The 288,358-nt window shown below is 28.5% G+C and overlaps 3 protein-coding genes across 5 annotated transcripts; 1 reads left to right on the top strand and 2 right to left on the bottom strand.

The window, feature by feature from the left end:
* Positions 1-601: 601 nt before the first annotated feature.
* On the bottom strand, positions 602-12,224 carry LOC129960223 (uncharacterized). The gene is made up of 8 exons (XM_056073471.1): positions 12,188-12,224; positions 6,562-6,651; positions 5,127-5,200; positions 3,337-3,490; positions 2,704-2,831; positions 2,234-2,410; positions 1,298-1,448; positions 602-923 (listed from the first exon to the last, which is right to left on the bottom strand). Exons 1-8 carry the CDS (start codon positions 12,207-12,209, stop codon positions 703-705), a joined length of 1,017 nt encoding a protein of 338 aa, XP_055929446.1. The 5' UTR covers positions 12,210-12,224; the 3' UTR covers positions 602-702.
* Positions 12,225-46,182: 33,958 nt separating this feature from the next.
* On the top strand, positions 46,183-161,068 carry LOC129960221 (uncharacterized). Its single transcript, XM_056073470.1, has 2 exons — positions 46,183-46,287; positions 158,036-161,068. Exons 1-2 carry the CDS (start codon positions 46,240-46,242, stop codon positions 160,523-160,525), a joined length of 2,538 nt encoding a protein of 845 aa, XP_055929445.1. The 5' UTR covers positions 46,183-46,239; the 3' UTR covers positions 160,526-161,068.
* Positions 161,069-226,187: 65,119 nt separating this feature from the next.
* Positions 226,188-243,672, bottom strand: LOC129961116 (uncharacterized). Of its 3 annotated transcripts, none has more exons than XM_056074954.1 (5): positions 243,604-243,670; positions 231,505-231,611; positions 229,903-230,464; positions 228,579-228,917; positions 226,188-228,088 (listed from the first exon to the last, which is right to left on the bottom strand). In XM_056074954.1, exons 2-5 carry the CDS (start codon positions 231,562-231,564, stop codon positions 227,664-227,666), a joined length of 1,386 nt encoding a protein of 461 aa, XP_055930929.1. In that variant the 5' UTR covers positions 231,565-231,611; positions 243,604-243,670; the 3' UTR covers positions 226,188-227,663. The 3 variants fall into 3 exon arrangements, with proteins under 3 accessions (XP_055930929.1, XP_055930930.1, XP_055930931.1); XM_056074955.1 differs by lacking the exon at positions 243,604-243,670 and adding an exon at positions 243,259-243,280; XM_056074956.1 differs by lacking the exon at positions 231,505-231,611 and having other exon boundaries at positions 243,604-243,672.
* Between the last annotated feature and the right edge of the window lie 44,686 nt (positions 243,673-288,358).

Below are 288,358 nucleotides of genomic sequence, written 5' to 3'. Positions count from 1 at the left end.
AATCTGAGTACTTGAATTTTATTCTGGGAGTAAAAGAGCGATATAACCTGATTTGGAGGTATTGGCATATTTCCCCCCTGTTTTATCAAAAGTAGACTGCTGAAATCATGTGATAAAGGTGCTTTACGATAATTGATTATAAAAAGTTGTTTTAACTTTAAAAAAATTATATACTTGATCTGTCTTTTAAAAACAAAATCTATATCGTTTTTTGAAATCAATAATATATAATAAGTTTTTAAATATTTAACAGAATCTTTTAAAGAAAATTATCCTATTGGAATTATTTTAATACAATTTTATTATTTAAATGTTATTTTGGAAATTTCTGTAAAAGCGACAGTTTTATTTTACAAACAAAAAAAATCTCTAGACATAGTTTTTGAAAGGAAGTATTTCCATCATGAGAGACATTTTAATTCTCTAATTAATAATTTCTAATAGATAAGTCACAAAAAATAATTTGGAGGGCGGAAAAAACTCATAACAATAAAAGGGAAGTGGTTTTTTCTTATGTAGGTTTATTATACAACATAGCGTGTAAACTGAAAACATGTTCAAAAGTGTAGCACTATATAATTGAAAGACACAAATACGTAGATAAAACAATAACAGAGTTATTTTATTAACAAATGCATCCATACATTGAGCTACCATTGTTTTCAATCATGATGTTACTAGATTGTTCTTGTGAGAAAAGAGTTACTGAAGAAGCTTTTCAGCAGCATGAGAGAAAAAATCTTGTGCGCTATCAGCTACTTTCTTGACACTGTGTTCCAGAACAACTTCGGCGTTGGGACCGAAAGTGCGCACATCTTGAACAACCTTGTTGAATTTGTCAATAAGGCTCATGACTTTGAAAACTGTGCTGAGCTGGGTTCCTCCTGTAACATTTCCAGCGAGGTCCAACAAGTTGAAGCTCCCTGAAAGTAAACAATACAGGTAAGTCAAAGATGCATGTAATTTCTTTGAACAAACTATTTTCACATTTCATATTTTTTGTTGGATATGAGTTTATTTTCAAGTAAAATATAAGTTATATGAAGTGATATTATAATATTCGATTTAATTCTGAAAAATTCTAGTTCTAAATCTGCAATCCTTTATAAAGATTACGGCTGGCTCTATTTCCCTCCTGATGAGATTGAATGAGTTTACCTTACTTGTAATGGGCTTCTGCAAAGCCCATATCACAATTATATCACAATTGAAGCACATTATAATTGTCCTTTACATGAAAATTTCCAATTATAGAATTAAAAGGAAAATGATAATCTATACGATTCTGATAACTTACTCATGACTAGAGATTGTTCGACTTCGTTGACAAGCTCCTGGATCTTGGCACGCACTGCAGCAACTTCTTCCTTAACCTTTTCATACTCTTGGGGCAATTTCTCTTTCAACAGATCGAAAACTCCTTCCATTTTGTGCAAAAGGTCAAGGAGCTGAAAAATGAAAAAGTTTCTATATAAAAAACAAGGTTTCACGTTTATTTAAACAGGCTTTTAAAAGATCCTTGGATAAATATTTTGATTCCACTTTCAAAAGGGCATTGATTTGATATGTGCTAAAAATACTTATTTCCCTAGAAGTTTAAAAATTTCAAAATGTAAAACTTGAATTCTTAAATGTAGATTTAATTAGCTGCTTGTATCAATCTCAAATAATAAAAAAGCAAAATTGATCATAATGTTTACATAAAATCAATAGTTGAAATCATGATTCATTTCTTAACCAAATGAAAGATATCAGTGAAAATTCGTATTTAATAATCAACGAAATTTTTTTAAATCTAGACACTATGATGAAGAGCAGATATTCAGCATCACTTTATTTGTTGTTTTACCAGCTTTTATAATCAAAGTTTAAAATAAAGTAACGTAGATGAATTTTGCATACAAAGTAAATGTAGCTTTCCATTTTTCAATAAAATAGTTGTTGTTAACTAAAGCGTTTTTTCATTTTTCATTTTTACTTTTCCCTCAGTATTATGTATTTAACCTGCTTATTGTTTGTATTGATCTAAGCTCCCCACTATTGTAACGAGACAATTCAAAATGTACTTAAACTCCCTTAAAACCCATAACAGAAGGCCATGTTACTTTTGCATAGATATTGTTCTCATTATTACAAAATGAAATTCTTAGCTATGTTTCTTATTAAACGTGATCGTAACTTTATGACTATAATTGTAACAAATGAATGATTTGGATAAATCAAAAAGTCTTACCAGGAAATGGGCATCCTCTTGAACTCGAACGAAAAGATCTTCAATCTTCTTCACGATGCTCTGTTGGACAAGATCCTGAAGACCAAGCTCCTTCAGAACGTGGGATGCAAAGTCTTGAGCGTGCTTCTCAACATGAGATTGCATTTTATCCAAGGTAGATTGAAGGTTAGGAATAAACTATAAGAAATAAATGATCCTCGGAGTCATTTTTTAATGGAATTTTTTAGATGTTAATGGAACATTTTCTTCGTTGGGCTGAATAAAGCAAGGTTATTGGTAGAATGGACAATAATGAGTCATCCCCCCTTCTCATAAGAGCAAATAAGCTGAAGCGAATCTTAATTGCTCGTTTCCTAATTATTTGAATTTAATACGGTTATTGAAATAGCTATACGTTTTTTTTTTTCGTGATTGAAAGGAAAAGCTTATAGAAAATCGAAATTAAAGTCTCATAATAAGTGATTACTTACCTTCTTGGCATCTTCCATGACCTTGTGAGCTTTGTCAGCAAGACTCAGAACGCTGAGGACAGTGCTCAACTTGGTACCTCCGGTGAGTTCAGTAAGTCCACCCAAGAGATCAAATCCTTGGTAGGCCTCTAAAATGAATCAGAAACAGAATTTTTTAGAATTAAAATTAATCAGAAAAAGGAAAGCGATCAAAAATTAATTCGTTACACATTGAGATATATTTATGCTATACTGAATGTGATATGTGTAGATAAATAAAATGAAATCTTTCACGAATGTCAAGGTTTTTACATTATATTATATCTGCAAAAGTTTTCTTTTTAATTGATGAGGTGCAATTTTATGATTTAAACTTAAAATGAGTGCAACAGATGGTTATATATTCGAGCTACCACCAAGCTATTGTTTTCAATTACGGTGAAAACAGGTATTTTTGAAGAGCATAAAGTTTACTGTTAAAAGTTTTAATTAAAATATTTTAGATTTTACATACTAAGTATGAAGTGATAACGTAAGTTTATAGAAATATTATTATTAATTGTAACTATAAAGGTTCAGACAAAAGTAAGATAATTGTTTTTATTAAAAAAATTTCTCAATGAATAGTGCAAAAAGATGACAGAAACGACTTACTGTTCTTTTCCAACAGTTCTTGGATTTCATCTGACACTTTTTTTAATCCAGCAAGGAGTTCATCGATTTCTTGATGAATTTTTTCGTTAACTTTAGGAACCAGATCTCTAAGCTTAAGGACAGAAGTTTCAACTTGGTGAAGGACGTTGATCATCTAAAATGATATGTATATAATAGTTACCATTCTGTTGATATGATCAATTACAAAATGAGCTAATTATAAAAACATAGAGAACTTTGGTGAACTTTTAGGATGTGTTCATTAAAATTCTGTAAGATTTACACAAGGAAATGGCAATATATCTCTGCATTACATATATTTATTTATTTCTGAGTCCATAGTTTAATTATGGAAATTAGTATCATAAGTTTAATTCTCTGTACTTTAAAAGTACGCTTGAATGTATACCATGCTCATTCACATTCGAATCTTTTGTATAAAAAATTAATACTGAGTATATTTAGTTTGGAATTTTTTAAAGAAATTAATGAATGAATAAAGGAATTGTTAATGGAAGTTAAAGAAAGAATTGTTAATTAAGAATGAATAAAAGAATTGTTTAATGGAATTAATAAAAATAAAAGAAATCTAGGTAAGCTTCAAGAGTGAGCTTCTTTGTCAAAACCTTTCGAGCATGCTTTTGATGCAATTGTTTTCCCGAAACCTTCACAGTATGAAAAAGGAATATCAACAACAGTCAAACACATGAATGTTCTAGTTTGCAGTTATATCTTTTGAAGGGAACCAAAAAAAATATAATCTTTTTTCTTAAAAAATTAGACTAATTTATATAAGATTTAAATAAAGTTTAAAAAAATAAATTTTGAATTTTTTTTATATTAGCTCGAAAAATGAGTCAAGTCACTTCAACACCACTTCAAAATTCATAAAAGAATTTTCTAATGTTCTGTTAATTTTCTGTAATGATTATTCTAGATTATTTTAAAAAGAGTAGCTATAAAAAAGGCTTCATTCAGATTCATTAAAATTAACTCCTTTAGAAGAAATGCAAAAATAAGCATTTATTAAATTTGAAGCCTTTGAGAATAATTCTGTTTCTTTCCGGAATCAAGTATTTTTGTATTTTATTTAAGAAATGTAATTTTATAGATAAATGTTTTATTTTCCTTTTTTCAGAGTATATATTTTAAGCTTTTTGAACAGTTTAAATTTTTTCACAGTGACCAATAGGAATTTAACATATTCATACACAATTAAGTAACATATTATAAAATATCTCGTTTAACTAGACATCATGAAAAGTTTTTATTTTTTTAAATTGTTTTGTAGTCAGCACAAAAAAAAAAATAGTATTATAAAGCGCATGCACCTATTGTAAGTAAAGCATTAATTTCTTTTATTATCATAGCCGATGAATGAATGGCCTACTCTAAGTGGTGTATGTATTGGAATCCATTCTCTCCGTACATAATCCTATCTTATGGTGCATATCAACTGGTCTTCACATATTTTCCTTATGAGCCTGAAATCACGGTTCATCTTTTTTTTTTCGGACTTCCAAAAGAAATATGTCTCACATTTTAAGAATTTTTTTATTATTATTTATATTAATTAAATATGGGATTAAAATGGAAATATTTTTTAATCCCTAAATATCCTTTATTATCCAATGATTGGAAGATAATACCACAAACATTATACAGATAAAAGAAAATGACACATACAAGGAATGGAGAGATAACTATTTCATTTCTGTAGTACCGTTATCAACGCAGCTATTATATCAACTAAAGAAAGAATCTGAGTGAAAGTATCTGATTTCACGCACCTTTCCGATAAGAAGTTTTCCATCTTCTCTTACTACATCTTCTAAGTCCTTGAACAAGTCAAGTACTGAACCTTCTGTAATGAAATAATCGTTTGATAAGAGTCTGAATGCGACGTTTTACAAAATATTGATAAGTATAATTAGATTTAAAAATATACAAGTAAGTAGAAGCATTGCACATGCTTATGTTTTATAATTGCTATTAAGTAAAGACGTTTATTACTCTGAATGTTTTTCTTGACCTTATCGATGAAAAAAGGAAACATTAGAGCCACTTTTTTTGTTTATTTTCAACGAAATAAATGTTCATTTTTTGAAGGTCAAATACAGATATTTTATAATTTATCCACAAAGGATTGGAAAAAATCTAGGAAATTATTATACGGGATTGAAAGCTTGGAAAGGTATTAATAAGGAAAACTGAGTTTATTTTTTGAAAATCTTTCGGAAAAAGTGTTTTTAAAAGAATTTCAGAGCAAAAATTGTAATATGATTTATAGAATGCATCGTTACTATTAATATATTTGGCATACGCCTTATACTTATCGTTTAAAATACATTTAAAAAAGCTTTTAAATGCTAAATTTGATCAAAACTTTGTACAGCATTCTGAACAACAAATTCAAGACATTGTGAATTATTTTGCTGCATACCCATATAAGTCAGCCGGAGCATTTTAGTTATCTTTAAATATTTAATTAGAAAAAAATATCACTAAACTAAAATAAAAAATTGCGCCATTTCCTTTTCAATCATGCACTTTAAAAAATATAATGTGATAAAAAATATATAACGAATAAAACCTAAATTTCAATAATTTTTTTCGAATTAAAAGATTTTTTGGACAGATGTATATGGTTTTTATTAATCTTAAGAAACTCCAAAGAAGAAATTATTAATCTTATCCTATTTAATCATATGATATGGTTAATAATTTCGAATTTTCTTTCGAATAGCCTTTCTCAACTGATTTATATATATTATAATGGAATATATACTTTTATAATAAGGGAATAAAAATTATTTCTCAGGAGATTTTGAATTAATTAGACTTCTACAGTTAATTACATCATTCCTTCATCCTTTTCTTTTTAATTACTTTCTATGAAGTTGAATTATTAATATTATCACTCTTTCCAGTATGTGCTTGCCAAAATTAAATGGTGAATTTCAATCTTACCTTTTAAAAATACTTTTCATTTAATGAAGTAAGATCAATCTATGAAGATACAAGATTTTTAAACTTTGTGATTACATTTAAAAATTAATTTGTTTTCATCTTGTGTAACAAAGTTAATAATAGAACTGATATTTTAAAGTTGATTGAATTGGTTTTTTAAGCTGGTAAGTATAATGTTAAAAATTAGGTAACATCGAAGCAAGATTTTTTAATCACGTAAAACGATTGGCAAAATGGGAAACAAACTGTACTCACGCTGGATGTTGGTTGGAAAAGCGGAGCATGACACTACGGCCAAGCATAAAACAATCAAGGCAGCTTTCATTTTTGTTTGCGAGATTGTGTCTAAAAAAAGGAAAAAGTGCATATCTATTAAAATAATAACATCATACAATATTTTATACGAAGGCCTTATATATATATACACACACACACAATTATGGTTTCTTTTCAACATAATTTCCGGAAGATTCAGGTATTTGACATAGATTTCCTATGTTTTCTTTGAAAACTGTTGCTTCCTATTATGTGAGATTGATCTTAACTTTCCTTCGAAACTCCTCTTTAATCTGGAATTATTATTATGGCATCCTAATAAGTTCTTCAGGTAAGAGATGAAATCACTCGGCTCTATGCCACATTCTCCATGAAGGGGGATAAGGACGCTAGCTTGTCGCAACAGAACACACTCCTATTCTGTATTCTTCCTATCAAAGAAATTTCAAAAAATTTCCTGACTAATGAGGAGCATTACGCCCATCTCACATCAGTGGCAACTGTTTTCAAAGAGAATATAGAAAATTTGATCCATTAATATGTCAAATGTTTGAATCTTCACGGCGATTAGGTTGAAAAGTAACTGCGATTGTACATAACTTTTGGAAATAAATTCAATTTGTTCTTATACTTATTTTAATTTTATGGCCCATCGGAGCTTTAAAATGAAACGACACTCATATTAAAGAAAAAAAAAGGCGTTGAATTAGAAAGAAAAGTAAGTTCAAAAATGAAATATTTCTAATTTCCAAAAAGTATATTAATTAAAAAACTGCTAATTCCCATTTTATGATAGAATAAACTTTGCGGAATTGTGTGAAGATACAAAGTATTTTAAAATGGATTTAAAAATTAAATTCTTAAAATAATGAAATGAAAGCAGGAACGGAAAATGAATTCAGAGATTTCATTTCTTTGTGAAAATATGAAGTCATTTCCCAGAAGTTTTGAGATATCAACAATTTTAAAAATACATTTCATTAAAAATATATAGTTAAACTGATATTATGTATTTCCATTCAATTTTGCTTTAATGAACAAGAAATTCACGCATTTTACAAAAATTTATATATTAAAAAATTAAATAATCCCAAATAAAAATCGTATTAATAAGGCTTGTAGCATCAAAAAAAGTGTAACTAGTCATGAATATAACATTAAATAGGGTTTTATATTGAAATTTATGTTTGTAAGGGCTACAACATCAAAATATGGGATGTCTCAAAAGATATTCAAATATCTGCAAGTGCCTTTTAGGATTTCATTAAAAGAAATGTTAATTCCTATGATCGAAATGTTTTCTGGGTTTCTATCGCATTAGAGCCAAATTATTCTGTGCAATTTTAGGCAATTACATTAATTCGGATTCCGGGAAAGTTATAATCACCGTTTTGAAGCTGGAATGTAAGATTCTAGATAAGACGGTTGATTAAGCAAAAAGATGAAGGTATTAGAAAAATATTTTCCGTCGAAAATACCTACGCAGTTGATTATTAAAATTATTATATAAGTTACTTTTGACTTTTAGAAGTAATTTACTTAAGTACCAAATTTGAATAGTGAAGGCTTTATCTTTGCTTACGAAATTAAGAGTTAAAAGTATGAGGGCCGTATTTCAACGATTAACGCAGTTTGTGAGTGAAATGTTGCGAGAAAATTTTTATTTCGCTATTTAACTTAAACGTCTACTACTAAGATTCTAAGAAATTATTAATGACCTTCAATTTTTATGTAATTTTAAATGGTATCTCTAATTCAGAATAAATTCATATTTTGAATGAAATATTTAATAAAATTCTAAAACGTTTCAATTTATCAAAAAATACTTTAGAAAGCTATTCTTATCATATAATTTAAGATTATTTTCGAAGCGAAAATTTTTAAAGAGGGAAAATGCTGGTAAAAATGAAGAACGAAATTTACCAAACCAGTTTATTTCAGATATGCGCAATTTGCTTAGTAATATATATATATATATATATATATATATATATATATATATATATATATATATATATATATATATATATTATATCTTATACTGCCTTTAAGAAATATATGGTCCTCTGGTGTATTGATATGTATGCGATGTCGACATTTCATTTAATAAAAGGAATGTAATGGAAACTTAATTAAAACTTGAAATAAATCTGGCGGTAAATATTTATTTGGAATACAGATATATACTAGCTCTATGGTATTAGTTAATGCATGCATAATTACTCTGCAAATGCTTCTTATACATCGCCAATACTCCACATTAAAATTAACTTTTCCAACAATTTTTTCACCATAAGCAAAGTATATAATCAAGACTTTCTATTAATAGATTTCCCGACGGTCACTTTTCGCAATGTATTGGAAAAACTTTCTGTAATCTGGAGAATGTGCAAACTGAGGCAAAATAGAGTTAATACAAAAAAAAAGTTTTTCCTGTTTTGTGGTACATTGATTTTTGCCATACATTGCTGCATTACCTTGAACTAAAATCATTAAACCATGACTGGAAAGCTCTGAAAAGCAAGGAGTCTCTTGGTAATTCCAGTTCTTTTGTCTGGATTTGAAGATTTATATATTTTATTTTAATGTCCAAAAGATGTTCAAGAATTAAATTTTAATACTCTGATGAAAATTTTGTAGAGATGTTTGTATAGGTGTCAAAACTCTCTCGACGTTCTAAAAAGAAAAATTTTCATATAGAAAATGTATGTAATATTTTATTGAAATATTTCTCGTGAGCAAAATATTTTCTGAGTACTTAAAGTTATTTCATATCAATTTAGAGGAATTTTCAATGCGATTATTTATAAATGTATCATTCTCTTGTATCAATTATAACCTAAATTAAAATATCAATTCAGTAAAAGCCAATGAACAAAGCAATTCATAAATACTTAGTGTTTCGAGATGGCTAGAAAAATACATAATTTATGTTGAAAGAAATATTCCAGAAAAACAGCAAAGTACAGTACTTATAAAGAAAAGTTGCGTAAAACGCAACAAAAATGTTTTGAAGATAAAAAAAAATTTCAATTGAATGATTGAGTATTGATATTTGGATGGAGAAAATATTACTAATTTAACATTCGAAATAATGAAATACAGAAAAATAAAATGGAATGAAAATTTATGCAGTACAAATAAAATCCACCGAATATCAAAATAAATTAGAAATATTTATCTCAAAACAGTGAATGCCAACTTTCTACTCTTCTATTAACATTGTTCAGCTGTTTCCTGCTCAATTGAGTCTCAAATCTAAATGAACAAGACACAGTTGAATGGACAAAAATGTCACAAATTTATCTCAGAATTACAAATTTATCTAATATTCCTCATTTGTCTGATGTCGAGTTGAGTATTCAAATCTGAGTAGGCAGTATTTAAACTTTATTGTACGAAATATTAAACACTCAGCAAAAATAGGTATACAAAAAATATATATGTTTCTTTTTTGTAACTGCTAGGAATAAAATTAAAGATTTATTTTAAAACAAACAAATGATATTTATCATGATGTACAAATGATTAATTTTATATTATATTAATGTCTCACTTATATCGATTCATGATCAGTATCATGATAAATTAAAAAAAATAATAGATAGAAAATTTAAACAAATTATTTTGCAGACATATACAGAGCAAATAAAATCCCCCATCCTCAAAAGCTACAATAAAAATAACGCTGTAAGAAATCCCCCATCTTCGTACTACTTAAAAGCAGCAAACAATGAGAAATGTGTGTTCACTTACCTCTGGATAGCGAACGATAAAGAGGAAGACCGGAATTTGTCACTTGCTTTTATTGTAAGCAGATGAGATAACAGATGGTGTCTTTCTCAACGTATAATATTGTGGTTGACTCTTCTAATACATATAGATAAAAATGAAAAAGGATTCAAGGGCTGTTTGCACCTGTCATTCCGACAGTAAGCACTTGAACCTGTCTTATCAGAGCACCCTCCCCAAGAGTTTGCGTAAATATTTATAATGATTTAGAGATTCAGTTAATCGATTAAGCACTGTTTATCAGAAATCCTTGTTTCAATGAATAAGAACTCTTAAAATATCTCTAAGAAATAGGGTAAAATGCTACTCAGCGAAATAAAAAATGCATGCTTAAGTTTGAAAAATCACCGTTTGGATTTTGAATCATCGTTTTGTCTTGCTCTTTATCATTTAGTATGTATCGTTTATTAGGTTGAGTAATAGCAAGAGGATTACATATTTTTATGGCACTCTTTTTGATGGAATTTACTCCCAAAATGTAAAAAGGAATCGGATTTCTTTACAATATCGGATCGCAATGGATTTTTTTCTTTCGATTTTCAATTAACAATTCAAAATGGATTGCCTTATTGAAGGTGTCTGTGATATCTAAATAGCTCTGTAGAATGTTGAAAATCATAGCGAATGTTACATGTATCAGGTATTTGTTTCTTTAAAAACTATTTCGTTCGGCTATGCTGCTGATATATTTAACCAAAAATTTATTCAATGCGTCATGAATTATTGATCGTTCATTCTTCACAAGTTTGGAACTCAGCACTTTATTTTCCATTTCTTTCATGGTATTTTCTTCATAATTTTGCTTATGTTAGCAATTAAATTGATAAATACTGAACAATAGTAATTAATATGAATGACTTGAAAGGGTTCAAAGTTAAAACGCATAGTAATTTGAACTGTACTCCTTATTTTACATGATTATCAAGTATCGAGAACTATCTACAAATTGCCCATTGACTGCACACCGAATTGATGACGCTTGAATATTGAGAGATTTGATGTTCATCAATGTCCTAAGTATTGACTCACATATAAGAAATCAAGACTCAGAGTTGCAAGCCCTCCTCTAGAGATCTAGACTTCTCTATAAAGTCATTGCAGAGTTAGGAGCTGATGGAATAAAAAAAATGAAATTGCAAATGAAAATTGTTTTTTTGTCAAACTGTATGTTTATTTCTTCATTTTCTGTAAATGCTACACCTTGAAAACATATTTGATAAAACAGAGGGACCAGAAAAGTAGCAAATAATGAAAGAATTTTTCTAACGAATTGACTTGAATATATATACTTCTATATAGTTTTCGCGAATATCAGTTGCATAACTTTCATTTAAATGTTACAAATGATCAAAATGATAATAATTCTACAATTTAACGGTTATTAATTTAAGTTGCTACTATTAAATGTGATTATTTCGATCTTTCTGTAAGCGGAAATCAGTTCTGCGAAATTGAAAATGAAATGGTTTGCTTTTTTAATATTTGCTTTGTTGCATAAATTAAACTTTGCCATTTTCATTTTTAATGCCTTATATCAGATACGAAACATAATTTTAAGATTCAAAATGGTCCAGGTAAGTTTTTTTTATGAATATTTGTCTTCACGAAACAATAATTTCGTTTAGAATAATTTAATTTAATTTTTTATTATTATTTTATTTTGATTTATAATATTCTCACAAAGCAAAAAAAAAAAAATACTGTTGTATATTTCAGAAAATGCATAATAATAAGATATATTCAAAAATATAGGAAGGTTATGACAGAAAAAAAAATAAAAAGAATTTCAAAAGACGTGTTAGCTTTCACTTACGTAAATGTGAGTTGAAACACATGGGAACGATCCTGGACTATCACTTAAAAGACAGTGTGAAAGATCCTTTGAAAGGCAAATTTATATCTTCAAATTGTGTTCAAACTTCCACTCAAAATAAGCCAAGTTTCTCTAACTTAGTAATCTATCAAGTGATATCAAAAACTGTGTGTGAACTTAAAAACAAGTCAGCTGGTGTACTCTTTGGAAGAATATTTAATCTTTTAAAGTAGTCTTTGTTGGCTCTTTTAAAAAAGATTTCCGTTTTTTTTTAATTTATTTTTTTATTTTCATCTGTTACTCGAAACTTTTGCCAGCTGTATGCATTTTAAATTAATGGCGTCAATACTAATCTACAATTCAAAGCAAGTTCACTTTGATGATACAAATTATTTTAAAAAAAAGCACGGCTTTGTTGCAGAAAGTGTTTGAAGACTTCGGTTGAATCATATTTTCTGTAAAATGCAGAGTGATTCTTCTTGTATATAATATTTTATTTTTACTTTTCATAGGAATAACCATAAAAGATATTAATGGTAGGCGATTTCTTTCTGAATCAGATGCAATGGGATTTGAAATTTGTGTTCGTTTAGAAGAAAAGAATATACTACGAAATATTGTCAAAATTATAAGATTAAACAAGCATAAATTATTATGAATCTGAATCAAAATTACAGAATTATAAAAATTTGAAGTATTTCGTATTTCGTGTTCTGCGTGTAATCCAACAAATTACTAATAATTTAATAATATATTCCGCACAGAATTTTTTTCTGTCAAGTTTTCATACAACAGCTAGATATGAAAACATGTAATTTGTAGATTTTTTGTTGTATCACTTTATACTGTTTAACATAGCTACAAAATCAATAAATTTAATTTGCAATGAAATATAAACAGTTGATTAATTAGACAATGAAAATGTTTTAGAAATGTGGTTATTTTAACATAATTCCGATAAATGAATTTTAATTAAACCAAAAGAGCTTTTACACGAATTTGGAGGAAGCGGAACAAACATGTTAGTGCAAATTAGAAAATACATTTTATTGAAAAAAATAAATGTAAATAAGCACTTTGCTGAAGAATTTGAATATGGGTTACAAATTCCATTAATATTCTGATTCTGAGTTTATTTTTAACCGTTAGAATCGATAACATAGATTTTATTTTTATACTAAAGTGATAACAAACTCAGATTAAAGCTTACTTTTTTTTACGAAATGTATTTTTTGACGAACTTTATCATCAACTTTATTATTTGCTTGGTAAGATTCGGCTAGACAGTTAGGCTGTAAATGTTATTTTTTTTATTTTATTTTTTTGAAAAATTACAAATTCTGGTAGAAACTCAACTTTGGTAGCAGATTCAAATTTAATCAAGATTTAAAAAAATAACAAATGCTTCAATTTTTACTGTGCTATTTCGAAATTTTTATGAAGCTGTCATGCGAAATGATATCATATGCAATAGATAACCAATTACAGAAATGCCGCAAATCAAATGTAGTATCACAAAAAAATAATTTTCATTTTCTGAAATTTAATGTTTATTACTAAATGAGCTTTCTTTCCCTGTATAAATAAAATTCGCAATAAAATCAACGAATCTCAATAAAATCCTACTGATACTCGTCCAAGAAAATAATTAAATTAAAATTTTTTTTTTCATTCTACTTTAGAATAAAGTTTTAAATCTGATTTATTTGAATTATTTATACCCTATTTGATTAACGCTGTAATAAAAATGAAAGCTTCATTAAAACTAAAAATGAATTAAAATCATTAACACACTTTAAGCCGCTTATTTGTCATTTGTTTAATTGTTTGATCAGTAAAAGGTTCTTTTATATGTAAGCTAAAACTGCTTCAATGGATACTTCATTGGTTCTCTTTTTGGTGGCTGACAAAAGTAGCTCTTTATTAATGCGAAATCAGCTTTCATGTTTTAATCTGATATATTGTGCACCGTTTTACTATTCAATGCCTTTTCATAATACTGATGATCCGAAAATTAAATCCTATTAGCAATGAATCTTTTGAGGAACAATATAATTTGTGTTTCAAGTAAGTCTGCAGTTTTGAATAGCTAACTTATGTTACACAAAAGGCTTTTGAACCCAGGTCAAAACAAAGAAAAATGAGTTACTTGTTAAACCATTATAATCCTTTGATTGAATTCACATTAGGCACACTAAAAACAAATAAAGTGGCTTCTTTGAAAAGTGTGATAAGTTTCTCTTTATACCTAAGCTGTTGCTAAAGCTGTTATCAACATTTTTCGCATGACGTTCTCTAAAGAAAACCCTAATAGAAGCGTCTTATAAAACACAAAACATCAAAAAAAGAATAAAGAAATAAAGAAACGAAAGAAAGGACAAGAACTTTAGAAAGAAACGAAATTAGAACTGAAACCAATGAAAAAAAGTTATTTAAACAAGACACAATTCAGTGGAATTACTTTTTTGCAGTTATTTGCCATTGAAAAGAGTGACCCTACAAGTTAAAATATTTCTATTTTAGTATATTTTAAAAGAGTGAAACCTAGCATAAACATGCTTCTTCTAGTATTAAAAAAATTCTAGAAAATAAAAGAACTGCAGTTTGCCTCATTGCTAATGCTAAATTCCAAACACCTTTCCAAATAAAGCGAAAATGCATTTAAATTTAAGATTAATTGTCTACAGATGATTAATTTAACTATGAGACACGCAGTTTTAAAAGTCAGACTCCAAACTCATTTTTCCTCTCTATTGATCTGTATCTTTTAAGTTATTAATTATAGATTCGGTGAACCATTTATTTCGGAAAGTAAATAAAAATTTTCTGTAATTATGGATCATGTTTGGTGAAATCAGTGTCATACAATGTTTTGGAAAAGGAGGAAACATTAATTTCTCTTTCAAAAGATTCTCTACTATTAAAAATGAATGAATATGGCAATGACACTCTGTTATTAAAACTGAATATTCACGCTTTGGTAAAAGTAAAGAATTTTGGACTGCAAAACTGGCGTAAACTGGAAAAGTTTTCTTTACTTGAATATATTCTCTACGATTGGAATATTGTTTGCAGAAATCGAACTGATGTGCAAAAATTGTTTAAAGTTATGGAAATCACAAAATGGATATCATGTATGAATTTATTCCAATAGAATTCATAGAATTTTTTTATGTTGATAGAGTTACCATATTTAAAAAAATATGGGACAATACTAGTATTTATATCAATTTCCTTTTATAATATAATAAAAATACTGGGGATAATTATCTGGTGATTAGTTCGAGCTGATGATAGATCGAACCAAAAAACTTTTCGCGAAAGATTCTTTATGATCAGGCAACGAGGGTATGCATTACGAATAACATGCATTACGAGGGTATGCATTACGAATAACATGCATTACGAGGGTATGCATTACGAATAACATCATCACACAAATATTTATATCTTGGAGACAATGAAAGTGCATTTCAATAATTTTTTATTCAATTTATTTTCTCATTTACTTTTTGAAGGATGCTGCTATGGGATGGTTGTGAGTTGATTGAAAAAGAACACATTTTACTTAGCATTCTTTACGACCTGCGCTCAGCACTTTTTTTCACTTATTGAATACAAAAGAGAGTTCTTCAAAATCTTTTTATAAAATGAGATTTAAGAGTTACATAATTTTATCAAAGAAACTAGAAACGTATATCTGAGCTTACGGAATTTAAGCCGCTTAAGGATTTGTAAGTATAGTAAATTGCCCTTTAATAGTTTGCTGAATTGCAGAAATTCGTAAAAATGGATAGATTTTTTTTCAGAGTACCTTCGAAATACAATTCTTGAATCGAATTCAAGTCTTTTTAGAACATTCATATACTGTTAAATCGAATTTTTATGAATACTTCCAAAGTAAAAACTGTGGAATAAGCAGTGTTTGAAGAAATGGTATTACTAATAAAATATAATGTTATTTCTGCTTTAAGTTTTATAAAAAAGCATTGTTGTAATGTTAATAAAAAACGATAGCTAAGAATTTTAAAATGCTTCTATATGAACTTAAGAAAGATGTGGGATTATAAAATACATTTTATCTTGCAAAAATATTCCTAATACATAAAAATCTATTATTCAGTTAAAACTTGCAGCGTGAGATCTGCATAATTACACAAGCTTTTTCTTTTCATAAAATGTCTTCTTTCTTAAAGAAAATTTGAAACTAATTTACAATGATTCCTGTGGGAAATGATTAATTTCAAGTCTCAAATGGATTTTGATTTTATACTTACATAGAATCGATTTTCTTCTCATAGTGTCTTTATTACAATTCAGGAATATCTGAAAAAACTCTAATTTATCTGTTACTATTAAATTCTAATTTAGATTATTACTATTTACGTAACTAATTAATGTGCTTTTTAAGCACAATTCAACAAATACTTATTCAGAAAGGCTAATTTGACTGAAAATTGTTTGTGGCATCGATTGCGATGGTTTAAGTTTCAATAAAAGCTTCAGAAAATGTAATTTTTATTACTGAGTTATTGATTTAGTTACAAAGAGTTGTTTCCAAGCATTATTTTCTGGCTGAAAGTTATAAAATTGTTTCATCAATTAAATATAAAAATTAAAGGAGTTTCCTCTTGAATGTATTTGAAACAACATTTTCAAGAGTTCAAATAAGTGTTAGTTAGTACAGAATCGAAAATTATACCTGAAAAAACATTTTGTAATGTACAAGAATTATAATACGCTAACCAAGGTTGCATTAAAATAAATTACAATGTATTTTATGTCAAACACACACACACACACACACACACACACACACACACACACACACACACACACACACACACACACACACACACACACACACACACACACACACACAAAGAGAACTATATGAACTAAAATAAGATTTAATTTACATAGAATTAAAGTATTTACATATTACATGTATATCACAATTTACTGGCAATTCCCTGAAATATATTGTTTAGCTGATATGAACGATAAACTCTCGCCTATTTACGCTCGTCTAGACATGTTATTTTCTACTTATTGGATATTTATTCTGGCGATGAGCAAAAGTGGATACCCCAAAGTTTTCTAACACGCTCCTTAATGAAGGTGTTACCCCTCCCCCTCCTGTCGCATAAAAATTGTGAACTTCGGACAAGGTCGTGAAAACCCAGAGTGCTTAGATTTTTATTTTTGAGTCTCGCACATGTGCTTTTTGTGCGACTTGGTATAAGAAAAACAAGAGGAATATACATTTTGATCGTCTTTTTGTGGACAGATTCAAACCAAAATTTGATATAAATATAATTTTAATAACAAAATCGCATACCAAATTTCAATGAACTAAGCCATTGCGCTTTTAAGTTATCTTGTTTACATGCATGCGAGTGTGCAAGCTGACAGAGAATGAGCTCTTTGGCAGATTTGCTTCAAGATTAAGAAACTTTACAATTCTAGTAACACGATTACTTAGCAAATTTCATTTATGTAACTCATTGCATTTTTGCGTAATTAGGTTTACGTACATGTGAATGCATAGGCCTACAAATAGTCGATCATTTGATGGATTTTTACTAAAACTTTGACGCAGATATATTCTTTATATGATGAATTTTTTTACCAAGTTTTATTTATAAAGATCTTTACATTTTCAACTTACTGTTTTCACTTGAACTAGGAAACACAGCAGAAAAATTTCCTGCGTATAGATTTTGTTCAAAATTTGATAAACATGTACAAATTTAGTGTAAAGACTATACAAAGAAATCAACCCTATCTAACTTAAAGCGTCAAGAACTTTATTTGCACTACCACGATTTTCAGAAAATTGGTTTAAATAGTTGTGCAATTAATGAACCATTATGCTCGTATTACAACCAAGGTCTCTGTAGCTATTAAACATGCTATTAACTATATCAAAATAGTTTTCAGTTCTGTGCTTTCACAACAAATATATGTGCGATCCACGCTTCTCATTCTGTCTCATTCAAGGAATCTACGATTGTTATTGAGCTGTCTAGTTTAAAAACCATAAAAAATTCAGTTTTTCTTCACTTATTGCAGGTATTTTTTTTCCTACGTATGTAAAGTAAGGGCTTTTCTAATTAATACCTTTTTTGAACTGTTTTATTAACCCTAGATTTATATACAAAGAAGGCAAAATGATACTTTTCTTCTGACTAAAGGTTCACGATTAACCTTTTTTTTCTGCAAAAACCGCGTTCTATTTTGTGGCTATACTTTTTTTTTATCATGTGGTATTGTTTGGCCCAGCTTTCTCATAGGCAAAAGAAACAAGGATAATTCTCCTTGCAGACCAAGGGAAAGCCATTTGAAGCCCACACAAATTATCCATCATTATTCGTGAAGCTTATTCTTTTACATGATCAAAATTGTAGTATCATATTGTTATTTCATTTATCACAGGACTTTCTTTGTGGACAAATATTATCTTTTTCTTCTTTTCATGTGATTCCTCTGTCCGAGGAATATTTGTTTTTTAAAGTTTTAAATATTTTATAATTTAGCTACACTAAATCTCAAAAAGTTCAGTAAATACAGAAAACTGTTTTAACGTTTGAAAATTGCACACAAAGCATAATCAAAATAATTTTGAAAATTCCAGGCACCAATTAAATATTTTTTCTTCTTCTATCTTAAGACATCAAGAATAGCCATCCTGCTTATCGAGTTTATTTTATTAAGGGTTGTGGTAAATCATGTTACGTGAACTTGCTTCCTTCTTCTTTGAAAGGATCCATCCTTTCTGGAAGAATAATTTGACTAAAGATTTGCAAAATGGTCTTATGACTACGAAATTATACAACACGTACGTCACAAAACTATTTCGCCAAATCTTCAAATCAATGTCTCACAGATGGGTGAAATCTTCAGGCTAATTCCAAATCAATTGAACACAAAGCATAATCAAAATAATTTTGAAAATTCCAGGCACCAATTAAATATTTTTTTCTTCTTCTATCTTAAGACATCAAGAATAGCCATCCTGCGTATCGAGTTTATTTTATTAAGGGTTGTGGTAAATCATGTCACGTGGACTTTCTTCTTTCTTCTTTGAAATGATCCATCCTTTCTGGACGAATAATTTGACTAAGATTTGCAAAATGGTCTTATGACTACGAAATTATACAACACGTACGTCACAAAACTATTCCGCCAAATCTTCAAATCAATGTCTCACAGATGGATTAAATCTTCAGGCTAATTCCAAATCATTTGAACACAAAGCATAATCAAAATAATTTTGAAAATTCCAGGCACCAATTAAATATTTTTTTCTTCTTCTATCTTAAGACATCAAGAATAGCCATCCTGCTTATCGAGTTTATTTTATTAAGGGTTGTGGTAAATCATGTCACGTGGACTTGCTTCCTTCTTCTTTGAAATGATCCATCCTTTCTGGACGAATAATTTGACTAAGATTTGCAAAATGGTCTTATGACTACGAAATTATACAACACGCATGTCACAAAACCATTCCGCCAAATCTTCAAATCAATGTCTCACAGATGGGTTAAATCTTCAGGCTTATTCCAAATCAACTGAATTTCAGTTTTGCAGGTTTCAAGCTGACCATCTACTAATTTTTTCGCTAAATAATTCGTTGATTGTGAAATCGTTCTTCCTTCCTCAAGATCCATTGCTTTATTCAAGGCATTTAACATTAGCACTGGCAGGGGACTTAGAAATTTGAAAACTTGGAAAAAAAATAATCATATAAGAAAAGAAAGAAAATGTCTGAAATTCAATAAGAATTAAATATATTATAAATGTGATTAAAGTGCAAGTTTCTTAAAACATTTCTTTCAGCGCCTCATATTTTTGTGATTTTTGCTTTAGCATTGCCTATTTTTTAGGAAAAATATTTTTCTACAATTTATTGCATTCATGAAAGTAACTTTGTAATTTTAAAACTTTTATTACTTTTTCTACCTGACTGAGGTGGGGGGGGGGCACTCCAATAATAGGGATGTTTGGTTTTTTCTACTCTGGTGTTTAAATTAATGATGAGAGGCAGGCTTGCAACCTCCATACCGATGACGGCACATACCTCCTATAGAAGGGATTGGAGTTATTACGTTTATTCTAAGAATGTCAAAAGGTGAATCTGGAAACAGATATTAGTTTTCGTAAAATGGAAGTTTCTTGCTAAATCCAGAAATGAAAAATTCTTAAAGATTTGAAGAAGAGATTACTTGGTTACAGGAATGATTCATCAACAATTAAAACTTGTTTTCCTGCAAATAACTTGATTTTCCGAAATTGGGACTTCGATTCACACAAATCAAGTAACGGAACGATTTCAGACACAAATAAACAGTTTTGATATCATACAGATTTCAAATTTTACTAAAAATGCATAGTGAAATAAATATATAGTGAATTTACATTAATCCACATATATTTTTGACATTGATCTAGAAATCTTCCCCATGAATTCTTTATAGCTTTTCTTCGTGAAAAAATGCAGCTACATTTAATATTTTGATATATTTGAATAAGATTTAGAAATAAAAAAAAAATTAGAAAACAAAAAATCTAGAACTTCAATGCTTACTGAAAAAATTATGCTTTATATTTCTCTTGAATTTACAGCTTCAAATTTTAAAATAGGTTATGTTTCTTATTGTTTTTTGTTTCGTTTCATTGCACATTTTTGCTGATTTCAATCCAATAATAGCTGTGTTAATTTGTGATTACATTTAAATGGTTCAAAATAAATAAATTTTCTTTTGATTGGCTAATTTTTTGTCAGTCAATAAAATATTCTTTTATCAAAGATTGCCCTGGACATTGGAAAATATATTTGAGTAAATTCATTCTATATATTTTTCAAGTAGCTAGCCAGGTACTAAAAATTATTGGGCTTGCGTTTAATTCCAAATAATTAAGAATAGGCCACTCCTCATGCCTTTTAACTTTTATGGGCTCTTTTTGTTCCTTCATTAAAATGCATTATTTTTTGTGTGTGAAAGATAGCTTAATTCAAGCAGTGAAGGATAACTTTGAGTATCGAATTACATTACATAACCCGAGAGCAAAATTTTAAAACCAATCTTACAAAATTTGAATTTTCAAGTCTGCTTGTCTATTTCATTTTTATTTCTTAATAAGATAATTTTTTCGGGAGATAACTTAGTTAAAGATTTTAAATTTATCATGGAGAAAATCTTTAAATGGAGTCTTATGTCTAAACATTTGGATAAGTTAATATCATTTGAGACACGTTATCCTATAAATATATTTGCTAACAAACCAGCAATCTGACCTATTGTAACTTTTAACACTCACAATATATAATAAGTCTCAAATTATATCTAAATAATGTTTTTTTTTTTTCATCAAGAAGCCTGACTTCCTCCGGATAGAAAAATTTTATCAAGACCAAGAAAATCTGAGTCAAAAAATTGCAGTATATGCCATACAAATCCGTTTTAATTTTTCTAATATTATTCTATCATTCAAGGTGAGAATAGCCAGCCTGTTTGCCGAAGCCCTATATATAATGTCTGGGGTTAATCACGTGGATGCTTCTTGCTTCTTCTCTGAAATAAGCCATTCTTTCTGGAAGAATCATTTGATTCAAGACGTGCGAAACAGTTTAGTACTTTCGTAATTAAATAACACGATAAGTACCAGACAATTTCGCTCGATCTTACAATCAATGCTTTGCAGATGTTTGGAGCTTTCATGCCTTTCCCAACTCAGCTGGATCTCAGTTGTCCTGCGATTCAAGCCCATCGTCTTCGTACTTCTTCACACAATTGTTTAGTAAAAATGAAAGTAAGTTAGGAAAAATGAAAGCTTTCCATACATATAATAACGTAACAAGAATCAGTTCAGTATATTCTTATAAATATTTATACATATTTTTTTTTATATAAAGGAGTAATGAATCAATGAACATTCAGCATTAATTAATTAATATGACCTGCGCCATTTGATTATGAGTGAATTGGATTGAACTACTCTAATGAAATGTAATGTCTATGTGGAAGGACCTACAATATTTCTTGAGACATGAGTAACTATTAATGACCAATAACAGTGTAAGAGCGCATGGCAATAAGTTAATCGGAAGATTTCTGTCGATTTGAGGGAAGGGAATTTTTTTTTACTTATAATCTAGTTCATTAAATTATATATACAAAATTTTGTGTGATAACAGTTTGCCATCTTTTGATAAGTTTCATTATTCCGAACATTATAAAACATCCCTGGATTATAGTTAAATAATTGTTCAAGATGATGCTTGCAAATTCGCAGAAAATTTTAATTCCTTCCGTTCAGAAAATTTTGTTCAGAGTAGAATGGATTTGAATAAGAAGATGGTAAGTATGTTCTAGCTTTATTTTAGTGAAAAACCACCCTTTCAAGATTGACTATTACCAGGCCTTCTGTTTAATTGTTTACTTCTAATTTCTAGCTGAGGAATACAATTAACTGAATTTATTACTTGATTTTAATGCAAGAGCTTGTAATAGAAAATGATCTTCGAATCCTACGAGCAGCAGAGGGAAAATTTCTGTGCATGGGTATTGACTTTTGTAGTGATTGATGGTGAATCGTTCAAATGAATTTGAGTCCATTTTCGCTGCATATTATTGTAGACGATTTATTTCTTACGGCGTTATTATTTGTTTAAAAAACAGATAGTTTTCGCTGCGTTTGATCAATGAATTTAATTTGGAAAGACGGCCTATTTAAAGTTTTTAGTTCAATACGTGAGGAATCCAAATATTAAGACAACTAACGAATGTAAGTATCATTAAATGTTCAAAAATTGCCGAATTTTTCATTTCGTGTTTCTCAGCAATTTCATGAGAGATAATAATTGAATATTTGCTATCAGAACTTTAGTTTGGTTATCATCAACAGCGTATGGCCAACTGAAATATTGCTGGTCTTCAACATTTGTCAGTTTGAATTTCACAAACCATACGCAACTATTTAATCATTAAACAATCTACCTGTAAATAGCATGCTTCTTTTTTTAGGGCAAAAACAGAATTCCCGATTCTGCGGTAGTAAAAGACCATTAAATATAGAAAATATCATTCTCGATGTTTATATTTACAGCAAATAAAAATGAATAAACCAGTGTTGGTAAAGAATCAACCCAAATATTGGTGAAAGCACTTCTTTTTGGAAAATATTTAATTTCAAAAGTTGTTTGCAGCAATTTGACGTTCTTATAAAGATCAGCGCAAGCTATTGGAAACAGGCGGAGGCCTTCCAAGCAACGGAATATGTATCAATCTATAAAATCAATGTTCCCTGCACCAAAGGTTTCACAAATCCGCAGTAAACGGCAAAAACTTTTTCCCTTTTGAAATTTGTTATCATTTCTGTAATTTAAACCATTCTGTGAAACTATATCATCAATCCAGTTACCAATGTTAAAAAATCATAATTTAAAATAATTTTTATTTCATTGTGAATTATATTTTGTGCCTCTTATATTTTCAGTTTTGATAAATTAGCATGACAAGCAATTTTACGAGCACCAAATGATTAAAGATTAACATAATAACCTTTCTAGCTAAGAATGCTCCAGAGTCCTTCTATATAATGACGTCCTACGCCGCATTCGGAAATGGAAATTGATTTGCGAAAAATTAACTTTTTACGGCTTTTATTTTTTTGAGAAAAAATAATAATTGTTTGATCTGTCTAGAAAATAATTTAAGTTAATGTTTTGGAATTTCAAAAAATTTATATTATTATATATTATTTTTAAAAAAATATGAATATGGTGAGAATCCTCATAAATCCTAAAAATTTAAAGCAAAAACATTTAGATTATTCATCTATGATTAATAACAATACAGCATTATTTTAAAAAAAATTGCCAATATCTCAGGTAACAGCAAGAGAAAAAAGGAGCAATTTCAGAATGATCATCCATCGGGAAGACATTAACTGAGCTGCTGAGGATTGATATTAATATAAAACATAAACTTCAAAATCATTAGAGCCAATAAAATTCATCGAATTAAAGGTGCCAAAAATTATGGACGAAACGTTTGAAGAATCTCTGCATGTCATTTCAACTTTATGCAAAATTACTATAATAAATAAATGGAAATAGCGTCTTGACGGCCCTGGTGAAAAAATTAATTATTTTCACTTCACCCAGATGGAAAAAGTGCTTTTAATGACTCGAGTTAAGTTTTCTCTGATGATTTTAGGAATATCGTGGATGCCTTCAACAATTAGGAGTTGGTCATAGAAAAAAAGGATCGCAGCAGTCAATCTTTCAATCCATAAAACTAAAGTAGTGAAATAGTTTAGGATACAGATAAACAGCGCCTTCATGTTTTTTGAGGTCTTGATCCCGCTGGAGGATGGAAAATAGAATAGTAGAGTATATTAGTCTTCGAATATGTATTTCTTTCGATGATACAGAAATTTATTTGGAGAATTTTCTCATTTAAAGATATAAGATACCTTCATTGTTTTGTCAAACACCAAGTAGATTTCGAAATAAAAAATGGAACTTTAAAACTAATTCAACAAATTTAGGCTGATAGTTCTTCACTGAACATTTAGTATTACAATATGATGCGATATCTCTTTTTGATTTCGTTTGATACTGCGTTTTTTTGTCGTTTATTTGAGATGTTACTGAAATTCTTTCTGGTGACTTTAAAATCTTATAAAATATGTATGAAAATTTTTTCTTGGTTTGGCTAATTTTCTGTCGGCCTTAAAGCTATTTTTAAATACATATGAGACAATGGAAAAATTTACCATATGAGAGTTAAAATATCCTATAAAAGTTGTTTTTTTTAAAAGTGAAATGGTAAGAATGATCTGAAATCTTTTTATTTCTAAATCCCTTAAAAATAACACTGTTTTCGAAATTTTTAACTTTTGTGGATATTTCATGCACATATATTATTTTCAACTCCCTTAAAAATAGGATAGTATTCGTAAATTTTAACTCTTTTAGTGCTTTCATTAAAACGCTCGAGTTTTTCTGGGTAAAAATCTTTTTCAAAAGTGTGCAAAATCTTTTGATCATCGAAATTTCGTTGCATAACCCTTAAAATCATCTAATATTATCTTAAGATAAGTCACTTACAACATTAAAATATTCAGGAATGCTTATCTGTTCCATTTCATTCTTATTCGTTGATAAAAATGAATCATTTCTTGTAAAATGTCTTTCTTGCTTTTTCCAACATCACTGGATTAATAACTATGAGAATAGCCAATCTGTGTGCCGATTTTGTTTCATTTAAAATGAAGTCTGTAATAAGTCGGACATGTGAACGATTCTTGTTTCTTCCACTAAATGAATAACTCCTTCTGGAAGAATCATTTGATTGAGATATTGCCTAACCAATCTGTATTACGAAATGAAACAACACGTCAAACACAAAACAGTTAAGCATTATCTGCAAATCAGTGTGCACAACACTCAACATCAACATGGATTGCATTAAAATCACTCATTTACAACATTGCAATATTCAGTCGTATTCAACAGTTCTCTTTCATTCTTGCTTCTTGTTTCTTCAATGAAACGAATAATTCCTTCTGGAAGAGTAATTTGATTTAGATGCGATCAAACTCTTTTGTAACAGAGAAATAATACGACAAATCTGTCATAAAACAGTTAGGCGGTATTTTTAAATCAATGCTTCATAGACATTTGGAGTTTTCTAGCTTGTTGTAAATCGGTTATATTCAGTAGTGCTTCAACTCATCGATTTTGTATTTCTTCAATAAATATTTTAGTGAAAGTAGAATTCTTCCATTTTTGAGATTACTTTATTCCAAACATTTACCATTTTCATATGAAGTGGCTTTTGACAATTTTTATAAACATGTATTTATAGTATTTAGTTCAAGAAATGAGTAAGCCGTAAGGGTAGCGCGCATTCCGCGTGATCTGGGCGTCCTGGGTTTGAGTCCCGGTTTGGGCATGGTTGTTCCATCTGTGAGATGTGTGAATGTTCCCTCCAGTAAAAAGGGGTTGTGCAAGCAAATGAGTGATGCGTGAGTAGCAAAGTCGTATTCGTGGCCCTAGTTGGGGCTACTATAAAAACAAGAGACGCTCCCCCACCGGCTTAAAATCGCTGTCTGAGTAACAGCGGGCTTGTCCATAGCAAGTGCCATAAGAAACAACAACAGAAATGAAAAAAAATGAATACTTTTGCACAAGCGAAAATAAAATGCCAATAATTCTTCTAAGATGTTATGTGCTTCAGTATATTTATAGCATAAGTAATTAATTATATTTATTAATAATTCAGGCGTATATGTTTTATACCAATAAAAATGAATGAAATGCTGCCCAACTTGTCGACAATTTTCGAATATTTCTTTATATAATCAGTTTCCTGTGTAAAAAAAAGATAAAAAATAATTTCTGTATTTTTAGACAGTGATACGAGGCGCGACAGAAGATTAGCCACTTGTGTAATTTCCATGAAAAAATGATATTAGACTTTTTGAAGAATGACTTTAATTATTATTGTTAATTTTAAAAATTATTAATAATTATTTAAAATCATCATTAGTATTTAACGTCAACATTAGTCTTTAATACTTCCGAAATCGTATTTTATCTTGCTTGTTTTATTTGTGATTAAGAGGTAAGCTGTCAAGTTTCTGACGCGATAAAAGATAGGAGGCATGTGAGCAAAACCATGTATAGTTAAGAATGCTCTTTTTTTTTTTAATTACAACAGCGCCATCGATCAAGTCTGAAAATTGTAATTTGTTTTTGTTTTTTTAAAATTTAAACGCTCTTTCCCAGTTTTTTTAAAAAAAATAAAAATTGTTTTGTTTGCCTAAAAAGCAATTTAAACTAGTTTTCTGAAATTTCAAAATATTTATATCATTACTGTGATTAAAATGAAAAAAAGTTATGGATAAACTCTTTATAAATCCTTATAGTTCTAACTCATTCAAAGTTTTGAAATCAAGCATTAATAATTCTATTACTCAACACAATTTGAAAGTTAAGCCGTTCTGTGAAAAAAAAAAAAAAAAAAAAAAAAAAAAGATCGTTCTGTATATATTGCTATCAATGATCTTTACATATAAAAGTCTTTGTTTCTTAGTCTAAAAACATTTAAATGCATATTTTCTTTGTCTAAAAAACAAGAAAAGTAGACTTTTTTCGAACATTTAGACTAGTTTTGATAGTAAAAAAAACCTTAACAAATCAGAAAAAAAAAACAAAAAAACCCTTGAACACCAACTGAGAAAATTGTTGATCTTTCTTCGTAGAAAAAGTACTGGCTATTTTGAATATGATTAATTTTTTGTCGGCCATTAAAAATACTTTAGAATGCTTAATTATTTTATTATGATAGCAGCGCCTCTTCGTAAAAAGACAAGATAAACAAATATCGTCTTTTTTTTCAGAAACCAATTCAGAATGCGACGCAAAATCAGTCGTACTTATAATTTGTATGAACAGGTACTTTTGGATTTTTGTAAAGACACGAAATTTCAGACTGTAAAATAGATAATTGTTTAGACAGAATTGAAAATGTTATGGAAAATTATGGAAAATTGTTTAAAAAACTCTAACAGTTATATTTAAAAAAAAAGACATGTCTCAAACGTCAGTCACTGATAACCATATTAATGAAATAATTTTAAAGCAATAAAATGTTTTGAAAAAAATATGTAAAAGGATTTGACTAGAAACAAGCACCCATTTAATTGACATATCTAAATTGTCAACTCATGCATGCTTGCACACAAATCATTTAAACTTTTAAACCCACTTACTTATCTTTTCACATTTCTTATACCTCCAAACTCGAAAATCCCAAGGATTTCCCGTTATTAAACTCAAACTGACTAAGTAAAAGAAGTCAAGAAAATACATGAGAAATATTCGAATATGTCATATTTATCAACTGAAAATAATTTTCGGTATAAAAAAATATACACTTTTAACATCGCAATAAAAGGAAGAGAACTGGAATAAATATCCAACTGAAAGATATTTCTTAAGCTGTTACGTGTTGTCGTGAATTATCCAAAAATGCAGAAAAGAAAGACATTCAAGTCAATCAAATCCATTGAGCAAAAGTTGACAACAAATTAATTTGAAATTATTGATGGAACTTACATGTCTGAAAATCCAAAAATTGAAAATAATCTTTATAAAAAGGAAAAAAATCATAAATCTGATGGATATACGATTTATTTTTCCATTAATAAGTAAAAAAACCCATTTCATTATTAAAAGCATCAACCTAAAGGTTCTATATTCACTTTGAAATTAGTGTTGAATATTGGTATGAAATCCCAGAAAGTGTTTTAACCAAAATAATAAATAAATAATTTAGCTTGTTTATTGAAACCTAAAGAACTGTCTTACCTAATTACGAAGAATTAGAATTACAAATTTTTAATTTTTGAAAATTAGAATTAGTACAGTTAAAATTAATCAGATTTCCTTGGCAAATGTCTTAACCAAAAGTTAAAAATGATTTTTGAATTCGAAAATGGCATGGTTAAAAATTAAATAAATTATTTATGTAAAAATTAGCAAACAGATATATTTTTGATTCTAACGCATTTAGAAGATCATATATAAATAATTTATCGAAGACAGTTTTTGTTTCGTTCTTAGAAGATGCAATTCTTTTTGGGATGCTCATTGGAGCCAACATGAACAAAAGTATTCTGTAGGTATGAGATTGCAACACACAGCTCAGAAATTTTGTTCTCCTTTCTAGTAAAAGATCTGTTTTGCTAATAGAGTATTTTTTTTTCTCAATTTATTTGTGATTAGAGAAATTCTTCTGGACTATTTTTATTTCTGATCTGATATGAATAATCCCTTTTTTTTGAAGATCACATGATCAAAGATTTGGGAAACGATTACGTAGACACGTTATTATATAGCATGTGGCATGCGAAATGATTTCACACAGTCTTATGATCAGTTTATTACAGATAAGTAAAGTAATTAGCTGGTACTAACTTAGTTTGTTTTCAGCTGCTTAGAATATCATGCTGCAGGTTTTCACATTTCTTCACAATATAGAGTGATCATTCTTTTCTTCAGTTTCCTTCGGAGACAACTTAGGAATTGCGACATGGCAAAATTATATCAGAAGCTAATTTAATACATGACTTATTATAAAGTAATCAAATAAGAACTTACAAATTACTAATTTTGCGTTGGACCGAAGTTTTTTCAATGTTCCTTATTATAGATACTAACCTATTGCAGATAGATCAAGGAAGTTGTAAAAATTCAATAGGAAAATGATGTAGAAATCGTTCGAAGAGTGTACTGTGAAAAGGTCCAACACATTGGATTATAATAAACGACACGTTATTTCACAAGAAAGCACGAAGGGCAGGTAGCAAAAATACACCCTAAGCATACACAAAGAACAACAGTTGTAGATATACAAAACACAGGCCGACAAAAAAAATCTATAATTAGGAAATATTAATAATACTCAGAATGTACAGAAAGTGGGCTGTCTTTGCAGTTAACATTACAAATAAAGAAAATGACATCGCTTCGATCTCTCTGGGTTATATAGGTTTTCTGGCAAGACGAGATATCATATAAAGTTTTCTAGAAGGATCTTTAGATCTCGGTTCCTACTAAACATTTTCCAGAAGATTAATTTTTGTCGCCAAATTTGCCATCAAGTCTCCAGATGATCGTCAAGTTTATCCTCAAAGTCATGGGCCATTGACTTGGCGTCCATTCAGCATCCATTATCTGTAAATTTGTCTTTTCAGTGATAAGGAATAAGACAGGAAACTAATATTATAGATTGGAATACTATTTCTTATGCTAGCAAAATTTGTACCTTCTTTTTTTTTATGGAAGAATCTTTTTAGAAAGATCTAGAAAATCGTGTGGTGGAAGTTCGGGATCAAAGGTACTTTAAAAAGAATATACAGAGGTGACTTAAATCATAAGGCAAACTTTAAGAGCACTTTAAGTTTCAGTACGCCTGACCCACTTTTAAAATTTGTCCAATGATTTCATTATCACTTTGTATGAATATCGATATCAAGTCGAAATATGAACCCGAAAGGGAAACTTGTGCTTCCATAAATAAATGAATTAAAAATATTTGGAGTATTTCCCTTTTTCGAGCATTTCCCCAATAATAGCATGAATGGTGGTTAAAAGGGAAGTGAAAAGAACGAAATATGAATTTTTCTTGCATCGTCAACGATTTTCGAGTAAAATTTGATATTCTAGAATTTAATGTAAAAGCGAAAAACCAAGTTTAATCCGTGTTTGTAAATCGGGCATTTAGATAGACCCAAAATAGCTCCCATTAAGATGTATCCCTACATCTACGTCTACCCGTCCCACTTAAGGTGTACGATCCGTCATCGGAATGAAGGCAATTCAAACCCAAGCTATTATTAGACCCACCAGGAAAGCGAAAACCGGCTTACTTATACGGCAATTGCTCATCCCTATATCTAAGATGTCCCTCACACTGGAATAGATATATAGATATAATTGCAAAAAAGTTTTATTTCCTAATTTTCCGAAATCTGAAGCGGGTATATTCAGTAAAATTCCGATGAAAGACAACACTTTTTAGTTTGATCTTGCAATACTTTTTCTTTGAATAATCCGGAGTACGGCAAGTGCAATAAATTTTTAACATGCAAAAAAAAAAAAAAAAAAAAAAAAAAAAAAACAGACTTTAAAAGTTAAGAAAAAAATTCTTTATTATACGAAAAAAGTACTCGAATTCCCAATGCCATATCATAATCTTTTTGAAGAGAAGTGGCTTAAGAGAGAGAGAAAACGGTTATATTAATTTTTTTTTATTATTTTTAATATTCAAAGAATTATCGACATATTACCTTCCATTTTTTTCTGTTTTTTTATTTCATTTTTCTCATCGCATAGTAGAATTCAATTCTTCATATTTTTCAATCAGCGAATTAATTGGAAAGTAAAGAAAATCAAATATTTTTGACAGGTTAAAGAAATTTTTCATAAAATTGTTCATGACTACAAAAGTAATCTGACATTGACAAATGCCTTCAGATTTTAAAGTATTCCTAAATGAGTTCATTAAAACCAGTAGTTAGCATGCACATTTTTTTTTTTTTTTGCAAGTCATTTTAAAAAATTAACTTTTCATGATGTGGTGAAAATAAGGTTAAATGAAAATAGTTCAATTAAATGGAATAGTCTCCTATTCTTTAATTATTTTTCTTTCAAAAGAAATAGCGCACGAATATAAAAAAAGAGAACTGAAGAAAAATGTTTTCATCCAAATCCGCTTGCAGATTATAAGATTTTCCTGTGATTAGCAGAGATCAAACACCTGAAAAATTCCTTTGAGATTCTTTCTGTTGTTTTTGAATGAGTTGGTGTGATATTTACAAAAAAAAAAAAAAAAAAACAGTGTGGAGAGAATTAATTTTCCTTTTCTAAAATTGGTCTAGGTAATGAGTGAAAAAATTCTTCCTAATAAGTTCCAGTTCGGCAAATTTTCCACCTGATGAAGAAATTAATTGGTTTCGGAATTATAATACTTGTCAAAAGCACAACGACTTTTCTCTTTGTTGTTTGTTTTATTTTTTAAGGAATTACCTAAACCCTTTTGCAAAACTGCACGGGAAATGAGCAAACAACAAAGATATTTAATTTTCTTTATTTCCCAAACAGGTTCGCAATAATAGAATTTTTTATGCTTTTGTTTTCATATTAATATTTAGAACTGACATTTAATCATTTTTTTTTCAGAATTTGAGTTTAATATTCTTAAATACGATGCATGTCTTTTCGAAATTTGAGGTTGATGTAGGTTTAGAAGATTATAATTTTATTTAAATGAAATGGCATTTAAATGAGCTCATAAAATGTGATTTTGCTTAAAATATAAGCAACTTAATGCGCTAAATTAAGTTATGGAAAGTTTGTGATTGGATTCACTGAAATCCAGTGTAATAAATGTTGGATGATTAGCATATAGTTGAAGGAAATTGTTTTAAAAAGATTGAAGACTAGAAGAGTCAAATCTCGTAAGTATTAGCAGCAAAAATGTTCGGAAATCGTAAAAAAACTGTTATGGAAAGAGCACATATCTGGCACTTACAATGTGAACGTGATTTTATCTCAGGCTGAATTGCAACCTCTTCTGATATTTGAAATAATAAATAAACGCTGTTCCTGAAGAAAGAATGGCCAATGCCTCCCTCGGCGCTTCATAAAATGAACTTGTAGAGACATGCACACTAGCGTCCTCTATACGCACTCTTTTAAAATATTTAGAAAACTCCAGACATTTTTCATGTTTACCACATTATAAAGTAGTACTCATTTAATGGGAAACAAATATATGATTTTTTTATCCAATTATATTGCCTACCAAATTTAGTCTCCGATTCTCGATGAAGTACTTCTAATTTCCACTGAAAACGAGTTAAGGAAGTTCAAGGTAATTCTAAAGAAGTAATCGTGTTTAAAATAATTATAATTAAAAAAAAGATTGCAACAATGAAAATAAAAAATACCTCTTAAAAACTCGAAAATATTCAGGTTTTTTTAACCTTTACAAATAGTCTCTTTGTCATCCTTTCTTTAAGCGTCATACATCTACAAAGTAGTCCTATTCCTAGCATTAGAGAATATTATTGGGACGGGTTCTGTTTGCGGTAGTGACTAAGTGAGGCACGGTTTCAGACTTAATCAAAGGCACAAAGTCTTGTAAACAGTTGGTTCTGGAATATCCAGTTGTCTACGATCCTGATATGTTGATTTCTATAAACTACCTATGAAATAGTCTTGAACTCTCACCACTACGTGCTATAAAGCATTTAGGTTTTCCAGATCTTTTCGCTGACACAAACAAGAAGCGCCATTCAATTTGTGAAACTCACTCAGAATTATCTGATAATTCGTTTCGTATAGCTGTACAATATTGTTTTTGCAATGAAATCTCTTTTGCTCGTTGCTGTGAAACAAGCGAATTAATTAACAATTAAGTTTGAACATTTTTAAACAGTGTATTGTCACAAAGTGATTGTAATTTCAAAATTCTTAATGCATTGAAAATAAATAAATTCGAATATAAAGGTCTATCTCTAGAAACATGAAACAAGTAAAATATGAGTTTATAACCATTTACATTTGTTATAAATCAGAACTAATGATATTTTACAGTGGGTCAATCCTTATTACTTAGCTAGATTGTAAAATGAAATAAACTGAAAGCAGAAAAGATGATGCCTTGAACACATCAGAAAAGCGGATTTGTATTATATTGAAATTCTCGTTATTTTATTATTTTATCCTTTACAATAAATGGTTCTCATGAAAATTATTCAGAGGGAATTTCGAAATTGTCCGCTTAAAGGAGAAATATTTGATGAAATTTCCCCTTGAACGGGCAATTTAAAACAGTTTTAAACTTATACCGAGAACTTATTCTCAAGAAATATTTTTATGTTTTATAAAATACAATTTCATCATATTATGCAGCTTTGTTTCAGTTTTTAAAAAAAATTTCAAACGAAAAAACTTTTGTTTTCTATTGAAAAGGGAAGCTTACTTTTAAAACGTCTTATGCTTAGAAATTTAGGATGACCACGAGGCTGTCTGAAGTATTAATTAATTGCATTAGTAAAAGAAATAGAACTTTCGAAACTTGCGCTCAACAAGAAATTTTAGTTTTTTTTTAAATCTTGGGAAGATTTAATTTATGTATTAGATGTACAACTTTTCTTCCGCCATTTTTTTTTTCGCAGATGACTGCCGTGTAAGTGCTGGTTGAAATAGGCAGATAAAAGATGTCACACATTAAACTTGAACATCTATCAACGTTAGGACAGCACCATAATAGTGAATTTATGCTTGCACCATAAATTTATTCTCGATCGAAGATGTCAGTTTTCGAGTCAGGGAGTTCTGATTTTGTAATTCCATTTGAATAAAACTGCGGTAGAGGTGTGTCGAATGCTCTCAAGTACTTATGGTGAGTCTGCTCTTAGTGAAAGAATATGCTGTGAGTAATTTCAATACTTCAAGAGAGTTGATTTGGAGGTTGAGGCATAGCAATGGAAGAGAGAAAATTTTTGAGGATTTCAAACTGAAGGCGTTACTTTAGGAAGACGCTTCAAAATGCAATAAGAATTGACAGAATCATCGGGAGTAACTCCACAAGCCATTTCGAAACATCTCAGAGCCAGGGGAATAATTCAGATGCAAAAAATTGGGTTCCGTACAAGTTGAAGCCGAAAGATGTTCAATGGCATTTCTTTGCTTGTGAACAGTTGCTTCAGAAGCAGAGTCGGAAGGAGTTACTACATCGCATTATTACGGGCGATGAAAAATGGGTTCACTAAGATAATCCCAAGCGCAGTAAATAGGGGAATATGCCAGGAACATGCCTACACTTCGAAGACGAGACCAAATGTTCGTGGTGCCAAGGTTAAGTTCTTCATTTGGCGGAACCCACTCGCAGTGATATATTATGAGCTGTTAAAAACAAGTAAAACCACCATAGGGAAGCGGTATAGAACGTAGTTGATGTGTTTGATCCGAGCATTGAAGGAGAATTGATGAGAATATCAAGAATTATACGATAAAGCTATCCTCCAACATGACCATATATTTCAAGACTAGCCAAAATATACTTGGAAAAGTTAAAATGAGAGATTTGACCTCACTACTTTTCAAACGTTGCTCCTTCCGACTATCATTTGTTTCGATCAATGGCCACTACCTGGCTAATCAGTATTTCCACTCTTATGAAGATGTCCAAAAATGGATCGATTTGCGGATTGCCTCAAAAGACGCATTATTTTTTTTTCTCGGTGGGATACTACAATTGCCGGAAAGATGAAAAAAGTAATAATTAGTAATGATTGTAATTAGTAACTTTGAATCATGAATATTTAATCTTTTTAAGAATAAAGCCTACATTTTGGAAAAAGAAACGACGGAATCAAATTTGTACATCTAATAATTCAATTGAATACATTTAAATCTCATTTTTACATGCCGAGTTAAAATTTTTACCTGGTCTCTTTGTTAGGCATTTGTCTAAGTATTCTGATGAATCGATACAATATTGAGTTAAAGTAGTTGAGTAGTAAGTTTGGAATAAAATTTTCCTATTTATAAATTGGCCTAATTTTTGAATATATATTTAAAACAATATAATGCCTTTTATCTTTCTTACAACCTAAACTATGACACGTCGAAGATTTTGATGAAATTTGACATTTGATTTCATCCCTAGAGTCTCTATTCGATGTTAAAAGAAATCTGGCTCCAGTCTGACTTTTGTCGATATGACTATTCGTATATAGGCTAATGAGAATACAAGAAGTTAGAAAACAACGATTCAAGAAGCTCGAAAAATGAAATGTGGTATGTATGGTCCTGAAGTGAGAAGGATTCTGTATGAAATCTTGGGCCCAACACATTAAAGGGAGTAAATCTAAAATATGTACACAGTTCCTTTTACTATGTAGCAAACCTTACAACAAAACCAACCGTATTAGAAATATAGGAGGGAAAAAATGCTTCGACTTTTTCCTGATGTACCATTTCTGTCTTGATAAATTTAATTCCATTGTAATTATAAAAGAGAATAACCTTAATGGTAGTTTTTTTTTTGCATGCACGTATTCTTCTTAAACAAGAGCTATTAGTAATCATACAATTCTCTATTGGTAATTCTATCTACGAAGAAGTTTCAACTAACTGAGTTTCTTGTTGAAAGTTTAAAAATTTATCAGTATGATTTAGTGTTAGAAATTTAATTAATAGGCAGCAAAACTATACTTTACTATAAACCGGATAAAAGTTTCACGAGGATAGCAATATAGAGAGAAAGGCTTTTAACGATGATGTCAAAAGGAAACTAAAAGTCCAGGAAACCATATTTAAAATGGTTCTGATAACATATTCTCTGCGGTTTTAAATTTTATTTAATAATAAAATAGTTTTATGCTCGCAAAGTGTTGCTTTATCAGCCAGCTTCATTAATATTTTATGATGTTATTTTCGAACTTATTTTTAATTGCTGTGATACTGGCACATTTTATGCTCACTTTCTTTATTAATAATCAACGAGCAAAGATCCCTTTATAAAAACAAATAATTGGAATAAACGAACAAAGGTAAATTAATTTTATTTTCCTGATTGGAAACGATTTTCATTTGTAAATGCAACTTTATAAAAAAAAAAGTCTTCAACTTGTTTACGTGGAAAAAGTAATACCAAGTGTCCGCAATTAAATAATTTATGTCCATTTTATGCTCGTAAATATGTTTTAAGTAATTGAAACAAAATTAATGCCAATTAATTGCAGGATTATATAAAAATCTTCACGTAATAAAGTTTGGTCTTTTATTTCTATAAATATTAAAGTTGGTTTTTGTAAAAATAATCAACTGAAAAGAATTATGAAATTAATAATTAATCAGATAATTATATTTCTCAGGTAAGTTATAGCTGGAGAAGTACTTTTTTCAGGATATAAATAACTATTAAAGAACCGATTTATCAAACAAAAATCGGATTAAAAAAAAACGATTTTAAAAAAATCGAAAGTGTTTACAGATAACTTAAAAACGAAACGCACTTGACGGTAAAATTTTCGAATGAGATATGTCATAAAAATTTTAGATATATATCAAAATTTGGACAAAATCCTTTAAAATTGAAGTCAATCCCTCCGAAGTACCTTCACGGGATTCAAAAAATGAAACGAGCTAAATGAAGGAACTTGGTGAAAGCGCTTTTATCTACTGAAGTACAAATATATATCCAATTTCAGAGAAATCCATCGATCGGTGACCATTTGTAAATATGTCGGCTCGTGTGTGTAAAGAAATAAACCGAAAGTGCAATCTAATGTAGAATTTTGAATGTGGCTTTAATATCATGATAGCAGTATCAAATAAGTTTCAAAATTGAAGTAACAAATCCGTATGGAAGTCGCAGCATCAAATTGCTATCAACATTATAACATAAAAACAGTATCACATGTTGGGGCCCTAGTCGGTGAACGAAGCAAATTCAAATGTATTCAGTTCTCATTTTTATAACACGAAGCTAAATACAAAGTTGTCTATTTTATAATCCAGTTATTTAGCAGAGGTAAATTTGGGGTAAATATCCAATCTAGGTAAAGGTCCAAATAAGGCAACTCTCCCCTGTGATTTTTTTCTCTTTCCACATTCATAAGATGCTTTCATATTTAAGAAAGGAATACTGCCTCCCTCTTTTTTGAAAATAAATAAATAAATAAGAAACTGGTTGCTAGATTACTCTTTTATAAAAGCTGATTAATATTTAAAGTAATAGATTAGTTTCTAATTACACATTTACGTGATTGAAAAAGAAATTGTCTTAAAGATAAACAGTGTTTTCTGTAGTTTCATGTATACTGATTACTAGAAAAATAATAAAAGTGCAGTGCTGTGTATGTTCCCAAATATTAAATGGAGGCACTTCTTACTTTTAATTTGTGCAAACATTGAATAAAAGTACTTTTTACTTTTAGTTTGTGATGTGATTGAGAGAAAGGATTTCTAGTGGATGAGACAGTCCGCCAAATTGTTTCTGCTGTATTTCCAGTAGAGTAGTTCATAATATTTTACGGAAAAAAATATACTTTCTTATTTTGGCAAGAAACTGTGGGAGGGGACCAAAATAAACATCAACCCTCATAGAATTATGCTATATGTGTTGGGAAAATTTGATTAATTCAAAACAGATTTTGCTTCCACTACTTCACCATATATTATCTTAGCAATACTAATTAATAACCATATATTGCCAATACTGTTTGTTAAAACATTACCAAAATAATAATAATATTTCAAATACTTTTTGTGGACAATTCCTAAGATTATCTAAAGCAAGGGTGAAGGATATAGTATTTTTAGGAATCAGGAAAAAGATCTTTAAAAAGTGAAAATTTTGAGCTCAGAATGGAAATAAACAAGATAAAAGCCTGAAAGTTTTAAAAATTTGTAGTAACTAGCTTTGTTGGAAACCATAGAGACCCACATTATGATAGAAGAAAAGTTAGCAAATTCAAATATAATATGATTTAAAAATTCCTTTTCGCCCTAATATTAGGAATTTAGATGTAATAGCGAAGAACGGTGAAAGATTTCAACATGGTTTAAAGAAAACGGCAAAAGATATCAAGAAAGATGGAATACGAAAATGGTTACCAATTAATGCTGTATCTTGAAAAGAAACCGTCCTTGGCATGTTCACCAGAAAAAAACAAGTGAAAGTAAAGTTTTGAGAAAAAAGAAAATGCTACTGTAAGGATTTGTAACCTTTTTCATAAATTTATTTAAATCATATCAGAGCGAAGATATAAATATAAAATGTGTATTTATAAGATGGTTAAATAAGAATAAAAGTTTATTTTGATTTTAGTTATTTTGCATCAAATAAGAATTTTTTTGTGTGAATAAATCTTTCGTAATATGGGAAAAACGAATTTTATTTTTTAAATCAGCGATGAAACTTACTTAAAAGCCAGTTATCAAAATTGAAGCTATTTTCAAAAAGTGCTTTTTTGTAGACCTGTTATCTGAATTATGGTTAATAGTTATATTGTTTTTGATTTCCGATTAACTAAATTATTCAATTAAATTTAGTAGAACCTTTTTCCAATTTAAACAACTCGCTTTTACTCTATTATTAGGTTGAAGTATATTAAGAGCTATCGCATTTTATGAGAGCTCACATCGTCAAGATAACATAGGAAAACTGTCCAACCTCTTTGCACAGTGTTATATTAAAGAATGAAGATTGAACAAGCATGTCTTCACGAAAAGTAGTTAACAAAGTACCATAAGTTTCAACACAATGCATGCTTAATTAATTAGCTGCGATTTAAATGAAAGTGCTCGAAAAGTATTTCGAACTCGATGTCGGGCAATTAACTTTACGCTGTACATTCAAAAGGGGTGCTGTCACCTCAGTTACTAACTATTTTAATGTTAGACAAGAATCAAATTACATGCTGTATTAATTTATGTACAGCCAAGAACTCGAATACTTGCAATGGATATCGAAACGATTTCTTTCCCAAAGTGTTTGAAAACATTCAACTTACAGGATTCTTAATTGGGTTATTTATATCATTTAACAAATTATAATATTCAGAATCGTGTCCAGATCCATGGTTGTGAAAAATCACTTTGAATAACTTATCAGTTATGGTGGAACTTAACTGTTTTCAAGAATAACTTTAATATTTAACATTTAAACTTTAAAATATGTTTTAAATCGATATTTTAAACTCGAAAGAAATTTTTTTCAAAAATGAGTTAATATATTTAATGGAAAAGGTATGAAAAGGTATTTAAAACATACTTTTATTAATATGCTAAGAAGATAAAATTCGTCATTTTTATTGTTTCATTTAATTGTATCTACAATAATGTTTCTTAAACTCTTTATCAAGTGGTGACACAAGTATGGAATCAAAATTACATGTTAATTTCTGATTAACTGATAATTCAATTCTGAAAATATTAAAATAGAGTTCTGTCAACAAGAATACATTATCTTTATATGGTGTACCAAAATCCAGCCTTCTTTCCAAAATTCGATCTCAATAAACATGAATTAAAGCAAGTTCAATAAAAATTTCAAATAATGTATGAGAAAAAAACTTCCATCTTAAAGTGTATGATTTTTACAGAACTATAAGTTAAGCGTAAAAAAATAATTCTTTCCTTTTTTTTTTCATTTTTGATTTCGAATAGAAACTGAAATATACTATACCTTATTTTATGTCACCAGATAGGAAATTAAAACAGAGTATTTACACATTAAATAAGACGAATAAAAAGAAATAATATTCAATATCGTTATTTAACAAATTTTTGTATTTTTAATGAAAAATAAACAAATTTTGATGAAAAATATTTTACTTAATCATGTTTAAAAGCAAGGAGAAAAAAAATGATTGGAAAACTTATGATTTATCGTCACGTATTTAAATTTCTGGTGAGGTACGAGTACTAAAAGAGGAGAGATGTGCAAGGTCGGAAATGCCATATTTCCTCTACAGATGTCGTTGGAGAACTCTACTGCTACACAAGTATATGCATTACAATTTTGATCAATCATTTTTCATCAGGGCCTATAAATCCGTCATTTTGAGTTCAAAATTCTCAAGCCGTCAATACGAGGACGTCTGGAAAGCACCATCTCAGGCGAGTCCTCATTATCAGAACAATTCTCAAATATTCGAATCTAAGTAATTTTTGCAAACTACGCTCTTCAAAATCCAAGGAATTAATTTAATTCTGTTATTTTTACCAAGATTTTCATAATTTATAATAAAAACCCTGATGCAATGGCCTGTTATAAAACAAAACGTTTGGTGAAGTACCAGAACACCGCCAGTAAGACTTGCGTTTAGAATAATTATCGATATAATTACAAGAGAAAATCTGCATGATACTGATTACCGGAATGTGTATGAAGATTAATGGATGAAGCCTATATGGTACATCAAGAATTGAAGAAATGGACTATTTCTCTTTTATCCTTCAATAGAATTTCATAGTCCAGATCTACTATGTGATCTAAGTCCTAAGTGATAGTTATATGATTTTATCGAAAGAATATTTCACAATAATTTGCATTAACTACATATGAATTAAGTTTCTATATAAGAGAAACTTTATATAACGGCTTCAGTTACATGCCTTTTTCAAAGTGCCAAACATGATCAAAGCACGATTGAAAATAACGACATACATAAACAATTTATACTGAATATCTTTGAGTAAATACTATTGTAAAAACATATAAATTCACAGTGCTATTCTGAAGACATATTCATTTTATTAATTAAGATATTCCAATGCTAAGGAAGAACTTTTAAGCACCTTATAAACACGTATTTCTAGTTAGTTGCTCATAAGCTATAGAACCAATCTGTAACACTGCTTCCTTCCCACATAAGTTTCATCGCTGGAAAGAGAGATTTAAAGAATACTTTCAATTGAAATGTATCTCACTACTTCCTCCAAGGAAAAAAAACTAAGATAAGAATCCCAAATATTCGTTTAAAGAGCAGAAGATTTCATGGAAAAATAATTTATCTGTAAGTTATTGTGGATTATTTAACAGAAGAGTTAATGTTATTAACCCTTTAAAGGGCCATTTTTTTCTCGTCATATTATGTTAAAATATTTTTAGGCTTTCAATTAGAATAAGAAAAGGGATTCAATTAGCTTATTAGATAAATTTAATTTGATTAATTAATTGATTAATTAATAATTAAGTAACAAATCAAGACACAGCATTTTGATTGAGATAAAGAACTGAAGCATCTAAATTTCTGTTTTTCTAAAAACATTTGTCAGAACTCATGCCAATCTACAAAATTTCATACAAAGATTGATAAATTTGGTGGGAAGCATACTTCCCAAGGCCCTAGAAAGGGTTAAACAAAATTAATTAAATAAAGTAGTGTACAACAAAAACCAATTTATACTTTTAAACATTTAAAAAAGTAACTTAAAAGAAGACCATTGATAATGCATATAATTTGTCGATGAAATAAATGGCAGTATGGCAGTAATATAACTATTGGTAATTTAATCTTTTAATAGAATATTTTTAGTTATTTCTTGGAAGTCTAGTCCCGTCTTGTTTCTAATTAGCTTAATTTGAATTTGACAAGTCACCGTTTAAGGACATGAAACCTTTGCCACAAGAATAGATAATCAATAACGGTTCATTGACCTAAAATTATAATTAATATATTTAAAGAGAATTTCAGAATTTCAGTTTATAAAGATGAATTATATCTTCTAATATCGCTACAGCATGGGATTAAATTGAAGGTAATATTCGCCGTAGTTTGTTTTAGCTAGAAATTACACATAAAATATTCATATTAATTAATTTTTATTTCTATTATATTTCAACAATTCATATGAATTAACCAAGCAAGCAAAACTATAAATGATTATGCGAATGAGTTATTAAAATATGCACCCTGTTTTTTTCTGCGCAGTTTTTTTACTATATTTTTAACTATCTGAATATTTATAAAACGCATTTGGATTAAGATTTCTAAAGGTGAATATATACACAACTCGTTTCAACATTTTCAGAAAAGGGTATTAGTGCATGACTAAATTAAAAGTCTCTGCTTTAAGTAACATCAAACGAAAGCTCAAAGTTTGAACTTTAATTGACTTAAGGTTCACTACTCCTGAAATAATATACTAGATTAACGCAGGTGACTCATGTTTAAATTTAGACTTCAAAGAGAATATTTTCCGATGAATAGGGAAACAAAAGTTATTTTCTGGAAGAAAAGAAGTAAAATAATATTTATTAGCTGCATTTCAGAATGTAAAGATTACAGAATCAACATATGTTGCTTCCACAAATTCTTATTTTTTTATTTCAAAATATAAATTACAATACTTTGGAAAAGCTAGCTAGTCTAATATTTTATGCAAATGCGACTATAATTTTTCATTTTTCTATTTTTATTATTCAGGGGTTTTCTTGGATCTATACAAAAAACTGAAAAAGACAGACTTCCATAAGACTTTATATATATGATGGCAATGACTGATGTTAAAGGTCGATTTATTATTAAATACGATTCATTCATTCATTAAAATAGCTACCGTCAGTGGTTGACGATTTAACGAGCATGGCCTCACAAAAAATAACCGTTCAAGATTTTTATAAAAATAAAGATTCCTGTATTTCTAAGCAATAATATTAACATAAATTTTTGTTTACCTTAAGAGGTCTTATATATATATATATATATTTGCAAAACATGATGTAAGGATGCATGATGTTGCATGTCATACATGCAATAATGGGAACGATTGTGATGTCCAGTAATTTCTAACCATGATTTAGTTAACATTTTTAGTTGATAATTGCATTCATTCAATTAGTGATGATATATGCATGCTCCATTTTAATGAACCGAAGTATTCTTGTCATATGCTTTTTAAAAATTCGACATTACTTGTAGTTTATGAATTGAATCCTTTTTCTGTTCTTTTAAACTCAGTATGATATTTCAGGCCATATTCATTAATACTAAATCTTGTAGTTATGCAAAATAACGAGTTGTACATTGTCTCAATCTAATGTGAAAATGTTATATGTAAAGACTGCATTAAGTTTTCTCGCTTTATTTCTTAGTAGTAGGAAGTTTCACTTTTACAAATTTAAAGAAACTGGTAAATAAATCCAACCATCTCAATTAATAATAAAAGTTATTGTGTGTTTGTGCGTGTCGGTGTTCTAAAGACATAACATTTTACTTAGAGCTTTAAATTTGATACAGATATATTTAGGTTGGTAAGAATGTATATCTCGAAGCTGGTTTTCATAAAAAATTTGAATTAGATTTTAATAATTTAAGCGAGATTGTGGAATTTAAACAGGATGGTTTCGTAAATATTAACGTTTAATATTAATTTTTTTAATATTTTAAAATATTTTCTACTGATACTAATTTAGCTGTCATGCAGTTTTTTCCCCTTGAATTTTAGCAATTTCTAAAAACAGCCTTATTCAACTTTAAAATTCAGTGTTTGAATGAAATTCAAAACGTTTCCAATGTTTAATCAAATATTTAATCGCGTGATTTCCTTATATGGTTGAAAGGCAAAGAAGAAATTATCTGTTTATTATCTGCGGAGTTTGCATACGGCATCAGAAAGGGAAATTTCAATATCATGAAAGACAATGTGCAATTAGAATGATTACCTAACAATTATATCTTTAATGGTATTGTGATGCCATCCAGTCTGACTTTGTTAGGAAGATTCATTTACACTATAAATAGAGAAGGTGTAAGACTATTAAAATAAGATAATTTTAAGTCCACCACAAATAAATGCTTAAAAATATCTCATTGAGAGAAACATGAACATCAGAGATATGCATAAGATTTAAATGAAACTAAACAAAGCCAATATTTCCGGCAAATCGCATAGTCGCTTATAATCAATAAATTCATTACGAATCTTAAAGTTCTAGCCAACAGCTAAATTACTGCATTCAGGGGAATGTCACAGAAACGATGCCCAGCTCAAAGTCCAAAACATTTCAATTTTCTTTTCCATAAAATATGATCCACCGAAGAATATTTCAAATGAAAGAAATGTTTTTATTGCTGCTTTCATAAATTTTCTAGATTATGATTTAAAAGTAATATTAATAATTTGGCGATACAAGAAACTTTATTATCATAATGATTTTATTAACGATAAATTATCCTTAATTCATTCCACAGAATTTATCTGAAATCCTCTAATGCAAGATTAGTTTCAATTTCGAATATATACTGACATTTGTATGTCATTAGATCAAATTTCTTGATAAATTATGAATGTGATAATCATATTGTATCGGAGTCACCTCCCTGCCGAAGCAGTTAAATTTAAATCCTAATTGTCATCACCAGTCATGATGCAATTCTGCCTTCAAGATGAGCTTCCCGTCATTGTAATGGACATAACTAGACTCCAAGACTTTATTATATCCTCCAGGGAAGAATGAAAAAAAAACCCCACTAAATTGGTAGCTTCTCATCCTCCATATATGAGATATCACCCAGTGGGGTTATGGAAGTGATAAATTCATATTCTTCATTTTGTTTCGTCTGTGTTTTCTCTTGATTGAACTCTTCCGCTAATTACCGATAACATTTTTACATGATTATGGAATCAAAAAGAAACTGTTGGCAACTGCCAAGATTACTTTAATAAATTGTTACTTTAATTCATCCATAAAGTCTTTTGCATCCAAATTAATATTTCAGATTGCAAGAAAATGAAGTAAGCGAAAAATGTAGCAATTCCTTAGAATACTGAAATGGCAAAATTTAAAGACTTTACTGATTTTAACTGTTCCAGATGTGACGAAACGAGTATTTAGTGAGAGAAAAAAACAATACATTAATAAAATTAAAACTAACACTTTCAAACCATTTCTTAATCATTTAAGGATCAAAATACTTTTAACCGTCCTTCAAAATGTAGCAAAGTAGAACGAATTATACGGGGTTATATCCTTCAGCGGTTAAATGTTCCGATTTACAATAGAAATAAATGAAGATTTCTTTTTCGGCCAGAGAATGTGACGGTGAAGATAGCAATATTTGTAATATATAGCTATATTACAAAAAATAGCAATATTTGTGAATGTGATAAAATTACAGTTTTTATCCGCTTCTGATTTTGATTTTTTTTTAATTATTTATTTCAATAATTGCCGATAATTCGTTTTACCATGATCACGGATTCACACATAGAGTAAGAAACTATGTGTGAATCGGCAAGTTTATTTTAATAAATTGTTAATTTAGCTCACCAGTAAAGCGTTGTGTAACTTATTTGTCAATACAAATTGCAAGAAAATGAAGTAGGCGAAAATGGCTATAATTCCTTTCAATCGTAAAAGGAAAGCTTACAAACTTTTCCTATTTTTAAGATTTTAGCTATGGCGAAACAAGTTTATATCCATAAGATAAGTGACAGAAAAAATAATTTATTTACAGAATTTAAACTAATACTTATCACCTGTTCCTTAACTGTTCCAAATTATAATTGAGGTGCTTAACTCAAACCACTATGTAAGATTGCTTTTTCCGCCACTGTGAATGATGCGGTGGAGATATGACCAAAAATAGCAATTTTTCACATTTTCTGCGATTTAGTCGTTTAATAACAGAAGAGCCTATTAGAGAATATGATTGAAAGTTCAGATTAAAGTTAATGTATTGATTTGTGAACGATAAGAAAGTCCTCGGAGATATGGAAGTGTAGGCGTTAACCTCTTGTTGACAGCCCTGTTCGTAAGAGGTGTCCCACTGCTGGCGTGACGTCACCACGGATTGGACCAATCCCGAAGTGGTTCGCGAAACTCCGGAAAAACGGATATAAAGGAACGGTGCTGGTTCTGAGTTCTCCGAATTTTCATCCGTGGTCTGGGAGCGAATTCCCGAAAATCCTTTTTTCCTGGAAGTCAGAACCAGTTTGGAGAATGGGACCCGTATCGAGACTTTGTTTGCTGCATGGGATTTTGATTGCGGTAAGTAAACAATATTTTGCAAGAAAAAAATTGAAAATCTTTTAAAATAAATAAATCTTTTAAATAAAAAAATCTTTTAAAAAAATAAAGTTTCAAAAAGTTGAAATTCATTTTATTCCTACCCAGAAAACAATCTATATTCTGCTGATGTTATGTAATTTTTTTCAAAGAATTTGTATTATATAAAATATGCAATATTTGATAAGTGTGAATTATTTAATATTTCCGATTATACTCTAAAGTGAAGTTATGTTTTTTTTCCCTTTTACGATTACTAAGAAATGAAATTGAGTATTTAAATAAAGTATGAATATAGTAAATAATTTCCTAGAAGCTCAAAAAGTGAAGAAATAACTAAATAAAACCGAAATCAGCGAAATTACATATCTTGAAATAACCTTTTTTTATTTCCTGCACTTGACATTTATAATTAAGTAATTGGATTATAATTTTCTCTCCTTGTAAATGTCAGATACTTGATTTGAGTTGTAAATTATTAAATGCAGCGAAACGTCGATTACTTTCATATTAAAAAAACAATATTTGCAAATTGATTGTAAATTTATTAACTATATACATAGAAAACTCCCATATTTATGATATTTGTTAATTAGAATTCTAAGATAAATGGACAAGAAATTTGTTCATGACGTTATTCACATTGTTATTCAACGATTTCTACATGGAAAAGTTCGGAATGACTCACAATGTACAAAGGTAATCAATGAGATCATAAGATTCAGAAACTGAATTTGGTAATTTATACTTTTGATATGATTTGTCATATAAAAAAGTTTTATGTAAATTATCTACCTGCAATGTACAGAGCGCTGATAGTTTCTTTAACCGTTTTCTTGAAACACACATATGACGCACTTCGTTTAAAAAAATGTTTCTACGAGTTATTTTTCAATGAAAGTTTCGGTAAGCATTGCATCGCTTTTTAGACGTGAATTTTAATAAAAACACTCTGATGATTTTGATCTGATGCCAGAATGAGGGTCATAAAAAATACAGAAGATGAATGCTCAATAGCATATGTTTCAACCTTTAGTTCGTTTTGTGGCTTCCACTCTACTACAAAGAATAAACCATCAAGGTGTGTTTTTTTTGTTAACATCAGTGTACTTTATCAATAAGTATTATCCTACCTGCATTTAAATTCCACAGGAAATGAATAAATTCACAGCCTTTATTCGTACCGTGAACGCAAAATGTAAATAAGTAATAGAAAATAGCATCCTAATTGATACTTGTTAAACAAATTTGCAGTTTTATTGCTAATGAAAATATCTTTATCAATTAATATTATTTTTTTTTTGCAAACTTAAAGAGACATTTAAAAGTACTACTGATATTCTTATTTTGCACGCAAAATTAATAAAATGACAGTTCGAATAGAATTAAATAACACGCTAAGAGCTCCGAACTCTAATTTGTACTTCGTCAAACTATTTTGCAACATACTTGTTAACATCAAATTTCTTAATCAATAAATATTCTCTTTTCTGCGTTTGAATTCATCGAGAATGCAAATAAATGCTTAGCCATTTGTCGCATCATATACACAATTTTAAAATAATGATTTCTAGCTGAAAAATAAGTTATTAATAACCTGAAATCTAATTGATAGTGCAATTTTATTTCCAAGAAAACATTTCTTATAAATAAAGACTCTCCCTTTCATATTTGCATTCTTCGAAGAAGCGATATGCACAGCTGCTATCTTGTATGCAAAATTAATATAACGACTATTTGAATGGGTATAAATAATTTATTGAATATAGTGTACCTGACTTTGTACTTCATATAATAAGTTTGCAGCATTCTCATAGCCTCAGATTTCTTTATCAATAAATTCTTCTTTATACATCTGAATTCATCAAAGAAGTGATAAAATGCTGAATTTTTATCCATATCTTGTCGACAAAATTAATATAATGCCAATGCGATGAAATATGTGAAGCAAACAGTACTCTAATTGGCACTTCATGGAGCAAATATGCCGCTTATTTCTAGTGATAAATAACTTTATCAGTAAACACTTTCCTTTTTGATCTCGCATTCCTCGAAGGAACGATTACATTTTCCTTTTTGATCCCACATTCCCCGAAGGGACGATTAAAGGAAAAACTGTTTTTCGTATCTTTTATCGTAACTGTTTTTCGTATGTTAATCATGTTTCATGTATGTTAATCATGTTTCGTATGTATGTTTTTATTTTAACTGTTTTTCGTATGTTTATCAAAATCGTTATGATTTTCGAATAGAAATAATGAATTCGCTCAGTATACTGAAGTGGAATTTGCACTTCATATAACAAATCTACAGCACTCTTATTAACATTAAATGTCTTTATAAATAAATATTCTTCTTTATTCATCTGAATTCATCATCAATGGGATTGAATTCTGAATCTTTATTCATATCTCGCACTCAAAATTAAAATAGTTTGATGAAACAAGAAAAGAAAATCGTACTTTAATTGGTACGTCATAGAATTAATATGCAGATTTATTGTTAATGAAATATATCTTTTTCCGTAAGCCTTTTCTTTTTAAAGTTTGTATTCCTCGAAGGAGCAATTAAATGCATAATTGTTATTCGAAACTTGAATCCAAAATCAATATAATGATTGTATTAATAGAAATAAAAAATACACAGCTGAATTTTCATTTCATAGAACAAATGTAATACAGATTTTTTTGTCAACAAATATTTTTCTTTATGCGTAGAAATTAATCAAGAGATGATTAAATTCACTATCTTTATTTATATCTTCAACAAGATAATGGAAACTCGAATGAAATAAACAATTCTTTGAGTAATAATCACATCCGTGTTTATTTATATGACTTATGGTATTCAAATCGAATTAAATTGATATTAAATCGTATTTAAAGTTCCTGTAATCATAACTGGTGTGAATTTGCACTTTAGCATTCATAAAAAGTCTTTATAGTTTATACTTTTAAGACTTTTGCAGTCTTTTTATAAATTGCAGCATTCTAAAATATATATATGCGATTGAAAGAAAGACGATTTTTTGTTTTGATGAACGCAGGGGTATTTGGTTTTCAAAGGTTTTTTTTCTTATCATATTTGAAAACTAGCATTACATGGCGACATCTTAATGCATCCTCGCTGGAGCTGAAGTAGAATCACAATAATGATATGTTAGCTGAGAGTGTATAATTTAGAAGATGGAGATTCCTCCGTCATCTTTGGAAGATGGAAAAAATTTAATTTTAAAAATCATGCAAAGAAACCATTTGTCACGAATAAGGGCTCTTCCATACAGATGAATTTTTGTTCTCTCGCTGAATTTTAAAATAACAAGAGTTTTAAATTAGAATTTACGTCTCAAACTGATTCAAGATAATTATCGTTGAAATCTCAGTAATATTTCGTTTCAGGGTACCGTTTTGAAATTCTAAAGAAACTCGTGACAATACGTATTTTTATCACAGTGCATTTTTTATTGATCATTTTCCTTTCAGTAGCTTTGTTTCATGAAAAAACAAAATTATTGCTTTACTTGTAAAGGATCTGTTCTACATAATGACCTATGAATTACATGCTATCGATTCTAGTACAAAATTATGCGTAATGAAAGATTACTTTAAATATAAGATATATTTATCAAAATTCTGTTTCGTTGAAACTTTTCAGGATCATCATAAGTTTTATGAATCACAGGTTTTTCAAAATCTTTTTTTTACATGGTCAAACTATACATAACATTCAACTTTTTTTCTAGGATAAAATGAGAGCCTGTAAGTAGAGTTAAATAATTAAGTAAAGCATCCCGTTGAAGTTTTGAATAATCCTGTTAATAGAAAACTGTGACAAACAATAAAAAATCAGTATGTCTTATATAACATTTTCGAATTAAGTCCATATGTCGCAAAAACTTATTTCCAGGTTTAAAAAATGGTAGGGATTAAAATATAGATATCTATCCTATTGAGCATATGTTTTTGAATTTAATTGTATTTTGAGTATTTTTATAACAATTATCCGTTTAATATATTACAAACAGCTTTATATCTTATATTACCAATTAATCAAAGTGGTTGATGTAAAAAATACAAATTTTTCAACTACTAAGAATGCATCTTATCTAAAGCCAATACCTTAATAGAAAACAATAAATATAATTATATACAGAAAAGATATGCAAACAAACGTTAAATTTAGATGGCTTGAAGCTGGACGAAGTCTCCAAGAGATGGACATAATGTTGCGTAGTTGTTTAGTAGCGAGAAAGATAATTACTTCCAAATATCCACACCTATTATAAGAACTATTATTTACAAAAGATATAACCAGCAAATTGTCCATCAAAGGTAATCAATTTAAGCTGGAATCTGGTCTTTGATCATAGATAACTGTCTAACAACTAATGTAACAACTATACAATGAACTCTACAATTCTTCAAAGAAAAAATATTGTAATGACAAAAATTCGACTCCGAGATTTTGATGAATCCAAAAATTTTTATACCTCCCTCAGTCTGAAAAATATACTTTTTAAATTTAGTTTGTATCTTTATTTATCTACAAACACCATAGTTAAAAAAGCAATAATCAGTGAAGATGAGATTTGTTATATAATTTTTTCACCATGGTCACTGATTTGTATTACATTTTGGACGAAATAAGACAGTAGAAAGGCTGTCTGTCTATTCGTCCAATTGCACATGAACAGGATAAGTCAAAAATACGAGATAAAGGTATGAAATTTGGCATATAGTTTTGTCATCAGAGACATAGAACTATATCGATTTTAGACTAAATGCGTTAAACAGTTTCCAGTCTCTCGGTTTGTTTACTCATGTATATGTGAAGACGGTCAAAATAAAAAAGGAACCAGGTACGAATTCGGAGCTCTGAATCAAATCTTGACACCTAAATCAAATCAATTTCAACGTTTACACCCAATACGTAACACAAAAAATAAATTTCACGTTTAATTTCAATAAAACCTTCACACAGCATGCAGCCTAAACAACAGGACCGATATCGCCAATTATTTTCACCACTTTGATTGAATAGCTAATAGATCAAAATGTTTTATTTTGCTAATATAATTGAAAATAGTACATAATGTTATTAACATAGTGAATGAACACCTAGTCATCGAAAGCGGCTAGTAATTTTATTACCATGAACTGAGATATACAATGAAATCAAATCAGTTCTGTAACTGGCTCAATATTTTATAGCTAAGACTAAAAAGTAGATTTAAATGGTAAAGCACCGTAAATCATCGTAAAGTTTTAAAAAAAACTTTCTGAAAAATCCAACAAACTAAACGAAAAGAAGAATTGATGCATGATGTATCCTGAGACAGTTTAAGAGAGATCCGGAAAGAAAAAAATAAAACAACTATACTCATTGATCGATTGCGTTATGTAGGACTTTCCTGACAAAAAAAAATACGTAAAATGTGCTTCATGACACGAACTAGATCCCAAATTGACATAAAATAACAATAAAAAGGCTTTCACACTTTGGAAGATTTTTAGTTATTTATCAAAACATTTCTTAAAATATTTATGATTGTGGAAGCTGAAAGTGGGTTTGTGAAGTTTCCACTCATTTCAAAACTGGAGAAGATTTAAATTATTGCAAAATACTTTATAATGAAAATAGTACAGCCATTATTTCAAAATCATCGTCATAGTCTCATCCGAGGGAAGTTTCGAATGCTGCTATACGTTATTTGGAATAATCACTATCTACTCCAGTTATATAAATGATAAACTATAAATAAACATTATACTAAAGCAAGAAACTACAAAAATCAGCAGACATAATCTCTTTAGATTTCACTGTCTTTGTAATTAATTTTAATAAGAACATTTTTTTCTAAACAAATCTCTAGACAGTATGTCGAAAACTATTCTTGAAGGGCAAAAATTAACTGCATGCCCAAAAGCCGATTTCCTTGAGATTAAAAAAGTCTGCACTGCACATTTGTTTTTCTATAAGAAAATAAAATAAAACGCAGAAAGAAATTTTCGTCTCTTTTCACTGAAAAAAAATGATTCAGATACTCGGGTGACTTCATAAAAAATACATTTGAGTGAAACACAGTTACTTTTGGGCAAGGTATCAGTGTACTTATATTAATCTATATGAAGATTCATCAAACAAAGTTAAGACAGCTGAAAATCCATGAGTGGAAATAGAAAAAAAATTTCATTAGTAGTGTTAGCATTTCTATGAAATAAAGTCGTCTTTTAATTAATTTTTAATTCCTATTCCTATATGTACAAATGTATATCCCAATAAAAAAATTTTTTATGCATTCTATGATTTTTTTATTATATATTCAGAAGAAAGTGATATCCTCTCTTTTACTTTATGTTTTATTGTTCTTCCCATTTAACTTGAATAAAATAAACAAGCACGGTATTGGAATTTTCGCTATCTGAAAAGGCAATTAATCCTTCTTCTCAGTATTATTTAAATATCCTCTTAGCAATTTTTCCAAAAGAATCAAATATGTATTCTTTTCTGGTTGTGACATTTTAAACCGAGAAGACTAGCTTAATATTTCCAAAATCAGCTTAAATTTCATCGCTTAGTTTGCAGTGTCATTAAATATTTTCGGAAGATAGATGTTCAAATAACTTTTCAAAATGAAAAGATTTTTCAAATACATTATTTTTTGGAAAAAAGACTTAATAGTTTATTGGCTGGTTTTCTACAAACATGTTCCAAATCTGTGCGCTGCGGTGTCAAATATAAATTGCCGTTACGGATATGCAATTTTAATAAGATTTCAAACAGAACTTTCTATGGCAGAATATTATCAAAATCTGCTTAAAATACGTCTGTGTGGTTCATACTCTCAAAATACTTTTGAAATTCATATAGCAAATAGCTTTTGAAAATGTAAAGATGATTTAATTTTCGATTTCAAAGATATTTGTGATAAAAAAAGACAATTGGCTCAATGCAAATATTTTCTAAAGATATGTGAAAAGCAGTTGAATATAAAGCACCATTAAGCAATCTGAATTCCAAAGATTTTAGCAATCATTAAGTATTTAATGAGATCGCAAAATATATCACTGCTTTACTTTCGAAAGTAAATTACTTCTGAAATGGATAACCTAAATTCAGGACAGAACATTGTTTTAAATATTTCTAATATTTTAATTCATTTTGGAACAGCATGTTAATGCAAAACCAAGACTTTTCTCATCTTAAAATCAATTTTAAGATGTTCCAGCTTTGAAATCTCATTTTTCTATTGTTTTTTTTCTTAATTTTTTTTTCAATTTTCAGCCTTTTTACACTTTATTGCATTAAAGATTATATTGTTAATAAATCTTATTAAATAGTTTATTATCAAATATCAGGCTTACTGCATAAACAAAAATGATAATGAGCTAATTCTTTATTGCATTCAACATTTTTATGATGATTCGGCATCATTACTGGTGAAGCATTTTTTTTGTATGAATAAAGCTATGATTAGTTGCTCTTACAAGGTTGTGCCATACCACTAACTTAAATCCTGTTACATTACATTGTACTCCTGCTATATTATAAGAAAGTTGCGCATGAGAATGTAACACTGATTTCAGAGAAAAATACTTTCAAGTTATCTTCTGAAGCCATTAATTAAACTATCATATTTTATTAAAAGTGAAGAAGTTACTATACAAATTATTGAATCAGAAAAAAAAGTTTTTTTAAAAAAAATTTGCATATAATTAATAGCTGAAGTCTTTTGAAATAAATAATTATACTAATAAGATGAGCACTTCATTTTCTATTCATCATTACCCTCTTAACAGGTAAGTTCCATATATATGTTTTTTAATTTGCATGCAGATTAAGTATTACATTTAATCAGGAATGGAAACATTTGCTTCATGTTTCGTTGACTTTTCTAAGAAAGTTGTTAAATGGTTATTTATGAGAGGTAAGTTTTAATTTACAATATTTTTGATTTTTGAAGCTTTTGTAGAAATTTACAGGATGCAGATATAGCTTTTTTACATTGGCAAAGAATACTACTTGTAGTTTCTAAAGGGCTATACTAAACTGTTCTTATGCCAAGACAGAAAGAACTACAGATTTTTTACCTGTGCACTAAAGAATTTAATTGGTTATTTTTGTTCAATTGTTAAGTTGATGAGAGTAGAAGTAGAAAAGTGTTTATCAAAATTCAAATAGGGGAGAAAAAAAAACGTGACAAGAGTGAGTTATTTTCGTTAACAGAGGTGTTTATGCATGAATTTTATTATCACTTAAACATCAGTTTTCACTTACACTGTTTTTCTTAACATGTCATTTTTATTTCAGCGACCTAAAATAAATCTCTTTTTGTAAATCTTGTTTTTGTACGCACATGAACTATGCTTACAATTTAAGAATATTTTTCAACGCTAAAAACCAAGCTTTTCTACAACCAAAATCTCCGAAAAATGCGAGAAACATTTTGTAGCAAATTGTCCGTAGCCACAAAACTGCAGACGAGAATTCTGTCACTATAAATCAACTTGTTGAGAACTGTGGTCGAAGTAAAAGCACTTTGTTCTCTGTTCAGTTTTTTAAAAATATTCTATCTTTCTTTTTAGTTTATAAAATGATAACTAAGATATAAAAGGACGTAACTTGTCTTTTATTTACTGACAAAAATATAAAAATGCATTTTACAAAAAGGGATGTCTCTTATAATTGTAGAAATAAATTTTAGTCTGAAAAATGATGTTTAATGTTTGTTCAAAAGTATTATATTTATTTAAAAGACACATTTCTATGATAAAACAATTCAAACAAGGCACTTAGATGTCTTTTAATTGATGCTCATCAATTTTATCTGTTCTTAAAAGTGTCGAAAGATCTTTTTTACCCTTATATCACTAAAATTAAATTATTTTTTAAAGCTATTTAATGAAATTGAATTTTCTCTAATTATGGTTTTATTGATTTTAAAATGCTATTTCAGTATTATTTTAAGCATTGTATCATTATATCATGTATAATCACCGCAATACATCTTTATTAACTGTAAATAGTTTTCATTAAAGAGTAATTATTCATATTAGGAACATACTAAGTTAGTGATTCATACTTATTCATATATCTCAATATTAGCTGTGTAAAATGATATCTGAGTCCCGATCTTAATAACCCGACCAGATAATGTTCAGAAATATATTCATGGAAAAAAAACCTTTCAGGTTACAAATTATACATTCAATCAAATTTTGTGCAACTGTTTTTCATTTGCTGCAGTATACTTTAACAAAAATAACTAAATACCCTTTATTGCTTTAAATTTATTATTAATTTTTAATTTTTATTTTATAGCTTGCAACAATTACGGATTTTCATTTAAAAAGGTGATTTTTCATGCATATAACGAATATATAAACGATTAAATTTTCTTATTCAGCTAATCCATGCATGGACTCATAAAGAACTCTCTTTTGCTTAATGAAAGATAATTTTAAAGTGTTTCAAGAATGTTTATAATTTATTTGATGCTGGTTTGCTTAACTGATTTTTCCCGAATTGTTTCTGTGATACCCCAAACTTTTAAACAATGCGACGCACTTTTTAAAAATCGAATATACTGCGGTCAAATGAATTTTTCCCAAAACGCATAGCATATATTATTTTCGAAACATGTTTTATGGACAACAAAGGTGATGAAAAAACATTTATTGTTAAATATACTTTTTACAAAAAATATTTCTAATGTGTGGCTTAAAAAAATGTTAAATATTATTTTTATAAATTGTGGAAGAATGCATGTACATTCAAGGTCTTGCTGCTACCCACAATTTAGAAACTCCTGCAGCAATGTTTTCAGATTTCACGATTTTTACTATTTATTTCACGTATATGAACAGCGCATTCTTGTCGAAAATTGTCATAAAGCGAATTATTTTTCTCAAATAGTCTGAAAAATACATCCAATAAATCTCAGTTAATGTATTTGATCCATAAGTTAGCAGATTTTTCAAATCTAATTCTCAAAGCACAAGCATGTCTTCCTTTTTTACCTTGTGAGCTCACTTCATTTTCTTTAAATTTATATCATGTATTAACTTCGCAGGTTAGAAAATTAATGACGCGTTTTGATTCTCACAAAAGTTTTAATGTACTCCAAATATGAAAAGAACCGTTTTCCGGAATATTTCCTGAAGCACGATTTTTGCTAGTATACAGATTTTATCAATTTTTCATGCAGAATGCTTTATTTTTAAACCCATTTTAGGCTGTGAAGTTCAATTCGTAAAGCACACAGTTTCAATATTACTGTGGGAGATCGCTATCTAAATAGGTTTTCAGCAAGGATCTGAAATGAGGCTTTCAAAACTCATTAAAGTGCAATATTTCAGAAATGCATTCGAGCTCATAAGGCAATTTATTTACACCCTTTTCCCAGGTAATCTAGGTTATTATGCGATTCTGTCTAGGTAATAGCAGGGCCAGAATTAATGAGAAAGGTAGGACCGCGTACTTATTTTTTATTCTAAATAACTACTCGAAAAAAAAAAACGTTGTTAAAAAAATATGAATAAGCATTTTTAGTACCCTTTAAAATTTGTGTCGTCAGATTTATTTCATTCATTTATTAAAACATTTTCAACAGTTTCCTACTTTAGAGAAATGCTGAAGTTGAAGATTTAACAAGTTCATTTTCTTTTTAGGAAAAGATGTGCTTTTTTATAAAAAAAAATTTACCAAAGAATATTCAAGAACTCTTTTAGAGAATATTATATTAAAGGCGAGTTAAAGATATATTTCGAGGAGTTTTACATTTTGGAAAGGTCTCTAATTATTTCTTTATTTCATTCGACATATTTAAAAGGAAGCAATCAAGTAGTTATGAAAAATATTAATTGAGTTTGTAGAAATCAACTTCCGATTAACAAAAAACTGATTTTATGAACAGAATATTATAAATTATTAATACATAAAATATTATAACAAATTAATTTGTATCGATTTAAATATCAACAAATGTTTTTTTTTCACTTTTTTTCAAGTGCAAAATAAAAGAAGTGTGGATTATTGTATTATCACGAATCATCTCATAAATAGAGGCTATTCGTTGGCCATTTATTTACATAAATGGCCAAGATAGAAATTTATTTTATATATAAAAAATTGATAGATTCGCATTTTTGAGCTATGATAGATACAGGAATGTTGAATTTGTTGGAATTTTCTATATGGATATTATCTAGTAATTACAATCTTGCTTTATCATATTTGAACTGTATAGGATAAGAAAATATTATAATCGTTACAAAATCTGACTTTCACATTTTGATGAATCTTGATGTTTAAAATCTGTTTTTAGTCAGGAAATAAACATTTTGGGAATCATGTCTATCCTTCTGGGGAACACAATAATTCTAAAAGGAAAAACGTGGATGTAATTCAGTACATTATTTACACTTAAGTTTAGGTTTTTATCAAATCGGTCAACGAAAGTTTGTCGGTCCTTCTGAGTATATGAATATGATAATTCAGAAACATGATAGATAGAAATTTAGCACATAGTTTTATCATCAAAATTATAGTTGCATATCAGATTTGGGACTAAATACGTGATAAGATTGATAGTTTATTTTCCTATCATTAATTGCATAAGAAGGCTAAAATTTAAAAGCGCAGTGGGTTAGGTAATTAAAAGCCTTTACATTAAAATTATAAAATTGTATTAAATTATCAAATTTTGATAGAATCGGTGAAAGAAAAAATGTTTAAATGCAAATTAATTATAATATTTTATATAAAATATATCATTAGAATACAACGAAAAAGCACACAAAATAATCGAATTAAAATTTTTTTTTCATAATATCCATTTCCTCAGATTTCTTTTTTGAAACATATTTACACACATACTTTGAATATAATTTCAAAACGTAGCATTGAGTATTCTGTCCAGGAATTGAAAATTTTGTCCTGATCGGAATGTGCATAAAAGTAATAACTTCATTTGTTCTCTTAAAAAATGAATAAAGAAAATGGATCCATGCTATGAATTTCTCAATAAGCTTTAGAAATTTCTACATCAGGTATGGACACTGACTTAAAAACACTGAAAGACCACTAAGCACAAGATTTTATCTATGATAAATATCTATCCTGCTGTCTTCAAACAAAATAACTTCATTTAGTAGCCATCATAATACAAATAACTATAACACTGAGACTCTGTCAGATGCACTACTTTTGTCATGATGTAATGAAAAGGAGGCACAAAGAGATATTGTTCGCCGCCCTTACAGAATCTGAGTTTCATTTGACGAATGTGTTGATTAAAACACGTGTTTTAAATTATATTTACCCAAGCATATGTTGTGAGAGCTCTCATGTGTATGGAAAGTCAGGACATAAGTCTCAAAGTCTCAAATTTAATTAGCGTCATCCTTTTAAAACAAAGCTTCTGTTCTCCTGAACTAAGACGCATTTAAGGTTTAGAAATGAATCTTTTCTGATAACAATGCATTAAAGCTTTCTCTCTTGAAAACTCTGGAGTAAGAGGATTCTGCTCTTTTACCGCCGGTTAAAAGGTCGTGGAATGTTCCTGAGTGCACAGCGAGGATTTTGAAATTGAACATTGTGACGTTGGCCAATGCTTTAATGCTATATTTGTTTCGAAATTACTTTATTATTTAAATATTAAATTGCTTTATGCTCGTGCTAATAGGAAATATGAAATATCTTGTGAAGTGAAACACAGGAAAGTTATTTTAAAATCAGCAAAAGTGAATCTTCGTTATTTGTATTATAAAATGCTGTCAGATTCTATGAATGGAAATTCAGACTTTTAAGCTTCCTGAACTAAGAAGAAGTGTAAAAGAATAAAACTAATGTTTTGTAGTTGAAGAAGTTGGAAAAAGAAACAATGACGAGATATCTACAACAACAGATCATAAGTTTTCTGATTTATGAATATATTTCCAGTAAATAACTTTAAATTCCTTTTCAATCCTATAAATAACTTTCAATAACTTTAAATCGATACATTTAGCATTTTAATTTTAAATAAAAATAATGAACATTTTTACATCTTACTACTAAATAATATTAATTTATTGAAATTAAATAAATACATTATTATAGACTAATATGAGACATTTCCGTTAATTCAACGCAAAGCTTCAAAAGACATTTAAATTAGTTCCAGTATTTTTACAAAAACATTACCAATTAAAAAATAGATTTACTAAAATAATAAATATTTTTCATGCATTTATTTCAATTCTGTTTCTTCGAAACATAAATTTAAGAAAATTTATCAGTATACATTATTTTTTGTAATAATATTTCTGTCCTAATTGAAATAAAGGTGAATATCTAATTTTTGGAATTTTAAAATCATTGTTTTTTTTAAAAGTTGAATCTCTACTAGGCAATACTTGTAGTCAGTTGAAGTTGAATATTTAAATTATCGTTTGCATTATATTTAACTATTATAATATTATATTATTTAAACTATTATATAAATATATTAAAATATTATTAATATTATATAATTATATAAATGCAAATACTAGGTAACAGAAATACACAGTTGTTCATAAGTTTCCATAAACTAGTTATATAATTGTCTATTAAAAAGTAAATAAATTTTTTATAATATATAAATAAAATCGACTAATTAAAATTCATTTATTTATTTATTTCGATATACTGGTTGTGAGGCATTTCTCACTTGTATATCATAGGATTATTGAACATTACAATATTGTTCCAAATCGTATTCAAATAACTTGAAAATTTTAGCATTGGCCTATCAATCAAACCAATAAAATGGATTCCGCTTTGAAATGGGCGATATCTTCCACTCGTGGTTAAACCATTTGTGAATATTGACTGCTAATATTTATCACATTTAACATTTTCTTTAACCAGATTAGCATGCACTTACTTAAATATTACAGCTAAAGTGTAAAACGCCGTTTCCACATTGGTTTCCGATAAATTTTAGAATAACTGCCGTTCAGTGCGACTGCATTTGATTTACAAAATTCTTGTGATATTAACGTGAAACACCTCTTTTCAAATGAATGAAATCTCTCATTTCAAGACAGCGTTACTCGAAGCTTTGTTTATCTAAAATAAGTTACTTTACATTCCAAGCATAGCAATCCAACTTATTCTTAATGAAAACTGATACTTACTGAGCACAATTCTCATCTCCCTTTCTGTATCATTGAAAGCACCAGCCTCTTCAGAAGCGCGGGACATAAATTTAAGAATAATTAAAATTGGTTGCAACCATTGTTTGGAACATTTGTTTCAATGTTCATCAGGTTTAGAATAGACTATTTCGAACAGCACGAGAATTATTTAGATGGTCCATTTTGAAAATTAGTTAAAATTTTTCAGTATTCATCATCAATTTCTTGGAGAGAAAATAGTATACGAAAATGTAAAATGTGTTGGTTCTCTCGGAATGCTAGAACTGATAATAGTATGACTTGTTCTTAAAAAGGTAGAAGTGGATGCAGAAGGTCATAAAATCTGTTGCCGTTTCCGTTATCATCCTCTAACTTAGAAAACTGTTCAAAATTGCAAGGCTCCTTCAGTGTAGCCATAAGGCTATATAAGTGGGTTGTAAAGTCTCAGTTTCGAAACTACAGAGTTTTCAGGTTCGAAACCCAATTACGCTAAAACTCCGCTATGAATGTGTCCCTTAAATTATTTGTCAAGGAATAAAGGCTCTCCTGTTTCTGTGGAGAAGATGTAAAGACTCAAGTGCCAAGACGAGAGGTTATTTTATTACAGATGTAGTCAAAAAAAAGTTCAGTTGTGAAAAAAATTCTGGAATTATGAGCGGATTGAAATAAACAATGGATGAAAGCTTATTCAAATGTAAAATGTATTCATTTAAAAAATATTCTATTTTCAATTTTATCAGCAAAACTCTTCAGAATAAGCAGAACTTTATCAGAAATCACTCTTCTTTTTTATTATAAAGATCGTTCTAAGTTTTCTAGAAATTTATTATTATAAGTGTATTCATGCGCACTATATTTTATCAGAAGAGAAATTAATCATGGTATCAAATCCAAAAGTCTGCTTTATTAAACGTGTACTATTCCTACACTCTTTCTGCTGTAACATGAATCAAAACAGTTTTCCAGGAAAAATCTTTCTTTCAAAATTACCGTAGGTTTTATTAAAAATATTTGAACAATTTATTTTACTTCACTTTACTACTTCTTTAATAGATTTATAAACAAATTATTCTATTTTTATTTCTGAAAAACTATTTGAGTTTCTCACTCTCTACAATCATGAAATTTAGTTCAAACGTATTAATTTTTTTATTTATATATAACGAATTCTGAAATTCATTTCTAATACCAAACAAACTTCAAAATTTCAGCTTCAGTATTTTCATTACATAAACGATTAAAATATAGTGAAAAATATTTCCATATCTTGAAAAAGTTCAGATTTATTTTAAAGAATCGGTAATAATAATCGGTAATAACTTCAGTTTTAAATGTATTTTACTTAACTCAAGCTTTCAATCTTATCTCTGCAAATAATTCTTATAAGCCGCAGCAAAATCATGAAAATTTAATATCGTATGGGATATGCTACTTTGCACAAATGTTAAAAAGAATTTAATAAGTTTGATAAAAGCAGAGGAAAGAATATTTTCCTAAAAAGAAATGCTAAAAACATAAAGTTAAAAGTATTTCATGCACTTGGAAAGGATTACATTTTTATGAAAGCATTAAAAACCAAAATAACCGGGCCTTTGCAAAAATATAAGTTTTTCTTTAAAAGCAAACGCTTTTTTTAAAAGGAAGGACAAAATAAAAACTTCAAGATGCTTTTTGAATTTAGCATGCATTAGTACAGAAACGATAAAAGGCAGATATGACTTTTCGTGTGCTTATTTTAATTATTTATTTCATAGGACAATGCGTTTAATACTTAAGAACATGCGTTCACCTTTATTTTTGAAAAACAAAGTCATTTGCTTTACTTTCTTCAATATCACTACATAATGCTCTATAGATTATACTTAAAATAATATTTATTTTAAAAGGTGTATGATGGTTGTTTCATTTAAATTTTTTCGAAGGATGTTACTTTTTAAAAGGCGATTATAGTTCAAAGCTATTTTAAAAATTGAAATTAAAACTTTCATAAAAATGTTCTGCGGCTTGATGATGCAATCTCAGCGATAGAATAGGAAAGTCACGGATTTGTGATCTGAATTCTCTGAAGATTTGTCGTGTATGTAGGCTCTAGTGAGCATTAAAACTATCATCGTAGTCCTAACCCTCTAATTTTTGTGGGATCTAGCAATTTGGAAAGAGGGTGCCTTTTGAGAAGTTGTTCTCGGTCTCTGACCATAGAACTAGTTCAAATTACGGGGCCTCGTGTAGCATATGGGATGTTTATCTATTAAATGAAATCATAAAAATAATTATAAAGGGAATTAGAATTATAAAGGGAGCTTCTTCTTGTCTTCAGTAATATTTTTTTATGTAAAGTGGGATGGAAATTTTGCAAATTTAGTTAACAGGTTATCCAGAAAAATGAAACTAACCAATAAGTGTGCACTTTACTTTTTCGCAAATTCAAAACAGCAAACAAAGCTATCTGAAGATTTCATGATATTTCAAACACTTTTTTAAATTTGATATTCTTTCAATAATTATCATAAAAAGACTTTTCAAAAATGAAACATAGAATGTGAAATCAAATTTCACGTTTTATACTTTTCCACATTTTTCTTTTTTCTACATTTCTGAAGTTTTCTAAATTTTCCAACATTCATATTATTTTTATGCTTCTAAGTTTTCTATATTTTTACTTCTAGAATTTTTACATATATGCACTTTTCTACATATTTACATTTTAATATGTGTCTTTTGGTGCATTTTTAATTTTTAAAACTGTCCTTTTCCTGTTTCTACACTTTCTAACATCTGTACATTCCATGCATTTCTATATTTATTTCTACATTTCTATATTTCTGATGATTACAAGACTTTTTAATTCTTTACATTTTAATATGGTCAAGATTATATTTCAAGAAAAAAAGAAAGTCCAGAAATAATATTAACTGATGAGATCTTGTCACATTCGCATGTTTGACGAGAAGTTAAATAAGCCATATAAGGAATTGTGAATGTACCAAAAGCCCTTTCTTAGCTTTGAAATGATCCTTGTTTAACTCATTAGCAAGGATTTAACCTTATCTCGGCAGCCAAAATTATGCACACTACAAATTCAACAAACAATGAAGCATTCGTCTTAAAACACATTCTTACATTTAGAAACTTTTAAAAGCAATTAACGAGATTACGATTTCTCCGATATATCGATTTTCGATCTTCAAACAAAGGGAAAGGACAGGCAAATCTCTCTTTATGCAATCAAAAGGTTCCCCCACTCTTTTAAATTGAGACTATTTCGAGCGAAACTAACTTGTTGTTGGTTCTATTCGGGGAGAGTAACGTAACTCTCGCATGATAGCTTTACAATGACTTTTTGCGTGGACCACTTACTTTTAAGCCCAGAAATAACTCCATTTCTTTAAGTTTAAACCTCATGTTATTGGCATGAAAATAACTGTACAAATACGACAAAAAATGCTGTAGTCGTTTATCGTCAATTTGATGTCGTGATCCATCTTTTTTAAATACATAACTATTTGTTTCAGAGTCGGAGAATTTGTCTAGATTATTTCTGTTTGTTTTTTCATGATATTTTGCAATTTTTTTCTTTCACAAATTTATTATAAATATAAAAAAGATAGTTAAAAAAGAAAAAGAAAAAAATCCTAAATACAGCTCAAAACAGTGTAGTATTTTACGTATTTTGAGATTTACATTTTTCAGTTCAAAAATTCTTCAGTTAATTTTACTGGAATATGTTTTGTACATTTTCCCCCAAACTGTTCCGATTATTTCTTTAATGAAAACTTAAGTAATCAAAAATACTTTATGAAACTTGTGAATTTAAAAAAGTTATTAAACTTTACAGAAAAGCTTTATTCTTAAAACATATGAATACATGGCAGATTTTTCTTTTTTTCTTTTAATACCCGAGAATCCATATAAATAATTTTTGAAATGTAAAACATGTTTTCCAAAAATATTTTAAACGTCTGGGAGATTTTAATTCATGTCTTAAATACCACGATTAATCTCCTGCTTATCCTATACTTTATATATTATTAAAAAAAAATCCTTTTCTATGCATTAAATCCTGACAGCGTCCACTTTCAACGGACTAATCTCAAAGTCATTTTAAACTCCAGAAAAGCAAGTAAAAAATAAGCTCTGACATTTCAGCTTTAAATCTGAATGAAACCGAATACTCATCTTCCCCAGTAGAATTAATTGACTTCCTTAAGCTTTTTCAGAGTTTAAAATATTTTCCATGCATTTCAACTCTTGTAGGATTTTCTTACGGTTGGAAGATTAAACTGTAATCCTAAACGCTATTTACGAGTTTCTGTTCTTCTGTTGACTTCATTATGGAAAAAAAATGTGAGGATGTAAGAAAATTCGAAAACATCTCTTGCTAAATATTTAAAATGATTTTCGTTATAATATAAATAACAAAATGGTGTTTTGTTTGATTGATGTTTGTTTTCTTATCGATATGCTTTTGAAATACTTTTTAGATAATGAATACGAATTTTCTTGTATTCATAAGACATTTATTTTAATTGCTCATTGCTTATTAAGATAATAAACAAAATATTTCATATTATTTTGTATAATACTACTGATTGCTCCCAATATTAACAAAGAGATTGTGAAATTCAATGTAACTTAACGATAACAGAAAAGAAGTAAAGAATAATTTTTTGAGAATAGCAAAAAGAAGTATTCCTTTATTGTATAATTCTGTCTCAAAATAAATACTAATTGCGTTTGATTTAAATTAGAAACTAGCTGATTTTTGTAACTGTACATTCTTCTCTATAAACTTATTAGTTATAAGCTTTTTCCTTAACTATCATGCAAGTTGTTCTTACTTAAACCAAATGAAAAGAAATTAAAAATTGTTTTAGATAAGCTATTAATAATCTACTTATTTAGATAAGCTATTTGTGTCTGCATTAAATAAACTTTTCCGTGTGCATGTAATAATTACTATAAAAAAACTTAAATTTTCAAAAATAATATAAAGATAGATGCATGTAACATAATCTTTAACTATCTATTTTAATCATTGTGCAATGTTTCGAATATCCTTAAAACTTTTTTTGCCCAAATTATACAATTTTTAAAATAACTCTATTTGAATTTTTCTACTAAATGAAACTTTTGAAAGGAATATCTGTTATTTTTAATTTTGCTCTCACTCTTTCATTTAAATCACCTGACAAATATCGGGATAACATTTTATCTTTTAGTTTTTAATCAATACTTGAGAAATAGAGACGGAAGAGTAAGGTGAGAAATTTTTATTGCTAAAGAAAGGGAAAGATGTTTATTAAAGTAGTAAAAACGCTAAAAATGCACAGACATCATTAAAGATGACTAGTGTTCAGTCTATCATCTAAAGAGAACGATTGTAAAAACCATAAACTGACTCTGGTAACTATATACATTTATGGTTGCTGGCGCAAGCAGAAATGTGAGGTAATACATATTGAAACTTGACACAGGACAATCTGACTGTTATACTGTGACAGCACATCGTTATCTTCTTCGCTTTATGTTGTTAACAAGAACAATTCGAAGAGCATCTTCTGACATTTTCTTTCCTTAAATATAAGGCCAGTTGAAAAATGCGATATATTTGCTCCGTAAGTTTATTTTTCACAAACAGTGTTATTTGATATAAGGTGTTGGTTCGCTCTTTTATACTGAAAATTTATGTAGGAAGTTTTTAAAACAAGGTCAGATGATAAATACGATAAAAAGTTAAGTACACTTTTTCTGAACTCAGCATTCCAGCAACAATACACGAAGACCATGAAATTATAAAGGCATTTGATCGGTTTATTTATTTATTTTTTTTAGTTAAGGCTAAGTTAGTGAATCTTTCAAGCATTTTCATTATTATTTAGCAAACCGACATCTTCTGCTCTCAGTGTTAGGAATTAGAATAATTCTGTGTTTAAATGACAATTTTGTAATGCAATGTTGTAATACACTTTAATTTTTTTTTTTTTTTTACTCAGATCTGTTTTACGATTCAAAATGTCCAAAAAGAATTGGCGTATTACATGAGAAAATGCGCTACTAAGGTTACTTAGTACACTTTGCACCAATTAAAAACAATATTGGTGTTAAAAACAATATTGGTGAAACTTTGGGAAATGAAAAACATAATTTTTGCAAAAGTGACTTACAACATTTTGACATCGGAGTACAGATTCCTGAATCATGACCGAATTAACATTTTTTTAAAGTGAAAAGTCATTCAAAGAAAGATACAACAAATGGAATCATCCAACGATTTGAATGAAGGTCAAATGACGAATACAATGTAAAAGTTAAATTCTAATATATCTAGTTAGATTCCATTTTCTCTGAACTTTCCTAACATTCTTACACTATATTAAGATTATAAAATTAGTAATAAATAAAAAGTTTAGATTTATTTATTTATTTTATAGTTAAGATTGAGCTCGTAATTCTTTCACGTGTTCTTTCATCAGTATTTAACAAAAAGACCTTTTCAGTACTTTATATTACCAATTAGAATAACTGTGAGTCCTAAAGGAATTAAAGTTCCCTTAAAGAGAAAAACCGGTTATGCAGCATTAATTTTAATGGGATCGAACTTAGGATAATCTAAAAATCAGCGATGAGAATATGCCATTTTGTTGATGTGGATTGCAAGATATGTAAATTTTAAGTACTTTGTTCCATGCTCTTAAATATAGTTTGATATTAAGGGAGCATCCCCAAAGAAAATCCACGTTTTCACTTAATAATAACACAGTTGACTTTAATTTAAAGTACAATAAATTGCTTTTATAAATAGACTCTGGAAGTTTTTAGATAATATTTTATCTTATGAATTTTGTAAAATCCTTGGCATAATGTTTCAACATGAATTAAACAAAATGACCAAATACCATAAAGTACATAAATGACTTACTTTATGCTTAATATAAAATGCCGCAATGTAGCATATTTTAGCTGGCGATTGCGCATTTTTTAATTTTTGAAGTAGAGGAAGCTCAACAATAACAACTCTATAGATCTAATAAAAAATATAATAATTTCAATAACAATGTGACTTATTTTACAATATACAATTGAAGACATAATAAACGGAAGGATCAAAATTGCTTTTTCATGCCATATCTGAACAACAAACAATTGCATAAAATAGAAAACACATTTGTATAAACATAAAACTAGATAAAATAGAGTAGAAATATTATATAATGTCTAGGAGGCTTTCCATAAGAAATAATCTTTAATTACCAGGCCCAAAGTGCATACAATGCAAAAAAGTTTATAAAAGATTTCACTTCCATCAACAAACTTCTAAAAGTATTTGATTTAGGAACTCCTGATTAATATTATTTTTTAAATTTTTTTTTCAGTTATGAGGCATATGACACGGCTGGTATACATTTCACGTCTTCTGACAATGCGTACAATTCCAATCTTCTCTTTTTAACATGTTTCTGAATGTGAGATGAATAACAATTTTACCTCATGCACTCTGCGTGACTATTTAAATAGCTGTAAACTTTGTTCAAATATTTAAGAGTAATTCTGTTAACAACTGCGTACTCATTAGACTAAAATTCAGATCATGTCATTGCACAATGCGTCCTAAACAAGACACTGTATTGTAATTCTGATTAAAAAGAACCAGTCTTGGGAACTACAGTTCTTAGTCTATTATAGATATGTAAAGTTTCTGAAGTTGTTAAAGCGAATTAATGATACATATGCCCAATATCAATTAAAACTAGTACTTTTTATATAAATATTTCTGAATTTAAACTCTATGGAAATAATTTATTGCCAAATTTTAGTGCCGTGATTATCAAATAACATTGTTTTCACAAAATTTTAATAAAACTTAGTATAGTCTTTTGTTGAACAGATGGAATTTTCTTGAATATGCTTATTAGAAAGAAAGACTTTCATTTTAAATATTTAAAAAAATGTTTGTCAATAATACATTATCCAGATTTTGTGCATTGTATTAAAAACAAAGTGAGGTATTATTATTCTGCTAAAGCGTTTCAAACAGTCTAACCTTCCAAACGTTTCAACTTTCTACTGTCCAATTAAGAATACAGAAATACTCTACTTATTACATCTCAAATTCATAATTTCTCTTTCCTAAAAGAATTCGACAGCAATAAAATTCGAAAGTACTTCTGTGTTATATTTAGAAGCTGAATACAGTTAAAAAAATTATTTTTCTATTATTTTGGACACTCTTTGTCCTTGTGAACTCGCATAGAAGACCAAATTATCATGCTCATTGATAGTATTAAGCCTTAAGTTCATGGAAATATCCCAAGATCATCAAGACTAGAACGGTGGTGATTAGTAAAAATTTATATAGGCTATCAATCAAAATTACTGAGTGAGAAGTATTTGATAATATTATTACAATACAGCAAAAATTTGAACAGAAATCGACATACATATAATTCTTGATTTTATTTAAATATTCTAGGTTCCTTATCACACAATTAATATTTATCATCTTCCTAGTATTTGAGCATTGCTTAAAACAAAATACATTTTCCATTGCGTTTGTGTTACTCAACAATGACCATTACTATTCAAAATTTTTAAATCCTGCTAATAAATTTCTTACAGTATTTTGGCTTCTTATTTCATAGTACATTGACAAACGAGTTTGAATTTCAAATTATTCAAATGAATCGCACATTTTCAAATCAGTCTTCAGATTCAGATTAGCTCCCAAATATTTTATGGAACAATCTATGAAATTACGTAATTATTATTGATTTGATGCCTATATGAATGCTTTAGTTTAAAAAGTCAAAAACATTCTAATAACTTATATTGTTTCATTTCGGGTCTACAGTTAAAGTCTCGGCTTCGTAGTCGAGGGGTTCTTCTCTCAAGATCCGATTTCACTTACGATTCATCGTGTATGGGCTCCTGGTGCACCTTAAATTTAATATCGGGGGCCAAATTCCCTCCCGCTTGGGTGGGGGTGCCAGCTTAAAAGTTGCTCTCATCATCTGACCGGGGTTCAAATTGTGAGGTCCGTTCCAATATAACTCCCAGTGTTGCTTCATCGGGATGTTAATATAACTAAGCTAAACTTTGTTGTAATTTAACCTTTTATTTATCAAATTATTTTACAATCAAATTTTGAATTTATTTTTTGTGTCGTAAAGTAAGTATTAGTAAAGGATAAATCCAAGAATGAGGGGGAGAAATGTTAAATAAATTGAAATAACTTGTTTAATTTAATTAATAGTTAAAAGTTTTTAATTTCTGCCCCTAGCTAATATCTACTATTTGCTGTCGGAATCACGCTCCTCTTGTTTCTCTGAATACCATCAGAAAAAAAGACATATACCGAAGTGAGCCATATTACGAAAAAGCAGCTTGATTTAAACTGCGCAGTAGCATGATTTGAATTTGATTTGTACCATCGGCATATAAAGAGTTAATGCTACATGTTTTCATTCCTATTTAAATCTAAATTTCTGCCAATGATCAGTGTGATTCGGTGCTAGGATAATTATGGATAGATTTATAAACTTATTTTATAAAATTATAGTCAAAAAAAGGAACCAAGAAATGTAAAGGCAGGATAACTTTTACTGCATCTTGTCTTTTTTGTAACCCTTTGATTATAAATTTCAAGATAGAGTTAAAATAAATCTTCATGAAATCATATTCCATTTTTTTGAGACTTTGGAAGAAAAAATATCTCAAAAACAAGAATACTTTATTAGAAAATAACTGCATTTTCTAAGTAGTGAAAACATTTAATATCTGTTTTTGATTTCTTGCATTTCGCTTTTGTTTCAAGTTGGAAAAACGTATCCATTTTAGTACATTTTTCTAAACAGGCTTGCAATTTGTTTGCGAATATAATTATTGTTAAGTGAAAAATATCTGTTTCTAAGATATAGATTTACTATTTTTTTTTTTTTTTTTTTTTTTTTTGCAATCGTTCACATCAAGTGTTATATAATAAATACAAATGTGATAACTTTTTTTCATGCCACTTGATTTGAAGATCAGATCATTCTTACTTTAATCATAAAAGATTCATTTTACCTCAATTTGTGAGTCGCGCGTTTTTGCAAGCCTTTTAAGAATATAAGAAAGTCGAATCAAATGGTGTTTAGAGGTTCTTTTATTTCGAAAGTATAAAAAAAATGTTTAAAAGAAATACATTAGAGATGTCTCGAGAGGCAGAACGAAATTTATGCTACCTATACATATATTAAATAGCAGCTAAGAAAATAGTAAGTAAAATTATCTTATCTATGTTTTGCTTGATTGCAATGACACTTGAAATAAATAAATAGTACGAGCTAGCACGACTCTATATAATTCTTACTTTCTTTCTCTGACTTTTATACATGATCCTAAACATGTTTTGAGCAGGTGAATTTTATTTTAAAGAAAAGATGTAACATTTTATCATGTCAACTGCAGTACAACAGCAATAAGAACAAAGCGACACGGTTTTATTATGACTCTTTCAACGATTTCAACACTTAATATGAAACAAAATGCGTCTTTTGGGAATCGAATGCATTGAAAATGTTAAGAAGTGAGAGCATTGTTCTTTTCTTTACTATATAATAGGATAAGAAGCTGGTAAGCTCCGCATTATAACAGACAATACATGTTAACGAGTTCTACATCTTTGGATATATTGATGCAGCCAAAAATTCGTATGCCTTGAATATTTAATAAAAAAACATTGAATATCTTTTTATATATGAAGGCAAAATAATTTGGAATTTTCTCACTTCTGAGAATATTTGTGTTCCAGTGGTTGTCTTCTTTTGTCTGTGTTTCAGGACATATACTACACCGGTTCAAAAATTGAATAACTGATTATCCTTTCTGCAGTTTGCGTTTCTCTTATTTCTTCAATGGTAAAGCATATTTATTTACTGTGATAGAATCATAAATACTACTTTAAAATAGAAATAAATCTATTCTTTTCTACTGTATATTCGCATTTTTAGTTCCAGCTTTTTTCTTTCATGGGAAATGCAATGATCAATATTAGTTGTGACATTTTTTTTTTGTCTGACGTTAATTGGAGTTAGCGGTTTCCCATCGTGTTCTTATAGATAAGAAATTCTCTCCAACTTTTTTGTCAGGTTTATGACATTAATGACATGATGTGCTATGAAAGGGCTCTTACTAGGCCATTTTCTGTAAACAATTGGCATTTTTTTTTATGAGAAACGCAAAAAAAAAGTGACTAGAAATCCACATATTATTTTTAGAATATTTCAAGATTTGAAAATCAGCAATAATTTGAGAAAAAAAAAGAGAACTTTAATTTTTTAACATATTGATAATACTGATTGTGTAATATCTTATAGGGAAGTTAGTCAGTTTCAACAAAACAATTTCCTCCGCAAGTAACAAGAAATGCAATGTATATTTTTAACAGGTTCACAATCAGTTATTAATATCGTTTCATTTACATTCTATAATAATTTTGTTCAATAATTTTCAAATAATTTTGTTTTGATTGCAAATGTTAATTCATATCATTTATAATTTTTTGATTGAAAGAAAATGAAAAATCAATCAAAAACATTAATATTCTGGTTAAATATTTCTTATATAAATAAGTACTTACATTAAGCTCACTAAATGCATTTTTTAAGCACATAGTTAGCATTTCTGTATTACTAGAAAGAAGAATTGAATTAGATTTATATCGGATCTCGGCAACTATAATGATAATATGTTTATATCAATAAGTTTCATTCAAATATAAGAGTTTGTGCATTTAAGTGCATAAATATTATTCTTAACTGACTTGAATATTTGTATTTTGGCTTAATTTTAACTTTCATTCTACAGATTAAGAACTAACTGTGCTTTAATTTAGAGAAAACATAAAATAGGTCACTTTAATCTCACAGTTTCGAACTTTAAAGTAGTCTTATCGATTACTAGTAATTGATAAGACTCACATTGAAGTAAATCTGTTAGCCGAATCGGCAACATTGTTTACATAGTTTTACTACGCATCGTGGATGATATAATTACATTAGCATAAGTTTAATATATCAGAAATCACTTTAAATATGTTGAAGAGTTTGGTAAATTAAAATGAATCATAATTAATCAGAATTATTTGCTCTAATCTCTGTTAAAATTAACTCAATATCAAGTCTCGAAGCCTGATGAGAAGCGCGTTCATCATGCTCTGGTGATCTTAATATTGTAGTTAAAATCTCATCTTTCGATTATTTTGCACGCTATGGATCAAAGTTCGGCAACTGCTATTTCAGCTTTTGATTTATAAACATCGGTTCTTCTAAACTAGATCTAATTAGTTTTAAAGGAAAAGTTAATTTGAAAATTCTTGCCGTCACCTAACTTTTATATGGGCAGAAATGTCAATCAATTTTAAATGGAATAATAAGCAAATATTCAAAAAAAAAAGACTGCATTATAGATTTAATTTCTGTCGTTAAGTATAAAATTCAAAATTGAAGAATAAATTTAAAAAATGATGTTACTAGAAAATAGTTCGACCTCGAGATTTTAATAAATTTTGTCTTTCCATGAAAATTTTCACATGAACAACAAAGTTTGCTACTAAGTGTACATTTCAGGCATTTCAAAAGTTAATTCTTGAATAAATAATTTAATAAATTGTAATTCTTTATATTGAAAAAAAACAAATGTTGGTTATTTTATAATAAAATAAATAGTAAAGTTTGAAGAATGTTGGGGAGAATCAAACCATTTTGTTCGATGAGTTGTAGCAAGTGATATGAATGCCTTAAATACTGAAGCGTATAAATACATACTAATACGGGATATAATTTCTCGTTGTTTCGATAATTTATTAGCTCAGAATCATTATAGGACATGTTATATGTATCATTAACTGTTACGCTTCCTTAGCCCGCTTATGTACAATCAGTGCTTTATAGAGATGGTTAAGTTTATCTATACATAAATTCCAGATTATAACCACATAAGCGTTACAATACAATCTGTGTTTGATTAATGTACTAACTTTGTCATTTAGTCGGCAGGTAATTCCGTTTCTCACTCGAAACTGCACAGTCATCTATTCACTACAAATACTATTCTAAATCTCTACAACTACTTTCTCGTTAAAGTGATAAACCAGGAAGTTGAGCTCTACTATCTTGTTTAAACGTTGCATACGAACAAAATTGATAGTAAGATCTGCATTTCAAAACATACAACTTTCGAAAATTAAAATGTTGGAAATTTTTTTGATATTGGATCAACTTTTGTGTTTACAAAATAATGTGTTAGGCTCAAAATATAAGTTCCCGAGAAGTCTTCCATCATTAAAAAGATAAGATAGCATTTAAAGTAAGTTCTTGTATTCTTTTCCTTATGAAGATGCATTTATTTATAGGAAATAGGTGACATTTATTACAGACTACACTACGCAGCGCTTTCCTGTTGAAAAGGACAAAGTGGAAATAACAAAAATAAAACAGATCTGGATTATTTGCGAGAATGAAAACATCAAAAAAATAGCTAAATTAAGCTAAGATTAGCCATTTCACAGAAGAATAGTTTTTCGTATCAAACTTCTATACAAACAGAGTTTAAGCGCTATGAAGTGTACACACGCATGGCTTTGTCACTCAAGATGCAAAAAGAGTATCTTCGACTTATAGGAAGAAATTTTTTAACCACGCTATAACAAGCAAGTTTTGAATTATATTCTCTAATCTTAACAATTAACAACAGCTATTTGTTGTGGCTTAATCCAACAAGTGCAGTTTTTTTAAGAGAAAAAACCAAAATAGAATCAACGAAATCTTCATGCAATGTTTTTAATGCTGTGAATTTCGCCTTGTTATTCAAATGCCTGGAAATTAGCTAATTAAAAGGGAAATAACAAGCAATTAATTTGGAATTACAAAAGAGCTTCTCTAATTCGGATTTCGAAGATTAATGCAAATTTAGATAGAAAAAATTCGAGGCTCATTCGCTTAAATTTTATTCATCTTACAACTTAAAAAGAAAGAATATTATTTAATGTAAGATCAAGTAAATATTTTCGAATAAATTTTTAAAAAAATGCTCTCTTTCTATGGTTTTTGATGTTATATTTTCTTTGATTTGTAATATTTTCAGAAATTTATATTTATATGCCCATCTTAATTTATATCTTCTTGCGATTCATAAAATTAACTTAATACATAAACGGTCTTTCCTAGTTCTTTTATTCTCATTTTTTAAAAAAATTGGAATGTTTTTCGTTTTTTTTATCTTCATCGTCATCGCAATAATTTGTCACATGCACTCCAAAGCCTAGAAAAAGTTCTCAATGCACAAAAAGGCCGCTGATACTTTTAAATTCACTCAATCTAGTGTATCTAGATATGTCTATGATTCAAACTCTCATGAAAGAGGGGAGTGTGCGTCTTCTTAAGTCAAAATGAACTTAATGCATCTAGGAAGCACCTAAGATAAAAATTCAAAATTATTAGTTCCAATATAGAAGGGAGGTTGCCCGTTTAGGATGAAAACCAAGAAACTTTTTAGTTAACCAGACCTCAGCGAGTTATTCGCTAATAAAATGCACACCCTTCAAAGACTAGTTAAAAGTGCAGTCAGAAGATAGATTCCAAATAGACTTCAAACGAAGAAATTGTTGAGTTCATTTATTAGCATCCTATTTTAAAATTATACAAGAGTTGCAAGTTTCATGATGTGGAAATGTTCTCAGAGAAAAAAATAGCAAACATCCCACTTTCCAGATTTTCACATCATATTAATATGAGAATCACCACTTTAGAATATTAGAATTGTCACTGAATGCGCCATGTTCATATAATAGGTGAATTTTCTGTGAAATCCATTTTGCAACTCACAATATTTCGACCTTAAAACCCAAACCATATTATTAGATCTCCGTTATTTCACTCAGGTAAGGATACTAACATTATTGTTGGGGATCTAAAAATGTAACTGTTAATCTGTTATTATTTTCAGCGTCACTTCGAACCAAAAATTTAATCAAACAAGGTTTGGATCGAAAGATATTGGAAAAAATGTGGAAAATTAACAAACGAAGATAAAAAAAAATCTATGCAGAGAAATAATGAAGTGTCGAGTTTCTTTAAGTAAACAAGCTCCAAATGGTGAAGCGCTTTGTTTTCATTTTTTTATAAGAAATGTATATCCAGCATTAAATAATATTGCAATTGATGTTATCTCAATAAAGAATATTTTTAGAACGTTAGCAAAAGAAAGAAAGGAATATATACATTTTTTAATAATAGAATATGAATGATTGTGACAAGATCAACTACTGAATAAGTTGGCAAAGAGTATTTCTCAAAAATATGCTGTTAGACCTGTAGCTAAATTAGACGAAAAGATTGGCATTAGATCACACCCAGCATAAAATCCTATGGATACACATGTAAAAATTCCTTTTTAAATATTTGAACGAATACATTGCACTAAGTAGGGTTACAAATATTATTTAAATATATTGAAGATCGCTTGGCCTGATGGCTTAAACACCGGTGTCCTTGTACACAAATCCACAAAGTTAAAACACTTCTCCTAAAAATTTACTTTCAGTGGTCTCCAATTGTTGGACGTTGCTTTCAGGGCGCTGATACATACTCATTTGATGCGGGAACAAGCTATAAGACAGAGATTTATTCTATTTGAGGGATTGAAAAAGTAGAAGGCAGAGATTTATTCTATTTGAGGGATTGAAAAAGTAGAAGGCAGAGATTTATTCTATTTGAGGGATTGAAAAAGTAGAAGGCAGAGATTTATTCTATTTGAGGGATTGAAAAAGTAGAAGGCAGAATTTTTCTTGTATCTTTAACAGATAAGGCATTTAACTTCAGTATCTTTAACAGATAAGGCATTTAACTTCAGTATCTTTAACAAATAAGACATTTAACTTCAGAGTTATAAGTGTACGGTCCAGTTCCTTGTCGACAAATTTCTTTAAAAGAGAGTGCACTTTTTATTCTTATAGGGATAAACTTTTGTAGAATAAAAAATCCAATTCTGCAGTAATTAAGAAACGGAAAGAAATCGATAAATGAATAAATTCCGGGAACTATTCTAACAAACTAATCATAATTAGGAAACCTCCCAAAAAAACAAAAACAACTTTCCCATGAACATCATTATCTTTAAAAAAAATCTTTAATCTCTGAATCCCAACAAGTTGTAATGCAATTTTCCAAGTCATAGGTTCTTCTGATGAGATTATTAGAAATTCTTCCACGCGATCGAACAAAAATAAATTTTCCCTCTTCATTTCAGGGAAGTAAAAGGAAAGAGTTTCTGGGAAGTTTTCTGAAAGGAAAATGGGTATCAAATTTCCAACTTATCACAAGGTGCTATTTTTAGAAACGGAAGTTTTTGTGTGTGGAGCATCCATCTTTATTAACGTAACGGAATCATTTTGATTTAAACACAAGGAAATTTCAAGGAACCGTTTTAAATAGGTCACAGAGGAGCCATAAAATTTTTTAAATGATGGTTGTAAGTGTAAGAATATGATAGGTGGAGAGTTTGATAAATGGAAAGGTTAAAGGCAACTTCATATTGCTCAAACTCTTATGTTTTAAACGACATTATCGATCCTTTTAAGGATTTCGAATATTTTCATAAAGAATCAACGGACAAAAATTTTCGATGAAAAAAGCTCATTTTGAGATAGTTAATAATAATCGTACAGAATAAAGAGTGTACATACCGTTAATCGGAGGGACAAAGTCTCACAGTTCTGAAACATTTTTAGTAAAGTTTCAAACCCTAGTGCTTATCAAATGGTTCCAGATGACCCCCTAAATGATCATTGGATTAACTAATTTGTTATTATTAGTTAATCCACTCATTTGAGAATTAATTAATAATAAGCAAATGAAACTGAATTGAATCCCATATAACTATTAATTTTTGATATAATTAGAATATAACTATTCGAATTATTACAAAAATATTAGCAATTTTTACAATTTATGATAGTAACACCAAGCGGATAACATAATGGAGTCGACTGGAGTGGATGTCATTTCTTTTATTGAAGGGTCATTGATAAATTTAATATTACATAAAAAGGGACCTAATTTATATTTCTAATTTTGCTTGATGCACTCAATGTAAAAATCAAACATTCTAAAAAGAGCAATAGTACGGAAAAAATTAAAAGACAAATTGTAAAATAGAAATTTTTGAGATAAAATCAATGGGGACAAACGATTTAAACTCTATTATTAATTACCTAATGTCTTTTCACTGAATTGTTACCTTAAAATTTCAATAAACCAAGTCGTTTTTTTACGATAAAACAGCACAATTTCTTTTTTATGTATTTAAGAGAAAAATTATTATTTAGATAGCTTACAGCTTTGTTTTTGAAGAGCCGATATATGTATCGAAGAATATTTTTATTTTGAAAGAATCTAATATATAACCAAGAAAGAAGTTTTAAATTTTAAAAAGGAAAAATCAGAAAGTACCGACTTGTTAAATTGTCCAGATAAATTGGCAGATAAAACGTAACATGGAAGCTACAGAGAAAGAATCTCGCAGGTTTCTAGCGTGGATAGACTGCAAGATGATTTGAAAACACTTAAGAAGGCATTCCACTCTCCAAACTTTCACACCAGAAAGACGTAAGAATATTTAATTCCTTAACTGTGGTGTGTGAGTGTGTTTCCTGCATTGAATTCTTGTATTTTTAGATGTATAATCTAAAGTTACTCCTAGATGCCGTAACTATATAGAAAAATAACTAGTGATCTTTAAACGTTTGAAGTGTTCTATAAACTCTTAATTCGGTCAATATAACTACATATTTTTCAAAGAAAAGGGATAATCTGAGCAGACAATAGAGAAGACAACAATCTGTCTGATTAAACTTTGTCAGATTAACACAAAACTCATAAATATCGCAAATCTTTAAAAGGATTTCTTAACCGTAAAAAGTTGCTCAAGTCATCGTAATTAATGAAAATTAAATAGTTCTCTTAATTGATATTATACCAAATATATCATCTCTGTTATATCAAAATTTCGCTTGTCAAATTTGTCAAAAATTTTACTGATGTGAAATCTACAATACGTTAGCTACATCTGCCCTCAAATCACTGTGTGCTATATGTAATTAATGTGTTTTAGCAAAAAGTGTTAAATTTCTTTTGTGGTTGACGCTGTTGCATCGAAATTTAATATGTTTTGCTGTGTATGGTTTCTGACTTACGACATTTTGATACAGAAATGACGATATTTGCCTTGCAGTATATATTCAGTATTTTTTCGAACATTTAATTTCAAAAATCTTAATTTTATTTTCAAAATTAAATATTTTTCAGAACATATATGCACAAAAATCATGTTTAATTTAAAATGTGTTTTTAATCTAAAAATGAAAGATAAATATTTTTATACAACTTTCTAGCAAAAGCTTTTATTTTGAATTTTTCTCTAATTTGCTCTTTACCTGTTATTGGTTTAAATGATACTTTGGGAATTATTTTGATATTAACAGCATATCCTTAGAAGAATTTTCTTTCTGGACCATCCACACGAGCTTTTAAAAATGCGAATCCATTGCAGGAAACGATTTCAATATTTTTCAGGATGTAACGAAATGTTTATAAATAGCAAATGTTTGAAATTCCATAGTAAAATATCACATTCGCTACGGAAATCTGTATTGCATACAAAACGAATTTAAGAAATCGATTTCTTTGGAATTCTTTTTCAGTAGGATATTCACGGATCTAGCGATGTGTATTATATTTATGATAACCTTCCACTGTTCTTTCTTTTCTGTGAAGAAGAGTGTCGGTCTCAACTTTAATATTTTTTATGTTTAATTTATATATTTTTTAAACGATGTGAAATTAATTCTTATCCATTTTCTGAATCAAATCTAATTGATATTTTGAAATAATTAATCGTCCAACTCCTATTACGCTATTATACTTACATTTCCCACTATATTTTCGTTGCTTATATTCAACAATTTGATATTTTTGTAACGTTTTCAATTATTTCAATGAGATATTTGATTAATTCTTTTAAAATGATCGAATGTTTTTGTAAGATTTTTTAAAAATTTAATATGATTATGTAATTTCAAACGATGTTCTTTGAAGAAATGCGGAAACGAATCTTAGTATATGTTAGCAATTTTCTACAAAATACTACTCGGAAACATGTTCTGTACTATTTTCTCACAACTATATGAAGCATAATTCGAATCAGTTTATCAAAACATTGACAGCTTAAATAGAAAGCAACACTGCTCTCATATTTGCCAGTTTTCTTAGTAGTTTGCAAAAACGTAGTTATGTAAAGCAAGAATTTATGGTCAAGAAATGCTGTTTCAGACTTTTACAAATTAATACAGTTTAATGAAGTTTAATAATAAATTCTCGGACAGTATAATGGTGATTAACATTGAAAAATATGATGTGTTTGTATAGAATGATTATGGACATTAACAAAATACTACAAATATTGGCAAAAATTAGCTATTTTCAATGTGAATACTTTTACAAAGTGAATACATTTACATATTTTTTCAATGTGAATACTTTTACAAAGTGAATACATTTACATATTTTTTCAATGTGAATACATTTACAAAGTGCATTACTATAAATTGCCATGCAGAGAAATCATTCAAATTAGTCAAAATTTCTTAACTTTCAAGCTTTTTCAATCATATGAAACAATAAATAATGTTTCCAAGCCTTTTTCAAAAAGTCATGTAAATGCACTTTGTCAGCTTCAAAAATTAATTACAAGTTTTTATGCATTAGAAAGGAACTCTTTCAAAACAATATATAACATACATGATTCATTACATGCTCTAAAAATTTCTGAATATCATCCAGGAATAAAAGAATTATTTAAAAATTGGCATATAATATATATTAATTATGGTTATTTCTAGAAATAAATAGCAGAATAATTTTAAAAACAAAAATCAAGAGTCACGTTAATACAAAATAGTTTTTTTAAAAGTCTTTTTAGTTTAATAGTTTCGTTCTTTTCTATTAAAAATGACAAAATGAATTTATTACAGAAGATAATTATTTCGAGAAATTGGCTGGCAAAAAGAATTATGTGCATAGAATTAATTAAGAAACTTATTTAAGTAATAATTTAAGAATGATTTGCATGTGTGAAAAATGTTTGAAAACGAAATTGAGCAAATGATTAAAGATTAGCATTATAAAAATGCAGGTAGCCTAATTTCAGCTTTAAAAAATATATATTTTTGAAATTAAAGAAGAAATTTTCGTTAATCAGTATCACTGCATATTTTTAGTAAAATGAGTAATATAAGAGTTCTACTGTTTTAAATAGAAAATTGTCCAGAGTTTGTGCGAGATGCGTCTAATATCTAAAATACAGCTTGATTAAAAAAATACCAAATTTTTAAAATTTTCTTTGCTGAATTTTTTTAAATACCTTTTCTTATGAATTTTTTTTTTTTTTTTTTGTGACAAAGAAGATAATTTTTATGCTTAAGCGCAAAATCTACTCAAAAATTAATAACATATTAAATACCTATACAAGCCTTTTAACTCAGATATATACATAATGCTGCAAGAAAGAAAGGAATTATGCAATCATTTTCCGGAAGTCTTATTTTGTTACTTAAAAGAAAACAATTCAAACATAAGGGTTTTAAGAAAGAAGATAAAATTGATATCTCAATCTGTTCCATTAAATAATTAAATTAATTTTTGGATAATTTGATCAAATATAAAATTTGATAGTGCTTCTCAAAGAACTAAGGGACAACAATGTCCTGATAAAGTTTCGGCTTCGGAATAGGAAACAAGCAGTTTCGTACTCCTTTCCACTAAAGAACCGCAGTGCAAGCGGGTCTAGTGTACATCAAATCTGACGGGGTCAATCGCACCCTGCCAGCTCGGCGCGGAAGCCTAGGGGAGGGCCAGCCCAAGCACCATTCTCATCATTTGACTAATGTTCAAAATTGTGAGGTTTGCATCAAAATAGCTCTAGTATTGTTTCAAACCGAGACTGTTAATACAACCTCATCAAACATAGAACAAAATCGCCATTTATTTCAACTAGAATCTTACATCAACCATTTGTGGTACGCGTGAACGGAGCATTTAAAAATAATATGATGATATACAAAAAACATGAATATCTTCTTTCATTTATTTTAATTTTTGCAGACGTTTTTTTGTACAGTATAAATGAACTACATTTTGTTAACCAGGTCTTATACGCGTGTCAAAAATCATCCAGCCTTCAGCTAAGATACTTCAAGATGACAGCCAAATATTTGAACTGGCTCTAAATCAAACAGGTTAGAAAGGTCCTGAGCCTTTAATATAGAGCTTTCGTCCCTATTTCAACAGAAACAAATAAATTATTTCTGATGGATTTGATGCTTTTCCCAACAGAAAAAGAAAAGTTATTTTTCGACAATCCAAGTTCCAACAAACAGTTTGAACAGAGTACAAAAACATCTCTCCATTTCTCTATCTCGACTATATCGCTTATTAAAAGCGTTAGAACTGTGTTTTGACAGTTCTGCGTCCGCTTATTGTCCGGAACAGTTGGCCCATATCACGGAAGCTATTTTTGCTGAAAGGTGCCAACAGTTCATTTCGTGCAGAGAAGAGGAGAAATTTTGCTCTTCAATCTATGTTGCTCTTCTGACGATAACGTCACTCATTGCGACATCCGAAATTGGATGCGTCTTTCAAACTGATAACTGTTTACAAACAACGGACGAGCCGCGAGGTTTGGATGTTTATATGAACCTACAGTTCCATGATTCCTTTATTCAATTCCTCATAAAACAAACACGGATTTTTGATAAATCAAGCAACTTGGAATTTGATATTTTTGCGGTTGATGATATTACATTTTTCGGGGATTTGTTTCATTTAAATCGATAAAAATTAAATTTCTTTCTTTCTATTTGTATATATCCTAGGAGTGATTCCATCAATGAAATTTGAAATTTTCATAGATGGTGAGAAATTTGTTTTAAGACGAAGTGGGTTTAACTCATGGTATATTTATTTTTATTTTTTAAAAAATAAAGGTATTGCAAGCGCTATTTTTCCACGATTTTATGAGTGAATCAAACAAATGGAATATGATTTTTGAAAGAAAAATTAAACAAAATGATTTTTTTCCATTTTAAGCTATAAATAAGCATCTAATTGAAATGCATTTTTAAACTCAAAATTTATTATTCTTAGAGCTTTGGAAAAGAACTCTTCATAAACATTTTTTGTCTATAAATTTGCATAGACGCTTAATTATAGACAATCGAATCCTAATAAATATGAAAGATGCATTATAAAGTAACTTATAGGCATAGAAAATAATAATGGGCAATTATAAAGAAAAGGCGATTAGACGCTTCGTAGATGAAGTTCGATTCTTGTTGCATATAAAGTGACATCGATGTTTAATTATAGACAATAGAGTCCCAATATATTTGTAGATTACATTATAAAGTAACTTATAGAGGTACAAAATTATAAATAGTAAAGAGTTTCTTTAAAATGCACAAAGAGGACTAGAATTTGTTTCGTTTCATTTTAATTTTTTGTTTCTCAAAATGATATTTTAGTAGAGTTACATTACCCCCCCCCCACACACACACACAAAAATACCATTATTTACTTACAAATACAATAACTCTAAACACAAGAGATGTTCATAAATTAATTAATAATTTAGTGCTATTGTAAATAATTAATTTGTAATATACAATATAAATAAAAAAAATAATATATAACAATTCGGATGCAAATTTCAGAGAAGTTTGCAATACAAAAGATTTCTATCGATATACTGATGAAGTCAATGAAAATTAAAGATCCTCATTTTTTATAAATATTACATAATAAATCTTAATTGACGGAAATAATATTGAGGAAAAGTATGCAATTTTAATTAGTTTGCAATAGTAAAGCGTTAATAAATCGTCGTTTTTGCCATTGTATCATTCTTTAAGTAATTCCATCAGTCTCCTACATTAAATATGACAAAATCTAGGGTGGCACGTTTTAAGAGGTTGCTATATACATTATACACAGATTTCTTAAAACATATTGTATGGTGCTGAGTCTTAATTGGTTGGCTATGATATAAGTAATCAGATTTATGCACAATTTGCTAATCATTCGGTGCATTGAGGCGAAGGAACAAAATCAGCAACAAAACTTTAACATGTAAAGTATCTTACAAATATAGTAGTAAGTTTATAGTAGTTGTGATGATTCATTGGTTGGTTGAGGTTTAATTGACAAGAGCTAGATTTATACATACTTTGCTAAACATATGGTGCAATGAAGCCGAGTAACAAATGCAGTAGAAAAATATTAACAAATAAATTAGCTAACTGAAATGAAAAATAATTTTCACTATATTTGTAAAAAGCGTGCAATACATTTTTTAAAGTATTTTGCGAATGAATATATCTTGGTAAAAATATAACAAATAAAGTAGCAAATTAAAATAAAACATAATTTCCATTATATTGGTAGAAGTGACTTAATGCAATATTTTTCAATGTAGAGCAAATGAAAATACCTTGGTACAACACTGAGTTATTATGTTGAGTTTTAACCAAACATATGACAATCTTTGTAGTCTGGCTCTCTATATATATGGCGATATTATCACTTAGTATTCCGCTCACAAATTAAAAATCAGTATAATTTTTCTTTAAAAACTCAGTTATAATTCAAATTCTTTATGAGAAGTTTGGTAAGATTTCAATTACCGAAAACGTTTTGTAATAATTCTACATTTTATGAAATCATAAGCTTCTTGCTGATTCTAACCTCCATAATAGCTAGATTTCGAGTTATTCATTTAATTTTCTTTTTTACTGGTAATTATGTATATTTTCAACTAATATTAGTCATTTCTTGAAAGTTAAAAACAAAGTATAAAAAAACTTACCTTGATTCTGTTTTGAAGATCTGAGTTTTCTTCAATAGCTAGAATGAATAACTTTACTATTGATAATTATTATCAATTTATAACAAACAGCGGAATTATATTTACCTTCTATTCTTATCGTCTATTGTAAAAAAAAGAGAAATTTAGATAGAAATTAGCGAAATTTATCGAAATATAAACTGCTTGCTAATTCTAATCTTCTGATTATCAGGATATTGGTGTGACGCATTTAATTTCATTTAATATCATCAGTGGTTATTTACATTCTCAACTAATATTATTCACTTCTTGAATGTTAGAAAATAATAAAGCATAAAACATCTTGCCTTCATTCTGTGTTGATTTTTCTTCAATAGCTGGAATGAATAACTTTACTATAGATAATCATGATGTAGTTGTAAAAAGCAAGAGAATTATACTTACCTTTTGTCCTGCAAGTGCAGATTGTAAAAAGCGAAATTCAGATAGAAATTAAAGAAATTTATCAAGATAGAAACTGTATGCTGATTCTAACTTTTCTATTATCTAGATTTCAGTTTCATTCATTCTACTTTATCTGTGGTTATTTATATCTGCAACTAATGTGAGTAATTTCATTTAATATTGATATTTTTATTCTTAATGAATGTTAGTGACTTCTTTAAAGTTAGATAACAATAAAGCACATAATAGCCTACCTTGGATTTATATTGAAACTCTAATTTTTTTGCTCAACGGCTGAAATGAATAATATTACTAGAAAAAGAAATGAAATATAGCAAGCAAGGAGGTTAACTTATCTTCTGTTCTTATCCTGTAAGTGCAGATAGCAAAAAAAGGGGATCTAGAAAACCATTAGAAAAGAGCACAGACATAGTAAAAGAGAGATCTATACTTACCCTCCATCTATGCTCTGAAGAGAGAACATTGTGAACAGAGAAAAATCTCACGACTTCCCGTCTTATATACGATGAAAAGTCCTTCCGAAATCCTTTTCCTTGAAATTCTAATTGGAAAGTTGCAGCAACTTTTATTCCGATTGTTCTTAGGTAAATTCTCCTTTTTTTATAATTATTAATCTTCACTCCTTCATTGCTATGAACATCCTTTCGCTATGTTGAAAGTGTTGAAATCGATATATTGACAATGCCAACAAAAATAAAATTCTGCAGTAGCTTTTGACCTTAATGAGTTTATTTCAAAACTCTGGAGAATTGAACAATAGTCATTATTGATACAATGGAAATTTCAATCAAAAAATATAATCGTCTCTAAAATTCTCAAAAAAAATATTTCTAATGTATTCATGAATGGATTAAAATTTTAATGATCTGCAAACAATAATCGTTCAAAAAATTATAACGAAAAATAAAATAGAAATATTTACCTTAGAGGATGTGATAATTTACTAATAATCATTTTAAATGTCTTGGATTTTTTTTAATTACTTAATTACATTAGATTTTCTTATCTCTTTAAAGAAAAATCAAAACAAATTATTAATAATTTTCATATATATTTTTGAACAATTAGCCAGCATTTTCAAAACCTTTTTTTTAAAGAAAATGCAGATGGGTGTTGTTAATGTTTAGATTTTAAAAATATATGGCTCTTTATTCTATGAGGTCTTATAATTTCAAGAATTTTGTTCTTTTTATGGTATTCAAAGTAGTATTAATAAAATATCATGTTTCTAAAGATGTTATACCATCTATTGTTTACTCGAAGAAATCTTGCAAACACAATTGGCGAAAGTGTTTTAATAGTTCATAAAATAACATTCCTGCTTTCAACAACACTTAATATCATATGCTTTGGAAATTATAGCCCAATTACAATAATATAAACCCTAGAGACGTGACAATAATGTGGATATGCAGGAAATAGCAATACTAATTCTCAGATATCTTAGATGCGAGGACTAGCACATTCCAGGTATAAACAAACAAAATACCTGGAGTGATTTATATCTGTATTCAAGGTGTTTATGTAAACAAAATCATTTGTGATATTCTCAAAGAAGAAAGATCAGATGATTCCGTATACTGATATACTACATTACCCAATAAACATCTAATAAATTCACTTCGGGTTCTATTATCAAATTAAAAAAGTAGTCGCAAATTAATTGAAAGTGCGATGATTGACTAAGACAGTATCAATCAATTTCTGAGGCTTTGGGAGAATTGCTTTTTAGGATTATTGTTAATACGTCAACAATGATGATTTGTAAAAATCATGTCTGAGAACTTTCGACACAATCTTGTATGTTTCTGCCATTTACACTGAAATAACTAAGAGACAGGGTTTGATGCCCGATTTTGATAAAATACATTTTGTCTCGATGGGTTTTTTTTTCTAATCATTTAAATTAGAATAGTTCTTCATTCTTCAACTAAGCGGCCGTAATTCGAACTGCTTTTGTATGTTTCTAAGAACAATTCAAATGACTAAATTCGTGTTCTATGTTTCATATTAATACTGTATTTTAAATTTTATTACTAAATTAGTTTTTTAAAAAAAAACGTTAAACGTAACAAATGCTACCATAGCTTCCTTTCTGTTTTTTACTTAGGATTCAACTCGCCTTTATCAAAAATTGTTATTCAGAGCTGTTCTAATATTCAGGCACATATTTCTTTCGAGAAATTTTAGATTAATCCACTTTTCCCTTTAATATTTGATTAAATTAGAATCTCAATAATCAACAATATATCCTGAGACCAATTTTTTACTAATAAAATTCTCCTATTAAAGAAATATACCTCTCAGGAATGGTTAGTTTTCTTTCATTTGTTAACAAAATTAAATAGAATTTCAAATTAAATTTGAACCCAATGTAATTACAATTAAAAGGGGCTCAAGGCTCTCTGAATCCTACAGAATTATATAAATCATACTCTTTTTCCCCAAAAATTTAACAAAGGATACTTCTGTATATCCTATATAGTTTTCGCAGAAATTGAGACATTATATCCGTTTTACCATGCTTAGGCTGTAGCATGAACCTTAATGAATTTCTAGTCAAAGTACATAGTGTTTTTAGTTTCCTTTAAAGAAAGCAATATTAAATCTAGAATACTTTCACATTTAATTTAAAGTACTTTTTCTTTTCATGATAAAGTTTAACCACTAATTCCTGCATTAATAAATTGCATTAATAATTTTGAAATAATGCTTAAAATACATGTGATATTTAAATATAGATAGAAAGAAATTTATATAATATTTTTATAACATTTAAAAGTTATCTAAACTAAATATGTCGTCATGCGATGCAATTAGCTTTTAATGTTCTTTCGAAATGTATGGACGTAGGAGGCTGGAAGTGTACGAGCTTACTGCGACTTCTCCTTCGTGACAGGATATACAGTTTCCACGGGAAAGGTTCTAAAAGGTATAAGAACTAAAAGGGATTTTATTTTGATGTATTCAAAGAGCTTTTCTAATATATTCAGTCATTTAAATATCTCTTGGGATTTTCAATGAATCTTCCCGGCAAGTCTAAGATACTTAAAATCTAATGGAAAAGAATTCATTTAAATCTCCTTCTTTGTTTAAAAAAGAATACAATTCTTTCTTTATAAAACATGACTTTAACATGATAATAAACAAGATTTTAATGATTTGATGGTTAGTGAATAAACCACAATGTTCAGCATAAAAAGAACATAATTTGTTAACTAGGGGATTAGTATCTATTGGCAGGAATAGTTGACAAAACGTTTATTAGAACGTGATCGCTGGCTACTTTTTTGGTCATTAATCGTTGGGATGTGATTTATTCAAAAGCACCAGAAAACCGAATGTGCATTTTGGTGCCTTTTTACCAACCGCATAAAATCAAACTATGATACATAAATAAAAATATAGTCACAAAACCACATACTTAATGTCATACACTTAAATTATTGTTATAATTTTAAAAATCTATCTTTAATGTTAATGAGACAGGAATGATATTATAAGTTATATTTAATCTTTTATCTCTCATTTTTAATATCATTTGTTGTATTTATTTTTAATTCACATTGCTTTTGGAACAAGACTTTGTTATGCCAGACTTTTTAGTGTATCCTCTTCTTGAACCTAAGGAAAAAGTCTGAGAAATAAAAGCCCTAATATTTTATAAGTAATTTTGTAAGAATATTTTAAATAAACAACAAAGGTTTATAATTTACTGCTTGAATTGTCTTCGAAATAATAATTTAAATTTCAATTACCCGAAAAAAATTTGATGAATCGCAGAAAATAAATGAATTAAACTAATTATTTAGTAATATAAAAGCAAGCTTTTTCTGCTAAAGATTTATTTTAAAAAGAAACTTTTAAAACTTTAAAACATTAGCTTTGATATTGTTTTCACGAGTGTAGGTATAGAAAAATTAAAAAAGGTATTTTCATCTCTTTTTTTTCATGTAAATTTTTTTCTAAAAATACATTGAATTTATTAATATTATTCGGAAAGTACTGTACTCTCGTCATTCAAAATAAATACCTTTAAAGGACACATAATTTAGGAAATAATACAGGTATGAACTGATTTCTTGTTTCTAAAGCGTTATTAAATTCTTATGTATAACATATTATATATTCACATATAAAAAATTAAATATTATTATTTAACTTGACCAAACCAAAAATTGTAGTATTCGTAGAAAATATTAATAAATGGTTAATAAAGTTTTTTTTAAAAAGATGTTAATTTAAAAAAAAAAACTGTATGTTAATCTTAATATGTAGATTAAAATTCCCGCAACGTGTAACAAAATTAAAACATTGTTGCTGTTGCTTGAAACAGAATTTGCTTGAAATCAAAATTTAAGTTTAAAATTTTTGATAACAAAAAAAGTTTTCTACATTTCCAATTGCATTAAAAAAAAACTTTTTATGTACTTCAGATTATAAAATATCATATTCGTATTAAAATAAATAATTTGTGCCCCCTTTCAAGTGCCATCGCAATAACAGCAGATTTATTATTTATAAATAAATTAAATCTAAAGTTTAAAAAATTGAAACAACTTAAACTATATAAACATTTAAATAAATACCAAAACACCTTCATATCTGTATGAAAGAAATTCAATATTTATCTAACAAGCCATCACCATTAATAAATAAAGTTTCTTATATGTAATCCATGTATCCATGCATGTAGCAGCTCTTCACGAAGAGTAAATTCAATCTTTAAAAAGTTGACATTCTTTTCTATTACACTTCTAATTGATCGAAAACACTAAATACAAATCGTACCTTATCTTCTAATTTCCAACTAGCTATACAATTCGTCACTCTAATATCTATATTTTGTAGTAAATAGATGTTTCTATATATGTTTATTACTTACCACACTTAAAATCGTATGCAGAAACAAATCGATTACAAAAAAATAAATAATAGAGGAGATAAAATATTTTCTTAATGATGTATGAAGAAAATATCTGAATAATTGAGAAGATATATATAATATTCCATTTTACATTCACGAAAAGGTTTCCCTTTATCTTTTTCTTATACACTTATCATAAACATTAGAAAACTGTCATTTTAATCCCCGTGATAAAATTCTTACCTGAACTAAAAGAAGCAATCTGTGGTAATCCTCTAAATCTAAGATGATGCTGTTTCAACAAAACAACAAACAGCACAAAATATCGGAGTTTTCTCGATTCAGACAAAATTTGAAGAAAAATTTATTAAGCAGCCTCTATCAAACACGGAAAACTTCCAATTGAGGTGCAGAAAAATTAATATCATGTATTATGCGATGAGTGCCTTTAATGTGGCAATTCGTCTATTGTCATAATTTAATGTTTTAAAATAACCAGTTGCAAAATTATTGCGAAGATTTTACACATGAAAGGTAGCATCTCATTAACTGCTTAGTTGCACAATCGCTTGTTCAGCTGCAATATAGCTTCTAGATTTGTATTCCTTAGCGTTTCAAGTCATATGCTTTTGAATTTTAGGGTTTCAGCCGTAAAGAGTTTTTCAGAAATCTATATGTTTTATGATTCAATAAAACTATCATTCAAATTTTCTAATACAGATCTCGTGATGCGTAAGTTAAAATTATTTTGACTTTTGTGGTTCATACCTACTTTTTTTTATAATTATTCAGAAAATTTAAATTGAAAAATAAAAGCTAACAAAATTTAACTTAAAGAATAAACAAAATAGTTGCCTACAAAGAATTAATTTTTTATACCTCATTTTTTTTATCAAAATACAATTTCCTGTAACTTTTTCCAAAATTTTTTAATGTGTTTCAGATTATAGAGCTGCTTTTAAATCGGCTTATCATGAAATATACGTTTAGTCAAAGGATATGTAGATTAAAATATTTGAAATTAAAGCAATTTGGCACAGGAAGCAAAATTTCAATCACAACATCACTTTTAATTTGGCTAAAATAGAGAAACAATAGAACACTGAAAATTACTACAATATTCTGATATGGATAAATTCATATTTTCAATCCTTTATTCCAAGAAACAGCATGTAAAGTGGCATGATTGTTATGAAGTTTTTTATAGCTTTCTTATTAAATAAAATTTAATCGTTTGAAAAATACTGACGGAACTAATTACTGATTATGTTTTTTAATTCGAATTGCTTTTTTATTTTTTTAGTTTTTGAAACTTATATTATTGAGAGCAAATCCAAGTGCAAAAAAAAAAAAAAAAAAAGGTAAAAGTGGGATTTATTTATTTGTTATCAATATATATAATGCTTATTGTGCTTTCAAGTATTAAAAATGTAATTATAAATATCTTGTCGTTTATTAAAAATGATGCAAAGTAATAAGCAATACGTCATTAATTGTTGAATATTTATAAAACTACAAAAAATGCTTGCGTTAGCACTGATATCCTTTTATGATGTATAGTTTATGTTTTCAATTAAAGATTGCTGCATATAAGATACTTATGAATATTAAACTTAACATGTATTAAGCACTTAATTTGGTATAATATGAATGCTTTCGGGACATAATTGCGTAGTCGGAGCGTCGGTCTCATCATTTGATAAGGTTCAAAATTAGCTAAGTTTCATGTTGACATCTGCAGCTAACCAATGCACGATGAAATGCATCTTCTCTTATGAGTATATTCTGGTTAGCTTTGATGTATGTTAAAACTTTGTAGAGAGCAAGCCATTCGTGGCTTTAAATTATATATAATAGGTTGATAGGCCACCAATTTCAAACTAAATTGATGCATTTTGCACAGAAGCATGGATGCGTTTTGATTACCAGTCTTGAAGCTTTCCCTCGTTTATAGAATCGAGCTCTTTGATAAAGGAGTAAAAGTGAGCATTTAGACTAATTTTAAATAGTAAGATTTTGTTATATAAAAATGAATTATTGAGAAAAATCGTTAATTAGTTAAGGTTGCACTAATTTCACTTGATATAGCATTTCTAGTCAAATCTATGAATCATGAGTAAAATTCTTAGGAACAATTTTCGAAAATAAGACCATTTTCCTGGGGTATTTTAAAAATAATAAGTCTACTTTTATGCTTTGCTTGAAGAAAAATATATGGTAGAAAGTCAGAATCAGAGAGCAATATGTACTAAAGCACATGTTAGTCCATCACTTATTGTATAATACTATAATACTAGATGAATGAACCTTAAGATAATGCAGATAATGCAACCCATAACCTTCTTCCTCCAATTCATATTCCTGTGCCTTACATTTCAGGATATTGATGGGAAGTGATGTTTAGTTTTAATCATATATCTGTATTTTTACATTTGGTGTGGGTGAAATGGATTAATGTTAATTTTCTCATTACTTTTAATTTAAATTGATCAATAGTTAAAAGACATTATTAACAATTCTATAAATTACCAAAATTAAGTATTAAATATTTCCGAAGCCATAAATATTAAATTCAATATTAACACGTTATAATATTTTCCTTCATACAGTGACTAAACAACTCGCTTATAATTTCATGAAATTTTCCTGATTGTCTATGAAAAAGATCGTTATCCTTCTTTCATAATTATAATATATTTATTAAACAAATTGAATTAATCTATGCATTTATTAAATTTCAAGAGCTTAAAAGTTGCGAAAAATCTTTTATCTTTTAGTTCTGAAAAAGAACTTGTTCCAGAAGCTTTTAAGATTTCAAATCAGATTTCACTAACTTGCTTCGATTATTTTAATCCCAACTATATTTGCTTTTTAATAAGAAACCATCAAAAAGAACCGTTAGAGAAAAGTTTAAGTGCAAACAGGATTAAAATTGTTCGTTTAAAATTACAAACATGTACGTGGAATAAAAATGCCTCAAATTTTTAGCAATAAGTATTGAAAGGAAAAACAAATTAACAGCGATAGAAAAAGGAAGATTGTCTTCAATTTTCAAACAAATTATTTTTGCACAGAGTTGTCTATAATGTAAGTTTTGTCTATAATGTAAGTCATAAGATTTTTATATTTCAACTGCTTGAAGCATAAGTTTTCCATTTCTCATTATTTAAATTCAAAAGATTTCAAAATAATTTTAACCTTTCAAAAATTGTAGTTAGTTAGTGTAATTAATTTAAAATTGAAATGTTATAAAAATTCCACCATAAAATGAGAAATGCTTAAATAACATGGTACTGATGATTGATATCACATTTATTGAAAAAGTACTTACGGATTTGATATCTTTCAGACGCTTTTACGTATAGTTAAAATAAAAATAAATCGAAAAGAGGCTTTAAAATAAATGAAGAAACCTGATATAAATACGCATATTTACCATAACGTATGAAACAATACATATCTCGAGTATCGAAAATGAGTGAGTTTCTAATATTCAAAACCCACGCGTGTTTCATGTTGAAAAGTGCTATCATTTTCGGATTCATTTCTAAAATTACGAAGAATTCTCAATGACAGTAAGAAATTTTAAAAAATGCTACAACAACAACAGCATGGGAAAATAAAGTTCTTTTTATCTTTTCTAATCTTCATTTATTGAGAAATTAAAGGTGGTGTTTGATCTTTTATTCAATAATGTGAATATAATTTCTCTTCATGATAAAGGTCTGACTTAGAAGATGGGAAAAAAGAAAAAGAAATAGAAGAGTTTATATTAATATATTATGATAATAACTCTTTTATATGAATGCACTGTTTCCGAAATTGATATAAATGAATCAAGAATAACGTATGCTGTCAAAGTAAAATGCAGTCGGCAATTTAGTTTCCCAGAGTAAAAATGAAGCTTCTATAAAAAAAAAAAATATGACCTTTCCTTTAAAAATTGCCCGTGAGTGGAAAGATTTTTTTTTATGGTATGGACCTTCTTTCCACATTGAAATATTTTTTAATATCTATAACTGATATGTAAGTGACTTTGTGCACCGCAAATCAAAATATTTCTTACTTCAATAAAAAAGTGAAACGCCTCAATTTTCTTCGGATGTCATAATATTCTTATAGAAGCTTCCATACTTGATATAGAAAAAAAATGGATTATCTAAGTTGTGAAAGGAACATTCGGATGTTATTAGTTAATTTTTGGTATCAAATTATGGAATCTATTACTTGCAGCTTAGATAATTTCCGAATAACTATCCCTAAGTGATTTTATTTAGCTTCGTAAAACGAAATTATCTTAAGCAAAATATTCCGGCATATTTTTCTCCTCCTCTCTCTTTCCAACTGATAGGCAAGAGCATCTTTATGACAAAGTCTCGGATGTGGAATTTGAGAGTCTTCAGATTCGATGTCTTATTCTACTAATGCCTTGCAGTGTATTAGGTCCCGATGCCGTTAAATCTGACATCAAGGATCAAATGTTCCCCCGCTTCTGGGTCCCAGAATTTTCGACATGAGGTGCGGCTCTTGTATCTTTCTCGCCATCTGACCACAGTTCAAAATTATACAAAATTATAAAGCCATTTCCCTAATATCTCTGGTCTTGCTTCAAAGAAGGGACATTAAACACATAAACATAAATCTCTGTAGTGTAGGGTTGAAGTTTGGAGGGTTTCTTCTCATCATTTCGTTCAAAATGTCGAGTCCTAAAATAGCCTCAAAGAGGGAAATTAACTAAACAAAGCATTTCAGCTGAAAAACGCAATTTCCAGTCGGGAAAGGCATCATCAGATTCTTAATTGAACAAAGCATATACTTAAGATCCGTTTAAACAATATATAACAAAGCTTTATAAATTCTATCTGAGTGTTCACTCATGACACTTTTCTGTGATTCGTCTTTTATAGAGAAGTTTCAAAAATAAAATTGGAACATCCATCTAACATGAGTGACAGTTTTCTCATTCGGGTAACTTTTTCAACTCGATGGCAAAAAAGGGAATAGATTTTATTGGAAGTTATCAAACTATTGAACTCTATTATATTACGAATTTTTTTAGGATAAAAACTGTTTGAGGGTCTTTTAAAATTAGTGAAGTGTTTTTAAATATATGAAGATTTATTATGAAATGGTTACTTTTATAATCTATTGTAATAATTATTTTATTAGTTTTATAATTTATTGTGCATTTTCTTTCAAATATTTTTAAAAATAATAATAATAACATCGTTTTTTTTATCAAACCTGTATTTATTTATTTTTACTTCTATCAAAAGCATTTTGAAATTGCCTAAATTTATTTTCTATAAAATAATATTTCGCAAACTTCGATTTCTTCCTTTTACCATTTGGGCAAACCCTACTAATTCGTAGACTATGAATAAAATGTAGATCATCAATTTTACCTTTTAGCGTGAAATAATTTAAAAATACAAATAATTTTTCATTGTCTTCAATGATTTTATTTTACTAGTGGCTTGCAAATATCTTTTCCACAAAATAATCCACTATTAATTGCAAGAACTTTAACATCTAATCAGGTAACTTCATCCAATTCTTTACTCTAGCAAAATTTAATTATGTAGTTTAGTTTCAACTACTAATTTTCAAAGTCCTCTAAAACTCCAGTCCGCCTCTCTTTTTTAAAAAACTCCTTTGTTCAAATAAAACCCGCGAAATCTTTTCTGGCAGTATTGCACTACTTCGCTATTGTTTAATCTCATGCCTCAGATCTTATTTAAAACTGTAATTGGATTTGTTATAGTGTCTTCTTTGATTACCTTGAAGCACTTGGACACTCCAAAGTAATCTGAAATTCATTTCAATCAGAAAGATTTCCTCTAAAGGAATGGTACTTCAAACCTTATTCCATCTCCAAGTTGGCAGACAGAAAAACTTCCACTTGAAAAATGTTGTAACAGACTAAATCTGAAACTCTATTAATTCGATACTTGTTTTAAGGATATTAGATAGAAAAATAACTCTACTTAATGTTTTGCGCTTCTTTAAATTTACGACATCGTGTTTCAATAATGCATGGTGTCGCAAGTTTTAGGATGAGTAATGTTCACTAGTTTTAATTAACTTAATTATTACAAAATTACACTTATTATACAAATTTTTGATGAAAATTAGCTTAAAATGCATTTTTACTTCTTTTCCATGAAAGGTGTAACGTAACCTTCATAAATGGAAAGAAATAAAATATCCAAATTCTATAAATTTTAGATACATAGGTAAGTCACGTAAGCTTTAGCCTGCACACATGCTTTATTAAAAACACTTGCTACTAAAAATATATACATCTCCATTTATACTTATGATCGTCCCTTTTTACAATAGAGTTCATTCTTTGTATTTTGAACTCTGTTGTCCGTAACAACAGTTTAACTGTTTATTATCATCAATATTAGTATTTTTTTGTATTTTAATTACTATTTGTATAAATTGTTTGATTAATAGTAGGGCTGAAAAATATAAATCCAACTAACGACCTCTTTTTCGTAACCTAGACATCCTAAATTGAGGAAATTTTGTATATATAATAAGGTATGGAAAACTATTGATCAAAGAATTATTACAATTGTCAATTCGTCAATTCATTATAATTAAATATTTGAAACAATTAAAATTATCAATATTATTTTTAATTACATTTATATCCTACCTTATCCTTATCCTTAGGATCCTTTCTTATCCTTTATATTAGCATATATCACATCACTTTGTATTAATAGAAAGGGTGTTTACTCTAGCTGTGGTACACTGTTAATTTCTAAACTATTTCAGATGGGCATATGAAAATGCTTTAAATTATGTAAAAAATTGTAGCTTATATAAGAACTATATTTTATTGTTATGTCATTTAATGCATTGTTTAAAATTTATGAATTCTACAATTTTTTATTAGTAGTAGTAATATTCAATAGAATATTCCTATCATTCTGTCAGTTCAAACAAAAAAAGGCTTAACTGGTGGAGCTGATTAAACTAACTAACGACTAAAATTGATTGAGTTAGGAAGCTCTGAATTTCATCCTTTAAAGCAAATCAACGACCATCATAAACAAGTATTTTCCTTTGATTGGTAAATCTTCTTCAGGTAGTGAAAGGCAGGCATTAAAATAGTCTTAAAACATGTAAATAGTGATATTCAACGCTTTGTAACTCGGGTAGTTTTAATAGGTGAAAACTGGAATTTTATTTGTTTGAAATTTTAGTCTGTCAGAAATGTTTTACGAAGCGTGACTAATAAAATTCGAAATTTTTTTTTAAATTTAGATTTTGTGATTTTTTTCAGTAGCATATGTCTGAAACAATATAAAATATAATTCCTTACGTCATTTAACAAATTTTTCCAAGTGGACGCATGCGTCTACTGTTAACGACTTAGAAAATAGCTATTGGACCACAATTATTGTGGACACCTTTTATATGCATAAAGAGATGGATTTGCTTTAACAGTAAACATGTTTAAATTGAAAATAATTGAATATTTTATAAATTTCGGGAATTTATAAATACTTTTATTCACTTTTCTTAAATTTCATTCTTCTCACAGAGAACTTTTAAAATATTTACTCAAATAAATAAAAAAAATACATACAATGAGAATTGTAATCTGAGATTAAAATGCTGAAAATACTGGCATTAAAAGATGATTTTTTTTTTTTAGATTTTTCACCCATTTATATAAAGAAATAACTAAGCATTCGCAAGAACACAGAGTTTTTGCTTTATGTATACCATAAAAAGCTTTTGTATGCAATCTGCTTTCACCTCTGTGTTGGCTAAAGAGACAGGAAAGACCTGTCATCAAAAAAATAGTTTTGTTTTAGATTACTTTTTATATCAAAACATCATTTAATTTTTTTTATAAAATTCTTGAATTACGTTAAAAATAACAGCAAAAAAAATAAATGCTGTCTCTCGAGTAGTGAAAACATTTTAAAAGCTACGAAGTTGGGAACGTGACGATTCTCCCTAAGAATTTCATTTAGTGAAGAATGTGGAAAATATGTTTGTACTCCAAATGAGTTTATCTTTCCAATATTCTTTGGAATTCCACAGTCCAAATGAAAATTTTTATTTTTGTAGACATTCTGGGAACTGTCTAGCAAGTATTTTATTGTAAACATGACATTCTACAAATGGACCTTATACTGGTAGAGGCAGTTAATGTAACGATTTATCTGGAGAAGTTGAAACGAAATTCATATCTAAATGCATTCCATGTTTAAAAGCAAATAGCCACGTATCTTTCCTTTAAACGGTATTCAAATGTCAAAAGTATCTTCTTTACAATCCATGCTTGTATTGATTCTGATGTGCTGATTGCAACATCATTTATTTACACTTTTAAATGTGAAATTTATTTTGCATTCTTGAATATATCATTTTATTTAATTATTTTTGTTATTATTAATCTTGAAGAATCATTTTGATACCTTTGTGTTATATCGTTATTATTTACCACCATTATTATTCCTACTAGAAAGCGTGCCCGTCTGGACTTGCTGTTATCCTTTTAACAATATCTCAGATACGATTATCATAGATTAACTAATGAAAGTTTTGTAAAAAATCTGATGCATATATGCTGAGTGTATCAGAAATAAAATTTATTATTTTCGCAGCACTTTAGATGTAAATATATAGCAATATAAAAAAATTGTTTCCTTGTAATGGGATCTTATCTATCCATCATGTTCACGAGTACTCAAATCAAAACTAATCGCAAAAATCGATTTGAAACAAATAGTAATCCACCAGTGGGAAAAAAACTCAGTGCCAAATATAAAATAAAAATTAATGCTGAAAAAGAATATTTAACATAATCTTTAACTGAACGGAAATTATGTATCAGTGTCAATATAAAATAATAAAACTGTAGACATTAACTCATTAACCTTTACTGCTGTCCAACATAAAAAAGTGAAAATAAAATGTGAAGTTTAGTATCCCATAACTAATTTTTATTCATGCTTAGCCTTATTTATATACCAATAAATCAGTCAATTTAAACATAAAGAGAACCTGTTTCAATAGCTAGACGGCAAAACAAAAGTCGAGATTTTTCATCCGATGATAACGCAGATCAAAAGGGTAGGGATATTTTTAACTTCGTCCTGTCATTAGTGAAGGATTATATATATTAATTAATATTTTTAAAAGATATATTTTTACATTATTTTATTAATCTTGTTATATTCGAAAGCAAAATTTTATATTATTTGTTTTAGTTTTTTATTATCATTTCTGAAGAAATAAATTGCTGAAATATTCTTCTACGTAACATTATTTTTGAAAACGTGGTATAAAATGAATACATTCTTCGAACGGCATTCAGGTGCCATATATGTCTCATGCTTGTTCATAGATTACAACATGATAGATTAAACATAAATATTCTTTTTTCTCTATTCTTCTACAAAGGATAATTCATTTTTAGTAGCTAAGAGGATCAGATCTTTTATTTATGGTCTTGTGGGGAAAGCTTATAAGCCAGTTAACAGCTACGCTACCCAAGCAATTGCTTTTGTATCGTGGTCTTGTTACTCGGCTACGAACCATAAGGTTCCAGGTCCTATCCTCACTCATAACAATCCTCTACATTGGTGACCTCGGACGATGAACATTCAACCTTCGTACAGCTGTTGTGGCACCATCTACCCACATCAAACCAGACTCACTTGACGCAGCAACACAAAAAGGCCGCAGCAAACCAAAGTTGTCAGATTCACTTGACGCAGCAATCACTCACCCACACACGCTCGCTATAACGCTTGGCACTACTCAAATGGGTACAGGCTCATTAGAATCAACAGCTAATACATCACCACCCAACAGCCATACTCACTGGAGGGAGAGTCTGCGGTGAAAGCTTATAAGCCAGTTAACAGCTACGCTACCCGAGCAATTACTTTTGTATCGTGGTCATGTTACTCGGCTGCGAACCATAAGGTCCCAAGTTCTATCCTCGTTCATACCAAATTGCTACAGTCTGATACTTGTCCGTTCTTTTTTTAATTTTTAAGAATGCTAGATACATCCAGTTGAATAAATTCATAATATTTGAAAAATGCGGCTCATAATTAAATTAGTATCGTATTCAAAACTTCAGTTTCAGTCTCCTGATATGATAGCCAACGGAAATTGGTAAAAAGAGAGTCACTCTTAAAAATTCACAAAAAATAAAAAAAATTTAAATTTTTTTAAATGCAACGGATTGTAAAAGTTACATTTCCGCTGTCTATTAAATCACAATAATAAAATTATTTTTAATAATTAAAATATCGTTCACACTTTTTTGCAATCAAAACAGAAAATTTAAATTTTCCAGAAAAGCAAACTTTTAAATCGCAGAAAATTGTTAGCAAAACTCAAATTATAATCATTCTTAAATTACATATTTTAAGTAAAATTCAGTAAAAATGTTTTTCAAAATGTAAAACCTTAGGAATCTCTCTTTTATTCTTTCATTCCTCAACGTATGAAAATACATCAGATTTTATGAAACAATAGTTTTATACATTATATAATAATTTATCACAAGTAACAGAAATAACTAATGCTTAATATAAACAAGAAGGTGCAACTATCTTGGAAGAAAAAAATATCGAATTTCAAATGGATTGTATATGAATTTATAAATTAATCATAAAAACTATATTGCATTTTAGTAAACTCTTTCATCAATACTTTATTGTACAGTAATGTAGTACTTTTCAATCTTTTATTTCTCTATGCCACTAATTTTATCAAAATTAATCAAATTACACATAAGTTAATTAAAATAACCAATAACAACAATGGAGTCATTTAGTAAATTTCCATACAATTTTAAGGTATAGATGCTTCAAAAATTATTCTACTTAGTTTTTGTTAAAATCATATTCTGCAAAAAATTTTGTCACTCAAATTTTTCGTGAGGGATCTTCCAAGAGTCGGGAATCCATGATTTAGAAAGACCTGATGTACTAAAGCAGTGATGATTTCATTCGATATAATAGCTTTGGAGAAAATCTTCACTTCCTTATTTGTCAACAAGATTCAAAATTTTTGCTTCCGTTGTTCTTGTTTGTTTTCACCAACTTTTTTAATTCTAAGTCAATTAATTAGATCAATATTCTGAATTGAGACCACACAAAGAGCTTCGCAGAGCCTGTCGGAATGAATCTCGTAGTTTTGTTCCGGTATCAGATGAGCCGATAGCTCCATTCCTCAGCCAATGGGAGAAAATTTAAATCCAACAAATTTAATACACACCAAGCCAGTTTACAAACCGATACCTTGGTGGAATCGGGTTTCGAACTTTAAACCCTTCGATGCCGATGTCACCAGATCTTCATGGTCTCTCTTTTGCTTTCCCGATATTTATAACCGTTTATAAGACAGGCCAAACATGCATTCTGAAAAACAAATGAGTGAAGATATTGCAACAAAATAAACTTCAGAATATATGATGGAATTTTAATCGAACAATGCAATCTTCAGAAATCAAGGTAACGATTATTTCCTCAGCAGAAAAGCAATAAATAGATTTAAAGTTGCATTTTGCATTCCTTGATTATTTTTTTTTCTGCATTTCAATTGCCTCAAAGTTTGAAAAACTAAGCACATTCTGCGAGATGTAGGTTTCAATATTCCCTATTTGATTTTCCTTCTTAGTAATACTGTTGTCAACAAGAGAAGATGGTAACTGCAACAAAAAATAGCACCTCTAAACTGAAATTACACATTCTAAATCCGCAAACTACTGCAGAAAATCTTCTCTTCAGCCGGGTCATTTTTCTTACAGCTGACACTTGATAAATCGGTAGACCGAAAAAAGTGCAAACTTAAGACTCTTACGAACGAGTAACTGCGGAAAATTTTCAAATCTGCTATTTCTCCAAGGAAGGTCTTTCCGGTCGAAACTCAGAATTACATTTTAATGCAACATGTGCATGGCACTCTAAACATAACATTATACAATAATTTTATATGAAGTTAAGAAATGTTTGTTGAATTCGGCTCGGAATAAGTAAAAAAGCTTAGTTTCTTTCTATTTCTTTAAAATTTGCATGCCTATACTGTTAAAAATATATATAATTTAGTATTGATATTAAAATAAATATTATCAATTATATTAAATTTATTCAAAAAGGAAAATATACTTACTGAGACAAATACTTAATTATTTAGATATTTGAGAAAATCATCTCTTAGATATATATTATTGGAAATAATGGGTGTAGACTGTTTTTGTTTTGTTTTTTACAAAAAATAAAATAATTTGAGATGAAAATTACCAATTTTGTTTAAATTCGATACTTCTCATGTTTATGTTTGCTTCAAACTTCTACTTGATTGCCTTAAGAAAAAAGTTAACGAAGCGAGTTTTCAATGCAGTTTTAAATATTTCTAAAGGCTTCTCTTTCTCAATCCATTAATGTCTATCGTAAGCATATATTATTCAAATTTCTTTTCAAAGATCTCAATATTAAGATGATTGGGAAATAAAATTGAATTCTACCTGGGTTTTTTTTAGAAAAATCATTAAAGAATCTGTAGAAAATTATTTAAAAAAAACTTTTTATAGTCATACATCAAATGCTTTTTTTAAGTATAGCAAAATATTAAGTGCAAAGATTATTTTAGAAATTCTAGCTTTATCTAGAAAAAATACGAATAAAAAAACCAAAAATGGTCCCGTTTTTACTTCAAATTATGGCTAATAAATGATACATGCCAGTGTAAATTTTTTAGAAGTTTGAGCAATAAATCATACCTGGAGATATGGCCAATTATTTTTTCTTAATTAAAGAAGTCCTCAAACAATAGTACGTCTAAGGAAGCCAGTCGACATCATGGACTCATAATTAATCGAATTCAACGCTTACGCTTTCTTTGTTGTTTCAAGAAACGCAATGCGTTGAATAATTATGATCAACGCCGTGATTTAGTCGTCATTAACCTGTTATGACCTGTCAAAGTTTTATCAGCTTTCAACGTTAAATTCTCCCCCATTTGAATTTTACAAACCATTTGCTCGTTCTTCATTCAATTAAAACATTGCACAAATTGCACAGATAATGCAGTAGATATCTTATTCGCGATATAGAAATCATTATTGCCTTTACAATAATAAAATAGCATTATGTGTTGAAATTGCAGTTTTTCGTTCTCTATGTTTACAATGACACTATACAAACAAAATTAAAACATTTTTTTATTTGGAGATTAAGCAAAATTGCCATCATTCAAAAAATCACTAATTTCAAATGTTGATAACAGCCATTCAGCATTCTTATAGAGATAGGCAAAAAGTAATCGCAAAACAGCGGGAAAAACGGGCTACAGTCTGAACAATCCAATATATATAATTAATAAAATGACATCCCAATTGATTCCATAGTTATTCGCATTCAAAAGCGAAATATTAGAATAAAGCTTTTAATGTAAAAATGTATTCACAAAACATGACAGAAATATTTTGGACTGCTCTAAATATTTTGGCTGCTATGTTATTGATTTCCCATCAATAATGAAACCTAGTTCTACTGTCGGTTAGCATAAATTTTTAGCAAAATAAAGGTTGATAAAACCGTTTTATAAAGGCAGTAAAAAGTTTACACTTGCAATTTTTATTGCAAGAAAAAATATGCGATTTATGTCATCAAATTAACAAAAAAAACTCATTATTCTTGAAAAAGAATGAAAAAATGAAAGCATTATATATGTATTTAAGATCCAATTCCATTGAATGCTGCATTGTTGCAATTCAGCATTCAAATATATAGGGTGTTCATTAATTATTGTCGGGGTTTCCGTACCTCATAACTTTCGAATAAAAAAGATTACGCAAAAAAACGACTTCGTATTCGTAAATTACAACTCAAAGAATTTTATTAATGATATTAAAGTGTAAAGCTTGCACAATTTGCACTTTGTAGGCATTCAGCTGAAGGTGATTATGTATTCGTAAATTCGCTGAACAAATTTTGACTTTTGATAATCGTGCGGGTTCTCCGAGCCCCATATTCTACAGTTATGTTTATTCACTTTTTCTGACACATCTTCGTCACTGAAGAACCATTTCCGAAGGTAATTTTCATCATCCTCAATTCGAGTCAAAATTTGTTCAGCGAATTTACGAATACATAATTGCCTTCAGCTGAATGCCTACAAAGTGCAAATTGTGCAAGCTTTACACTTTAATATCATTAATAAAATTCTTTGAGTTGTAATTTACGAATACGTAATCGGTTTTTGCGTAATTTTTTTTATTCGAAAGTTATGAGGTACGAAAACCCCGACAATAATTAATGAACACCCTATAGTTTACTCTGAATACAAAAAAAGGAGTCACGCATCTTGAATAGATTGTAAGAAAATTTAAAGCATTGAGTTTTATTATCTGTTGTTGTTTGGTATATATTTAAAAATACTCCATTCACATACACGTTTTGCGTGTTACCACAATAAAAAACCTTTGTTCAGTTTATTTTAGTTATATTAATATCTCGTTTCGGAGCTAAACGATAGTTATTTTGTGACGAATCTGAATAGGTCCTTTGCATTTATTAATAATGTATTCTAGTTGTTTGATGCTTTAGTACGAAAATAAACATATAAAAATACACTGTTTATCAGTCAGAGACTCAAGTGTCAAAGAGATTTGTTGGATTTCCCAGTACATAAAACGAAGAATTTTATGGAGGGGGAAGAAAGCCATTACCTATCTATTTTTTAAATCTTTGATGACGTAAGATTTCTTCAAATTTTCTTCCGCTGTCTTTGAATTCATTATTACAAACTGTATCCTTCTGTTTAAGGTTAAAATAAGATTTATTAATATTATGTCATGAATGCATAGTGTTGTACTTGCAATTAAAAAAATACTATTATTTTGGAGTCAATAACCCTAGTACCAGAGCTTGTCTTGGGACCTGAGATAGTAGGTTCGAAACCCAATTTTGCTAAACATAATCCTATTACATGTGCATGCGACCCATTTTGATTTGACGAGTATGATACCTCCAACCTCATTAATGTGATGTGGAAGTTGAGAGAAGGAGGGCTGTTTCAGTGTCTTCTTTATTTCATGACGATTTTTTTATTACATGCGGTTCAGAATCATGGGGTTCGTTTCAAAAATATTCCTCGCATAGTTTCAAGATAGGGATGTTTATTTATTTTTTTTAAAAAAACTAAAACTGTTGACCATAAAAAAAACTTACACTTCAATTTGAAAGTTATTTCCCAATTACCTAAAAACCAGCAATTAATACCTGGCTATTTCCAACAACTTCTCACCATCAGTATTTTTTCATTTACCTAAATCATTGATACTGAGCAGTGTTTTAATCTTCTGTCTCTTTACTCAGACACTACAACCTAGCTTAATGGCCATATGTCAAGCTAGAATAATATTTACGGCCAGCGAGGAACATCCTTAGCTCCACTCAAGACTTATCTGAGCTATGTTACGAGTTTTTTCTTGAGGCAATCTCATGTTAGGTTATTCGTGCGAAATCAACTAACTCTCACGGAAAAAGGAATTAATTTATGGTTGGGATTTCTGGTAGAGTTATATTATTATACATTCACTTGCTTGGAAAATTACTATCTACTATGGAAGTCACAATCACTGTAGGTTGCGTGCGAAGAATATTCAGACCTTATTATACATATATGTATGGTAAAATATAGGCGGTTGGCACTCATAAATACATCTTTATCTCTTTCTATTCATAATTATTTTCAACTAGAAACTTAATAAATAAATATTTTAGTTAGCTTTTTTCTTTATTTCGAGCATTCTAATTATTCTTTTTGGAAGAAATTTCGAATAGGGTTCTTTTGATAATGAATCATAAAATTGAACACTTTTTAAAACCGAAAATGTTTTCACTGACATCTCATCATTTGTGTTTATTGACATCACAAATCGGAAATATATTTGGGGTTTTGCTAGTTTATTTCATGTAAGCAAAATGTTTATTAAGTTCAGTAAAATGTTCAATTACGGATGTTTTACCGATGGTGATCTTTCAGTTTTCCCCGGGTACTACAGAAGAGGGGTCTTTTCTGCGGTTACCATGTCATTTTCAACTAGTTTCGTTGATTGGTAGCGAGTGTGAAAGAGAAAGCTTTGTAGTTTCAGTACAGGTTAATCATAGTGTCTGCGTGCTACTACCATTATCGTATGTATTTGGATTCATATGCATTTATGATTAGATTTTCTCAGCACCTGTAAAATATTCAGGTTACTATAATCATCTTAATCCATCTCTAAATGGTAGTGAAATAAATTATGTAAAATTCAGTATTTTTATACCTTTTTATAATTAAATCTACCAGCATGACAATGAATAGTTATTGAAATAGAAATAAATAAATTTGTAAAATTAAGGCCTCGTTATTGGTATTTGCCATAGAAATTTATCTTTTTACTTTGTGCTTATATGGCTGAGAGGTGCAATTTTCCCCTCTCTAAATTACTTTTATTAGTTCTAGAAATTCGTTTTAAAATTCAAGAATTACTTTAATTTTGATCCAAATCTCTTTTGGAGAGATATTTGGTAAAATTATATAGATCTTTAAAATTTATTCCATGCTTATTCAAAAATTTTAGTGCATTCTGATTTTTTTTCAAGACCTAGCAATCGAGAGTTTTTTTACAATTAATAATAGATATATTCTTATTCAAATCCTGAGAATATTATGGTAATATTTTAAAACTCGTTTTTGATAGTTAAATCTAACCAATTTTACTATTAAGGTGTCTCGTTTGAATATCCGGAAGCTTTCATTCCTGAAATAGAACTGGAGTAATTTTAGCGTCTTAAAATGAAAATTTGTCTCAGTTTGTTGAACAATCCGTGGCTCATGAAAGCAGTGTGTACGGGTGAGTGCCCTGAGCAATCTGTGTTATGAGACGATAATTAGTTCTATCAACTCCAGCTGTGGGAAAGCGCAAGCAGCTAATTTCTTTTTAAGAATTATGATTCTGGAAGAACAGTTTAAGTAGAACATAACTTTTGAATTAGAAACAATTCAGGCAGAAGTTTTGGGCCCAATTTGTGTCATATCTATCGGTTATTTTCACAACTTTCTTTTTCCTGATTTATTTTTTGTGAATAAAAAAACTCAAATCAAAATTTTATTTTCTTCGAGTTTAAAAATTGTTTAAGAGAGATACCCTTTCTCTTAAAGAATTTTTTTCTTTCTTATAGAAAGTAATTTTGCTGTGTGTTCTAAAATGCTCTTAAATAGATCCATCCTTGTTTGAACTTCAACTGCTGTAGATTTAAACAGAATTCTAATTCATGATTTAATTAATTAATTGTGAGCTTAATTTTTTTCTGATATTTGATATCTAAATCGTCTGGCTTTAATTTGGTTTATTTTAAGTTCATCAAGAATTATATCTTGAAGAATTGGTTCAAGTAGATGGAAAAATCTGGCTCCGGCGGAATTTTCTAATATGCACATACTATTGCTATTTTCTTGCACGAATTTCTATTCCCACTTAGATTTAAAAAATAATATATTAATGCGTGTAAATTATATATGAAAATTTATATGAAAAGTTGATTTAAGAAAGGCTTATCATACTGAGATAGGTGATCTGATTTAAAATGAGATAAGAAATAAATTTAATTTAATTTGTAGGTTGTCAATTAAATAATTACTTGACAACCTAATTTTAATTTGTTTATATTGTCAAATCCTAACAAATTCAATTTGCATGGCTTTTGTTTGGAAATTTTGTACATAATTCATTTCTTATAATATAAATGTTTTACTAATGTGTGTTCTATAAATGTCTAATAATATAATCAGACAGAATTTTACTCTTTTACCGTTTGTTTTGAGAATCGCATAATGATTTTTAAAAATGAAACAAAAGATATTAGTAGAAGAAAAGAATTAAGGTATTTATTCTTAGAATTAGAAAATTACTAATATGAAGTAGAATATTTAACATTCTTCTGAAATATTGAATACATAGAATATAAGCGAATTACAATATTCATTCTTAGAATCAGAAATTTTAATAAAAGGTATTGAAAAAACTCAGTTTCGACAGCACTATTGACCTCAGAATTCAACAAGGAAAGACAGCCACTGATGTCTCCTGTGTTGGCACTTAATATCTTAATGCTATAAGTTCAGAGTCATCCCAGTAGACAGTGACCATATTTAATGCCAATTCCACAAAAGCGATCTTGATCTCCAACCAAGTAACCATCAAGTGGAGGGTCACCAGCCTAAGACAATTTAGACACCGGCGGCCACAGAGTATTTCACTCATTTAATGAGTCACAAAGGTCATCTCGTGAGGTTTCTGACTGTCCTTAAGAAACACGAAGCAAGCAGACCGACTTCAGCTTCTCAAAGAGGGCTTGTTACTTGACTTTGAAGGAAGGAGAAGAAAATCCAAAACCAGAAGTGAAGGAGATAATTCTAAATGGAGACAAGATCACTGGAATACCTCAGGATCGTGAAGCCCGTCACACCCGAAGAAGATTTGCCTCTGACGGCCGTGAAACTCCTAAAGTAATAGGAAGAGTTATAAAGAATGAATATCACAATGAATATCATAAGAAAAAATATTATATAAAAATTAAATTATAACATTATAAAAAAAATTTAATGCATTATAAATATGATTGCACTTTACTTAAAAAATTTCAATCTGTGGACAAAGCAGCCAATTTTTATTAAAACTTAACGTGACGATAATTTTTTAGCTTCAAATTTTTATATATTTCAGTTTAAATGTCTTTAAAAAAACTCTTTCCTTCCATTTTATTATGTTAACTCGATACTGTTTTTCAAATCTATTCAAGAAAGTGCTGAGGCGTTTGTTGCATAGTGAGTTAATTTGTTTGCAGAGAGTTCAAACAATAATTAAAAGAAGTAAAATTAAAAGAAAAACATAAATTTAACACTGACTTAATTGATGATAAACTTCAGCAGAAGGGAAAAAAATTACTTTAATGTGAAAATAAATATTTATTTTGCTGCTGTCCTTGTGAAGAAATTACAAAATTCCTGAAAAGAAGAAAAGTGATTAAACGAATGGGATAAAAATATTCATTTTTAAACATAATTGACTGATAACTTAATTAAGCATTCATGGAATCAGAATGATCCACTACATTTACTTAAAGTTAAGTGTAAGCAGTACGTCCCACTCAAATTTTGCACAATATATGGAAATATAATTATATAAATACCTGTTGATTTCAAATCATTTAATTGAAATCCTCTTGATTTCTCAGAAACAACAAAATTCATTGATACACCAAAAAGATAATTGGTGTCAACATTGCTTAAACTTAGGGAATCAATGCATGGATCCAATGAGATATCGTCAGACCACTTTAACAATCTATTCCTGTTAAGTCAGTGATTAGTATTTTCTATAGAAAAATAATAGATGCTAATAAATAATAAAATACTAATAATAGTTACTAAAAATAATAAGATACTAATAATAGATGCGAATAAATAATGGGATACATAATAATAGATACTAATAAATAATAATAGAAAATAATAAATAATGAGTCTCATACGAGAACGTGGTGATAAGCAAAGTGAGGGATTAGTAGTTTAACCATCTTTAGTCACAATTTCCTTCTATTGCTTTAATTTTAACTAAATAAACAAAGGGAAAACATTGTAAACATCCCCCACCCTTAAAAAAAATCAACCTCCGGTTTTGCATGAAAAAAATGGTTTCAGACATTCCTGAGTTGGAAAAAAAATATTTTTGAAGTTATATTTGTAAATGTTATCGATTAAAGTGCAGCGAGTTAGATAGGTGAAAATTGGTATCGATCATTAACACCAAAATTGTAGATGTTTATGTTCAGTTATGGCTAAAATCTGTTTGAGTCGCTTTTGAATATCTAAAAATCCATGTTCAAGTGAACACGATAACTCTCAAACGAAAAACGCTAAAAGAAGAACATTTAACACATCATCATTTTAAGTATCAGGATCTAAATAAAATCTTGAAAGTTTGAACATCGGTCATCATGTACGGTCGCGATTATGAGAAACGCAGTAACAAAAACCTGCAATGACTCAAATAAGTGAAATTTTATACACTCCTTTGGCCTTTACAATACAATTGCACAGCTGTGATATTTATTCGTTGATTATTTATTTATTTGCCCGACCAACTTGTTTGCCTGAAAATTGTTACAAGAACCTTACAAGAGTAAGAAAGATCCATTAATCTTTGAGTAATAAAACTTTTCTATTTGACAAAAAATGAAATTAAAAATTAAAAATAGTCGAAAAGAAAAGTAAATATCTAATAAAAAATAAACAAAACATAAATCAACATAAAAAGCAAGAAAATTAAAAATTGCATACTGTCATTCAAAATTACTTTCTGAACTAATACGCAAAATCTAATCAAGATGGTTAAAAAAAAATATTTTTTTAAAACATCAAAAAAGCTAAATATAAAAAAGTTACAAAAAAATGCTTTAAAAATTATTAAGAGAGAAAATATAAATATGCATATAAAAGATAATTGAGAATAAAAATAAAATAAAATGGGAAACTAGTTAGACAAATAAATGTGAAAAATTGCAATATATTAAATATCAAACATTCTTCACTGTAGAATCACAAAATAGATGAAATAATATTTAGATTCATATAAGCTTTGCAAACCATTCGAAAGAGAACTAGAAACTAACAAAAACAATAACAACTATATATCAATATTATGCTGAAATGCCAAGTTTAGAAGTCAAAAACGTGTTGTTCAAAAAGTTGCAGCATACTGTTCAAAAAGTTGCAAGCATACTTCAAAATATTGCGCTACATTTAAGACTATTAGCTCCCTTGTCTTCTTCATAGAGTACAATTGCAATCATTTGGGCAGTATTTAGTTCTACTTTAGTGCTTGTGCCCTGCATAATCCAAAGTATTTTCCCAGATAGTTCCAGAGTAAAATGTTGCTTCATACAGAACTACTGGCCCCGAAACATGAAAGAACCGCCTTGTTTAACATTAGCGACTACTTACAAGTTCCGGAGACAGTAAGCTCAAAGGACATCGAAATATGATCTGAAAATATTAAAAATAATAAGAAATATAATTCAGAATTAATAAATATGATAAATATGTACCAGCATTCTGTTGAACTTCAAAGTATAAATGTTAATACATACTCAATAACTGTCAAAACATAATATTAAGATACTGCAAATACAGTCCAAAAAATTAAGCTGCGTCATTGCCAGTTTCCCCTTTTTCATTTACATGGTATATAACAACATTCAAAATTTATTCACCTGTATTTTCTTACTCTCAAGTGTTGTACTTTCCATTTTCCAAAGTATTCATCTAGTTCGTTGGAGAATGAAATGGCGTATAATTCTGAACTACTACCAATGCAAATTGTATTTATCATCTTATTATAATATCCAGGTAAATTCAAGGTACGATAGCAGTAAGTACAGGGAACATACAAATGTGATTTCAATCTGATAAGAAAGGAACTTGGCCGGCATGAAGTGTCACGTTTGAGATTCACCTTGAGGCTCATTTATCTACGTTTTTCTCTCTGTTCCCGTGAATGCACGCCTGTATTTTATTCATACAGGTGCTTATTTTATTCATACAAGTTATTCATAATGCTTTATATTTCTGAATTACTTTGTACTAGACAATGCGTGAGTCTCCTAGTTTTAGTATTAGCTATTAAGAAAATATGAAAAAATACTCAAAATAAAAAGAACTTAATTTGAAGACATTACAAATATGCATATATATAATAACAAAGAGGAAACAGAATAAATAATAACAAATTACACAGAATAAGGAAAAATATGCGTATATAAGATAATAGAGAGGAAAATAATAAATACTAAAAAAATGACAAAAAGTGAGAAAATAGTTTTAAAAATTACTGTGCAAAAATGGTTATATATTAAATATAAAACTTTCTACATTTATGATCAAAATATGGATCTAATAACATTTAGATCCCCAATTTTGAAAATCATAAGAAAAAGCCCTCAAAATAAGCAAACAAATGACAACTATACAATTATATTCTGGTGCAAAACCAAGTTTAAAATTCTCCAAGTTGTCCTCTTAATGGTTAAAAGATGCACACATAATCCTAAGTCTTGGGCTACGACGATGATAAGTCTCTTTGTCATCATAATGGTGTATAACAACAATTAAGATTAATTGTGTTGTATTCACTTATTCTGCAGTCCTTCTGCCTTGCATCATCCAAAACATTTGTCCAATTACCTAATGCTGCTTAATTCTGAACTTCTATACACCACACATTGAATCTCCCGTCTTCTTTTACATTAGCGGATAGATTCAAGGTGCGGCGATAGAAAATCCAGAAAATATCGAAATGTGACTTTTATTTGACAATAAAAGCAACTCCGTAGACCAGAAATATCACAGATTAAAACTTGAGACTCTTACCTGCTTTTTCCTCTCTGCAATCGGAGTTGTACTTCTCTGCTCTGGTAATAGCCAGAAAAAAAGTTGCTTAATTCTGAATTACTATATACCTGACAACGAGACTACCGTCTTGTTTTAATATTAGCGATTAGACTCAATGTCAGGTATCAGTAAGCACAGAAAACATCGAAATATGGTTTTTATCTGATGGAAAAGGCATTCAATAGGAGAGAAATAGTAGAGAATTTCCAGTTTAAGATTCGTTTTTCTGTGTATTCCTCTCTGTACCAGAGCAGCTCTCGAATGCCTTTAATGATTGCTGTTATGAACTATAAAGGCCTATAAAGATTAATTTGCTTATAAAATCCCGCTTTGAAGCAGCGAGAGGGCCATTTTAGGATAAATCTCATAATTTTGGACTATGGTGATGCTCAAGATCATACATGAGGTGATTCCCCCTCTCAAATCTTACTTTCAGTAAGGGAGATAAAAGTTTGTCTCTTAACATCAAATTAGCAAGCATTAAGTTCAGATTCAAAGCATATTCTTAGAAAGAATCGGGTATCACTTTGGGAAAGTTCTACCCAGAAAACTGAGACCTTATCGGAACTGGGATTTCTGAAGACATCAATTCTAAAATCCAGAATGTCCATAAGTAATGCCAAATCTCTAACAGGAAAATTTCATTGACTACTTCTTTTTGTAATTTTTGTATTTTTATAATTTAATTTCCAATAAATATCCTCTTTTAAACACTAAGCAAGAAATAACAGCTTTCTTTCAAAGTTAAAACAAAAACTACCATTGCACATTGGATTTCACACCTTATGTTACATCAGCGGGTAAATTTAAGGTACGGGGGCAGTCCAGAGCACTTCCAAATGTGACTTGAATCTGATAAAAAAAAAACACTCGGCTTTCGAGAAGTATAAAGTTTTGAGGTTTACAAATTCATAAACATATTTATCTATCTTTTGAGACATATTTATATATCTTTTTCTCACTATTCCAGTAGATGCACTCCTGTGTTTTATTGGTTGTTGGATTAGATGTTTCTTATTTCTGAATTATTCCATAATAGACAACACGTGAATCTTCTTGTTTTGGAATTAGAGAGTAAGCAAACATGAAAAAGATACTGAAAATAAAAGGAAATCACTATGAAAAATAATACAAATTTATAGGTATAAGACAATAGAGAGAAAAATAATAAATAATAAAAAATTACAAAAAGTGAGAAAATAGTTTTAAAAAATTAATCTGCAAAATTTTATATATTAATATAAAATGTTCTACATGAGTGGATCATAAAATGGATTTGATAATATTTAAATATGTATGATATTAGAAATTTTAAAAATCAAACGGAAGAGAACTCACGTTAAAAAGTTGCAAACATACTTCAAAATATTGCACTGCTTAATTGACGAATTATTCATTTATCCTCTTCATGACAAATAATTGCAATGAAATATGGTGGCAATGTTCAATTTTCCTCCACTTCTTTCGACCTGCGTCATTCAAAATCTTTTTCCAGTTAAATTGAGAAGGAAATGTTGCTTAGTTCTGAACTCCTGGACTCCGTACATTGAACGAATCGTCTTGTTTAACATCAACGATTACTTTCAATGGCAGGAGGCCATGAATTTAGAAGACATCGAAGTATGATCTGAAAATATTAAAAATCGGTAATAAGAGAATTCAGATGTAATAAATAAGACAATAGATATATACCAGTATTCTCATGAAGTACCAAATATAAATGCCAATGCATAAACGTCATAGTATTAAAATGATGTAACTGTAGCCCAAAAACAGCCGTGTCTGCGCCAGTTCCTCCTTTATCATCATTTAAGATAAAGAGGCCAGTATCTTTCTGTAACCTGTAAATTGTAAAAATTCTGTACCTTGCATAATTCATCGCCTTTGTGTACTTAGTTTAAGAGTAAAAGCTTACATAATTCTGAGCTATTACAGATCGCATATTGCATTTGCCATCTAGTTTTTCATCAGTGAATCGATTCCATGTATGTAGGCAGTAAGTCCAGAAAACATTGAAATGCGACTTTTATCTGATAGAAAAGTTACTCGGCAGGTAAGAAATTTCATAAATATCAGCAAGACATTCATTTATCTATCTTTCTATTTCCGTTGTTGTCGGATAAGATGTTGTTTAATTCTTAATTACAACAAATCAGACAATGCATGAATTATCTTGTATTAGCATTAGCGATTAAGTAAACATGAAAAAATGTAGAAAATAAAAACTAACTACGAAAGAAAATACAAATATGCATATATAAATATATAAGATGTAGAGAGAAAAACAATAGGTAATAAAGTACGAAAAGTAAGAAAATAAAAAAAATAATGTGTAAAACGACTATTTATTAAACATAAAACTTTTTTCATTATATGATCGCAAAATGAGCTTGGTAAAATTTAAATTCACATGAACTAATGAATTTCGAAAATCATAAGAAAAAGAACTCAAAATTAACAAATAAAATTATATATATATATATATATATCAATATTCTACTGAAGTGCAAAGTCAATAAGTAGTCATCACAATGTTGAAAAACTGTAGACACAGTCCAAAATATTGTGCAAAATATTATGGAGTACAACTGCAATAAAATCTGTTGGGTACTATTCAATTTTCTCTTCGCCTGCATAGCTTCGCTTCTCTTAGCCTGCATCATCCGAAGCATTTTTCCAATTAGTGTGAGGATAAAACTGGTCTTGGAAACAATGAAAGAATCGCCTTGTTTAACCTCAGCGATTACTTTCAATGCCAAAAGACCATGAATTCAGAAGACATCAAACTGTGATCTGAAAATTTCATAAATCATAAGAAGCAACTTGAGAATTATTAAACAAGATTATAACTATATGTCAGTATTCTGGTGTATGCTATATTAAATATAAAACTTTCTACATTATATGATCACAAAACAAATTTAATAATATTAAGATTTGCATGAGATCATAAATTTTGAAAATAACACGAAACTCACAATTAATTTTTAAATATGACAGATTCACATCTATATTCTGCTGAAGTACGAAATTTAAAAGAAGGCAAATTGTCCTTGTAAACAATTGCTGTCAGAACGTTAAGAAGAAGTTGCAAACATACTTCAAAATATTGCGCAGAATTATTGACGGTTAATCCCTTTGTCCTCTTAATGGCGTATCATTGCAATCAAAATCTACTTACAATATTTAATTTTCCTCCACTTCTTTCAGCCTGCATCATCCAAAATCTTTTCCCAGTTAAAATGAGAACAAAATGTTGCTTAATTCTGAACTACTGGACTCTCGAAATTGAAAGAATCGTCTTGTTTAACATCAGCGATTACTTACAATGACAAGTGACCGTTAATTCAGAAGACGTCACACTATGACCTGAAAATTTTATAAATCATAAGAAAGCAAATTCAGAATTATTAAATAAGATGGTAACTGTATACCAGTATTCTGTTGAAGTATCAAATATAAAAGTTAACATATTAAAAAGCGAACATGCAAAAATTTAAAAAAAATATAAAAAAAGAGAATTCAGAATGATTGACTAGTTTGATGACTATAGGCTAATATTCTACTGACAAACCAAATACAAAACTAATATTAAAGTACAGTATTTAATCATCATAATAATAAAAATTTTCAAATATTGACCAAAGAATTGAGCTGCGTCGGTATCACTTACTCCCTTTGTCATCTTCATGATGTATAACAATATTCAAGATTCATTGGTAATATTCGCTCATTCTTCAGTGCTCTTACCTTTTATCATCCAAAGAATTTTCCCAGTGAGCTGAAGAATAAAATGCTGCCTAATTCTGAACTACAACATGCCGCACGTTGAACTATCCGTCTCGTGTTATAATAGCGGATAGGTTCAAGGTACGACATTAGTAGTCCAAAGAACATCCAAATTTGACTTTCCTCTAATAGAAAAGGAACTCAGTAAGCGAGTAGTGTCACATTTTGAGATTCACCTTGAGATTCATTTATCTGTCCTTTTCTTTCTGTCCCCGTAGATGCACTTCTGAGTTTTATTGGTTATCGGGTTAAATATTTCTTATTTCTGAATTACTCCGGGCCAGAAAAAGAGTGAATTTCATTATTTTATTAGAGATTAAGCAAATATGAAAAAGGTACTCAAAATAAAAAGAAATGAATATGAAAAACATTACAAATATGCATATATATGATAATAAAGAGAAAATATTATAAACAATAATAAATTACACAAAATAAGAAAATAGTTAGAACAATTACTCTTCTAAAATGGTTTGTTTTTAAATATAAAATTTGTTGCATTATAGGATCGTAAAAAGGTTTTAACATTTAAATTCGTATCAGTTAATAAATTTTGAAAATAAAAAGAAAGAGAACTTAAAATTTACAAAGAAAATTATATCTATATGTAACAACACTCAAGATTTATCGATCTATATTTACTTACTCTTCAATGCTGTACTTTCCATCTTCCAAAGTATTTATCCAGTTAGTTGAAGAATAAAATGTTGCATAATTCTAAACTACTACCACCATACGTTTGATTTAGCGCCTTGTTTTATACCAGCGGTAAATCGAAGGTACGGTGGCAGTAAGTCCAGAGAACATCGAAACGTGACTTCAATCTGATAGAAAAGGAACTCGGCTGGCGAAAAGTGTCACATTTTGAGATTCACCTTGAAGTTCATTCATCTGTCTTTTCGCTATGTTCTCATAGGTGCACTCCCATGATTTATTAATAGTTGGATAAAATGCTTCTTACTTCTGAATGATTCCATAATAGACAATGCGTGAATTTCCTTGTTTTAGAACTAGCGTGTAAGCAAATATGAAAAAGATATTCAAAATAAAAGGAAATTACATTGGAAAACAATATAATATGCCTATACAAGAGATGAAAATAATAAATACTAAAAAAATGACAAAAAGTGAGAAAATAGTTTTAAAAATTACTGTGCAAAAATGGTTATATATTAAATATAAAACTTTCTACAAAAATGGTTATATATTAAATATAAAACTTTCTACATTTATGATCAAAATATGGATCTAATAACATTTAGATCCCCAATTTTGAAAATCATAAGAAAAAGCCCTCAAAATAAGCAAACAAATGACAACTATACAATTATATTCTGGTGCAAAACCAAGTTGTAAATTCTCCAAGTTGTCCTCTTAATGGTTAAAAGATGCACACATAATCCTAAGTCTTGGGCTACGACGATGATAAGTCTCTTTGTCATCATAATGGTGTATAACAACAATTAAGATTAATTGTGTTGTATTCACTTATTCTGCAGTCCTTCTGCCTTGCATCATCCAAAACATTTGTCCAATTACCTAATGCTGCTTAATTCTGAACTTCTATACACCACACATTGAATCTCCCGTCTTCTTTTACATTAGCGGATAGATTCAAGGTGCGGAGATAGAAAATCCAGAAAATATCGAAATGTGACTTTTATTTGACAATAAAAGCAACTCCGTAGACCAGAAATATCACAGATTAAAACTTGAGACTCTTACCTGCTTTTTCCTCTCTGCAATCGGAGTTGTACTTCTCTGCTTTGGTAATAGCCAGAAAAAAAGTTGCTTAATTCTGAATTACTATATACCTGACAACGAGACTATCGTCTTGTTTTAACATTAGCGATTAGACTCAATGTCAGGTATTAGTAAGCACAGAAAACATCGAAATATGGTTTTTATCTGATTTAAAAGGCATTCAATAGGAGAGAAATAGTAGAGAATTTCCAGTTTAAGATTCGTTTTTCTGTGTATTCCTCTCTGTACCATAGCAGCTCTCGAATGACTTTAATGATTGCTGTTATGAACTATAAAGGCCTATGAAGATTAATTTGCTTATAAAATCCCGTTTTGAAGCAGCGAGAGGGCCATTTTAGGATAAATCTCATGATTTTGGACTATGGTGATGCTCAAGATGATACATGAGGTGATCCCCCTCTCAAATCTTACTTTCAGTAAGGGAGAGAAAAGTTTGTCTCTTAACATCAAATTAGCAAGCATTAAGTTCAGATTCAAAGCATATTCTTAGAAAGAATCGGGTATCACTTTGGGAAAGTTCTACCCAGAAAACTGAGACCTTATCGGAACTGGGATTTCTGAAGACATCAATTCTAAAATCCAGAATGTCCATAAGTAATGCCAAATCTCTAACAGGAAAATTTCATTGACTACTTCTTTTTGTAATTTTTGTATTTTTATAATTTAATTTCCAATAAATATCCTCTTTTAAACACTAAGCAAGAAATAACAGCTTTCCTTCAAAGTTAAAACAAAAACTACCATTGCACATTGGATTTCACACCTTATGTTACATCAGCGGGTAAATTTAAGGTACGGGGGCAGTCCAGAGCACTTCCAAATGTGACTTGAATCTGATAAAAAAAAATCACTCGGCTTTCGAGAAGTATGAAGTTTTGAGGTTTACAAATTCATAAACATATTTATCTATCTTTTGAGTCATATTTATATATCTTTTTCTCACTATTCCAGTAGATGCACTCCTGTGTTTTATTGGTTGTTGGATTAGATGTTTCTTATTTCTGAATTATTCCATCATAGACAACGCTTGAATCTTCTTGTTTTGGAATTAGAGAGTAAGCAAACATGAAAAAGATGCTGAAAATAAAAGGAAATCACTATGAAAAATAATACAAATTTATAGGTATAAGACAATAGAGAGAAAAATAATAAATAATAAAAAATTACAAAAATTGAGAAAAATAATAAATAATAAAAAATTACAAAAAGTGAGAAAATAGTTTAAAAAAATTACTCTGCAAAAATTTTGTATATTAATATAAAATGTTCTACATGATAGGATCATTAAATGGATTTGATAATATTTAAATATGTATGATAATAGAAATTTTAAAAATCAAACCGAATAGAACTCGCGTTAAAAAGTTGCAAACATACTTCAAAATATTGCACTGCTTAATTGACGAATTATTCATTTATCCTCTTCATGACAAATAATTGCAATGAAATATGGTGGCAATGTTCAATTTTCCTCCACTTCTTTCGGCCTGCGTCATTCAAAATCTTTTTCCAGTTAAATTGAGAAGGAAATGTTGCTTAGTTCTGAACTCCTGGACTCCGTACATTGAACGAATCGTCTTGTTTAACATCAACGATTACTTTCAATGGCAGGAGGCCATGAATTTAGAAGACATCGAAGTATGATCTGAAAATATTAAAAATGGGTAATAAGAGAATTCAGATGTAATAAATAAGACAATAGATATATACCAGTATTCTCATGAAGTACCAAATATAAATGCCAATGCATAAACGTCATAGTATTAAAATGATGTAACTGTAGCCCAAAAACAGCCGTGTCTGCGCCAGTTCCACCTTTATCATCATTTAAGATAAAGAGGCCAGTATCTTTCTGTAACCTGTAAATTGTAAAAATTCTGTACCTTGCATAATTCATCGCCTTTGTGTACTTAGTTTAAGAGTAAAAGCTTACATAATTCTGAGCTATTACAGATCGCATATTGCATTTGCCATCTAGTTTTTCATCAGTGAATCGATTCCATGTATGTAGGCAGTAAGTCCAGAAAACATTGAAATGCGACTTTTATCTGATAGAAAAGTTACTCGGCAGGTAAGAAATTTCATAAATATCAGCAAGACATTCATTTATCTATCTTTCTATTTCCGTTGTTGTCGGATAAGTTGTTGTTTAATTCTTAATTACAACAAATCAGACAATGCATGAATTATCTTGTATTAGCATTAGCGATTAAGTAAACATGAAAAAATGTAGAAAATAAAAACTAACTACGAAAGAAAATACAAATATGCATATATAAATATATAAAATGTAGAGAGAAAAACAATAGGTAATAAAGTACGAAAAGTAAGAAAATAAAAAAATTAATGTGAAAAATTACTATTTATTAAATATAAAGCTTTTTTTAATTATATGATAGCAAAATGAACTTGGTAAAATTTAAATTCACATGAACTAATGAATTTCGAAAATCATAAGAAAAAGAACTCAAAATTAACAAATAAAATTATGTATATATATATATATATATATATATATATATATATATATATATATATATATATATATATATATATATATATATATATATATATATATATATATATATATATATATATATATATATATATATATATATATGTATATATATATATATATATATATATCAATATTCTACTAAAGTGCAAAGTCGAAAAGTAGTCATCACAATGTTGAAAAGCTGTAAACACAGTCCAAAATATTGTGCAAAATATTATGGAGTACAACTGCAGTAAAATCTGTTGGGTACTATTCAATTTTCTCTTCGCCTGCATAGCTTCGCTTCTCTTAGCCTGCATCATCCGAAGCATTTTTCCAATTAGTGTGAGGATAAAATGTTGCTTAATTCTGAACTACTGGTCTTGGAACAATGAAAGAATCGCCTTGTTTAACCTCAGCGATTACTTTCAATGCCAAAAGACCATGAATTCAGAAGACATCAAACTGTGATCTGAAAATTTCATAAATCATAAGAAGCAAATTCAGAATTATGAAACAAGATTATAACTATATGTCAGTATTATGGTGTATGCGATATTAAATATAAAACTTTCTACATTATATGATCACAAAACAAATTTAATAATATTAAGATTTGCATGAGATCATAAATTTTGAAAATAACACGAAACTCACAATTAATTTTTAAATATGACAGATTCACATCTATATTCTGCTGAAGTACGAAATTTAAAAGAAGGCAAATTGTCCTTGTAAACAATTGCTGTCAGAACGTTAAGAAGAAGTTGCAAACATACTTCAAAATATTGCGCAGAATTATTGACGGTTAATCCCTTTGTCCTCTTAATGGCGTATCATTGCAATCAAAATCTACTTACAATATTTAATTTTCCTCCACTTCTTTCAGCCTGCATCATCCAAAATCTTTTCCCAGTTAAAATGAGAACAAAATGTTGCTTAATTCTGAACTACTGGACTCTCGACATTGAAAGAATCGTCTTTTTTAACATCAGCGATTACTTACAATGGCAAGTGACCGTTAATTCAGAAGACGTCACACTATGACCTGAAAATTTTATAAATCATCAGAAAGCAAATTCAGAATTATTAAATAAGATGGTAATTGTATACCAGTATTCTGTTGAAGTATCATATAAAAGTTAACATATTCAAAAGCAAACATGCGAAAATTTAAAAAAATATAAAAAAAGAGAATTCAGAATGATTGACTAGTTTGATGACTATAGGCTAATATTCTACTGACAAACCAAGTACAAAACTAATATTAAAGTACAGTATTTAATCATCATAATAATAAAAATTTTCAAATATTGACCAAAGAATTGAGCTGCGTCGGTATCACTTACTCCCTTTGTCATCTTCATGATGTATAACAATATTCAAGATTCATTGGTAATATTCGCTCATTCTTCAGTGCTCTTACCTTTTATCATCCAAAGAATTTTCCCAGTGAGCTGAAGAATAAAATGCTGCCTAATTCTGAACTACAACATGCCGCACGTTGAACTATCCATCTCGTGTTATAACAGCGGATAGGTTCAAGGTACGACATTAGTAGTCCAAAGAACATCCAAATTTGACTTTCCTCTAATAGAAAAGGAACTCAGTAAGCGAGTAGTGTCACATTTTGAGATTCACCTTGAGATTCATTTATCTGTCCTTTTCTTTCTGTCCCCGTAGATGCACTTCTGAGTTTTATTGGTTATCGGATTAAATGTTTCTTATTTCTGAATTACTCCGGGCCAGAAAAAGAGTGAATTTCCTTATTTTATTAGAGATTAAGGAAATATGAAAAAGGTACTCAAAATAAAAAGAAATGAATATGAAAAGCATTACAAATATGCATATATATGATAATAAAGAGAAAATATTATAAACAATAATAAATTACACAAAATAAGAAAATAGTTAGAACAATTACTCTTCTAAAATGGTTTGTTTTTAAATATAAAATTTGTTGCATTATAGGATCGTAAAAAGGTTTTAACATTTAAATTCGTATCAGTTAATAAATTTTGAAAATAAAAAGAAAGAGAACTTAAAATTTACAAAGAAAATTATATCTATATGTAACAACACTCAAGATTTATCGATCTATATTTACGTACTCTTCAATGCTGTACTTTCCATCTTCCAAAGTATTTATCCAGTTAGTTGAAGAATAAAATGTTGCATAATTCTAAACTACTACCACCATACGTTTGATTTAGCGCCTTGTTTTATACCAGCGGTAAATCGAAGGTACGGTGGCAGTAAGTCCAGAGAACATCGAAACGTGACTTCAATCTGATAGAAAAGGAACTCGGCTGGCGAAAAGTGTCACATTTTGAGATTCAGCTTGAAGTTCATTCATCTGTCTTTTCGCTATGTTCTTATAGGTGCACGCCCATGTTTTATTAATTGTTGGATAAAATGTTTCTTATTTCTGAATTACTCCGGGCCAGAAAAAGAGTGAATTTCATTATTTTATTAGAGATTAAGCAAATATGAAAAAGGTACTCAAAATAAAAAGAAATGAATATGAAAAACATTACAAATATGCATATATATGATAATAAAGAGAAAATATTATAAACAATAATAAATTACACAAAATAAGAAAATAGTTAGAACTATTACTCTTCTAAAATGGTTTGTTTTTAAATATAAAATTTGTTGCATTATAGGATCGTAAAAAGGTTTTAACATTTAAATTCGTATCAGTTAATAAATTTTGAAAATAAAAAGAAAGAGAACTTAAAATTTACAAAGAAAATTATATCTATATGTAACAACACTCAAGATTTATCGATCTATATTTACTTACTCTTCAATGCTGTACTTTCCATCTTCCAAAGTATTTATCCAGTTAGTTGAAGAATAAAATGTTGCATAATTCTAAACTACTACCACCATACGTTTGATTTAGCGCCTTCTTTTATACCAGCGGTAAATCGAAGGTACGGTGGCAGTAAGTCCAGAGAACATCGAAACGTGACTTCAATCTGATAGAAAAGGAACTCGGCTGGCGAAAAGTGTCACATTTTGAGATTCACCTTGAAGTTCATTCATCTGTCTTTTCGCTATGTTCTCATAGGTGCACTCCCATGATTTATTAATAGTTGGATAAAATGCTTCTTACTTCTGAATGATTCCATAATAGACAATGCGTGAATTTCCTTGTTTTAGAACTAGCGTGTAAGCAAATATGAAAAAGATATTCAAAATAAAAGGAAATTACATTGGAAAACAATATAATATGCCTATACAAGAGATGAAAATAATAAATACTAAAAAAATGACAAAAAGTGAGAAAATAGTTTTAAAAATTACTGTGCAAAAATGGTTATATATTAAATATAAAAAAACCTAACACATTATATGATCAAAAAGTGAGTTTAATTTTATTTACATTCGCCTGAGATTATAAATTTTGAAAATTATATGAAGGAGAAGTCAAAATTAATTTAAAAAATTATAAACATACATACATATTCTGCAGAAGTAACATATTTGTCTTGGACTTTTGTACCTTGCTTCATCCAAATCATTTCTTCGGTTACTGAAGAGCAATATGTTGCTTAATTCTGAACTGCTAGTACCGCACGTTGAATCTGCCGCCTTTTTTTATATTAACGGTTAGATTCAAGATACGGTGCTAGCAGGTCAGTGAGCATCCAGTGCGATTTTTTATCTGATTGAAAAGTTTCTTGGCAGAGCGAGTCACATATTTCACCTTCAATCTCCTCTATCTATCTTTTTCTCTCTGAACTCCTAGTTGAAAATATACCAGACAATGAATAAATCGTTTTTTCTTAACATTAACTTTTATGTTCAAAATGGGGAGGCATTAAGTTCAAAGAATATCAAAATATGATTTTTTTTCTGATGGAGAAATAATTCAGTAAACGAGAAACTTCACCTAGTTTTCACTTTAAGGCTCTATTTTTCTGTCTTTTCCTCTTTATACGTATGCTACGCAGTAGCTCTTTAGTGACTTAAATCCTTGACAGGTTTAGTATTGAATATGTCTGAAAATTAGTTTAGTTATGCTAGCGTTCCATTTTGAATCGATACGAGGTTTGTTCTTTGATGAACATCGTAATTTTCAATCATGTTGATGGCGAGTAAGACGAGATGGTACCACTATGAAGACATAAGACATTTCAGGGAAGGGCATATTTGTCTCTCAACGTAAGATTAAATGTCCCCGCTTACCCAACTGATTTTCGGTGAAATCGGGTTTCTATACTTGATTCCACTGGTCTCGAAACCGACATTTTATTACCTAGCAACCGCGTCCAGAAGGATTTATAAAGAAATTATGAAGGTGTTTTCCTCTACAACCGAAAAAAACACCCGAGGGCAACGAAATCCAGAACTGATGTAATATCGCTTTGGAGTAATTTTTTCTATTTTCATATCTGCGATTTTGGTATTTCTACTCTTTTATTTTCTCGCGAATGCTTGCAGAGATATTAAACAAAGAATAGCGTTTTTTCCATAACTTTTTCTAACACTTGGCAGGTATGTGACAGGAAAAAACCATAAGAGGAGAAACTTCCGGTCTGTGATCACAATCCGCAAAACAATAAACTTCCCACACGGGGGGCGATAATAATTGTGTGAAAATAAAATTTTTGCAGTTGCTCTCATTAACTGGAGACATTTTTGTAACAATAACTGTAAACTAACTGCAAAGATAATAGAAAAATAACTAAAGATTTCTAAAATGGTGATCTATGGAAAAAGAAAATTATACAATACAAATACAATTCAATAAAACCATACTTTACGTATCATTTAACCAACAATTTCAACATTTGTGTATATCTGAATATATTTAAACAGAGACACAGAGAGATAGGAAAGGAACTTTTTGGTTATGAACTACATATTTTAACAGCATCTATCAGAAAGTAAGGTACAGTTTTAAAGCTCGAATATAAAACTGCTATCGACGTACTATGCATAGATTTTATTCACGCTTGGAATGAGTAACTGAAAAACTAGAACTGACGTTAGATATGTTTAAATGCATAATCATCGCAAAAGAAATTTTATTTAATCTTTTTCTGACCAGTTATAAGTAAAATATTCGAAATACTCTTATGAAACTAATGAAAATGGTCTAGTTATGAGTCAAAAGCCACTGAAACCAGAGGAAGTGATCCTTGAATAAGGCAGCGAATGCCTCGCATGGCATTGGTGAACAATAATTACGAAATATAGACTTTTGGCATGAATACAGTATTTTTATGAATCTATCCTGCGAACATGTCATTTTTTACGCCTTTCTGCAGACCAACCTTATTCAAAATTTGATACAAGACGACAGCTGTAATCAGAAGATCACATACTAAATTTCTTTTATTTAAGTCTTTGCCTTTATAAGTTATTGAGTTTAAAAGCACGTGAAAGTACAGACCGACAGATGATCAACCCTTTGATATATTTGAATCAAAATTTGAAAATAATCTATATTTTAAGTGCAAAACCTATGCACCACATTTTATTTATCTAGGTCCATATGTTTTGAAACTCTCACGTTCGCTTGCACTCGAACAACTAGCCAGTCAGCCAGTCTTCTTGGGAATGGATTTCACTCAAAATCTGACAGAAATAAATAAATTTGAATTTAAAGTTCGTATACCAAACTTCCTTCGCCTACATCAAAGCTTTTTTGAGTTATCATATGCACAGACAGAGAGACATAAAACCAAAATTGTGTTTTTCGAATTCAGGGAGGATGGAAGCATGGATATTCGTCGAAATCTCGATTTCGAATTTTTTGACGATTACAATACTTCCTCTGTACTTCGTATACGAGAAAGTAAAAAGGGCTTCCGAAAGTGAATAGATATTCCTTAAAATGTACAGGGAAATTTCAAGGAAAAAAGTTAAAGATTCATTATTCAATTTAACAAAAACAGTTTTTAGCAACGCACTTGAATTAGCACATTAAAAACATTTTTTTAATTATTTTTCACCCGCTTGGACCTGGATTTACAATTTATTATTATAAATCTTATGTAATTCTGGAATAAATTTTTTTTCTCAAAATCGCTTCCAGAGACGCGAGTGAGTAATCAAAATTTAATTATATCAATGGATTAATTGATAATTAATTTTTGAAAATTATTGTCATCGAGCAAAATTTAAAAAAATTCTTGCTCATGAGGAAGTCAGTACAAAAAAAACGATTACAATGTTCCGCTAATACAATTGTGAAATTGTGAAAAACAAATTACTGACAAATCAAATTGCTGAGGAAATGATTATATGCATGCGGACGCAATAAATAAAAAGAATTATTAACGAATATATAGAATTTGAAAGAAAATGCACGTAAAAAAAAAAGAAATCATCCATGTAATAAACACAAAAGAAAACATCCAAATAAATTTTTGTACGAGAAAAGAATCCCAGAGACTCAAACATTAATATAAAGAGAGCAAATTATTTATAAAGAGACGAAAAAATACCGAAATTTCAAAAATTTGGAAAAGACAAATGCAGAACTCTGAATCTAAGTGATTTGGATAAAAATGTTTTAATTCAATAGATAAAATGCATCAAATGGTAATTTGATCTGAACAAACGAACAGAAAAATCGAAATCATGTGATATTAATTTTTAGTAGATTTTTATCTATTCAATTCTTTCGTAAGATAATTCTGCTCAAGACCGTACAAAAGCTTTCATTATTCAATATATTTAAAATCTGAGTGCATACATTTGAGCACTTACTTTCCTATTTATTATTTAATAGGCTTACATTCAACTTCAAGAGTTTCTACCAACTCTTTTTGACATAGATCCTTAAGGAAAAAATTTATGTGTTTCATTTAAAGAAGAATTATTAGTAATTAATAACTCAATTAAGTATGTATCTAGTAATTTTATGAAAGCATAATTTTACTTATCGGTTCTAAGTATTTGATAATTATTCAGAAAATGAAATTTAAATCATAATTTTTTCTCACTTACCCTTAAATCTTCTAAATCATCATTCCATTTCTTCAAGTTGAGGTTTACTTAATGTAATTTGTCGTCATCAATAACGTCGTAAAAATTAGAATTTTGAGTTTTTTAATTCTCTGGCATAAATTAAAAATATTGCCTAGTTTGCCTTAGAGAAGAAAAGCCTCCGAGGTATGAAGACTATTTGCCATTCAAGAAAGCTCACAGACTTTATATATGATTCCATATTTTTTTAATTCAAGAGACGATTGGCTAAGAAATGCACAAAATAAACATCCCTTCACAGAAACAAAGGAATGAATCCATAATTTTGTAATAGACGTTGCACATTTGGGAAATATACATCGCTTCCTCTTTTTGGTGTTCCAATAATAATAATTTCTTTTATATTAATTTATTATTATATTTTTAGATTTCCTTTACCCATCGCTTAGGTTCATTACCTCCATTGTTTCTCATCATATTGAGCATTCGTTCCTTTGTTCAAATACAAAATTTCGAAATGAAGTTATTTGTTTGAACAGAGAAGGCCAATTTCTCCACATTTTCTATTATTTTCTTATGGAAGTAAAAACCCTTCATTAATTCTTTAAAAAGAAAAGAAATCGATTTTCAGCTGTGAATGTCTCAATTATGCAGTATTGAAGTGCAATTAGTAATATTCACGACGCAGGTCTATTTTCATAATTGCTCGAACACGTAACGCATGAGTGACTCCGATATTTTTAAGTTGGTGTGAAATTGCTACTCTTATACGTTTGAAAAATAATTTTATTTCTTTATTTAAAAAAATTAAATCTAGAAATTCTTAGAAAGTTCTCCCCATTGTCTTAATCTAAAAAATATTTTTACGCAACAATTGAAAACTCAAAATCTCTTTCGAAAACTAATAGATGAAGAAATTGAAATTCTTAGAAAGGAATTTCTATTATTTAATCCTAGAAAAAATTGTAATCAACGAAAAGTGTAAATTTCGTATTTCTGAAGGCGTTTTTGATTTTAAAGCCATTCTAAAGTTGAAAGTAAAGATTTTCCTTATTAAATTCTTAAATCGAGGACATGGAAAGATTAACTTCTGAACAATGCTGTTAAAATGATAAAAAAAAAATTGCAAGTCTGCAATTATTTCGCCAGAAAAATGAATCAAATCGCAAATAGTTTACATATAGTAATAAAATACAAATTAAAAAATCGTAGTCTGATAATTACTAATTAATACTAATATTACTAATCAGTACATAATAAATAAAAAAAAATTGAAAAATATTCTGATTATCTACTTTTATTAAATCAAAAGGTTAACTAAATTATACGAATATGAAATACATTTTAAAAAAACGGGGATAACTTCTGCAGATAAAAACAGAATACATTTTTAAAGTAAAGCTCATCAGTTTCCATACTATTATAAAACCTTTCTTGCTGGTATTTCCTGCTTCATTTCTGGCATAAATTAACAATTTTGCGCTTTCTAGGAATAGTCCTCAATGAGAAAAAAAACTGAAGTTATTAGCAAATCATTTGAAGAGGAGAAAATATTCTAAATATATTGCTTGGATGCATTATCAAGCTCAGTACGATGGAAGTTTAATATGAAGGAAATATCTAAAACTATATGAGGAAAGTGATAAAAAAATATTGTTTAGTTTCAATTGACTTTTATGTAAATTAATCATAATTTTTCTCGAAATAAAGCATAATTTCTTACTTAAAGATCATATTCACGGTACACAAGTATTTTTTAATATGCTTTACATGGAAATAAATTAAAATTTTGATTTTGTTCGATATATAGGTATAAAAAATGAACGAAATTAGATTGCTTGAATTTTTTTAAATAATATATTTGTTCAGTAGATTCTCAGATCAGGGCAGCACCATTTCAGTTCCTCTTAACGATCGACATTGACACTTTCAATTGAGCTCTTCAACTGAAAGAAGCAAAAAACTAGTAAAATGAAATTTAGCATATAGTTTTCTCATTAACATTGATATATGAATCAAATTTCTAACCGAATCCGCCGAACTTTTGAGAGTCAGTCAGTCGGTACATTCGCGTATAATTGAAAGCAATAAAATTTGTATAAACTCAGTGAAATTAAACTTTGTGCAGAGTTTTGTTTACAAAAACGTGCAGATCTACATCAAATTTTGAACCTTTTGCAACTGAAAGAAATGCGCTCAAAATGCATTTCTTTTCTTCATTATATACCTAAATACAAAGCGCACCATATTCTGTTACTATGCCAGAGAGAGTCGAAAGGAAAATACTGTCATTAGCCTTTACCATTTCCAAACTGTGACATTTATTCGTTGATTAATTATTTACTTTCAACTACTGCTTGTTTACCATAAAACTGTAATAAGAACTTCGCAAGAGAATAAAACAATCCATCATTCACTGAGCAATACAAGATTAAAATTAAAACAGATATTTAAAAATTAAGATGCAAAAGTGAGACTCCCCCCACCATCCCAATCCTACCATAGTAATTGTTATAAATGAAGGCAGTCGTCATTGCAGCAGTAGGGTGGAAATTATGGTTAAATACTAAAGGCCATCACAAATGGGCAAATATTTCCTTAGAAAAATTAATCAAACTCAAATAATATAGGCATATTATTAATAAAATACAAATAAAGAAATTACTCTCTTATTAAGGAAAAAAAACCCTTTTCAAATAAAATCAGAATCCATTTTTAATCTAAAGCCCATCCGTCTTCCATATTACTATAAAAACTTTTCCGTTGGTATTTCTTGATTCATTCTTGACTTCAATAAACATTTCTACACGTTCTTTGAAAACTCTTCTAAGAAAAAAAATCACAGTTATTCGGAAATGTTTTGCCGAAGACATGATATTACGAGGAGGGATTGGTTGGATGTAATATCAACTCAATATGAAGGAAATCCAATATGAAGGAAGTACTTAACGCAAAAAGAGAGATCGAATTTTTATAGTAAGAAAATAATGTTCACTCCTTTTCATTTAAATTGAATACGTTAAAATTTTTCAGTGAATAAAGAAAATTTCCTTATCTGGTCAAATCATATTCATGGGACATGAGCGATTTTTTTAAATAATTAAAATGGAAATTAGTTTAAAATACTTATTTGGTGAGATATTAAATAACCATGACAGAAAAGGGAATGGAATCAGACTGTATAATATTTTTTAATGGAAAGAAATTATTCATCAAACCGGTATTCTCTTTCCGGTCCCTCTAATAATTCTACGAATTTGGATTGTCTACGGGACGAAATGAAGGTAAAATAAGTCACTGCATGCAGATTTCCATGACCTTAGTGCGACAAAAGCAGGATATGTTGAATTACATTTTGTAATATGTATTTTATAAAACACAATTAATTTAATTTCACTTTCTACTACTTCCTACTTTTTGAAATTCTACTTTTCTGATATTCTTCCCATTTTTTATCCGTGGAATTATTGATAGTCTACTATAATAAATATACTATAATAGCATTATATAGGATATGTAACCATACTACTTAAAATGATATATGAATTGTCCCAAACATCACAAAATTACAACAAATTTTAATTAAATTAGAAAAATGGTTACACAACCAGTTTATTTAGAGAGCATTTTCATCTTACCCTCAGCCAGTTAATTTTCAATACAATTTAATATAACGGTAACATTTTGCAAGCAACTTCCCATACTTTCCAGTTTAAATATCTTTTTTAAGTTTTTCCTTATTCTACGCTGTTTACATGAAATTATTTTTCATTTCATTACATATAACAAGAATTCCCTGGATGTATTTTTTAAATTTTTATTTGCAAAGAGGTTTTTAACAGCCAATAAAGAAATTAAAAGAGAAGCAGAAATTTATTCATTATTTCGTTTGTGATCGATACGGAAAAAGTGAAATACCTATTTTAATAGTTAAATTGCCAAACATTTTTTTAATGCCCCAGTGAAAAAAATACTAAATGTGTCAAAACATCAAAAAAGTAAAACAAATGTATTGTTTTGTCGCAAATGACATGAAATTATATGAAAACATTTATTTAAAAAAATGAATGATTGAAATCTTAATGAGGTATTGATCATTTTAAAAATTCAAAAAATAGAATGATCTATATTTACTTAAAGTAAACGATCAACAATACATTCGAATCAAGTTTTATATCACGTATGGAAGTATAACTTATATGGAATATAGAAGTATAATTTATTTCAATATATTTAATCGAGATAATGTTTTCTTAGAAACAGTAACTTCATTTTCACTCCTAGAATGGAATTTATTCTGACAATTCTCGTAGTAATTTATTGTACAAGAATTTAGGCGAGAACCCTATGCAGTCAGGTGACTTAAGCAATTTGTTTCCTAAAATCTAGGTGATCAGTTTTACTTTCTTATGCATGAAGTATGCAAAGAGAAAATAGATTACAATTGTCAAAAAATTCAAACTCGAGATTTGGACGAATCTTCGTATTTCATACCATTTTCATTTCCAACACACTTTTTTCATTATGTCTGTCTTTCTGGAACATTATACCTCAAAAATTCTTTGAACTAGATGGATGAACTTTAGTATATGGCCTCTAAACAAATTCGTATACTTCAATCAAATTTTGATCAAACTCCATTGAAGGGAATTATGTAGGTTCGACAGTCAAAATATAAGTTAATGCAATAACTAAAAAACGAAGAGAGCTAGACAGATAAAATTTGGTTCACAGATGTAACTTCCCTATTAGATCAGTGTCAAATATAGAAACAAATTCGTCAAAGAGGTTAACTATTAATCTGTACTTTTACATGCATATTAACACGATAATTCCAAAACGCAGCAACTTAGGTAAAGGAAATTCAATTTAACGTCTAAAGTGTAGATTGTACCAAATTTTAGAATAAAATATGTTCATAAAATAAACAATGCCACTTGCCATTTTTCTATTTGCACTTTCTTGAGTATGCAAACGCGATAACTCAAACACGTAATGACTTAAATTCATAGAATTTTATCAAAGATTTTCTAACGACAATTATAGTTCTGTGTCAAATTTTGGTTTCAATCTGTTGAAAAAAAACAAATACATATTCGATATTTCTGGTACGTGTATTAATAGCATTCTTACAGTTAATCGCCAAAAAAAGTTGTCAAAGATCCAACATTAATAGGCTTTTTCATAACTGTTATCCGCTAATGGTATACTGTTAATAATACACGAGTACATTTAGTGGAGATGTGAGGACGTTTCGAGCAGACCAGCAGAATCTGGGAGTATTTTATTTTATTTGCATTCGAAAATGTAGATATAAGCAAAGTAAATGCTTATATCAAAAGAAAAATGTAGTAAATGTTCCGAAAAATTCACATTCGAGATTTTTAGAAAAAAACCACTTCGGATTTTTTTTTTTTTTTTTTTTTCTTTTTTTTACCTCCATGAGCACAAAAAAATCATTTTTGAAATTTTTTCAGTACGTGAACCCATAACTCAAAACCCATAATCTCTGAACCCATAATCCAAAATTTAGATTTCTATGAAATTTTGAAAGAAATCTTATACCGCAGTTTTGATTGTTGATCCATGCATGTTCAGGTGGACATGATCAAGCGTAACTTCAAAGCGCAAAAAGCTAGAAAGATGAAATTTGGCGTGTGTTTCTGCTTTCAGAAATCATTTCTAAAGCAAAATATGAACCAAATATGCCAAAATAGTAATCGTCTATAGGTTTGTATATTTGAGCACTTATCCTTTACTATTTGCAAACCATTAATATATAACAAAAAATTTACAAAAATATAAAAGACATTTGAAATATCGACAATGCAATTTTTCTTTGTTAGGAAAAATAATATTGAAGAATTAAATTATAAAATAAATATAGTCAAACAGAAAGCTAAAAATGCAATAGAAATAAACAAAAGAAATCAGTTTAAAAAGAAAATTAAAAATCACACATTGTAAAAATGGTTGAGTTTAAGAACTTTCGCTGAAAAGCAAATATCAAAAAGGAACACAAAAAAAGATTAAGAGAGAAAATGCAAATATGCATATGTATAGGGTAATACAGAATAAAAATAATGGTTAATAAAAAATATAAAAAAATTGCTGTACAAAATATCGCCAGTGCCAGTTCTTATTTTGTTCTTTATATGGTATATAACAACTCTCAAGATTTATCGAGCGGTAATCACCTATTCTGAAGTGCTTATGCCTTGCATAATCCAAAGCATTTGTCCAATTACTTAATATTGTTTAATTCTGAACTACTATATACCGCTCATTGAATCGCCGTTTTCTTTTACATTAGCGGGTAGATCCAAGATGCGGAGACAGAAAATCCAGAAAACATCGAAATATGACTTTTATTTAACAAAAAAAAGCAACTCATTAGTCAAGAAATATCACTGATTAATTAAACCTTGAGACTCTTACCTGTCTTTTTTCTTCTCTGCACTCGTAGATGTTCCTCTCTGTTTAAGTAATTGTTGGAAAAAAAGTTGCATAATTCTGAATTACTACATACCAAACAACGTATCAATCGTCTTATTTTAATATTAGCGATTAGATACAATGTCCGGTATCAGTAAGTCCAGAGAACATTGAAGTATGGCTTTTATCTGATGGAGAAATAAGAGAGAAATGTCAGAGTATTTTCACTTGCACGATTTATTTTTCTGTATATTCCTCCCTTTACTACAGCAGCTCTTTAATGATTTTAATGATTGCGTTAAGAAGTTATGAAGACCTATGAAGATTAATTCACTTACATTAACATCCGGTTTTGAAGAAGCATAAGCGCCATTTTACGATAAATCTCATACTTTCGGACTATGGCGATGCCCAGAATGATACCCGAATCGATACCCCCTATCAAAGCTTACTTTCAGTAAGGAAGAGGAAGGTTTGTCTGCCCCCATCAAATTCAACAAGCATTAAGCTCAGATACAAGGCATATTCTTGGAAAGAATATTGGTATCACTTTCGGAAAGTTCTCGCCCCAAAACTGAGACTTTATCGGAACCGGGAACACATAATTAAAATAATTCCTTGCACAAACAGAAAGAAAGTTTTAGTCAATTCTAAAGACAACAAGGCCATAATTGATGCCCTATCGCTAAATTTCATTAACTATTTCTTTCTGTAATTTTTGTATTTTCATAATTTAATTTCCAACGAATGTCTTCATAGAAATATTAAACAAGAAATAACATATTTTCTTCAAATTTCTTTTAACATTTTAGATGCATGAGGCTACGTATTTAGTCCGGAATATAGTTAACTTTAAACATGAAGGGAGAAAAGAGTGTGACAGGCAAGTTAAACAGATGCTCTTGCATATAGTCATTAAACTTTTTTTCTGAATCGTCTTTTATTTTTTCAAATTATGAATCACTCTTTGTGATTATTTTCCTCAATTATTTCGCAATAATTCAATTCGATTTCTTTTCTGGCACGTATTCAAAATACCATCCAACATCTGTGACTAAAAATTGTTCTCTGCTCCAAAGATTTCAGGGTTTTTTTTTAAATTTTATTGCACTTTTTCCAAATTCTAGAAACACATAAGCGGCATATTTTATTTGTTTGTTTTTATTTTTCAAATACGTACAAAAATAAATAAAACTCAAATGAAGAATTAAGATTAATTATTTGCTATTCGTCTGGATCAGTTTTTGTTGTAGACCATTTTTTTTTCAATGAACTATAACTATGACAAATGAAATTAATTCCATCTGAGGTTTGGGTTTTAGCGGTTTTATTGAATTATTAGGCGTCTGAGAGGAGAAATACGAGAATAACAAATTCTAGCTGCCGAGATTATGAGGCTGAGGTCGTTTTAAATATACTAGATGCCAATATGTATGATTGTATACATTATAAATATAAACACATGCACACACAAGAGCGTTGAAGATACAGATACAGTCAAATAAGCATCAATAAAAAATTTTTAATAAAATCAAACATCTATTTTAATCACATTAAATTCATTGCAATGCAGCCAGCTACCGTTCGAATGGCTCAACGGTTATAACGGTCGTTTCTATTTTGAATTTAAATGTCTGACTGTGAAATAAACATTTTCCTCAAAATTATGGAAAGAAACAATAAATGAAAAATATATATATATTCCTACTATGATAGCAATGTAATTCGAAAATTTTCTTCTACAAGGATGAAATATTTCGATGAAATTTAGTACCATTTTAATTAATCTATAAAATTTTAATAAATTTACTATACCAATCTCTGGAAAGCAAGCCAATTGAAGAAGTTTTTTTCTCGCAGATGTCGATGGAAAAAGTCGAAATGAACAGCAAAGACAACTGAATTAATAAACGTGAGACACATATTCTTTCATTGACTGAAAAAGGCGGATGAATATATAGTGTTAATGTAGATGTTGTACGTATATAAATATGCAATATCTCGCCTTTTTGTTGTTTATAGAGCAATTATTTCTTTAATAATTGTTCATTATTTGTTTGATTTCTTTCGCCTTTTACTTACCTTCATTACTTCTATAATTTTGAACAAATATTACAGAAATACGGAAATAAAGCTCTCTTAATGAGCACAAAAGACAATTGTTTTCATATTTATTTTTAATTTTCATCGAAATACAATCCATTCATTTGAGGAATATTCCAGAGAAATAACCCATTCATTAGAGGAAAACACACTATTAGCAACTGAAAATTTCTCAACTGTTCAGAGCTGAAATGCAATTAGTAGAATTTAAAAAGCCGCTCGCTATTTTCAGCAATGTTTGAGCTTGTAACGCTTGACTGAACACAAAATTTTGAAACTGCTGTGAAATAATGATAATTGCTTATTGACAGAAGTAAAAATTGATTGTTTCGGAAATTCTTATGAAACTCACCCATTGTCTTAATCTAGCAAATACTTTTTAAAATAGATATTTTTTTAAACAAATATGACAGAATGACCTTTAGGAAGCGATTCTTAATAATTTATTCGATAAAAAAAATTTGAATTAACGAATAGTGTAAATTTTGTATTTCTAAAAAATGAAACAAATTTTTAAATTTGTTTAGTTTTTGTTTAATTAATCTAAAAAATTAATAATTTTTTTTGTAAAAATTAAGATGAGAATTTTCTTAATTATTTAATTATCTAATTAAGGATATATTTAAACGCAACTCATTTATTCTTTAATGATCAAAATTAATTAATGTTTAATTCAATTTTTTAACTGTAGAATTAAGAATATATTTAAAGGCAACCAAGCATTATTATTAAAATAATAAAAAAGTATTGAAAACTACAAATATTTCTAGAAAAATTAATTAACACCAAATAATATAAACATTACATTAATAAAATGCAAATAAAGAAATCTCTGTCCTTTTATTAAAAGACGCTTAAAACTGATAAGCCATAATAATAAATAACTAAAAATATTTTTAGATCCTCAACTGTTTTATTATCAAAATACAAAACAAATTACAGTTATTAGCAATAGATTTGAGAAAAAACTACCAACAATTTATGAAAAAAATGCGGAATAAGTTTTTAATCTATTGCCCATCCGCCTTTTATATTACTATAAAATCTTTTGCTTTGGTATTTCATGCTTCATTCTTGGCTTCAATAAGCAGAATATTCTTCAACGGAAATAAAAATTCGCAGTTATTAGCAAATGTTTTGTCGAGGAGATGATATTACGAAGATGAATTAGCTGGGTTTAATATTAATCTCAATATGATGAAAATTCAATATGAAGGAAATACTTAACATAAGAAGAAGGATTGGACTTTCATGATTAAAAAAAATTTCATTTTGTACTCGTTTCTGTTTAAACTGAGCATATTTTAGTTTTTCTTTAAATGAACAATAGTTTTTTTTTCTAAAAAATTATATTTTTGAGACAAGAGAGGGTTTTTTATAATGCTTTAAATCGAAATTATTTTTCTGGCTTGATATTACCAAGGATTGTCAGAAAAATGAATGGAATAAAAACATTTCATGAATTTTCTTAAAATGGAAGATTTATTCAGCAGACTCTTAATATTCCAATGCTGCATCAATCAGTCCTTTCTATACTTCGGCTTTTTTCAAAAGGATCATTTGTGAGTATTAAAAGTAAAACAAGTCATTGCCTGTGGATTTCTTTTATTTTGGTGGGGTGTAAACAATACATTTTGAGGTATGTTTTATATTATTTATTTTATACAGTATAATTTTTTGCTTAATTTGGCAAAGTTCTGCAATATTTTACGCAATAAAATAAGTATTTCTATTTAAATGCGTAAATTTCAATGAATTTTCTAATATGGAGAATTCTTTTATCCCACAATCCTTTAATCTGATCAGAAGGCATGCTACTTAATAAAATAAATGAGAAACCCTAAACATTACTTAATACCAAAATAATATGATAAGCATAGTATAAAAATTAAAATGCATTATAAATTAGATTCAAATATCCTTTTACTAAGCGAGCATTTTCGATTTAATCAACTTCTAGTCATTAAAATTTAATATAACAGTAACTTTTTGGATGCAGTTTCCCATGTTTTCCAATTAAATTCTCTTTTTCGCACTATCTTTTTACTTTTTTCTGCGTCCTTGTTATTATCTTTTCTATCTTTTCAGACAGTAAAAATAAACTGAACCGGTTTTAAAGAATTAAAAATTACAGATGGATATTCAATATTTCCCTGAGATTCCACATACAATATGTCATGAAGACAACCATAACAAATCGAAAATAAGTATATAAATAGATATGCCAAAATAAGATATTGCAAATTGGAAAAAAATTCAAATGTACAAATTTAATTAGACGGGGAAAAATAACAAATAATAAAAAATTACAAAGATTTATGAATTAATTAAAAAATTCGTCAGCACAAAATACCTAAATATCGGGCATAAAAATCCCTCTAAATTGTAAATTTTCGAGCTAGATATAACGTGTATTTGTTTTACATGTGTTAATATATTTCGAAAATTATTAAAAAATAGACATCAGTATTAGCAAACTAAATGATGCAATACATTAGCACTCTGCTGAAATGCAAAATATTAAAATCAACACGACGTTATTATAATATTGGAAATTTGCAATTATAGTACGTAGTACCAATTTCTTTCTTTGTCGTTTTCACGATGTATAACTGCAATGAAAATTCATCCGACAGTATTCATTTATTTTCCAGTGCTTGTACTTCGCATGGTTGAAAACATTTTTCGAATGTGTAGAAAAATAGAACGTTATTTAATTCTGAACTGCTGCACACCACACATTGTGTCTCCCGGCCTATTTTACATTGGTTCAATGGAATGCATGAAGATGCGATACTTCTAGTAATGAACTGAAAAAAAAGTGGATTATAAGTATTTATGACAATGACTTGTAAGATAAAGACTAAAAAGTAGAAAAATATTAAAATAATAATTCATTATCATTCTGAAAGACGTTATGCTCATAAAATCAGACATAAGGGTCTTCTACGTAGAGTCACAATAATCCGACAACTATAAATGGTGTTTAATGTATGACTTTATCCAAAACTCGTTAGGTACAGAATAAAGAATGACAAACGCTGGTATTACACTTTATACTTTTGTTAATACACGTCATAATACTCAGACGAAAAACTTGGTCAAGGCCCTATTATAAAAAGATACGTCATTCATAGCGTAATACAGATATGAGAATACATAGATGGGGTCTATTAACGGTATTTTTTCATTATAAATGGGTACAAATTATTTATTTCAAAAGCAGATATTTGAGGAAATAAAATTTGAACAAATATAGGATATTAAATTACAAATAATCTAAGAAAACTGCGGAATTTATTAAAACCTAAGAAAATCTTTACTTCTTAATTTCAACAACCATATGATTGAAAAATACGATTAAAGTACATAAAAATTGAATAAGGCGAAGGAAGAAGCTCTATTAAATTTTTGTAAGAGAAAAATCTTTGTCACATTTAAATTCAGCATTTGTTATTTTATCTTTTATTTAAACATGTGCATTTTTGTTTGGAAAAGCAGATGCACAACGTAAAATGTTTGATTTCTCCTTCTCTCGTAAACGGCTCCCTCAACCCCTCCCCAAATCTCCAATTTTTCATTTTTATAGAAAAATTCATATTACACACTTTTATTTAATTTTATTTGTTTCTTGTTCTTAAAAATGGGATTTATTCTGTAATGGAATTTTCACTCACTTCTTGAAGTAGTAGAACTTAGAAATTTCGTGTTCCCGATTGTAATATATTATTTTCACACTTTTAAAATTTATTTAGTAGTTATTCGATGAACTTAAATGGGATTTGTTTGTACTAGTGGCACATTCTGGTTGAATTTGGTTAAAAAAATTGATTTTAGAATTTCAAAATCTTTATAAAATAATTATAAATTATATATTGAAACCAAGAAAATAATTATTTTTCCGAGAGTCACTAAATTGTATCACAAAATGCCGACTACGTCTTTTTCAATTTCTAGAAACCTCACTAACATTGCGGGATTTGAAAAGATCAAAATACATTGAATTTTTTAACTAATAATGTTTCTAATTTCAAGAATGAGCTAATTATGAACAATTCATAAATTTTTCAGGTCGAAAAAAAAATGAAATTGAGTCCATAAGATTCAACGAATGAATTTTTCATCTTGATGTATCTAAAACTTACTGATATATTTATTTTTCTTTTTATTTGTTTAGGATTTCTACGAATCATTATTTTGAAATAAACTATGAGTTTTAAATCAAATTTCTTCAAGGAAATAAAAAATTCACCTAATAAATCAAATAAATAATGGAACCATCTAAATAAATCAAACAAGTTTCTGAAAATATATTTTGTATTACATTTATCAGCGAATTGCTTCTCTGCCTTTAATTGCGGAAACATATTTTTAATATTAACCTAAATTAATCCTTTTTAAAAAAGAAAATAAAACGGAAACCTAACTGATAGATAATTTAAAGATTAAATATTATTTTCAAACCATTATAAAAATGAGTTTTAACATAAATTAGAAAATGTGCTTTATGATTACGTTTGAAATTCCATGCATAACAAAACAGTTTAATCAAGAGGTAACGTTAATCTTTTATTACTTTCAATGGACTTATAAAGAGGTAAAGAAATTGCTGTTAAAACTAAAAAGGGGATGTTAGGGATTTACTGACCGATAAAAATTATTTTTCCATTCACACGATTTGTCATCCTTAATATGTACCTCTTTTATATTTATTCTGTCAATAAGTGTTAGAGATATTTCGATATTTTAAATACACAGTAACTTACTGATAACGTTTCTAAACTTTTAATTAAGTTTTTATACATTTTTGAAAATAAATAAAACTGCTTTACTGAACTGAATACAATACATTTTAATGATGCCCAAAGAAAATGAAAGAAAAAAATACAGTGACCTGATTTATATCGAAAAGTTCGATTAATACATCTAATAAATAAAAATAACTTTTAAAAATGCACTTATATGTATGTACTAATTAATATACTAAAAATGAATTTTTATTTTAATTTTTTTCTATTTTTAGTCCTTAATTCATGATTCATTTCTATTAATATTATGGAATCTTCGATTAAGTTTCTCACAAATCAGCCGACTGGCGCTTCCCTGACCTGAAATCCAAATTTAGTTAAATTAGTCGATTAATTGATAATTAAGTTAGAAAATATCAAGCTAATGCGTTATCATAATACATGAAGAGTACAAACTTTCAAAGCTCCATCACTTCATAAAATAAGTAAAAATCGATTACTAAAGTAAATCCTTACAGGCATGAAACAAGTCAAGTTGAATAGAAGTGTAAGAAAAAGAAAAATGTATATTACTTTAAATTAGAAATAAGACGTGAAAAAGTACGAAATAGTTTCGTTAAAATACGATAACTCATAAATAAACATAATACACATTGAATTCTAATATGTTTTCTCTAATTACAAATGTGTTTAAATCGGGTATGTTTTTTAAAATATTTTATTTCCTATTTAAAATATTTAATTGTTTAGTCACGATTTTAAAAAGTTTCTACTTTAAATAATATTTTTCTGTGCAAAAGAATTTAATAATTCTATTTCAGCTTATCTTTTTATTATCTTTAAGACTTTTATTGAATAATCGAATTCGCATGCGGTTTAAATATTTCTTAACCGAAAGAAAAATTTATCCTCGGATTCTTCAAACTGCAAAAATATTATAAAGATTTGCTTTCCATTTCGGGAAAGGAACAGTTTTTTAAATCTCAGCATATTCCAATAACAATGTTATTAAGCCTTAAATTGCTAATTCTCTTTTTTTTCTATATAGCTTCTGTGAAGAAGATATTCAAACATGAAATGAGTTGCTCCTCCTATTCATTTTATTGTGTAAAAAATAAATCTCTTATAAATGTTGAACCTATTTCCCTAAACTGTTCGTGAAAAGATTTAGTTGATAAAAATATAATTCACATACTTTATTTTCGTTCTTATTCATTTAATTCGATTTTCACTCAACACTCATCGTTCATTAAAACTCTTCAAAATATTCTTATATTCTAGCTTTCACGCGTATGACGTTAACAAAGATAAATATTGTCATCGTCAAAAAATTCTGTCCTGAAATTATGGTAATCATCAGATTTTATATTTCTTAAATCCACAAAAAAATTTGTTTGTACATCCGTCTATATGTAAGTGGCGACAGTCATTGTAAAAACTTAACTAAATACTAAAAGTCGTTGCACTAAAATTTTATATCTGTGTTTGATTTGCATTAAATATATTGACAGGAAGAAATATTTTTCCAATTTTGTGTAAATAAGTACATTATTCGAATTTTTTTTTACTTTAAAAATACTGAAAGCACCACTTAGTATACGCATATGTAAAAGTCGCGGAGAAGACATTCCGGAAGTTTTTAAGTTCCGAATAAAATGCGAATAATTTTGATTGTAGGGCAATAACGTGATTTCACATTGATATTTATGTATAAGTCAACACAGCATTTTATTTAAAATTGAAAGTTCTCTCTTGAGATTAAAATTAATCTTGAAAGATTATAAATATTCTGAACTTTGATAGTAGTTATTTCGGCTTTCATACTTTAAGTAATGTAAAAACAGATAACTATATATAGTATACTTTTCATGGATGTATTTTGTCCAGAGATATCTTCCAAATAATCAAAATGAGTTGCCTGTTTCTGAGATAACTTGCTTGAAAAATTGTAATTTTCTTTCTTTGGATGTGAAGAAAAGCATTATTGAAATGCGTAGTTTTAAATTATAGGACTGGAGGATTATTTGATGGGATATTCCTTCTAAATATATATGATAATTTTGTTGATATCTCAATTGTTAATCGTGAAACATTGTACAAGAATTTGTTTTAATTGCAAAAATAAACAGACAAAATACTGGAACCCTAATTCTTTATGAATGAAGATAAAATATCGGACTCTTTTATTATTTATGAATGGCATGCGGAATATCCATAGTCTAACATTCCAGATAAAGAGAAATAATATTTATGATTGTAAGCAGACCTAGCATTATCAACAACAGCTGATTCGTTCCGAGCTGCGAGTGTCGCTTTGGTAGTGACAATCGAAAACAACAGAAACACCCACTTTCGGGTGCAGCTAATATCAAAACAGCTTCATAAGATGGAAATAACCAAATATAAATGCCATTCCAGCAAAATAGATTTATCTAGGCAAAGCTCAGTGGTAAGTGAGCTCGGAATGTGAATAAACATGGCAAATGTATTAGTCTTGGAGAGTTATAACTTCGGAATTTTTTTTTTTTTTTTTTTGGATTTCGAGTCTTTATTGTGTTCTAAATGATGTTTTTTTTTTTTTTTTTTTCATTCATTTACCATCTTAGATGAATTGACAGATCCAAGAGAGAAACATGTTTCTTTGAAAAAGAACCGCAGTAATGGAAAGACAGCAATAAAAAATTCACAAGAGATGTGAATCATCTTTTATGCATAAGCTTCATAATTATATAAAAAGTGAATATAAAGAATAGAAGAAGAATATCAAAAGAAAAATATCAGATAACACACCTGCGCAATTTAGTAACGATATCTGCTAATAATTTATTGCAATTTGTTTTAAACTTAATCATTAAATATTTTATGTCAAGTTTTTTATAAAATAATTTAGCGATGTTTTATAACACTACAAATTTTCTAAAATATTTATGATAATAAATATCTTAAATTTCATTTAACATATCGCCAAATTAGGTTTATATTTGATAAGCAGTACTCTTAAATTCACGTTTAGGCACAAAAATTGATTTATTACATTTATTTTTCAGATTAGATTAAAAGCTTTAAAAAATTTTCCTTAGCGCCAAAATTACTTCTACATAGTTTCGACATACTTGCGTTTTTTTTTCAAACACATTAAGTCTAATAAACCCTTTATATTCTCATTATATTATTGCCATATGAAATTATGGATAGTATGCAAACATAAAGTTGAATTTGAGCTATGCCAAAAATAATGCTAATTCACTCCAAAAAGATACATTCATTTGTAATCTTTTTTTATTAAGCAGGTATATTCTTTTTTGAAGGTAATCGTTTTACACTCTGTTTCAAGAAGGTCAAAAATTATTTTTTAATTCATTATGAAGTCAAATTATCTTTATTACTAATAAAATTTCATTAATGAAAGGAAACAAAAGACAGCTAATGTAAAATTACTAATCAGTACAATCAAAATTCATTTCAGATACCGATCTTTTAAACTTAATTGAGATTCAAGATAGCATAGAACATCGCATCATCAAATATTAAATATTCAGTATGATTCATATTAATGCTTAAAAGTTTAAAATATACATAAAGAGGTCTTTCGTTAATAGTTTTGTTTTTTACCACTAAATAGATATGCATTAATCGGAAGCTATAGTAGAGTGTAAAAAAAATTGCTGAAGAATAAAATAGTAAAAAGAAGCTTATTACGTGTATTTAATTTATTTATTTCACTAAGAGTTGCTTAATTCTTAAGAATTGTGTAAATGTAAATACTAAATTGAAACGAGTAATTATGAATTAAAAGAATAGACGAATATCTCTATGCTAGATTATAAAGCTCGAATTATGCACTTTAACATGTCTCAAACTACCACAATTTCTTTTCAGGAATGAAAAAGTATGAAATCCTCTAAAAGATTATTTGAGTTTGAAGGATAATACTTTATTTTGTATTTTAAAATATTGCTTGATAACATTAATAGTTTCATATTTTATTTTGACGTACTTTAGCAAATTATGGCTCTTAAACCAGTAAATAGCAAGCAGCAAAAACTTTAAATATTTCATCGGTATTATACATTATAAAAAGTATATACTATATACCAATCTCAAAGTGTCTCAAATAAAGTTTTATTTTAGTAAATTTAATGAAGTAAAAAAGAGTGTTAAAACATATTATACAATTTGTATGCCATTACAAGAATCATCAAACTCCAGAGACCAAACCATGCATTTTATAATTGAAATAAACATGACTCTCGTATCAAAACCTGATCGTATAAGATTAAATTGATTTTAATAAAATTAAACTGATTGGATACCGAAGAAATAAGCTTTGGGATAGAAACACTTCACAAAACAAATTTGATAATACAACTTAATGCCAACCTACGTATAGACATGCAAATATTCAAATACTATATGAAAAACAATTTACAGATTTTAAGGAAAGTTTTACTGTGACAAACATTTAAATTTGAATTTAATGAGTTAGGTTTGATATTTCAATTCATTATTTATTATGTACTTTGCAGGCTTTTTATGAATTTTTAGAAATATGACAATCGGGTTTCGTGAAATCTTTTCCTCAAATGTCCTTAATTGGGTATGAAGAATTAGCAATTTTTGAATGACATTTTAATTTTATCATTCACTAAATCCCCTCTTAATTGCTATCATTAACAGCTTATTATTTTCACCAATTATTATCGCGACTAACATAATTGATAGTCTTCTCGAATTTCACTGAAAGCTTAGAAGAATGCCTTTCACTTAGAATCTTTTAAAACCATAAGAATTATGGAACTTCTTAATTTTGGGACCCGCAATTAGTTTTGTGACTGACACTTAAATTATTCCAAAGTATGTGGAGGTAATCAAATTACTAATCATGTTATTGAACTATATATAGTCCCGTAAAAAAGTCTCATTAAATTATACATATTGAGCGATAACAATTACATTTAGAAAAGTTCAGAATCCTTGAATTAATAGCTAAATATTTCTGTAAGATATTAGAAATGAGGTCTAAAAAATTAATTAGATTTAAATTATTAGTTAATCGACGACAGATTTCTCACTTATTTGTTAACAAATTATATATTTTGGGCTTATAATAAGAATCTTGGAATTTAGTTTCTTCCAACCAGTGAATTGAATTAATGAACCTCCAATTAATTTCTATAACAAAGACTTAACTGAGTTTTCGTGTTTGGATAATAATTAATTCAATTTACTGTTTGTAAAGGGACAATTCTTGTGCTATTTTGTTTCTAATGATAAACTGTGAGATTGACGAAATAAATGAGTATCCAAATAAATAGAGAATCCCTTTTATTTAGAGGATAAGAATCTGAATGAATCTGTGTAAAGCATATAAAATATTTTCTAAGTACGTTAACAAGCAAAATCAGTAAATAATAACGAGCTAAAGCCGATTTTTCAATATCGTACGAAGACGTTCTGCAGATTTAATTCATTCAATTTCAAAACGTTTGTTTAATTTTACTTTTAATTTATTTTTCATACAATATCATCAGACCACAGCAGATCACAAATTATTTCTAGGAATACATTTTTTGTACAATTCTTAAATGTATCCAGTGAATAATATACTGTGGAACAACTAATGCTTTTGTTTATCTCGCTAGGTTAATATCCTCTTTTGAAGCTATACAAAGATTATAGATGAAAATTCTTTTAATTTTCATTTGCCATTAGATGTGGTATCCGAAGCACTGATTTCACACATCAAATTTCAGCACCTGATCATTGTGAGGCTATATGATTTCCGAAGATGTAATTAACGTGCACGGGAGTCGTAAATACGATAGGTTTTGTGTCAACGTCCATATGATTTTTTTAAATATCCTTTAACAACTATTTTGACTGTAGATCCTTCAAAATCTATAAGACTGCAAGGCAGTCCTGGGCATATCTGATCGTCTATAATTATCATAATCAGCAGTATTTAAAAATTCAGTAAGGCATTAAAAAAACGCTATTTTTTCGAATGCAATGTAAATGCTCATTTTAATGAAAAATTCCTATTTATGGAATACTTACAATATTTTAAGGGTTACATTTTTATGTAATTTATCAACACATAAGACTTCTCAGCACTTTTTATACATTCATTCTATTCATTTTCTTAGATTATTAGATATTTTCCATATGATAGATCATTAGATATTTCCATAGTCTTTGATGTATTTCAAGCTTAACACAAATAATGCTTTAAATATATAATTTAAAAAACAAAAAAGCAAAAAAAAGGCTTCAAATAATACTTCAAACAACCCGATAATTGAAATATACTAAAATCAAAATGACATCCACTTATTATTAACAATAACTAGAGCTTTAAATGTTTTGTCAAATATTCAAAATATTATGAAGGCATTCATGCCCGAAAGAGCTGCAATAAAATAAAATAATAAGATCTAGTTATCTTTTAAAAATTTCAATAACAGGTTGCGTAATTTCAACCGTAGGATCTCTGGATTATCCATGTACTTATTATTATCGATTTGTCATACTATATTTCGCTTATTCACCATAATGAATTTAATATCAATATCAAAAGATTCACTAAAAATATTAAACAAATACTGAAAACCCATCAACATGGTTATTCAGTCACATTTCCTAAACTTCACAAAGTTAAATTATTTTAGTTACTTTGACTTACTAGTATTTAGTAAATATAAACAGACTTCTCAGTTTTCAACACATAAAGCATTTTGTATCTATATAAGTCTTACGTTAAATGATTTATCAATGAATCATTAATTTTAATTTATAATATTTTCTTTTGGGAAAAGATCTTTCTGGTATTTTATACTTACTTTCGTTAAAAAGCATGCTTGACGCTTTTATATTCTGTTAAAAACTATTATCTTAACATGCAACACTACGTTCATTTATCCAAATAAAAATCTAATAACCGAGCTAAACTTGACACTTATGACTATTAATGATGATGAGAGCAATGATTATAAATGTAAAGTGTTGTTTATTAGGCAATTAAGTGATTTATCAGAGAGCTAAAATAGCATCTCATCTTTTTCAACGGGAAGTAAAATAAAGGTCGGTTGACAGAGGATGGTTAAATCCGTGCAAAATAATTTTCGTGGGTAACAAGAGCTTCATTTTTTGAAAATTTTCTCGTTCAATAGCATGTTTCTACTACCTTGAAAAAAATAAAGGGCGTTTTTAATTAATTCAGTTATAGAAAGGGATGAAAAATAAGAAGGTAACAGTCATTCTATAAAAAAAATTACGAAGGTTTTTTAACATTTGAAGCTGAGAAATAGAAGATAGTGTAAAAAAAATCAAGTAAATGAGTTTCCAGCTTAATTTTTTTTCCTGTTGAAAACGATTGAAAGTGGCTCAGTCGTTTGATGAAGGTTGACTCATAAAATGCGACTAAGTTGCAGATTAATTCTATAATACGGTTCTTTGGTTAATTAAAGATGTTTCCCGAATGGCAATAACGAAAAATGCTGTACATAATAGGGGGTCGGCTCCAAAGGCTTAAATATAAGAATGCAAGTTGCGTCAAACCTGTGGCATATTAGGTATGTCATATAATATTTTCTTTTCTATTATGACTAATGAGCATTAACTGAGAATCATCCCTAAAGTTTGCGCCTCATTCAATGAATGCTCCATATATACGAAATTACAAAAGTTTGAGATTTCCTTGTAATTTTTTGATTAAAATACTTTACATCGTTTTTGTTTGTGCTATGGTTCCTATAATTGTACTGACATAATCGAACGTCCTCTGATTAATTTAGATTTTTCTTTATATTTATTTTATTAAAATGTTTAATTTCTTAATGGAATTAACCTGTGGAGATGGAGGATGATTTTCCTAATTCTTTAATAGTATTGTTTCAGTAAAATCGTGTCACAATTATGGTGCTTATCTGTCATTAAGATTTTTTCTTAATGACTTCATCTGTTTGAAGCGCAGAACTCTAGATACAATTATTTTCTCTAAATGGAGATGTAAAAGCGAAATTAAATCAATACAAAAAATTGTGAAAGCAGACTTCTATAAAACAGTCGCAATCTCTCTATATATAAAACATTGACGTACATGTCACAAACGCTCTCTTTTTACTTATCGTCACATGGCAAAAGTCAAATATAAATAAGTATATGTATATGTGTTTCATTGACCGTTTTTACATCTACGTTTAATTCAACACTTCGCTTAGCTAATTAAAGAAGCTGCTAAATATTGCCTCATCGAGTCGTTAAAAACTCCATTCATTCTAAGGAAAGAAAATACAAAAGAAACTTAGAAGACACAAATAGGAGTCTAGTAGAAAGCTATATGAAGTGCGAGAAGAGGCTTAACCTTCGCCAAATGGGTAATCGGTATGACTTGTCAATAGAAATTGATTTTCGTGTCTTCTAATTGTATTATCTCATAAAAATAATTTTTACAACAGCTTAAAATGCAAAAAAAAAATATTTTTTTCAATGATATCAATTTTATTTTCATAAAGTTTTCCTTTATTTTAAATAATTTTTTAAAATTTGATTTGATGCACAATCTGCAATAATATTTTTAATGTTATGATTTTTCCATTAATTTCACTCAAAACATTTAAACGCGTGCTTTTGATTTAAAATAACAAAATTGCTTTCTTTGGGCATAAACTCGAAATTTTTACTTCTTCTTTTATTTGTAGTATATGCCCTTTTCATTTGCAGTAGACTAATTCAATTCATATCCTTCAGTCTTTCCAAAAAACAAGATGACATTTTTAAAAATTGCATTCTATATAAATCGTTTAACAGCTAAAAAGCGAATCCTTAAGTTGGTTGACAAATGCGGCTAGTATTAATGAGTTTTGTAAAACAAATATATTTTTTCTGTCAAAAGACAAATTCTGAGACATATTGTCCATCTCTTTTCCAGATATGATTATTTTACAGGCTTTTATTTAACTAGACGCTTAACGCTTTTATTTAAATTATATACTAGAGTTCTGAAATATTGCGCATGTATGATAATTTGTATTTTAAAGATATGACCGCATTTCAAAGGTTTAAAAATTTAATCATCAGTTAATCGAAGAATTTAATAAAATTGTGGTACCATAAGTGACACAATCTGGTTGTAAAATGGAGATAAATTTATTTTATTATAAATTTTTTATTAAAAATAAAGAGAACGAACTAAATCGTGAGTGGTAGGAAACAATATCATAAAAAAACTAAGCCAGAATAAATATCATAAGAAAGAGTATTTCAAGGCACTAATTAAAAAAAATTATATAAATACAATTAAAGCTCTGCGTCACAGGTTTTTACACTTTTGTGTTGATTCCGCATTATTGATAGGAAAAACTGTCATTTATGTTTTAGTAAACTAATAAAAGTAGAGTGTTTTTAAACCTATTTAATTATTTACTTATTTTAAGACTATTATTCTGAATAGAAATAGTAAAGCATTTAATACATGCTAACAACGCATCTCTATGAATTCCATTGCTATATTAAATGTTATATATTTTTCCTCGTAGACTTTGAACTTTTGAATAAAATGCCATATTAATTAGCGTTCCAAAATAAATATAAAATAAAAGGAATATTTTAAATCAGACCAAACTGATGTTTAAATCCATCTGTTTTAAAATGCATTGAAATTGCCCTCTAAAGAAAGAACTGAGAATAATCAAAGCTGACAGCATAAAGGCCTTTATATTCCATTTCTATCGGATAACTTTTTAAAGTCTTGGCAGATTCCTTCCTGTATGCTGCATTCTTCAACTTTTTACTTGAAGTTAATTTTCAAAGAACTTCAGGCCTGCGTCTAAATTACTAGTTCAGAGTGTGACCTTCCATTATTAAAGATAAGCAGTTTTTATAGAGTTAATTATTAGAATCTATCCTTAAAAAGCCACCCTTTCAAATTTTTCGGTGATTAAAAGAATAAAGCGAGAAAAAAAGTCTTAAAAACTTAAGTAACCAATATTTTTTTGTTCTAAAAAGGAACAATGCAACAGCGTTTTATGCGAAAAGAAGTTAAAAAAAATCAATTTACGGGAAGGGGATATTTGTTTTTAAATTATGGAGAAAGGGCTTTTTTATTGACTTATAGATTTTAAAAATAGCTTTTTTTAAGAATTTTACCTAAGGATACTTGAGATAGTGTTGAAAATGTGAAGTCATTTATAAAACTATTATGCTTTCAACAATAGAAAACATGAATACTTATTAGTGAAAACTGTTTGAAAATAATTTAGATGATTAGTCTTAAATTACATGAATCGTTAAATTGAGTTAGCAGGATTTATTCTTTTATAGAAAAAAACTAATTATAAAAATTAATTTCATTTAAAATTTAATCCGCACTTTCAACACATTGAAAATACCGTAAATGATAATAGGTTGTTAAAAATTTGTATTGACTGTTCAAGTCATTAATCTTTAAAAATTTTTCCCCCTCTGAAAAATATTTTCCTTATTTTTTTTATACAAAAATAATACGTTCACTCTTTTTTTAACTTGATCTCCTTTAGTTGCATACCAATAGTTGTATTCTAATGATATATTATGAATTATGATTCCAATATTCTTAAAGCATTTCGATCACGCTTCAGTCTTTTATGTTGATGAGTTAGTTCACTCATTTTTGAAAAACAATTGCAGTTTTTAGAATATTAATAAAAGTGCGTTTTGGATTTTTTTTTATTTATAATTTACCTTTATATGAACAATTTCTTAAAAATTATTATAAAAATATTAAGTTGTTCCTTACTTATTAAATTTTTATATGTTATATAACCTTTATATGTTAATCCTATATCGGGATAATAACTGAATTTTAATCTACAAGTAAAGATAACCCAGCTGGGACCGCATAATGACTCCAAGTTTAATAGCGAACAAGCTGTGACATTTTGAGTTAGTCCGAAGTGGCGCAGTGAAGATCCATTTTTAGACACTCCTTATTAGCTACCGCCATCATCTTTCTCTCTCCACAGCTTATCCCCTATCTGTTGACAACAGATCCAGCGATCATTAGGTTGCATGTCAAGCTTTATCTTGAACAGACAATGCAATTCTAGTACAAAGAATGACGATAACTCTGCTTCATTAGGCTATCACTTACTCGGTTCTTCTTAATAAATAATAGAAGCGGTCGAGTTCCGATAACGCATCATGGGGACAGTGATTAAGAAGCTCTTTGAAGTTTCCGGCTGAGATATTTTGCTTTCATCCTGATAATGATGAGAATAAAATAAGAACTCAAGGTAGATGTGATTGTGGGAGTTATTAGTCGGTTTCAGAAACTTTGTTTCGTATGTAAATAAGGAGATTAGCTTAATTGCCTTGGCATGAAATGATGACTGAGGAGAGTTTATTCCATGAGTCGTCCTGCATAGAATGAATTTGTTTTTGCTTGATAGTACGGAAAATGTGTCTGCATTCCTTGACGATTGTGTAATATTGCATAGTTATATATAAGTGGAAATTAACTGGAATTACGCAGAAAAAATTTTCTAAATTGTAAATTATTTATTAGCTTCATCATATTTTTGTAGAATATGTATAAACCATGAGATATTAAATTATTAGTGTTGATTAAATATTATTAAATTATTACAATTTAATTTAAATACTTTATTTTAGTCAATTGAATTATAATATATACCCTTAATTAGTGCTCATATTCTGGTGATAACTCTAAGCCATTCAATAGATAAATAATACCTGTCTCCCCGGCTACCTTCAGGGTCCTACACCCTTTCTGGTAAGCGGATCATCGTGGGGTAGACCAAAACCAAACCTTGAATTAAACGTAAATTCAAATAGATTTCTGACTCGGTTTTATTAGGATTTCCTTATCAATCTTATGTACCTATAAGGTATCAATACTTCAAAACATTTAGAAATAAAGATATAAACCCAACATTTTATTTCTGGGACTTTTAAAATTAAAATGCGTTATTTCAAAACGGGAACATTAATATGATTAACTCCATTGAGATAAAACATATCAATTCTTATAAAACATTTTATTACCAAATAATTACTCGTTTGAAACATTATACCGTTTTTATGTGCACAGTTCTTACAGTATCATTTTCTGCATTTGCATTTTACGAATACACTTAATTATTTTATTCCAACTGAAATTACAACGAAAACCGATGTCTCTAGCATTGTTCGTATTTAATTATTCTAATTTTCAAAAAGAAACATGAAAAAAAATATTTAATTTAAAGGAATATTTTCATTCAATTGAGCGAAATCCGTTGAACGACCAATTAGAGAAAATTCGAGTTCTGCCGCAAGGGAAATATATTTGAAATTTTTCAGATGATTCTTTGTTCAGTAGCGTTTAATTTTTAATTTCAAGATCGTATTAAATTTAGTCTTTCTTTTCGAATAGATTTCTTTTATGATAATTAATTACTAAAAGCAATTAACAAAAGACCAAAGGATTTTCAAACATTTTATAGGTAAAACTCATTATTTTTAAAATAAATGTCTTAAGGCCATAATTTTATTTTTCCTAAAACTTATCCTCGTATATATATATGGCATAATACCGAAAATACTGAAAAATCAAATCCAAGTTGTCCGACCATTTTACAAAAATAAGCATTTATCAAAGAAGTTTTTCTCCCTTGGTCTGATTCTTTGTTTAAAAGAAAAAAATGGATTACTTATGGTGAAATTGAGATAGCTCTAAACTGGGAGAACAGAGGAAGAAATAAATTTACATTATCAACTTTAAATATCAAAAGCAGCTGATGCTTAGTATATATTTTTATGGACATGAGCCTTTCCTATTACATATTTAACATTCCAAAAATATATATATATTGATTAAGTTATTATTAAAAATAACTTAATTAAAATATTTAAATTAATAATATTTTATTTAATTTTTTATCCAGATTATTACCCATTTTATTGCATTCATACTATATTTTATTTTCCTTTAAAGTTACAAATAATTACAATACTAAATTATTTGGAACTTAATCAAATTACTTACTGAACAAAGTTACAAGTTATGAATTCAACTTCACGATTCAAACCCTTACACAATAAGCAATTTTCATCAAAAAGCTTATAAACGTTTGATTTATAAATTAAAAATTTGTAATCCATTGTCTGTACGATATAATAACGCATGAAACATTCCCTCAATGTTGTCATATATAATTTTAAGTTCTAAAACTTGCTTTCTTAATTTGCTACGTGCCTTTTATTTAATAAAAGAAAGTTTAAATTATTTGTAATAATATACTATGAAATTGTATACTATAAAAATATACGATAATAATTAACAATTTCATAGTTCTATATAATTTTTTTTTAATTTCATCAAATTTTCTGATGAAAATACTAATTAAAGCTTAATAATCCGATATTGTTTACATATCTTTTCCGATACTTATTGTCAACTTGTTGGGTACAGTTGTTTTGTAATAATTTCAATGAATAGTTCGCCAATTAAATTATAAAATCTCATTGAATGACTCATCATTGTTCATTTTCAAACGTTTAATTAAATCTTTTTGAGGACCAGCCGATGTACCCTTATTGTTAAAGGACTTTTACGACTGTTGTTCCTGAATGCTCAAAGTTTGTGTATTTTTTTAATTGCAGATGCGATAGCAATATAATATACAATTTTTAAACTGTTTACTTTGCGTATCATTTATGCCTTTTCCGTCTTACACAATAAGCTTTGCAGCTAAAGGTTATGTGGGATAATGCGAGCACTGCAATCATTTTACAAAGCTTCGAAGTTTAAAACTATTCCATTTTTACATTATATTTTAGATAAATTTATAAATATTAAATTATACATTAATATCGGTACTTCTGATAAACCCTTTCTCAGCATTTTGGGAGAGTTCTATTTCGATTCCTCTTATTATTCCTATTAAATTCGTGTTGCAATTTACAGTTTAACTTGAAAATTGTTGTGTAATATTATTTTGTTGACAATAATAAATATTACACTGAATAATTTTCGAATAATTGTGCTTATCAAGGATAAACGTGCTATTATTTAATAAGCATTAAAAAGTCATATTTTTGACAAAGACGGTGGTAACGGCGATTTTTTTTAGCTTTAAACTGCAGAATATTTTTAACTTATAGAATATTTTTTTTTAGTTTTGAAACCTTAGTAACAACTTTGTGCTAGTTATTTTTTCCTTTATTTTATATAATACGTATTCGCACAACACGGCATTTTTTAAAAATTCTTACAATCGCATTATACAAACAAGAACTTTATATCATCAACGTAAAAATAAATGAAATGAGGAAAAAGTATTAGTTGTATCAGTAACGTAAAAATATTCTAAAAATCTTTTCTTTTCCCGATACTACTCAGTAGTTTTTATCATTCAGAATACTTCTTTTGCAGTTATCAACTTGTTCAATTACCATTAGTACAAAGAATTCTGCAATTGGCCGTAAGAAATTGTTTTTGCTCCACTGACTACCATTTTAGCCAGCCTGACTGCAGCTGTTTCCTTATCATCTTCAGCATGGCTGCACAATATGGAACGAGGATGCTTTACCGTTTTCTTTATTACTTCAGCTGAAAAGCATATTATTAAAGAAAAGGAATTGGCAAATGGACAAGACACGCCTGCCCTTACAGATATCCATACACGTCCATACAGATATTCTAAATAGGAAAGATCAGATTTTAACAAGAGAAAAGAAATGGCTTCGGCAATTGAAACTGCAATTTGGAGATGATTTCCCTTTGCTGTGTAATGGGAAATCAGCTCCAGATTGCACATCTTTGAGATAAATGGGATGATTTAAAAAATAAACGTTTAGAAAATGTCATTGTTTTTAAATTAATAACAATCAGCTGTGAAATGAAACGATGCTGATTCAAGTCTATATCAAAAATACACATAGTTAGGTATAGTTTAAAATAATGAGCTTAAAGAAAAAAATTAATATTTGGTTGCCATTCGCAAAACAACATCTAATTGCTACAATGGATTAAAGAAATGACATCATATTCCATACCAAGGTTCATCTACAAATTTCATGAAAAAAAAATCTACCAAAATTTTACCAATGGTGACCACTTTTCGGTAGAAAATTGGTCGCCATTGGGTATTGGTTGCGAATATTTGACAGTGAAGTCTACTGAATATTTTTCAAAAAATATTCGGAAGACTTTCGCTACCCAAATATTATTTTCAAAAAAGTGACATTTATTAAGAAAGAAATTAAATTCTGAAATTCTATTTCCGTTAGTAGATATAATTGTCTTATCGTCCAACGCATGGATATACTTAAGAAAATGTTATGACTAATCAATTTTAATGAAAAATACACAGCGATAATCTAATAGTTGAGTTTGCTAGATTCAATGTGTGCACTTTCATATAATTTTCAAATATGAAATATAAAAATAATAAAATAAAAATATGTATTCTGATTTTCAAGTGAAATATGCTTAATTTTTTTATGAATTAATTAAAATGAAAATTACCTATGCAAAATTTGAAAAACATTTTTAATATTTTAATTTTTAATACCTTATATAAATGAAAAATATTAAAAATAAAACATCATTAACATTTCAAAATGAAAGACTAATATTTATTAGAAAATGAAAAGCGCTTTTTTTTTAAATACATAAAACATGAGATAAATTAAAGAACTGGTAGATATTTAAACCTGAAAAAAGAAAAAATTAAAAGATTAAATTTGAAAGCAAAGAATTTAAAATCTTTATTGCAATAATCCCAAATGAACTTTGCTGAAATCTTGCGAATTCTATGGGGAAAAAATGTTTCGTTAATTATTGATGCTCTGTAGATTCAAAATTATTTAGTGGTTGTAATTTAAATAAAATATCATCAGCACTATTCTTGTTTATATTTATGAATTTTAAATTCGCCGAATGAGGGAGATAGTTCTTAGGTAAATCAGAATCCATTTAGCTTTTACGTGCAAAAAGCAACAGGTTGTACTGTGGTTTCACTGACTTTAAAATCAAAAATAAATCCAAAAATTAAATATCAAATATACCTAAGAAAAATATCAATGATAAATAAAAGAATAAAATAAATTCATCTGTTGGTGTCTTAATTTTTTTTTTCTTTGATCTCCTAAAAGAAAAAAATGTACGTTATCCTTTAGCATGTTTAATAGATAAAGTCGAGCTCAAATTACCAATGACACCTGAAGAATTTTAACCTTAAAATGTTTTTAATTATTATCTATTTAAATAATATCTTTCGCTTAAGGAATACGCTATCCTATTGATTTAATTACGAAATCAATAGATCATATATATAACTTGAGGCATTATATATTATCTATTGATTATATATAATACCTCATATATAAATTATTATATATAAATTTACGCATATATAATACTTGAGGTATTATATATGTGTAAATTTTGTATCAAGTTATAACGTCTTTTAATGTTTTCATTTCAACATATAAGTTTGAAATGTAATAATTAATGCTCATATGACACATGGGAATAATGTTTGAGGTGGTAAATCCGATTAATTTAAGCATCATTATACAATATATCAAATGTTCTTATCTAATTTTAGCGAAATTAATTACCAAGGAAAAGTTTGTTTCTCAAATGTAGATGCTATAAAATTAATTACTGAGATGACTACTATTAATTACTTACTATGATTAATTACTTAGTGTCTGTACTATTACTGAGTAATTTTATTTTTAAAACGAACAACATTGTGTGTTCTCTTTTTTCTTCTTCTTGTTTTAATGACAAAAAATGTTAAACAAACTTATACATTCTTGCTTTTAGTTATATTTGCTGATCGTTGTTAACTCCAATCTTTTATATAAAATTCTGCATTGAAAATCTTAACGTTTATCCCATGAAACAGGGTGTGTTTCGGTATAGATAATTGAGAAAGCAACAGATAATTTTTGAAATAAAAATTCAACTTTAAGCTTCAACTTTTCAACTTTTTTTGCAATCTTTAATCAAGCACTAAATATGTTTACAAGAAGATGTAAATGAAAACTGTTCATGACCATTTCATTGATTTGAAACAGAATTAATTTATTTTATATTTTATTTTAGACTTATTTTTTATTTTAGACAGATAAACTATCCTTAAAATTGTTCATTAATCACTTTGAGCAGATTTAGCATTGCATAAAAAGTGTTGAGCAGATTTAGCATTGTATAAAAAGTGACAACAAAATATCCAAATCATGTTTTCTATCAGGAATATCACCATTTCTCTTATTAATACAGAAAATGTTCTATTTATTAATTTTCATATGGAACATTAAAATAGCTGTCCAATCTTATTTCTTGTAAATTTTAAACTGCACTTCCTTCTATTTGCATCCGAAAAAAAATTTTCAAAATGGATAAAACATTGTAGTCGGTGGTTATCTAAAATTAAATTTAAAAATGCACTTTTTATATTTTTAATGCTTTTTAAATGAAAGAGGGTTTTAGTTTTTGAAATCACTTAATATAATAATATTTTTTCTTTTATAGGTAATATTTCATTCTCAGGCAGATGATGACATCGCCACAGAGAAGAGATACGTTGCCGCACTTGCGAAAAATGACCGATTGCCAAAGTTCATAACTGCTCAGAAAAAAGATTCCAACGAAGTATCTCCTACAGAAGATTCATCTTCATATGGAAACAGTGAAATACAGATGGGATATCCAAATTTTATTCTTTCAGAGAATAAGAGAAACATCGGAGCGTTTTTTGAATCTCGAGGAAGGCCAAGTTTTGCATCAATCAATCGAAATGATCCCAGTGAATCCAGTGGAGACACTTCCAGTATGGAGGCAAAAAGAAACGTGGCGACATTAGCTCGACTTGGAAGATTAAATGCCATTCGATATGGACGGTTGCAGTCCAGACTAGTTGGTGCCAAAAGAATCAATAACGATCAAAATACTCTTGTCAAAGGAACCAATAATGAGGATAATGATATTGATATTATAGGTGAAATAGACTGTCATGATGGTGATGAGGAGCAAGTAGTTGAATTGACTCCGAATTGGCAGAAGAAACGCTATGTTGCAGCCTTAGCAAGGTCAGGTAGGCTACCCATATGGCACTCACAGAGGATGTGGGGTGCTGGTAAAAGGGATGATTCATATCCTTACGGAGACGACTCCAGATATAATGGCGACAATGATGAAATCGATAATACTATTGATGAAACAGCCAGTGTGACACCAAAGTACAAAAGGTGCAAGAAAGTCTATGGATTTGAACCACAGAAGCGCAATATTGCAGCGTTGGCTAAAAATGGCAGGCTACCTTTTAATGCTTACCAAGACGATAAGCGAAACATACAAGCAATGGCTCGGAATGGAAATTTACGTTTCCGCAGTAATCAAGATGAGAAACGCAATATACAGGCAATGGCCCGAAATGGAAATTTACGGTTCAATAGTAATCAAGATGATAAGCGAAATGTACAGGCCATGGCTCGCAATGGAAATTTACCTTTCCGTAGTAACCAAGATGAGAAACGCAATATACAGGCAATGGCCCGGAATGGAAATTTACGGTTCAATAGTAATCAAGATGATAAGCGAAATGTACAGGCCATGGCTCGCAATGGAAATTTACCTTTCCGTAGTAACCAAGATGAGAAACGCAATATACAGGCAATGGCCCGGAATGGAAATTTACGGTTCAATAGTAATCAAGATGATAAGCGAAATGTACAAGCCATGGCTCGGAATGGAAAACTACCTTCCTATAGCAGTGTAGATGAAAAACGAAATGTTCAAGCAATGGCTCGAAACGGAAAGCTGCCTTCCTCCGCTTCCCAAGCTGATAAAAGGAATATACAGGCTATGGCTCGAAATGGTAAACTGCCTTCCTTCAATTATCAAGATGGCAAAAGAAATGTACAGGCTATGGCTCGAAATGGTAAACTTCCTTCCTTCAGTTATCAAGATGGCAAAAGAAATGTACAGGCTTTGGCTAGAAACGGAAACTTGCCTTTTACAAAAAATCAAGATGAAAAACGTAACATTCAGTCCATGGCTCGAAAGGGATTACTATCCTCCTTTAGTGCTCAAGATGGAAAGCGAAATGTACAAGCTATGGCTCGAAATGGATATCTGCCTTTCACTAAGACCGAAGAGGACAAACGCAATATACAATCCATGGCTCGAAATGGATATCTGCTTTTCACTAAGACCGAAGAGGACAAACGAAATATACAATCCATGGCTCGAAATGGACATCTGCCTTTCACTAAGACCGAAGAGGACAAACGCAATATACAATCCTTGGCTCGAAATGGATATCTGCCTTTCACTAAGACCGAAGAGGATAAACGCAATATACAATCCATGGCTCGAAATGGATATCTGCCTTTCACTAAGACCGAAGAGGACAAACGAAATATACAATCCTTGGCTCGAAATGGATATCTGCCTTTCACTAAGACCGAAGATGATAAACGCAATATACAGTCCATGGCACGAAATGGGAAGCTGCTCTACAATAGCTATGGCAATGAAAAACGCAATATACAGGCTATGGCTAGAAGTGGAAAATTGCTCTTCAGTTCGTATCCGAATGGTAAACGGAGTGAAGAAGATTCTGAATGGGATGAAAGCGTAGCAGAAGGCGATTTTCATGAGGATAAACGCAACCTTGCTGCTTTAGCTCGAAAAGGTAAATTGCCATTCAGCAATATGAAGAGAAATTTAGCTGCAATGGCTCGAAACGGAAAACTTCCTTTCAACAACTATCCAAACATGAAACGAGAAGATGATGAATCGATATGGGAAGATAACACATCTTCAAGTGAAATGCAAGAAGATAAAAGAAATATCGCAGCATTGGCTCGGAATGGAAAATTGCCGGGACAAAGTTATCGAGAAAATAAACGCAACATTGCTGCTTTGGCTCGTAATGGGAAGTTACCGGCTTTTAACGAAGATGGTAAACGCAACATAGGATCTTTAGCACGGAAAGGAATGCTTCCAGTTTCAATATAACGATCATACTCTCTTCATCCAATTGAATCTTAATTCTTTATAAAACATAAATGTTCCTCAGTTTGCTCGTGTTAAGTCAAGTGTGTTATTATTTTATCTATTGCTTCTGTTAAAAATGACAGCTGAATAGTGACGCATACATTCCAAATTCCTGTACTGTCAAAGAAAATCGGGACACTTGAATGTTTTAGAACATGATAGAAACCAAAAATTGTAATTTTAAAATATATTTGAAGTCTTTGTGAAGGCACTGTATTTAAATTCACATCAAAACTCCTAAATTACCTAACAGTGTAATTTCATATTCTTCAAGTGAAAACTTTTCACAAAATTTTATTTTCAAACAAATTACCTTTGTCGGAATCATCTTACATATCATGGTTGACGACTTCAACTAGTTTCGTGGATAAAGTACACCACTCCGGAAAGTCGCAATTCTTTATGATTATTAATAGAATACATGTTCTTACGAATACTTCTGAAGTATATCATGTTGCTGTATCTTTCACTGTTTATCCATATGAAGTAAAAATAAAGAAAAGCAACCAGCAGTTCTTTCATATGTGTTCGAGTAAATAAACCAAAAAGTAACTAAAATTGTTTGAAAACTCTTGCGTTTTTTGAAAAAAAAATTACTAATTCACAGGTTTCAACAAAACTAATTACATACATTCAATAATTATTGTAACTCTAATCTTTTTTTAAATTATAGCGAGAGTTTTAAAGATATATTAAAATGACTCAGTCTATAATATTCTAATTAAATCCAATTTATATACAAAAATTAAAGACAAAAATTTTATTATTAATATCATTCTTTATAATTAGATTAACAAATCATATACAGGGCAGTTCATATGATTTTAAACAGTTGTCAAATGGCGAAAATGAACACTTTATTTGCATCTCAATACATTTGCACCAACGCTAGAATACTATTTCGTCTATAACGAATCACAGCGGCGAAAGTCCGAAAATATCATCTGAAGAAAATGCATTTCAAACATCATTCTTTCCTTATAGCTGAGAGGCAAGGAGTTTATATATCTTTTTGTCTGATTGGTGTGTGAAAATATATTCATTTAATTTTCATTTCATTCAATAACCTTCATTTTTAGATTCATCTGACATCTGACAATAGAAAAATCGATTTTGGGGATAGAGGGAGTTGTGTCACTATGATTCTCATAAGGTGATTTGATACACAAAACAATTCATATTCTAGACCGAAATACAATCCATATTGTACACCGACATACAATCCATATTGTACACCGAAATACAATCCATATTGTACACCGACATACAATCCATATTGTACACCGACATACAATCCATATTCTACACCGAAATACAATCCATATTGTACACCGACATACAATCCATATTCTACACCGAAATACAATCCATATTGTACACCGACATACAATCCATATTGTACACCGACATACAATCCATATTCTACACCGAAATACAATCCATATTGTACACCGACATACAATCCATATTCTACACCGACATACAAACCAAAATCCTGATGGTAATGAATCTCAAACCAGAGATTTTAAAATGAGAAAGCTCAAATTTCCGAATCCGTTCATCGGGATCCCTTTTAAATAGGGGAATAACTTATATCAGAATGCGAAAAAGCGTAACTAACACTAGGGTTTCCTTAATGATCTTGAAATCTACTCTATGATCTAGCTGAGCTAGCTAATATCATCATACAAGGAAAAATAACAGCTAAAGAAAAGACAATAGTTTATATAGATTATATAAATAATGTAAAATTAATAATGAATGTTAAAATTTATTCGAAATTTTGAAAGCAGCATCATAGCATGTTGAAGTCTTAATCATTGATTAAGAAGTATTACTTCATTATCCCATGGCTGGCTTTTAACTGATTGTTGTAACATAATCATTTTAGGTTCTGACGCAATAAAACTCCAATCAATATTCCGACAGTTGGAGTAAGGTAATGACACGACTTTTTAATATGTTTGAATAAAACAAAACTACCTCTGATATTATAAATCCTTTTTTTCTAAACAATTGGTTGGTTTTAACTGTTTAGTCTGATTTTTAATTCTATCTATTTTAACATTACGTATATAATCTTATGAACTGGAAAAAGAAAATATGGAATTCAAACAAATTTTGACACTGAAATACAGACTATTTGTTCACTGAAATTTCATCATTAATATTAAATGATATGCCATGTCAAACGTTATAGTTAAAAAAACAAGTACAATTTTATTAATTATTGTTAATTTTGTAGAACCAAATTTATATTCCATAAAATTAAATTAAAAATATACCTAACTTTAAAAAAATCCATAACTTTCACCTTTTTACATCACTCTACCATTTCTAGAGATCATTGTCTTCTATCAACATTTTTAATTTATCTAAATTGACTTCATTAATATGATATATAAATGAAATTAATCATACCGCACATGAATACTAAGGACTTACGAAAATATATAAACGATATACAATATTTTGAGCTCAGAAAGCAAGAATGCATTGAATAAACTCTATAAAAAACAGTTATTAAAAACGCACTTTTATACATATACGAAAAATCATATATTTTTTTAATTATTGTTTCCATTTTAGACTTTAGTTTATAGTTCAATATTATGAATACAAATATTATGAAATCATCGAAGTAATTGCTCTCTAGAACTCGTTACCAGGTGGTACAAATTACACGAATTAAAATTTATTTTAATTAATAGATTAATTGATACTGAAATTATGAAATTTTTTTAAAAAAATGAAGTCACATCGAGAATGCACAACTGTACAAAATTTCAAACCTCTAGCGTATCAGAAAATGAATAAAAAATCGATTACAAAAATCGCTTCATTCCTAGCATGATACAAGTCAAATTAAGTAAAAGTGTGTGGAAAATAAATATGTGATATAAAAAGATAAACAAAAGAAAAACAGACCCAGATATTTCATTTTATAGGAAACAAAGATGTGAAGATATAAATTCATTGCATCATACAAGAATTACTAAAATAAATGTTTAAAATCGACTTGAGAAAATGTGTAATTCGTTTTGATATTTTCTAATTTTGAAAAATTTATAAGTAAATAATTACTTATCATGAAAAACTTAAATTAAGTTCATATCATTTTTTACATACTTAAATTTATCAACTATGTTGTACGTAATAAAATCTAAATGCTACTTTCTTGCATTTGCGCTTATTGCACAAATTTAACTAGCTTGGATAGATCACTCAAAAATATGCAACTTATTAGAAAGCAGAACTTCAGCAAAAATTGAATGCATATACACTTATATATACTAATTATTTAAATTCACTTAAATGTTCATCTGTATACTTGCAACAACTTGCATATTTAATGCAACTTGTTTGAAAGCTGAAAGGCAATTTTAATTTACAATATGTTGTAGAATATTGATAAGGAAACTCATTTATTTTCGATGATTTTTTGGTAAACCATAATCGATCGTCAAATGAAAAAAGATTTAATTGTTAGGGAAGATTAAATAAAAAGCCCGTATATATTTAAATAAAAAGTAAGTATATAAAAAAGGAAAAAATAATCACAAAAGTAAGTTAAGTATACAAAAGGAAAAGTAAATATTACACACACGAGTTTAAAGAAAAAGTAAGCATAAAACGTGAAATATGCAAATACTCATCAAACAATAATACAATTTATATTTTATTTTTCAAGCATTATTTCAAAAACTAATTAACACCAAATTTTATCAGAAATATCTTTCCGAAAATTGGCTAATAATGGACACATAATTTTAATTAGAATAATATAATGCTCTAGAGAGAAATATTTAGTTCATGACCGAATTCAGAAAAATCTCTTTTTCTGAGAATAAGATTGCAATCACCACTGATTGCTGTCTACACCGATCTGCACTAAGTTTTATCAGAAATGTTTTTTTTTTCAAAAATTGAGAAATGAGAATTTGAAGTTAAATGGAATAAAGATATGAATCGGAGAAAAATATTTAGTTCATGATCTGATTCCAAATCATTTCTTCTTCTAAGAAATTTTGTTTTAATTATCGTTGACTGTTTCCGCTAAAATAATTTCACTGTTAACATTCCTTTTTAGCAATGAACTTTTTATTCAAATTTTTACTCACTAGAAACAAAAAGATGTTTAATCTGGTCTCTGCACATGTTTCTAAAAAAATGTGTTGAAGACTAAAGATTGAGAATCTTTCGAGCTTCTGCAGAAGGTTCGGAAGAAGAAAATTTACGACGTCTCTTTTGCGTCGATTTCAAGTCGTAACTCAAAACTATAACGTAGAAAGCATTTGGCAAAGCAGCAGGAATATTTTCTGAGTAATAAATTCAGCGATACCCCACTTCACAAATTTCAAAATAAATATTTTATAAAAGCATTTTGCAACAGAAAACGGAAGCTTCACTGCCATCTCTTAAATCATTAAAATGAATTTTTATGACTCAACAACAAATGGTACACCACGTGTGACCCTATTGAAAATGAAACGGTTAATATAGGCAAGGAAAAATTCTTTAAATAACTCCTAAATTAAAAAGCAAAATAAGACGGAGCACTTTTTTTTCTGGTTTCGTATTGAATTTATTGGATTTTGCTAAAAGTAAGAAATACGAAGCAAGTATTTCGTAACAAAGAATTTTGCCGCTTTTAAAAACAAAGTCGTTGATGAAACCTTTTGTTTCGACCTAAACGAAAAATTTAAAAACAATTCACTATAGTATTTTCTGACTATGAGTGAGTCTAAAAATATAAATGATACATCATCTTAAATTTATAAACCTTTATAATTAAAAAAATTCTTATATATGGTGATCCAAAAGGAAATGAAGAAAATTATTTGGTGTAATTTACTAAGAGAGGATAGAAATGAAGGAAATAAAATATGTTCTTCTCTATCATAATTTTGTGAATTGCAATTGGTACAAACTGTTAGATTGAACTGCTATATATCAGCAATAAAAATAAAATCAAATTTTTTATTTTTTTATTTTAAAAATAGTTCAAGGATTAAACTTACCCATGAAGCATATTTGATAGTAAATAATTAAACAGTCAATCGACACTTATATCATTAAATTCTTATAAAATAAAAATTAAAAAAACAAATTAAAAATAATTCATAATTCGAGTAAGTGCTATCAATATTTTCATCAGAGATTTTAATTCAATAATCGTTTGAACAATATTTTAAGGAATAGATTATAGAATATAGGGATTTTGAAATATATTGCTTAGTCCAATTCTTCCACACCACTTTACAAAAGAGACAAAACATCAGTACGATTTAAAACGTTTTATTAAATACCCTAATTATCAAATTAATTTAAATATCACAATTAACTGATTAATCATTTGTAGTTTCGCTCCAAAATGGATTTATGAAAAAACATTTTGAGGAGAAAAGGAAATTTCCTGAGTCATAATGATTCAAGCTCAGACTATAAAACAATTATTCATAAATATTAGCATGCTTTTTGAAATTTTTCTTTAAAATAATTTCATCACAAAGGTTAAACGCAGAATTACTTCAATAAGCTTACCTATCTAAACTACGTTACTCTCCTACCAGAAGAGTTATAATTTTTTTTCAAACGCATTTGGTAATTAAACATTTTTGCTTTTATTAATATATTCTTTCATTGTTAAAGGCTTAAAGTAGATGAAAAATTATTCGAATTATTTCTTTCACTTTATCTTATAAGCTGCCTAAAATCTGTTGAATTGTGTGCCTAAACCAGTTTGACCTTTACAGGACTCATATATGCATGCATATCTTAAAATACATTTTCCGAAATTACAGTTAATAAATTTAGATTATAAGTATTATACCAATATTTAGTATTTTAAATTAAAGTTTCAATATTTAAAACAAGTTTTTAAATTTTTCCAAATCTAATATTTATAACATCTTCAGTATTCAAAAATATTGCCTTCATGTAGTATTAGCAGTTGATATACTCAAGTGTTATTAAATTAAATGCCAAAAAGGCATATATATTTGTTTTTACATATAATATATTATCAGAATTATTAGTTAGGTAATTATGATTACTTACATTTAATTATTTAGTATAAATTGAAACTTATAAAAAACATATTGTGCGTAAATGTGAAAATTTTGGATTAATGCTACAAATACTAAAAGGCATATCTAATAAATGACCAACTGGCCGATTCAGCATACCAATTTCTGTCGGAATAAATGGCTGTCAGCTAAATGTCTACGAAAAAAGATTTATTGCATGAATACGTGTTCAGGAAATTACAGTATTGGAATATCTTCAAAATATCTGCAGCTTAATTTCAATTCAATAAAAAATCATTTTCGGTTCTAATAATTTAAAAACAAAATAATAAAAAATGCTAAGCACAGTGTATTTGCTAGTTAGTTTTCAGATTTTTTTAATGTATTTAAATATGTAAATCCAAAATTAAAAATTTTTTAATTAAAATTTAGAAAAATAGAAGCAAATTTTTCTATAATTCCTTTTAATTAACGAAGAGATGCTAATTAAAATTTTGTTTAGTATTTAAGTTACTGTTATTACAAGCGGGAAAATAAGTAGATTAAATTACCATAAATTAGACATGTTAACCAAAATTATAAAACCAAATTTTTTTAATTATTTAAGAAATGCCTTTCACTATTAAATATTGTATGAACATAAGCAAGCATTTGAGCATTGAGTGTGAAGCATTTGAATACGAGCACAAGCTCAAAACATTTCTTTGCATTCTTTTTGCGCAACTAAAAACAAAAAGTAAAATTAAAGGTATGTAAGTTACAAAATTTGCAATAAATTTGATATTAAAGAAAATGTGAGCAATTTTTAAAAAAGGCCGTTTTGTCGAAAGGTACTGATTTAGATTTTTGAAATTTTAGAAAAAGGTTTTAAAAATCCTTTCCCCCCCCCTTTAAAACCTTTTTAAGAAAGGATTGTTTTAGAATCATTATTTTGTAATTTAAATTTAATTTACCAAAGCAATTTTTTCAATGTACAAAGGGAAAAAAACTAAATAACAAGATTCATTTTTGTCTGTATATACAACAATACGATCATCCCCCTATAATTATGGATACATATGTACCCGGATGTACCTTTTTGACGTTTCTGATGAGTTGGTGGCTGACCTTCGACCTAAGACACACAAGCGCATTTATTTAAAGGGGGAAAAGTAAGGAACGGAATGAAAGTCTCAAAAAAAAAAAAAAAAAAAACGTAGGTCGTAATAAAAGCGATCATTGTGGCGTCTTGTAGCACTCCTATATAGTCATCTAATGCCCCATAGTGCGTAATTCCTCAATTGGCTTCTTGTCGAAGCCAGAGAATTAAGCAGATATCTTATAACTCTACGATGTTAATGCAATATGTACAGAAATAATTTCATTAATCTTTAATTTCAAACCCTATCAGAGTTGCAGTTATCTGACATAATCGACGATTATCGATGACGGAGGATTGAAAATGTCTGATAGAGGGTAAACAACAACAACAAAAAAAGGAACACTATTTACTTGAAATATCCTACAGTGAATTAAACTTTATACACGTTATGACATACTATTTTTCAAGATAAAAGATAAATTATGAGTTTAATTAACACGCTAAATATCTATAACTATATTTAAAAAGTAAAATACCCTTAAACTGAATTTGTACTGACAAAACGAATAAGAGCTTTTTTAAAAAGATGCGTGAAGTTTCCATGCAGGTCAATGTTTTATTATTGCTATATAACGCTCCTCATGGAAATTTCCACGACCCTATTTTAGCCTTCTTATTGATGTTCAATGTACTTTTCGGTTGCTTGTATGGTATTTTATCCATCCTTATGAGTTAATTCAGCGTCACTTTCCTTGAATGGCTGTTCTTCAAGCTCATAAATAGTAAAAATGATCCCCTCTTCATAACAAACAGTCGTATAAGAAAAGACAATTGAAGCTGTGTCTGATTAAAATGCAAAAACCATTCTTCCCATAAAAAAATTTTGTACAAGAAAATACAACTAAATCTTTGTCTGATTAAAATGTAAAAACATGTATGAAAAATGTACAAATCAGTCACTTCCCATAACAAACAGTGATATAAAAAATACAACCAAAGCACTGCCTGATTAAAATGCGAAAAAAAAAAAGTTCTCTTCACATAAAAAACAGTTATATAGGATAATACAATTGATATTCTGTTAGATTAAAATGCTTAAACATGCATGAAAAATGTAAAAACTATTCTCTTCCCATAAACAGTCCAATAAGAAAACACATCTGAAGCTTAGTGTGATTAAAATACAGAAACATGCATGAAATATGAACGAAAGATTCATTGCCAAAACAAGTCAGTGACCTTGGAATCACCAACAATTTTTACATCCGACATTGCTGTCGTACAATTGGCAATGTTAACTTCCCTACTTGACTATCTCCTCGCCGCATATTTAAAACGACAGAGTATAATTTTCGATTTAAGATTTTTAATGTGGTTAAAATGTCATGTCAGATAACAACATATAATTACTGTATAAATATACAAGTGCGTTTGGCTTACGGAAAGAAATAAAAGTAATAAAATAAAATTACATATAACACTTCATACACTGAAAGGTGTTGATACGAAATTCGCAAACCCTTTAAATCGTTAAACATTAACACATATAAGAATACTAACTAAAGAAAATCTTAAAACGTCAAAAGAAATGTAAAATTTGAAATTTATGTATAAAAACAGTTCAATTTCAAAAATCTTGAAGAGGATATTATTTATTGTGTATGCATGTGTGACTGCTTACATTAATCTCATGAAATTCACAAGAAATCTTTCCAAAATTCAACTTCTAAGTCAACATTATTTAATGATATCACTTCGAACAAAATACAATCTGATATTCCTCCTCGTCATCATATTGTAAGACGAGTTAAAAACGAGTAATCTACAATTAGTTGTAGCTCTGATGAATATCGATAATAAGCCTTTAAAGGGAGAAAAATTCAACTTTTGATGACTAAATTAATTTTATTTCTGTAAAAGGCGAAAAAAAGCTTTAATTAACTATTTTTTATAGAAAATAAAGAAAAATTCAACTATCACTGACTAATTCTTGTCTTCTGCAAAACACTACTTCTACCCCCCCCCCCCCTTTTGCAGAATGTTTGCTTGATTGTATTTAGAAAAGCAAGTTTCACAGTCTCACGCTAATTATTTGCGTGAGACTCAAAGCTCAATTAAGATGAAATTATTTTGCGTAATTCTTCTTATATTTCCTCTTTATATTCCTCTTTTTCCTCTTATTAAAAAATATGATTTCTTTATTTTTTGTATGAGGAATTAAAAATGGCTAATCAGTATCTACACGAAATTATAATAGATACACCTTCCTCAGGGAGATCTCTAGACAAAAATATTCTTTCTCATTTTAAGAATAGACTAATTTTTGTATGTAGAAAAAATGCTGGAATTTTGTTTCCTTAATATTTAACCTGAATATTAAAATCAAAACACCTAAAAATGATGGAAGTAAAATTCAAATAAAGGATTAAGATTTTTAGAAGCAATTCCTTAGATCAATCAGTCAGGCGACGAGATCCTTCTTTCATGCATCTGACAACGAGCTTCGGAAACCATAATTACAGAGTAAAAACAGCTTATTTGGAAAAATTTTTACAAATTTTATACCAGACTTCAACTGAATGTGATGAATCAAAAATTATCTTGAATGATGGAAAGTAACATACAAACAATTTATATCGAATCTCTTACTCGTTTTATAAAGTTTAGTGCAATTTTTTAATTTCGGGCTCTAAATTTTTATGTTTAAGGAACTGTTGGAATATATTCATGTTTAAAGAAATTGAAGAGATTTATAATTATTTTTAAAAAATGTAGTGCTTGAAAAGAATGTTTGATGTTTCCGAGAATACCGGTCGAAAAAATCTAAAAGATTAATGTTGAGGAAAACATCAGCCACTAGGATAATTCAGACAAAGCAAAAATTAAATCAAAACAATTCTAAAAACGCACAGGGTTTTCTTTTTTCTTTTTTTTCTGTTTGTAATAGAGACGTAGCACAATATCGTAAATCCAAAAGTCAGTCTAGTCTGCATTGGAAAAATATCTGAATATGCAAAAAATGGAATGAAATGCAAGAAGTTCTACAGTGTTCAAAATTCTGAAAATTTATGCTATGAAATGAAACCGAAAACAAATTTTTCTATGTATTCTTTTTAATTTTATGCCTTTCAGATGCTTTGAGAGAAAAAAAAAAAAAAGTGGGAAATTGCAACTTTGTAAAAAAAGGGGGGGGGAGAAAACATCGCATTTTTTTAGAAGAAGAAACATGAAAAAATGTTTTTTAATTTTTTTAATATTCATAACCACATTACAAGTACACATCTTTTCCAATTTTTTAAAAAGGAGCGATGCTATCGTTTGAAAAATGTGCAACCTTTGACAACGAAACTTTGGTGAGGAGAGGGGAAATTTCTTTAAGAATTTTCCATTAAAGTAGCCCCAAAATGCTCACATAAATTAGAAATGGTTATCCCTTGTCATAAACTAATCAACCTTATTTTTTAAAAAATATTTGATAATATTGCAGAAAAACTGGAGTTCATTTGTATATGCTAAGCTGTTGAAAATACTTTTCGTAGAATTCTTACTTTTGAGTGCTTAAAATGGCATAACTTTATTAAACAAAAAAATATTGGAATTAATTTGCAAATAAGTTGATTAAAAGCGTTTTAGATTTACTAAATTTTAGTATGTGGATTTTATCCCCACTTTATGAATATTTCACATATGTACTATATCAGTATTAATGAATTATATTTTCTTCATTATTGAAAGCGTTATATTTCCAAGCCTCATGCACGCATGAAAAGTTACTATTTACCTAAGGCATAAATTCATTATTTATTTAAGACCAAAAGTGTTTTTGTGCAACCACAAATGCTTTCGTTTTTGTTTGGTTTTTTTCATTTAAATTCTTCTATACGTAAAGATACCTTCAACAGAAGGTAAAATTATTTTGTAATTATAATGCTGAAGAAAGATTTAACGATCAATTCGACTTTAATCAAACGGCTTTAATCACAAGTGCCATTACCCTATAATACTATAATATTTATAATGTTTCTCTTTTTCGCGAACACAAATATTTGCCATACTCATTAATTTTTTAAAATCTTTTGGAGCTATTTTCTGCATTGCAGTTTTTTTTTTTTTTTTTTTTTTTTTAACTTGGCCTTCTTTGTGATTAAAAATTACTTTAAAATTGCAATTACTTGATTTTTAGATGAAAAGTCCTTTTTCAAATATTGCAGCTTCATTCAAAATCCAATTTTTGGGAATATAGCTTACTCGGTTCCTCTAGACGATATTGATTTCGATGTTATGGCCGAACGATATCCAAAGCAACCATCCTTATTAGATGACATTTCGCTTATGTAATTTGTTTCGAAACTCTAAGTAAATGGTTTAAGTAACAGTTAATATACTAGAACAAATGCACTTCGATTTCTGAAACATAATGATGCTATAGTTAAACCAACGGTTAAGATTGCAGATGTCTTGTTATATGAAAGAACATTTTATGTAACGTAATACGAAATACATATTTCTAGAATATGTATTAATATAAAGTTTCATGGATGAATGATTTAATCAATCATTGTTCTAAAATATTTTTGCACACTTTTATTTCATTTGAATTGTTTCAAATTTGAAAGGATGTGATTTTATTATCAGAGTTTTATTCACTTCCTGATGTGCTCAAGTTTTGATACTTTGTTTGCTTTTTTTCGATGTTAATACATGTTTTTATTATTTTCGGGGCTCAGTTATCAATGAATCGTTTAATTTAGTTAAATTTAAATAGAATGGTTTTCACAAATTTAGGACTGGCTACTTTTCATATAAAGACATTGAGTTTTCTAGCTCTTCAAAATTCTTAAACTTGCCAACAATTCAAAAGAAATAAAATAATATATTTAATTAATTTTAATGATTGTATTAATTTAAGGATTGCATATTTAATTAATGTATTTTAATTATTGTAATTTTAATGATTGTAATTGTTTTAAAGATTTAATGATTGTAATTAATTTTAATGATTTCATTTTAATGATTGTTAATTTTAATGATTTAATGATTTAATAATTTTAATGATTGTAATTGTTTTAAAGATTTAATGATTGTAATTAATTTTAATGATTTCATTTTAATGATTGTTAATTTTAATGATTTAATGATTTAATAATTTTAATTATTGTAATGTTTAACGATTGTATTAATTTTAATGATTGCATATAATAATTTTTAATGAATTTTCTTTTTTGTGATATTCATCAACGCGTAATTTTTTTTATTATTGTTTTCAATGCATCACTTTTAAGATTTTGTTTTGAGCTTCGCATTCTTGCTAAAAACAAATTATATTCTAATACAGAAACAAACGCATGTTTTTAAAACCTTTTTTTAATTTCATTGTATAGCTTTTAATTTTTAAAATATTTTATAATTCATCATCATAAATATTAAGGAGTCTTGTAATCAATTTTCTGTAAAATTTACTAACAAAGATCTTTCTTATATGATCTAAATATTTTATTAATATTATTCGATTTATTAACTGATATTGAGTTCTAAAAATATTATACTATTAAATTATCATCTTGCACATATGACTGTACAAAATTTTAAATCTCCAATATATTCAGAAGGGAGTGGAAAACATATCACAAAACTCCAACTTTACAAATATGAAAGAAATCAATTTAAATAAAAGTGTGAAAAATTAATTGAAAAATATTAACTATAATGGTAACACTAACATTGATTTCTATTTCTTCTACTTACCACTGTGCTGATGCGAGATCGAATATCAAGGTTTTGACTTTGGGATCGTAATGTTGCAGGTATCAAAACCGATTTGTAATTGTCTGTCTGTTTCTAAGTGAGTTAAGTGAATACTAAATATTATAACGGGAATCAAAAAAAGACCTTCTACTGGTATAGTACTAAAGGATATTTTCACGGGAATTTCGTTCATTGTTGGACAATGGTCCCAGAGAAGCAATCTTGCTTCTTCAAAAAGGGCCATTAAAATGTTGTTATTTTTCTAAGATATGTCTTCCTAAATACCAAATATTCCTCTTGTCGCTTATTTTTAAGATAAATTAAGCTGAAATTAATTCTTGGACAAATTTTAGGAGATTTTATCATCTTATTAGGTAGAATTCATATTTTCGAGAAGGAAGTTTAAAAATTGATATAAAACATGACATTTATAAATTAAAATAGCATTAATAAATATTAAAATGCAAGTAATAAATATAAATAAATTTATAATTAGCATATAGTATTTGATAGCAAATTATTTATAGAAATAATAATTTAATTAAAATGATAAATAAGTAAAAAATTATAATTAATCAATAAATATTAATCAATTTATTATTAGCAATAATTGTTTAATAACAAACAGATAATAATTAAAATAATAATTAAAAATGATGAAATTAACAATACATCATAATTAATATGCAGTGATTAACTCACAAACAGTAAATAAAACTGATAAATTTGCAAATAGTAAATTATATTAAATTTAGAAATAATAAATTACTTATAATGAAAATAATTTTATAATTATTGAATACTCCAACAATCCATTGAGAGAAATTCTAATAAAATTTTCCCAGCTGTCGCGCTGACATGTTATGTCGGCAGATAAAAGCCGCAAGAGCCGACTTATACTATTTGGGACGATCACCCCGCCACCACTGAACGAAGCAGTAACGACAGGGGTAATATTTGGGACTGTCGGGAGAGTATGTGGCCAGCAGCTGGTGCACCCATGTGATAATTGGCCGCAAAAGACTAAGAATGTCGATTAGGGGATGCTCATAAGTTGTGAAATAATTCGATCATTCAGATATTTTTTCATACCTCAGTTCTACCAAAATTTGGTTCCTTTGCCAAAAGGAGAGACAAACCAACTAGGATCTTGTAAAAGGTCACTTCCAAACTAAAAGGGCAATTTATACGTACAGAAACATTTTTACAGTAAAACAGGTGGTAAAACTCAAAAAGCGATCATTATATAGGGTTGTTCATTATTGAATTAAGAAAAAAGAAAGGAAACCTGAGATAAAAGTACATTAAAGGGGTAATAAAATGTATATTAACGGTAGAACGGGATGCAAAATTACAGTAGCACAACAAAACAATCTCATGAATGAAAGCATTAAATGTCTTGTGCATCGTATCAGATACGATTGCAAATAAGACACAGTATCAATAACAAACAGTCGGATTTCGTAAAATGAATGTTCAAAGCACTTGCCATTCAAAGCAGCATACGCGACTGAATATAGCTGCAAACAGGACGCAGAATCAATAACAAACATTCGGAAATAGGGCTGAGTTAATATTCGGTTTCGTTTATCAGGTACATGTTAATACTGATACTCTGTGATACTGTTTGCTTTTATACCTGATACAACCAGTAACAGATTCTTTTTCTGTCAGTAGGTATTAAAACACTATCTGTTAATAGATATTAATCTGTTAATAGATTATTATTAGATTAATAGATATTAACAGAACATTCTTTAAGGCTAATAGATATTAGCCCTAAAGAATGTTATCTCTATGCAAATCGCTCGATACCTCTATTTTTGTTGCTAATATTCATTTTGTGCTCTCTTTGTTTTAAAGCGTTGATAAAAAGTAAAGAATTTTATAAAACGAAACGATTGATGAAAACGGTTTCATTTTATTTTTAAGTATTTCTTCATACTTATTAAGAAAATATTTATATTTTTAATTATAAAAATGTAAATATTTTCTTTTTATGTACATTTTTAAGATTATTATATTCAGAAAATTCTATTCATATTCAATACTTATTTTTAATTGCTTTCAGTTAATTTTCTAATAATAATTCTGTTTTTGTGAGTTACTAATTTGTGTAGATTTAAAAAAAATATTTAAATTAAATTTATTTATTCATCGGAAAATCTCATCAATCTTAAGCACCTAATAAACTTTACAACAAAAGATAAACAAATACAGTCGAAGTACTTTCATTCCAGGAGTTGGTAGTAAATAATATGCATAGAAAATATAATACATCTGTATAATATCGCCGAGACAGAAAAGCTGACTAGAATTGAATTGTATTGTAATGATCCGATATTTCGTATCATGTTATTATAATGCAATTATCACTTTTATACTTTGTATCATGTTATTATAATACAAATATCACCTTTATATTTTCTATCATGGTATTATAATGCAAATATCACCTTTATAGTCTGTATCATGTTGATACAAATATGGCTTGGATACTTTCTATCACGTTGATAGATGTATCACTACGATACCTTGTATCAGTCTTGTTGATGCACTACTATCACTAAATCCTGGACAAAACTAACAGCTGATACTGATACGAACATTTATGGACGGATAGTTGAGTAAAAATAATGAAAGACTTTGCTGATATAATTAATATCGGAAAAGGCTGGGATTTCTTCAGTGATATGTACACCGTTACATGGGGTGAAAGACATTAAGACTAGAGATGAAATATATATTCTTGAAAAAAAAAACATCCCACGTGCTCACAGCTTCGATGAGGAATGTGATTAACAAAATCATCAATCGATATAAATTGGGATCAAAAACTGATAACGAGTTCTTAATTCCCTTAATCTGTATCAATTTTGTGTACCTGATACAAAGTATCAGGTTTATACAGCTTCACCCGACCCGACTTCGGAGTGCATAAAATGAATGTTCAAAGAATTTACAGTTTGAAGCCCTACATGCTTCACATGTTTTAAATGTATACTCTATTAAACTTTGGTGTACACTTTCCCTAGAATACTCTTTTTTTAATTAATTCAAAAACAAATAGCCCTTAAAATATTAAATTATCTTTTGTGATACCTTGTGATTTGCTTTCATTAACTAAATAATTGAAAATACTTCAGAAGTCGGTTCGTACTTTTATGTAATTCATACATGCGTGCAATTGAGAGTGTCAAAAGAATCATCTCTTTCAACACTGCTCAGTACATTATATAAAATTACAGTAAATTAGGTGCCATCAAGCAGTAATTAAATCACTTATTCTCCAGAGATATAAAATTTAACGTCTCCAGTTTCACACATCTTAGGAAAAGATTAAAAGATCATGGGTCATTACCTAAAAAGAACATAAGATAAAACTACACCACACCCAACTTCAGATGAGAATTTGTATCGTCCCTTGCCCTTTATGAATAATCGGTAATAAAACAATTGCCTAATCTCATAAAATTCTCCATTAAAATTATCAGTTTGATAAATATTAATTAATTATCTTGAAAATAAAAAACTCGGAAAAATTGACTGGATTTTTTTTTTAACTCTCAGACGATTCTGGAAAATCAAAGGACATCTTGTAAAAGTTCTCTTTGCGTAGTATTTGCTACATTATAAATGATTTTCATCCAAACAAAAATATTTTTGAAGTAAATTGAATAAAATATTAATATTTTCGTTTGTCATAAGTTTTCTTCACTTCATTTCAATCCTTTTTAATATCTATGTAATGAATTAAAACAGCAGTTTAAAACCATGAGTTTTATAAAAAAATCCAATTTTCTCCATCTATATGTTTAAAATAATAAAGAAATGAACCAGTGAAGGAATAAAGGATGAACCAGTAGTCCAGCCTCAACCCTTCAATTTCGACAATTTTTGTTTTATGTGGAAGATTATTACTTCTACATATGTTATCAAAGGTCGATTGTCTACTATCACTCTTTATTTTTGAAAGAAATCTAAAAAACAAAATTTCATAATGCATTGTCTGTGGGAAAGTCTTGCCACTGAGTTTGTTATCCAAAACCACAGAACTGATTTTAATAATTTTTATTTCATATAAGAGCTCCTGACCAATAGATATGTCATTAAGCATTATTTGCCTTCTTCCTCCATTTTTGGGAGGAATCGAAAAAACAAAACTTAATTGCAAATTCTCTATGGGGAAATCTTGCGACTGAGGTCGCCAGCTCCAATTATTGAACTGGTTTCAAAATGTATCATTTGAAAGCTCATGTCTCCTAGATGCGCCATCAAGGGGTCGCTTACCTTCCACCTTCCAGTATTTTTCGGAGAATTCGAAAGAAAACTTCACCTTACATTCATTAGCTTTTGAAAATCCGGCGGCAGAGTTCGTTAGCCCCAACTATTGAAGCGATTTCAAAAAAATTTATTTCACATGAATGCTCATGACTCTTTTATACTTCATCAAAGTTCGGCCCGCTTCTTCCCCATTTCGAGAGATTTTGCAAAATAAAAGTGTGCAACTTTTGCTTATAATAATGTAACTATTTTTATCATACTTTTGTTATGATAAAATGTAGTTAATCAGAATTGGTTGACATGACTAAATTATTCTTAATCAGGCGTAATAAAAGAAATACTGTTTTAAATTATGAATGTATAGTAATGGGAGAGAATTCTGGTAATTTGCTATGCTTACAAAGAAGAGAAATTAGTTGGCGGCTATAATAGCGGAAATCTGTTCAGTTCGTAATTTAAGGGTTCTGTCAAAATTAATTTGCAATATTTCTTGAAAATTGATGTGGAGGATATAGATGACCATTGATGGTATATTAAGGAGTCATGAGCTTTCACACGAAATAAGGAATGCCAAAAAAGGTACATTAGGTGTTTTATTTATTGATTGTGACCGGCAATTAGCCAGGGATTTTTCAAGCAGAAAATGAGCAGTGAAGTAATGCTTTTAAAATTTCTTTCGAACGTTAACAATAACTGAGAGAAGGACACCATTGATTTGATATAAAATTCATAAGACCTTCTTATAACCATTGGTGGCATGTATTTCATATGAAATTAAAATTGTTGAAATTGGTATATTGTTTGTGGGTGGAGAACTGGTTTTTTGCCATTTATTTTAAATATGCAGTTGGTAAACGAACAACTGAGAATCAAAGATGACTAGTTAAAAATTAAAAATCAAAATCTTCAACATTAAAAACATAGGGGTATAACAAACATAACATACTATAACATTTTTTTTTCTGCTTTAAAGTATAATATAAGTTTCGGCCAGAAAATAGTGGTCTTTTTACTTAAATTAAATATTTAACTGCGTACTATGAAGAAAAATTTACACTTAAGTATAAAATGTTTGTTTTATTATGAAGCTATTCATTTGGATTTGCCAGGCGTATAACTTAAAATATAATTTAGAATACTTTTATGATTTTAATTATATTTTTAATAAAAATTATTAGCATTTCACAATTGCTGTACTATTTATTTTTTATAATAAGTATAATTATTTTGCTTGGTTAATTAATGTGCATTGAATTTAGTAATTTTAAATACATAAATACTATTCGGGTTTATAAATATTGATTTAAAAATTGTAATAAATATTAACTTAGAATATTAAGGATGTGTTTTACTTAAAGTAAAAGAACATGTTCATGCTGTTTTGTTTTGTAATCTACCTGTATTTTGTTTTAAATTTTAATAACTAATATCTAATGCTGAAAAACATAATTATTATAAAATGCTTCATATATGATTTATAAGTGAGAATTCAAGATTTATAATTTTAAAAAATTTTATGTCATGTCCCATCTTTTTTAAGAATTAAAAAAATATATATGTTTTAAAGAATTTAAAAAAATAAATTCTTCAGTTCAACGCCTGAAATTGAAATTGAAATTAGAATATATTTCTCATAAAACTAGTTTTAAAAAATATTTAATAAAACACAAAAGCCTTTGATTTTGATTTTAAAATGGAAATGTACAGAGTTGGAATGTATGGAATGTATGGAAATGTACAGAGTTGGAATGTATGAAAATGTACAGAGTTGGAATGTATGAAAATGTACAGAGTTGGAATGTATGGAAATGTACAGAAGAATGGAAAATGTATTTAAAGATCTTGTTTTTAAAATGATCAACATTATTTTTTGTTAAAATAAAAATCAGCAATCTATTTTATCTAGCAATATAAAATTTAAGCAGATTATTAATTTTGAATTCTTTTAACTTTAAACCTATATTGAGAATATTAACTAATATAAATTTTCATGGGACCTGAAATGTCTTGCTATTAAAATAATATATTGCCCTTGCCTTTTTCTTTAAATTAAATCTATTAAATTAGATTTCATTAAATTAAATCTATTATTTTCATTAAATTAAATCGATTAAATCGAAAATAATTTAGTAATCAATGTCACGATCATTGCAGAGATTAAAAAACTAAAATAAAGTACTTGTGAAACCTTTTAGTTTAAATAAATTAATTAATTAACTGATTTTTTCAATATTTTAAAATTATATAAGAATGGTTCATTCTTTTTTAGAAAAGGAAAACTATGAAATAATATTGAAATTCTCAATATGTCAAATTTCGAATTTTTATAGCAGATAAAAGATTTTATTTCTCTTTATTAATTGTTTATTCTCAAATACTGTGCAGTAGTTAAATGAAAAATTAAATAAATGTTTTCTTTTCAGGTATAAAGTCTTTTCAAACGAATCTCGACTATAAGCATTGAATGTTTTTAAGAGAGCAATCCCCTTACCCCCCCCCCAAAAAAAAAAATTGGCAAGGTTTTTCCGTTTTCATTCCTTGATTTGAAGTTACTGCGCAATAAGCAGAATCTAGCCTCAACTTCAATACCGGATTAATAGTCTGAAAACAGTAATTGCTTTTTCGTCGAAAAATATAATGACTGAATGGATTTTAAATAAAAAAATATGAACTTTTCAGCGATATCAAGCTTATGCCACGTTGCAAGTTTTCTCCCACGCACTTTAAAATAATGAGGCTAAGGGATCTATTTTTATCAAATACTGTCCACATGAAACAGGTAAAAATACGAAATAGGAGATTAAATTTCAATAATAAAATTAAATATTGCAAGCTATAGTTAAAAATATTTTAATATCATTAGAAAGATAATTTAGGGTATTTGGATTTTGAGACAAATTTATTTTCACGCAACTATATTTTTTGAAGTTATTCCTCCCCTCCCCCCTCAAAAAAACAATCTTTCAACCAAAAAACCAAAGGCAAAACCAAACAGTCAGAAGTTAATTAACTTTTTAATTAATTAAAATTCTAATTAAAAATCGGGAAGAACTTCTTTCAAGACACTTACCACCCTCCAAAGTATTTTCTTTGCCTAATTTGGTAACTTTAAGTCAAAAGGTTTGCCTTGTTATGCGTCAACGGACAGGCAAACAAACACAAGCATCTATTTTTAATGTTAGTAGTGATGACTGCACAATGAGTATCCAGTGCCTACTACTCTTTCATATAAAATTCCTCATAAAGACTGTTAAAAATCATTTCGAAATTCTTTAAGTAGATTAGAAAATTCGATACATTATTACTTCAACCGCTTAAACAGTGATAAAATAAGGAATTCATGTAAATCGAATGAAAAACTGATTCATTAAAAACATATGAAATAAATATTATTCGAATGATGTCGCACTTACAAAAATAAAACAAAACGTATCCAAATTGATTAATTGACAGAAAAAAAATTCGCAAATATTAATAATAATGACAAAAGTTATATGCATTATTGTTTTATCTATAGAAATTTTTAAATATAGACGAAATGCCCTTTTTTTACTCTATACTGAACACGTATTTCTCCATACTTCACTCTGCGCTTTGAAGATTGGGAATTCGAGGAAACATGGCAACAATCTTCTGATCTGACTCTCAATTAAAAGATTGCATGTCAGATCATATCCAAGCTACTTGTTTAAAGACCATGCTAAGAAGAAGAGACTATTCTGACACTTTAATATAACTATTTCTTATTTCTAAAAAAATATCCGTCTCCAAATGGGGATTAAAATGTAGAAATCTGTAATATAAAAGACTACTCAATAAATTAAACTTCCACTTTTTCATTTCAGTAAAGTTCATTTTCATCGCCTGCTTTTAATGAGTTGAGTTGCATATACATTTTACAATAAACATAGATTTTAATTTCTAATTATTTGTCATAAAAGCATGTTTATCAATGCAATAACTTTACATATCTAAAATGCAAATTTATCTGTAAGGTCGGGCGTCATGGCGCATGCTTAGGCCATGGGTGTGGGTGTGGGTGTGCATGGATGTGCGTGTGTATGGATGTGGGTGTGAGTTAATTAGAATATTGTGAAATTCTGCTGAGTTTTTTTGGGTTTTGATCACAATCAGATACAATTGCATATACTAAAAACAAAACAAATTAAAATAAATATGAGATTCATTTTAAAATATTTTACACTAGAAAGGGTTGCTTAAAAGCTCTAAATGTGAATACAACCTACAATACTATAATATTCCATAACCTCCCGAAGAATATCGTAGGGTGATTTTCAAAATCCTCGAATATAAAATAATTTTCATTCCGAACTTTCAGAACGAAAAACAAAGTACCTCCGATACTAGATCTACTAAAATAAAATATGCATCTCGGAAAGATTTCAGGGCTGTGAAGGCATAAGATTATTTCGTCTCTTTGCGTAGGCAGCTGACCAGCCAAAACGCTAGATATTTATTTACAAGTATAATTTAATATAACATTTTCTGTTGTTGTGGTAAGATGTAGTTCATCAAAATTGGTTAACATGTCAAAATTAATATCATTAATATAATTATCAAATAATTGGCCACCAAAGAACGCTAATTTCCATTTAAAACATGTAGTAATGATACTGAAGCAGCAGCATATATAATTATCCACCTCCGTCAACAATGCCAAATGAAGTTAGAAATATCTTCACTCTTTTGGTCTGCGCCATTATTGAATGCAAAATTCCAACATCTGCTTTGCCGTCTAGCAACTGAGACAGGTTCTTTTTAAGCATAAATTGACTGATTTATTTGTGTGCAAATAAAGCTCAGCATGAATAAAAATTATTTTTAGGATAGTATACTTCACATTTTATTTACATTTTTATACTGAATTATAAAAAAGGTTAAAAATCGATTTTAATTATTGATTTTTATTTGAATTTTCGTGAACATTATGATAGAGATAACAAAATGAAGAATGAAGTAAAGGAAAGATCCCAGTGCGAGAAAAAAACAAAACTTTGAATGTAACTGTATATTTACATCTAAAATGTATACCACTAATAATTTCTTAATTATTTCTTAAGCATTATGACAATGTGCATGAGATTTTCTACTGGGACTTTCATTCGTTAATCTGTGATAAACATATTCGAGAAATTATTAGCAGTTAACAGTCCATATAAATAAGCACTTTATCTAATCTTTGAAAAAATAATATATTTAGAATCATATGAAAAATTAGATATGGAAGACATATAAAAAAATTTTATTAGCAGCTATTTTTTTTTTTTTTTTTTTTTTTTAATTTTTCAGCAGAAAAATATCTGGTAGTTAGATAAGCTTTCTCAATAGTTTTAAAAACAAGATTTAAATTATACTTTTCAAATATTGTCAGATGAAATTATTAATATTTCATTTTTTATTAAGACTGTATATTTTTCCTGGTATCGAAAATGTCAAAAAAAAGAACTGTAATACTTCAATACTCGATAAAAAAAAAAAAAAAAAAAAAAAAAAAGAACCAGAATAATTTTTTGAGTACCCGAATAAAATTTTTAAAACACCAAAATTACATTTTTAAATATATACCATGATTTCTTTTTACTAGATTCTCATGCAACGCAAGCGGATAGTTCAGAGCAATAAAAAACTATATTTCTGTAATTTATGTTAAGAAATCTAAGAGTTGTTTTTGTTTTCGTCGCAGAACATTCTTTCATTTTTTACTTAAAAGTAACCGGAATTTCCTTAGCCATTCAACATCTGGAATATACATTTTACATATTAGTGTTATTTTCTCAATTTGCTGAAAATAAAGAAAACGATGAAAATATTTGATTTAATAAATTGAAGTCTAAACGCGTTGCTACTCGAGAAAAAATGGAGGTCTATTATTTTGCATGCTTGCTTTTTATCCTATTTGTTACACGACAAACAAAATTCCTCTCATATATTAAACTTCTGAAAACAAACTTTGTCATCTTCGTAAGCTATAAATTCTGGAATTTTCCATCTCATCGAGTTGTAACCTCCATCGCCGTGCTGCATCGCGAATAAAATACTCTTAAGCATTGTCATAAACCTCCTCTTGGTTGCCGTAATTGGAAAGAGCGAAACATGAAGCAAACAAGATTTCGTTTTAGAAATAGTACCCAAAAAATAGTGCCTCACATTGTTAAATTTTTCAATTTTACGAGTTCCGGAAGAAAATTCCTGCTTTAAAATGTGTACGGCATGATTTTATTTGTACCCGAATGTACATTTTTATCATATTATTTTATCCTGGTAATATTAGCGTAACGTTTGACAGTTTCTTGAAAAAGTAAAGTTTTGAAAGTGCTTTTCTTCTGTTTAGAAAAGGACTTTTGACATGAGTATTGATCGTTGTTATTAGGAAAGGACTTTGATTTGAACTACAAACAAAAGCATTGCGCTTTATTTTTAAAATACTACCTAAGTAGATAGGATATTTACCCAACTTTTATAAATTTAAATGTATTAAAATATGGAAAAATAAAATTGCAGTAAAAGTATCACCAAAGATTTTAAAAAAATTTCAATGTGGTCCTAAAATGATGGAATGAAGAAACTTTTATGTATAAGACTCGAAGGCATGGGAAAATGAGTACTGAAAAAAATCCGCGAAAAAAATAATAAAAAATCTCCCCTTAAAAGAGATTTTGGTGCTGTTGGAACTTAAAAATTGAAAGTAAAAGGTGTTAGGTTAAGTAAGATTAATTGAAGGTGTGTCCAAACAAAAAAGATTATTTTATAATTATCATGTATATCAAAAGTAAAATTATAGTAAGACAAATCGCTTACATAATAAATTAGATGTTATTTGTTATCGTCTTCCGAGGTTGTTTGGGAATACATTCTAACAATTTTAGATAGTTCGTTTGTTTTTTCTCATTTTTCATGACTTCGTCCCATTTGCCATTTAACTCTGAAATTCAAATGATTTTACTTAAGATATTCTACTTTGTTTGAGAACATTTTTTTAAAAAAATATTTATATATTTTAATGCTATTTTTTAACTCTTTATGTTTCAATCGATGAAGATATTGTAAAATTAAACTTTCAAATTAATATTTTTTAAATTGAGAAATTTGACGAAAAGCAACTGAAAAATTAATCTTACGCTAATAGCCATTGACAGAATTTTATTCTAAATATACATAAATCCTTGCAGAGCAACATTTTTATGACAGCTATCTGGGTTATGTTCGAAAATATTTCTTGTAATTCAAAATAATTTTTAGATATAGCTGAACGAAATTACTAAACTAGTAATTTTTCATAAAAAATGTTTTTCATTTACACTTAAACATTTACAAACATCACTTATATTCAATATTAACCTTAATTTTTTGATAAAAACTTAACATTTCAAAGAACAATCTTGGAAGATTTCACATTAATACTTGATTAACTTTTTGAGAAACCATTGTTACTGCCGATCATTTTTTTCAAAAGTATCGTTTTAAATTAGAATTGAAATTTTCATTTGATTTTAATTTAATTAAAGATTTTTATCATCATTTATATACGGAATATTTAATACAACACAAAATATTGCTTGTGATATCATTAATGAAACAGCTGTACTTCATTTGTAGTTAACATGCAGTAAAAATTAAGACAGATTTAAAAAGCTCAGAAAACAGCTTCGATAATTTCATTGAAAATGTGGATTTTAAACTAGTCGAATACTTTTATATGCACAAAAATACATTTATTAAGGAGGCATGTTTTACATTGTACATTGATACACAATAGTGCATTGATTTTGAGCTCTACGTTATAGTTTCCTAACTTACTCCATCATTTTATCATTTCAACACCATTCCATAGCAATTTAAAACGCCGGCTTGATTTTTATAAAATTCTCTAGTCCAAATCATTATTTATTTGTAAAAAATACTAAAAGTTATAAAAGAAAACATTCCTCAAATTATTTTTTCATCCATATTTATTAATTTTCGGCTAAATTTATTCATTAAAATTGTCCATTCATTATTCATTTGCATCTGGATCATATTGCCATCTAGGAACATGTAAGTGTAATATGAGTTGAAGTGATGAAGATGATATCTTTTGATTACTAAACCATGCCTAATGATATCATAATGCCAGAAACAGTTTTAAATTAAGCTATCAAAGAATATTCGTTCCATCCAGATTTATTATCCCAATTTTATGATTAAAAGTATTTATTCCTTATTCATTTGTATCCAGATCATATTGCTAGGAACCTGTAAATGTCAATATGAGTGCAAGTGATGATATCTGTTGATTATTAAACCAAGATTATTCTGGTTATGCCAGATGGCATCGCTCAATCAGAAAGGATAATAGATTATATTAAATTGTCAAATGGATGTATTACAAGTGCAATTACAATTACAATGCTTTTAATAAATTAACTTCAAAGTGGACAGTTCGTGATAAAAACATTTTTAAAATTTGTTTCAATTCTTTTTATGGACTAAGAATTTTATTTTCTTATTTATTCGAGCCAACTTTAAGATTTTCGCATGTCATTGATGTCAATATACTGTTTTGACATGTCAATAATTTAAATACTAGTAAATCAATTAATTTAATTTTGTTTTGATTCTGAACAAGAAGCGTCATCTAGTAATGGATGTGAGGAAAATCTGGATTTTAATTTCCATAATGTTTATGTAAAGGAATTATTGATTGAATTCTAAATACTAAAATATTTCTTCTGCTCAGCTCATAATTATAATTGTATTTTTGAAAACTGATTTATTATAAAATATGGATGGAAACGAAATTTATCCCATATTGTGTGTTTATTAAAACAACTTTTAAAAAATTTTAAATTAGCTTTTTTTTTTTTGCATCACATTAAATATTTGCAGGATATGGTTAAATTTAATTAACTTTCGGATATTTCTGGAACTAACACATTGAATCGTAGAATTGAGAATACAATGCATAAAAATTTATTTAAAGTTCTAAGAATTTGCTATCCAACAATCCAATAATTTAAAATTTTCAGTTATGTTTTTAATAACTCATTAAAAATCCTAAAATTAAACTTTAATTGGGATTTTCTATATCAATTTAATTGTATAATTTTTAAAAGATATCAGATATTTTATCTCGTTAAAGAAAATAGCAAAAAACTAATATTTTAAGGCTTATATCTTAGAAATGTTTTCCCAATTAGAACTAGACTTGATAATCAGAAAAACTGGTATTTCCGAATAGATAATTTTCCCATTTATCTCTACCATTGGGGGGGGGGGGCATCTTAGATACGGAGCATTATTACATACTTGTGAAGTGGTTGGTTCTCGCCACTCTGGTGGATATAGTAAAACTGTGGAATATGATATCCTCTACCCATTACGGGACGGGTCTCCTACCGCAGGCGTTATACCGAGACCGGTGACCCTTATGACTCAACCATAGGTCGCACCAATGCTGCCGTTTCGACAAGATCAAACTCCGGCAACTCCCGCCTCATTCCCTAGGCAACTCTGTATGCCTTCCGAATGAAGCGGGTGTAGCTCTATTTTGGTTATCTTGCAAAACCACTTAAATTTTGATACCTATTAATGTGTATTGCTAATAATATATATTTTAGGAAATAATCTTTCTGTTATGCTAAAAACTGGAATTTTTCTTGGGAATAAGAGTATTTTATAACTCACAAACAGCATTCTAATTTTTATGAATGTGTGACATTTAGTCTTAAATTAAATTGCAAGTACTTTTCAAATATTATTCTTTGCGTGTAAAACAAATGAACTTTTATGTGAATATTGCAACATAATTAGGACATTTCTTCCTCTGCAAAGCAATTAAAATCAAATACTATACCTTTTTGTGTTCGATATCGGGATTCATATTTTCAGAACATGTATATAGGAATAAATTATAAATGCGTTTATATGAAGTTCGAAAATAAAGTCAAATTATTATTGTTAAACAGTTAAAGTGGCAAAAGTAGACACAATGCAAAAAATACAAATTGATAAATTAAATTTATTCTCACACTTTTATTTAGTTCTTACATGTTTTAAAAATAGTATTTTATAATGATTTTTTTTTCCTTTTTGATGGTTTTATTTTATTTTATTTTTTATTATTTTTTTTTTTTTTGAGATCTGATTTTTTTTAGATCGATTACGATGCACTATTTAATATTTTCAGAACTTAATTATTAATTAATGGATTGATTTAATTAAAAACAGATTCCATGCAAATGGCACCATTTGGTATCAAATCCGAGAAAAAAAGTGAATGCGAGATTCCATAATGCGTATGGTAATACAAATAAATTAAAGCTTAAAAAGCAGTCTATAAAAACATAATTTTTATCGTGGTGCACAAATAGATGCATGTTGTAGAAAATTGGTTTTATTTTTTATTTTTTTAATTATTATTATTATTATTTATTTATTTATTTATTCAAATAGTTATTACTGAAAACTGAAAGGAAATTATCATTATGAAATATTATAATAATTGGTTATTAAAAATTAAATTAAATAAAAATGAGCCTGCTTTCCTGAAATTTCTAAATATAAAAATATTAATCATATTACTATAATAAAAAAAGGATTTCTCCCTTTCTTATCATTGATAATGTTTTGAGATATTTTTCTTTTCTACTTGCATTATTAAAGGGAAAAAATAATTGCACAATTTTGTGTCTTTGAGCCATTTTTCTGCTATGTGAGGATTATTTAATTAAAAAAAATTAGAACTCATATGTTTATTTTTTTTTGTTTGAAACATTCCCTAAGTATTTATACCAATCCAATAAACAATTAGGTTTAAAAAAAATAGCCAATAACGCTTTTCTCACTTTAAAGAGCAAACTGAGAAGTTTGATTTCCACTTACGGAATTACCTTTAATGATTTCTAGAGAACACAGGGATACATTAACTAATGATAAATGTAATAAAAGAGTTTTTTGGTTGATAATAATGATTGGTATCCTGGGTTATATCCTGGATTTATTCGAAAATATAATGATCCAATTTTATGTAATCAGTAGAAAATTTCTTCTCTGCAAAAAAAGAAGAAGAAGAAGAAGAAGAAATTAGAATAAGAAATATATTTGGTAATAGTCAGTGTTTGTGTCACATTTTTTATTGAAGCTTTTCAAAAAGTTTTACTAACCAAATATTGATTTTTATTGGTTCGTGAGTTTCCTTTTACCCATCCTTAAATAATGCTTTTTACGCACATTTATTTATTTTGGTATGTTTCATGTTCGTGAAGATGGAATTTTGTAATCAATTTTTCACTCACTGTCTGTTTTTCTAGATTCGTCGAATGTTGTACACAAGTTATCTTCGATGAAAATACACTATTTTTATACCTTAGAACTAAATTACCAGTTAATGGATTAATCTTGCAGAAATTTTGGAAAAGAAATTATTTCAAGATTCCATAAAATTTTCAATGAGAGTTGCAAATTAAAGACTAAATAACATAATAATTAGACACAATTAAACATGATTAATGATAATTAATAATAATTTAACATAATTACAATTAAAAAATTCTGTTTTTTAGTAAATATAAAAAATGTATTCTTAACGCTATTTTTATTATATTTCTTTTTTAGTTTTTGCTTCATTAATGAGTCACAAATATACATTTCCTACAATCAAAAATATACATTTCATAAACAAGTGTAGCAAAAATCACAAAGATATTTTTCACTTCCTAAGAATATATCTTTTAAATCAGTATATTTTATAGATTTTTCTAGAACATTATTAGACTTCCGATGAATTTTACTAGAAATATTTTTTCGATATTTAAGACAGATTTTGTAAATGATTCATTGGGGCTTATCAAGTGACGCATACTAAATTCTTGCAATCAAATAACAAAGATTGATTTTATAGTCAATAAAATAATATAATTGTACAATGATTAAAAACAATCTATTTGCAAAATGAAACATTTTTATTTTGTAGAATGATGGCGAGATCATTAAGGATTGATAATTCAGCTCCAGATTAACTGATAAATAATACTCTCTTCAGTAAAATATTGAAAAGTCAAAAATATGGTCCTTAAAACAACTTTCTTGTTTAAATAATATCTTCCCAAAACATTCTCTTGGATTATTTCAATAAGCAAATTATTTCAAAATAAACCACAGAGTAATGTGGAAAAGGGTAGGCAAATAAGGGATAGATGTCTCAAGCGCCAATAGTGAGGACAGCGGACGAGACACTTTTTTTTAATTCTATTTTATGTTTTCAGAGATAGACTTTCATGAACGACACCAAAGGGATGTTCAAAATAAATTTAAAAAACTAAATTAACACTTATAATGACGTAACAATAGGAGAGAAATAACCCGGTCTCCATTTAAAATAACTATGATACTGCAATCACAATCATGTTTAATTTAAGAGAGAAATTTTATAATAATTTTTTAAATAAAACGTCGCTTTTGCATTTATATTTACTAGAACTGGAATGCAAAAACTTTGTCTAAAAAATAAAAACTTTTGATGCACCTATTTACACAGATCAAGAAAAAACTTTCCTTCAGAGCATTACAAAATGTACCGAGTTTTTCAGTTAAATCATAAATTGTGTTTTGCCAGAAATTTGCTTTTAGCTAATTCTATGCGACAAGAGCTTTAATGTTAAAAAGTCTTGCCAGTCTTCTAAAAATTATGAAGATTTCTTAACATTCTTAACATTCCTGGAGCAAGCTCTTTTCATCCTTCGTGACCTTGAACAAATGAGCCAGAGACATTTTGATGCAATCTGGCTGTGAAAAATTGGAAATTTTTTAGAATTTTAACAAACTGTGTTGAATGAACAAAATATAAAAATATTCTATAACCAAAAAAGAAAGCTAAGTGTGTTAGAAAGTTTGAGAAAAACGCTTCTAAACAGCTAAAAATGATCCAACTCACTGATTTAATGATTAGAAATTTAATATTAAGAAATCTCGCCAATTTTAAAAGTGTTGTTCATAGGGAAAACCCTATGAACAAACTCAAAATATCAACTATATATCAGTTTGAAACTGTGTTCTTATTCTTACCTAATCCAGTAAACTACTAGATAGATTAATGCCATTTAGGACGTTTGCATTGTTGTATTTTACGTCATTAAGACAAAAGGTATTGCTCCAAAGGCATCATGAAGAGAAAAAAAAAATATATTGGCTTGTAGCTCGGGAAAATCAATAAAGTGGCATCGATGAAAGCTGAATTACCCCGCAAAGTGGGAAAGCGGAGATTTTTCTAGGAATGTTTTTTCTCCCTTACTCAAGAATTCCAACAATATGCACGCTCTCAAGATTGATTGGGAAATTAAAGAAAGTTTGTCATCGATCCATAATAGGGCTGTGCTGACTTTCGATTTATCGAAGAAAAATAGATATTTTTGAAAATTTGAATTTTTGATGCCGGTTTCCAAAAAATATCGATATATCGTGATCATGATCTTGAATAATAATTCTCGATGCAATAAATAGATATTTACAATTAATTTGCGTTTTCAGTTTCATTTTAGTTATCGATTAGTGTTTATTTTTGTTGTTCTGCATTCTTTTTCACCTTTATATGTAATTTTTTGTTAATATTTCTATAAAAACTGTCATGTTCTAATGTATAAAAATACTGTTTTAAACTTGTTATTTTGGAATAACCTGCTTTCTGTTCTCTAACTGAATTATACAATTATGGAAAAATAATTTCGGTTATCAGGAGTTTGTAGACTGTCCTTTGTTTAACCGCTAAATATGCATGTTAAGAAATAAAAGCAAAAAGAATCTATTCAGATTAAATACACAATTTTATTCGCAGCTTTCATTTTCACACTTAAACGTACTCGCAAAAAAAAAAAAAAAAAAAAAAAAAAAGTTCAGTTATACCTGTTTTGGCATTGACACACTTTATAAAGGGGATTTTAACAGAATTATTTTCTAATTATTTCTATTCAAAAAAAGCTAATATTTTTCTTATATAAATTGAAACTTTATTTGGAGTCGTTCTGATCAGTCAATATGTTAAGAGATGCTATTTATACCTTATAATAGCTATAAATAAATAATGATATTACGATATATCGAAAAATATCGATATATGTTGGATGATATATCACGATGAGGAAGTTCCGTCATCGTCCAGCCCTAGTCTATAGTATCAAAAATCAGTGCTCACATCGGAATGCGGTATGATTACACGTCGCTTTCTAAAACAATACTTGAATGTCGAAGAAAACTATGTTTTGCAAGAATAAAAAAAAAATGTTCAGAACCGAGTAAGAATGGTATGCATTATCTACCAAAGTACCGCAAAAAAAAAAAGTTTGAATAAACAATAATAGGAATATGGATCCAACCAACCATTCATTTTACATTAGAATGCACGTTCAGCAATAGATCTGTATAATTGACTTCCAGATTTGCAAAGCTTTTTTGCACTGTCTGAGAATAATTTCTAAGAATTAATTACCACTTTTATAATTTTAACCGTTTTAGGGAATAAATATTTTTCTTAACTTTATAAAACGTAAATATATTATTCTAAAACATATCTGTTGTGGTTCTTATTTGCCTAATTAAACCAAACTGCTTGTATAATTCATAATTATGCTTGATACAAAATGCAATGGATTCATTTTTAACTATAAAAGATTTTACAAAAAAATCAATTGTATAACTTACTTAACATTCTAAATATTATAGAAATATTGAATTTTTATTGAAGCATTTGCAAAAATCAGTTTAATGTGACTTCAAAAATTTAATAAAAATAGGGGCAATAATTTCATAATGGCATTAAGAAAACTAAGTTTATTTATTGCTTACATAACAATATATTACAACTATGAACTCAAAAAAATTGATCTGTCTTCTTAATTGCACTTTTTATTCTTTTACATTAATTTTTGAACCTTGCAGATTAAAATATTTCATATAATTTTCTATTCAAGCATAGCATGAAAACCTACTTTTTCTTTTAATCTAGTACATTTAAATAAAATGTTTCTAGCAAATCTAATCTATTTATACTATCCTTGTTTAAAAATTTAGTCTCAATGGGGCTATAACTTCAGCTTTAAACTAATAATATGAAACAGCACAACACCGTTTGAAATTTAGCAAACTTCTAAAGAAAAGGCTTTCCAAATTTTTTTTCAACTTTAATTAATTATCAACACATTTTCAAAAAAGTATCGTTGAAATGTTTGTGACAGCAAGCTAATATATCTCCAGTAAAGTATTTAAAAATGTTAGAACAAATGAAATGAATTAGTTACTATCAGAAAAAAAAGTAATTAGGAGGAAAATGCAGCATTTCTCTTCTTTGAGTGTCAAATATCTGATTAACAAACGTAATGTGTCGCTCTGCATCGATTATTCACTAAAAGAATATCATTCGGTTTGTTCTTTTTCAAATGAAAATTCTCGTTCATTTTGTAAGTGTTTTTTGTTAAAAAGTATTTGAAGAATGTTTGTTGCATAAATTCAACTAAAATTCATGTACGTGTTAAATAAGTTAAAGATTTTTTTTTTTTTTACTTTTTCACATACGAAGTATAGAGGAAGTACAGTAATACTCAAACAATTCAAACTCAAGATTTTGACAAATTTCTACATTTCAAATCTCCCATATTTCAAAAAGTACATTTTTGGCATTATGCCTGTCTGTCTATCTGTGAACACAGTAAGTCAAAAACGCTTTGAGCTAAACAGATAAAATTTGGTAGATTGACTTATGGCTAAATTTGCAAATTTCTTTCAATTTTGAACGAAATCCATTCATGGGAAGTCTATCTAGCTACTCGAATACAAGTGAACTCCATAATTGAAAAACGCAAAGTGTTAAGTAGATAAAATTTGATTTAGCATCTAAAATATAGATTATTTTTAAATTTTGAACCAAATCTCTCCAAAGCTTGACCGCCTGTCTGTCTGTATTTTTGCATGCATATAAACGCAATAACTCATAAACGTAATAACTTAAATTAACAAAATTCGCAATAACTTAAATCAACGAAATTCAGTATGTGATCTGGTAACTACAACTGTAGTTCCATGTCATGGTTTCAATCGGTTGAAAAAGAAGGCGTTCAGAATACCTATTCACATCATAGATTCCTTAAAAATTTAGATTCATGCCAAAAATCTATATTTCTACTACTGTAATTACTGTTCGCCAATGCCATGCAAGGCGTTCGTGGCCTTATCCAAGGTCCATAATTTTTGGGGGAGGGGGGAGGAATTAATTTCTTTATTGGAGAGTAAGCGAGAACATTTCAGGTAACCACTCCTGCTAGTTTCGGAATGGTATTATTTAAATCAACTAACTTAGGATTCGCTAATAAATAAGTTTTGCTATTAGTGTTCAATGAAAATATAAGCGCATTTAAAAAAAAATGTGCTACAAGAATTATCAAATTCATACATGTTTGATAAAAATATTTTAAGCATGGCTTCTTAAATTATGCGTGCCGAGCTCGACTTGCGCAATATGGTATAATATTAGGGATTTAGAACACTGGCAACACTAGCTTTTTTTCTCAGTGTTTAAATAACAGTGATTTTAGAAAAATTTAGAAAAACCGAGAATCTCGACACAGAGTATTATAAAATATCAGGGGAAACAATTAATGGCTTCCAACTTTATATTTTCTTTTTTTTTTAATATATAGTGGAATTGCCAAAATTTAATTAATAGAAAAAAGAAAATAATGATTTATAAAGATTTAAAAAACTCTTGTCAAAAATAATTATAGTGGAGTTATCTTGGTGAATTCTTAATTAATTTTAAGGAACTAGATACTTTCGTACGACGAAGAATCTTGATAAAATAAAGGAGCTTCTCACAGATTCCGGGAATGCTTTTTTAAAAATCCAGAATTTCATAAATTAAATTTTAAAGATGTATACAACCAATGTGAAAATGATATTGAAATTTTCTCTGAAATTTTTTTTTAATTTAAGAACCCGAAAATGAAATTCTTTTGATTGCATGAATATGAATTTCAATACTATGTTATTTATAAACTTCATGAGGCTTTTAAACGTATTTTCATTTATTGCTGGGCAATAATATATTTTATCAGATTTATAACTAAAAATATAGCGTGTATTTTTTATATTTTTATATTATATGATATTCAATTTTTTTTTATTTTAAGCACGTTAAAATGGAAATAAGCTCGTCGCAATTTTTTAGCTTTTATTCGCATATTATGCTAATTTTTGGATGATTTTTGAAGTCTTTTTTCTGAGTATACCGGTTTGTATTTATTATTTGCAGTTTATCGAATCAACAGAGCATTGTTCATTTACAATTAAAAAACAAGTATTTAAGAAGCAAAGTTATTTTGTTTTACAATAAAACTATCTCATTCTTTCTATGTACCTGATATTTTGATTCAGATACAATTAAAAATAATTCTTTAATTACAACTCAAATTTCAATGATTTCGTGGTCCCACTTCCCTTAGAAGACAGCATCAAACATAGTACAACGCAACAAATTTTTTATGTTGTTGTTATTTGAGCTTTGTCTTAATTTTATTTGTGTTTTTCATATTACATTTGTATTTTCTTTATCTTTTGCTTTATTTGCTTTGCATTTTTTACATTATTTTGCCTCAACTTCGTCAAGCCCATTTAAAATAGCTCATCTGCTAAACAGATTTAAGTTTCAATTGCATTTTGAATAAAAATCAGAACTGGGAGAAAAAGCTAACCATTGCTATTCTGTCTTTTATTGGATAATACATGATTTCATGCATTTTTATTATTTATTCGTTATTTTTTGATTAACTATAATTTTAATTAAAATATATTTGTTGCAATGATTTTCATCAAAATAAATTAAGACAAAAAATTCTATTTAATCAGATGTTTCACGTACATTTCTTGCTCAGAAGCCAATGAATTTCATGTACGTATCTATTAAATATTAGGTACCCAGATTTTGAAATTTCATTTCATTTTCGTGTTGGACTGTTGCTGGTAAATATAAAAGAAAATGTTTTTAAAAAATGATAAAGTAACCATGAAAGATTTTTTCAAAAACCAATTCAGATTTAACAATAATCAATTACCAAATCATAAAATATTGAGTAAAATAGAAGACAGTAGATATATGATACGTAATTTCCTTATACAATTGCTTGAGTTCTTATGTTTTTTTCTATATTTTAGACGTCCGGAAAAGAATTCATTGAATTCCATTATATTTCATTATTAATATGTTGTAACGCCTACATTTTTCTATGCAGTTTTATAATAGATGTACTTAAGCCTACTAAGTACATCTATTATTAGTCTAAGTTTTGAATCCTCTCAATAAAAGCCATAAAAAACATACTTAACGGGTATACCTGATGATGATATTTCTTTCCACGGTATATTTCTCATGGGTTTCTGAACTTAATATATAATATACTGTTGGCAAGCTTCATGACTGAATCAAGACATAGGCATAAAACATAAGATGAATATTTCTTAATGGCTTATTATCGATAAATCTGTATATTTATTAAATTATTTGCTTAATCGACAAGTTTGGCTATTTTCTTATTGAAACTAAAAGCTGCTTGTCTCCTTGGTAACTCGTTTTTATCAATGTTTTTTGTTATTTAAAAATGTGTCTGTGCTTGTTAAATAACTATTAAAAATTTATTTCTAGAAAGCGTTGATTTTGTAAAGTAATTCCTATTTTCTAAAAACATGTTAATATAAGTTATTCTCTTCCTGATGACTAAGAATGGTAATTAAATATATTTTAGAGCAAGTTATTAAAACTTGTAATTTGTAATATTTCAGGATATAGATTTTATTTAATCAATTAACAAAGTAAAAAATCTTTATCATTTGATCATAGAAAGAATTTTTTAAAATTAAAATTTATTCCTCTCAGAAAATAGCTTATATTTTTTTAAGTTTTAAAACCTTTTCAATATTTTCATGGTAGTTTCGATAAAACATGTCACAAATATAAAGATAAAATTTCGTAATGAGCCATTTGACCATAGGTCATTTAACATTCAGTAACAATTAAGCAGATTATTAATTTATTTTATTAATGTTTGATTATTCTAATAATTCTATTAATTAATACGGATTTTACAAAATAACATAAAACTAAGATAACATTACTCATTTATCGATTCAGCCTCTGGAAGAGCATTATTGAAGACTAGTTTTACGAATTCATTACCCTAAGAACTATTTTTATTCAATTTATGAGTAGTCAAAAAATGAAAGAAAAATACTTCAACCTTCTTTAAGCAATCTCAATTCTTAATCTGAATCTATTTTTAGCTTTAACTCCTTCGAAAACTTTAAGATGGCATTAACTCTCCTTTGAGAATATGCGAATGAGAGATAAAAAACATTACAGAAGACTTCAATTTTAATCGTCGTAATTATCTACTGCGACTCAGCATTCAAAGGGGAATTCAGCAAAAATTATGATTAAATGAATACGAGAAGCATGGATTAAAATCTTCTTATTAAGAAGCAAAGCAATAATCGTTACAGTAAAAGTTACAAAATGGTCGTTCATTTCAATAATTTGCTTGCTCACTGTAATTGCAGTATCTTTTTTTTTTCTTCGCTTTTTGAAACCTAAGCCCCATATCTCAGTCATATGATTAGTTTACTAATCAGGATAGTCTTTTTATGATTTAAAAAACTATTTATCAACAGAAAATACCAGGATTATTTTTTCCCTAACGGCTATCAAGGCAGCTATTATGGATTATGATTTACTCCAGATAAATTTTTATTCAAATACTTGCCACGTGCGAGAGGGATTAACAAATAGCGTAGGTGGGTTTTTTCCCTCTTTCTTTTTTCAAAATTAGAATTTTTTTTTAATTTGCAGTTGTAATAAGATACAACTTCGTATTTTCTTTTAACAAATTAAATTCAAACTATGTGAACAAAATAAGCTACACATCAAAGACAAAAATTCAAACAGAAAAAAATAAGAACCTGTGATCATAGATACAAATGAATCCAATAGATAAAAGCACCATAAAATCAACGGTATGTAGTTAAAGACATTTTAAAGTGTTTAAAGTGCACAGAACATTTATAGAAAAGTAATGTATCGAGTTCATAATTGATTACGAAAGTGAATGATGTATTATGCGAAGAATGCATTTATTAAAAAAGTGAAACAAAAATATTACTCGCTTGGAAATCTGTATATTAACAAGACAAAATTTAACATTAAAGAGAAATATTTCAATTTCAACGGGAAAAGGAGACGACGAAAAATCCAATGTCCCACAACTTGACCAGTTACGTTCAAGCAATATTGCTCTATTGTCAATATTAGTGCTATTGTAAGGAAGATTTTGATTGACGGGATCTTTTTTATTTCGAAAACTCTGAAGCTGAAGCGAAAGATAAACGCATTCTATTTATTGACCGCATGTTTTCTGGTGCATAAGACAATATGTTACTGCATTCTTAAACTCGGATGTTACAAAATTTACAGAAATGTGATATTTCTCTTAAACGCAGCCTAAGCAATCAAGTTAGATATCCAAAACACATAACTTCTTTTCCCTTTCTATGAACTAAAAAATTTGAAGGTATTACTTTTTTATTTGTTAAAAATTATTAAATTTAAATTAATTTTAAATTTTAAAATTTTAAGGTATTTACCTTAAAAAATTAAAAATTAAAATTCCTATCAGAAAATCTGATTCTTGATAATATCTGTTCCCTTTCATCTGTTCCATGTTCATTATAGTTAAAACGGAGTCTTATAATCCTTCTGTAAATTATGCGATATTCAGTTTAACTGACACCAAACTGAAATATTTTTTAAATATATTGTAAGATGTTATCTATAATTTTCATTTGTTATTATTAAATAAGGGCTTGTTTCATTATTTGAAAAACATAAAAGTCATGTAAACACATGACATTCCAGTGGACGCAGTTATTGTTGCCGGTGACTATAAGTCGATTATACCACTATGATAGTGACCGTAAAATGATATTTCTTAAAACACAGATTTCAGAAAATATTTTTAATAAAATATAACTGTTTGGTTCTGATTTTAAAAATAAAAATGCACGGAATTGCATGAAAGAAAAAAATTTTAATGGTTTAATTTTTTTAATCAAAACAATATATTTGATAAAATTAGAGTTATCATCTAGAAATATAAAATTCAATTGAATATCGATTTTAAATTCTTTTAGCTTTAAACCTGTATTGAGAATATTAACTAATGTGAGTTTTCATTAGAACTGAGATGTTGCTATTATTAAAGAATTTATTAGATTTTTTTATTAAATTGAATCTATGAAAATAATTCAATAATCGATATCACAATCATTGCAAAAAAAATTTTAATGAGAATGGGGCACTAATGAAATAATGAATAAATTATCTGTAAGATTTTTTTTAATTCAAAAATAATATTTTGTCTTCGCTTAGAATGCTTAATTCTTTTGAAAAGAAAGCTAAAAAAACTAGCACTAAATTTCATTATATGAAAATATTTCGATTTTTTATGAAATTTATTAGTTTTTATTTCTTTAAATGAGGTCAGTGAACTTAATATTCATGAGTTATTTTTAAATACTTCTCAATAGTTACATGATATTTATATAAATTTCACTTTTTTTTTTAATCTTTACAAACTGAATGTACAGCACAAATGTTTTTATATAACCTGTTTAAGAAACTAATAAGGTTTCATTCGTTGTTTTTTCAGGATTTGAACCTAAAACGAAATAAGATCATTTTCAGAATCGGTAAAAACATCGAAATAATATTTAATTATTATATCTTCGTCATCTTTCATCTCAACACAATTTTTATTATTCGTACTTACTTCCAACTCAAGTTACTTTTCTTTTCTTTTATTTATTTATTTATATTTATTTATTTATTTTGAAATTTATTCCAAGATCATTTTTTATCAGTTTACCTTAAGCAATATCAAATGATCTATTAACTTTCTGAAAACGCTGATGGTTTGTTTCGAAAAATAATTGAATAATAAGGACTGGCCTCAAAATGAATAAAAACATGACCTTCTAAGTAATATGAAATTCGATGTCACGTTATATTTTCCCTTTAACCCTGTCTAGGGCCGTGGAAAGTACGCTTCCCACCAAATTGATCAATCTTTGTATGAAATTATGTAGGTTGGCATCAGTTCTGACAAATTTTTTTAGAAAGAAAGAAACTTAGAGGCTTCAGTTCTCAATCTTACACAAAATGATGTGTCTTTATTTGTTACTTAATTATTAATTAACCTAATTAATTAATTAATCAAATTAAATTTATCTAATAAGCTAAATGAATCCCTTTTCTTATTCCAATTTCAAGGCTAAAAATATTTTATATGACTAGAAAAAAAATGGCCCTTTAAAGGGTTAAACATCAAATAAAGAGATAAGAAAAACTGTTTTTGGCAATTATTATTATTATGTTCATTTGTTCATTTATAATAAAGTGTATCTGTTTTTGCTTGTGTCAAGAATACCAACCGACTCGATTATCAGTCGTTCACTTATAAAAATGATACTGTGAGTTGAATCTGTAAACTTTCGAGGTAATATTGCAATAGTAAAATGAGAGGAACAAAATTCTTTATAAGCGAGAGGCGAGCTCTTATAGAAAAATGTATCCATGGAAATATCTGTTAAAAAAAGTTACACTTTTAACGAAAAAAATAAATTACGATTTTTTGCCAATAAGATCACGCATGATTCATGAATCTAATGATTATTACAATAATTACATGTATCAGGTGATAAGAAATTTTATTTTTTATCTAGTTATATCTCATAAATGAATAATAAGTTAATTGCTAGAGATAATTTAACTCTTAAAATAAGGAGAATAAGGACATACAATTTTCTTCTGAAATGCAGTGTTAAAAATATCTATATCCTTACATATTATGAATACCTTTTAAATAATGCAAGTATACTTAATATATTACGTGACAAATTTAATTCAAAAATAAAAATTGTTTTCTGCTTACAATCATACAGAGATAGCGAAAGTAAATATAATATTCATAAACTATAAAATTACTTATTACATTTTTATAGCTTAAGAATAAATTAAAAATTCTTGATAAAAAAAACTTTCTTGAAGATCAAACATGTTTTGCAACTGCAAACGGGCAAGCGATTTAAATATTTGATGAAATAATAAAATAGGCTCGATTTAAATTTCAACTATGAAAACTCTATTAGAAATCATTTAAAAAAATATTTTTTAACAATTTGTTAAAATTGTTTAAAAAAATACATAAAAACAAAATTTCTATCACTAAAAAAATAATTTTTTAAATTTTAAGTTTGTTACTAAATCATGAACTTTATTTAATTACACAAAATTCCATTTATTGTCAAATTATTTTTTAATTTTTTTCTAGTTACTACTAAAAATGAATTCCGAAGCATTATTTAAAGTTTACTTTGACGTTCATTTCTTATTCTTCTGTTATTAATTTACACCCCTTTAAATTTATTTCAATTTTCTTAAAAACTTATCAGTTAATTACATTAATTCAAATTTTAAAATCATATTTATTCCTAAAAACGTACTTCATAGTTTAATGAAAACATTAAACAATATCATTTTTTGTTAGTAGATGGCAGCACAAGCTAAGACTGCAAAACTGAGTGAGTAAGAATACAAAATTTTAACGAGCGGTTTTTGTTGTTCTGTTTCAGAGCAAAGTCCTAAAACACCACGACATATCTTTCTCATGAAATTAAATTAATAATGTAGAAAAAAATACTTTTCAATTATCTAAAAATCATTTATTGCATTTTTTTTTTCATATTTTTGCTTCCTTATATTTGTCATGTATAGTTTTTATAAGTAGTCGATTTGCATTTGTTCAAGGAGGTTGTTACGGTAATCTAGTCCATTCCAGTCACAGTGAGGAATCTATTTTGATTTGCAATGTCTTCAAAAGTGTGTTGAATACTTTATTACCGAACAAGTAACAGAAGATACCAAAAATGACATTCAAAAAAATTTTTGTGAAATACGGTACTATAACAGGACAGTACAGGAAAAGAAATGGTTTTTTTTATTTAAGTAGTTTTTATAGAACATCAAATTTTATTATATATTAACATTATTAACAATATTTTTCCGTGTCAAATTATCATACAAAACACAATTAACGAGGGAATCAAACATATATATCAAATATCGGGATTATTTTTTTTTCAATCATAGTTTGATCCGCTAAAAGTTAACTGCTTAATTTTCTAGAACCCAAGCAATTTAAGGAAGATGGTATGTGTATGTGCATTACAGCAGTTTTCACAGCTAGGATCTTTGAAGAGCAGAAATCTCAGAATATACGCTATTTAGAAGCAAAAAGAAAATGAAGAATCATGAAAGTTTGAAAAACTTATAATAGAGAACTATGCCCATTTTGAAATTAAAACAGGTCTCTGGGAAAGGACATCATAATTTTGAACATTTCCACAATAACGTGGAAAGCGTTTGATTTCCAAATTCAAATCTATCGCCCACCAATTCATATACATGACGATTCTTTGTAAAAAATACCTTTCGAAGACTAGTCCCCTTCGATCCTGATGCCGAGACTACCGTCACTGGAATTGCGACCTCTGCTATAAGAATAGAACGTTTCTGAAAGGGGGAACGGATCTTTAAAAATACGCATTATTGTTTTAATATTTTTGTAACAAAGTGAAAGCGTTTTATCCACGAATGCAAGTATAACACGCACCAAGTACTAATAATCTACGATTCTTTGGAGTAAGCTGCTCTCGAACCCTAGTTCCTGCGATTACCACCATTAGTATTGCCCCCTCTGTTATGAACGAGAAGAACAACGGAAGTTACAAGGGAAGCTCAACCCGAAAATGATAGGAAATCTTATTTTCTAATAAGATTTTAAAAAGGACGGAAGTTTCTTGATTAAAGCAATGATTAATTGCATGTAAAAACTGCTACTCTTTCTTCCCTGCAGCTAAATTGAAGTAAACCAGAAAAAGTGGTTTCCCCGAAACCTTTTCGTGTACTTCCCAAATAAAGGTGCCCCACCCCTTTCACATAAAATTTGTGAACTTCGAGAAAGTCGTGAATGTCCAGATTTTTATTTTCTGAGGTGATCATCCTTTTGGAGGCTTTTTTTTAATACTGTTTTGAAACCGATATTTCAGTAACAAGATCATATACCAGATTTTTTTTATCTACGTCATTGCATTTGTGAATTATCGTGTTTACGTGCATGCGAATGAACAGATTCACAGACAATCAATCCTTGAATGGATTTGGTAAAAATTTTATAAATATAAAAATAAGTACTAAAATTGTGATTTGAAGTTATCATGTTCACGGAGGAACATAATTCCAAAAAAATTTGTTTTTCGGCCTCAGGGCTGTCTAAAAAGTGGCGATTCATCAGAATCTGGAGTTCGAATTTGTTGATTATTTCAATACTTTTTCTTTGTATACTTTTTGAACAAGAAAGTGAAAAAGTACAAGAATTTTTGCTTCCTCTTTTCTTTTATCTTCCTTCTTTGAAAGCCGAGTTGATCAAAACTCATTCAAAGCCTAGTTTAGATGTATACACTAAATTTTCAGACGAAGCCGCAGCTTCCTCCCTAGCTTCACAGCAATCTATAAAGCACCCAAATAGAAATAAAATAATGATTTTAGCCAGGACTATAGTCTTATGAATCAGTCAGTCAAATGCTGAAGTAATTGAATTACTCTGATTTGTAAATGAATTTGAAAACACAGAATATTCTTAAGGACAGTTTTCTGAAATTGTTACGGTGTTTAATATTAACTTAAATATATTTGAGTCCATTGCGTTTGTAAATCTTATATAGGTATGAAATTAGATTACCCTCAAAATAACCCCAAAGTATCGAGACCCTAGACAGTTACTTTCTTCACCTATTTGATAATTCTGCTTTGATTCTAGTGACTTTATTTATTAATGAAAAATTTTGTGATTTCTCTGGCAAATAATTATATGCATAAAAAAGAATCTGGTATGAAACGTAAGTAGCAATGTCTCATTGAGACATACGAAAACGATAAAAAATAGTAAAAATGTGCCATGGATTCCTCCAAACAGCTTAGCAATCGGTAATCCAATTGTTGACAGAAAGTGTTAATAAAATCGATATTTAAAATTGAATGTATATGGGATTGAGTGTATGTCACGAAGTTTGCTGGTGGGTATGAGTATGTCAACTGTGCTCCAATCTTTATGATTGAATTCATTGCACATTCGGAAAACTACAAACCGTGACATACATTCAGCTCCATACAAACTCTTCATTGGATTGTAAATGCCTATTCCTCTTCAGATTCTGCCACTAAAAATTAGATTAATTTGTGCTGAGTTGCTTGGAGTAATCCATGGCACTATGTTATTTGTTTTGTCACTTCTGACACAACAAAAAATTTTGAAAATGATCTTTATTTCTTTTCGAGAAAATTTTATCATAAAAATTATATTTCGTAGATTACAAAAATTCATTTTGTTGCCATTTTTTGAACTACTATTAAAGTAATCCTCATGGTGTTCCTTGTTTCCTCATCCTTGTTTCATCTTAAATAACAGAATAATCCATTAATATTTTAATAAAAACAATTTATAAAGAACAGCATAAAAAAAGTTTCAAATTATTTGTCTTTGTAAGTCTAGTTTTATATATCGTGAATAAAGAAACATTTTGTTGTTGTTTCTTATGGCACTTAAACATCCATAAACAGAAGACAGTGATTTAAGCCGATAGGGTGCGTCTCTTGTTTTAGTAGCGCCAACTAGGGCCAACAGTACGACTTCGCCACTCACGCATCACTCAATCACTTGCACAACCACTTTTTACAGGAGGGCACATTCACACAGCTCACAGATAGAACAGAGGAGAACAAACGTGCCCGAACCGGGACTCGAACCCAGGACGCCCAGATCATAGAGAAGACGCGCTACCTCTATGCCAGGACGCCGGTAAAAAACACTTTAAATTGATATATCCAAAGTCCCTTTTTAGATAAAATAATAAAAGAAATTGTGTTAAATGTAAATTTTTTATTATGCTTTCTTCATTTTCGTTTTAGAAATAAAAAACATCCGAATTTGAGTTTATATTTTGGCAAATACTGAGGATTATATCTTTTGATGAATTTTGTTTTCAGAACTGCTGAAAGATCTTAAATTAAATTATCTAATTACCTAATGAAATGTAAAATGCAAAGGAAAGGATTATAAGAATGATTTATTCTTTTTATTTGTGTGTATTCAGATTCCTTCTAAGCATTTTTCTTGTATCTCTTCCGTTGTTTGGCTTCCAATTAATTATACAAACTTTCTCATCTAGGATATCCTCAAAATGAGCAATCGTTTAAAAAAACACTAAGGATTTTTATTGAAAAATCTGAATTGATATGAAAATAAACATGAAGAAGACTCCTGATGTATTTAAAGAGTGCACATTAATATGTCAAGTGACACATTTTGATTCATTTTAACCTTTGTAGATTGAGATAAATTAGTATTTTTCAATTCCTTTTTTCGCCCACTGCACAACTTAAAACGTCACCAGTTGTCAAAATTCGGAGTTATCGCTTTTATTCACTTTTATCTTGAGAACGGTAAACAGAAAAAAGACAGCTGCAAAGTTGTTGAATATCATCGTTTTAATAAGAAAAAATGACTTTCAAAAATTGTGACATCCGAAGCGTGTTACAGTTCTATTTGTGCGTGTTTCTAAAACTGTGGCCTATTAACGTGTCACGAAATGTTGTAGAATGGAAAATTTACCTGTTTTTAAGCTCGTTTCTCCTACTTGCTACCATAATATACATCTGGAAGGAATGGATTGCAACTTCCACTACACACAGAACAAAATGACAAGTAATATACTAGCATAAGCATCAGTAATACATCGTCGGTGATGCAGTGTTGTTGGGGAGAGGACTGTGGTTATTTTAGAAATAAAAAACGATCCTATTGTAAACGTAACTACGCGAAAAGTATGCCTCTTCCATCTGTCTGTAAGGAATGTTGGATGGACATCCGTCAGTATCCCCTACCAATAATGCTATTGAAAGTGTTTGTAACCGATACATTTGAGTATTTCATTCAGAATTTTGCAAAAGCGACAATTTGAAAGGTATACTATTTATTCATGACGCTGACATTTTGGAAATCGAGATGAAGCAAAGGCACATTTTATGAGTTCAATCTTAGCATCAACAAACGCAAAGTATTTTTCCATACTAAATTGATATTTTTCCACTCTGGAACTGACTTTTTCCAGTATCTCAAACTGAGATATTGAAAAACTCACTTTCACTACTCTATCACTTTGGAGATAAAAACGCTAACTCTGAATTTTTTCACGCTGTGGCGCATTAAAGTGACATCAGAATTTTAATGCGTACCCTGCATTTAAAATGTTCCAAAGAAATAGAACAAGTTTCCATTTCGCTAAATACATTTAATAAAGAACATAATATGAAATAATACATTTCCAGTTAGAAAGCTTCGTTAAATAAGGTATGCAATTATATGAAAGCATTTCAGCTTCTGTAGAAGAGGACATTAAGAAAATACAAAAATTAAATTTTTATACTCCCTCCTTAGCAAAAAAGTGTCAATAAATAAAACGTTTTTCTTACATTCATACAAGCATACATAAAGTTTTACGTTTCTATTAATAAAATTTGCGGAATTATGCTTATTTTTAAATTTAGATGAAAACATTTATTTTAGAAATGCAAATTTATTCAATATACAAAAAAATGTCATGCGCAAATTGCTAGTGGAGCATCATCCAATCACCATGACTTGGAGAAATTTGTTAATCATGCATAATGTTGTTCACTTTAATTGGTAGATAGTTGCAAATTCGACCCTGTATGGAAGAGAACAGAGAAAAACTGAAAATAGAGAAATTGAGAATCGATCATTTAGGATATCTCAGAGAAGTACAGGAATGTCGAGAAAGAAAATAAGAATTCTTGCTCATACTTATGGGCTTCAAAAATATGACACATTGAGTAACAAGGAACGTTTAAATATGCTGATGATTAATGCTGCATGGAATCGTATTGCCGGCCTAGTTGTACAAGAATGCAAACATATTGATATTTTGATAAATCTACATATTTAAGGCTTACCGAAGATGTGGAGGAATTGGGAATTATGTCTGTGAGTCGGTCAGTTGGTCTATGAAAACGATAACGCAAAAACACAACGAAATAGAAGGCTGAACTTTGATGCATGGTTTTTCATTAAAAATATACATTTCATTCTCATTTTGGAAAAAAGACTTCAAAAAGAAGTCCACCTGTTTGCTCATAATCTGACAAGTGAATACGATGTTTTAAAAACACAACATTCTAAATTAATAAAATCTGACATTATCTATTTGTTTGATTGTTGATATGAATATAATTTTGAACGAAATTAGTCGAAGGTTTGACTGCGTATTGATTCGCCAATTCGGTGGAATGCTGACATGAAAATAAAATTTGGTAAGTGTTATTGGTATCAATCTGTAAATTTGTGCCAAATTATGAACCCAATTAACTGATGGAAAGAAGCACTAAATGAATATTCACTTTTCTTCGCTCTACTCCAAAGCTAGCCAGAAAATGCCATAATATCTATGTAACAAGAGAAAATCAAGGAGGGAACACTTCCATCGGTTTAATTCACAAATAAATTAGTAATATTATATTTATGATATGATAAAAAAAACTAAATTTTATTTATTTTTTAAATTTGCTTTTAAACAATAGTCTTTCTCAACTAATGTAATTCACAGAGTATGACCTATTTATTTAAGTGAACAATAGCAGAGCAGGATCAGAATTCATTTGAAGTAATTAATTTCCAAAATATGTAGGCAATACAGCAACAGCCAACTCTTTCAGTCATCGATCGAAAGTCAGGTGCTTTACCTCAGCTTTATTAGCGTTTCAGAGTGAAGTCGCAATATTTCCTTCTCCTCCCCTTTCTACTGTCTTAGAAATACAGAGCAGAAAAACTTATCATTTAAGAGTATGTTGATGCTTTTGCTTGTATTGTATACTTTACAGTTGTTAGTAAGCACTTTTAATAGAAACTATTTTATAGAAAATCTTCAGCATATTTGATATATTTTATAAAGGTAACGAGTCATGATTTGTTATTTTACAGAAGTAATTGTTCAGTAATTTCATTTTTAAATAATACATTTAGCTTCTTTTAGTTGTATTAAGGCCCCGTTTTGAAGCAGCACTTGAACTATTTGGGGATAGATCTAGCTATTTTCCTAGTCGTCACTCTAAGAGAATGGCTTATAAACTTATATCATCTCCCGAAACACTCGCCACATATGCTGTGTATCTGATACACATATTGCCCAACTATACCCTACCAACATCAGAAGCTTCTAGAAATAGATGCAATTTTTGTTGCGTGCCAAAATTTTGCTTATATTATTTAAGTAACTTAGATAACACTGATTGTTTTAAATATTCCGTGACCCTAATTTTCTAAAATGCAAAAATTACTCTAGTCAAAAATAAACAAAAATTGCAAAGAATGTCAAAAAAGTAATAATTATAACCTCACTCTATTCTTCCTACCAAAATTTTCTTCGAGATTCACTGTTCTCTTTATTTTTTTTAATTATTTTATTTAAAAGAGTTTTATAAGACAAAAGCGAAGGATGGGCCAAACATATCTGAGTTGCAATTTATCAAGCAATAGCAACTTATGAAATGAACGGAACCCCCATTAGAAATTAAATCCGAATCCGGATGGTATCTTTTTATTATGGACGGAGTCAAACAATGCAAAAACAGATTGAAGAAAAGGGGGAAATCTACATTAACAAACGTTAGGAATGAAATCCTTTCAAATCTAGAATCTGGAAGTTTCCTCAAAGAATTTTAAATGAGAAGGGGAAAATAATTCGAAACAATGTAAAAATAAGGATGTCATTATAAATAAAAAAGACAGCCTTTCGTTAAAATTATTTCAAAGAAAAACTTTTTAAAATCGAAAAATCTTCATCATTAAAAACTATAGGAAGTCATTAGTCATTACCAGGCTCTGCCTATTATTGAACAAAGTCGATGGAAAAAAGCTTGGTAAATAATATCATCAGCTGATCAGATTTCAGAGTATACTTGAAGGAAAATTTCAAATTTATTATAATAAATGAATTTTTTTAACATTTAAAATATATGAATTTTGATATACAACAAACTCTCTGCTATCCACAATAGCTAATCTCAAAACAGTGTAGAAAAAAAAAACCTTGAACCACAAATAAACAAGAGGCGCTTTAATAATAGAAAATAAAAGTAATTTATCTTTCTTTTTTTAAAACGTAAACTAACGAAGTTCGAAATGAAGAAATAAAGCTGTTTATTAAGTCACAATTGCATTTGGACCTCCTATTTGTTCAAAAGTCTATTTTTGCTGATTTGTAACTTTTTTGGGATTGCCGATAGAATTCGCTCATTCATCATGTGTATCTCATTAAAGTGTATGTATTAAATTACATTGCAAGACAATGTTCAGTAATTTATGTGCGTTTTGATGTTCTTCAATTTTTGTAGCTTTATAATTTGCGAGTATAAAATGCTAGTAAAAAAGATAAAATTCACTATATCTACTTATGCAAAATTTTGCAGTGTGTATAGATATTAATGTGAAATTTACTATTTTACTGTAAATAAAATTCTTAAGATAAAGTAAACAAAAGTTTACTATTGGAACATTTAAATCTGATTAATGAAAATTTAGGTTAAATACAATGACAAAGAACTAAATGAATACTAAACGATATAAAATGGCATCAATTCACTAGAAGTAGAGAGTCACAAAACATATGCAATTGCGTTGTCATTTAACATCTGCACGTAGTTTTATGTTATGCTGCAATATCACGTTTATTTCTTTTCTGAAAGATACGCAATAGATTCCATATATTGATTGGAGAGGCTCATTTGGCTTGTATTATGTGAGTAATTATTGATCCCAAATATTAGATAAGCGTCCCAGTTTGAAGCTTCGAAACGCTATCTAGGATTGGAATTCGAGCGTTTCTGAACTGTAGTCAACTGAAATAGTTGACCTCTGAGGTAACACTTCGATGGTTTGAATGTTTTATAATAAATTAAGTGATCATATGAAAACAAATTTCCGGAAAAATTATGAAAAAAATTTTTTTTTTCATAAAATACAAAATAGCAATCATTTACCAATTTTTAACATAGTTTAGTGTATTTTTAGGTTTATAACATCTACATAATCAGTTACATTTTTTTCTTCCTTCGTCCTTTCGAAGAGATATATAGGTTCTTAAATACATAGGTAGATTTTTAAGTATCTATAGCATATTTTTGACTAATAATTATTACAAAAAAGTGCTTAAATATAAGAAAAAAACGGAAAAGCGAAAATTATAAGTGATTCTGTAATGAAGCAAAAATCAAAAAAAGAAAAGAAAATTGGAAAATGCAGGAAATGAAAAGAAGTCAAACAAATTGGCTTATTTCATAAATTAAAAGACATTCGCGCATCGATAAAGTTGTTTTCTGAGTAGGGTTATGACTGATTAACAAAAAAAAAGTTCATATGTTTTGAAAGCACTTAAATAATGAAAAAATGTATTTATCATTTGAAAGAAAAAGAATCAAGAAAAACTAAGCAGTGACGATGAATTAAGAAATACTGTTGACTTATTATACACGATTCGATTTCTAAAGATTGTTAAGACTTCCAAACATCAAAATATTATATTTCAATGCTCTATATCCTATTTCGATATATCTGCAAAGTTCTCTACCATGATAAAGATTCATGGCAAAATCTCAAAATGCTTTTCTTCTTCAAAGATTGCATCCAAATTTTCACTAGACCATGCCTCACAAACATCTGGATTTGTATTGAGATGTCCTTTTCATTCATATATAATATTTAATATTGTAAGCACTCAGTAGTTGGACCTAGTGCGCCATAGTATGGATAAGTTACTCTGAGAGTTTCTATAGAACTTGCAACAATTCCAAAAAATTTGTTATTCGTTGCTGCTATTAATATAGTAATCGAAATAGTTATTACTGCAACTTGAACAGTAGCTTTATGAACAGATTTTGACAGTTGAAATAAATAATCAACTTCACAATTATCTCATGAATTGTGTCTAAGGAAAAATTCAAGAACATATGAAGCTATTTCAAAAATAGTAAGCATCCTTTAGATGCAATAAAAAGTCAACAAATAAAGTGTTCTATAAGAATTCAAGAAGAAAAGAATAAAAATAAGTTAACCTTAGAAAGCTGGAAATTCTTCTTCGGTTTCAAATTCTGAAATCCGAGAAATAGTTTTTACTAACAATTATTTAAAAAACGAATTTTTAATTCATTGTTTATGGGCAAAAATATTACACACATTCTACATATCGTTCTGCTAAGTGTGCGTATACAGTTTCACCTGAATGTCTTGAAGAAATTCGATAGCTCTCGCAATTTTAAGACATTTTCTTCCTCTTATGATCACTAAACTTCAATAAAGCTCGTTAAATTTGCTTATAAATTGTGAGAAGTGAGTATATTTATTTAGATCCATTGCACATCACAAAAGGCAAAAATAGTAGGTAGATGATCGTATGCAATTTCCAAATAATCAAATCATGCAATGAATCAGTAAATCAACTAAGAGAAGAATAAGTCAATTCTCACTTTAAGGTAGTGCAAAAATAGACTTTTTTCATCATCTTGAATAATAGTAATATTTGAAAAGGAAACAGGAAATTCTTTTTATATACTGCTCATTGTTTTTTGGATGATTTGGTTTGAAAAATTCGCTTCAAATTAGGGAAAAAGAAATATTATTGAGACCATTTGAAAAGAAACTTAGCTTTATCAAATAATTGTTGATTGAAGGTTCATGATTCCTATCTTAGTTGGTAAATGCGTTACATTTCTGAAGAATCAGTTACAAAAACAATAAGTTGGAAACAAATAATTTTTCTGTTATTGTACAAATAAGTTTAACCTTACTCTACACTTTTTTTAAAAAAGATATTCCTAAATTTTTATAAGCGTAAGAAATATATATAAAAATTTTATTAGAAAATTATTTAATCACCTTTAGTAGGTTGAAAATTTTTAATTTTTGATGAAATGTTGTTGTTATAAACTTTCTTTCTTCGAGCAAAAAGGCAAAGAATAAAATTACTTACTTAATTAATTAGTAAATTCTTGAAAATCAATTTCAAAAGACAAGAATGCAAATGAAAGAAACATGTATCATCATGCAGTGTACGTTTAATAGAGTTATAATGATGGAGAAATTAAATCTGCAGTTTAAGAAAAGGACAAATCTAAAAATTGTTGTTGTTCATTGTTGACTCAGTTCATAATAGCCCAAGCATTAAAGCAGTTTCGCAGGACAAATGAATTTGTAAAAATTGTTTAAAACCATCAAAAGCTGCGGTTCCCTATTACGCACTTTCAATTTAATAAATGTATGCATATTCCTTAATTACATTTAATTTATTTTAAAACATCTTTGTTATTTCCCATCAGAATTGCATTTAGATATTTTTAAGTTTCTGAAATTCATTTTCAAATCTTTAATGCTGCATTTGTAATGTTGTATAATCTTGTAAGCGAAAGAAAGACTCTTAATTTATGATGACTTTTAGTTTGCAATTAGATTAGGCTTTTTTCCCCGTTATACGAATGGATATGTTTTGTTAAAAAATCGTCAGCTGTTCAAAGGTGATGACTTCCAACGCTATGGCACTAATACTAAAATGACATTTTATAGATATCTTCTGTTAAAACAGCTCAGCTGAAAGGCTAGTACTTCCCCAAATTGCTGCGCTAGAAGTAAACGCTTCTCTAAATACCAATGAAGACGAAATTTTCAGGGCCCCACATCAAGATTCCAAGTTACGGGGGTCTTTCGGGAAACAAGGTCGAAGGTTCAGTCGGGGGTGGGGGCCGTAAGATCGATGATCCAAGTTCCCGAAATTGTTTCCGCGTCCCTGCTCCCTTGAATGCCCTGGTCCCCGTGACAAATCACAACTTCCCCACCTCGCCTGCCTTTTAAAATTCTCTGCATAGACTCAATTTCGTGATCGATGGAAATGTGTTTCCGACAAACTTCTTCGGAGGTGTAAAAGGGAGGGGGTGAGAGCCTTAAAAAATCTTAAAGTCATCTCCAGGATTTTCGGCAAAAGAGAATTTTTATTCATAGTTTACAAAGCGGGGCGTCATACAACGCTGCTTTTTTCATTCTTTCTAGAAGAAGAGCACATTGCTTTGACAGTTTCTTATTTATGATCTCGCCTTGTGTATCTTATGTGTGTAGCCTATTCCACTAGCGATGGTAAACAATAGTTTGCCATCGCTAGTGGAATAGGTTATCATAGAAATACGGTAAATATTATTTTTTTTATGTAAATTTAATCGCTCTTGTCAATGGGTGGCATTAGAATTTTCCAAAAAACAAGGAAGTTTGTATTAGTATACTTGTTCGAAAATATATAAAAAGCTATACTTTGTAATATAAATTCGCTCTTGTCGATGGATATTATTAAAAGTTGTTCAGAAGAGTGATTTGGTTTCAGTTGCTCAAGGTGTTTGAGAATAAGTTAAACTTTTTGTTAACAATCTTGATTCAAATCTTTCCTAAATATTTAAAAATAATTCTAAACGAACTGACAGTTTAACCAAAAATTTCCTTTATCTCAAGCTAAAAAAAAATAATAAGATTCATTTTAAGTATTTCGATATACTGTTATACCACAGTTCAGAAATTCAATCTTTTGTTCTTTATTCATAGGCAGTAGTTACAAAAAATTTCTTACCTATAAAATATGTATGTCTGGAAAATATGTAACTATTTTTTGCGCATCTTTCAGAACTAATAAAGAAAATATGTATGATTTTGTACAAAAGCTATTCCAAATCGTACTTATGGCTTTCTGCCATTCATAAATCGCTTCTTAATTAAGCGTCAACCAGCCTGCTCAAACAGCATTTATTTAAAACATCGTACAAGTATACAATTAACCCTACTATTGGAGGAACAAATAAAATTATATAATGCTATAAAGAAATTACATTGACGCAAAACACAAAAATTACCAGGTTTTTTTTTTCCTTCATTGTTTCAATAAGTTTTGAATTTTTCATAAGACAATTCTTCTGCTTGCCGGTTTTTGGACGGTTCTTTTACAAATAGAAATCCCAACAGCTTTTTGAACTGATTCAGATGGTCTTGTAGCATTTTCTTTTTCCTATTATCTATGTAAATATTTTAAAGAAAGAAAAAATTGAAAGAAATAAGTTACCTCTTACAGAAAGGCTCTTATTGACTAATTCTTAAGTGGAATTCTCATGCAAGGATAGCAAATGAGATAAATAAAATAGTTGGATTGGGATCCCGTGAAAGATAATCGACAATTTCTTTTCAAATTTTAATACTGAAATCAAAAACACCAATATTAAGAATAAATATATATTTGCATAAAATAAAATTTAATATATAAAACATACAATTTTACATCATTTAAACCTTTTATGATTAAGTCAAATGCATATAGGATTAAAATAAGAATCTATGATTATTCACATTAATATTGCAATCCATTGTATATTTGTAAGTTTTAAAAAGTGTGTAACATTTTAAAGTACACTATAAAGATTGATTTTCATTAGTGGATTGAATGAGGTTACAGGACTTAGTATGAATGTAATCGAACCTGAAGTGATCTGTATAATGAAATAATTGACACCCGATGTTGTGTTTTTAACGTATTGATCATCTAGCTCATTACCTGAGGTAACACCATTCGCTTTCCCCCGGCAAAAGTCAACCGACTTTCGCTTTTAGCATAGATAATGTAATTTCATTAATTGATTTAGATCTACATTTACTGCATTTTAAAACTTCAGATGATGAAACGCTATCTGAAAAAAATACTAATTTTGATGCTATTCCTCAAAGCCCAGCCAGTTGCAAAATTAATTGTAACCAGATCGACCTGGGAAACAGAATTATAATGAGGTAATTCAAAATGAAATACATTTATTGAGTTATTATCTTTGAGGAAACATTCCCAACTCGTCTTACCTTCCGTAGCTGTAAGTGTACACTTGAGTCATCATTTATTTCCAGAAGGTCTTTTATTTAATGTGATATTATTTAATTGGATATACTGTTCCAAATTGGTAACATCCAAATGAAACTCAATGCTTGGTCGGCTCTTATACCAGATGTGAAATTTAATGAATAAACTGTTGACATCGATTAGAGGCAGAGGTATACATAGAAAAATGTTTACGACATTAGAAGGACAAATCCGATTGCATCTAGCAGCATTAGTTAGTATTACGCTTTTTTTGTACGAAATTTATTAATTTACCTTTTATTTAGATCCTTTTTATTAGAATTTACCTCTTATTAAAGATTTCTCAATCACTATGATGTTCTAGATTTTTAATACCCGTTTTTAATAATTTGATGTTAGCTCCCCATTTTAAACCAATAATATCACTAAAATAATAAAAGTACAATTTTCTTATGAAGCTTAATGATATGAGCTGGCCAGATCAATTGATTATGCATAATTATTCTAAAATATCAAAAAAGAATCAACTACTTTTATAGTCTTATTACCTATATAATTTTAAAATTAGTTACTTTTGACAATGATAGGTCTGGCTTTTCTTCTTTTTTTAATTTTGCGTTACTCTAAATATAACCGCAACTTATTTTTCAATAGAAATGGAAAATTTAAATTTATCTTGGTTTTTTCTCGAAAATTGTTAATTTACAAGTTACAGAAGTTTCCAGTTTTTTTCTAATCTCTCCTTTGAAAAAAAAAAAGAAAGTTAACTCATCTCGTAAGTCGGAAGTTATAGAAGGTTCTTATTCATAAACACAATTTCGGTAAAATAAAACAAAAATTAAAAAAACGGGATAAAAAATACAGAAACAGAAAGAAATATTATATTTCTCAAATAAAGAAAAATAGTCATACAGTCCAGGTTACCAAAAACCACTTTGATAACAGTAGACATCAAGGCGATGAGGCACCTTAACTTAGTTAGTTCCCTAATTGTATTAACAAACTTACATACAGCATCTTTCGATTTTTTCGAATATCGATTTTTTTTCAATTTTTCCCGAAAATCAAAATGATATTTATGAAGTAGATAATATATTAGAACTGCAACTACTATATCTATTCAACTGTAAAATATAAAATCTTTCAATAATTTCGCAATTGTTAATAATATACAAATTGTTCTCTAAGACTGATATAACGAAGAGTCCTTCCCTGTCGAAAATAGTACAAAACGAACATGACGGTTTAAAACACAGATTAATAAAATTCGGGAAAAAATTGTCTAAATTAAAAATAGCAATCAACATTCAATAGCCGATACGATCAAGGCTGAGGGCATTACCTCCTTTCAAATATTTTTAAAATATTTTAATTCTATAGTTGATATTTCTTAGAAGGACAGAAAAGGAAATTTAATGTTAGTAAGAAAGCCAATGTCCTTATTCAAGAAAAACCTTTTCAACGTAAAGTTTGTCCCACCGTTTTTAGTTGTATTATCAGGAATATTTATGTTGAAATTTTATAGATCTTTTAATTTTTTTTAAAGTATCTTAAGGTATATGACTACGTTCGGGATGAATTTTTTCAGAAACGTTGGAAAATAGGGGTTTTTTTTTCAATATTTGCATAAAAACGATTTGAAAAACATTTATGAAACCAAAATATTCTAGTTACATGGCAATATTTTTGTTAAAAATTGAAAAAAGAGCGTTTCTTGGCTGAAAAGAGGTATAAAGCAAAAATCTTCTAGTTTAGAGATTTATCAAATGATTTGCTTAAAATTTTGCACATAACTTTAGAAATATATAATCTAGTTCCTGAACTAAAAAATAAGCTATTTTTATCCATTCTTTAAATATTGGAGTTCAAAGGATAAAAAACACGAAATTTCCTATTTTTTTCCTCATTGTGAAACACGAAAACAATTATAAAATATTCATAAATGAATAGATTGAACTACAGAACATATTAAGAAATTATTATTATACTAAATTTGAACAAAAAATATGCATTAGATTATAATTTATGAGGTTTTTAGTTAGAAAATTTTCACAAAGATTAGAATTTGTGGAAATGGAATCTTAATACATAAAATAGCCTTAAAACGTATATAAATGCAAATATATAAAATTCAGTGTAACATCCCAATCAAACACTTAGAAACAAAATTCAAACGGTTTTATAAAGAAACTTGTTCAAACATTAAGAATATTAAATTTTTAAAAAAATCATAATTTCTCAAAAAAATTGACTTTTTAACGTATTCACCTACCTTAAAATTCGGGCTTAATTTTCTATTACAATTCAAGCAAAAATTGCTTCAAGCCTTTCTTTTTGCTTTATATATCATTTCCTCTCATTCGGATCTTACTTTTCTGTAAGCATGCCCAATACTATGAATCAAGACCTCAGATTCGTCGTTTTCTTTTAACTATTTTAACCTCCTGTATAATGGTGTAACATAATTTTTTAGACTTAATTTATTATTTCACAATTTGAGAGCTTTTTGTTATTTATCGATTTTTTTGTTCCCTGAGAAGAACGAAAAGACGATTCTTATATTATTTTAATTGAGTTATCATAGAAAATAACAAGGCCCCTTATATTATTCGATAAATTTAATGAATGCTTTTAAGAGTTCCTGATTTTTACAAAATTTATTTGTATTTTTTTGGTCAGTGTTATCAGGAATGATAATCAGGACTTACTGATATAAAAGTCGAAATATCAATGATAGCGGAAAAATTAATTAAAAGGTGTCTTCATGCCCATAATAACAATATTCATACCATGGTATTACTGATCCTCTGTATTTAGGGTCGGTATGTCATGATGGCAAATAAATAAAATGGAGCGATACCATTGCACGATAAATATTTAATAGATAATTAGTTAATAGGTAAATATTTATTTTTTAGATTGAAAGAGTGTGGCTATTTTAAAGGTAAATGCTAGAAATTTTACATTTAGAATTAAACTACTGCTAATGATTTTTTTCTTAAAGATCTCTAATGATTATTTACTTTTAGTTTAAAAATTAAAATGAAAATGAAATGTTTTTTTAGTGACTAATTTTAAAGATTTTAATTGCTGTTATGGATCTGAAATTGCCATTTTTCTTATGTTATCGAACTATGTATCGGAGACTGCCTTTTAGCTTGTGTACCCATAAAACTTCTATCCGTGAATTTATATAATAGTTTGTCACCAATATGCAGCGGATTTTTTCGGTTGCTCTTTCACTTAAATTTGTTTTGATATTCACTGTTTTATCATGTAAATAGTTCTGCAAGGATTGCAATTGTGAAAAAGCTAAGATACACATGTTTGAGATAATTGTGGAGCAGGTTAACATTGTTTGAAGACAAAGATTCATCGTTCTTGTTACCATCCGGAATAAAATTCATTTTGAAGCTCATTTGCAATTGTTTATGAATCCTGTCGCCTCATACGAAATGAATAACTTATATGCTAGATCAATCTATAATAATAATAAATTAATACTTGGAATCTTAGTCGTTTTATTTGTTAACCCTTTGTATATTTAGATAGGTATCACAGCAGTTTTAACATACTCCACATTTTTATAACTTTTGAGTTGAAATAAACTAGCATTATAAAGCAAAACTACGATTTCTTGAAATTTTCTAAATTGATCCTAACTAATTTGAATGTTATCTTAAAACTTTAAATTTAATCTAGCTGGGTATATTTTAGTTAAAAAAATAAAAGGTTAAATCATAGCAAAGTCACATATTAAAAAGAGTTAAAGGTTGTAAAATTATTAATAATCTTATTTTTTTTAAATTGCTATCTGCAAAAAAAATTACTTTTTATGGAATATTTTTTTTTCTTTTAACACCTCTAAAGAGCTACTTGACATTTATTTCATTGTTAATATTAAATTAGATACATTTCTTAAGTACAGAAAACACATTTTGAGTTTCTTGCGTTTAAATTATTCTTTCAGAGCTTATTTAAAAATTATTCAAATAAATTTAATCTTTTCTTTACTTATTGTTAGAACAGTTAATGATAAAAATTTTGATTTAAAAAATATGCGTATTTTTGTTCACAAATCTTTAGAAAATATATTAACAAGCGGAATAAATTATGTAGTAGTTTGTCCTCAAATTTTTAAGATATCCTCAAATATCGTTGTAACGATTTGCTGATTTTGAAGACAATTTTTTGATTCATAAAAGTCTAAAATGTGGAGATTCATCAAACTCTTGAATTCAATCTTTTCTACGATAATAACGTTTTTTTTTTTTTTTTTTTTTTTTTTTTTTTTTGCGTGAAAAAGTAAAAAAAGGTTAAAAAAAACATATGAGTAATGTTATAGTTTAATATATATTTTTTGAAAACATCATGTGTAATAAAAAGAAAATTCAACTTTTTTATTAAAACTTCATTATTTTCAATAATAAAAATATCACGTGTTTCTGAGAAAAGTGTTTATTAGAAACGTGTTTATGAGAAACGTGTTTATGAGAAACGTGTTTGTGAAAAATGTGTTTTTGAGAAATGTGTTCACGAGAAAAACAAATTAAACACGCTCGCTGTTTTAGATCGACATACATAAATTAAGGCAAGGTTTTGGATTTCGTCCATTTATATTTCACTTTGTTTTTCAGGAATAATGATCCTTAGAAAGTATAAAAATGTGTTTTGCTTTTTTTAATAGGAAAAACTTGCTTCTTTTGAGAAAAACTTTGCAGAAATACAATAAATTGTTAATGAATTCATAGTAAGAGAGAAAGTATCAAACTTTGTTACTAATTATCCTACCATTGCCTTTCGTCTTACAGTAAACTAACATTTTAATCTGTTTCTTTGCTATTTATATCGAAGCTTCCATAGAAGCTACTTTTTCTCCTTAACAAAAGCGTTTCACATTTAAATGCTATTGTTTTATATTTTAAGGTATTTTATCTGAGAAGAAACATAGTCTGGGCATTTATAAAAAGGATTGAGAAGAAATGCTTGAATAAAATCTCATTCGAGGTGGTTAATGTGGTATTTAAAAAAACTGTCCTTTCAGCAAGTTGTAAAATTATTACCTCTTACGATTTTCGAAAAGATATGAATTATTATCTTCGAATAGAAACCCACTTTTTTAAATTATAATTTTCCTGATTTTCGGATCAATCAGCAAATTGCTTACTGAAAGAATAAGATAGAGAAACAGTATTGGTCACAATGGAAAATCAATAACAAAAACTGATTTAGGAAACAGGAAATTTTTTGATTTTTTAAATATATATATATATTCTTTCAATTTGCTAATTCCGATATAATTCGCAACTCTTAATTCTTAAATTAGGAATAATCAATCAAAATAATTCAAAAATGTAACTTTTTATTCATTTGACATCATTAATGATAATAATTTTTGTATATACCAATCGCAGTAAAATAAACATCAATTCAGTTTCCACATATGATATCAGTACATTTTCTAATCAAAGCATGCGCACAAAAATACGTAAAGATTAATCATCTCTCAATGAAATAATCGTCTCTGTAATTAAATACTATTCAGAACTTATTAATTTTAATTTTAGCGATGCTAGTGATTTAATTTTAGAAATGTTAATGATTTAATTTTAGTGGTGTTAATGATTTAATTTTAGTGATGTTTGTGATTTAATTTTCAGCGATATCGATGAAAAATACTAACATTTGGTAAGCACAAGTAAAAAATTTCTAAAGAAACTATTATTTGAAAATTTAAAAATGAAAATAGAAAATTTTAATACATGCTTTTAGCAATTATAGATAAAAATAGATTGTAAAATTCAGATATGAAACAATTCTAAAGCTTTTTATATAAATTATTTTGAATTCTTTAAGTCAAAAATATAAATAAATACATATCCATCTCTAAAAAAACCCAAAACTTTTCTTGGAACATTTATCGCCATTTTCAGATATTTTATACAGCTTCAAATGAAGAGAATATTAAAACTTTTGCTTAATTATTAAAAACTTTGAATAATTTTGTCTTAATACGACAGCTGTTATGACTGACGCACGCCTGTAATTCGTACTTTTTATCTAATTAAATGACTGCATTAATATTTGTTAATGGTATTGTTGTAATTAATGGTAATATTTGTTATGGTTTTAGAATGGTTAACAAACCATTTTTAATTAAAATTTCTACTTCTTGTATGGAACTTCAACTTTTTGTGATTGTGTGACATATGAAGCAAAAAAAACATCCATGGGCTTTGAAAAATGTTTATTAATAATATTCATTTGTAAATAATTCATACAAAACTGCTCATTAAACATTAAGAAACATGGAATGATTGAAGCAAAAACGATGCACTTAAAACTTCAACGTAACAGTACAGTAATGCAATTCAAAATGTGTGAAACAATAAATAACCGTCTTGATGAAACAGCAATTCTAACATTAACATTGTCTAGATTTCTATCTACAAAATTATTCGAGATATTTCCACAGAAATTCTGACATTGACTCATGCACAACATATTTATACGGTAACTAAATGTACTTGGTGTATAAAATTATTTTTGAAGTGATTTATAAAAGCGCTTTTGCGTAACATTGAGGTACACATGGTTCATGTTTGAAAAATATAGTAAACTCTTCCCTTTATATTTAACTTGTGGTTTTCAAGCAAACATAAAACTTTGCATTCCACAACATTTGTTTGAAAAAGATGCAAAGCAGAGTGTATTAAATTTTCAAATGTGTTAACACTAATAAAGTGCATGGAATGTCAAAACATGCATCTTAAGTATTGGTAAAACTAAAGCCAGGAATTTTGGATTTCCTATTAAAACGTAGCCTCGCTGATAAATTTGATTTAATTTTTAAGGTAAATTATTTTTTTTAAATTGCTCAGGGATTATTTAAATTAACTTGAAATAAGTTTCCAGGATTAGTTTTCGCTTCTTCTAATTAATCATACAAATAAACTGTTGTTGGTCATAGACAGATGAAGCACTAACGTAAAACACGTAAAAATATGAAAAATACTTCACAATATTCACAAAACATCCGTAACAATATTCACAAAACATCATAACAATTTCAAAATCACAGAATTTGACATTGAAACACATTAGCAGTCATATGGAATGTATTAAACAACTAATTCTCTTGCAAGAGAACGTTGAACAGTTAACAATGAATAAGTATTGTACTGAACACAGCAAAGAAATATCTGACAGTCTATTTCCAAACAAAGATTTTACAATTAAGTCTTTGCAAGTAGCTAAACATTTTTAAAACACTGTCATAATTGTTAGAGTTCTAACAAATCAAAGCATTGGAATGTATTTCCTTCACTATATTAAATAAAGTGTATTCGCTATCCAAAGAGTAAAAATCATTAAGCATCTTTCCACAAAACACATAGAATTAGTATATCAAAGTAGCCATAAGCATTTTACGGTCCCTCCAAGGGAACTATACATAACTAGATCAAATACTACACAAATCTAAACTAATGTTAAGAACAACGTGTCAAACCGTTATGTACCATAAACGCCCGGACATTAATTGTTTAAATGAAATTATTACATCATATCAGAATTAGAATCAGTTATGAATCTTTATAAAATCAACCCAATAAACTACAGCTATGTATCTGGTATTAATTACCTTTGCCGGCATCTTATCTTTCTGCAAATACATAAAAATTTCAAGGAAGATTTTCTTTGAGAATAAAAGCTACTATTTTCCTGATTTATAAGATTTAAACGGTTCAATAAAATTTTTATATCAAATCAATTTTTCTCTTTCGTATTAGAAAGCAAATATTAACTCAAATCAAAAATTGTATCATAATTATGTGCATTTCATAACAAAATGTTTTTGGAAAAAAAACAGTATTGATTTATTTATTGATGATTGTTTAGGCTTTTGCATAGAATACAGCCGCGATTAAAATAAACCACTGAGGGTCTGGTTTAAAATTTCATATTCAAAAATATGCATTATTCAACACAAAAATAAACACTTGCGTCGATTCAAACGTTTTCTTTATACAATTTCTGGTCTTAACAAAAAACTTCGCAAAGCAGCAAAAAAACAATTTGCTGAATGCATGCAAACGATTATTTACCTAACACAATCTCGGATCAGAACAAAGTTGATTTAAAATCATTCGGCGTAGACAAAAATTATTCTTACCATTGCATTTAAGTATAAAAACGTTGGCATTATGCAAACCGAACTATCAATGGAACTTTTTATGCATTTGAGTAAAAATGGCGAAAAGTATGAATGAATATATTCAGAGTTTATGCATGAAATAAGCTCGAGTGATGTATTTTTTACATTCTTGGAAAATAAAAAATTTTAAAGATTTCTTATATTAGTTTTAAAATCAATATAAAAATACATTTTTTGTGTGTGTTAATTAGTAAAAAAACTGCTGAAGAATTATAAAACAGATGACAGTGGAAAAATTAATTTGAAAAGATATAAACTTCCGAAAATTATCCTTTGTTCAAAGTTTAATTGTGGGTCTAGTATCTAGATCTTTAAAATCTGAACTCTTAAATATGCTAGGAACCTGTTTGTATAGTAAAATTAATTTATCAACTTGTACGATTTTTCAATAATCCTTAATTATACTGCAAAATATACCCCGTGATATAAATAATCCGGAATGTGAATTTTAGAATTAAAAAGAAAAACTTCTAAAGAATCAAAATATGAAAATTCTAAAAATATTTTCATATACGATAATTTTTTTTCATCAAGTAAGCATACAGTGAAGGATAAGTAATATTAAGCAATTTTACAAAATAAAATTGCCCGTTTGAAATCAATAAATTAATAAATAAAATAAATAAAAGGCCCTACTTTCCGTCTTTATTACATTAAAGATCGAGCAGAAAACTAAATATTCAATCTTAATTACAGAAAAAGGAATAACTTATCGAAAATAAATAGGTGAATAAGAAACATCACATTTCAAGTTTCCAATTCTGTTATTAGAGAAACTAAAGTCGATGCCAAAGATTATTAGTAAAAAGAAGCATGGTGATTTACATACAAATTATTGACTTCAGTTCATTATATTTCATTAAAATAATATATTAATAAATTAGAATAATTAAAGTCATTTTATTAAGCCTAACATAAGATTATAATAAAATATCTGAAATAATTATATTGAAATTTATTAAAGTAATTATGATGGAAGTATCCGACATTTATAAATTTAATAAAATGGATAACATCTGCATATCCAGTGAAGAAAAATAAATGAAATACAAAAGATCAATTAATGCAATACAAATCTGGTTTTTTAAATCTTGAGAAGCAATAAAATGCTTACCGTGACATGGTACAATACCACTCCTGTGAAGATCCAGAAATAAAGCTAAAAAATATTTTTCCCAACAGCCAATGACTGCCTTTTGAAATAAATAAAAACATAACAATGATTCGCGAACTAATTCTTGGATTGAAGAGTGAAATCATTTATTGAAAATAATTTATAAATTTCCCTAACTTTGAACAAAGGTAAATTAACTGCTGTTGCAAATTATTATGATTATGTATATGTATTAAAAATTTTCTCCACTTGCGTTTTGTAAATGATATCACTATTATTCAAATTTTAACTTTTGATTATATCTTTGGACGATGCAGTTTTTGATGAAAAAAATAATATTTGAATATTTTAAACTGTTTAATATACACGCATATTGAATTTTCTGAACATCCCGTGAAGATTATAATTTAGCTGCTTAATGTCAGCTTAACTTTAAGACATCCCTTAATTTTGGGTGATATGATTCTGTCATCATTGAGTAGTTAACAGGTTACATATGCGATATTAAAATATTACAAATTTCTATCAATGTCGTTTTAATAAAACTTGTAACTACTTCATAGATTATCCTTAATTCTTACAAATGTCTACGCCTAAAATAATTTTACATCATAATGAACTAGCACAAAACTCTAAACTGCTTTCTAGCGTATTATTCTAGAATTCAGACATTTTTAATACTGTTAGGTAAAGATCAAGTTGAACTAATAAGAAAGGTTTTATTACTAATTAGATTAAAACCTATTTAACCAGCTTACTGTAAAAATCTCGGAGTATCTTTCTATAAATCTTCAAAATTCATTTTATCTCTTTTCTAAAATTACATCGGTATTGATAAAAATTTACGAATTCTGATCACTAAATCTATAAATGTAGTAAAACAGTCTTCCAAACAGGTATTACTCTTTCTTTTTGTCTAATCTGAAATATTAACTAATATTAAAAAAAGTGGAATGATTGTTTTTCATGTTAGTTTCTTGTTATATGGAAGCCTTTTAAGTTCTGTAAATATGTTTTCGTATTAAAAAAAACTGCTCTCTTCTTCGAACTGGAATGAATACCTTAATCGTTGATTTCCATTGATTCCGTTTAAATTAATACTCACTTCAATATCAAACTTATACAGGTTGATAAGAGATTTATGGTCGGAGCAACTAAAAACAATATTCTTATCGTATTTTACGCACGAAATAATATTTTACAGCAAGCAGGTCCCAAATATCCTTTACCAATTCTTAGTTTTAACTATTCATTTTTTTTTGTTGTTAATTTTAAATGCACCCCTTTGAACCAGGTTACGTTTTTAGATTAAAATCACAACAGAAGTTAATGTTGGTTTTACGCAGGTGCAAATGAAATGAACAGGATTCTTAATACACATGATTTACGAATAATTGAACATCACAAAGGACATTTTTAATGGATCATTGTTTTATCCATTTTTATCTTCAATAATAGTTAGACTTCGAAGCAAATTTTGTTACAAAACCTCGTAAAAAAAAATTCAGTATTAATTATAATCTAAAAAATCTTTATATCGACACCTGGGCATTATTAATTCAAAATAAATTGAATTTCATATTAATAAAAAATGTATATTATCAGCTTCATACGACAAAAGATTAAAAGTAGTTAATGCCTTTATGTTAAAACGCATTAACTACTATGAAAATTAAGGGAAAACATTGCTGATGTACACATAATTCATTGTAATTAAAACATTAAGCTGATTTTCAATTTAAAGCAGAGTTATATAATTAAATGATATTTCGTTAATAATAATCTTTAAAAAGTTTTTAGTGAATGATAAATCCAGATGGATTTAAATCCTAATTTTCTTTATATAAAAGTCTTTAAAATATTATTTCTTATGCATATTTTTTATTATTAAAATCATAATGAAAAGAAATGACGATCATTTTAATTCTAAATAATTTTGATCATTAAACGGATATAGCTTTTTTTATTAAATTAAAGTAACTGATTTTTTTCTGCTACAGAAATTTACTCTATATACAAATCCGTTGCCATAATATTAGATTATCATATTACTAAAAAATAAAATTGGATTTTTATTATTATTTTAAGAAAAATCTCTTTAATTTTTAAAGTTAGAGATGCTGATGAAAACAGAATTTATAACCTAAAAATATCTTGTTCATAATTGTATTTACTCAAAGTCCTGATAGCAGATTTGAAATTATTTCTAATATTAAACATTCCAGAAAATTCAGAAACACATTAAGAATAAGGAACATAATAATATTGCACATTCATGAAGAAAACCGCGAATTACTTCATATGTCAAGTTGAGCGGTGACCATTTTTATCATTTTCCAGAAGTGGTTCAGCAGTGCAACATATTAGTTAATAATTTATCAGTAAGTTTTTGAAACAACCTGCAGAAAAGCTATAGATTTCTGTAATGTTCCTCTTTTTTAACACTGTACAGTGCACACTAACGGCAAAACATTTTTTGAGCAATACTTTATTGAAAATGGAAATTTTGTTTTTTAATAAAAATATCAACCTTTGCTCATTAATATCTAAATGGCACATGGAATAAGAATAATCTAGCTTGATAGTTTTAACTTAAGCTTAAAACTTTTCATAACACATTGTAAACATAACTGTTTTGCTTTATATTTTATATAGCAAAAGCTTCTTCCACCATGATGATTTAGTAGATTAGAAATTTTCTTCTGTATTTTTAGTATGCCGTTCCTTTAATTAATTTAGTAAAATACACAATGTGTCAATTAAAAACTGAGACATAATTTTGAAAACAAAAGATTACGTATTTAATAGATACCTATTTTTAGTAAAATCTTCGAAGACAGTCATTGTGCAGATAGTCATATGAGCAAAAAGAAAAACGTACAAAAATTCAGAATTCCTTTTTTTTCCACCGAATATCTAAAATTCTTTCACAAAGAAAAATTTTTCAATAAAGAAAAAACTTTTATCTTAAAATCAGTTATAGCCACTGACAAAAAAAATATTATTTGAAAAAATAGTAAATTGCAATTAATAAATGCCCATTATGTCTATTCATGCTTTCACTTTAGAAAAATTGCTCATTAACTTACCTATTATTAGGAGAAACCATCGGACACGTGTGCTGGAGTGATAATTTTTCGACAGAATTTTTTTACAACTAGCTTCCTAGATAATAAAAGGGGGGGAAAAACTGTTCCATAAGTTAGGTAATGCATAAATTTTTAAATAAAATTCGGTATTGACCAAACTTACTGACGTTTTTATATCTCATTGGTTAAGTGACACACTGTGCGTATTTACCAGTGCTTTCATTTTTCTGAAAAGAACAACTTTTCACAACCATTCTCTTCTGTTGAGCAAGTGAGTGAAGGATAAAAATGCATTTTTAAAACATTTATATGGTATATTAACATCGATTGTTTCGAAGAAAAGAAAATAATCGTTTTTATTCTTCTTCTTTACCCAAAAAGCTCGGTTTCTGAACCTGAAAGCTAAGTTTCTTCTCCGGCTTCAGGATTCACGCTCTCTTCTCCTTCCAACTTGATTCCATAGCCTTGGCGTATGATCTCCCCTTGCTTTTCCAAATGGCTTCGGAGTTCCGTCAGTGTCTGAAGCAAAAGGAGCCGTCGAAACTGGACAAGTTCCCGCTGGAGAAGGAGATGTTCCTCCCGTCGGAGAATTTCTTCGGCCCGAGCTTCTTGCATACGCTGGTCTACTAGATGCCTCTCTCGTCTGAGTCTCAGGACCTTATCCCGAAGCATCTCTTTGGCCTCGGCCAAGGACTTTCTGGAAACGGAAGATGATGCAGGAGTTTCGGAAAGAGGTGTAGTGCTACAGCTGCTGTTATCGCGGTCACTGCCGCAAGCACTGTCTGCTTGGGGACTTCCAGTATCAGGGGGACTGTCCTTCGAGGGCCCTAATAGGAGAAGAAAATAACGCATCACATAAATGTTCATTTGTTAAAAATATTAAATTTCTATTTTTCAATATTTCAATACGGTCTGTTTGTGATTTTTAATTTTGTATTTCCCTCAGGGAAGTACTGACTTTTAACCCAAGTCAGAGACTGAAATCCAAACATTTAAAACATTTCCAAATCGCAAACATTTCACCCTTTTAGGGTAACTTAAAATATTATTTCTAAGATATCATGCATTTTCTTGCCTTCCCATATGAATTAAATGGGCATTTATTCAATATCTAAAGCTTTTTAGCAGGTTATTTGAACAAAAATAAATTGAATTGTTCGAGGATTCTATAGATATTTCATTTACTAATGATAAATAAAATGCAAATCCATACATAGAACCTCTTTCCGAAGATGTTCCAATAGAGAACAAATGAATAGGAAGATGAATTTCTTGAATTATTTAGGGAATGAAGCGGATGAAAGACTTTCTACTTACGGATGATGCCTAGTGTCATCTCCTCATGTTCTTCTATATGGATGTAATCTTCCGAGTAGGCTTCATCGCTGCTTTCTCCGTCATCCTCTGGGGCCACTGTCGTCTGCTCCAGCAGATCCGTGGTCAGATCTCGAAAATTGATCCATGCACTGCGAGGTATCGGACGGCAGTAGGTGACAGGACAATAAGGCGTATCTTCGTCATAGAAAGACAAACGGTCAGCTTCGACAACAGGTCGTTGTCTGTGGCCTGACCGCTCGAGAGTGACCCGAGGCAGTCTGTTGGACGACGGGCTTCGGCCACTGGAGCGAAAACCACCCCATTGTTCTCCAGAGAAACCTAATTGTAAAGACAGAATGATTTTGTAGTTTTCATTAAAATTCCAAGGAAATCAGCAAAAATCTTATTTGTTTCTAATTGAGAATGGAAATTCGATTTTAAGCATCGCTGTCCGACAAAGCAAATCCTATTTATCTACCAATTGAAAAACCGTCAACTATTTCAGACTGTAAATAAATACGCTGGAATTTTACCTTCATTCTAATATTGACATTTACTATTACGAAATTATTTTTATTGTCATTCTGTTTGTGTCCACTTGATTTCAAACTATCGCTTGCTCCGTAGCACCATAATTTTGAATATTCAACTTTAGCAAGAGTTTACAAAGAGCTTATGAAAACATTTACGATGGTATTCGATACTGAATACTTTTATACTTTATTGGATATATTTATACTTTATATTGAATTTATATTATTTTATACTTTATTATTGAATACTTTAAAAATAAAAACTATTGAATTTTCTGTATTTATTGGGTTTCTTTTTCTCAATTTAATGTAGATAAAGAAACTCAATATGAGACTACAAAATAATACGTTAAAACAAATGATGTAGATTATTGTTTGATGGGTAAAAACATGCTAGACAGGCAATTATCAAATTTTTCAATGTAGGACGAAAAAATATTAGATAATGCTTTCAAAGAATCTTCTCTTCCAATCAAAATTCATTTTTAAAAAAATTAGTATAGTTAGATTCACTTATAAAAATTCAGTGTAATTAGATTTAAAGTCTCTTCTTCAGTTTTAAAAGAAGCAAAAGCAATTTAATACGAAAAAGAACTATTGTATTATGATATTAAAGACTTATTTATCTCTTCAAGGCTTAGAGGGTATAACTGTTGATTAAAGAACAAAAAAATTACAAATAATCTTCGATAAGCTTTATTTTGTATATATAAGAGGTAGGGAATAGAAAAAGGAACGGATAGGATAAGTTTTATGGGATAAAAAGCCTAATATAAGCAACAACAGCTTACCTTCCCACAAGCTGCCACTAGATTGGCTTCCAAAACCACTACCGGAAATGGATTCAGAGCTTTCGGATCCGATGGAGGAAGATCGGATTCCCGAATTACTCGCCCATCCACTTTCCAGGGCTGAATTTTTCGGAGAAGGCAGCCAAGGATTCGTTCGGATTCGACAGCGTACTCTCGGCGAATCCAAAGCGGTTGAAGAACCGAAAGCTACCTGATGGTGACTTGTGGGCAGAGGGCTCAATCCTGGATCCAAGAAACTGGTTCGTATGTGAAGTCGACCACCGATTTCTGGTGTCTCGGGTGCTCTCAACAAGGGATGGGGTGAAGGAGGATGTTTGATCCGGTGTGGGGTGCTACCAGCCGAGCGTGGTAGGTCCTTGCCAATGGGCTCGATCTTATGAAGGGGAGTGCTTGGAGTACTTTCGTCTTTCCTTCGAGGCTGGGCATCGGTTCCAAGAGTGATGCTGTCTTTCTCCTTTTTGCTCTTCCTTCGAGAACGCCCAATATGGACTTCGACCCACCGGATCAACTTCATTTTGCTAGGAGTTTTACTTTTTTCCACCTATTAAATAACCGAAAATATTAATATTACATCCTTAGATGTATATTGTTTTGAATACTGATGTTATTAAGATTGTCAATGGGCTTCATTTAGTTGCAGTTAACAAGAGAAGTAAAAAGAAATATTTCAATTCATTTCAAGATTCAACCGTAGAATCATTTTTTATTTCATTTTCAACGAGTAAAGTTGTCTAATACGTATATGGTGTTTCTTTCTGCATAATAGTTAAGATGATATATAAAGTTTTCTTTCAAGCTGAAGATTCGACGCTGATATACTTTATCTTGTCAGAATAACGTTTAGATCATAGCTTTCCAAAAATGATCGTTGAGCCGTGTATTCATTATTAACGGCATGTAGTAAGTAGTAAGGTTAAAACGTACTTCAAAATGTCTATCTTAAATCATTTCATTTTAATGTATCTTCTATAAATATCAAACCAAGGATTAATTGATTTCACGTTCTACGAAATAAAATTATGTTAATATAACGAAAATGTAAATTTTCAAAATGCCATTGATTATTAAACTTTTTCTTCTTCATTTTCTGATTAATGTTTTCTTCATCAGTATCTTCAATGTAAAAAAATGCTACGATTATATATATATATATATATATATATACATATATATATATATATATATATATATATATATATATATATATATATATATATATATATTTGTAAGTATTTGAAATTCCAAAAATAATTTTTTAAATTCTTTCATACGTATTTGTGGAAGTTTTGCAGGCGAAAAGATATCATTTCAATTTGAAAAATTTAAGAAACGTTCCAACGGAAATTTTTTCTCTAGATGATGCCTTTCCGACAGATAAAGACAGTCAATTTGAAGAAAATAGTTAAAGCATTATCAGTAATATTATGTTTATGTATCTAATATTTCAGCGACAGCATAATTTTAACATTATAAGAATCGCCGTTTTTACAGCAAACTGATACGAGTTATTTCTGCAAATTTTAGACAACAACAAAAATTATCATAGACCACGATTTGAAAGGAAAAGCAAAAACCTCTTACCAATTGTGACCTTGAAGAGGGAGCACTCTTCGTTTTTCGGCTCTTCGAACGGAAATCCATAGTGACTTTTGGCTACATGAAGACCTCTAATAGGAAATCGATTTTTTCTGGGGGAGAAGCCACCAATCACTTTGTGGTATGCAAAAAGGACTAGGAAACAGTTACTTCGTTTAAAGGGATTTTCTTTAATATTATTTTTGTATCTTACTCGAAGAGATATGCATTTTGTTTAATTTCAGAGGACGTAAACAAGTCATCAAGTTGTGCCACTTGAATATCTTTTTAATAATAATTAAAAAAACATTATTGATAATGGAATTATTCAATATTAACTATTATAAATGACGGAATTATAAAAGAAATTCTTCACATCTTCAGCTGAGTTTAACTAATTTTTTAAAACGTATTCGCAAAGAAGCTTGTTTTTATGATGGTTAACCACATTACTGTACATTTAACTTTCAGGGCCTTATTTTTCAGTTTACACTATTTTATTATTTTATGGTTTTTAGCTACCTTAGTTAGCTCATCTCTATTTAATTTATTCGAAATACAAATAAAAAATTGAATTTTAATAAAACTGTTGGAAGAAAAATCTGATATTTATAAAATTAGCTGATATAGATAAAGTCAAATAAGTTTAGCACTCTTTTTTCCCATCTTTTAAATTTAAATAAATAATCCACCAAGTTTTTAAGCGGCATTTGTTAAAGAATATTCACCAGCATTTTTCTAAGAAAATTTCATTACTTTTTTTAAGCGAGAAACTGTGCAAACCAGCTGCTTTTTTTCTGAAAAATTGTTATTTTTGTAATTTTTTCGCTTTCCTTTTATTCCTTCATTTTTATATTCATCATCATTTACAAGCTCTAGGAATATATGATCGCATTTTTGATACTACCAATAGACCAATGTATGAAATTGCTGTATATTAACGAGTACTTTCATGAAGTTTTCCTTCGCTTTTTTTTATAAATGTCATAAAATTTTAGTAGGCATTTCGATTCTACTGTGAAAGAAGTTTTTTTAAGTGGCATAATAAGCCCCATATCTGATTAAAAGTAAGCTGAAAATATTTACCTTTTTCCTGAATTTTTCCACTGCTCGTGAATTAAAACTTCATTGTTGTTATTTGCATTTATTGTTCAAAAAATTTTCATTTAAAAGAATATCATTTGATGCTTTTTATACTAATAATATTTATACTTTAAATTCAAATAGTCTAGGATATATACATTCCTTGTTGGCATTTCAAAACTTAGAAAAGCAACTGTAAAATAAAGCATTTACAAAAACGCAAATGTCACTAAACATTTATCACAAAAACACTTCAGTTTGTAGCTCATATATACATTTAAAAAACTGTATTTTGCTGCTAACTTGCATTTTCATCTACACGTGAATGTGCAATTGTATTTCCATGACGTGCCTTTCCAAATAACAACTTCCAAATCGCTTACTCATTATTGTAGCCTGTTTCTACTGCCTGTGAGTTGTAATACACATCTATCTGTTTCTGTGATTGCATATTTCGTTAAATAGTAATACACATCATATAGAAATAGAAATGGTTCACGTTGCTTCAGAAACTAATTATTTTTTATATTTTTTTATATGTTTATATATAAAATATTATTTTATGCATTACCTTGTTAAATTCTCAGTTAAATACAAAAATGCTCTACAAAAGATATAAATATTATTTAAAATCATTTCGGCAAAATTTATTAATTAAAGTAAATACGATCTTTCTACACTGTCATTTTTTACTAACATATAACACTCAATGTTTGGACGATTAGTCATATTTAATAACATCAGGGTCTCTTCAGGATCCACATACTTGTGTGCTTTATACTGTTTATAACTTTTTAACCAAATTTTTTTATATGCTCGTTATTTATTGTAAAGCAGAAAAAAATTAATAATAAATATAGTAAGCATTGTCTTCTAATGCTGAAAATTCAACAAATGAATGTATCAAAAATCTCTTATCTACCTTTTTTTTCCTAAATAAAGTTTCATCTCATAAATAAGTCTGTATATTTTAAATTTCTCAAGTGCTAAAGTTATTTCATTTTACGCTTTCTCCATAACGTAATCAGAGCATTATCTCCCATTTTCAGTCGCTTAGAGCTTTACAATTATTTCGTACAAAAACAGAATTTGAATAATTCAATCAATCCTATTCTTCTGCAAAATTTAACTTACTGAAGTGACACACTAAAGAATTGATTTCGCTGACAAAACCAACGACTGCCCTCTTCCCATCTCATTGTTGAGATGACAGAACCCCTCTCTCTTTAGTTTGTGTGCCACGAATTCTCTCGACAAAGCGAACTGAAAGGGTTTCCATGAAGCTCATTTTCCAATCAATATTTATCCCCATTCACTACAGTTGTTCTCTGTTGACATCGCGTTGCATTTCTCTCACAAAGACCTGGTACAATAGGGAAAAATAATACGCATATTCGGAGCTCTTTTTGAACGATTTTTCGCCTATCCCTACTTAATTATCAACAATCGGTGCAGCAGTAGGGTGTCATCTAAGCAGTTTTTCTCATGGGATTCTGCCATCATGGACAGTTTTCTCATAGGGTAACCATTCATTGAGGAATCAACACTGCTGTATTAAAATGCCGTAGGTCAAATTTAAAATATTTTATTGATGTAAAATACTTGTTAAAGTTGGCTATATGTGATCTCATATTGCTTCATGTGGTATATAGTTGTGGTATGTTATCATAAAATGCTATAAATTACTATGAGTTCAACTATTTAATCAAAACTGGGTATCTGTTTTTCTGATTGGGTTTTTGGCATGCAACATTTTGATATAATAGAGACGAAATGAATTAGCAGAATATTGCAAGCATTTCCTCTAATCCATTGACTCGACATCTGTATAGCCATAAGTATAAAAAAGTTGCTTTTAGATCACAAATTCTAGATCTGACATAATTTACAAGTTCATTAACCAAATGAATCAATGCAATGTTGATGTCATTTTGTGTTTAAGCTGTGTTACGCAATATGTTTCACTCTATAATTCAGCAGAAGAAATTAATGTATTATTAAAATTCCTTTTTGAACCTAATCAATTGGTACCCTGAATTATGCATATTTTTGGTTTGTTATTTTTGCCTATCTCAGTTTTCCAAATAGAAAAAGGATATGATGTAATCAGATTTTCTTCGTTGTTTCCTACCCTCAAGGGCAGTTTTCTCCATTTTTTTAAAATTTTATGTTCAAATTTTCAAAATGCCTTTTGATTGCTATTTACTAATTTGTCAACCAAATGAAACAGATTTTATACAGAATAATTACCAGAAGACTTTCAAGATACATTATGGGCCAATGAAAAAGGTTTTAAAAATTGATTTTTGATCAAATACTTGAGAGCCCTGAAATATTACTTTATTGGCGATTTTTATCGCTTTTTGCAAGTAGGATGTGCTGTGTGTAGATTTTCCTGAATAATTTCTGTTTTCTCTCATTATGCACTTATCCAAATAGAATTGCGTTAAAAGTTATTTTATTTTATAAAACCTTACACTAACATTCTGCAAATATTCAATTTAAGAAAATAAAAGAAAGGTTTGGCAAGAAATTCTTCAGTTCAGTGAGTCGGCATTTGAATAAATGCCATATTAATGGAGTCCAAACAGTAAAAAACGCACAGATGCTAGCAAAAGAAATCACACTTTTAGAAATATATTGGAGGTTTTTCTTGTTGTTGTTTTTGTTTGGAGAATAGCTTAACTTCTTAAAATCTGTGGTATTTCTTTAATGATTTATATTGAATCAAATAATAATCAGCACGGATGAAAGAAGTAAGTAAATAAAAATTAATAGTGCTTTCAAAGTTTCAAAATATTGTTAATTTGTATTTTAAGTAGAAATCTTTATGGTAGTTCTTTCTAAATTTTATCGTATCTATGCTTAAGTCGTATGTTTCTTTTATAAACACAAAAAACTGTTGAAATCACTATTTTCGATCGGTGCTTTACTCTTTTTTTCAATGTTCGGATTAAATGGATTTTCAGACTATCAGTACTGAAAGTAGCAAGATTAGGATAGTTTATTGGTAAATAAAATAAATTCATATTTCAAAATTACAAATTTTTTTTAATCTTATGTAGAATTTATAATTAAGAAAATAGTCTTCTGAAAATAAAAAATGGATTACTTTACTTTGGCGTTATATAATCTCCAGGTAATTTTCAAATACATTATTGTGATTAAAAAACCAATGGTTTTAAGTTTCTCAGAAACTGCAAAATTTTTATATTGAAAATTACTTTTTAAAACAATTTTATAATTTTATCTTCTCAAGCTATGATTGTGTATTTTTAATACCAAAATTTTCAACTTTATAAATATTTATGTTAACTCACTGATAAATATTTATGTGACAGAAAATCTAATTTATAACTAATTTTGTAAAAAGCCCATAAAGTTATGCGTAATAAATTAGTAGTAAGAAATATCCATAACCTCTACAACACGCCTCATCTAATGTTCAAATGGGCTTTCTCTGTTTATTAACATTTAGATATTAAGGGGAAAATTTTCCAATGATCACAAAAAATATAGTTACTTTCTGACCTTAATTGCAATTATTTCATCTTCTACTAAAAAATATTTTTCATCATGGAAACTAATTATCCTGCCCTTTTATTGGAAATGTAATGAATTTTTGATGCATAGAGCAATCAGATTATGCAAAATAAAAAATTTCTTGCTATCTCTTAAGAGACTTTTCAGTAGAAAAACCTCCTTCTCTTTAAGATTGTACTATCCCTCCGCCTCTTTCTCAATACATTTTCTGCAGACTTTTATAGACCCCATTATGTACATTGTCTGCGCGTAACTACACAAAACCTTGCTCAAGCCATTTGCTAATGGAACCATGGTGGCTGCATTACAGCATATAAAACTTTCATGGAGTTTGTAGCTCTTATTTTTGGACCAATACACATAGATGTGGGGCAAAAAGCTCAACTCATCTGCTCTGAATCATCAACTCGACAATCACACCGGGGAAAAAAACCTCCTTATGGAATTATTTATTTTGTTTACGATTCGGACTTGGGTTATCTCTGTGTTTTTATTGCATCTAGGATGTGTATATATATATATATATATATATATATATATATATATATATATATATATATATTAGTTCTTAGCTTATGAAACAAAATTGGTTATTCCTTTCTAAACGACAAAAAAATGAAAAGATGCTAACAGTGTTTTATTTTCTGTATAAAAACAAGTAGAAACAATATTGTTTGAAACACAATTAAATATATTTTATTAATTCATTTTTAGTAGATAAATGTAGTAGATATTTTTAGTAGACAAATGTATAGGATATTCTAGGAATATTTCGAATTTTACGAATAACGTCACTAATACGATTATAAGTTGACTTTATCATTGCAGTACTCCCACATGTCAAAAAATACATTTTTTATATGAAATACAACCAGCTGTGTCCCATTTTAGATTCAAATTTTAAGCTTGCAAAGCATAAAAATCTTTGGCTACGAAACGGGTCTCTTTCGGAAAAGTTTAATTTACCGAAAAATACTTTTCAGAAATCTTGGAAGCATTAGCGTCTCCTTAATCATTTTGAAAAAGGATAGCAGTTGCGGAGGAGGGGGAGGTTTTTTGGCAGTTTAAAATGTGAAGTAATGATCTGAAAAGAGCAGTTTTGTAAGCTTTATTTCACATTGCATAATCTAGATGAAAGTTGTTTATGGCATATTTTTCTCTGAATATATCACTTTTCAAATATCCTTATTCCACACTGCTATGTTTTATATAAGACTTTCAAGAAAGACGGTATTAAATATGAAAATGAAAAAAGATTTTGTGATATTTATTCTTTTTGTTTGGATTTCCATCTCCTTCTTATAGAAGAGCTCTCTCAACGAAGTCTTATCAGAAGAAAGATATAAATCATAAGAAAATTATTCCAAAAAAATTATTGTTTCAATTTTCCAATGAAAGCTTATCATATAAAACTCAAGTAAAGAAAAGAAGTTTGCAAAAGATATAGAAACACTTCGCTAATAATTCAGTTTAAAACAATCGTGAAAATCTACAGAAAATACATTCTTTTTCTCCTTTTCTAATAATCATCCAATATTTTTTATTCTCCATTCTTACTTCTTTGAGTTTTTTACATAAATAAAGAACAACTTTGATATCATTTTAAACAGTAAATACTGCATTCTTCATTTTTTTTAAAGTATCCTAACCATCAATTACACAGCAAAGGGTTGTTTTTTTTTCATGCCTAAAGAAATTTTATGGAAAATAATATATATTTTTGCCTTATACTTTTTCATGGTTATTTCATTGATATGCAGATAATGACCAACATATTGTGAATGTTGCATTTGAGATAACTAAACTTCATTTTCTGAACGTGCTCGTCTTTTGATACTGACGCAAACTCATGTAGAAAAGCCTTAAGGCTTACCTGAGATGAATACAAGTAAACCGAACAAATGATCATCATCATGACAAACATCATTAACCGAACATTATCATCGTATATAAAGGCAAAAAGTTGCCTTACTTCCAAACTGCACTTGAACTAAATTTATTTTTTCTTCCTGTAATTCGGTAACTGATGACTAAACTTTTGGAGAAAAAAATAACTACAATCACAGTGGGAACATTTCGCTTGAAATTATCTATTAAATGACTTGCTACTTTAAGTTATATGTTTTATATCTTCGAAATACAGTTTTACTTAAAACTTTAACTCTGGTACACAATGAACAAAGCATACGGCTACAGATGATAAGCTATCCATATTTCTTATAATGGCATGATTATTATTTGATTTCAAACTTTTTTATATATCCAGTGAATTCCTGCACATACAAAATGACATCAATATTATATCAAAATATCGCATGTCGATTTCTCCACTATATTTTATTTGTCGATTTCTCCACTATATTTTATTGATGCAAAATGCTTGCATAAGTTAGCTTTCAAAGTGTTATATACAATATTTGAATACTGTTTGTTGTTATAAAATAGGATCAGTTGGGGTAATTAGGAAAGAATTTTGCAGTCATTCATTTTTTTTCAACTTGAAGTGATCATATGAAAAGGAAAATATTTCTGTAATTTATGCGAATGTATGATCGTGCTCTAGGGAGTTAACTAAACTATGCCTATTTTTCCAAATTAATATATTAACTAACCAATTTCAGGAACATACTCCTGTTCCTGAAACTGGATATTCATAATAACTCCGATTTGTTCCCAATTGTCCCAAAGACTACAAGATAACTGGGAATATCTATTTTGACTTCTGATCACAGTAATTTGAAGAGAAGAAGGCAGATGTTTCTCTGCTCGCTAAAATCTCATCTGCGCATACTGTGACCACTGTTGCCAATTATTGTCACTGACTTTGTCTTATGTGAATAGTGGTTCCAAGCATTACATTAAATTTTCTTATATTTTGCAGTATGTGGTTTTTTGCATACGGCTTTTTGATACAACAGATTCATGATATGGAATCTAATCGGTTGTGTTGAGAGATGATCATGTAGCAAAAGATTCTCTCTATTTTTTTATTTATTTCATGGTCATTAATTATGTGGTTCCAAAATCCCATGTTCATACAGTCCCAACCGACTACAAAACTATATCTAAAATCAAAATTCACATCAGTAACATACTTAAAATCATACATTAAGATGAAGACAGAAAACTAGACATAAAATCAATATTAAATGTTCAAATTGTGACAAAAGAATACATAAAAATATTTAGATAAGAATGACAAGAAATTTTCTGTATGGAATCAGTAATTTTTAATTTAGTGTTCTAAAATTTTTATAAACATTTTGGTTAAATTTTCGGTACTTATTGGTATATATTATTCATTCATTTATGTGAATATATTATTTATAATTTCATAAAGGTAGATTATTTAAGCAAAGATCAAGCAGTGTCAGTTAATCTTCTATGAAATAAAGGATATACTCGATAAAATAAATTTCTATTAAATAAAAGAAAAAAGATTTAAATTAATAAAAAGAGAGAAAAATATTATAAAATTAAAAAGATTTTTTCTAAAGCAATGAATTTCAAAGAATTGTTTCAATCTTCCTCCTTTTTAAAATATATACTCTTTAGGGCATTTATTCAGGTTTAACGCTAAATGTTTTAACAAATAATAGCTTTGTTTAGAATTATTTTTCACCTGCAACAAAATAAATTTTTAAGAAGCAAATTAAATTATCCGTTAGTAACTGACTAAAGAGATTTATAATTTTTCTATTTAATTCATTCAAGTATATTAGAGTCATCTATCTACAAAAAAAATCAAGAAATGTAGAGAATGTGATTGAGGAATAATGGATTTCAAATTTTTTAATAATTGAATATATAATTAAAGAATCTGAAAACTCTAGATTATTTTTATCAATTTTTCCAATAGGAATTTAAAACATTTTCTAACACAGAAAAACAGTATATATTTAGCATCTAATCAATAAAAAAAACATAGAACTATAATAATTTTTTCAAAAATCATAAGCGAATTAACTTTTTAATTTCAAAATTTCATGACTTAAATTGTAGTTCCATAAATTAATTAGGAATTGTTGCAAAAATTATGTGCAAACATTTCGTAAGCACAATTCAAGCATTTAAAAAAAATTCTATGTTTTATTAGAATTCAAAAAGGAACCTATACCTAACAGCACATAAATTATTTTTATAAAAATATGGTCCAATAATTAAATGGTGAAATATTCTTACTAAGGGTTTTATAGCACGTAAATATTATTTTTTGAAGTTTTAGAGTTTCGTTATTTAATATAGAATTAAAAATTTTTGTTAAGTTTCTCTTATTTCAGTTTGGTTCAAATTCTATTTAGTATTTTATGTTCAGTTTCTTAATTGAGGCTTTGAAAATCAGAGCTCACAATTTTCGATCAGTTGAGCTTGGCATCATGTTGGGGCGAAGGACAGATTGATTCCACCCTTTAAAACTATAATGGCAGAAATTTAGCGGTTTGTATAAGATAATAGAGCTTGTCAAATACTTCATTTTCAATGTTTATAAAATATCGTGCCTGATTCAATTTAATGAAAATTGTGTTGGTTCATTCTGATTCTCATATTTCAATTCTCATGAAATATGCAGAGAGCTGTATTTTTCTTTTCTTTAAAGGCATTCAAATGTTAACTTATAAAAGAAAATTCTAAAAATATTTTTATGATTTAATGTGTCGTGTATTTTTTCAGCTCAGAATTCTTTGCAATCTGCAACTTAAGTGGTAAAAAAAAAATTGCAAGAAATTTTTCAAAAAATGGTTTAGTTTTTTAATGAGTTCCCTGAGAAAAATTTCCCTTAAGCCATTCATTAAAATATATAGGCCTATAAAGGCTTTAAATTCTGGGGCAACAGAAAAAATTAATTTAAATTCCTAATAAATAGTAAATACTAATATATTACTTGGAAAAATAAAGATTATAAAATGAATTTTTTCTAACAGAAAAAAAAAACTATATTTTTTATTTTGCGTTTATTGTAGAAAAGGAATTTTTTTTATCATAAAATCCTATTTTATTTATTTAAAGTATTGATAAATGGGTGTTTTTTACAGAGTTCAAATAATGTATCTGTTTAATGTGCTGTGGTATGTAATTTACAACAGTAATCCTTTCTGCTTCTTTTTTTTATTAATATGTGTATTCAGTTCAAAAATTTTAATCATCATATGACCTAGCATCTATATCATGCCCTCTCTTTTTTTATAGAAATAAAGTGCTTTCAATAAATCATGAACATAACATATCTGGTAAAATAAATACATGCAAACGCGAAATAAAAGTTAATAAATTAATGAAAATATTTTTTAAAATGACAATTTTTTCATCTTTATTTTGACTGCAGAATGATTTTGATTTATTTTTGTAGCGAATTTGAAAGACCAATAAAAGTGTATTAATTGCCAAGAATTTCAAAAAATAGAAATAAGAAAAATTCCTGAGCTTCAAAATAAAAAATAATTCTTTCCATCGAGTAAAACGGGTAGAGTCATTTAAGTAAAAATCTTAACTTTGATGAGTTTAAAATCAATTTTATTATTGTAACAATTTTTTAGTATGAATCACATTAGGAAAATAATTAGTGTATGAATGTATAATATAAGAGGTTGAATATTTCATTTGTCTAAGTATCAAGAAAATTATTCATTCATCTTAGCAGTATTTGTTCTCACTTAACATTCATTTAGGCAAATTTTGACAACAGGCCACAAATATAAAGATTTCATTTAAAAAAAAACAGGAAGGGAGAAACATTCACAAATTACAGAAGTTAAAAATGATATTATCTTAGTAAGCTTTTTAAAAACGTACCGACTAAATGAAAGTTATTATATTGCAACTCATGCGAATAATTGTAACACAATTAAAACCATTGTAATAATTTTTATTATTTCAAATATCTAAATATATAGCCTTTGAAATTATGCTTGCTTTATCTTTAATAACCGACGAGGAATCAATATAAACTTGATTGGCATTTATTTATTTCAACAGTTGAAATTTTATATTTTACATTTTTATTTATTTTTATCTTAATTAATATTATATAAATTTTTATAAAATCATTTTTGATATTTCAGGAAATATTTGATCATTGTGTTATTATTGCAAATATTGTAAAAAATCGTTTTATCATAATAGAAATATTTTAAAATTAATATTCTTAAATATTGGCAATGGTAATTAGAATACATGTTCTAATTGCATAAACTCATTGCGAAACATTCTTGCAAAAGATTTATATGATTAATTGATGTACCCTTTTAGCTAATTTATACTTGTTCGAAAATACGCAGATTTCAAACTTAATCTTTAACCTTTTACTAAATTCAAGTATAAAAATATGAAAAGTATAAAATAAACAAGTGATAAAACCTTATCACAATTAATTTAAAATATTTACATACATTAAATGTTCAATCACAACATGAGATTCACTGAAATGTTTCAAATCTGAACATTCCAAAATACAAAGAAATAGCAAAAAAATAGCAATAGCAAGAAAATCAAAAAGAAATATTTATTACAAATCTGCACTAATAATAAGTATTATCCGAAATAAATAATGCGAATCGTAAGTATAAAATATGAATCTCAAAATCAAATTTATGAAATATAATTATGCAGTAAAAAAACTATAAAAATTGAGAAATTTAATTAAAAAGTGATCGATCCCTTCAAAGAAACTTTGAAAGAATGGTAGGCTGAATTGCATGAATTACGTGAAATAAAAATTAAAAAATAGCAAAAATAATTACCTGAAAAAGTATTTATTTGTATCATATGTGTTTCAAGATTTGCTTAAAAGCATAAACATCAGCAAAGACATTGCCTGACCAACACAATTGGCTAATGTTTACAGAATATTCATCATCAGAATGATTTTTTAGTAATAGAATATAAGTTTGTAAAAACTTATATCTATATATAAACCTATGTCTTAAAAGTAAACAGAAATTTTTATAAGCGCCAGAAATCCAATTTAGTGGCTGCAGTTGTTTACGTCCCTATGACAACCACAAGCCGATTACTTCAGAGAAAAATCAATTTCGTCTTATTGATTTCGAACCAACAGATCAACAAAATGCAAATATGAAGCATATCTAATTTAAATCCTCTTTACCATTAAGTGCATAATAGTTTACTGAAAAATACCTTTTTCGGGCTACATTTGCAGCATTACCTTTTTATCTTCGAACGAGTGATTAAAGTTTCAATGTCGCATTGCCGCAATCAACAAGAAAACAATTCCTGGGACCACACGTGCCGTGCGCAATTCTCAGAACTCGCATGCCCTCAACTCAGAGTAAACCATTTTAACCGTAAACACCCCTCATCGATCTTTAATTGTTGGTCCGCAACCTAACCTGAAGCAAAATCTTTCTCAAGACGATAAATACTCGCGTAATCTCGGTTTTCCTTGAGGCGAGCCAAACGATAATAAGAAGCGGAAAGGCCTATCGAACGCGTCCCGAGGAAGTAAAGAAGGTTGTCACCTACCTGCTACACTTTAAGGGCCTCGTGTTGAATCTCCTTAGACATGTCGAGGACAGGGTCTCGCTACCCGATCCTGATAGGAAATGGCGGAGGATGAGGAGCAGAGGGATTCGGAGAAACTAGAGGACCATTCCATTAAGGAAAGAGGGGCGAAGGGATATATCGATTTTATACGGAGTCTGCTCCCCTTCTCTTCCTTGCCATTCCATTTTAGAGCCGCCAAAGTTTCATTTTGAATGTTTGTTGAAGTACGTGGTGATGAGGGTATGGTTAAAAACCTTAGATGTAGGGAACTAGAAAGGGGGAACTAATTTATTCTCTTTGAAATAATTATAAGCTGAGCACTTCCATAAATGTTCGATTAGTTAGTTGTCCTAGGTGACTTTCTTGGTCTATATTGTTTTATAAGTCAAATATAGTATAAAACAGAAATGGTAGCTTTGATCCTTTTATACACAAGGTTTGAAACTTTTGACACAAGAAACTGGAATCATAAAGAATTTTCTTCTCTTTGAAAATTCTTTATGATTCCAATTTCTCCACAAATTTTCGATTAGTTGTCCAAGGTTATTCTCTTGATCTATGTTGTTTTATAAATCAGATATGGGGTAAAGCAGAAATGGTAGCTTTTTTTATCCGTAAGGTTTGAAACATTTGAACAGAAAACAGGAAAGGTGAATTGTTTCCTGTCTGTGAACTAACAGTAAATAGAACATTCTATAAATGCTGAATTAGTTCTTCAAGATTATTCTCTAAATCTAGTTATTTTATAAAGCATTATGATGCAAAATAGAAATGGCAGTTTAGAATTTCTTATCTATTAGATTTAAAACTTTATACATGGCTTTCTAAAACGTGAAAGATTTTTTTCTCTACGAACTAATTATGAAAATAGTCTAAATTATTTGTACAAGGTCGTTTTCTACGGCAAATGTTGTCTTGCAAATAAGTTAAGATACAAAACAGAAACGGCAGCTTTAAGTTTCTTATCCATTGGGAATCGAACCTGGAGAGTTTAATGCATCGGCAAAGTAAGTAAAGATGTGCACAGTATGTTGTTTTCTTATGGATTATAGAAACGGGCATATTAATGAAGAAAGTGTCACTGCGAGTAAACCAAAAAAATTGGTTAAATATTTTCTGCCTGCAATAAACGTATTTGATATTAATGATTGCATAGTGGATTTTTGTCCCTCTATCTATTGGATTAATTAAATTAATTACTGATGCGAAATCGATAAAATTATGATACTAAAACAAAAATTAAACTAACTTGTATATCAGAAGAACTTGTATATCAGTATAACAAAAATTAAATGTTTTGTTAGCATAATTATTTTTTTAAATAAGAAAGTGTTAGCGAGTGTGATGTAGAAAAATGATCTTATTAAAATGTTGTGAGGAAAAGAGAAGAAAATAATTACGATTTTCTTCTCTCAAAACCAATTAAATTTTGAAACAGTTTTTAATGTTTTAAAATTAATAGATTATATTTGATATTTGGACCAATTAATTTAAACTTTTAATCAGAAACCCCATCAAAGGGTTTTCCTATTTTTGGAATTCATTCAAAATATTTCGAACATTTCAACATCTCAAAAGAAACGAGTAAAAATTAATTTAAAAGCTGCTTCATCATAAAATTTATCTTTCAAATAAAAAAGCATGGTGGAAGTTTTCTTCGAAAATATTTTGCTAAGGATCACTCTAACGAGATCGCCTGATATAAGTAAGATGCAATTTACCAATTGAATCTTAGAATTCAATGTGCATCTTGCAGAAGGAAGGTGATATCATAACGCAGTATCCAATTAGATATTAGGTAACATGAATAATTAGTTATATCTTATAACTGTGATGCTACTTAAAACAGCACCACTTACAATTGTGATTGAGAATTGCCACCAGATCCTTATTCTTTCGTTTATTTCTTTAGGCTTAAAATGTATTTAGAATATTTGGATTCTGTGATATACTAAAAATGCATGTTTGATATTAAAAGAATATCAGTGATTGTGGAATATTTTATCTATTTGATGATAAGGTATGCTTGATGCGATGAATAAATTTTTAAGTAAAAAAAGTTAAAAGGAAATAATTACTTTCTCTTTCAAATTATTTCATTAATATCTTGTTATAGGCTGACCGAGTTTCAACATTTATCGCCTTTATTCTAAAATTTGTTATCTTGATTTAATTTTTAAATTAATAGCAGCAAACGAAAATCCAGCATTGAATTAATTTTTTTATTTCATTTTATGATTTTTTTAATCACAGCATTTTTCTCCTCTAAATTAATTTCTTATGTCTTCAGAAAACTGATTCAACTCCTAAATAAACAACAAAAATTAAAAATCCAGACATAAAATTATGTGTTTAAATTAGGTAAGAAATTTACAAATTAACAAACAAAATTTATTTAGAAGATAGTACCGATCTGGAAAATTTCTGTCATTCAGTGTAGATGGTACTAAACAAGGAAATTCATTCAGTTTGAATGGAACTAATGAAGGAAATTTTCTATCATTCAAAGTAGATGGAATTAATTAAGGATATTTACTATCATTCGTAGTAGATGGACTAATTAAAGATATTTGCTATCATTCAGAGTTGATGAGACTAATCAAGGAAATTTACTATCATTCAGAGAAGATGGAACTAATCAAGGAAATTTACTACCATTCAGAGGATATTGGACAAATCAAGGAAATTTTCTACCATTCAGGGTAGATAAAACTAATCAAAAAAATTTACTAACATTCATTTAACTTTAAATAAATCACAGAAGTAAAAAAAAATGCCATAATTAGTTATCTTTCTGAGTTATCGAGCATATTGGAAAAAATTTTGAACACAGGATTGATTGATCAAATAAACAACTTCGCTTACAAATGGCTATAATTTTCTAGTAAACAAAGGCAAAAAGAAAAAAATTTAACTTAATACAAAAGAAAATTTAGAGTTTTGTTTATGTACGCAATAATTGCCTTCTGTACCTATCTTTTATTACCCAGATAAAATTTATATACACTCATACACTCTATGCATATTTTTAGCTTTTTCGTTGTTGCACGCGAAAAAGGCATTAACATAGAACTTATGACATATCTCATGAACTGAATACATGAGAAGTAATTTCAGAAGATTCAGATATACATGTGGTTGTCAAATGTGCTTCAATAGCTGCGAACAAGTTTCAGAATGGTTGGCTTGAAACGGACAACCGAATGGATGTTGTCCAAGTGATCAAGTCACACATGGCATTTATTATCTACACAAACAAATCTTTAAGATTTCTTCTATATTATTATCAAAACTTTTTACCTATTGCTGTTTGCAAGAAAGTGATAGCCGTTTGCAACCAGAGCGAGACTTTTGAATTTCCCGTATAATGAATCAAGAAGAAAGCAGAGAAATTGATTCTTTTTTATTATGGATAGCAGTAACAAGAAATCCCTCCTTGCGTGGACATTAAAACTGGAGAACATTTACCTCCCGTAAAAACTTGCAATCAACTTAAATTATTAAGCAGTGTAAGTACATTAAAAATTTACTTACGACAAAGAAATGCCAGAAAACCGTGAGTGGAAGAAATTTCATGTACATTTAATTTTATTTCCTGTAACTTCCCCAACTCAGCATTCCAGTATTTCTTACTAATGGAATTTGTAGCAGACAGTCAGCATGTAGTTATTTGATGGAATTTGTAATTCAATTCATTTCTAGCAATCTCACGCTGTATCGAAATCAAGCTAAGTGAAATCAATGTGTTTAGTACTATCAAAATGTATGACGAAGCACTTCGTTCTCTATGATGAAACCCATTTTCGTTAAGCGGCTAGTGTAAAATCCTCATTATTAGAATTTTATCTGGTGGGCGAATTGACTTTTACGGTGAGCCAGAAAATATGGAACTTCTTTTTGTTGTCTATATAACTCGGAAAAGTTACGAATTTGTAAGAAATATAACGGCAAATAATAATAATAATACAACTGATTGAAATTTTCAGCTCTGACATGGGACTGGAATGTCTTAAAATGTGGTAAAAATCGATTGTTTGTAATTAATTTTTAAAAATTTAAAAGTTAATCTCTATTTGTTTAATATAGCGTTTGCTGTTAAGTACTCAGCTTCTTATGAATAATAAATATTTTATCAAAATTGGTAAAAAAAGAAAATAACTTTTGATTTCATGTGCCTTTCCAAGTAAACAAAAAATGCTTGAAATTACTTCAATATTCAAATTTTAGTTTCAAATCATCACCATAATTTTTGCACATCATCTGATCGATGGATTGCCATAATTCGATATATAAGCGAAACGAAAGCTTACTTAGGATTAAAAATATATTAATTTCATTTACTTTCTTTATGATAACACATTACAATAGAATAGAATGACTAGAATACAGAAAATAGCAAAAATCAAGAAACCTTAACACAACACTTAAAAGTTTCTTGATTGAAAGTATCTTTAAAAAGCATTAAAACCTTTAATTATTCTACAATTTATCCTTTCTTCTTCCCAGATGATGCTTCTTATTTAAGGAAAGATGAAGACATTACAGGTAGCAGGGACGTTTCTGCATTCGGTTCATCCAAACTTTTCATGATTCTGCTAGCTATTGCTACTTTTGGATTTTGAAGTCTTAGGCTCAAATATAGAGTAGATACCCGCCTAAGTAAAGGATATTAAAGAATGAAGAGAAATGAATCGCACTATCTGGTTTTAATAGCATGAAGAGTGGGATAGCTTAATGAACAAAGAAAATCGGAATATCAATCAATGTATGCATATATCATCAATCCAATTATAGAAAATTATATATTAAATTTACTTTAAGTCAACAAAAACCTTTATGAATAAATAATGATAGCTCAACATTATTCGTAGTCTGAAAATTTCAAATGATTGTCCCTAGAAACTTTTGATTATTTTTTCTCTTTGCGATTGAATTACTCACCTTAATACCTAATAATGCCTAATATAATACCTAATTCTCTTAATTCGTTTTCTATTATTCAGTGTCATGATCTCATTTTCAACATAGGCAAAAAGAAGAAAAGCTTTGTATTTTTTCCTAAGTTTTATAATTTTAAATCAACTTTCCGAAAGAAATGATTTGTTACAATGGCGTTGAGTTTAGAAAAGTATTTTTTGGCAACAGTAGTATGGACGATTTTAAAAAGCTTCTCTTCAATACCATTTGAGAATTTTTCTTGCTATTGCTAACCGCTTAAAGAGAGACAATTTATCAGGATCACGGAGAGTCCATTCGTCAATGAATTTTTACTTTTTTTTTTTTTTTTGCTTTAATGCTTTGCTTAAATCAAAATTCCAAGTAGCATTTAATGGGAGAAAAAGCTAAATTCCGAGCAAAAACTTTTAGACCCATAAGGTTATTTTGACAGCTGTAATGATTTCTTATTTTTATTGTTTTCTATATCCTTGCTTTTCGTTCTCTCTTAACAAATGATTTTCTAGTTTCGGAGTTTCATTTTGCAATGCGTTAATCTAAACAAAGAAAATAAATGAAGATGATATTTTTCAGACCTAAATAATCTTCTGTTCATGTAGATCGAGTTACAGCAATTCATCGACCAGAGCTAGTGTGAAAATTATTATGATCATTTGGAACTAAAATTTGCATATTGGAGCAACCATTTTTATTGTTGTTGTTGTTCGTTATACTTTTCACTAATTCGCAAATTTTCCGCTGTAGAACAACTTGGAAAAAATTTATATTTTCTTCCTCCCCTCACTCTGTTGACTATATTTGAATTTTCTAAAACACTTTCTGATATGCTTGCTAAAAAATAAATGAGTTTTAACACTAGAAACAATCGAGAAAGAAAAGCAATTTGTCGTGGTTGTATCAAACTGTCCTCAGTCACAAAGCACACAAAATAAAACAACAAAATTTGTAGGTATCATCTGGAACCCCAATTTGCGTGCATAGGTAGCTAACCAATATAAGTGTTTTGCATCGCTAAAATATTTTGATAAATTTGGCATAGGACATTTTGATATAACATTAATGATTTGTAATAATAAGATAATGTTGTCAGATAATTCATCTGAGTCTCTATAGCAAATGATATGAAGGAGAAATTATTGATTTCATGGGAGATTAATGCCCGTGTTTTGAAGAAAGCAGTCTTTAAGTCGTTATAGACATCAAATTGTCTGACTTTATTATTTTTTTTTCTTGGGATTACTTCGCTCATTGGAAATGGCAATGTTTCAAAACAATATTTCAGGAGCTGAAACATTTCCAACCATTGGAAATCAATATATAAAAAAAAATGATTCTTTCTTCTTCTTCTGTTTTTTTTTTTTTTCTTTTTTTTTACGCTTTTGGTTTTACGCCTCAGTTTATTATATGGCAGCAACCTCATAAGTGCTGCAACTCATTGCACACTATCCAAAACAAGCCTATAATAATAAAACACGATTTCCAATGAACTTTTCGATAATAATAGCATTTTAAGAAAGACTTACCGAAATATAGCAACACAGCTCTTACTTCTTTATCACTATTTCTGATTTCTTTTTATATGATTCTAAAATCTGTTTTAGAGATGATCAAATTTACATTTTAAAATAAAGCCATTTATGACCGTTTAAAATATCTGTTGAATTCTGCAAGATTGCATTTAATTTCGAACACAAATCACGCATTCCCATTAATTCCTAAATTTAAGGAATTAATTTAGTAACTAATGCTGAATTGATGAAATTGCAAATAGTAGCATATTTTTTTATCCTCAGATCATAAAGTTTTACTGATGTTGAAACACGTAGTACTAAATACTAGTGCATATGCAATGTTAAATGATAAACTTCAATCAGTATCTGGTATAAGTTCGTATACATTTTATAACCATTACTAATTTTTGTACCGTTTAAAATTGTAAAAAAGGATTGTTTTGGGAATTACAATGCACAAATTAGCTAAGTTATTTTGGCTTGCATCTATAAAAGTATTTTCTTTAATTATAATTAATGATGTCAAATGTTATTTTCATTATAAATTTTATCTTAATTTTCAATCGAGAAAACTAGCTGTCTTGAAGATGCTTGCATTTCTGAGTACTAATACGGATTCTACACATTTCTATAAAGGAATCTCCAACTCTAAATATAAGTTCTTTTTCTTTATTATAGTTACGCCAATCAAATTTTTAATGATCTTTTTTATTTTTATGCTTTTTTTATTATTGTCTTTTAGAAATTTGATTAAAAAAATCCACACATTGGTTTGTTTCACATCTTCGACATAAATTTAAACCTAAAACCTCCAATCTTCTTGAGGGCTGCGCTAATAGTGATGTCTAGGTAGTGATTCCTCTGAGGTAGCTTCCACCTCCATCACCTGGGAGGGGAATTGCGGATGAGGAATCCATCAGGAAGCTACTGAGGAAGCCAAAATTGCCGTCGGTGGAGGGACTTCAATGGTCGATTGACTTTGCTGCTTCTCGATACTCTGTCGGAAAGGGTTAACAGCGATCGGGGAACAGCGTTTATTGAGCACATTCAGATTAGATAGGCGCTGGGTTTTGTAATGGGGGTTGGGAAAAGCTTTTCCCTTATCTCGCAATTTCTATTCCCATCACAAAATACCAAACTACTGCTGAAGACGGGGGGAAATTCCGGAACACACTTCATTATTTACTTCGACCTAGTTAAATTGCTCGTTCAAATTTTATGCTGGTTTTTATTAAGTTAATTAATGACTTCTGTTTCCTTTACTAGAGGAAGCAGGACCGAGCGTGTCTAAAAAGTAAATGGTCTTCTTTTCCGCGTGTTATGACATTTTGACAAATCATTAAGGTAGCTAGCTGTATGTCGCTTATTTTGCGAACAGATGTCAGGCTTCACATGGCTTTTTTTTTAAGTTCGTTTATTTTTCAATACACGAGGCTATATTTTCCTACCTTCGTGTTTAGAGTTCCAGTGTTCCTTAAAAAAAATATATCGATTAAATCTGTTTAATACTGGAATTTAGTTTTCAAGAAAATAGTTGAGGGATTAGTCTTTTCGACGGAATTCTAATACTTTTTCCAAGCCTTTTTCATTGCTGTAAAATTTCAAAATAAATATTATAAAATTGACTAAAATGGAAATAAAGTGCATAAAGCCTTTTAATGCCAAAAATTGGAAAATTTCATATGTATATAAATATTTATTTTTAGAAAATTAAGAACGTTTTTTTTTTTTTTTTTTTTTTTTTGAAATAAACAGCTATAAGATAAATCATATCGACTCTTAAGCAGCTTCAATATACTGTTAATTATACTGTCACATTATAACCATTAAATTTGTTCTTCTATTTCGTAAGTCAACTAAACAAATTTTGTATCGTTTTCATCGTTCATCAAAGATAATGTAAAATTTTAAAATAATTAACTTTGAGAAGACAGCTTATAATATATAAATTTCTTTATTCTACTAAGCGTCTTCAGATTTAAAAAAAAATCTCATTGTTGCTTAAGTTTGTTTCTTTTTTAATTTAAAAATTATGGAAGCCAATGTCTTTTTTGAGGGAAGAAATGATTATGGAAATGAGGCTTATTTTAATCCGTCTTTTTTTGCCAAGAAGCTAAGATTTCTTCGTTATAAAATGAATATTATTTTAAAGATAGTATATTTGACAAATAGCATTATTGAATGGATTTTAATTCCTTTCAAACATTTATTTTTCTCAATCGGAATTATGTTTATTTATATTCTTAAATGCAGTAAAAAGAAGTTAAAAAATTCCATTTAAAAAGAAACGATAAAACTATATCTGTCAAAACATTTTGCTCATGCAAAACATTTCTAAATGATAGCTACATCCATTTTCAAATTATTTCATGTGGTATGCGAAAATGCTAAAAAATGACATATGTAGCTTGTGATTCCAGCTCATATATCAAAATTTCGTATGTTTTGTAATAAATGGTCTTTTAAATATAGAATTATGATAGAACAACTAAGAAATGACAAATATTGTTCTTTTATCTTGTTAGGCTCATTTGAAAATAGCCATTTTTCTAATTAAAAATCTTTAATTTTTTTTTAATCAGAAGTTTTATTTGACTTTCTTTAATTAAAATTGTTCAATGTTTTTTACAGAAGTTTCATTTATATATTTCGTCATTCGTGACTCTTCTACATTAAGTGCTTTAATAATTGTCAAATTACATAATAATTGTTGCATAGTAAATTTTAGCCTATTAATTTATAAGACTAATTTAGCCTATTAATTTATAAGACTAAGCATAACGATTTTAATTCAAGAATTACAGATCGGCCTGAAATATGTCTAGGAATTAACTATCTGTCTGTCTGAAAACTTCTGTGCTTGTGGATTCCATAATTCAAAATCACAATTACATAGGCAGATGAATTACAATTTCTGATCATAACACTTTAGCTATAGATAGATGTCAAATTTTTTACTAAAATTGTTAAAGACTGTCTGTCCATGTGTATCTGAACACAATAATTGAAGAAAGCAACTAGCTATATGGATTAAATTTGTCACATCACCAAAAGCTTAGTAATGGATCAAATTTTGGACAAAATCCTTCAATTAAATGACTGCCTATAAGTCTGAGCACTGTTGTGTTTTTGAATGCCACAATTCAAAAATTCTAGGAAAAGGAAATATGGTACATTCAATATGTAGGCGTGTGGTCTTGATATTAAGTATGTAGATTTTGGATCAAATTGGTCGATGTAAAGCGTCCAAACACATACTCTATTACCTTCACTAATACAAAACACATTATTGTAGAAGCTTATGAAAAAGGCTGAAAAAAGAACAGTCCCACTACTTTGCTTATTTGACCAGTAATACGCGCTTTACATATCAAAGAGGAAAATATTCTTTGTGATGAAGTAAATCTTGAGTATCAAAAAAAAACACTTCGGTAAAGAATTAGGATAAAAATGAAAGTTACTTCAGCTATTTTCCTTTCAAATTCACATTTAACCAAACATTTTGCTAAAGTTATTGCATTAAATTCTGCTTTGAAGAAGCTTTTTTTTTATTTAATTTCGATTATACTGAAATTAGACATATCCATCATACAAAAAAAGATTTTTTTGTACATTACAAGTTTCTATAGGTATCAAATTTATCGCGCTGCGGTTTTATTTATTTATTTACTGTTGTTTCCTATAAAGTGGAGAAAGCAAACATTGGATGCAGTCAATTTCTTCTAAAGTCTGCTAAAGATTTTATATTCCCAAGCTACTGCTTCATGGTGAAAAAACCCTCTTCTAGTCAGCTTCCTGCACAATAACTCCTTAAATTGGTTCCCCTTCCCTAGTTTTTACCTGAAATTCTTAAGAGTCGGTTTTATTGTTCGATTTCAGTAATTTCAGATCATTAAGTTTAACTTTTCTTCTAGCATTACACCAAGAAATTTCAAATTGCTTTCGGTCTCTATGGGATCTTATTTTTCCATTTAATGGTTGGTGCTCGTATCTATCCATAAAATAAAATAAACCGTGTTCTTTGGAGAGAGCTTTGCAAGTCTGCCCAGTAGCAATTCTGTGAGAAAAATTCCGATGGAAAGAGAAGTACATGATGGAGCATGATTTATAATGACGTATAAACTGAATTGAACTTTTTCAACCTAAAGGAAATGAATTTTAAAAATCTTTCATAGACTTATGAAACTTCTTACTTGTGCTTTAACTTTTTAATATCTTTACATTTGTTTTCCTTCCTTAAAAAGGATTTTTCGCAAAACTTGTCGCAGCACAATAAAATATAGAAATTTCAAAAATTGGCATTTTGAAATTATCATGAGTAAAATTTTCAATTAGCTCAAATCATTTAGATTTAATGCAAGTCTTTTGTATTTAAAACCGTTTATAGTAATCAATATATGAAATAGAAAATATAAATAAAAAATGCTAGAACATTTGATTTTCTTGAAAAATGTAGTGAAAATAGAAATAGTGAGAAAACTTTCGAAAAAATACGCTGAAATAGCTTTTTTATAAGTTCACTTAAATAAAAAAAAATAGAACTTCCATCTTATTTCTGTGCCAATTCAGTGTTCAAAACAATCAAAAATTGCCTTGAATCTGTATATAATTCGAAGAAAATATTATGGGAAAAAGAAAGAGCTAGCATTATGAAACACAAATAAATACGAAAAAATAATGCGAAACACACTTATAAGTATTTCTAAAACTTCACACTTGCTATATTTGAGTTCCTTGGCAGATTTTTTTTGTCAGAGACATTGAATTGTAAAACTCTATATTTTCCTCTTTCATATTGCTTATGAATGGGTGCCTGCTTCTTTATTATTCTCAAATGATATATTCGGCATCATAAAGTTCATTAATTTTTTCAGTCATAAGAATTCTATAATGCTTAGAAGTACTTGTTTTAAAGTGTCATTTTCTCTTCTAGTTATCGAGCCCATATTCATTACTTTCAGACAATTAACATAATATCAATTTTCAACAAAAATCAAATCCAACAAATACTTTCGATTTCATTTTCATTGTTAATAAATACATCATGATTTTATTATAACACTGTATTCTATCTTACTTCGTATTCTATTCGAAAAATTTGCCTAACTGGAATAACTTTCAAATCCATGTTATATTCAAATAAAACTTTGGGATAATTTTGTTAGTGTTTTAGATAATGTTATGAGATTTCTACCAATCATAAAATTTACGTGCTATGAATAGTTTTTGGAAAGATTTATTTGAATATAAATATGTCGCACTTTCAGCTAATCTTACTTTTAAATTTTTTAATAAAATTTCAGGAAGTTTCATAGACTGTATATATTAAACTATTAGATTATAAATGTTTAACTAAATTTTTAGTTGTTTAATAAAAAAAAGCTAAAATATAAAAGCATTAATTACGAATGATCTGAAGAAAATTACGGATGACTCAGCATTCCTAAAAACTGAATGAGTTAAATTTCCAACATTTCCTCTTCGTTCATTTTCTTTAATATTCAAGCATGTTTGTAGTACGAGCGTGTAGAAAGTGTAAAAAGTCCTGTGTAAAATGGCCTGTTCCTATTTTCCTGGTTCCTAGGATTTTCTTTTCCTATAAAGCCCATGAAATTCCTTTTTCCCAATTTTAGCTTTCCAAACCAAGTCTTTCTAAATTGTGGGTCATGATCCAGTTGGATCTCATATAAAAAAGACTGAAATCTCATAAACTCTCATTCTCTTTAAAAATCTTAAAGTTGCTCTAGAAAAAATAGTTTAGAAAATTATCTTGAACTTCAATTATAGATAATTATTTTTTAGGGATTTTTTTTATTTATTGTCAAATTATGGTGCGTTTTTTTTTTCAAGTTTTAGGGTCACCAAAAAATTTTTCTAAAAGTGTGTGATTTTTTTTTTTGAACAAAAACAGAATCATGAGAGAAATAGGGACATTTTTGTAGTACGAGCGTGTAGAAAGTGTAAAAAGTCCTGTGTAAAATGGCCTGTTCCTATTTTCCTGGTTCCTAGGATTTTCTTTTCCTATAAAGCCCATGAAATTCCTTTTTCCCAATTTTAGCTTTCCAAACCAAGTCTTTCTAAATTGTGGGTCATGATCCAGTTGGATCTCATATAAAAAAGACTGAAATCTCATAAACTCTCATTCTCTTTAAAAATCTTAATGTTGCTCTAGAAAAAATAGTTTAGAAAATTATCATGAACTTCAATTATAGATAATTATTTTTTAGAGATTTTTTTTATTTATTATCAAATTATGGTGCATTTTTTTTTTCAAGTTTTAGGGTCACCAAAAAAATTTTCTAAAAGTGTGTGATTTTTTTTTTTTGAACAAAAAAGGAATCATGAGAGAAATAGGGACATTTTTGTGCTCTCAAAAAATACTAATGCATATGTTTTTTCAGGGGGCATCCACTGATTATGAAAAAGTATATTATGTACAGGATTTTAATGGCTAAAACTTCATAAATTAATTTTTAAGAATGTAATTAACAAGAGCCTTAATGATAAAAAGATATAATTATTTGAGTTTTTCTCAAAACACGTTTTCTTAACATTTCAATACATATATATAAACTTTTTATTGAATTAGTATGAAATTTCGTATTATATTTTTATAAATCTTATGCATCCATTAAACCTGTTTTATTTACTTCTGGACATTATTAGAAGTCATTTGTTGTTTTGTCGGTATTCCATGGACACCAGGACAACAACATTGGAAATTTAAAATACTCTCTACATTGAAAAGTATTGAGTATTTGTTCATATTTCATGTTTTATGACTTTCGAAATTTATTTAACTTTCATTATATTAAAATGAAAACAAATTTGTTGTAATGGATGAATCTTTGTCCACATATTATACTAATTAATTTTGGAATGCTTGTATTCAGAAATATTTTATGAATTTGAAGATTATCACATAATAAGGTATTCTCGCTTTGCTGTTAAAAAGCAAATATTTTAAGAAACAATGATATATATACCTACTATTACAATTATTTATTGATGTTATATATTATATATATACTATGAATTATGTATATCATAATGGAGACAAAACATTCTAATTTTAAAATCAGGTAATGTAGCTTAACTAAATTTTTCATCAGGTTTAATATTTATTTAGAAAAAAGTCTTTTTATTTACGATGTAAATTTCAATGATTTTCGTTGTCGAGAAGGCCCCCTTTTCCAGAATAGAAAAGCTTCAAAAGTTTCTTTAAAACCAAAGATGTAATCTAAAATAAAAATATAATTTTCAAACCAATTGAAATAAAAAGGCTATAGCCAATGTTCTTAAATGATTTCTTATTTCGCATTTAAATATTTTTCTTTCACGCTTTAAGAATAACCTTGAATTTTTCTTAAATGCAAAATAAGATAAGGAACACTGATTCACAGATTTCAAATGCAAGCTATGACTCAATAAACCAAACTTTAATTGAAAAAAGTTCTTCGAAATGGTATTTTTAGGTATCTCTTAGGAGATATATTTTCAGCATTTATTTCGATTTCGTCGTTGTGATATAGAAAATCTCAGTTTTTTAATTCTATCTCAGAACGTTCTGTGAAAAGCCCACCAAATTCCACCTTCTCTTCACAATTTAACGCATCGTGGATAACAGCTTCTGGAGGGGCGATGCAGGGAAGCCAGCTTCCAGGGATAAATTGGGGTGGCGCGGGAAGGAGCGAATGCACTTGACTGTGATTATTGAATGGACTAGCGGAAGAGATTTTCCCCCAGCAAGCAGTCAAAATGGCGTTAATCCTTAAGAAATAGAAGCTTAAAAACTGAAATATTTTTTTTTCTCTTCATTCTGACTTCCTTCGGATCGTGAGTAGGGGGGGGGGGAGAAAAGTAACACTTAAAGGTTTGCAAAAGATCGATGCTTGCGAAGGAATTCCACTTCCGATATGCTGTCTTTCCTGTCACGTAGTTTCTGCTGTCACAAGCCAGCACATTTCGGAGAGTTTGGCACTCACTGACTCTTGAATTGCAGGTGGACGTGAAGACATGTCGAAAACATTTTGCGAATAAATATGCCGTGGAAGAAAATTGGAAAAATTCAACCTGTAGAAAATGTGCGTGATCCCAATGATAAATTTTTTTAGAGAGAAATGGCCTATCTTTTCTCCCTTTTTTTTCTGATGAAGTTCAAAAAAATATTCGAAGTTATTAATTTCATAGAAAATATGTTTTAACATATTTACTGTAAAATTTATAATAGTTTCTAAATAGCAAGATAACCTCATGATTAGTAGTTATATATGCTAACATAGAATTCCTCAAATCTGCTCAATATTCTGTAGACACTAGACAGATATCTGAATTTGTAAGATTCTCTGGAATCTATAAAAGAATTTATCATCTGTCAATTTATCATCTTGAAAACGGACACATATTCAGAAATGTCAGAATTTGTGTCCGTTTTTCAATATTTTTTCTGATGGAGTTGAAGAAAATAGTCAAATTTTATATATAAGAGAGAGAATCTGTCATCTGTTAGAAATGTCTGAATCTGCGTTTGTTTTTTATTTTTTTCTCGTGGAATTGAAGACAATAATCTAAGTTCGAATACAAATTTTTAATATGTAATACAACTATTACATATTTAAAATATGTAATAGTTGCTTAATCGTCCTTTAACTTCATTTTATGTCAAACTTTCAGAAGTTGCACGGAATTAATCATATGTATCCAATATTGTGTAGATATATAACGTAAATTATAAAATTTCCGGTAATCTGTTCCTTGTCTGAAATGTCTGAATCTTCTGTAAGAATTTAAGCATTATTAATAACTATCATACTAAATTCAAGAAATAGGGATTTTTTCTTAAATCTGAGCAAGTGTATCATATATATTTATATTTACTGTTTCGTTTATAAAACTTAATTTTATGTTTAAATTCTTTATAAATTTAAATTTTTCTGAAAAAATAAATAATTTTTAAGAAAATAAAAAAACAACTCAACACAATACTCAAATAAATGACGATGATGTCAAAGATTTAACACTTTACAACGAGATATACCTTTATTAGTCAAAAATTGCTCCATAAATATTCAAAATTATGTTTCTTAACGAGAATTTTTGAGACATTACCTAAAGGCCATCGAAGATCGAGATTCTGATGTAATAAATATTTTGAAAATTTACTTTTCTGCAATCATTAATGGAATATTAGAAGATATTTGCATAAAAACTTTTCAGAATATCGTTGAGTTTTAATTACGAATATTTGCTTATTTTCAGTAAAGGACTCTACCTAAATAATTACTTAATTTAAAAAAACAAGCAATAAACGGAAATGAAAAGATAAATAGATTATATGGCTTTTCTGATCAATATGAAGAAATATCGATCATAAATGTATGCCATTATAAACTACAGATTATTGCAAATTAATTTAAAGTAGTACTGAGTTGTTACTAAGAAATTATTGCATTCTATTTAAGCTGTATGTTTTGTGCCTAATTATTGCAAGCATAGAAATTAGCTATTTAACATATAATCTTAGTATATCTCACTTATTTAATATATAAAGTTTACTGACATAAGAAATATTGCAATAAGGTTTTTCTCTGAAAATCATTTTTATCTAAGTATTGTCACAAAGAGTTCATTTTGCGAATTTGCAATTAAATTGCATTTAAACTCTCCTAAAAACACATATTCTCTTTGAATGGTTTGGATTATATATAGGAACTTCCTGTCTAGAGATCCGACGACTGTTTTGTGGTAGACCTTCTGATTTTGAATCTGCATCAGTTGATGAAGATGACATTTGCCCCGATGTTCATCGCTCAAAATTTTCATGCCCCATCAGAGAAAAGATGTTTGACTCCGACGGATTTAATGAAACCTTGAACACTCAAAACGATTATACCACTCAGCGGTGTCAAAAACGAGATTATACCACTGGATGATCTGATTTCACCTCCAAAAAAAGGAAGCCAAAATTAAAAATGATACACATCTTGCTTACTGCAAGTGATCTACCTCAAAAACTTGGATAATCAACTCAAGGAATTTCCGCCATAAGTTACTAAGTTGAAACATCCACTCATGCCACAGAAATCAACACGGACGTTGCCTCTCACTTAAAACAGGTCCCAAAAACGTCTATCATGCATGCGTCTCCCTTGCAAGGAGGTACATCCTCTCAATGATAATAGTACCGTTAACGAGTTCACCTCATTCATATGCCGCTAGGAGAACTAGTATACTTATAATGTGACTTCTAAATCTCGTCTATGAGGAACTTTCTTGTAGTAAATGAAATAAAATAGTAATGAAAAAATGGTAAATAGTAATGAAAATCTAAAAGATGTCCAGAAATCCAACCCATCGGCAGAGGATAAGCGAGTATTTAATAACAAATCGTTGTGAAACTCTCTCAAGGGAATATAACAGATTTAATATTTAATAAATATAACCAGTGCCAAATTAATTTCATGAAAATAATTGTAAATACTCTCTTTTACAAGTTTTCTAAAGAGTGGATATGCATTTTAGTTTAATTATTTTCTGCTTTTTAGTCTTTAATTTAAATTCTTTATTAAAAATATAAAGGAATCGTGACATTGTTTTTTTCTCAAATTCAATAACAAATGTCGTTCCTCATATGAATTACAATTTAATTAAATTCAACAATTAAATTATAATTAAATTCCGAAAAAATAAATAATGTATTGTTATCGAAAACACATAAGAGCAGAGAAATTTAGCAGCTGAAATGAAATGAGAAATGAGTGAAGGATCGATTACAAAATACCATTTTTCTAAACATGAAATAAGACGCGTTTAATGAAAGTGTGTAAATATAAGATACAATTGAAATATTAAAGGTAAAATGTTTAAGAATGAATAAATAGTCGAATTTGAATACTGCAACAAACCTAAAAATATATAATACTTGAAACATATGAGAAATATTAAGAAATTTCGGGGCAAATGAAATTTTAAATTGATAATGAATTTCCTGATTTATTGATAAATTAAATTTTTTAGATCAAATGCCTGCTTTGTTGTTTAACAGAAATGTATGAAAACGTTGAGTGCAAATGAATCAGAAAAATGGCATTGAATTAATGTGTTTTGATTAGAAATAGTTAATTAAATAATACGTGCAAAATTCACTGTTTATTAAACAGTTCATTAAATAAACGAAACACACTAACAGAAGCAGTGAATAACAGGCATTTGATAGAAAAAATAAAATACCGTCTACTTATATCTTTCATCTGGCTTATTTCAAGCATTTGGTAAATTGCCATCCCTAGATGCAGGCTGTCTTGCACCATTTTCTCCATAGAAAAACTTTAATATTATGTAAAGTAGCTCCAATATTAATTTTCTCATACAACTGCAAGTCGATATTACAGTAAATAGGCAATTTCGAAAAGTTGTATTTGACTAGAAATGCATTTTTTTTCTTTGCTTATTCTTTTTTGATAATTTAATGTTTTCAAAGCTAATGCCGTAGATTTATGTTCTTGAAGCCAAGAAGAGTATTGAAAATCATTTAGAAAGAAAATCAGCTGGTATTATTACAAAAAAATAAAGAAAATAACAACATTACCTGCTGTATTTTCCTTATCTCAAACTTCCAATTTCGGGGAGAGGTATATTTACAAAATTGCGGATATGGGAAACCGATAACTGGGAAAAGAAGACGCTACTCCACCCCTGTAGTGGGGGGAAAGAAGCAGTAGAAAAACGATCAGAATTATCATTATAGCATCGAAAAAAATTTTGACGTATTGGAAAGGATTGAAAGGCATGAGAAATCATTAGCGTAGTTATAATGCATTGATATTGGACAGTAATGACTTTAAGCGAAAAGAGATTTCGGTTTTTAGCCTTTTCTATTGAAAAATCATTTCCTTCTTCAGATTCGTGGTGGTAAGAAGGGGTAGAACCCATTTGAAATTTATGGTCGTAATATATTTCCAGGTAAAATAAAAAAAAGAAGAAACGATCAAATCTCGATGATGAATATGGAAATTCTTTCTTTACGTTCTTTAGAATCGCGCAGAAACACGTATCATAATATTTACGATTTTTATCAATCTAATGTCAAAACTTTTAAGTCTTGATGGTTAAATTCATGTTTTTTATGAATAAAATTTTTTTTGAATTGTATCTTTGAGAAAGTACTTTTCTTAAGATACAATTAGTATCTTAAGAAAGTACTTTTCTTAGTACTTTTCTTCTTTTTGAATGTAGACTAAAGAAAATGAGAATTCGCTGACTACGACAGTATTTTTTAGAAGTATCGCGACAGACTATTGACCTTACAGAGCATTCGAAGATAATATTCATTATTGTAATTCGCAGAACCAGGTTAATTTTATTGACAGTAAGAATTCAATTTATGGCTGAATGAGAGGAACAATTTCTAAATGATTACTTGCTCGAACGATGTTGGCGATCATATTATTGCTAAAGGGCCTTTCAAGTCAACATGGTCTGATTTGAACCTCGAAAATACATCTTTTAGCTAGATTTTACTAATTCTTTATTAATATCTTCTTCTACATGATTTTTTACTAGGTACCTTTTTAAAATTCACTCATTTTACTTTCTTTTTAAATATAATCTTAAAGCTCAATTTATAATTTTCATTTCCAGTATAATTTTTTCTTCGTATTGTTATATTCATCTTATTCTTTATTGTACGTATCCAACATTTTTATCAAACTGCTTTTGGCAATGTTACCAAAAGTCGTGAATTTTGAAACATTCTGTAAATATTCTGCCAAGACGCTTTCCGTTCAACATGCAAAGAGTTATGCGTTTTAGCTTTTGTATAGCTTTCTTCCTCTTTTAGCGATGTACACTTTATTTAAAATTCTCCAGCCTTTTGATTCTCAGTTACTTTGGTCTTTTGGTCTTTCTATAGCTTTTGGAGGGAAAACAGTATTTTTTCGCCTTATTGGTCGAAATTGTTGCAGAAAATATTATTTTCTTTGATACGGTTCGCTTTGATTTCATTCCCTGATGACGCGATCATTGCATTTTAACTATGATATTCTACCTTTTGTATTTCTATTTGTTATTTATCTTTTATTTATTTCCTCAGTGTTCTTAAAATTGCAGCATACTGTGCATTTGTAGTGGTTGTATTATATATATATTCCCCTTTTTACGTATAAGGGATTTTTTCACTCTAAATGTTCTTTATATTTTTCTTTTTTATTTCGGGTTCCTTTCTTTTACCCTTTCTTTTATTTCCATTATATATACATTTTCATGTATTTGCTTTTGATTTGTATGTTTATATATATATATTAGTGTTTAAAAATTAATTCTTTTTCTCACCATTAAAGGCGACATGTTACTATAAAATTCATCAAAATGTTGATATTTTTACTGACTTGTATGATAGCTTGAATCATTCTAAATGAACTTAAAAATTCCAGAGCTGTATCCGCACTTTTTATTTAACTATGATTTATGTATGACGAGGGATTAAACAATGGTGTCACATCCACTTTTTAGGTCATCTGCAAGAAAAAGAGTCAAATAATAATTTAATTTTAAGACGCAATTATTTTTGAAATCTTTAAAAATGTTTTTTAAACAACTTTATGCTTGAAAGTCTTCAGTTTCGACATATTTTAGGTATAAAATGTTCTTCTTTATAAGAATGAAAGTTTTAAATTAAAGTTTTATACGTGCTTTAATCAAGCTCAATCAAGGGTTTTTAAAATAATAGAAATAAAAGTATAAATTTGCATGATGTGAATTTATGTTAGTAGCAGAACTATGCATGAAATTATCTCCATGATATATATATAAGAAAATCAAAAATTTATGCATTATGAAATTTCAATTAAAATTAAAATCTATTTCTCATAGCAAACTAAAAAATTAAACTTATTTCTCAATCAAACTACAAAAGATATAATTGTATTTAGAGAGCGCTAATGCTGCTACGACTAAAACATAGATGAACTTAGCCAAATTAGTAAAAATGCCAAGTTAATATTAGGAAAAAGAATAAATATAGAATCAAAAAGGAAGAAATTAAGAATCCGGCCTGAAGACTTTCTCAAGGGTCACCCTCAGGCAGGGATTCAAACGAGGGATTTTATCAGTGAGGGATCTGACTTTTGTCCATAAATATTGACCCCTCGTGACCCGAAAATCCCCTGAAATTGAGGGCTTAGAGGTAAATTATTTTTTACAGAAATAAAACTAGAAATTACAATCTCCATATATATATATATATATATATATATATATATATAGATTGTGAGTGATAGTTACAGAGTATTAACATAATAAAATACAACTGTTGTCTAATTCCAAATATTAAAAACAAAAAAGTTGTTACGATGAACTCTGTTGCCTTAAATTTAAGCTGTCCTGTTATTAATTCCGTAAATGTTTCTTTAACTTCTAAATTATGCGGTTTTCTTGGTTTTTTCTCACGCATCTCAGGATTTAACTGTAATCCTGTAATTTTAACCAGCTAAAGTTAAGTTGCCATATCATGTGAAAATCATACGCATACCTGAAAGAGCATCTAAAAAGATTTAATGCGTTCCCTTGTTTCATAAAAGTTTAGCCGGTGCTGATAATATGCTACTCAGAGTCCTAATCATGATTATCCAAACAGAGCAGTAAAATTATCTCAAAGATGAAACAATTTGCCTAACAATGAAAAAATACTATGTGTGTGTGTGTGTGTGTGTGTGTGTGTGTGTGTGTGTGTGTGTGTGTGTGTGTGTGTGTGTGTGTGTGTGTGTGTGTGTGTGTGTGTGTGTGTGTGTGTGTGTGTGTGTGTGTGTGTGTGTGTGTGTGTGTGTGTGTGTGTGTGTGTGTGTGTGTGTGTGTGTAGTAGACTCTGATAGCAATCAAACAGCTAATTTCTGCAGTAACAGAGACAGAGATAGAAAAATATTTCTAATTGAAACAAATACTCCAACTGACGATAAAAATTTTATTTTCTGTTCTTTTGAGTCAATAAATGTATGGCTTATAAAATAACGGTCTAGACTTTTACACATTCCCCTGGCTTTATTAGCAATGCTTAATAAAATAATCATGACACACTAATATTTTAAACAAAAAAAAATCAGCTCTTCTGCTTTCAAAACTGACCCAATTAGGAAATTGGGATTCACCTGTGAGCCGCGATGGCCTAGTGGGAAGGTGGCGGCTTCTGGACCAGACGATTTCAGGTTAAAGACCGCTTTCATCGAAGAATCGCCGTGTCTGGTTCACACTAAATCCGTTAGCACAGAATATCCTCCCGTTGGTGTGGTGCAGGAGTTTGGAAAGGGGGTAGCAGCTCAGTTGCCGTCTTCATTATCTGACCGAAATTGAAAATTGTTAGGTCCGTCTCAAAACAGCCCTAAAGTTGCTTTAAAACGGGTTGTTAATATAGCTGAACTAATGTCGAATTTCCTGTGAGTAATTAACTTATCTGCTGACTCCGCTCTAATGGACAGAAAATATCGGTCCTAAATAATCTGTTATTTCACTTTTCCAAGGGACTTTGCTAAACCCTCTCTTTATTTCTACTCTGTGCTTTTAAAATGTGTTATTTTGAATTGCTATATACATATACTATCTACATTTAAATTTCGTTAAAGGATAGTAAGCACTTACTTTTATTTCAAATTTGTGTTTGAAGAAGGATTATCTTTTTAGAATGTAACTTCAGTATCGGCTAAATTTAAACTTAGTTGTGTTCTTTTTAAAACGTTTAATTTTTTTATCCTTCTTTTTTCTTTGTGCTATCTCTCCTTAACCCTTTCTAGGGCAGTGGGAAGTATGCTTCCCACCAAATTTATCAATCTGTGTATGAAATTATGTAGGTTAGAGTAAGTTCTGACCAATTTTTTAGTAAGTCAGAAACTTAGATGCTTAAGTTCTTTATCTCAGATAAAATGATGTGTCTTGATTTATTACTTAATTATTAATTAACCAAATTAATTAATTAATCAAATTAAATTTATCTAATAAGCTAAATGAATCCCTTTTCTTATTCTAATTTCAAGCCTAAAAATATTTTAACATAATATGACTAGAAAAAAATGACACTTTAAAGGGTTAAGTTATTACATATTGGCTCAGTTCAGATGCTGTTTCCGTCAAATTTTCTTCGCCGGATTTTATTTATTTATTTAGCTATAAAAAAAACTTTTTTTTTTTATCCTTTGCATTTTTCAAAGGCTTAATCCTAATTCTGTTGACGCTTCAAAGCGGAACTGTAAACTGAGATGTTACGTTATAGTATATGAGGTATATGTACGTAATTTAAATAAGCAGGACGAAAATGAGTTTTTATTCATCATTAATTAGCTATCAATTCATCATTAATGAAAATTTTGAAATCAGGATTTTTCAGATGCTTATTTGATTCTTTTAAATATTTTTTGCTCTTCAGATTATTCAAATGTTTTCCCCGATTCCCTAATCATGCTAAAGCTTAACTTTGTTATTATACAGTTGCCATGTTATATGTGAGTTATTATTGTCTTAATTTGAAAGAGCATGATAATAAACGGAATTTATTCATTTCTAATTCAGCTATCAATTCATTATTAATTAATAACCTTCATATTTTAAACTATATCATCTCGTAAATGCTTTAACTACTGAGTAACTAATCTATGCATTAATGAGATAGATGTTCCTTTCTTTCGTCTTTGTTAAATTGAACTAAAATACTAAATCAATCAATAATACCCTAAAAAATTAAATATTATGCTCTTTTCTAGCATACCCCAAAAACACCCTTTTTAATCATTTGTACGCATAGAATTTAGTAAATCATTCAAAACTCTTTAATTTTTGGAGGCTTTTATGTGCAAAAAGCAGCTAAAGTTACTTGTTTATTCCACGCAAACTCTCCTTTATGAATATTGCTGTTGAATATATTTATCTGAAATATATTATATTTGTTATTTGTAAGAACTTTATGATAAACTTATTTCAGAATAAAAAAACATTTTTCGTACAATTGCACCAACATATATATCGTTGACTTGTGAGTCTATCATTTTCTTTGTGAGCGTGAGTGCGAATGAACATGTTATTATAGTTGTTTGAAGAGTCCTGTCGGAAATTCATTTAAAAAATAAGCATATAAATGTTTTATAAAGACATCTTAATAATTTTGCATCTCAATTTTATTAATGAAAGAATTAAGAAAATCAAACAAATCGTGTTTTTTGTGATTGAATATGTAAGAGAAAAAAAGTCATTCCAATAAAAATATCAACTAATCAATCATTTTAAAATTTGCTGTATTCTGTTATTTTTCAACAAAAAAGAACTCTGAAGAAAAGGGAAATTAGCACTGCAATTTTAAAAAAACAACTTTTAGATGAGTTTAATTTAAAAAGTTTACTAAAAATTTAATTTTATTAGTGTAGTAAACAACAGAATTTTTTTTAAACTATTTTCTATTTTTTACTCATAAGACCAACTGTTTCTCACACTCGCTCCCGAATGCTGACACTTGGACCGAGCCAAAATGTAATTTAATTAATGATTAACTGTTAGTTAAGTTTTGAAAATATTAAAATTGCGTATTCTCATCAACAGCACAATACCGTACAAATTTAACAGTTTTAGTATATCAAGAACCGAATCAAAAATCGACTACAATACTCCAACTTCACAAACAAGAAACAAATCAAGTTAAATAAAACTATTTTTAAAAGTTTGAATTTTTTGACGAATTTTATCATCTTATTAAAAATGTATTGGTTTATTCTTCTGAAACTTGGTGTATCCTCAAACAATCTCATAGTCTCAAGAGATTCTGTATCACAGTTATAAAATATCTTTTCTTCTTACACAATTGGGAAAAAAATTCAAAGCTACGGATATGATGATCAATAATGGAGACGATATTTTCTATTCTTTTCTTTTATTAAAAATAACACTATAAAGAATCACATTATCTTTGTACAATTGAAATGTCACAGAATAATTGTCAGCTATGACACTTTTAGAAAATAAAAGAATTTATTTATTACTTATTTATCGGAGAAGAAAATAATAACAATAGCTCTGAATCGATTCCCAGAGTAATAGATTGCTCTTCCACTGGGAAAATATAACTGAATCAATAACACCGGGGTCTGACATTTCAATCAATATAAAATAAAATGTCGCAGAAATCAATACAGTCAATCAATGAATAGATTGTCTGCCTTAACATAAAACAAGCAAAATACTTATAGTAAATATTTTATCAATAAAATGTTCAACCATATAGAGGGCCTAAAATTAAATAAATGAAAATTATCGAAAGTAAACATCAAAACTGAAAAAGAGAAAAACCATTATTACTGGAGATGGGCTAAAATTTTCAAATAAACTAAATTATAGTTATATGATTATATGGAAATTTTATGCCTCACTGTAAAATTAATTGAAATAAATTTAATAGATGTATTTTTACATACATACTTTTATCAGTGTACAAAAAATATCTTTTTCATTTTAAATATTATTTACTTTTTAGTAATTAGTTTATAATTTATCATTTTTAAAGTTAAAAAAATCGTCAAATAATCTTTCCTCAGATTCACAACCAAGTGGTACTCTCTAATAAAACGAAATTTAAATAAATTAACCGAACAACTGATAATTAAATTCTGAAAAAATTAAAATAGTATATTGTTATCGTGTACATAAGTGTATCAGTTTCAAAATTCATCAAAAGGCTGTTTGTAATAAGTCGGTTACAAAATTCCGTCGTTACAAAAATAAATCAATTTCAAATAAAGGAAATTTTGCAAATAATTTTTTACAAAGAACTCGAATTACACGAGAAAACAAAAAAATTAGCATTATCTGCATAGATGAAAATGATAATTTTGTAGATGTATTTTTGGAGTGAAATCTTTGAAGCAAACTCTGAATTAAAGTATTTAGCGATTAAAATTGTTGTTTTCTATGATTTCTAATAGACATCCATGCTTTTTTAAACAGTTTATTATTTTTATAGTCTTTGAAACTTTCTTTTATATGACTTAAAAATCTTTCAATATCCCTTCAATATTCATTTAAAACTATTAGTTGCGTCTTGTTAGAGTACAGCTTTTTACAAAATATTGAAGAAAAACTTCAAAACATTGTACACGTATTGCTTTGGATGTATTTCAAAGATGTACAGAAGAATGTGTTTCGAATAATGATGATACCGTGCATCATTATTCTTCGAAAAAGTTTTTCTACTGCTTTATTCTTTAAATAAATAGATTTAGAACTCAAATCGCAATAGAAAGGTATTGAAAATTTTAATTCAACAAAAGTAAATAAAATACTTAAGATATTAGATTATCCGTACGACAATTTCTTAGGGAGGGGGGTATAGGTACTCGTTACTACATTCATTACCAACTACATGGGTACTATAATCGTACTATAATTTTAACAGAAAAGATAGAATTCGTAACTTCTTAATCGTAAACGTTTTTACTCGTTCTCACTTCAAGTTCCGTTTTCAACCTACCCCGCTTGCCTTTTTCGTTAGAATAACCTATAAAATTAGATTAACCTATAGATTAATTATTAGATTAACCTATAGATTAATTATTAGATTAACCTATAAGAATTCAGTTACTGATTTTTTTTTCTGTTTCTATTGTAAGAACAAAAAAATTATAAAATTATAAAATATAACTATGTGGTTTGAATGTAGAGTTTTTTTCAAACGAATTTATGAAAGAAAGAGAAATTATTCTCTTTAAAAGAAATTTAAAAGCAATTGAACATATCAAGATGCTTCATAGGACAGAAAAAAAGAAAGATGAAAATTCGCGTGCCTACTTGGTTACGAACAGAAAAAACATTTTATATAAACCTGCAGCCCGAAATTGCTTTGATGCTGAACTAATCTGCGTATGTAGTATGTGTGTTGTTCTGAAAAATATCGATAAAATCTACCTTTTATATTTGAACAAAGAATCAATAAAACCGAAGATCCGAATTTGTTGACTCAGCTTTTCGGTATCTTGATTATCTGGACCTTAATAGAATAATCGATAAAAACGTTGGTCTAAAATTTGCTCTTTTAGTGTTTTGCTTAATAATGAGAGATCTTAGGGCTTCCACAGGAAAAGATAAAGCTATTTTTTTTGTCGGTAAGGACAGAACGTTGTTTTGTATTATTGATTTCACTTGATGGTTATTGGATTATGAAGAACTCTCCATGGTTACTGAGCTACAGAAAAGTGCTCATAATAAATTCGTTTTATTAATTTGCATTATGACCAAATATTGCAATATATGTGTATTGAGACATATTTATTATTCAGATTTTGACTCCAACTGTCTTATAAAATTTACATAATGATAATTTATAAATTTCATAGAATTCACACTCTACACCATATAAATTTCAAAGCATTTTATAATAGTGAACAGCCTGCTATTTAGCACAGCCTTTTTTTATCTTTATCGTACAAGAAGTATAAAAATTATATGTATTGTAATCATCAAAAACTCGGTTTCGAGATTTTAAGAGATTTTCAAACTCCAAATCTCTCTGAATCAATGAAATACATTTTTGGAATTAGATCTGTAGCTCAGTTTGTCTGTCTGTTTGTCTATCTGTGAACACGATAGTTCAAAATAGCTTTGAGCTAGACATATAAAACTTGGTATATGATAATTGTAGTTTAAATTAAAAGTTTTGAAATTTTTAGCTCTTGTTTGCTCTTGATTAAAATACGCTATTTTAATATTTACAGGACTGAATTAACAATTTAACGGTTAATTTCATTAAATTTTGATTCCACATGAGTTCTCCTGCCAAGTAGTATATATGCAAAAAATTGAATCTGAAATTCCATAGGATTTATGTAAATGACTTATAAACCAAAAACACTAAGCAGAAAATAATAAAATAAATAATTTCTACTACACTAAAATATTATCTTTTTAGAAACTGTTTTTACAAAAGTTGTTTCAACAGTTATTAAACACTACCGAATTCTCTATAGCTCGCATCACTCGAACTTTTCACATTTATGAAAAAAAAATCATTTTGACGAATTAAAATGGGATCATTCTAATAGTATGCATTTTCCTTTCGCTTTAAAATATTTTTATTTTTACATCTTTCGCCACTTTATCGTTTTTTGACTTTCATGTTTCCTTTTTCTTTCTCTACTCTTAGATGAATTCCAGTTTTTTCCACATGATAATTTTCCTTCTGTTTTATTCAGTCTTCATTATCATCATCATTAGAAATCATAGTCAGTATCGTCGTTAGATGATGGCTGATGAATGTAATCATTATTCGTCTTTACAGACCTTATTGTAAATGGGAAGAAATAAAAGAGAGGCTCATCAAATGCTTTTCTTCATTCTTTTTCTAATGGTCAGTTGTTTCCAGAGCGTAATGGCTTTTATTACCGCAGTGGGCAAGAAAAAAAATCAAACGGTAAATGCTTCTGTTTTGCCTTTAAATGGTGAGTTTTGTGGAATGTCGCTTTTCTATGAATCAATTCCGTTTGATTTTGATCAATTCCGTTATATTTACAAATCATCTTGTTACTCGAATATACTTGATATATTTAGTCATTTTTAATGCTAATTGATATGCCCCGCAATCTTTGTGAAGTGAAAACTTTATCAAATCTAACATAATTTTTTAAAAACTTAGCTGTTAAATTCATTGCCGCGAAACATAACAGTAGTATTCTATCACTTTCATCAGCATTTGCGGGCAAAATTTGAAGTACATATTATACTATAAGTTATATTATAATAAAGGATAAAGGATTTTAATAATCACATACTAAATCAGATATTGACGTCTACACGATGTAAATATCATCTAACGAAAAAATAAAAATGTATTTAATGTTAGCATTCAACGGAATGATTATACGCGAGTAAATAAAAATATTTTTAATGCCAACAAAATATTAATATAAAATATTAAGTATTTAATACCCTCTAACGTCGACACTTTTGTTCTTAATTAAAGTGAAAGTAGCAGATGTTCCAAATCCTTTTTAAATCTCGCAGTTTCTTGAAAAATTGCAGATTGTATCAAATCATGTTTAAAACAGCAGAAAGTAAAATTTTTGCTGACTGTTAATAACTTATAGAGAATGATTTAAACTGTTAATAATCTACAGAGAATGATTTAATTTTTATTTAAACAATCCGAGCTGCAAAGTAGGCGGTAATTAAATAAAATCATACAAAATATCTTTAATATTTTAATTCAATAGGAATGGCTACAACTAAGAGAAAATTTTCTTTTCTGTATATATAAACTTAGTGTTTAATTAATGAAAAATAAATTATTCGATTCTTTGTAATGAGATTCTCATTGAAACGTTCCTTATGCTTCATAGACTTTGCGAGTAAAACTTGAAGAAAATCTCTTGAGTAATTTGGATTTCTACAGTGCACGATTAAAAATCTTCATTTACATTTAGAGAAATTTATTGATTTCTTTATTTGTTACTGATCTCGTTATTTGTCACAAATACAAGAATTCACATATAGACCGTTTTTGAGAATTTAAACCAAAATGAAAACTTACACTGTGGGGACATGCTTCAAGCTTAATCGTTCCTGAAATAAAAGAGAAAAGAAATCATAAATCATCAAATCGTAATATGCATACAATACAATATATGCATACATATATAACAAATCGTAATATGCCATACATTAAGTGCCGAATAATTGAACAACTTTATTGCCATTGCGTATCAAAAAACTGTTTATTCACGTCTCATTTCTCTAATTTAATATGCGTCTAAATTTTATGCTCTTGCAAGGCTTGGTGAGTAGATTCCATTTTCATTCTCATTAGACGCTTTCCAGAGTCATAAATGTGGTGTAAAGATGATGCAAACATATCTCCCGCGACGTGTGACGTCGGACTAATAATTAGCGATCCTTTTCTGTACACTTTTCCCCAAAAGTCGGTATGAAATTAGAGAAGAACCGGACACTCAATTAGGGTTTTCAGTATATGTAGAACAACCGTCTTGCTTCATATGGAATGTGTCGATCTAATATCATAGTAAATGAATACAAATGGAAATAAAACGTGAAATACATTAGTAACTGTTGGATAGTGCCTCTCCGGCATCGACAACATAGTCCCGATGCCGGAAAGGTGTCAAACAAGCAATTAGCAGCAAAAAAAAAAAAAAAATCCCATATGTGTGTTCCATGATTTACAAGTCCACCACAAGTTTGAAAGGGGAGCGTGATACCGGCTCAGGTGTCCCCTTTGTCATCTAAGCAAGGTTTAAAATTACGAGGCTCATTCTAAAATAGCTTTCATATTTATTCAAAACAGAATTTTAATGTAACTAAATTAAATTAACTCCAATTACAATAAAAAATATTTATAAAGTAAAATTCAGCGAACAGTATTTATTTAGATTTTCTTCCTAACAATTACTAACATGCATTTAAATGGAAATAAATGTTTATTGAGCCCATTAGTGTCTTTATTCGAATTTACATATGGTAGATAATACAACATATTTATCAAAATAAATTATCTTCTACTATTTTATAATGAGGTGGTGGCATCATTCCTTTGCCTTTCTTCTATAATAGCAACGCGCACAATTACAACATTCATAAATGCTATACTAATTTTTCAATTTAAATTTAATTGTTTTAACTATACGTCGATTGCAAATAAGTCATTAACTCGGCAAATAAGTCAGCCCTTAAAAGGTTACTCTATTATTTAAATATTATTTCAACTTCTTTCCATTTCATGATAGCGGGATTTTTTTTCCCTGTAAATTCGAAGCAGTGAAACGACAATTCAGGTGGTAACCAAACTTTGTCGGGGCAATTTTCAATGTATTAAGATTTGAAAAACTGATTAGATATCAAACTTAACTTCGGACACGACTTCTTTCACATTAGCAACAAGTTACCTGTTATTGAATAAATACGGGGGTATTTTAAAAAGCATGATCCGATACGAAGCCTTGACAGCTTTTTAAAAAATAACTAGGAAAATAGCGAAAAAAATTTCTGAATACTCACTAAATATCAAAGTTTCTCCAGTTATTTTAAATATTTTATGTGTTCTCATCTAGTTGCTCGGATAGCTAAATTCATCCCACACTTTTTTCCGACATTCTGATATCGATGAAATTCACTAACGTTGATAATCTTTCTTTACCTTCTTCTGTAAAGTTCTGCAAGTAAAGGAGACACAAAAACGCGGAATTTGATTGTTCCTACAAGAAAAAGTTATACAAAGCTAATGTTTGGAGATCTTCGAGGGTTTGTAACTATCTGGTTATATACCATGCTACTGATAATGACACATAGAACACTTATAAAAGCACTGATGAAGCTTTAATACTGCACAAGTATTGCGCAGTTTGTGCTATTATATTTATTGTATTCTGTAAAAATTATTAAAATTTCAAAACCAGTCTTTTTTTAAACCGTATATTGTGAAGAGGAGGAATTTATATTTATATAGGAGAAACCAATATTCTTTATCTCGGGGTACAATAATTAAATGACTTTCCAATAGAAAATTATCAAACATACATTTTTCGTTGATTTCCCGTTACTTTTTATAGTTAAACATGCAATAAATATCAACTAAACTTTAATCTGTTAAGAACCTGTCATTTCTTAATCTTTCTCTGCCCCAAAAAACACGAGCTTGACAACCAACCTTTATAAAAATTATTAACACATCCTATCTCTCTCGTAATGAAAGCTGTCCGAATTACTAAAGCGAACACAAAAATAGAACTACGAAATAAAAGCCTGCAGTTGGAGCAGTCAACGTATTGTTCACAAAATATAAATGCCAAAGCTCTTTTCGGAGACATTTTTCTTTATTTTAAACTGTTTACCCTACAGATGGCGCTATCCTGTTCGCTTGTACATTTGTGGCATTTTTCATTCTTAGAGATAGCAGGAAATAATGGAGGCCACATAAAGGCCATCTCTCTCCTTCCGGAACCCAATTCCACTCGCAATTTATTTCACTCTAAATGGGGAAGGTGATGACGTTTTGATTTCCCATCATTCCCGTTTCTGTCTGTCTCATTAAGGGTTGTTAGAGAACGTAAGGGGGGGGGACCTCCCTTTTCTGGAACTTTCCCCCTCCTCCTCCTTTTGAAATTGCTAGGAGATCTCCAAAGATTAGTTTCCCGTGTTCACATACGCACTTCACTCCTAAGATGCAAATGACATACGTGAAAGGATTTTCTTTGACTCAAACGAGAAATAAAAATCATGTTCTGCCGCTTCATTTTAAGCAGCGATCTTCCAGGTTTTGTAATGTTTGCTTAATTCTTTTCATCGTTTGTGGATCTATGATGGTCAAATGTGTTCCTAGTTATCATTAAAAGATCAATGTCATATTTAAGACATCTATTCATGGTTTCTCGTTACGAAATATACAGAAAGAGAGTGTTGTAATGGTCGAAAAATTCGAACTCCAAATTTTGACTTTCTCTCACGATTCAAATCTTCTTAAGTCCGAAAAACACGCTTTTGGAATTAAGTGTGTCTGTCCATCTGCAAATACGATAACTCAGAACGCTTTGAGCTAGACAAATAAAATTTGAATGTGATCTTCATACGAAATTTACAGATAGTATCAAATTTTCAAAGAAATCCATTCACAGAAATCATGTCTGACTGTCTAAGAACAAGTGAACACGACAACTACAAAACGTAAAGGGCTAGAGAGATAAAATTTGTTACACAGACTTAACATTTAAAGCGTAAATCCGTATAAAATTTTGAATCAAATCCATTCAAGTACTGACCATCTATTGGTCTGTACTTTTTCATGCCTGTAACCGTGATAACTCAAAAACCCAATGATACAAATAATTGAAATTCAGTATATGATCTTACAACTAAAATTGTAGTTCTTTGTCAGATTTTGGTTTCATTTGATTGAAAAAAACTTGTCCATAATATATTTGATTTTCTTTATTATTTTACGAAACACAAAATTGTCATGTGTGAAGCCCTGAAAACAAAAATCTGAGTACTCCTGCTATTCATGTGTATTCATGGCCCAAAGTCCAAAATGTCACCTTGACCAAGATCCACAATTTTAATCAGAGGGGAGTGGAACAACCAATTTATTAGAAAGTATGCAAGGAAGTTTCGGAGGATAATTGCTACAAGCATTTTTATCTAACTGTGAATATGTTATTGGTCAAAAATATTACCATATCTAAGTACCTATTGACTCTCATATTAAGTGAAGCGAATAATTCTCATACAGCTTGATAATCAATCCGTATAATGCGTAAGATAGATTAACATTTTTACACGCTTTATTTAATGTTTTTATTTTCCTTTAAAAAGGAAATGTATGTATGTACCTGGCGTTTATACATGAACAAAAACTGAAGATTTTATAAAAATTAGCATTTCCCTAGAAATATGCTCAGATACAATTCAGAAATATGTTTGTACTTGTATACATTCATTCGAAAATGCATGTCTCATACAACAAGATTTTTTATTACCTGAAATGTATCCTCCGCAGTGCCCTAAAATTCAAAGTCCCCTTACAAAAATAGTATAATTAGTCAGAAATTTTCTTTACTTCGAGAAGGAATTTCCCACTAAATGAATCAATCATGAGATAATAGATTCTTTAAGAAAAATACTTATCATATTTTCATATTATTTATATATTAATAAATCATAGTAGCAATAAAAATTGTAAGTCCCTTAATTATGCTTTTATTTTAAAAACCTAAAACACAAAAGTCTCTCTCGTTCGAACATAGTCATTTGAAATATCTAATTGATGCAGTTACGAATTTAAAAGCATTCTAGAAAAATTTGCGCGAAGCAGAATACTATTTGTATTTCAGAACGACGACTAGCAGTATTTTCAGCATTCCATAACCACAACTTTTGCAATCCATTCGTGTTCCCTGTTTGGCAAAAAAGACTCTGAATCCGTTCGTTTTAAAGAGTATCATGCATTTATCTAATATCATACATTTCACAATATTTAACCGATTCAAACTTAACAATTTATTGAAATATATATCTAAAGTTTGGATTGAAGAAACAGTCGTTTAATTCTTAAAGTTTTTTATTCTTTAGAATTTTATGGCATATGGTCAAATTTTTAATTTTTGTCAGGATTTCTTAATCTAAGCCCTGACGAAAACAGAACACCAAATTGAGTAGGCAAGCAGAAATGATGAAAGAGACAGTGTGAGAAAGAACCTCGATCTTATATAGTTTTAGAAAGAAGTTGAAAATCTCGGCGTATAACTTTATTGAACATTTAAGGAAGTTAATCTTACGATTTAAAGAAAAAGTACAAGTCCTTAAAAAAGAGTTTAAGTGAATTCGAGAAAAAAAAACTCGTATCCCACATTTCAGATAACGATTTTCTATGCGTTGAAGTCAGTTGATGCAAATTTGAAGTGTTCGTTGTTATAGCAATGAAGGACAAAATCTTGCACGGCAAAGAAGGCTTAAGTGCAGCAATTTTTTTTTATAATGGCAAACAGTAATAAAGCAAATTTAGCAGCATTAAATTTCAAAAAAACACTAATTTGTTATTTCACATCAGAATAAAATAAGTAAACAACAAGTTTTCACTCAATTTCACAATTACTACACTGTTGCTAAGGCAACTAAATCGAACTTTCCACTACAGTGCTGTCATTGGTTATTAGATGAATTTTGCTTGATATGATGCAAATTAAAATCAACTTTGTCGTCAATTTAAATAAAAGAAATATTGAAGTTCTACAAATAATTTACATTTGTTTGTTGCTAAGAAGTCATAATCTTCTTAAAAATGAATCTGAGATCAAGTAATACTATACCATAAACCAAGATTGAATGATTTTAGAAAATGGTTTCTGAATATTTTTTTTAATATTTTGGGTTTCCCAGATCTCCAGGAAAAAAATTCTAAGATATTTATAAAAAAATTTAAAGTTTACTTCTCTGTGAACTGAATGAAAATTTCCTTTTGTAAGGGGGTTTTTTTTTCATGTATTTTTTAAAGATCATAAACATTTCTTTTTGTATTTTTTATTCCCGGCTGTTTTATGCTGTATGAAATATTTCTGGTTTTTAAGAATCACCTCTTCGTTGAATATTGAACTTAAAATAGTTCTGAATCTAAAGAATAATATAAAGGGAAAAATAAGCATTTAAAATTGAAAATTTTGGTCTTAGCATAATCATGAACCAAACTAATGTTATTGTTGTTTTAAATTCCATCAAATGAGTATTTGGACGTTTACCCACTGGAGATACATTTAATTGAAAACTTTTTAATATATTCATCTAAAAGTCTGGAGAATCTTTATGGTATGTAAACTACAAGTCATTATACTTGGCTGAATATTCTTTTACAATCCAACTCCAAATACCATACATCATTATATGATCACTCTAAATATTTCATAACAACTGCTGGAAGATTACTGTAGCCCTAATTATTTCTGTAAAGACACGTGAAAGAAATAATGCGATGAAAACGCAGAAGCATCTTAAGCTCTGGAGTACAGCAATCACCGTGAGAATGGCCGCTTTCGGATTCAATCCCGGCAACAGTAACATCAAAAATATCTGTAAGTCTTCTGTTTAAACATTCGTTGTATTTTGTTGGGACTTCTAACATATTCTTTTTCGTCTGAGGAATTTTTTCTACAGATGTGACGTGGAAGCTTGAGGAAGTAAGTGACGATTTAGATGTCGTCCACCGAATCTGACCATGATTCAAATTTACAAGACCCGTTCCCAAATAGAACATGTAACATTGAAGCAGGACGCAGATATCATAAATTAAACCCATGACAATATTATGGAATATTTTAATGCATTATATAAAGCCATACATATTTAGTATGTGTAAGTTCTAACCTAAATGTATCTGATAAAATTTCGCTAATAAATCGCGCTAATTCGATTTAGATTATAGTTTCACTTTTTTCAGCTGTTATATCTACGGTACGATATCGGTATATCAAAGTTATTCAGAACGTAAAGTTTTTGTTTTGTTATAAACCAATTGTTTTATGAAGTTGCAACTTTCCCAAATACTGCCACAAAAGAACATATTTTATGTTTAGCTTCCTCATATAGTGTAGAAAATCGAATATACCTAATGAGCTTCTTCATTTTCACCCAATGTGCACTAATATTGGCAAAGATCTACAGTTTTTCTGTAAAAATCAAGAAACAAATGTCATGGTAGGTCGAAATTTTAACGCAAATCCATAACTATTGTGTAAAAATCACATTTTAAAATTCATTCAAGCTACATGTTATTATTTATTTATTTATTTTAATTAACGTATTTGCCCTGGTGCGAATGTCAAATCCAAAAATTATCTCCCCATAATGGATTTAGTCCAAAATTTGATTCATGCCTACGATTTTGGTGATGATACCAGAGGAAAAATTTCATTCATCCTCATCGATATACAGGGACGGACTCATGCACAGACTACTTTTAAAGGGATTTCATCCCAAATTTGAGATACGTCTATAATTTTGGTATAAAAGCTCCATACTAAATTCTTTTGGTCTAGTTGGTTCCCTTTTATAGGTTATAATGTTCACAAACCATTTTTTCATACTCTGTAAAATGAAAAAAGAAATTATCAACAGATCGCCTCTATATTTAAGTCTCTTTCTCTTCATATACTTCGAATACAAGAAATTAAAAATAATCTTATCTCAATCGTGGCAGAGGAATTATTATTTACACTTGAAAAAAGTCTTTTAGAAAGACAAGATCGATACGAAAATGCTATATGATATTTAGATAAAAATAGATTCCGTCTAGACGAAAGTCTCTTTTTTTGTCTTTAAAAGCAATATTCTATTCTGTAAATCAATAAAATGTAGTGTATTATTATAATATGACATTGTTTTAGGGTTGGAATACTATATGTAAGTTATATTCGCAATGGATAGTGATATTATAACCGCCCATTAAAACAAAATAAAAAATATATATGAAAGAAACTGGTACTATAAAGACAATGCGCCGCCTCATCACTCCTGTGCCTATAACCAAAAGCAGACGGATAGGCTTTCTTTATGTTAACTGCAAAATATAAAAATCATTAGAATCAAAATGCAACTGCTGATGCAATCAAGTCACATGAAAAGGAATCAAGCCTAAAACTTTATCCTGCCGTAATTCAGTCGAGATATTCGAAACAGTTTCTCAGCCATAATAATTTGAATAATGTTCACAATGGTTATACTAAAAATTGAGGAAGGGAAAGAGGACTTGATCGATCTAAAATTGAGGGATTTCCAATTAATGAACACAAGAAAGTTATCTAGACTACAGGATTTTCCAGTTTTCCTCTATAAATCTCCAAATATTTATAATAATTAGATAAATAATTTTTATTGAATTACTAGCTGAAGTATCAAACATTGTTCAAGATGAAATTTTCCTGACTTTTACCAATAAAAAAAACCTAAAGTTTAATTAATTGTCACAAAAATGTCATTAAACCCTTGCTTATACTTAAGTATCTCTGAGCAAAATTTTAATTAGAGGTCATATACTAAGAAATATAGTAATCGAGGGCAGCCCAACAAGTCCATAAAAAAACGCTTTTTAGATAATTTTTTTACATCAAAAGCTTATTTTATATCATATAATATAAGACATAACTTTATCTCTATCATTTGCAATTTTATTTTTAATAAATACACTTTAGAATTCTTTCTAAACCAAAAAAAGTAGTCACCGAAAAATATTTAAAGAATAAAACGCAATTATTAAAAGAATAAAGAAAGAGTAGTTCAAAGCCTCATAATTTACCCTTCAAAGGAACACGTATATATTTTCATGCTTCGAAATCACGAGCAATTATTTATTAATTTTTTTTTAATTTATAAAAATTAGAAGGAAAGTTGCATGAAAATAAAACTGATGTCGCTGAAAAGGTAAAATATTAATTTTTAATTGGCATAGGAATATTTCTTTCAGGATAATTTGCTGCGAAATTACATCTGGTAAAACAGCAAACTTTCGGATAATTTCTAATTAATTGAATATGTGGTGTAACTTCTGAACTCGAAAATCGTCAGCATTATTTCTTGTCTTAAATAATAAGAGCGCAAAGTCTGATTGAATTCAGCCAAGTTATTAAGAATGAGGCGTGAAACATATATCCATATGTAGCCCCAATTACTTATTTATATTAAGATATTACTAATATTGTTGGCAGTTATGTCTTATGACAGCTGAAATACATTATTTTTTAATCAGACAATCGATCCAGATGCATTTGAACTGTTAATAAAAAAAAGCTAAAAACATCCGCGTCTAGACAGAGATTTTTCATTTTCTGTCCGAAAAGACTGACAAAAATAAATCTCTTCTTAATAAGCTGTTCGACACGATGTACTCTTTAAGCTCAGCTTTTTCTTCCTCCTTTTAGGAAACCACTTTGTTGCCATGGCGATAGTTTTCCGAAACAGAAATGAGCTACTGATGAACTAGGCGAAGCTGAACGGAATATTCTAAAGAGAAGGATGGCAATAATTACGTGTATAAGAATTAGTTTCTAAGTTTAGTAAAAATATTTTTAGGCTCTTATTTTTTCATTATTTCCTTTGTTTAAGTGCACTTATTTTTCGCACTTTATATTTTTTATTTTTAAAACTAAACTCTGTTTATATTCTCATATCCAGGATGCTTTATATAAAAATTCATAAAAAACATTGCAAAAAATGTTGAATACTAAAAATTGTAGGCTCTAAAATTGTAAATTTATATTTTTAATTAATAATAAACTACTCAAAATTTTATAGAATTAACGAATAACCTAAAAAAATCTTCAGAAATTCATGTTAAAAAAATAAAGACATAGTTGCAGTGATAATATTTTCAAAATATTCATGAAAAATAATTCTTTATAAAACGAACTAATCAAAAAATGGAAAATTATATTTAAAAATTTCATTAAGAATGCATAAAAATTTCATTTCAACTTTAAACAATTGACTTTTAATGAAAATTATATTCAAATATATCTTCAGAATATTCATGAACATTTTATTTTTATTGTTAAAATTGTTTTAATGTTAAATATTGAGTTTTAATCAAAACAGTTTTAGTGTACATGCATGGTTGTTGTTGTTTATAATGGCACTTGCCATAGACAAGCTCGCTGACGAAGTCAGTGATTTTAAGCCAAGTTAGCGTCTCTTGTTTTAGTAGCGCCAACTAGGGCCAAGAGTACGTCTTAGCTACTCACGCATCACATTCGCTTGCACAACCCCCTTTTACAGGGGGGCACATTCACCCATCTCACAGATAGAACAGATGAAGAACAACCATGCCCGAACCGGGACTCGAATCCAAGGTCGCGGGGAAGTCGCGCTACCCCTATGCCAGGACGCCGGCACGTTCTTGGTTTAACTCGTAGAGTCACCTAAAGATATTTCATGACTTTGTAATGGCAATCGAAATTTCTGTTACACTTAATACGCAGAGATAATTTTGCATAGAATATCCTAGAATGAGAATCTTATTTCATGCAGAAGTAATCCTTTAAAGATTAAAATTTTACTTACGGATATCATATCACAAAAAAATTGTGCATGTAAGTTAGGTTTTAAAAAGCTAAAATACAAAGAAGTATTATATCATTGAGTTTTTGAAGGTAATGTATATTTTCTAATAAGAATATTGTAAAAAATATTATTGATGTCTCTAATATTAAAATAAATAGCATTATTCATTGAATCCAACTTAACCATAAAACAACATAATGTATATTCCTTATCTACAAAAAGAAATGTACCTTAATTTTTGACAGTTACAATACTTTCTCTATACTTCGCACAGGAAAAAGTAAAAAGCAGACGAAAAAATAATTTTGAGCTTTGTAACAGTTCAGAAAATGACGTTGGAACCGAAAAACTAATATATATATATATATATATATATATATATATATATATATATATATATATATATATATATATATATATATATATATATATATATATATATATATATATAATATTATATTATATTATATAAGATAGTTAAAGTTACCATTATTACATCACAAGAGGTATAACTGCAATCCTTATAGCTGAAAATTTTTTAAGTGTCTTAGCTTCAACTTAAGTAGATAGAACATAATATTATAAAATTATTACTTATATATATATATATATATATAAGTAACCAATCTAAAGTAAGAAAAAGTTTGAAAACGAAACTAAAATGAAAACGAAACAAAACAGTTTCGAAATCGCAACTAAAATTTATTACCTATTTAAACTAAAACCAAAAAGGAACTTCATAGCATTTAGAGAGCGCAATTGCAGCTACTTCTAAAACGCAGATGAATTGATACTAAAGTATTAGAATCAAGTTAATAGGAAAAACAAAATTCAAATAAAAATTAAACCAAAAAAATTATTAAAAAAATATTAAAAAAGAATCCGGCCTGAAGACTTTTTCAAGGGTCACCCTCAGGCAGGGATTCAAATAAAGGGATTTTTTCTGTGAGGACATACAGACATAAGTCTAATAATGATTCCTCGTGACCCGAAAATCCCCTGAAATTATGCTCAAGAGATATACCATTTTAACAGAAAGGAAATACAAAATAACAAATTAGAAAAAAATAACCACAAAGTAAAAATACAATAAAAACAATAACAATAAAAACAAAAACAGCATTAAAATTAAAATTAAAATTAAAAACGAAAAGGCCAGAACATACCATCCAACAGTGAAGGAAACTTTAAACAATCGTTTGTGATTTCCTGTTTTAAAAAAAGTTAACGGTAAATTATGTAAACAGAGGTAGGCACCCAGCGCCATCTATTGAGTGATCCAATATGCAAGTAAAGTTCTATTTTTATTTAAGCCAAAAGATTAATCCCAAACCATACCTTGTTTAATTAAAAAATTGACATTACAGTAATTTCTAGAAAAATCATTTTTAATTAAATTTTTAAGGAGGATATTTGATGCTTCAATATAAGAATTTTTATTATTGCAAACCCTTTTGATCCTGTTAACTTGTGAGAAAATTAGATTTTTGAAAATTTTAGAGTTTAGATTGGAATGGTAGTTATTTGTATGGTAGTTATTGGAATAGTAGTAAAAGGGATGATTTCAACTTTAAAATAACAAAACTATGTATATATATATATATATATATATATATATATATATATATATATATATATATATATATATATATATATATATATATATATATATATAATTATGCATTTCACCTTAAATTATTATCAAAATAGTTCTACAAATGGATGAACATGATAACGAAATCCATGAATTTGCTCGCCGTTGGAGAATGGTCCATAATTTTACTACCATAGAATTATATCTAGCGCCTGTGTCAAGGATATTGTCATATGAATTGGACACTATGATACAGTGGTGGAGGTGGTTATGAAGTGATTAATGGTGCTTTTCACGTTTCAAAGCAGATAGAGATAAAGGGATTTATGGCGTCGATTTATTCCAATCGGGAATCTGGCTTATAACCCACCACTAATTTCTATTTGTAAATTTCATCTGATTTTAATTAATGTTTTTTGGATCTTGGATTAAATCTTAAAATATCGGCTCTAACATATCAAATTCTAGACTCATAACTTTCGTTCTAGCCATTGTGATGAAAAAATATTGTCATAAAATTGTAATAGCTTCATTGTCTTGAAGTGATTGGACTGAAGAAGCAATTAATCCTGTCTGCCAATTATGAAGAAGATATAGACAGTGCTAGTGTGGATTCTCTCAAACTGTAAATCCAACTTATAACTTCTCAGTTCTAATAAATATTCTTAATTATATTTTTGATTCATATATTGAGCATGAAAATTGTGATTCCTATTAATAAGAAATTTTAAGAACTAGTGAGATAAATTGAACATCGGATAAACTAAATATATCAAATCCTTTAAAATGGCCAAACCAGCATGTAATTTAAAATAATTTCATGCAATAAATGCGTCGAAATGAAGTTCCAAATTCGTCGAGGCTGTAAATTATATATATAAAAATCTAAAATAAATATAACAAAATAAGATTATTTTTCTAGTATTCTATAGGATATTTTTAAAAGCACTGTATTTATACACACATTTACATATTTTTATTTCACTTCACTTGTTTCATGATTGTAAAAATGGGATTTTGTAATCGATTCTTCACTCATTTCCTTCTATCCCAGAATTTTGTACATTTGCATATTCTGGATGGTAGTACACCATTTTAATGCTTTCAAAACTTAATTATCAATTAATCGATTGATCTGATTAAGTTTCGATTCCGTAGCCGTGGAGCAACCTGGCACTGAATTTAAGAAAAAGTTTATTTCAAGATTCTATAATATTTATAATAATGAATATCAATTTTGCGAAATAAAAATAGAAAATAATTAAAATTTAATTCTATCCTATAATACACTAAATTGAAAATCTGTTAAAAGTTGCTTTAATTTTTTTGTTTTGTTTTGTTTCCTAGTTTCATAAAAAAAATGGTAAAAACAGATATTCTTTCTGCTCTTAATATATATCTTCTATCAATCTCCGTTTTAAAAAAATTCAAATTTCCACTGAAAATTACTAGATACTGGCATAAGGGTTCACTAATGATAAATGCTAGATATTTTCTATCAAGTAACAAAGACTAATTCTGCAGTCAATCAAATTAAAATGATTTAAAACTACCCTATAGATTTAATAAAATTTTTAGAAGGAATTAGAATTTATGAAAACATGGTAACAAAGTTTAATTATTCTTTTTAAAAAATAAAGACTAATTTTTAAAAAAATTTTAAATTTTACCTTTTATTACTTTTTTAAAAGTAAGATTTTTAAAACATTTTTTATTATTTTTTTAAAAATATATCTATAGTAGAGATATTTGTCTTTTAGTGATGTATCAACTCTGGAAGTGAGCATTTAGATTTTCTTTTAGAAGTTTCATCCTGTTAGAGTTGAAAAAAAAAGTAATTTTATGAAAGTGATTGAAAGTTATCTGAATTTTGCTTAAAGCATTTATAACTACAATTCATTATTTTGCTACAATTAGAATTTAAAACAGAGTTTAAATTTAGGACTGAAGGATAGAATCTTTCTATTATGTATGTTCTTTATATTGTGGCATAATATTAAGTATGTATTGATTAAGAAAATTATATAGTCAGTTATAGAAATTATATTATCTTATATCATAGTTAAAGCGTAACTTTCATTTTCATTATAAACCTTAAGCTTGTATTTCATTTTTAAGTAATTAGAGGATAGAGAAGCATCAAACGAGAAGAGCGACTCTTTTCTCTGTCATCTCAAATTTGGGAGTTACCTTTTGTTTTTAACTCTTCTTTATATTCTAATATTCCTTACATCATTTTAACCTCAATGAAAATGTAGCTTTGAATTTATTTCAGGCCTTTCGGTTCTTTTTTACAAATAATTGGAGAAAAGAAGAACCGACTAACGGAATCTTTCCTCTGACATCCCATATTTTGAAATTACTTTCTATTTCTCATTTCATTTTTTAAACTATTATTTATATCCTTATTTATTTATTGCTTCACTTCAACCATAATAAAAAGCCAGTTCTAGAATTATTTCAATTCTTTGTCTTTCTACATGTAGTTGAGGAAGAAAGAAGCATCGAACTGAAAAAGTATCTTTCTTCTGGCATCCAAAATTTTGGAATCACTTTCTGTTCCCCCACTGCTTTTAACTCTTCCTCTTCTTATTTATTTATTTATTACTTCTCGATTCTGGCAGCCACCGGAAAATCCATCTTTGTCCGGAATGAATCTCCAGAGAGTTTCCCTGCTTCGCTCCGCTTTCTTATTTCCTCTAGACAAATAAGCGGGAGCTCTGCCTCCATCGCCAAGCGGAAATCGAAACCCTTTCGGCTGTCGTTGTGGAGGCCAAAGAGCAGGAAATGGGGGAAGAACTTTTAACTTCCGGCTGCTGCCAAGAGAGAAAGGCTGCAAAGTATTCGTAAATCACTCATTAAGGGAGGCAGCAGAGGCAGGTAATCCACAAAGTAATGCGAAGTAAATATAATACGAAACATGGCAGTCGCAGAAGAAACAACTATTGCTCAGCTCTTAGAGTGCACAGATTGGGAATTGTGTATCGATTTACTGACCTAACTCAAAACATCATTTGCTGTCATGGACAGGCAAAGATGGTAAAAGTCTCTGTATGTTCAATTTAGTTTCAAGCTCATCATTAAAACAAATGGCATTAAATTGCAGTCGCAAAAGAAACAAAAATGGTTGAGCATACACGTTAGAGTTGGTAGGATGGGTTCATTTACGTTAAATTTTAACCATAATTTACTTTATTCTATAAACCAGTTGCTGGTTGTTCATTAAAACATGTGTCGATAAATAAATAAAATTATGAAAAAAAAATCGAAACAAATTTTCTTAAGTAGATCTTTTAACTGAAAATAATTTTCTTACTATTCCATCCCTCTTAATTTAAAGAGAAAAATAAAATTATCACTTTGAACTAAGGAAATATTTGTGTCATGTCTTCGAGGTACCAATTTTGTTCATTTTATAGTTAAAACATATAACGTGAATAATAATAATAGGTTATGTTTATTTTATAAAAAAAAGTAGATTTAATAGATTGTAAGTTTGGAATCTATTAATCATTTTGAAAGCGAAAAAAGAATAGATGTCATGACACAACACAACATACATGATATGCAATTAAATGTTATTTAGCATATCACGTGACCGTGATACCTTGTGGATGAACTTTACTTGTGCTCTCTATATACCAAAGGATATTCTTTGAAATCACAAAAAAGTGATACCAAATAGCAGACTCGAGCAACTTAATTAAACACTTTTATTTACTTTGACTTGTTTCATGTTAATAAAAAGGGAATTTTTCAATCGATTTTTCTCTCACTTATCGATGTGCTAGAATTTTGAAATTCTGTATTATAGCGTGTCCTCGATAACAGAGTCTTAATTTAATGATAGAGGAGATATTATCTTATAACACCTTTACGGAAGTGGCAGAACATCTCTACGGAACACTTGCATCTGTTTAAGATAAATCAACCAGTTTGAAAAAAAATATATCTATAAAATGATGAAAATCAGAAGAAAAAAACATTTTAAATTTTATTTAAAGATACTTGTTCCAAGTTTATAAAGATACAATTTTGTAAATAATATTTTAGATAAAAATTAAATAATTTTTTTAAAAAATTATCACAAGTTTGTAATTAATTTTTAGAA

Source organism: Argiope bruennichi, chromosome X2, assembly GCF_947563725.1.
Source record: "Argiope bruennichi chromosome X2, qqArgBrue1.1, whole genome shotgun sequence".
Classification (NCBI taxonomy): Eukaryota; Metazoa; Arthropoda; class Arachnida; order Araneae; family Araneidae; genus Argiope; species Argiope bruennichi.
This window is presented reverse-complemented; position numbering and strand designations above follow the sequence as displayed.

Excerpts from the sequence above, each read along its gene's own strand:
- LOC129960223 (XM_056073471.1), bottom strand. The coding sequence starts at position 12,209 with ATGTGTTTCAACTCACATTTAC. Across the intron at positions 3,491-5,126 it reads GAAAACTTCTTATCGGAAAG|ATGATCAACGTCCTTCACCA; the intron begins GTGCGTGAAATC and ends ATATCATTTTAG. Across the intron at positions 2,411-2,703 it reads TCATGGAAGATGCCAAGAAG|TTTATTCCTAACCTTCAATC; the intron begins GTAAGTAATCAC and ends TATTTCTTATAG.
- LOC129960221 (XM_056073470.1), top strand. The coding sequence starts at position 46,240 with ATGGGACCCGTATCGAGACTTTGTTTGCTGCATGGGATTTTGATTGCG. Across the intron at positions 46,288-158,035 it reads TGCATGGGATTTTGATTGCG|GTAATATTTCATTCTCAGGC; the intron begins GTAAGTAAACAA and ends TTTCTTTTATAG.
- LOC129961116 (XM_056074954.1), bottom strand. The coding sequence starts at position 231,564 with ATGGATTTCCGTTCGAAGAGCCGAAAAACGAAGAGTGCTCCCTCTTCA. Across the intron at positions 230,465-231,504 it reads CCTCTTCAAGGTCACAATTG|GTGGAAAAAAGTAAAACTCC; the intron begins GTAAGAGGTTTT and ends GTTATTTAATAG. Across the intron at positions 228,918-229,902 it reads TAGTGGCAGCTTGTGGGAAG|GTTTCTCTGGAGAACAATGG; the intron begins GTAAGCTGTTGT and ends CTTTACAATTAG.